We start from the raw sequence: 288,358 nt of genomic DNA, 5'->3' as shown, positions 1-288,358 counted from the left end.
GGCCAATACAATGTTGTAAATGAGCATGTGTAAGTATTACAGCAATTCATTACTACATTTTTGTATCCTTCATTCACTCATTTACTCATTCAACAAATATTTGTTAAGTACTAACTTCATGCTAGGAACTGTCCCCCTGTCCTTCTTGCAACCCCTGGTGGCCTCTGTGACCTCTTTTCAGATGCTCCTGATACTTTCCAAGTGTCACTTCTCGGACTTCAGGAAGACATTCGAAACACTTTTGCTCAGGAAATGTATCCCAGTGGCATGTTATTATTATTTTTTAAGATCCTGCTGCTCCTAGTTTGAATTTATCTTTTAAATACTTGGGTCCTTCCCCCACTTCCTCTCAGTCCCCAGCTCAGTGAAGCAATTCCTTTGGGCCAGGACAGGTTTTCTTAACATCCTTCCCTTGCTCCCCATTTGTAATTCCAAGCGGAGGCCTGTGATTCACTTTAGGAAGGACACAGGATAATAACAAAATCACTGGTAATGCTAAAGATAGCTTTTAATGAATCGTGTTTCTGGGTATTATTGGAAGCATTTTCGCTGGCGAGAGAGACCTTTTCAAACTCCAGGCATTTCACATTTGGAGACTTTTACAGCATTGGGAGGACTGCTGAGCATTGGCTGGAAACACATTTCCTTTGACAAGAACTAGATCTAATTTGTTAAACTAGTTGCTTTTGTTTTTCTGTTTCGTTTTTTGAAAATCTGTATTCTTTCCTGGATGCAAAAATATCCCCCCACCCTCCTTGATGTTGACAGCCTATGCTGTGGAGAGCAGAAATCAAGCCTGTTTTCTTGTTAAAATGCATTGAGCTCCAAGGTAGGCATTGGAAGTTTGCTGGTGCACTGTCTCACTCACAGGAGATTCTTGTCCTATGGGACCTGCTGACTTAGCCTCTGATCTTTGCTGAGATGACCCAATAGTCACTCTCTGCTAGTGCTTTCTGAGGGCCAGTGACTCAGTGAAATCATTGTGCCCGCTCCTTTTATTTATTTATTCAGTAAATATTTGTGGAGGTCCTTCTATGTGTTGTGCACACTTCTGGGCTCTGGTGATCCAACAGGAACCAAACTGATAAAAATTCCTGCCAACAAGGAACTTAAAGAAAACAATAATAACAAATATATATCATATCTGAGAGTGATGAGTGCTATGGAAAAAAAAAGAGAGAGAAGTGCATAGGGAGAATTGAGGGGTTGCAAATCTATGGAAAGGGGTTAGAGAAAGCCTCACCAAAATGATAGAATTTGACAAAAGATATATAGATATCTGGAGGTGAGGGGTGGGGAGGGCAATTTTAGACAAAGGAAACCACAAGGGCGAGGGCTCTGAGGCCAGCGTGTTTGGCCTGTCCAAGAACAGCACAGAGAGCAGTGTCCAGGGTGAATGGGTTGAGAGAGGCAGAAAGTACAAGGCTAAGAGGTGGAGAGGCGATCCAGGCAGGCAAGGCTTGAAGGCCACTGTACAGACTTCAGCTTTTATGCTAGAGGCACAGCATCGTAAAAGAGAAGCCATATTACTTGACCCAAGATGTCAATTTGTACAAGGTCACACAGGCTGCAACTGGGATTCTGCTCTCCGGGACCTGAAGCCCCTGCATTTCCCCTTATTCTGACACTCTTGCCTCTTCTGTCCATTTCACTATAATTTTTGTGTCTGTATCTGTCCCATGAAACTGTGGCTTCTCAATGGTACAGACCAAGGCTTGATGTTTTGAGTATATTCCCTTGTTCTCGCATGTTGTAAATACTCGGTAAAGACTTATGGAATAGACTCGCTTCTGTATCTAGGGAAAGAAATGAATGGCTTTATTAAAAAAGAGTTTTTAACATAAATTCTTTTGTATACTAAGGAGGAAAAAAACTAGAAATATATAAATGTAAAATATTAGCACAATTTTTTCCTTTCTGCAATTCCCTTTCAGCCTTTTTCATCTGCAGATGTAATTCAGATAAGAAATGCAATCATTTTGTATTTGTCTTTTTAAACTTAATATTGGAATGTAAGCATTTCTCCAATGTTCCTATAAATCTTTCGTATGGAGCTTTGAAATAGCTGATCAATATGATTTATAAGGATGTGCTATAACTCATTTACCAATTCAACCTTTGACTGTTTAGAAGTTTCCCAGGTGTGCTTATTTGGTTTCTGTTTGCTACTGTAGATAGTGCAGCAATGGACATCTCTGCGTGTGTAGCTTTTCATTTTGTTGTCTTATTTTCTCAGGCTGCATTTCCGGAAGTGAGATTCCTGGATCAAGGGATATCAATAGTTACTCTTGAGAATTTTCATTCCACTTTCCACTGATTACTGTCATTCCTCATTACATATATGAAGACCTCAGTTTCACCTCTCCAGTTCAGGTAGATGAAATTGCCTTGATTCCTACATTATTCTAAGAACTGAGTTAAGCATGGAGGATACAGAGATGATGTGATAATGATAAAATCTATGCTTTCCCGATTGTCTACTATGCATCATTTTCTTGTTTAATGTTTACCGCAGCCCTCAGTGGAATGTTTTCTTGTGCTTATATGTTTAACAAAGGAGGAAACCAAGCCACAAAGAGATCAATAACTCTTCCACAATCCCAGTTAACCAGAAGCAGAAGAGCAATTTGAGCCCATTCTGGCAGACACTTTTCCCTACACCACCCTGCATCTCAGGAGCAAGACATTATTTCTCCTTCAAGGAGCCCATGATTTTGTGTAAATAGGATCTCTTGAGGATGCCACTGCAATTAAAGTGTGGCTCGAGTGAATCAGGGTGCTCTTTAGTCCAGATTACTGGAATCTTTTATACACCGAGTGAAACTGAGACAGAAAAAGAGAGAACCATGGGAAGATGTCAGAAGCCAACAGGACCAAAAGAAGAAAAGAGAAGACATTGCCATGTGCATTACCACGTTACAGAAAATCCAATGACTAAAGATTGCCAGCAGCTGACCCCAGAATGCCACAGATTTCAAAAGAAAAGCATTGCCTTGCTGACACTTCGATTTTGGACTTCTGGCCTCAAAACTGTGACCCAAAAATTTCGGTTGCTTAAGCCAACCCATTGTATGGTATTTATTTTAGCAGCTGAGAAACTATAGAAACAGTTTACTACATGCTTAGATGATTGTATGAGAATGGCTCTCTGGGGGGGGTGTGTTTGAGGGATTCTAATTGTGAATGTGTATGTTTATTTTTCTGACTCTCCGTTTACCTGTGTGTTTTCGTGTGACTCTCTTTGGATTTTCTCATGGAGGTGGGGAAGGGGTGGGTGCCATTGGCATTTTGATTTTAGGATGGGACTGAAGTATGCCTCCTATCTTTCACAAGGAGCTAAAGCATCCAATTATCCTCACATTGTCACAACTAGAAAAACAGATGCTCCAAGATGATAATCCCTATATCTTTTATGCTGAGCTTCAGAGTAATGTCCTCAGGTACATGGAGGGTCAAATAAACTTTGCACATGCACAAACACTCAGACAAAGAAGCACATATAGATACTCTCAGAAAGACATTCTCCCAACCCCACCAATACCAGTGCACAGTTGGAGACTCTGACACACATGTGCCAACACAGGCTGTACATCATGACAACTACACATATAGGCATATATATGATTGGACCCAGACACACATCCAGCTCTGGACACATCCACTTCCCCAGACAACCCAGACCTTAGCTTGCAGAGAAGGGAATCACAGAAAATCTGCAGAATAGCCAATTCCAAGGTGAGAGTTCGCAACGGTGATCTCACAATGTCCTCCACGATGACTCTGGTAATTTAGAAGCATCAGGAAAATGAACTTCAGGCACAATGACAAGGAAATAGAGAAATAGCAGAAGAGAGTCTGCAACAAATAGCATCATAAGTTTTAAAACTTTTTTCCTTAACTTTAAAAAAATATCCGTGAGCCTGTTCGACCAAAGTGCTGTGTTTTCTTTCAAAGTCTTTTTATAGCTATTGCTGTTATTAATTTGCAGACACAATGAGAGCAAAGAGACTCTCAGCAGTGGTGATAAGTGCTGGCTCTTGCTAGAGAAGCCTCTGTGGGTCATTCTTACCGGGGAATTGGGGGCTGTGGTTAGAGCCAGCCTCACTACACCTTCCCTCAGTTATTTATCAGAGAAGGGTCTGAGAAGTTTGAACTGTGTAAATGGGGGAGGGAGGAGAGGGTTGTATTCTGGTGGAAAGACAAAAAGAGAGAGAAACACAGAGACAGACTTGATAAGGAAAAAACAGAGGAAAAGAGCATGAGGAAGAAACAATATGGAAGAAGGAAAGAAAGAGGGACAAAGAGTAAACATTCTGTGCATGGGAAGTGCTTATGAGACAAAGACAACATATTTGTGGGAAAGATCACAGTAGGAGAGAAATACGCACATATGCGTGTGCGCACATAAACACAGGAAAGTCTGCTTATGAAAGAAAGAGGTGGTGGGAAGAAAAAGGCAGAAAAGAGGTGCAAAAAAGAGCAACTATAAGCAAAGAGAGAAGGCATTAAAAACTCTGGGTGAGTATAAATATGTCTATGAAAGAGACAAAATGAGAGAGAGAAAGAAGTAAAGACAGGAATATAGAGAGGAAATGTACCAATAGCAAGGAAAGTAAGAAATTCTCTAAAATCTAATTCAGTGAATGACTGATTTGCCAAGTAGTCAATCCACCAAATGATTTAGTTGGGAAAACTATAAAATTCATGTATTTACCAGGAATCTCTGTTTTAAATATTTATAAAGTTTATGGCAATTTATATTAAAAAGAATATTTGGAGATTTTTATAAAATTTTTTGATTAATTTAAATTTTGTATTAATAAGTAATATTTTAAAGCATATTTGATTTTTCATGACCCTGACCTTTTGCTGGAGCACAGCAGTAACCCTCTACCAGGAAAAGAGAGAAAACAGCACAACTCACAGAGAAAAGCAGAGGGAGGAGGAACTGAGAGGGCAAAGAAAAGGAAAGACAGAGTTAGGTAGAAAAGGTTTGTCACTGTCAGAGAGAGGGGGTCTGAAAATCAGAAAAAGGGAGAGACAGATAGAGAGAGGGGATATTCTGGGGTGAGGGAAGTGTCTAAATGTGTGCCATAACCCTCTTAGACATTCCAATGTACTGTATATGGATGCATGCAAATGTTACACATTGTTAAAATTAATAAATTTATGGTACATTCATAAATTTAGAAAACTTACTAAATTGACTTTTTTATGGAAAAGTTCTGTTGAATTTTTCTGGGGGTGGAGGTGGAGGGTGTCAAATTACCATAGACTCATGGCAGAGAAAGTAACACCAACAGATGGTTTTATTTCATGGGAAAAATGATAAAGGGTTGATCAGATCAGTTAATTCAACAAGGATTTCTTAAGATACACTATCTGTCAGGCTGATCTGGATTGGACACAAAGATGAAACTACAAACTCAAGGTGTTCATGGTCCAGTATAATTAATGTAGGATGTGCTAAGTTCTGTGCTGAAGACATATGCTGGGTAATATGGGGGCTCCAGTAAGGGGCCTTTGCTCAATCTGGGGGCCCAAGTAGGCTTCCTGGAGGAGGTGTTGTTTCAGTGAGCCCAAATGGTTGCATGAGTAGAATCTAGAGGAGTCTGCAGACTATTGCAATAATCTGAGATGGAGACAATGAACCCGAACTAGGACATTTCCACCTGGTGATTGATTGGATATAGTGGGAAAGGGAAAAAGACAGGTCCTGGGTGATGTCCAGGATCCTGACCTAGAGGACCAGTTGGAGTATGGGTGTTTAATTTGACTCAGAAAAAAAGGGGAAAAGCATATTGAGAGGAATAATGAGTTCAAATTTGGATATCTTGAGTTCAGGTTTCTATTGATTCATCCCAATGGAAGTGACCAGGAAGCCCTTGGGGACTGGGAAAAGGTCAGGCTGGAGAGAGAGATTATAGGTAAAAAGCAAACAGGCAAATGCTACAAGTTAACCTACTGGGGAGGATATGATAGTCCAAAGAGTGTGTATATAATGAGATAAAAAGGTTAAGAATAGAATCTAAGGAATATCAGCATTTCTTGTTCTAGGTGCTCGCGCTCGCTCTCTCTCTCTCTCTCTCTCTCTCTCTCTCTCTCTCTCTGTCTTTCTCTGTCATTTGAAGTCTATTTGCTATGAACAGTTTTGATTTCAGGATCCAAACAACCATGTTCATGTAGTTCAAGCTTGTCTGCATACTGCTGCTGTGCAGATTTCAGGAGACTTGCACCTTCCTGTGTCTCTTTCAATTATGAGGCCTCTTCAGAGATTTTAGGCTGATGTAGCCAGGATTACTGTATCCATGAATCAGCTTCATTGTTAAATACTTAATATTTTCCTAAAAATGGCTCACTCTTTTACAATGGAAGTATCTACATTAGCCTCATCCTGAGCAGTAATATCTGTGCTATCTTGGGTTGATATGTTAGTTATTTCAATTAAAATTAATGTATACATTAGAATATTCCTATAGATATCCATCTGTGTTACATACTATGTCACAAAATATACCAATAGTGGAACACGTCTCAAATTTTGGGAGGCATTAACTTAGTGTGCAATGATTCACCAACTGTTCAGATATTATTGTTTAAGAGAACTGGCATTGGGTAATGCACCAGTATCAAGATCAGGAAGTGAAAATTTTCTATTTTTTTATATCACCACCACCACCACATCACAACAATCATCTTTCAGTGACTGCTTAATACTTTTGTCAGTCTCTTCTTGGAGTCCATTCTGGCCCAGTTTCTGGCCCAAATTAACCAGCACCTAATGCCCAGTGCCCATTTGATTCCAAACAGGTAGCTTAGGAATGTTAGGAAAACGGTAACATTCCCATATGCTGAAGCAATGAGAGTGGACCTGGAGCTTAGATTCATACATTGTGCCTAAAAACCATCTAAACCATAGTCTAGCTAAGAGCCTTGGAGAAGAATATTACTATCTGGACTTCACAGGTATAACATATGAAGCTGCTTTGGGTACTGGTTTACCTAAATAAGCAAATAAACTAGAAGTTATAAGACTTAGAAGTAGGGGGACCTGATAGCCAATAAGAAACAAAGAGAGTCTACAAGAAATTCTAATTTGAGCCTTTGAGAAGCCAGACTGGCAAACATTGAACCTGGTCCTCAGGAGCTGAGTTGAAACCTGAATCTTCCAGACCCTTTTTCATTTCCTGGAGCAGCAGTACTCAAATAGATCCCTTTAGGATCTCAAACCTTCTTGCTCCAGTTTTTCTAATTACTTCATTTTGGATTCAGATTTTATCCAGATTCACCTACTGTACTTTGATATGCCATCCATCTAAGATTTGTACATTACCTCCTTTTAGTCCAAACTAGGTTCATTCCCCTTTCAGGTCCTCTGGCTTGATCAGTGCTCAACATGCTCTCCTCTTCCCCACCCCACGTTCCCAGGTTGGGAAGCAGAGCAGGAGAAGCCATTGTCTTCAAGAGGGCCCGGTCTACTTCCAAGGTAGATTTGGGAACTGAGCTAACAGGTCATTATGAAGTCTCAGGCCTCAGTGGTCCCTAAAGTTCACATGCAAGTAAAAGTTGAAAGGAACCCTCATGAAGTGATGAATATATAGAAGAAATCAATCAGTATAGATGAAAATAGTCATAAGAGATAGAGATGCTTCCATCCTGATGACTTTACAGAGCCAAACTTTGGCTCATTTTTTGATTCCTACCATGTTTCTATGAACAACCTTGCAATAAAACACAAGCTGCTGTCTCTGCTCTTGAAGATCAAGGGAACCTAGACCAAAACGACCAGATACATGGGTTTCATTCAGATGCCACTCTTCTATTGGGAAGATAATGGTGATGTATGTCAACGTGAGGCATGTGGGAAGGGAGCAATCCTGGATCCTGGTTAAGCACTTGCACATTGGTACAGAGTAAGGGCTGGATGAGATGGTCTGGTTGTAAAGGCCAATTCTGGATTTGCTTCCAAGTGAGTGACACTTTGTATAACTTTGGTCCAAAAATCTCCATCACTATTCTGAAACAGTGGCCAGGTGGACAGGTCCAGTAGTGGAAGAGCTGAGACACTGAAATCAAGGAAATGACTGGTCAAAAAGCCCAGAAAATCTGCCTATAAGGTTTTTCCTGTCCTGAAGGGGCTAGCAAGTGGGAAACAGTTTAGGGAAAGAGGTACGCAGTTCCCAGAGGTGCCCAGTTACTGTGATGATAAAATCCAACCTGGAAAGTGGATTGGACAATGAGGCAGGGACCAAGGCAGGAAAATGAATCCTATGGAGTGAGCCAAATTGGCAGTGAGGTGTACAGTAATTTAGGAATGACTCAGTGGCACAGTTATTTGAGGGTAGCAGAGATGCATTGGGCAACCCCAGGAACACCAGGCCCCAATGGGCCATAAAGGAGACTAAGACAGCAGCACAAGAGTTGGTTCCTGAGTCACCCAATTCTGGAATCTGGTTGGGTAAACTAATGCTAAGACTCTTCAGTTAAGGGGACACTGTGTCATTTCAGAAACTGTTGCAAAAATAAGCCTAGAGTGGATAAAAAGGGAGAAACTAACACATCTTTAGGCCAACTAGGCAGGTTTTGAAAATGCATATGCAAGATGAAATAAAGCGCTACATGCATCAACTTGTCTTGCCCTTGCTGGAAAATTCTGACAATTCTGAAAGAGCCTAAGTGTTTTTATGATTAAAGAGCTGGTTTTCAAAGCAAAGAGTGTGGCCAACAATGCCCATCTGCCAACAGGTCCTGGCCTTTGCCCCATCTGGAAAGCAGCATTTCGGGGCCCAGAATACAATTCCATGGATTAGTTTAACTTTCTAAACCTTGGTTCTTGAGATAACGCATTTGAATTTTTTAATATGGAAAATTAATGTCTTAAGTTATTAGGACAGAAAATTCAATAGGATTAATTCTCCTGGTTCAAAACATAATCAGAGGTCACCATGGCAACGCACATCAATGGAACAATACACAATGAATGAAACATTTCTTCATGTTTGGCTGTTTATTCAAGGCCTCTCTCCTCTCTGCCCCTGGCTGCATTTCTAAGGGTGGATGAGCCCCCTGGGTTTCTCTTCTAGTGACCATGTGTCGGTGTGGTTGTATCCAAGAACAAAGAAGATAGAAGGGGAAAACTGACTTGGAGAGCTTCCTCTGGCTTAGACTGTCATCCCCAGGGAATTAAAGGGTAAGGTTGGAAGAAAATACCAGCATTTGCTCAAAATTCATGAGGTGACTGTGGAAATGAAACCAGCCATGGCAAGCATTCAGGTCATTTATAGGGTGCCAAATGCAACTCCTGATATTAGAGAAAAACAGGCTCAGTACATACTAAAAGGGATTTTCAAGGTTGACCATCTCTGGCTGACTAAAATGAGAAGACCAAGGGACACTGATCCCCTTTCCCATTTGATTTGGCTTGGATTGAGCTAAAACAGAAGAGGATTTCTCTGGACCACAAATTCTATTTTTAGAAAAGACAATGTAGCCTAGTGATTGGAAGCCTGGCCTCTGCAGCTAGCCAGTAGGGGTCTGAATGTTGTCTCCACAGCTTTTTAACCTTGAGAAATTTATTTCTCTGAGTCTCAGTTTAATCATCTGAATCATGATGTGTGTGTGTGTGTGTGTGCACGTGCGTGTATAAGGGACAATGTTAGCACTGTCCTCACAAGTTTGTTGTACAGAGTCCATTCAATAATGCAGGCAAAACACTTAGCCTAGTACTGGTCAGCTGGTAGGTACTTGCTTGCCGTTCCTACTGGAATGTAAACTAAGGAGAACACATATGAATTTCTTAAACTCCTGTTTTTTGGAACAGAGACCCTCCATTGAAGGCTTGTTGAAGGAGGAAGGGCAGTTCATGCCTTTCATATCACATGCCATCTACATCTAAATTATAGAATGCAAGTGCATAATTGTTGCATTAGGAAACATAGTTAGATGCTATCTACATTTCAAAAAGTGATCTAGGGTTTTAATGGACTTGCAAACACACTTTGAGTCATGAGAGTGGAGTTTTTGGCAAAGCAAGTTACCATAAACATGGAGAATATGAGCTCAAAATGAGGAAGGTGATGCTTCCAGGGCCTTTGTCCCTTACCCTACCTGACCTGAGAGTCACATCCCATTATGTGAATAGACCTTCAAGTGAATTTTTGGAGCACATGGAGAGAAAATATCAAGGCAACTAGAATACCTCTCCAATGAGGAGCAGGAGAAGACACTTGGACTACAGCAATTAGTCAATCAATGGCTCTGGAAGGGCATACATCTTTATGGCTCAAATAGTTGTCATGGAGAAGATGTAACATACAATGGGAGAGAGATTTTAGCCTTCTCCCCTCTTGGCAGGCCTGCCTCTGCACACCTTCATCCTTGTTGCATATCCCTTCCCAGAGCAGGAGCTGCTATTCTGATCAGGCCGTGGTTGCAAGTAGGTGGGCTCACTATGTTTGTTGTAACAGATCCTTCCTACATGTGATGCTCTTTTTTCTTTTTTTATCACTCTTTTATCTAAATACGTAACTAAGTCAAGGACCCACTTGGAACCCTGCCATCTCTCTCTTTCTGACTCAGTATCACTGAATGGACAAGTAGAATCAGGGCTGATCCAGGAACTCAGCCATCTCATGCACACATGGGCTATTTCATTTATGGTCCTCATAGGAAGTAAAATTCCACTCAGATGGTTCAACTGAAGAGACTTCAATAAAGAAAGTATTTATCAAGGTATGGACAGGGTTAAGGAAACCAACAAGAGATAATGGGTGTTCTAGTTTGCTAATGCTGCAGAATGCAAAACACCAGAGATGGATAGGCTTTCATAAAACGGGGCTTTATTTCGCTACACAGTTACAGTCTTAAGGCCACAAAGCATCCAAGGTAACACCTCAGCAATTGGGTACCTTCACCGGAGGATGGCCAATGGCGTCCGGAAAACCTCTGCTAGCTAGGAAGGCAGCTGGCGTCTGCTCCAAAGCTCTGGCCTCAAAATGGATTTCTCCCAGGACGTTCCTCTCTAGCTAGCTTGCTCCTCTTCAAAATGTCACTCACAGCTGCACTGAGTTCCTTCTCTTTGAGTCAGCTCATTTATATAGCTCCACTGATCAAGGCCCACCCTGAATGGGTGGGGCCACGCCTCCATGGGAACACCTCATCAAAATCATCACCCACTGCTGGGTGGGGCACACTCCAAGCAAATCCAACCAGCACCAAAACGTCTGCCCCACAAGACTACAAAGATAATGGCATTTGGGGGATACAATACATTCAAACCGGCACAATGGGGTATTAAGAGACTAGCAAAAATGGGGAGCCAACACTGTCTACTAAAGCCAGAAAGGTCAAGGTAAGAAAACGTCACTTTGGAACTTAAGTTTTGGATCCATGGAGGAGGGAATTTTCTCCAAAGGAGCCATAGTTTTAGTAGGTCTGAACCTCTCTGAGTAATAAGGTGTCAAAGCAGGAATGAAGCAGAGGGAAATATCTCAACCCCTTTCTCCTCCGACTCTCTGAGTTCCTACAGGTGCCTCTTACTGGCTGAACCCAACTGGAAGCCAGCCAGCAAAGGAGTCTGGGCCTGGTGGTTTGAAGTTATGCACTCCAGAAAAACATATTCTTAATCTTAATCCATTCTTGGGAGCATAAAGACATTGTAAATAGAACCTTTTGATAAGGTTACTTCAGTTAAGGTGTGGACAAGCTGAATCAGGAAGGGTCTTAATCCCATTACTGGGGGACCTTATAGAGAAGGTCAAAGAGAGAAACCACAGGGAACTGCCAGAGCTGAAAGTCAACAGAATCTGGAAAAAAAGGAGAATATGCTGCCACATGCATTGCTGTGACAGAAAAGCCAAGAACCCCAAAGATTGCCTGCTAGCCAGAAGATACTGACCCTGGGAGGAAGCTGAGAGACTAAAACACTGGGTAATGCAATCTGTAGGTTCAGCCTCCTGGGATACTGGACATGGCTTAGAGGACTGCAGAATGGATGAGGAGCAGTTACAGAATAACCTGCAGATAGGCTCACAGGAAACTTTTTTCAAAGGATTTAAATAGAGGAGAAGGAGGGATATGAAATTGGGTTTGGGGAATTGAAGGCACTTTTTAGGCCTTAAGTATAATCTGAATGCTTCAACTCAGACTTTTGCCAGAGCTCTGAATTAGGGAATATGGTACAAGTATTAATAAAATGCTATTTTGATTCTTGGCCTGCAATTATATTTGTGTATCACTTCCTTAAAAACTTGGTAGAGAAATTAGAGGGAATACCATATTTATATTTTGGCATTATTAGGGCCCATATCATGGTGCCACCAAACATCATCAAGTTTAAGCTTCACCCCCAAGAGAATGGTTCGTAAGAACATGTTTGGATGTTTTACTTACTTGCTGTGTGACCCAGGACAAGTCATGGGGTCAAGGGGCAAGAGGATGCTAACTCTCTCTGAACCTTCATTTTCTCATCTGTAAGGTGACAATCTTAATTGCGCCAAACTTGTATTGCTGCTATGAGAATTCAAATGAGATCATGTAGGTGAAGTAGTAGGACAGTGCCTTACACGTAGTAAGTGCTTGGAAATGGTAGGGAGAGGTAGAAAAGGAGGAGGAGAAATAGGAGGAGGGGAGAAAAGAGCCAGGCTGCTGAATTAAATGTGATCCAAAGGATAGAAGCAAGACCAACAGATTCAAAGTACAAAGAGACAGATTTGGCTCACTGTAAGGAATTGGCTCATAATCCCTACAAGCTGATTACGAATGGAAAGGTAGTGAGATTCTTGACATTGGAGCAAGTTAAAGTTGAGGCATAGCAGCTTCATTGTCAGAAATGTTACGGTAGCAAGTTTTGTCCTTGGTATGAAATTGACTCAGTTTCTCAGTTCAATCCCACTGACATTCTTTTGCAAAGCTTAGAGAACCATATTGGGGCCAAATCTATCCACAGGATTATGTGTACTCCAGGGAAGGCCATTCTTTGAAAAGCCGAAATAATTTGGTTCTGGAAAAAAATGTAAAAAGACTTCTCTCAGGAGATCAATGCAGAAGAGGCATTTGATAAAATTCAATATCCTTTCTTGAGGAAAACAATTCAAAGAATAGGAATAGAAGGGAACTTTCTCAATATGATAAAGCCAATATATAAAAAACACACAGCTAACACACAATAGGGAAAGACTGAAAGCTTTCCCTCTAAGATCAGGAATGAGACAGGGATGTCCACTGTCACCACTGTTATTCAACATTGTGCTGGAAGTTCTAGCCAGAGCAATTAGGCAAGAAAAAGAAGTAAAAGGCATCCAAATTGGAGAGGAAGAAGTAAAATTTTCACTGTTTGCAGATGGCATGATTCTAGACATAGAAAATTCAGAAAAATCTATATCAAAGCTACTAAAACTAATCAATGAATACAGCAAAGTGGCAGCTACAAGATCAACAAGCAAAGATCTGTAGTGTTCCTATACACAAGTAATGTGCAACAAGAGGAAGAAATCAAGAAAAAAATCCCATTTACAATAACAACCAAAAGAATCAAGTATTTAGGAATAAACTTAACCAACACCACAAAAGACCTATACAGAGAAAACTACAAGAAACTGCTAAAAGAAATCAAACAGGACCAAAAAAAATGGAAGAACATACAGTGTTCATGGATTGGAAGACTAAATAAAGTTAAGATGTCAATTCTACCTAAACTGATTTATAGATTCAATGCAATACCAATTAAAATCCCAACAACTTACTTTGCAGAAATAGAAAAACCAATAACTAAATTCATTTGGAAGGGCAAGGTGCCCTGAATAGTCAAAAATATCTTGAGAAAGAGGAATGAAGTGGGAGGTCTCACATTACCTGACTTTGAAACATATTACAAAGCAACAATGGTCAAAACAGCATAGTACTGGCATGAGGATAGGTATACCAACAAATGGAATTGAATTGAGTGTTCAGAAATAAACCCTCACATCTATGGACAATTGATCTTTGATAAGGCAGTCAAGCCAAAGCAACTGGGACAGAGCAACCTCTTCAATAAATGGTGTTTGGAGAACTGGATATCCATTTCCAAAAGAATGAAAGATGACACCTATCTCACTCCTTATCCAAAAATTAACTCAAAATGGATCAAAGACCTAAACTTTAGTGCTGAGACCATAAGACTCTTAGAAGAAAATGTAGGGCAACATCTTAAATATCTTGTGATAGTAGATGGTTTCCTAGACCTTACACCCAAAGCGCAAGCAACCAAAGAACAAATAGACAAATGGGATCTCCTCAAAAACCCTTTTGTACATCAAATAACTTTTTCACAAAAGTAAAAAGGCAGCCTATACAATGGGAGACAATATTTGGAAATCACATATCAGATAAGGGTTTAATATCCCGAATATATAAAGGGATCCTACAACGCAACAACAGAAAGACAAACAACCCAATTTAAAAATGGACAAAAGACATGGACAGACACTTCTCTGAAGAGGAAATGCAAATGGCTCAAAAACTTACAAAAAAATGCTCAACTTCACTGGCTATTAGGGAAACGCAAATCAAAACCACAATCAGATATCATCTCACACCTACCAGAATGGCCATTATCCAAAAAACAGAAAATTACCAGTGCTGGAGAGGATGTGGAAAAAGAGGCACACTTATTCATTGCTGGTAGGAATGTAGAATGGTGCAACCACTCTGGAAGACAATGTGGTGGTTACTCAGGAAGCTAAGTATAAATTTGCCATATGACCTAGCTATTCCATTACTAGGTATATACTCAGAGGAACTGAAAGTTAAGACACGAACAGACATTTGTAAACCGATGTTTATAGCAGCGTTATTTATGATTGCCAAGAGATGGAAACAGCCCAAATGTCCATCAGTGGGTGAGTGGATAAACAAACTGTGGTATATACACATGGTGGAATATTACACAACTGTAAGATAGAACAAAGTCATGGAACATATAATGTCGATTAACCTTGAAGACATGTTGTTGAGCGAAGCTAGCCAGAAACAAAAGGACAATTACTGTATGGTCTCACTAATATGAATTAACATTAATGAGCAAATTTTGACAATTAAAAGCTGATAACATAGGCTCTCATGAGATACAAAGAAGGGTAGATTTCGGGCATTTGATGCTGAAGGACTACAGAATGTTCAGGTGGATTGACTGTATAGATCCAAAAATAGATACAATAATATTGTGTGATGGTAGCACAATATTGTAAGTACACTGAACAAAGATGTCTATGAGTAAAGCTGAAAGAGGGGGTCTAGAGACATGTATTACACCAGAGGTAAAGATAGACAATAAAGACTGGGACTGTATAACTTAGCAAAAACTGGAGTGGTCAATGATTATGATTAAATGTACGAGTATAAAAATGTTTTTACATGTGAAGAGAACAAATGAATGTCAACCATGTAAAGTTTTGAAAAAGGGATGGTATTGGGGGAAAAGTGTAATAAAGCAAACTGGAGTCTATGGTCAACAGTAACACTGTAATGTGCTTCCATTAAATGCAACAAAGGCAATATACCAAAGCTAAATGTGTATGAGAGGGGGATATAAGGGAGGGATATGAGATTCTTGGTAGTGGTATTGTTTTCTGGCCTCACTATTATATTGTATTGTATGATTTTTTTTTTAATTTGTATTATCCTTTTTATTATTCTTTTAAAAAAAACCTTTTTTCAGAGTAATCAATATGTTCAAGTGCTGACTATGGTGATAAATGTACAACTATATGATGATATTGTGAACAATTGATTGTACACTGTGAATAATTGTATGCTATGTGAATATATCTCTATAAAATTGTAGGAAAAATATAAATAGGGATAAAAGTGCTGGATAAAACATGGAGAGAGTGATATACCTATTTACTGTTGGTGAGGAGGCAGAATGGTGTAGTCTATCTGGAGGACAGACTGATGGTTCCACAAGAAGCTAAGTACATGGGTGCCATAAGGTCCTGCAACCCCACTATGGGGTATATACTTGGAAGATCTGAGAACAGGGACATGTATGGACATTTGCATGATGATATTTATGGTGACAGTACTCTCGATTTGCAACAGGTGGAGGTGGCCTAAGGGTTCATAGACTGAGGGACAGAATGGTGAACTGTAGTGTGTGCATACGATGGAATATTGAGCAACTGCTAGAACAAGTAAAACTTTAAGACACACAGTGAGGTGAATGGATCCTGTAGACAGCATTTTGAGTGACATACACCAGAAACAAAGACAAACATCATAATGCCTCACCAATACGGACTAACTACAATGTGTAAACTCAGAATTGAACCTTAGAGCACAGCTTATCAGGGGAACGCTATTGTAATGGTCCCTAGATTGTAAGCTCTTATAGCAGTCACATCTATTCCTGAATTGTAATGGCTATCTATAAATTCTGAGATGCTGATCCTTCTGTGTATAATCTGCTCAGTCTCTGGAACTCTGGGTATCTGTGTGACACCTGAAACTCAGAGCTAGAGCTCAGCAGATATGAACGTCAGTATTAGCGCATACAGCAACTGTTAAAAAACCTGAAAAAGAGTACAGACTTCAACTAGAGATATGAATGAGGCAGATGTGGTTAGGACTAGGGCAAATCGGGCCAAAGGATGATACTGACTGTGTTTTAAAACTTCAGCTTCCATGTGAGACCAAGGGAAGAGATGTTTATTTTGTACAGGATCTGTATTTTCTAAACAATTTAACTTGTACAGTCAGTTTGTTCAAACACCATAATTACATGGAACTTTGAATAGGAAGTGAGATCTGGTAGGTTTGTATAGGTTGGTGTGAAATAGCAACACATCCCAAAGTAATTTGGAAAAAGTATAAAAATATATACACAGGCTCCCCTGTGGAGCTGGGGTAAAATGTGAAAGTGTTGGGCTTCCTCCCCTGGGTTGCTGCTGATGTTCTTACAAACATTCAGGACTGATGGCTTGGTATGCTGAGCCCTCTATCTTGGGGCTTGCCCTTATGAAGCTCATTACTGCAAAGGAGAGGCTAAACCTGCTTATAATTGTGCCTAAGAGTCTCCCCCTGAGTGCCTCTTTGTTGCTCAGATGTGGCCCTCTCTCTCTAGCTAAGCCAACTCAGCAGGTGGACACACTGCCCTCCCCTACTATGTGGGACCTGACTCCCAGGGGTGTAAATCTCCCTGGCAGTGCAGGACATGACTCCTGGGGATGAATCTGGACCCAGCATCGTGGGACTGAGAACATCTTCTTGGCCAAAAGGGGGAAGCAAAATGAAACAAAATAAAGTTTCAGTGGCTGAGAGATTTCAAATAGAGTGAAGAGGTCACTCTGGTGGGCATTCTTATGCACTATATAGATAACCCTTTTTAGGTTTTAATGTATTGGAATAGCTAGAAGGAAATACCTGAAACTATCAAACTGCAATCCAATAGCCTTGACTCTTGAGAACAACTGTATAACAATGTAGCTTACAATGGGTGACAGTGTGATTGTGAAAACCTTACAGATCACACTCCCTTTATCCAGTGCATGGATGCATACGTAGAAAAATGGGGACAAAAACTAAACAAAAAATAGGGAGGGATGGGGGGATGTTTTGGGTGTTCTTTTTTACTTTTATTTTTTATTCTTATTTTTATTCTTTCTGGTATAAGAAAAACATTCAAAAATAGATTGGGGTGATGAATGCACAATATGATGATGCTGTGAACGGTTGATTGTACCATGGATGACTATATGTTATGTGAATATATCTTAATAAAACTGAATTTTTTTTAAAAAAAGACTTCTTTTAGGGCATTTCCTTGGAATACTTTGAAGAAGAAACTGTCGCTGTGAATGACGCTGCAATCAAATGCTGAGAAGTCGGGAGAAAATAAAATGACAGCTTTTCAAGACATTGGGATTTGGAGAGCTGTGAAGCTGAAGGATGGAGAGAGGATAATTTAAGATGAAACATAAAACTCCTCTTCACCCTCAGATGTGGGAGAGGCTCCTTTCCCATGTAAAACTTCCAGTGAGGTTTTGTGGCTTATATTTGGAATCAGCTTTTGAGCTTCTGCAAGCACCACTTAGGGGAGGAACTTCAGTGGACATCATTAGTCCACCTTCTTACCAAGGAAGCAACTGAGCTGCAGAGATGAAAGGAAGTTACTAGGATTATACAGCCAGTAATTGGAGAGTGGGAGAAAATGACAAAGCCTGGTGGCAGCTGTGTTCCATTCATCTAAAAACCCGAACTTGTTTGATAAAGGTTCTGCAAACACAAATACAGAGACCAGGAAAGTAACAAGAGCCATCAGAGTATAGTGATGAAGTGCACAGATTCCCAAAGCAGCCTTCCTGAATTTGAATCTCTGTTCTATGACATGCTAGGGGTATGATTTCAGGCTAGTTTCTTAACCACCTTATATATCAATTTCCTCATCTGTAAAATATGTATGATAATAATAGCCTTTTCCTAGGGTTATTAAGATAATTATATGATACACCAAAGTTTGCAGCATTATTCATACTATACAAAAGTTGAAAATAACATGTGCCCATTAACAGATGAAGGGATAAACAAAGTGTGGTATATATGTACCATGGAATATTACTCTGCCATTAAAAAGAATGAGTTTCTGATACATGCTACAACAAGGATAAACCTTGAAACATCATGTTGAGTGAAATAAGCCAGGCATAAAAGGACGGATATGGTATGATTTTACTTAACAGAAAATAACTAGAATAGGCAAATTCAGAGGCACAAATAGGTTACTAGGTGTGGGAGCAGGAGAAATGAGCTGTTATCACTACTTAATGGACATAGAGTTTCTGTTTCAGGTGATGAAAAATTTTAGTAATGGCTCATGGTGATAGTAGTATCATTTTGTGAATGAAGCTAATACCACTGAGTTGTACACTAGAAAGTGATTAAAATGAGTATTTTTGAGTTGTTTATATATTACCATTTATAAATAGTTTTAAAAAATAGTTACATGAATTTGTATTTGTACAACTCATAGAATAGAATCTGTTAAATATTTGTTAAATAAATGCAAAGAGCCAAGTATGGGAGAGGAAAGGGATAAAGAAGGGGCAGTGTGATCAGTCTTTGGGGAAAGAGAAGAGGCAACCACAGACCAGGTCCCGCCAATCACTGCCTTGTGGAAATGTGGACATGGTGCTGCCAAATTTCTCAAGGTTTTAAAAAGAAAATGGAAACCCAGATTTTTTTTATGAGACTCAGTTTCTTCATCTGACAAATGGGTTTACTGATGATTGTATCTCCAAACTAGAGCAAAGTTCATGGATAGGAGCCAAAAGGTATAGAAGAATTAGGACAATGAAGACATGACCTTCACTGGTCTCATGAAAGAAGGGTGAATGTTCTAGGGGTCACACAGGCTTTTCTGTTGTTTAAAGAGCATGTCAAGTTCTTTCCTGCCTCCAGGGTATTATTAGACAGGGTGACTGTCGCTAGACACTCTAAAATCCCCCACCCCCTCCTCTCTAAGAACTGAATGACTACACAATAAGAGTTTGTTTCTTGCTCACTCTCAGTCCAACACAGGTTAGTGGGGGGCTCCTTTGGATACTGCAGCTGACAGAGGCTCTGTCATCTTCAGCTCATGGTTTCTGAGGGCTGCACTGGGTGTGACCTCCAGTGAACTGATGGGGACTGTTCTGGTCCCCAGCATGCAAAATATCAGAAATGGATTGGCTTGTATGAAGGGGTTTATTAGGTTACAGATTTACAGTTCTGAGGCCATAAAGTGTCCAAACTAAGACATCAACAAGAGGATACCTTCACTAAAGAAAGGCCTATGGCATCTGAGGTTCCTCTGTCACATGGGAAGGCAGATGGCTGGAATCTGCTGATCTTCTCTTGGGGTTAGCTTCTCGTTTCTGTTGCTGTCTCGAAAATATCTCTGGGCTTCCGTCTTAGCTTCTTTCTCTCACCTCCTGTGCACCCTTGTTTATTTCTCCCAGGGCATTTCTCTCTATGTGTCTGGGGTTCCTGTCTTAGCTTCTCTGGTGCAAACTCTGGATTTCATCTCTTAGCTTCTCTCCTGGTTCTGGTTTCAATGGCTGTCTCCAAAATTTCTCTGGGTGTGTTCATTCTAAGCATCTCTGAGCTCTTTTGAAAATGTCACTGCCTTTTATCCTTTCATAGAGGACATCAGTAAATTAATCAAGGACTCATGGAACCTGAGAGGGGCAGGAATGGTTATCCCAACCTAAGCAATATGGACAGAGAAGGGGGAAGGCTTGGCTCACCTAAAGAAAAGTAAGATGTGTGCAGTAGAAGCTGGGTTGCTGGGCAGTCGAAAATAGCAGAATCCATTAGAGCGACTTTTAAACAATCTATATTTAAGTATGCCTCTGGATCAAGGAAAATAAAAATTGAGATAGAAACTCAAGACTGGGGATAAAAATAGAGCACAAATAAGCCATCCATGAAGACTAATTAACTTGCCCTATTGGTGTTGAAAGTCCCTGATGGCCTCAGCAGTTTGACAAAATGCACTATCATCATCCACTGTTTCTGCTAATGAAACATTAGCCTAAATGAGGTTTTCTAGATCAGAGAAAAATTTTCAAAAATTTTATATTTTGACCTAGAATACACCTCCACATACATTCATGTGGGTACACACACATTTATATTGTTACATATGCATAGATAGATGCAATCTATATTGTTTCAAGAAAGAATGCATAAGTTTACTATGTAAAGTGTACTTGCACAGTTTTATTCCAACCTGTACTACTTTACCCTACCCCATCCTATCATATTTCACACTCCTTTACTTCATTTTTTTTCTTAGTACTGCTTGCAACTTGCTAAAATTATTCAGTGCCTTGCTATTTGGTAGCAATCCACATTTTGATAATCATTGACTAGACATGGAAGACAAAGCATCTATAGTACCTTATAAATATCTATTGAGTAATGAACAAATGAATGACTGAAATAAATCAATTCAGTCCTGTCTGCAATTATTGTGTACTAAACCATTATGTCTAATTATGTGGACCAGGTCCTGGGGATGCAGATATGACTGAAACTCAGTCTCTGGCCTTGAGCCCACCTCTCAACAAGGAAGACAGAGACCTTAACAGACAATGACAATGCAGTGTGTTAACTCTTCCACAGAAGTGAGTCCCAGTGTCACGGAGACACAGATAAAAAAAGCCACAGGTCCTCCCAGAGGAAAGGTGGGGAGAGAGAAAAACACAGTGAGTTGGTTCGAGAAGACGATGTGAAATTCACAGAGGACTTCTGTGCCTCTTGCAGTTAGGAATCCTTCACACTGGAACGAGCAGGGATGGGAGAAGACAGATGAGCTCAAGGTGTGGAGGAGACATTCAAGGCTGGGAAGTTTGCATGAATCAAGGCCTCTCTAGCTTTTGCGCAGATTTCGTGCTATAGTTGTTTTTTTGTTTGTTTGTTTGTTTGTTTGGGTTTAGTTTGGTTTGTTTTTTTTTTTTTTTTTTTCCTGTGTTACCTCAAGTTCTTGTTGCAATTAAACAAATTCCACAGTGCATGCTGGCCAAACACATTTCAGAGCAATCATGAGCAATGCTTTTGTTTGTCTGAGCTGTGTTCTTTCTTCCTTTTCTTAACATTTGTTTTTTTATCTTTAAGGACATCACTTTTCACAGTTTTACTTCCAGCTGTCTAGATGATATTTCAACCTTTTAAAAATATTTTTTCCGTCTTGTATTTAATGTGGAATTTCCAGGTCACAATGTCCTAGAAATTGCTGTACCATATAACATGAAAAAAATCAGACCTCAACCTTCTGTCTTCGGAATGTGGAGTCACAAAGACAAGGGGGATTTTCTGAGCACATGGACTTTTGATATATGGAATGAAGACAATTGTGTCTGATTGCATATATAATAGACCCCATAATTTAAGATTAGGGATACAAGGATGTCCAAACTAATGGGCAGTAGACTGTGTGGTTATAATTCTGGTCTAACATACATTTTTTTCCATATCAATTACTTGAAATGCTTAAATATCCAATTTCTTGAGATTTTTATTGTTCAATTTTTTGTGAAGTGACCCTCCCTTCCCCCAAGTTAAAGATGCTAAAGCAATGGGGTATGAGTTAGGGAAGCCTGAAATAAGCAGTGTTGGGGGAGCTCAGGTTCAATGAGGAATAGCTTATGGTTCTGAATGTCTAAAATATTCCATGACAAATACCTCCAGAGATTAGAGACTCAGATCTTTCCCGAAAGCACAGACAGAATTGGAAAAAGAAAAAATTAAAGACAGGTTTAATTAACCTGCCAACAAGAAAAAAAAAAAATCACAGAATGTATGTGAGATTAAGAGGAAATCTCATGATCAAAGAGATTGGAAAGGAGGATGGTTTTAGAAGGCACATTTCATATTCAGTCAACTAATATCACTGAATCTCCTTAGAATCAGATCATCAAATTATTTCAGCTTTGGGTTTGCTGCAGCAGAGAGAATTTCTGTAGGTGGAATTTGACTAAAATTAAAAGTCAGGGTCGCCAGGGCTTGTCTGAGGTGCCTCCTCAAAGGCTCAGCTGTTGGCAACTCTGGTTCCATATTCCCTAACAGGATTTCCTCCTTCTCCGGGGAAGTTCAGGTAGAGGTCAGGGCAGGCCTGAATTAAATAAGGGCATGGTAAAAAGACAAGTGTAAGTGTGTGTTTGGGTGTGCATGAGTGAATGTGACATGAGTGTATGGACCTGAGTGTGGTGAGGGGTTTGGGGGGCTGTTGCAAGTGTAGGTGAGCACGTGACTGTGAAAGAGCCTATAGTTGTTCACCAATAGCCATATAGTGTGCCATTTCCTTGATGCACAGACAGGGCTCATAAGACTAATTTTTTTCAGTTTTTATCAGTGGACTGTAAGCAGGAGTGCACTGAACCATGTCTAGTCAAGCTTAAGAACTGGTGAATGTTCTCCATCCACATCCTTTCTCTCTCTCCTCATTCACTGGATGATCAGAGCAGGATAAGGCCCTGGAAGAAAGTAGAGCCATACAACAGAAGGAGCCTGGGTACCTGAATTATTGTTTGGGATAGAACCTGCCCTACCCACCATACTGGATTTGAAATAATTTGCATGGTGTCTGGACAATGAGATTTGGAGGTTGCTTGTTACATTCTAGTTTAACTGATGCAGTAAACTCGAGAGCATTTCTTAACCTCTTTGAGACGCATTTGTATCTTATCCTCATAGGATTGTAGTAAAGAGTAAATGAAATACTGAAAATAAAGTACTTGGCAGGCACATAGTAAACAAATATTAGCTAATAGATAGGCAGCAGTAGGCTGCTTTTCTTGTTATATTTACCTCATTTTATTGTTTATATACTATGGCTATTATCGTCATCATATAAATAGTGTAGTAGTAATAGTAGTAGTTGTTGTAATGTGCTTTCAATCATTATTTATTAATAAGTTTTCATTCATTATTTAACTAATATTAATTGAATTCATATTATGTGCCAGGCAGAGAGAGATACTGGGGATACATTGGAATATAAGATAAAGTCTCATGTGCGTCTAACAATCTTGGACTTTTATTTTCACCATGTTATTCTAAGTTTTACAATTCATCTTCTACCTTAGATTCCAATTTGTATTCTTCATGCCCCAGAAATTAGAACCCATGACTGGGGCTTTCTTGGCTGAAGGCAGCTTGTCCCCTTGTCATTAGGAAGCAGATATCTGTACCCCAAATAAAGAGAATACATGTTGTATGATGAACTCCAAACCCACTACCCTTGTTCTGCCCATACCATGCCAATGACCCTGTGGGGGGCTGCTACCACCTCACTTGATGACTGGGTTTTTCTGATGGGGCTGGCTTCATAAATCTTCTAGCTTTTGGGGTGAATATATGATACAAACATGGCCAGGCAGAGTTCTTCACAATCCCTGACAAGAATAATTATTTAGGGGATAAACATGTGACTCAATATGGGAAAATAAAATGAAATCTGCAGACTTCCACAGGAATACTGACAAACAGATGCCTTCTTTATGCTGGGAATATTAGGCTGATAAGATATAAACTTAAAGCTGTAGGTTTGCTGTGGCCACCTTTGTGACCACATGGTAAGAGCCTGGCTGATATAATGCCAGTGTAGGAAAACTGAGAAGAGAAGAAAAGACAGAAGTTCCCAAGGGCATCATTTGAGCATCTGGATCCAGCTACTCCTGAAGTCCTACCCTTGGATTTTTCAGTAAATTTAGGCAAACAATTCACTGCTTAAGACAGATTGATTTGGTGCTTGATTCCTTGGACTATTCCTAAGTAATATCAGGAATTAGTTTTGGAGACTTCACATGGTCTGAGGCCCCATTTACCCACCTAAGAAGAAACATCACCTGTCCTTTAGATAGCTGAGTGGTGTCCTTCCCACTATATTTCCCTTGTACAGGGACACACCCCAGAAACAAGTCCAAACTGTCAAGCCTATATGTGCTATTAAAGACTCCCAGGGGTGCTATGCTTGTAACTAGGCCAACTTCCCCAGGCCCTGCCCATCCTCATCCTGGCTTCCTCTTCCTATCTAGCATCCCATGCTACTCATGTCCCACCAAGCATTTCTGATGAAGTTTCCCTGTTTATGATGAGTGTACCATAAAGATCATTTTTTTCAACATCCTGCTCTAGGAGATGATGGACTGTAATCTCTGGGGGAATTTAGGAAGCTTATATCCCTTTCCTGGTCTCCTACTCCCCCGCAGACTGCATAGTAATACTGTTTTCTCTGTAAGACAAGAACCACTCCATCTTAGTTTTTTTCATTAAAATTCAAATTAATTTAATAAACATGGAATTGTAAATTAATGAACCACTTATAAATTTTACACAGCACATGCTCCCCATGTAACTACAGAATTTCTTCTATTAACAATGTCTGGGGCTCCCCAGGAGGACTTAGCCTGCTAGTTACTTTATCGGTTCACCCCAGTTAATGGCAGATGTCTTCAACTCAAATGCAGATTCCTCAGCATTTCTTGAGCACTTACTATATGGCAAATGCTATGTATGTTACTTTCACATGTGCCATCTTTTGGACTCCTCATAGCCACTCTTGATGGAAGTGGTATGAGAGTTATCTGTATATCCATGATCCCACCCTTTTACTGACTCAACTTATCTAGAGGAGAGTACACAGACCCATTAGGAACCATGGCTCTCCTATCGCAACACATCAGGAGTATATGGCACTCCTTGGGTTGCAAGGAAGGGGTAAATTTAAAAAATAAAATAAAATCATGTGGCTATGCTTTTTGTTTCTACTCCCAGTTTTTAAAATTCACATTGTATCATGGGTTTGGGAGGGAGAGGATAGAGGAGAAAGTGATCAAATCTGCCTGGAAGCTAATATATTATATATACATGTTCTAGTTTGCTAATGCTGCCAGAATGCAAAACACCAGAAATGGATTGGCTTTTATAAAGGGGGTTTATTTGGTTACACAGTTACAGTCTTAAGGCCATAAAGTGTCCAAGGTAACACGTCAGTAATCGGGTAGCTTAACTGGAAGATGGCCAGCGGCGTCCAGAAAACCTCTGTTAGCTGGGAAGGCACGTGGCTGGCTTCTGCTCCAAAGTTCTGGTTTCAAAATGGCTTTCTCCCAGGATGTTTCTCTCTAGGCTGTAGTTCCTCAAAAATGTCACTCTTAGTTGTACTTTGGATATTTGTTCTCGCTCAGCTTCTCCAGAGCAAGAGTCTGCTTTCAATGGCCATCTTCAAACTGTCTCTCATGTGCAGCTCCTATGCTTTCTTCAAAGTGTCCCTCTTGGCTGTAGCTCCTCTTCAAAATGTCACTCACAGCTGCACTGAGTTCCTTCTGTTTGTCAGCTCATTTATATGGCTCCACTGATCAAGGCCACCCCTCAATGGGGGGGGGCACGCCTCCATGGAAATATCTCATCAGAGTTATCACCTACAGTTGGGTGGGGCACATTTCCATGCAAACAACCTAATCCAAATGTTCCAACTTAATCCTCACTAATATGTCTGCCCCACAAGATTGCACCAAAGATAATGGCATTTGGGGGGACATAATGCATTCAAACTGGCACAATACAGTTTATTGAATGCTTATTATGTGCCAAACATTGTTTGTTATCAAGTCATTTGTCTGTACAACAAACATATCTATTATCTTCACTTACAGATTGAAAAAACCAAGAAGAGAGACTTTAAATAAGCTTCAGAAAGTCACTGTTAGTAAATGGAGAATCAGGGATTTATTCCAGACAGAAATTTTTTTCCAGAGCTCAAATGCTTAACCACCATGCTATTCTGCCTCAGGTATGTTACAGGTATGAACATATTAAGCAGGTTGCAAGGAAGCTACAAGTTCAGATGACTTAAAGTGATGGGGAGCTATGGTAAAATATTTTTATGAAATGAAATCAAACTTCATTCATTTCTTTGGTGTCTGCAATGTGCCAGCAGCTGTGTTAGGAATTGTAGATACAATGGTGAACAGAAAAAAACAAATTAACAAAATGATTTGGACACTGACTTCATGGAGCAGGATCTGCAAACAAGCTCTGTGGTATTTTGGAGAAACACAAAAAAGGCCAGTAAAACTAGAGCAAAAGAATGAGAGCCAGTTTACAGTGAACTACAGCTAAAAATGGGCAGAAGCCAGACATGCAGGGCCTTGTAGTTCATCCAATTTATTCTAAGAGCTACTGAAAGTCAACAGAACATTTTAAGCAGGAGAGTAACATGGAGAACTTTATCTTTAGTGACATAAGTAGTTCCAAGATTTGACAGCATAGCAGTCCCATGGAAAACCAGGAAGATGGAATACCAGTTCTAATGACATGGCTTCTCCACGAGCAAATACCCCAGAGAAAGCCTGGTGTTATGTCATCATCCAATATGGTTGGTTCTATTGGGTAGAGTTGCCATCAAGGCCCCTCAGGGATAGATGGGCTATAGTCTTCCATCCCATCACTGATGGCCTTTGCCTTGGTAACTAAGACTGGAAACAGTCAGCTCTGATCAGCATAGTAGGGCTGATTCAATTATCACACTTGGAACAAAATCTTCATACTATCAAAAGCCAGCTTTCCTGAGAAGGAAGCTATGTCCATGGAAGGAACATAGAGTTTCTCCAAATCTCTTCCAATGGGGTGGACTTCAAGGAAGATGTGATGCTTGAGTGAAGACTTGAAAAATCATTTTACTAATGGAAAAGGTGAATCAGAGAGGTTATTTGGCCTGCCCAAAGTGATAAAGACCATGGGTGACAGAGTTCTAATAAATGCCCAGTCTCCTTTCTCCCAGTCTAGCTCTCCTACCTGTGCACCAGATCTAATCCTCCCAGTGACCTTGGGCTAGCTGTCTGTGCTGATATGAATCTGTCATGTGCCCCAGAAAAGACCATATTCTTTTAATCCACCACAGTTGGGGCAGACCTATTGTGAGTGGGACCTTTTGGTTCTATTGAGATGTGGCCCAGCCCATTCATGGTGGTTCTTAATCCTGTACTGGAACCTTTTATGAGAGCACAGAGAGAGAAAATGCTCAGAGGCATTTGGAAAGAGCCACTGAAACCAGAGGAGAGAAGGACCAGCAGACATTACCATGTGACTTCCCATGTGACAGAGGAACTCCGGATGCCATCAGCCTTTCCTCAGAGAAGGTATCTTCCTCTTGAAGCCTTAATTTGGACATTTTCATGGGTTTAGAGCTGTAAATTTGTAACCTAATAAATTCCCACTGAAAAAGCCAATCCATTTCTGGTATATTGCATTCCAGCAGCTTTAGCAAACTGAAACATCATCCAATCTCAGGTAGCACTTCACCCCTACTCACATCACCATACTAAGCAGAATATAAACTCCATGAGAGTAGACCATCTCTGCTCTGCTCTTAGTGTCCAAAACAATGCCTAGCACATAGTAGGTAATCAATCAATATTAGTTGAGTGAGTGAAAGAAATCCTGCCCTGATGGTTGGCAAGCTTCTGCTTACATATCTTAAGGGGCAAATGTAACATTATCTTCTGGGTCAATGTTAAATTACAGTTTTATAGGAATCCAAAAGTCCTTATTTGTAACCAATGACCTTAGTTGCTGCACAGAACAAGTGAAATCCTTCTTTCTCCTGATCACAATCCTCATATAGATATCTGAAGAGAGTTATTAAGGCCTCCTTGGCATCTCTTCTCCCAGTGGGACAGCTTTAGTTCCTAAAAATTCCTCTCATATTATGTGTATACGTGTGTGTGATTTTGAGTATTCCTCTTTTCCTTTGTGAAGAACATTCTGATTTCCCACTTCAACCCACCCTATAATTAAGTCATATCCTGATTGCACAGCAGGTGTCCGTCACATAGTTGGTGCTCAGTAAATGTTTGTTGAATGAATTAATAAATGACTGAATATCCTCTTGAGAACATATTCCAACTTTTCTACTGCTGCATTATAATAGCATACTCTAGACTGAAGGCAAAAAATTCCAAATTTGGCCTGATTATTTAAGGAATTTAAAGACAGAGCCATCACTTCCTCCAGTTTAAATACTATGATTTTATTCATGTGATCTAAGATACAAATAGATGTGATGTGAGTGTGTCTGTGTGTTTTTGTGGCCATTTCATGTCAATAGGTCAAACTGATATGATGCTGCTGCTGCTAGAACTCATTCAGCCCAAGGAATTATGGGTTGTTCAGATCAAGGCTGAGGCAGTGGCTCCCACTAAGCAGACTTAAGGAGATTAGCCATGTGGGGACTAGGGGTAGGCATATTGTCTGTGTCAGTTAACGTGCCCTAATACTGGAGTGATAGTGCAGGGGTGTCCGAAGTTGTGAGTTTTGCACAGAGAGGAGGAACCAGATACGAGCAACTCAGTGTCAGTGCAGGTGGGTGGTCGTGACCACCATGCCAGCAGATGTGAGAAATGAGATTGGTTGGAAATCAAATCCTAAGATATGGGCCCATTTCAGGATAGTTTAGGAGCACCCTGATATGGAAGGTACCCAGAGTTCAGTCCCAGATCTGTTGGAAGCAAAGGGATACATCTTAGTCAATGGACCCTTAAGATTCTGTGGTTTTCTTCACTATATTAATGAAGATTTAAACTAAGTTGCTATAGTCAAGGAATTCCAAAGTACACCTAATCAAACAAAATATTTTATTCCATTTGAATGCAAATAAATAGAAGTAAGTTGGTGGTCCAGGGAAGGTAGAGATTTTGACTTCATGAGATTGTCAAAGGACCCAGATTCCTTCTAGCTTGTCACTAAACCCTAATCTGCATGGCCAATGCTTTCTTATCATTATCACGCCTATATTTCAGTCCCTAGGAAAGTGAGAAAAAGATGAGGGCACGAAATTGTCTTTTAGGGAAATAATACAGAAGTTTCATATATCGCTTCCATTCACACTCCATTAGTAAGAACATAGTCACATGGCCACATCTAGCTGCAAGGAATGCAGGGCAATGTAGACTTAAGAGGAGTGGTGTCACAGGTTGTGTTCTCCAGTAGCAGAGACTGAGACAATGTTTGAGATGCCAGATGTTTATTAGGGATCAACACCTGTGAAGAGAAGAGGAAGGAAGCAGCATTAGGCAGAGGAAGGAGTCCAACTGTGAAGCAGGCCTGACAACGCTTTGACCACCTTGGTGGGAAACCCTGGAGTAAGAATTGCCCATTTGAGTTGACCCACAATTGGCTGAAATTGCTGGACCTTTGAACCCCCATTTCATTCAGTTGCTAGATATAGGGTACCCTAAGAAGGGCACAAAAACAGGTAACACAGCTTTCTCCAGCCAAGGAAGACCCTAAAGGAGATCATAGTTGAAATCTGCTTGTTGTGGGAATTATTTAAGATGAGGTAATGAAAAAAAAAAGAAAGAAAGAAAAAAAAAAGTTGAGGTAATGAGAGAAGAATTTTCTGAGTAGGTGATATTTGTACCGAACAGAATGATGAGGAGGAGGCAACAGAGGGCACAGTATGTGCAGTGGATATAAAGGAGCTTGAATCATTTGAGGAACAAAAAGAATCTAATGTGACATGAGCTTAAATAGGCAGAAAGGGGATGCAAACCATGTGTTCAAACAGGTAAGCAAGAGTGAGATCATATACTGTCAAGATAAAGAGTTTGGAATTCATTCTGAGTGTCATGGAAGTCATTGTAAGTATTAAAACAAGGGAAGGACTGAAATATTTTAATCGAAATCCTAAAACTTGCTATATTTTCATGGAGAAATTATTTCTGGAACTAACTCCTGAAACCTATTTAAGTCTTGGATCAATTTTCTGTACAGTATACTTAAATTGGTTCCATTCTTTTCTGTTTTCATTTTACTGAAATTATTTTCACACAGATCAATTTTTCAGCAAAAATTTTGCTCTTATTATAGGTACAAGTGCTGGCTTTGACAAGCATGAAACAGGAACTGAGACAGCCCAGGCCAACCCTGTATCCACATGCAGGAGACTTATCTTCATGCAAAAAAACAGCACCCCACAAAAATAGTTCTTCATTCCCTTAAAACAGGTCATGTCCAGACTCATTTCTCCTTGATCTGCTGTCTACTCTTCCCAATATTTTTGGTTTCTTCTTTTTTTCTTTTTAAAGAGAAATAAACTCTCAAGTCAGAATGGCTTAAGAAAAATTGCAGTGGACTATTTCATACCTAACTTTAGGTACAGCTAGATCCAGGGACTCTAATAATGTCATGCACCTTCAATATGGTTCTCTGTTTCTCTGAGATCTGTTTTACTCCCTTTTGACCAGTTGTTTTCTGGACAGAGCCTTTGTAATGCATTAGTCCATAGCAGCTCTGAAGATGTATATTCTACCACTTAGCAACTGCTGAGAGAAGAATAAAAAGCATCTTATTCCCAAAATTTCAGCAAAGTTCCCAGGATTGATTCTAGCTTTGGGTCACATGCCTAAACCTGAACCAATTATTTTGCTAAGGGGATGTAGGTTTCTCTGACTGTATAGTCTGCTCTTTAATTCAGGGATACAGTCAACCCTTTCTTATACCTATCAGTTTAAAATAGAGGAGAAGTGATTTCCCCATACAAAAAATCAATCCACTAAGAACAGACTAAGAGGGAACAGATGCTTGGCAAGGATCAACACGGTTACTGAGGACATGATGCCTATTCTATTTGTAGCTTCACATTTCCCCTTCAGAACTCTGATTCTGCAGCAATGGCTTACACTTGGCCTTTGGGTCACCTTGCTTCCTGATGCTCCAAGTTTTACTCCTCATTTGGCCCAGTGTGGTCTTTGTTCTCCTACTCAGATGGAGAACCTTATCTCTGAATTCACCTGGGACCCAGAAACAGGACCCAGGGGAGGAAACCTGATTGTCAAAACAGCCACCTCTAAGTCTCTGGTTAGAGGGACAGTTTCTGTCTCTGCATCCCTTGCAGCCTCGTGTTGCTGAATCAATGCTTAATTCAAAGGGTAGAATGCATTTAAAGTCAAAAAAAGGAAGAGAAAAGAAATCTCCTCATTAAATCTGGGTTCAGTGGGGTGTTTGCATAATTCATCCCCAAACCATCAAATATAAATGTCCCAGTGTCAAGGGGAATGAAGCCAACACCACAGAAGTCTGAGCCTACTTGGAAGGAGATGTCAGAAAGAGGTGAGCCTTCCAAGGACCTTCTCAGAGCAGTAATGAGATCTGGCATCAGTGTTTCCAACAAGGATCCTAGATGAGGACATGCTCAGCAATGGTGCTTCTCTGCCAGCCTCTCTGTGGGTAGCTACGTGTTTATAAACTCAGCTCCAGATTCCCTCTGAGCTGGTGCTGGGCTGCCAGAGCTTCTGAAGTTCATGGAATGAAAGTTCCCTGGGCTGTGGATTAGATGGATAAATTGGAGTGTGGGAAATGTTGGCTCCTGCTGTCCCAATTTTGCTCAGCTGCAGAAAGTATCGTCTCTTATTCCAGTTTCAATAACACTTAGCTCTGGAGCTAGAACTGACCATGGAGGGAAGGGTTATAAGGAGTCCCTTTGCCCCCAGTTCTGTGGTACAGAAATACAAGTCTGACAAGCTCAGAGGAGGTTTTCCTACCCAGTAGAAGTCTCACCAAAACCATAGGCATCTTTTCTGAACACTGCTCTGAAAAACAAACAGCCCACACAGCCTGATTCTTGCTAGTCTCTTTCTAAGAGGCTGACTTCTGACTCCATGCATAGACTCTAGTGATAATTTATAATATTCTCTTCCTCATCATCATCATTGTCACCACCATTGCCATCCCAGCTACTATTGTCTTAACATTTATCATATACTAAGCGCTGTGTTAAATACTCTATATGCATAATCTCATTTAATTCTCAAACACACTTCCTTTATTTTGGGGGCTTTTGTACCATCTTCCTAAAATACTTTTGCCTGGATCATCAAAAAGTTGACTTTTTATCTCATCCTAGCCTCAAGTTACCATTCAGCTCTACAGAGGAGACTCCCCTGACGACCCTATTTCAGTGGGACCTCCCCAGCCCAGTCATCGTATTACTTTCTTTCATTTCCTTCAATAGTACTTAAGATTCTAAAAATACTCATGCTATTTATTTGTCTAGTTGTTTGTACCTATCTCCCATAGTACAATGTAAGCAACTGGGGATGGGAGGCGGGCAGCTCTTCTGTCTTGTTCCTTGCTGCATGTTCGCTACCTTGAGGAATACTTTGAACAAAGGCAGGGCTCAAAAGATACCTGTGTAATAAATGAACAACTATATGATATAGACAATATTTTAATCCCCATTTCACTGATGAGTAAACCGAGGCCTGGATAATGTCTGTAATTAAATAGAAAAGTCTGGGTACTGAGTTGGGAACTAGATACTACTATTCACTGGTGTTGTGGTTTGAAGCTGTATGTACCCCAGAAAAACATGTTACTAAATTTAACCCATTCCTGTGGGTGTGAACCCATTGTAAGTAGGACCTTTTGATGGTTTACTTCAGTAAATGTGTGTGTGGCCCAGCCCAATCAGGATGGATCTTAATCCTATTACTGGAGTCTTTGATAAGTGGAATGAATTCAGATACGAGAGAGAAAAAGTCACAGAAAGTAAGAAGCTGCAATCAATGAAACCCAGAAGAGAAGGGAAAGACCAGGAGATGTTACATCTCCTGCATCAGAGGAGCCAACGATTGCCAGCAGCCAGCCCCAGAATATCACAGTACTTCGGGAGCAAGTATTGCCTTAATAATGCCTTGATTTGGATTTCCCTTTAGCCATAAAATTGTAAGCTAATAAATTCCCATTTTTTTAAGCCAACCCATTTCATGGTATTTGCTTAAGCCAACCAGGAAATTAAAATAACACATCTATTCCAGTAGTGTATTTCCAAACAGTGCTGCTGCCACCATCCAGGACACTCCTTCCCTTTCCTTTCTCATATCAACCCTACCTTAGATCAGTGTCCAGGTCACCAAAACCCACTGGACTGTGATGTCATGTGGACAGTAACTCATTGCATTAGAGACCAGCTTTCTCTGATCAAGTTCCCTTTCCCTTGTTTTCTCAATTCCTCCAGATTTGTGTCACCAGCTCAACTCATTCCTGTTCATTCATTCTTTCATTTAAAATACTTTTGAGCATCTTTGATGTCTGAGGCAATAGCCAAACATGTATGCCGGTCCGAATAAAGCAGTGACATCAGACTTCCTAAAAGTGAAAGACAGGGCACAGCTGATAAGACATAAGAGACTTAACTGCGTTAGGAAGTAAGATGTCTTAGTTTCCAGGTTGCTATGACAAATACCATGCAATTTTGTGGCTGAAACAACAGGAATTTATCAGCTCACAGTTTCCCAGAGGCTAGAAGGCTTGCTTTATCCCAGGGTTGGCAGTGTTCTACCTGGCCAGCAATCCTTGGGTTCCATGGCTCTCCCATCACATGGTTATGCCCTCTCCTTTCTCTCCAGGTTCCACTGACTTCTGACTTCTGGCTCCTCCCTAAGGCTTTCTCTTTAAAAGGCCATACCTTAACTAAACATAACCTCATCAAGGGTTCACACCTATAGGAAAGGGATTAAGATTAAGAACATGTCTTTCTCTGGGGAATAAGATTCAACCTACTACATAGGACCAGAGAAATGGCTGAATTTGGAGGGTAGGCATTGAGTTGAATTAAGTTTTACCCAAACTCATTCTAGCTGCTCTCCTCTCTCTCTCCTGGATTGGGAGTTTGAGACTCAGCATTAAAACTATTCTTAAGAATTAGGAGATCTGGGTAATTAACAGTAAATATTCTTCTTAGACTCTAACGTAGAGTGTAATTAGGCAATTCCATTATAGGTTCAAGGGAGCCAGTCTGAGTCTAACACCAATTAGCAGTGCTATTCTTTGAGAAAGTCCATTCTTACTTCAGATAGCTGATCTGCCAAGGAACTACAGGACTAATAACAATCTAGCAAGTCTGTCTCTTAGGATTTTTAAGGAAGTGACATTCAGAGATCACTTCACTTATTGTAAATGGGCTTTAAGGATAATCCATTCACCCAACCTTCCCTGGTTCTCAGGTGTGCATCAGGCTTCCTAAGAAGCCAGGAAGACAGCCAAACCCTACTGAGGACAGTAACTAGAAGTTTGGAGATCGTGCCCCTTCCCTGTGCTCTCTGCATTTACAGTTCACAAGAGAGAAAGTGATTGGGTTGGGTTGGTGCCATTTGGTGTGGACATCTCCAGGGGGTCAAATCTGCATGGCACCGCCATGGTTGCTGGGCTCTGCCCCTTCCCCTTCTCATAAATGCATGACATTAGTTAAGACACTGCACCTCTGAACCCAAAGCTCCTCCACTATAAGGCTGGGATAATACTATCTTTTACTTAAGTGTTGTGAGAAGAAAAAAGCAATAGAAGAATTTATGTACCAATCCTGGTACCATACTTGTTGCATGGCAAATGCCCGTTAATTGAAAGCCACTGTTATTACCATATTTTGTCCTCCATAGTTATGTTTGTCTTGCCTGTAAGGAGGACATTATAATTGCTCTTCTGTCTGTTTCCCAAGATCATTGCGAGGATCAATGAGATACATGTAAGCACACTTGATTGTGCTCATGAAAGACATGCCTTAATTTTGCTAAGAACATTCTTGGACAGATCTAGCCCCTGTCCGCCTCTTCACTGCTTCTTCCAGCATTTCCCTCTTGCACTCCAGACTCCATACATATCAAAATTATCCTCAACCCTTAACATGACATGCTGTTTCTCATTTCCATAAAATTGAGCATGGTATTTTTGTGCCTGAATAACTAGACCCCCTATACAGTGTGCCACACCCAAAATCACTTTTCACTGGAAGAATTCTGTATCTTTTGGGTCTCTGCTTAAATGGCACACCCTTCAAAGAGTCTCCCCTGACTCTCCTAGACCCCATGTTAGGTATCCCTACTGTGTCTCTCATTCAAGCCCCCTTAAGGCAGTTTAACAACTGTCCAAGAGTACTCTCTCCCTAGGGTTCTCTCCCCCACAATTTGTGCAAAGACTTGCTAGAATTAGGATTGCTAGATTTACCAAATAAAACTTCAGAAAACCTAGTTAAATTCAAATTACAGTTAAACAATAATATCTTTAGTATAAAGTTACCAACTACTAAGAAAATTATTTGTAGTTTATCTGAAATTCAAATTTATCTGCACATTCTGTATTTTATCTGGCAACCCTACCTGGAATGCTTATTTCACCTTCAAAGGAGTGGGTTATCTCACTGCTGGGACATATGGGAGATGGAACCCACATGTTTTAGGATTTCAGACTGAAAGTCTTCACAACAACTACCAGAACCTGCTTCTCCCTGAATTTACCTGAATTACACTGTTGTTGCCAACCAAACCAAAAGCTTTGGTGTTGCCAACCACTGAAATCTCTGCAACCCACTATATAGCTTTAGGGCTCCTTTCCAAGATCTAGCTGCTGATATCTCCTGGCCATCTTGCTTCAAGGTTTAAGCAGAACAACCCTTCCTTTAGTGCCAATCTCAGCTAAATAAGCTATGCAGCAAAACTGCCTTGAAGCCACTTCCCAGGTATCAAGCCTGCTCCTGAAGGGCTAAGCTGAGACAAGCTGCTGTAGTTTAGCACCTTGGGGACCCCAAACCCAACATTCCCTTTAAGACTGGACAAAGGGTTTGCATTTTTTATTTCTAGGTAACTTTATCTAGGAAGCCCATTGTCTTTTCCTGCTTTCTGGCTTTGGTGAAGAACACCTTAATAAATTTTATCAAATTTGAATTTCAAGGAGAGTATTTGGGTTTTGCAAACCCTTTCTTTACTAAAAGACTGAGATTATTATTCAAATCCCCCACTTTTCCCCAATATCCTAAAACCTTGCATAACAATAATTCTTTTAAAATTTCTTTTAAAACAGTTATTTTAAAATCCTTTAACATATTCATTAAATGCATAAATAGGATAGAAGAAAATGTGTATGTTGAATAGATACAATGACCTAATCAGCTAAGTGCTTTGTGTTTTTATCTCATTTAACTTAAAAGAAACACTATTGGGTCAGGGTTATTTTTCACACATTTGCAAACTGAGACTTGAAGAGGTTAAGTCTATGTTCACACAGGTAGAGTAAGAATTTGGATTTTTTTGTAGCAGCAGGGGAGGGGTTTAACTCTTACCTCATTGATTTTTGGACTTGGCTACATGACTTGCTTTGCTCAAAGAGATGTTAATAGATATGACACAAAAAGAGGCCTGAAGAATGCTTGTGTGCTTTGGCTTGGGTGCTCTGGTTGTTCACCATGCAAACATGCTCTGATGGCTGCTGGTATAAGAGGATGGGGCACCTGGAACAGACTGGAACCCAACCCCCAACCATGAGCCAAGCCCAGAAGAGAGTCACTCAGCTGAACCCAGTTTACATCAGCAGAACTGCAGTTGTTTTGCAAACCTTTAAGTTACTGATATTTTGAGGTTGTTTCCTAAGCAACTAAAGCTGATAATTGTAGGTAGAAGATCACATTATCTAGATGTCAGCCCATAACATTTGAATCAGTGAGTTCATACCACCCAGGCCCACCCCAGAGCACGGCAAGCTCCTTCTGTTAGACAGTGCTAGGTCCACAGGTTCTGAATTTCAGAGGCCAGAAACTTGCAGAGGTAGTGAGGGTCTCTAGGGAAGTTTTAAAGGCAGATTGCTTTGGTACAGGAAACAAGCCTGTTAATGTGTATTTCCCAGGAAAAATCAAAGGCCTCTATGTTGGTGTTTGAGAAATCAGATGCACATTGTCATTCACAAAATTCATTCCCTTCCTTTGCCTTCTTGAGTTCTAGCAGAATTCTAAGGGACAACTTGGGGATTTTTCTCATTGCAAGATGGCACTAATGGTGAACAGAAGGCTCCTCTGGGGACGTACACTCCCAAGAAGACTTAGACGGAGCCATGTGCCTCAGGGTGAGTCCAGGAATGTTGAAGAATTGCTAAGTTTGGTTCATCTGTGAGATACGTTATTTTTTTTTTTTTCACTAATGGTCAGAGGCACAAGTAGAATAAAGTGCTACATTAAACAACCTAACATGGACCTTTGTAGTCAGCATCTACTGGACTCTCTGCTTTCCCCCGTACCTCTGAAAATTTCTCTTCCAATTTTCAGGCATGGGCTTCTGCATCCATGTGTTACACCAGGTGCCAGCTGAAGCCACTCTTCCATCTAAGAGTCCATGGAAATTACCTCCAAATACCCTAACCTTGTCCTATGGAAAGTTCAAAGGACTTGCCAAATTTTATATACACTTCAAGAGCTAATGTTTCCAGAGTTACTTAAGGCTTTACTTTTGCACAGCAATGTTTTGTTTGTTCAATCATTTTTTATTAAGTGTACCTTAAATACAGTATATTCACTGTTTTGAGTTGCACAGTTCTGCAAATCTTGAGAAATACAGGTAGTGTGTATGTATACATTGTAACCATGACAACAATCAAGATAGAGAATAGTTCCATTAGCCGCACTCCCTCCAAATTTCTTCTGCCCTTTTATAGAAGCTAATCATCCCTCCATGGGCTCTAGAGAACAACTGATCTGTTTTGTCCTAATAGTTTTGCTTTTGCCTTTTCCAGAATGTCATTTAAATTGAATCACACAGCATGTAGCCTCCTGAGTCTGGCTTCTTCCACTTATCAGAATGCATTTGAAATGCACCTATGTTTTTGCATGTATCAGTGGCTTACCCTTTTTATTGCTGAGTAGTATCCCATTATAGAGATACACCATGGCATGCTTATCCATTCACCAGTTCAAGGGCATGTGTATGGTGTCTTAATTTGCCAGGGCTGCTATGACAGAGTCTATAAAATGGGTTGGCTAAAATAATGGGAAGTTATTGTCTCATGGTTGGGGAAGCTAAAAATACAAAATCAAGGTCTCAACAAGCCATGCTTTCTCCTGGAGTGTATAGCATTCTGGTTCTGGCTTGCCACAATCCTTGAGGGTCCATAGCTTTCATTTCTGCCTCCATCACTTGGCTTCTTCTTTTGGCTTCTACTTCTGCTCGGTCATCTGTGTCTCTGTCTCCTTATAATAAGGGCTTTAGCCACATGGATCAAGCCCTATCCTGATTTAATTTGGCCTTATCTAAATAGGTTCCTTGAAGATCTTATTCACAAATGAGTCCACACCTTAACTAATAATATCTTCGAAGGTCTTATTTATAAATTGGTTCTTGCCCACAGCAATGCAGATTAAGACTTGAACATGTCTTTTATGGTGGACATAATTCAATTCCCTATAGCTGTTTTCCAGGTTTTGGCAAATAGGAATAGCTGATATAAACATTCATGTACAGATTTTCTGTGAACCTGAGTTTTCATTCCTCATGGGTAAATACCTGGGAATTTATTTATTGCTGTTTTTTGAGGTAAGTGTATATTTAACATTAAAAGAAACTTCAAGATGACAGTAAAAATGGCAGAGTAAGGAACTTCAAATTCTATTCCTCCATAAACACATTGAAAATGGGCAAAAACAAAGCTGTCAAAATAAACTTTTTCAAAACTCTAGAAATTAACTAGAGACTTGCAATATCCCACAAAGCACTTAATCAAGAAAGAAAAAGGAAAAAAGGTAAGAACAGCAAATTTTGTGGCATTTAAAATTACCTCAGTTCAATCCCTCTCTCCCCTGCTCAACAATAGCATGAAAATAATAGCTACCCACATTTCTGTAACTGAAGGGAACAGAATGGACCCAACTAACAAAGAAATTTTATATATTATTTGTTATCTGTCTGGTAACTTCCTGGATGACTGATTCAAGTCTTTTCTTTATTCCACCTAACTTGGAACTGGCCTCATGCTAAGCTGCTTCCTTGGAGACATTTGTTGAAAACATATGTAAGCTCATGTTTCAGGTTGCTCTTGCTGGAGGTGATAGTTGAAAAGTGGGGGAAAAAAATACACCATCTAAGTGTGAGAGTAAAAGCTATAGAATGAGATATTCTTATGGCACTTGAAAAATCCTGACATATTCCTGGGAATCTAGGAGGTCATGCACATGCTCAGGAAAGACCTGAGATGGCCCTAAGCTCTCCCTTTATTTTGCCCTTGAAGCTCTACAGAAGCAGGAAGTAAAGAGGGAGGCCAATTTGTGAAATGCCTAGCTCAGTGTTAAAGGTATGCTCCAACAGACTCCCCTGACAAAGACTGGAAATTTTGCGGGGTTCCTTTTTTCCTGGTCCCGGGATTTCCTTTGTGGGAAGATTTTTGTATTACTAACTCATTTTTTCTATTTGTTAAAGTTTATTCAGATTTTCTATTTCTTTTTAAGTTAGTTTTTGATATTTGCGTGATTATAGGAATTCACTGGAAAATGCTAATAAACATTTAAATAAGAATTAACACCAAACCTTCTCAAACTCTTCCAGAAGATAGGAGATGAGTGATAACTTCCTAAGTTATTTGATGAAGCCAGTATTACACTTAAAAAACCAAAGCCAGGCAAAGGCACTACAAGCAAAAAGAAAAAAAAAAGCTACATACCAATATCCTTTACAGATACAAAATTCTCAAGAATAACCTAGCAAAGTGAGTCCATCAGCATATAAAAAGAATTATTCATCATGACCAAATTGGATTTATCCCAAAAAAATGTGACTATCTATTTAATTAATTGTGTTAATTCACTGAAGGAGGAAAAAGTCACATAACCATCTCAGAAGACATAGGAAAAGCATTTGACAAAACGCAATATTTTTTACTGATACAAACACTCAACAAGAGAGACGGGGCAAGATGGTAGCATAGGAAGGTATGGAATTTAGTTAGTCCTCTGGAACAACTAGCATATAGTCTGGAAAAACTTTTGAGGGACACCTGTGGCTGGACAAACATCATACACCAGTCTGGAATGGGTAGAATGGCTGAGATTGCAGCATAAGAACTGTAAGAAAAGCTCCCCAAACTGCAGAGTTGGCACCCCTCCCCCACTGACATGGTAGGCTGAGTTGGAAGACTTCCCTGTGGGAAAAAGAAGCACTCTGCTAGGAGGAAGGGAAGGTAGCACAACCAAGCTACAATTGTGGTTTTAATTAACAAATGTGGACTACTGAATACAAGCTAAGAGCACAGATAAAACCAGAGCAAACAGGAAAGGAAACTGGAGGCTCCTCCCAGCAGAGAGGAGGTGGGGCTGACAGAAAAAAAATACATAAATAAATAAAACAGAGGGTTTTGGATACTGCTGAGCTCAGAATACTAGAAAAGGGCTGTGTCCCAAGAAAAGGAGCACATAGAACTGGGCACCAACTCTGGCTCTTGACTGGTAACTGGGGGGCTGGGAACTGGCTCTGTAAAGGGGTTTTCTTTCTGTTTTCCTTTTTTTCTCTCAGTCTAAGTAGCATATTAGAGAAAGTCTCAGGCATTTTCAATTGTCAGTGCTAACCCAGGAAAGGGCGGGGTTAATATAGTCAGAAAGTCAAAGGAAGAAATCAAGTGTAGGAGATAAATCCCTACAGGGCTTATCTTCCTTAAAGAATGGGGGAGGTGGGGCCCAGTTCAAGTGGCTTACCTCTCTCAAAGAACTTAGGCCCTAGGGCCTGGAGGTAAAAAAAACAGAAACAGCTTAAGTTTGGCTTCTGACACTTTTCAGACCCTGGCAGGGACAGGGTCTACTGAGAATTAAAGGCAATGCACTGCTCCACACCAGTGGGGAGCTGTGGCTGACAAGAGCCACCTACTGGGGAGGATAGAAAAAGCACAGCATCTAGAGGCCTCACAGGAAAGTCTGACAACTATCTGGGTCTCATCCTTAGGAAACATGATACTGGTAACACCCTCTTCCTGAGACCTGGAGTAATCAAGGGAATTATGAATCCCTAGAAAAAATGAAGATATGGCCCAGTCAAAGGAAAAAACTTACACTTCAATTGAGATACAGGAGTTGAAAAACTAATTAAAGATCTTCAAACAATTATGCTAAATCAATTCAAAAATCAAATCAGTGAATTGGGGGAAGATATGGCAAAAGAGATGAAGGATATAAAGAAGACATTGGGCAAACATAAGGAAGAAACTGAAAGTTTGAAAAATCAATGGGCAGAACTTACAGGAATGAAAGACACAATAGAAGAGATGAGAAACACAACAGAGAAATACAATAGCAGATTTGAAATGGCAGAAAAAAGGATTCAGGAACTAGAGGACAGAATATCTGAATTTCTACACATGAAAGGACAGATAAGGAAAAGAGTGGAAAAATATGCACAGGGTCTTGGGGAATTGAATGACAGCATGAAGCACATGAATATACATGTCATGGGTGTTCCAAAAGGGTAAGGGGCCCCAGATAGCCAAAAACATCTTGAAAAACAAGAACAAAGTTGGAGGACTCACACTTTCTGACTTTGAAGCATATTACAAAGCTACAGTAGACAAAACAGCATGGTACTGGCATAAAGCGATAGATAGATAGATAGATGATAGAACAGTGGGATCAAATTGAGAATTCACTCTCACATTTATGGCCAATTGATATTTAACAAAACTGCCAAGTCCAATCAGCTGCAAAAGAACATCACAAGCTATTAGGAAAATGCAAATCAAAACCACAATGAGCCGTATGTACCCAAGAAAAGCATATTCTTTAATCCATTCTTGTGGTTGTAAACCCATTGTATGTGGGACCTTTTGATGGAGATACTTCCGTTAAGGTGTGTCCTACATCAATCAGGATGGTTCTTAATCCTATTACTGAATTCTTGTATAAACAGAATGAATGAGAGGGAGAAAGCCACAGAAGCAAGAAGGTGAAATCAACAAAAGCTGGAGGAGATGTGAGAGACCAGCAGATGCCTCTTTGTGCCTTTCCACATGGCAGAGGAACCAAGAATTGCCAGCAGCCATTCTTTGGGAAGATTGCATCATGTTTATGATGCCTTGATTTGGACTTTTTTCTGGACTGTAATCATGAATGAATAAATTCCCATTGTTTAAGCTGAACCATTTCATGATATTTTCTTTGACCTAAGAAACTAAGACAGATGTCCATATGCCAAAATTGAATCTAAATACATACCTTACACATTTCACAAAAATTTACTCAAAATGAATCATAGACCTAAATGTAAAATGAAAAACTATAAAACTTCCAGAAGAAAACAGAAAATCTAGGTGATCTTTTATAGTGTGATGTTTTTAGATACAACACCAAAGGTATAATAAATGAAAGAAAAAATTGATTATTTGGAATTTATTAATATTAAAAACTTCTGCTCTGCAAAAGACCCTGTTATTATAATGAAAAGATAAGCCACATATTTGGAGAAAATATTCACAAAACACATAACTGAAAAAGGATTTGTAAACAAAATACACAAAAACTCCTAAAATGCAACAATAAGAAAATAACAAATGACCCAATTAAAGAAAGGGCAATAATTTATACAGAGGACTTCTGGGAAGATGGTGGAGTAAGCGAGGCAGAACTGGCTTCTCCTCCATCAGAGTAGTTAGAAAGGGGCCAGAGGACACCAGGAACTGCAGTTCCAGGGTGTAACCAGACATAGAGGGTCCCCCACAGTACATGGAGGGGACACCCAACAAAAACCAAGAAGAGATGGTGGCTGAAGTGCTGTGGTGAGTGTGTTCCCTGTCAGGACCAACCTCCCCCCAGGCCAAAGGGCAAGGGAGTGAGTAGTGGCTCTCCACTCCCGTCTACCTACCTTGACAGATTTTTGGAGGGTGATCCTCTGGCGAAAGAGCGGGGACCTCTTGTGAGGGAGCCTGACAGGCAGTGGTTGCTCTCCTCCCATGGAAGTCTGGTGGGGGGAGGAGTGCAATGGCGAGAAGTGGGCAAGGGAACAGGTGCCAGACTGGCAATTGGGGGCTGCTCCCACACCCCCGGAGACTCATGGGCACAAGGGAGGCAGAGAGCAAGCAGGCAGGACCTAGGTTCCACCTGCAGGGTGCCCTTGATCAACTCCATGCCTACCTGCTTGGGGCTCATGTTGTTGCCCCAGGACCAGGATTCCTCTGAGAACATAGAGATCCACTGCACTGATTGGTGCCCCACCAGGCTTGGACTCAGCCCAGCATGCAGAAGTTTGGGGAAGACCTTCTTGAGATCTCCACCTGCTGGTAGCTTAGGGAAACTGCACTCCAGCAAACCATACCTCAGGAGTGCTACCTACTGGTAGACTTGGGAAACTGTACTCCAGTAGACCTGATTATATATAAATGCTCAATTAATTTTGCAATTCCCAAAATAACCCTATCAAGACAAGAAAATGCCCCAAATCCAGCAGAAAATTACAAAGCACTTAAAGGATATAGAATATATGGACAAAACAAATGAACAAATTAAAAAGCTATAAGAAGACAAAAAATTTGGAGCAATTAATCAAAGAGGAACATACAAACAAGAATATTATGGTTTAGGATATAAAGGACATGAAGAAGACCCTAGAAGAACATGAAGAAGAATTTGCAAGAGTAAATAAAACAATAGTGGATCTTGTGGAAATAAAAAAATACTGTTGCTCAAATTAAAAATATTCTTGAAACACATAACACCAGATTTGAAGAAGTAGAGGAACGAATAAGCAACCTCAAAAATAAGATGATGGAAAGTGAAAGCACAAAAGAATAAATGGTGAAAAAAAATGAAAAAAAAATTGAAACGGATCTCAGGGAAATTATGGACAACATGAAGTGCACAAATGTAAGAATCATTGGTGTCCTAGAAGGGGAAGAGAAGAGGAAAGGGCTGAGAAGAGTCTCAGATAAATTGTTGGGGAAAACTTCCCAACCTTCTAAACAATATAAATATGCAAATTAAAGATGCCCAATGAACTCCAAATAGAATAAATCCAAATAAACCTACTCTGAAACATATACTGATTAGATTGTCAAATGTTGAAGAGAAGAAGAAACTTCTGAAAGCAGGAAGAGAGAAGTGATTCACCACATACACAGGAAACAGCATAAGACTAAGTACTGACTACTCAGCAGGCACCATGGAGGTGAGAAGGCGGTGGTATGACATATTTAAGATTCTGAAAGGGAAAAATTGCCAGCCAAGAATTCTTTATTCAGCAAAGCTCTCCTTCAAAATTGAGGGAGAGTTTAAAATTTTCACAGACAAACAAACACTGAGAGAATTTGTTAACAAGAGACCTGCACTGCAAGAAATACTAAAGAGAGCTCTACCAGCTGAGAAAAAAAGAAAGGAGAGAGAGGTCTGGAGAACAGCACAGAACTGAAGAGTTATTAGTAAGAGTAACTTGAAGGAAAAAAAAGAGATGGGGAAAAAATAGATCAAACAACTAAAAACCAAAGGATAAGATGGGTGGCTCAAGAACTCCCTTCACAGTAATAACTTTAAATGTGAATGGATTAAACTCTCCAATTAAAAGATGCAGTCTGGTAGAATGGGTTAAAAAAATATCACCCAGCAATATGCTGTTTACAAGAGACTCATCTTAGATTCTGTGATACAAAGAGACTGAAAGTGAAAGGATGGAAAAAAATATTCCACACAAACTGCAATCAAAAGAAAGCTGGGGAAGCTACACTAATATCAGACAAAATAGACTTTAAATGCAAAGATGTCATAAGAGATAAAGGACACTACATATTAATAAAGGGATAATTCATCAGGAAGAAATAACAATTATAAATGTTATAATTTATACATGAGACAAACATTGGCTAAACTGAAGGGACCAATAGACATGTCTCCAATAACAGTGGGAGACTTCAATACACCACTCTCTTCTATAAATAGAACAACTAGACAGAGGACCCATAAGGAAATTGGGAACCTAAACAATATGATAGATGAATTTGACTTAACAGATATATACAGAGAGATCATTACATCACAAAATACCAGGATATACATTCTTCTCTAGTGCCCATGGAACATTTTCCAGGATAGAACATATTTTGAGGCACAAAACAGGTCTTAATAATTTTAAAAAGATTGAAATTATCCAAAACACGTTCTCTGACCAAAATGGAATATAGTTAGAAATCAACAACCACCAAAGAACCAGATCTTTCACAAATATATAGAGGTTAAACAACACACTCCTAAACAACCAGTGAGTCAAATAAAGAAATTGCAAGAGAAATAGGTAAATATCTAGAGACGAGTGAAAATGAGAACACACCATATCAAAACCTATGGGACGCAGTGAAGTCAGTGCTGGCTGGGAAATTTATAGCTCTAAATGCATATATCAAAAAGCAAGAAAGAACTAAAACTAAAGATCTAACTGAACAAACTGAAGAAGCTAGAGAATGTTCAGTGAACTAACCCTAAAACAAGTAGACAAAAAGAAATAACAAAGATTAAAGCAGAAATAAATGAGCTGGAGAACAACAATAACAACAACAAAAAAAAACAATAAACAATAAAGAGAATAAATAAAACCAAAAGTTGGTTCTTTGAGAAGATCAAGTTTGACACACCCTTAGTTAGACTGACAAAGTAAAAAAGAAAGAAGACCCAAATAAACAGAATCAGAAATGAGAAGGGGGCAGTTACTACAGATCCTGAAGAAATTAAAAAAAAAAAAAAAAAAAAAAAACATAAAAGGATACTATGAACAACTCTGTGCTAACAAGTTAGATAATTTAGAGGAAACGGATAATTTCCAAGAAACACATGAACAACCTAGACTGAACCAAGAAGAAATAGAAGACCTTAACAAACCAATCACAAGCAGAGAGATCCAATCAGTAATCAAACATCTACTTACAAATAAAGCACAGGGCCAGATGGCTTCACAGGGGAATTCTACCAAACTTTACAAAAAGAGTTGACACCATTCCTGCTCAAACTCTTTCAAAAAATTGAAGTAAAAGGCATACTACCTAACTCATTTTATGAAGCTAGTATCACTCTGATACCAAAACCAGATAAAGACACTACAAAAACAGAAAACTGTAAGCCAATCTCCCTAATGAATACACATGCAAAAATTCTCAACAAAATACTTGCAAATCGAATCCAATGGCACATTAAAAGAATTATAAACCACAACTAAGTTGGGTTCATTCCTGGTATGCAAGCATGGTTCAACATAAGAAAATCAATTAATGTAATTCAACACATTAACAAATCAAAAGGGAAAAATCAAATGATCATCTCAATAGACACTGAAAAAGCATTTGACAAAATTCAACATCCCTTTTTGATAAAAACACTTCAAAAGGTAGGAATTGAAGGAAACTTTTTCAATATGATAAATGGCATATATGAAAAACCCACAGCCAGCATAGTACTCAATGGTGAGAGGCTAAAAGCCTTCTCCCTAAGATAGAGAATGAGACAAGGATGCCCACTGTCACCTCTATTATTCAACATTGTGCTGGAAGTTCCAGCCAGAGCAATTCACCAAGATAAAGATATAAAAGTTATCCAAATTGGAAAGGAAGAATTTAAACTGTCATTATTTGCAGATTATATGATCTTATATTTGAAAAATCCTGAGAATTCGACCACAAATACAGCAGAGTGATGGGATATAAGAATAATGCATGTAAGTTGGTAATGTTCCTATACGCTAGTAATGACCTAACTGAAGAGGCAATAAAAAAAAAAAAATTCCATTCACAGTAGCAACTAAAAAAATCAAATACCGAGGAATAAACTTGCCCAGGAAGTAAAAGACCTCTACACAGAAAATTACAAAATTTTACTAAAAGAAGTAAAAAGAGACCTAAATAGGTGGAAAAATATTCCATGTTCATGGATAAGGGGACTAAATATTATTAAGATGTTAATTCTACCCAAACTGATCTACAGATTCAATGCAATCCCAACTACCTATTTGCAGACTTGGAAAAGCAAGCTATCAAATTTATTAGGAAAGGAAAGGGGCCTTGAATTGCCAAAAACATCCTAAAAAGGAAGAATGAAGTGGGAGGACTTACACTTCCAAACTTTGAAGCCTACTATAAAGCTACAGTGGTCAAAACAGCATGATATTTGCATAAAATAGGCATCTTGATCAATGGAATTGAATTGAGAGTTCGGAAATAGATCCCCAGATATATGATCATCTGACTTTTGATAAGGCCCTCAATTTCATCAAACTGAGACAAAACAGTCTCTTCAACAAATAGGGCTGGGAGAACTGGATAGCCATAACAAAAAGAATGAAGAAGACCCCTACCTCACACCCTACAAAAATTTACTCAAAGTTGATCAAAGACTTCAATATAAGAGACAATACCACAAAACTCCTAGAAATAATGTAGGGAAACATCTTCAATACCTAGTATCAGGAGGTCACTCCTTAGACCTTATACCCAAAGCACAAGCAACAAAAGAAAAAGTAGATAAATGGGAACTACTCAAAATCAAAAGCTTCTGTACCTCAAAGGAATTTGTCAAAAGGTGAAGAGGCAGCCAATGCAATGGGAGAAAATATTTGGAAACCATGTATCTGATAAGAGACTGATATCTTGCATATATAAAGAAATCCTACAACTCAGTGACAACAGTACAAACAGCCCAATTATAAAATGGGCAAAAGATATGAAAAGACATTTCTCTGAAGAAGAAATACAAATGGCTAAAAAACACATGAAAAAATGTTCATCCTCACTAGCTATTAGGGAGATGCAAATCAAGACCACAATGGGATATCATCTAACACCAATAAGAATGGCTGCCATCAAACAAACAAGAAGCTAAAATGCTGGGAAGGATGTGGAGAAATTGGAACTCTTATTCATTGCTGGTGGGACTGTATAATGGTACAGCCATTCTGGAATACAGTTTGGCGGTTTCTCAGAACGCTAGATATTGAATTACCCTATGATCTGGCAATTCCACTCCTCGGTATGTACCCAGAACATTTGAAAGCAGTGACATGAACAGACATTTGAACACCAATGTTCATAGCAGCATTGTTCACAATTCCCAAGAGTAGAAACAATCCAAGTTCCTTCAACAGAAGAGTGGATAAACAAAATGTGATATATCCATACAATGGAATACTATGCAGCAGTGAGAAGCAATAAGGTCCTGAAACATATGGCAACAGGGATGAACCCTGAAGAAATAATTCTGAATGAAATAACTCAGACACATATTGTATGTTACCACTTCTATGAACTATCTGAACAATGTAAAATCAATGTCTTATAAGAAAATTGGGGATCTAGTGATAGACAGTAGCTAGTGAGGGGGAAGATAATCTAATATGTTCAGATATGTTAATGATGGTGGATTCAAAGGTATGGTAATGGATAGGGGTGATGAATGTTTGTTAATGGGATTATAAGTATCAAAGCTGTATTGAAGGTGAATAGGAATGAAAGCAGTTGTTTAAAGGCATGTTTCCCACAGATCAGCACCACAAATATAGATGGGAGCTTGCACGATATACTTCTAAGGTATGACAATAGCACAGAGAGTTGACAACAGAAGGGAATGTGGGAAAAATCTACATATTGCATCTAGGAACTATAATTAATAGGAATACCACACTAGTATTACATAAATACTAGGGACAAATAATTAAGGGCTGACAAGAGCTACAAGATGTTTTGGGCCATGAGAATTGTTTAAAATGGAGAGTGATGAGTATTGTACAACTAAGTGATGATAATGTGAGATATGGATGGATTATCGTGGATATAACATATGCTATGTGAACTTAGGAAGCCCCTACTTTATAAGTCAAGCCCTCAATACTGAGGCTTTGCTCGGGTGAAACTAATGGCTGTAGAAAGGAGGTTAAGTTCATCTGTAATTGTGCCTAGGAATCACCTCCAGAGAACTTCTTTTGTTGCTCAAATGTGGACTTTCTCTCTCTAAGCCTAACTCTGCAAATAAATTTGTCACCCTTCCCCTGATGTGGGACAGGACCCCCAAGATGAACGAGCCTTCCTAGCAACATGGGACATGGATTCCAGGAATGCACCTGACCCTCACACTGAGGGGTTGAGAATGCTTTTTGACCAAAGGGGGAAAAGAAAGGCAACAAAATAAGTTTTTAGTGGCTAAGAGAATTCAAATAGAGTCAGGAGATTGTCCTGGAGGTTACTCCTATACAAGCCTCACCGAGATATGCCAAATGACCACTATATGAAAGGCCCAAGTCAACAGTAGTCCCAAAAACCTTAATGAGTGCCCAGATCCCTATCCGAGACTCTAAAATGTTTCACTCACTATATTGATTCATCAAAAACTTAGATCCTTCAGAGTGCTCCTATGCCAGGTAAGTCCAAAAACCCAGAGGCAATAGCCTCTTCAAGAACATCAACTAGATGTGTCCCCTTTGCTCATAAAATTGACACCCCTTTTCAACATGAACAGGTTAGGGTGGTTATGCCTTTACATCCCCAAAGATTGGGAGAGTGATTAAACTCTAGGAAGTGGTGGCAACAGACAAGATGGAATTTAACACAGGATTATGAATACAGAATATTTATATAATTTTCTTTTTCTTAGTTGCTAGGGTATTAGAATAGTGAGAAGGAAAGAATTGAAATGATGGAACTGTAACCCATAGCATCCTTTGAAATTTGTTCTATAGCTACTTGTTAAATGGTAATTTGAGAGCTATACCTTTTTTGTATATATATTTCACAATAAGGAAATAACTGAAATTATGGTACTATAACTCATAATAACTTTGGAAATTTCCTACATATCTACTTGTTAAATCATACTTTTAAAGATATTACCTTTTGGTATATATGTTATATTTCATAATAAGGAAATAACTGAAACTTTGGAATTGTAACCTATAAATATTCTTTGAAATTTGCTCTTTAACTACTTGTTAAATTGCATGTGGAAAGTTGTCACTTTATGTATATATGTTATATTCTACAGTAAGAAATGAAAAAAAAAGAATTCATACAGATGGCTAAAACGTGGAAAGATGCAATATATCATTTGTTATTAGGAAACTGCAAATTAAAACAATAATGAGATACCACAAAACAGCTCATAGAATGGCTAAAATTAAAGAAAAAAAAACTGACAATACTAAATGCTGGTGACGATGTGGAACAATAGCAACTCTCATTTATTGCTGGTGGAAATGAAAAGTATTACAGCCATTTGGGAAGAAAATTTGGCAGTTATCTTACAAAGTGAAACACAGTCTTACCATACAAAGCATTTACTAAAGTGATTTTAAAACGTAGTCATAGAAAACCTGCACGTTTATTGCATCTTTATTAAAAATTGCTAAATATTGGATGCAACCAAAATGTCCTTGAGTAGACAGATGTATAAACATGATGTGGAATGTCAATACAATGGAATGTTATTCAGTGATAAAAAGAAATGAACTATAAAACCATGAAAAGACATGGATGAACCTTCAATTCATATTACTAAGTGAAAGGAGTCAGTCTGAAAGCGCTACATACTGCATGATTTCAATTATATTACATTCTTTAAAAGGCAAAACTAGAGACAGTAAAAGGATGGGTGTTTTCCAAGTGTTCCAGGGTTAGCGAGATTGAATAGGTGAAGCTATTTTATGTAGGCAATTAAAAAATCATTTAGGAGACTGGGGGATCCCAAGAAGGAATGCAGAGTATTTCAAATGAATGTGATGGCAGTCTAAAAGACTAAAGGCAAGAGGAACTGTACTTAAGCACTGTAGTTTAGTTGACAAAGTTGTGTCCCATAAGGGTTTGGGTTAACAACTCTGATACTGCTGTACATGTACACTGGAACCAAACAATTTTTTAAGTGGATGGTAGATGGTTGAAGCCAGGTTTCTCACTGTTGGAGTGGGAACTTACAGATCAACAGGGGAAAAGCTTGAATGATCTGTGTGGTAATCAGTTTGAGACATCAGTATGAACTAATGTTTAGCCTAATATAGATACGATTGGTTTCGTATGAACATATTTGTAAATATACACTTATACACAGGCTAGCGTGAAGAAAGATATATTCCCTTGATGTGATGGTTTAGAGTTATGTACCCCCAAAAAACTTGCTCTTAATCCTAATCAATTCCTGTGGGTGTGAACTCATTGTAAATAGGATCTTTTGATGAGGTTCCTTCAATTAAGGTGTGGCCCCTGTGAAACAGGATGAGGCTTAAAGCTATTACCAGAGGCCTTACAGAGAAGGCCACAGAGAGAGAAGCCATGAGAAGCTTAAATTGAGAAGAGAAAGGAGAGGACATCAATATGTGACAGAAAAGCCAAGAAACCCCAAGATTTCTAGCAGCAGGCCCAGATGCTTTTTTTCTTTGGGGAGAAAGCATCACCATCCTGATGCTTCTATTTTGGAATTCTCCTAGCCTCAAAACCATAAGTGAATAAATTACAGTTGTTTAAGCCAACCTGTTGTATGATATTTCTTTTAGTAGCTAAGAAACTAAAACACTTGCTCTGTCAGGTGAGAGGATCTAGAAGTCTTGAAACTCCAGTAGCAAAAAGATCGAGAGCCCAGATTTTGATTTCTAATACCATTCTCCAATAAAAGGAACCAGGGGTCCTTAGGGGAAAGACTGATTCTAAGACTAAGGCAAGAAATATCAAAATCATCTGGGAGCATCTTGTAGTCCCAGAAATAAGGAAGAGCTCAAAAAAAGCAATCAAAAATCAAGTCTCACATTGGTGGGGGTGTGTCAAAGGACACCGGAGACAACTAAAGAGTCTCAATAGCTACAGTGGAAGAATTTGAGCAACAAAATAAAATAATATTGGATTATAACTCAAAGTATAAAATAAATATTCATGACCAGTAGATGATTAAATAAATAAATAGAGAAGACACAAATCTCCCATGCAGAAGAATTACAAATAATTTCTGCAAATTCTTCATTCTCTACCCTCAAGGAAAGGGAAAATAATGCCCATTTCTTAAGTGTGGGATGCACATGGTTATCTCTTTCCAAAGTATGGAAATGATTTTTAAATGAGTAACTTTGCAGTGCAGAAACCTGACAAATACTACCTCAGCTAGGCAATCAAGATCATCATCAACAGTCATAAACCATGTTGGTAGTATGTACCCTTAATATGATAAGGAAAATAGCACTTTACCTCCACTATCTTCCTCCTCCAAACCTATAACCCAAGTCAAATTCAGAGAAAAATGTCAGACAAATTCTAATAGATAGGTGTCCTTCAGAATACCATGGCCAGTACGTCTGAAATTTTCATGATCAGCAAAAACAAGGAAAGTCAGAAACTGTCATAGCCAAGGGGAGCCTAAAGAGACCTGACAACTAAATGTGATGTGGTATCCTGGAAGGGAAAAAAATGATAATAGATAAAAACAATGGAAGTCTGAATAAAGTATAGGTTTTTGTTCATAATAATGTAAAACCATTGGTTCTTTAATTGTATCAAATGTACCATAATAATATAGGATGTTAATAATGTTGGAAGGGTACAAGATATATGAGAATTCTCTGCATTATCTCCCTAATTTTTTGGTAAATCTAAAACTATTCTAAAATATAAAGTTTATTTTAAAAAACAGTGAAGTACACTTACTCTGTAAACATTCAAAAAGTTTTTTAAAAATGTCTTTCACAGAGCAAAGCTTTTTGTTTTTTAAATTTTTATAAAGCCCTATTTATCAATTTTTTTTCCTTCATGGATTGTTTTTAAACTGTTTATATGATAACCTGTATTAATTGATTTTCTAATGTTGACCCAGCCTTACATTCCTCAAATAAGCCCTACTTGATCATGGTATACAATCCTTGTTAAACATTTCCAGATTTGATTCACTAAAATTTGGGTTAGAATTTTGTGTCCGAGCTCATTAGCAATATTGGTCAGAGTTTCTTCATCTTGTAGTGATATCAGAATAATGCTATCCTCATAGAATGAGTTGAGAAATGCTTCCACTTCTTCAGTCTTCAGGTACAGCTTGTGTAGAATTTGCGTGATTTCCTCCTTAAACATTTGGTATAATTCACTGGTGAAGCTGTCCATTCCTGGTGTGTTTTTGTTGTTCTTACTGGAAGGCTTTTAACTTCAAATTCAGTCTTTTTCTTTTTGAATGACCATTGGTAATTCATGTCATCCAATAATGTGTCCATTCCCTCTAAGTTATCATATTTATGGTCATAGAGTTTTTGTTTGTATTATTATTATTATTGTTATTATCCTTGTAATGTATGTAGAGTCTGTAGTAATGCCTTCATTGATTCCTGTTATTTGTAATTTTTGTCTTCTCTATTTTGTTTCTGATCAATCTGGGTAATGATTTACCACTTTTATTGATATTCTCAAAGAACAGGCATTTGGTGTCATTCTTATCCTCTATTGCTTTTCTGTCTTCTGCTTCAATGGTTTTTGCTCTTTGTTATTTTCTTTCATGTGCTTACTTAGGATCTAATTTTCTCTTCTTTCTTGGGTTTTCTAAAGGTGGAAACTATGTCACTGATTTGAGATCTTTCTCCTTCTTTAATACAGATTAGTGTAATGTTTCTCTAATTAATGCTTTAGTTATATCCCACAAGTTTTGATACATTGAGCTTTTTTTAGAGAGAAGTTGCGGGTTTACAGAACAATCATGCATAAAATACAGGATTCCCATACACCACTAACAGTTGCATTTGCGTGGAAACTTTGTTGCAATTGATGATAGCACTTCTTTGTAATTATACTATTTTTTTTCTCATTTTTATTGAGATTGTTCAGATGCCATACAATTATCCAAAGATCCAAAGTGTACAATCACTTGCCCCTGGGTACCCTCATACAGCTGTGCATCCATCACCACACTTAATTTTTGTTCAATTTTTAGAAACTTTTCATTACTCCAGACAAGAAATAAAGTGAAAGATGAAAAAAGAAAAAGGAAAAGGAAACTCAAATCCTCCCCTATCCCTAACCAACCTCCCTCAATTTTTGACTCGTAGTATTGGTATAGTACATTTGTTACTGTTTATGAAAAAATGTTGAAATACTACTGTTCTAGTTTGCTAATGCTGTGGAATGCAAAACACCAGAGATGGGTTGGCTTTTATAAAAAGGGGGTTTATTTGGCTATACAGTTACAGTCTTAAGGCCATAAAGTGTCCAAGGTAACACATCAGTAATCGGGTACCTTCACTGGAGGATGGCCAATGGTGTCCAGAAAACCTCTGTTAGCTGGGAAGGCACGTGGCTGGCGTCTGCTCCAAAGTTCTGTTTTCAAAATGGCTTTCTCCCAGGACGTTCCTCTCTAGCTAGCTTGCTCCTCTTCAAAACGTCACTCACAGCTGCACTGAGTTCCTTCTCTTTGAGTCAGCTCATTTATATGGCTCCACTGATCGAGGTCCACCCTGAATGGTTGGGGCCATGGCTCCATGGGAATATCTCATCAGAGTCATTACCCACAGCTGGGTGGGGCACATTCCAAGCAAATATAATCAGCACCAATACGTCTGCCCCACAAGACTGCATCAAAGATAATGGCGTTTGGGGGACACAATACATTCAAACCAGAACAACTACTAACTGTAGTAAATAGCTTGCAATAGGTATATATATTTTCCCTATATGCCCCTCTATTATTAACTTCTAATTGTATTGTCATACATTTGTTCTAGTTCATGGAAGCAATTTCTATTATTTGTACAGTTGACCATGGACATTGCCCACGATAGGATTCAGTTTTATACATTCCCATCTTTTGACCTCCAACTTTCCTTCTGGTGACATATATGACTCTGAGCTTCCCCTTTCCACCTCATTCACACACCATTTGTCACTGTTAGTTATTCTCACATCTTGCTACCAACACCCCTGTTCATTTCCAAACATTTAAGTTCATCCTAGTTGAACATTCTGCTCATACTAAGCAATCGCTCCCCATTCTTAAGCCCCATCCTATATCTTGGTACCTTATATTTCTATCTATGAGTTTACATATTATAATTAGTTCCTGTCAGTGAGACCCTGCAATAATTGTCCTTATGTGTCTGACTTATTTCACTCAGTATATTGCCTGAGAGGTTTTGTCATCAACCCATTTTTTTTTTTAATATGCTTTTGTTCACTCACCATACATTCCATCCTAAGTAAATAATCATTGGTTCTCTGTATGGTCATATATTTATGTGTTCACCACCTTCTCCACTATCTATATAAGGGCATCTACATTTCTTCCACAAGGCAGGAGGGAGAGTCAAAGAAGGTAGAGAGGCAAAAGAGGAAAAAAAATGACAGCTAGGAAGCAGCAAAAGGAAAAATAACCTTAAATCAAAGTAGAATAAAGAATCAGACAATACCACCAATGTCAAGTGTCTAACATGCCTCCCCTATCCCCCCCTCTTATCTGCATTTACCTTGGTATATCACCTTTGTTACATTAAAGGAAGCATAATACAATGATTCTATTAGTTACACTCTCTAGTTTATGTTGATTGCATCCCTCCCCCAATGCCTCCCCATTTTTAACACCTTGCAAGGTTGACATTTGCTTGTTCTCCCTCGTAAAAGAGCATATTTGTACATTTTATCACAATTGTTGAATACTCCAGATTTCACCAAGTTACACAGTCCCAGTCTTTCTTTCCTCCTTTCTTCTGGTGTCTCTCATGCTCCCCACCTTCCTCTCTCAACTGTATTCATAGTTATCTTTGTTCAGTGTACTTACATTATTGTGCTACCATCTCCCGAAATTGTGTTCCAAACCACGCACTCTTGTCTTCTATCACTCTGTAGTGCTCCCTTTAGTACTTCCTGTAGGGTAGGTGTCTTGTTCACAAAGTCTCTCATTGTCTGTGTCAGAAAATATTTTGAGCTCTCCCTCATATTTGAAGGACGGCTTTGCTGGATATAGGATTCTTGGTTGGCAGTTTTTCTCTTTCAGTAACTTAAATATATCACACCACTTCCTTCTTGCCTCCGTGGTTTCTGCTGAGAGATCCGCACATAGTCTTATTAAGTTCCTTTGTATGTGATGGATTGCTTTTCTCTTGCTGCTTTCAAGATTCTCTCTTTGTCTTTGACATTTGATAATCTGATTATTAAGTGTCTTGGCGTAGGCCTATTCATAGCTCTTCTGTTTGGAGTACACTGCGCTTCTTGGGTCTGTAATTTTATGTCTTTCATAAGAGATAGGAAATTTTCATTAATTATTTCCTCTATTATTGCTTCTGCCCTGTTTCCCTTCTCTTCTCCTTGTGGGACACCAATGATACGTACATTATTGTACTTTGCTTCATCCTTGAATTCCCGGAGACGTTGCTCATATTTTTTCATTCTTTTATCCATCTGCTCCTTTGTGTGCAGGCTTACAGGTGTTTTGCTCTCCAGTTCCTGACTGTTTTCTTCTGCCTCTTGAGATCTGCTGTTGTATGTTTCCATTGTGCCTTTCATCTCTTGTGTTGTGTCTTTCATTTCCATAGATTCTACTAGTTGTTTTTTTGAAGTTTCAATTTCTGCCTTATATATGCCCCGTGTTTCCTTTACAGCCTCTATCTTTTTTGCAATATCTTCTCTAAACTTTTTGAATTGATCTAGCATTAGCTGTTTAAATTCCTGTATCTCAGTTGAAGTGTACGTTTGTTCCTTTGACTGGGCCATAACTTTGTTTTTCTTAGTGTAGGTTGTAATTTTCTGTTGTCTAGGCATGGTTTCCTTGGTTATCCTAATCGGGTTTTCCCAGACCAGAACAGGCTCAGGTCCCAGATGGAAGAAATGTTCAGTATCTGGTTTCCCTGAGGGTGTGTCTTAGAAAATTGCTCTACCCTGTGATGCCTCAGGTCACTGTGCTTTTCTGCCCAGCAGGTGACACCTGTTAGCCTATAATTCTTGACTGGTGTGAGGAGGTATGGCCGTGTTCCCCCAGGCTCTGGGGTCTGGTTCTGAATGGAAAGGGCCCCACCCCTTTCCTCTTAGAAAAGATAGACCCCCTAGGGGGAGGTCATTAGCATTTCAATGGTCTCTCTGCTTGTGCTGTCTCCACCCTTCCCCGAGTGAGTCATAGCCCTGGAAACTGAAAATGACTGGGGCTTTCTCCACTGAGCCGAAAAAGAAACAGATAGTCCCCTTCAAACCTAGTCCAAGGTGACCCTCCGGCTCTCCAAGGTCAGTCGTCACCCAAAGCCTCTGTCTGTTTTTTGGGGATTCGTACCTGTAGTGAGCAGTTCACACTCACTACTTAAAACCCCAGTTGGAGCTCAGCTGAGCTATATTTGCTTGCTGGGAGAGAGCTTCTCTCTAGCACCACGAGGCTTTGCAGCTCGGGCTATGGGGAAGGGGGTCTCGTGACTTGGATCCGTGGGTTTTACTTACAGATTTTATGCTGTGTTCTCAGGCATTCCTCCCAATTCAGGTTGATGTATGATGAGTGGATGGTCTCGTTTGTCCCCCTGCAGTTATTCTGGATTATTTACTAGTTGTTTCTGGTTTTTTGTAGTTGTTCCAGGGGGACTACTTAGCTTCCACTCCTCTCCATGCCGCCATCTTGCCCAAACTGTAATTATACTATTTTTTAACAGTGGTTACATTTGTTACAATTGATGAAAGATTATTAAAGTAGTACTATTAACTACAGGCCATAGTTAAAAAAGGGTAATTTTTCCCTGTATTCCCAATCTATTATTTATTATTTTTTTCATCCTTGTATTTATTTTATTACTCATCTACCCATTCACTGGCTAAAGAGGGTGTCAGCCAAAAGGTTTTTACAATCACCCAGTCACAAGATAAAAGCTATATAGTTATACAATTATTTTCAAAGATCAAGGCCATTGGATTGCAGTTCAACAATTTCAGTATTTCCTTCTGGCTAGTCTAATACACTAGAAACTAAAAAGAAATATCTATATAATGAGATACTTGTTATCCTAATTTCTAAATTTGTTAAATCCTAATTTCTCCATTACAGCTCCCCTTTGATCACTCTCTCAATCTTCAGGGATATTTAGACAATTACCATCCTAACTTCTTCATGCTGAAGAGGGGTGCTGACATTACAGGGTAGAGGAATGAAACTGGTTGATGTCTTTGGAGAGACTGATACCTCTGGGTTTCAGGGCTTTTCTGGCATAAGAGCCATCTGGAGGCTTTAAGTTTCTGGAAAAAAAAAACTTAATAAGTAAAACTTTTGTATTGTCTTAGATAGAGCCCAGGTTATTCTTTAGGGTTTCTAAGAATACTGATATGTTGAGTTTTGATTTTCATAAAGATGAAAATATTTTCTACTTTCTGTTTTATTTCTTCTTTGACCCTAAGTTAGGTAGAGGTGTTTTATTAGGCATATGTGTGTGTGTGTGTGTGTGTGTGTGTGTGTGTGTGTGTGTGTGTGTTTTAGTGCTTGTGTTTAGTGTTTAGTCCATAATTTGGGGATTTACAAATATTTTTGTTTTATTAATTTCTAATTTATTTCCAGAATTTGGCAGACCATATGTTGTATAATTTGAAGCCTTTGAATTTTATGGAGACTTTTTTCATTTCATCTAATAAACATTGCCTTAGAAAATGTTCTGTTTGCACTTGAAAAAATTGTGTACTCTGATTTTGTTGGGTGGAGTGTTCTAAATTGATAATTAGGTTATATGGTTGATAGTTTTGTTCAAGCCTTCTATATTCCTACTGATTTTCTATCTGCTTGTTCAATTGATTATTGAGAGAGGAGTGATGAAATCTCCAGCAATCATTGTAAATTTAAGTATTATCCTTCCAGTTTTACCAGTTTTGCCTCCTGTGTGCTGAAGTTCTGTTATTGGGCACATAAACATTTACAATGGGCATGTCATCTTTAATTGATTCTTTTTCATTGTGAAAAGACCCTCTTCATCTCTGGAAATTTTCTTTACTTGAACACTTACTTGGCCAATATAAATATAGTCACTCCAGGTTTCTATTAATTAGTGTTATCATGATATGTAGTTTATCATCCTTTTACTTCACCCTATTTATTTATTTATTTATTTATTTATTTTTAGAATAGGTTTCCTTAAGGAGTGCATAGTTGGGTCATGTGTTCTTATCCAATCTGAAAATGTCTGCTTTTTTATTGAAAGTGTTTAAATCATTTAAATTTAATGTGATTATTGATGTGTTGTGATTAAAATTTACCATCTTTCTATTTGTATTATAATTGTCCCATCTGTTCTTAGTTTTTTTCTTTCCTCTCTTCCTGCCTTCATTTATATCTATAGAGTATTTTTAATTCCAATATTATCTCCTTTGTTGACTTATTTTCTGTATCTCTTTGCACAGCTGTATGTGTGCTTGTGTATGTGTGGTTGAGCATGTGTGTTTTAGTGTTTGCTTCTGAATGTAGTATATATCTTTATCATAGTCTACCTTTAAGTGATATTGTAGCTCATCACATAAAGTAAAAGACCCAAAGTTTTTCTAGAGTGGATTTCCTGTAAGTAGCCTATAGTTGGATCACGCTGTCTCCGACTTTTAAGCTATTGTGATACACTCTACATGTTAAACAATTCAAAATAAATGTTTTTCTGCATCTACTCTCATGATCATACTTTTTAGTCTATTGATAGGATGTATTACATGATTTGATTTTCAAATGATAAACCAATCTTGCTTTCCTGGGATAAATTTCATTTGATTTTTATGCAGTATTTATTTTATACTTTGCTGGATGCTATTTGATATTACTTTGTTAAGGATTTTGTGTCTATGAGCATGAATAATGCTGGACTTTCCTTATACATATTTGTATATATTGTATAAACCCCATTATACATATCTTATATATGTAATATATTAAGTATCTTTAGTTTAGATGATCCACTATATTTTAGAGAAATTAAAAATAAGAAAAACTATCTTTTGCATTTACTAACATTTTTACTATTTCCAGTCATCTTCATTTCTTTGTAAATATAGTTTTCTCTGATACCATAGTCCTCCTGTGTGAAGAATTTCCTTTAATTTTTTTTTTTTTTTTTTTTTTTTTTTTTTTTTTTTTTTTTTTACCATGCAGGTCTGCCACAAGTGCATTCTCTGATTTTCTTCACTGGAAAAATATTTATTTTGCCTTCATTTTTGAGAAATATTTTCCCTGTGGTTGGAATTCTAGGTTAAAAGTTTCATTTTTCCTTCACTTTAAAGAGCTTACTTCTTGGTTTCTGGATTTATGGTTTTTGAGGAGAAATTTGCTTCTATTCTTATCTTTGCTCCTTTGTTTTCTGTATGTACTGCCTCTTTTTTATCTGGCTGCCTTTAAGATTTTCTCTTTATCTTTGATTTTCAGCAGTTTGACTATGATTTGCCTAAGTGTGTTATTCTTTGTATTTTTCTATTTATCCTTCTTGGTGTTCATCTATGTCTTTGGATATCTTTTGGATCTTTTTTGTTGCTGTTTTTTGCTTGTTTTGTTTTGTTGTTTGTTTTTTATCTTCCAATAGAATTGAAATTTTCTCAGCCATTACTCCTTCAAATATTTCTTTTACCCTAATTTCTCTCTCCTCTCCTTCTGAAACTCCAGTTATGCATATGTTAGATTGCTCTTCGAAGTTCTCTTCTATTTTTAACTATTTTTCCTCTTTTTTCAGTTTGAATAATATTGCATTAACCTATAGTCAAGTTCACTAATTATTTCCTCTGTTATGCTCATGCTGCTCACAGGCTTGTTGAAAGATGAAAGAATTATTCATCTCTGACATGTTTTGAATTTTAATTTTATCTTTTTTTTATAGTTTCTATCTCTGCTGAAATTCCCAAATTTCTTCATTCATGTCACCTTTCCACAAGATCCTTTATTATGTTAATTATAGATGTCCCTATCTGATAGTTCCAATATCTGCACCAAATCTGGATCTGGCTCTGTTGATTATTTTATCTCTTCACAATGGGTCTTTTTTTTTTTGACCTTGTAATTTTTTTATTGAACATTCAACACTGTGAATAAAAGAATAGGAGAGACTAAAGTAAAAAATACTTTTATCTGGAAATGAGCATGCTGTTTCTTCTTTTAGATCTATAGTAGTGGATGTTGAGCCAATCTAGTCTATAGTTGAACTGGATTTATTTTATTTCTGTATTTGTCATTGCTAAGATTACCTTTAGTGTTACACAGCCTTTAAATGCCTTCAGTGGCCATTACCTGGTACTTAATTTGAGGCCTGGGATTCTGGGGTTTTTTCCTCAGTATCCCTGATACACCATGAGCAGTCCCTACACACCTGCTCCAAAGGAGGGATCTTTTTCTATGGTTTTGCCCTATTCCCAGAAGTTGACTTCTGTTGCTTGTGCATGACTTATGATAGGCCAGTGGGTTTTCAAGATCCCCTGCTCCAGCTTTGGTCTTGGGTAAACCTGTGCACCTGAGCTTCAGGAAGGGGACTTTCTCAGCACTCCTTCTCCTCCCTATGGAGAGCAGGGGTAGAGCATGGGAAGACTTCCTGTCCTCCCATCTCCCTTCTAGTGGAGGCTAAACTGTGTGTCTGCTACTTTACCAGTGGCAGATGGTTTTAGTCTACTGTCAATGCAGGTGGAAAGTATGGGGTTTCTATCCCTTGTTCCATGGCTGTGAAACTTTTCCCAGCATTATGGAAGAGGTATGTGAAGGGGAGATTTTTATGTCTTCCCTAGAGGCAAAAAGTGTTTGTCTTATGTTCAAAGGAAGGTCAAGACTAGGAAACGAGAAGGTTCTTGCCCCTCTCTCGGTGGATGAGAGCTTTTGCTTTATATCAGTAGAAGGTCTGTGGTGCAAGTGGGTTTCGCACATTTCTCCAAGTGGCAGATCATCACCATCTTGTAGCCTGCAGAATTGGCTTCTCCAGGGGTTCCTACTCTACCCTCAAGCCTTGGCAGGCCCTGCAGGCCTGAGACTCTGAAGAGGGTTCCTCAAGGGCACCCAACGGAGGCCCATGGAAGAAAGCTGAGTAGTGGGTTCAGACTTCCCTCAGATCTACCTCCCAAGGATTCTAGGCTGTCATGCTTGCTCTCATGTGATCTTGAAGAATATTTAATTTTTTAATTTATTTTTATCCTCTTTTATGGTGACCAGCCTTCCTCCTTTACTCTGTCAAAGATGTAACAATTTCTGTGTCCCATGTGTCTTCAGAGGGGCTTTAGCCTTTTGGAATCAGTAACCTGAATTTGCCTTACCACCTTAGTTCTCTGTTGGAATCCAAAAATATGATTATACAGATTCTCTGGCTGCTTCTCATCATTAACATGTGAGTGACATTCCCTTGCAGCTCAAGCTCATACAAATCTCACTTCCCCTGTGTGCTTTTTGTCCATTGGCTCTTTGATGGGGTAGCTTTTTATCTCCCTGATATGTTCCCAAACCATTAATCTGGTTGTGTGTGTAAAAGACTCCCCTGAAGGATTGAGGGAAAGGCAGAAGTTACATTGTAGAAAGACAATTAACTGAAATCTTAGCATTATCAAACCTTGTCTGAAATGTCCTTCAGTTACCTGACAACAACCAGGGTCACATATCATTACCATACTTTTTTTTTTATCAGTTCCAGAATTGTAACATGTTTGTTTGATACCCAGTACTCACCCCTCACAACTACATGACTCCTTTTTTCACACCCCTTAGGTTCTCCTCAGAACTCCATGCTTTCCCATATGCTGGGTCCCCTCATTTTAGGCTCTCCTGAAAAGCACAGTTTCCCTCACTTTATTATACAAAGCAATCTATTACTTTACTAAAGATAACCCTGCTCCTATCCTTCCATTTCCCGAGAGTTGCCAATGGCCTTTGCTCCAGCTTCCCTCTTAGTTAACAGAAGAGTTGACTGAGATGTTGAAATGTTAGTCTTTCTTTGCCAGCAGTCTCTTTGGTGAAAAGAACAGATTTTTTTTCTATTGATGTAACATATTCCAGCTGTCTTGAAAAGACATAACCAGGTACAGTAAATGTTGTATTTAAAAAGCTTTTTTTTTCCCTTTCTGTAGCACAGCTTTCTTCTGTGACCTCCCCCCTGGCCTTAACTGATTTGATCACAGATGGACATTCAAGATAAAATCAGCCACATTCTCATGCCTGAGAACTTGATCTGAAAAATACAGATGCTGGGGAAGGGAGTGAATCTCGATAGTGGTAAAATACTGGAAAGATAACCCCAGACCCCTGCAACTGAGATTCTCAGAGCCCTTCTAGCTTTTGCCCTTCCTGAGGACTGTTTCTTTGAATTCCTTGGATTCTGCAACCAAAAATCATTTACTAACAAAGTGTCATATGTATTTCTCAAAAAGAGATTCCTTCTTTCTACCTTCAGGCCTAGAAAGTCGGTTTGTCTAAGCAGTGGTGGAGAGGGTGTTATTCGAGGGGGAGTGGAGGTGAGCTTCCTGGAGAACAGATGCCTCAGTGTTGTATATATCACAGTTTTTGTGACCTTTGGAGCTGCTTGGCAGGCTTCCATAGACCATACGTGAACACCAAGCAACTGTGAGTTTGTATACATAGAAGCCCACTTTTCCTTCTCACTTTCCTTTCCCCTGCCTGTTCAACCCTCCTTTCCAAATCTCCTTTCCTGGAGTCTTTTATCCACCAGCATAGGATGTCTGTGGTGAGTGCACTGAAGAGGAAGTTGCTGTAGCAGTTACTATTCCTTTTGGAGCCAGTGACCTCCAACTGTGGACACAGCAGGGCAGACTTCTCATTCCTGAATCACTAGATTAAAATTCCACAAGAGCAGGAGAAAGGGCATTCTTTTTACCCCCTGTATCCCAGTGCCTAGCACTTAGTAAGTGCTCAATAAATATTCAGTAATTGAATTAATTAACGGGATTGGACAAAATGAAGCAGATGTGTACCAGCTCCTTAAATCCACCATCATTCAAAATAAACTACAGAACTTTATGTATGATTTACATCATAGAAATGAATGTGGATTCAAGTTTACCCATAGAACTTCATTCTCATTTATTTGCATTCTGAAATGCTTTCTTTCTTTTTTATTAGAGAAGTATTTACAGAAAATCATGCAGAAAATGCAGAATTCCCATATATCCCTCCCCCCATCATTAACACCTTGCTTTAGTGTGGTACATTTGTTACAACTGATGGAAGAAAATTATTGTAATTACTCTCTTAAGTGTAGTCCATGGTTGTAAACCTGAAATGCTTCCTTGAGTGGGACAGAGAAGAGCTCAACGGCAGCTGATGCTGGGAATTGCACATAAAAAGTGGTGTCTTAGAAATCTTTGGATGCAAGCAACAGAAACACAACTCAATCAGTCTTTTTTTAATTAACTTTATTTATCAAAAAATAAAAAAAAATAAAAATAAAAAAGCATTTCCAGATAAAATAAAACAAAGGAACAGGAAAAAAACCCAAATATCCTGGTATAACTTCATTGCTTCCAGTATGCTCTTAGCATACTACAAAAAAAAAATTAACAAGCCATAGTCATTCTTGAACATTCCCTTATCAATAAGATTACCCTCAATATCTTATCTGTTCTTATTAGATTATCATTCCTCCTTGACTAACTGCTATCTATCTCTAACAGTCTTCAATAGAAAAAACACTTTATTGGTGACTCAGGAATTGGGTACAAACAATGGCATGTATTATTTGGCACTTACCAAATAATTATTTAATATCTACACTATGTGTCAGATACTGTAATAAACACTGGAATACAGCAGTGAACTAGAGACCCAAATACTGCTTCACAAAGATTATTATTATCAAGCCAATGACTGTCCCAGCTACATTAACTCTGTCCTTTTCTCTGTCACACAAGTCTATCCAGATCTAGAAGTTCTGCATTAACAAGTCTCTTTCTCGTCCATTATTGAATCTGTTTTCTTTTTTATTGGCTTCATTCTCAGATGGAATCTCTCCATGAGGAGGCAGATGGACACTTATAACTTTAGACTTACATTCTTTCTAAAGCAGGAATCACAGGGAAAGGGAATACCTTCATTAACCATAGCCCCAGCAAGTGTCCAGTTATAAATCTTACAGGCACTGGTCTGAGACATGTGTCCATTCCCAGAGCCAGAGGACAGGTTCAGTGCTACCCAAACCACAGGCACAAGGAATGAAGAAGGGCTAATTTCCCAGAAGGGAGACATTTAAAGCTGACAAAGCAAGTCTCAGATATTATTGTAATTAGCCTTTCTTCTCCATAACGTAGCCAGTGAAAATCTGTTACTGATGAACCAAGAGCAGCTTTGTTTGCCTGCTTTATTGAGCACAGGGACAAATAAAAATCTGGGTAGGTCCATGAGATTGTATCACACACAGGAATGTCATTTTGTGGGTGGGACATGAGGCTGAAGATGTCAGCAAAGAAAACTGCAGCTTAGTCTGATATTTGCTGGCTATAAACACCCAAGCTGGCTTTCTAATTTGGACCTGTGACTCCCCTCCCCAGGCCTTGGGCATAGTATCCATTCCACCACCATCACCTGCGTGGGTGCACAATTTACTGCTGTCTTTCCTGTGCTCCCAGCCTACTCCAGGATGATGATGTGGGAAGGAATTATTTACAGCTCCCAGCTGGTATTTGAACTCTGATTAGGAGCCAAATGACCTCAATTTCACAGGCTTTGGGTGGGACGAAGCAAATACTCCTTGTTCAGAACAAACAGCCATTAATATGTGGGGGCTGGCAGCGTAGTTAGGCAGAGGAAGCCAGTAAGGGACCAGGAAACTTAGTCTTAGGTTCACGTGTTTTCTGAAGCCTTTAGACAGGCGTGGCCACTATACTGCACAACTGTATGAAGTGAATGCCTCCCCATGAAGTTGGGCAGCTCAGTGACACAGCATTTAAAGACACCCATGTCTGTTCCTGTACTGAGATAGGGAGGAAGTGACTCACTAAACACTTCTCCCAAGGAATGATGCAAGAAATCGAGGTCAAGAGAAGGGTCCAGTGGGATAACCAGGGAGATGGATCAGTCAGAGTCAGAGCCAAGAAGGAGTGTTTAGATGAGCTGGATGTCTTTGCCCTGGAAAAGAGAGAATTAGCGAGAAAACATATTGAGTTCAGATAGCAGAAAGATTATCCCAGAAGAGAGATCTGATATGTTCCGGATGACCCAAGGTGGGGGGGGGGGGAGCAGAAACCAGGCAATGCAAGCAGCAGGAGTCAGAGTTCTTCCAACTTTGAAAAGCTGGAAGATGGTTTTAATTATGCAAGTTGTCCAGCCCTGGTTCAGAAGGCCTTGTGGAGTGGTAGGTTGCCTGTTACATGTTTTGATGGTCTCTGCAACTTGCGAAAGATCTTCCCCCTGCCTGGAAAACCCATTCAATTTCTTTGCCTGTTTCACTTTACTTATTTTTCAAGTTTATTTCAGGAATCACTTCTCCTGGAAAACTTTCACTAACCATTTTCTGCTACTCTAGGCATGGATGGGGCACTTCATTTGTACTGTCCCTATAGTCCCCTTTGATTCCTTCTGCCTTCGCTATCCTCTTCACTGTCACCACCACCATCATCACCATCATCTCACAGTTTATTATTGTTGTTGATAACCTGTACTGAACCCTTTTTATGTGCCTGTCATTGGGATAAGTGCATTTACATGCTTTATCTCACAACTCCCTACAAAGTGAGTATTATCTCCATGTCCCCTCTCCCCAACTCTGCCCCCAGATGGGGAAACAGAAACTTAGATAAACAGATTAACTTGCCTCGAGACACCTAGTGAGTAATCAGGGAAGCCCAGATTTGAATTTGGGTCTACTTGCCACTCTCACTGCATGGTGTTGTAGTTGCCTCATCAGATTGTCCTCCCCGCTTCTATGACCAGCCCAGTGGAGGACAGAAAAAGAGCATGAACTCTATGAGCCTGAAAAAATTATGATGCTGACTGAATATGCTGAATGATAGAGAGCGGTTACCATCTGTATCAAAGTAAAGGACTCAAACTCCAAAAGCTTCCAATGGCCACACCAGAGAATAGGCCAATAACCAGACGGCAAAGGGCAATTAATGGCTGAGGATTCTGTGAGCTTCTGCAACCTTTGTCACTGCCCCACCCTTGTTACTCTGTTACTTCTGGTTTGTCCCTTCTGGGAATAAGAGGCACCGTGGTAGTAGGAGCAGGGAGAAGAAAAGAAGTCTCAGACGATGTTCTCCAGGATGGGAGGAGGTGGTCAAGGTATTGGGCATATGAAACCAGAGGAAAGAATCCTCATGCTGGTTGAAATTGTGGAGCAGACAGGAAGGGGCAGAGGGAGTGGGGAAGCCCAGACTAGGAATGTAGGAATTTATGCAGGTTCAGGTGTTGGTAGTAAGGAGTTTGACAATTCAGAGTTTAAACCCAAGCTCTGCCACAAAAAACATACAATTCTCCCACCTCTGTGAACTCAACATCCTCACCCTTAACATGGGATCACAATACCCCTATTTCATGGAATTTCGCACAGAGGAAGGTTGAGGTAATATATGTAAAGCCCTTTGCATAGTAGATGGCAGATGGTAATCTCTTAATTCCACCATAATTGCTATTTTCATTAGAAGAATCAGAGGCTGTGACATCTGCTAGGTTTCCAGATAGGAAAGAAGGTACAGAGGCAGGGTGTCAAGGGGCAGAGGGAGCATCGGACACTTCTAAGGAGTGGATGGAGGAAAGCGTAAAGCAGGTGGATTAGAATCCCAAGGTGTCATGTAGGAGAAGCTGTGACAGAACAGCTGCACCCCAGATGGGCATGTCCAGGCCCATCCAAGAAGGAACCAAAAACCAGTTTGGAATTCCCCTACTCTGGACAATAGGTCAAAATCATGCACTGAAGAATCATTATCAGGTATCCAGCAGCAAAGCTGAGCTGGGAGGAGACAGTCCCAGAAAAGGGGCTTTAGGGGTTTCAGTATCAAATCTGAGCTCTTTGAAAGCTGGGAGCGGCAGGGTGAGAGACTGTGGCTGGTGGTGAATGGCAGGCAATGCATGCACTCTTTTGGCTGAGAGATAGTATAAGTATACAGTAGTAATTAATAATATAGAAATCTAGTTCTACCACTTGCTAGCTGCATGAGCTCTGGCAAGTTAGTTAGCCTTTCTAGGCTTTGGTATCATCATCTATAAAATGGGAATGAATATAACATTACTAGCATTTAGGGCTGTGTAAAGATTCATGAGTTAACAAAGCATTTAGAACCATGTCTGGCACACAGTAAGTGCTCAATAAGTATTATCTATTACTATTATTTGACTAGCTCTGGCAGTAAGATTTTTAGGATAGGGTTGAAGAAAGTACCTGAAGTTTCCAATATGTTCCTAACAACTCACCAGGATAGGAAAGCAGAGAAGATTGAGGGCAGAAGTGCTAGACAAGAACCAGGAGCATGCCAGAGATGGACAGTGTCCAGAATGAATTGTTAGCTAAGAAAGATAATCAGGAGGTGGATGGGAGGTCAGACTAAGAAGGGAAGGGGGAATCCCCATCAATGCCATTGCCAGAATCTTGGGGAGGAACATTGTAAAATTCAAATGTCTTTCCCAGTCATACTCCAGAATTGTTCATTGATCTACTTACGTGTCAGGTACTATGTTCGGCACCAATGGCCAAGACAGACATAGTCCTTTCCTGATAGAACGTATGTCCCAGTGGAGCAGGGAAGGCTTCCTGAAGGAGGTGGAATCCTAGGACTGAATAGGAGTCAGCAGATGGAGGAACCAGTGAGAGGGGACATGGGACCTGGGGTGGGGGGAGTAGTGCTTGGAGGGGAAGAATATGAAACAGGCAAAGGGCAGGTCATGTGCAAGGGCTGGGGGTATGAGGGGGCACGGCATATTCTAGGTCAGGGTATTAGCGCCAGAAGAAGGAATGGATGCTGGGCACCAAAGTAGCAAGTACCTTCTGCATTTCTTATTTACTGAAAAGGAAACGGTGGCACAGAAAAGTTAAATGTCAAGGTAAGTAATCAAGAAAACGCCAAGGCTGGGATGCAAACCCAGATGCAACATACCCTGAAATCCTTGTTCTTTATCACTACTGCCTGGACCTACCCAGGTATTCCCAAGGCAAGTAGCCACTGCCAGTTTCCTCAAACCAGCATAAGGCAGGGGTTTCCCACAGCTGCCCAGACATTACTCCCCCTGCCCAGGAAAGATATCTGAGTGGGAGACTGGCAGGCATGAGGAGTCTCTGCTTGATGACTCCTTGCTGAAGACTTTTAAATCCTTCTCTGAAAGTGTAATATTGAAAATCAATGGGGAGAAAATGTCTGAAAGGAAAACTAAATCAAATATCCCAATACAGAGGAGTTAATCATCAAAAATTAACCTTATAACGTCTAGTATCAAACTGATCTGTAAAGAAAATCAGTGAGAGCAAATCAAACTTCCAAGCCTTTCTGCCCCACCCTGGATGCTTCTGGAGAACAGTGATTGTGCACTATTACCTGGAAACAATCCCTCAGCAGTTGATATATTTAGCCACAGGCTTTCAGTGGATAGATTTCATATACATTTCTCCTCCTGCATTTGCCTAACTGCCATTCTTAGTGCCTTAAATAAGATGCACTTAGCTGAAAATTGTCCTTCACCTAGGAGACACAGTGTTCCCACTGAGATGGATAATCTGGCATTGAATATGCTCAGGCTCAGAGGAGAGCAAGAAACTCATAAGAGACACAGCATTCCTCCATTCCAAAGCAGTCTAGAGGGATATCTGGGGCTGGGAGGTAGTCCTGAGAGATGGAGTCAGATGGAACAGAAAGGGGACTCTGAAGGCAGGTCCAGGAAGGTAATTTGGCCAAGCCAGATGTGAGGACTGTGGAGGGCAGTGGCCCCATAGTTTGGCAGAAGGAGAGTAGATACTAGAAGTGACAAGGACAGAGGCTGAGCACCTAATCCTAACCTCTCCAAACTCTTCAAGCTATATTTTAATCTGTAAAAAGCAGGCAGTTTTTCTAGATAAAAGTACTATTGTGGGGTTGTTCATCATTTAACTTTCTTACTAGAGGTAAGCCCCGTGAGAGCAGAGGATTTGTCTGTCATGTTCACTACTAAACTTTAGAGCCTAGAATAGTACTTAGCACATGTTTGCACTCTCTGTATATTATATTGCTGAATTAATGAATGGTAATAGTTCAGCGTAGTTCAGTACCTGATTTCTAGTAAAACCTCATACATAATAAATAGTAGTGAGAAGCTATTGATGATGATAATAATAATCATCAATATTAATGCTTATTAGGTGTTTATTGTATGCACTGTGCTCAATTCCTGGCATGCATTTTCTTATTGGATCTTCATAACAGTATCTTAGGATGAAATTATTATCACTCCTAGTTTATAGATCAGGGAAATGAGACTCAGAGAGGTATAATGGCTGGCCCAAGCTTACAGAGCTAGTGGTGCAGAAAAATTCAAATCTAGATAAGGAGCCTGAACTTCTAATCTGTAAATGATGACAATGATGATGGTGGTGATGATGGTGATAGTGGTGATGGTAATGATGATGATGACAATGATGACCACAATGTTGAAGAAAGAAGAAAAGGAGGAGATGAACCTCTACCTAAAGTAGGTCGTTTCAGAGTAGCTGCGAAAAAGTCTGCTGTGCAGTCTCAAATATAGCTGCAAGCAAGCTTTAGCTGTAAGCACTCAAGAGGGCATCGGGCTGTTCCACTTGGTCAACCCAGCTGCTGCGAGACTCCAAAGAGCAGTAAAGTTTCAGGACTCAGGACAGCTCCCTTAGAAAGAGGCATGACAAGACCCAGGCAGAGTGGCAGAGCCCCAGCCAAGTCACCTGAAGGTTAGGACAGGATCACAGATACAATGGGAAACTGGGAGCAAAGTCTAGAAATCAAGGCAGGCATCCAAGCATACGACTTAGGTCAATGGGTGGAAGATTTTAGAAAAGCCACTTCTAAATAGAACCATGGATATCCATGGCACCCCATAACCACTCCACCAATAATTTATTCAGTAAACAAGTTTTTAACACACCTGCTCTGCATTAAGCACTGGGGACAGAACAAGGGTGAAACAAATTAGCTCATGCCCCCCCCCCCGCCATGGACCTCACATTCTAGTCGATGCAATACACAACAGCCATCTAAACAAATAAATAAGCAAGATAATGCTGGATTGTGATAAGTCTTATGAAATAAACAGACCAGGTGATACGCATCCTTTATTTTCCCTGGGTGAGAAAAGATGATTCAACTTTAACAGAGAAAGTTTAAAGAAACTTCCTACAAGTCTGACTTTGTTAAAACAACAGTATCAGTAATTCCCAGCCTTCTAGAAACAAAGCGTGGCTGCCCTGTGATCTGTAGAAGTCCTTGTTGGGTAAGACAGACCTGAGATCAAACCTCAGCTCCCACTTCTGATTCAGGGTGATTTTCTGAAACTTCCAGAGCCTCAGCTTCCCCGTCTCATTCATTCACCAAATACTGAATGACTCTGGCCTCCTCTGTTCATCTCTGGTTAGGATCCTTGGGCTGCACATGGGGTCTGGTGGAGAGAGCGAGTCTGAAGATGGGAAGCAGGGAGTGCATGAAGCGGTGCTCACTGCACTGATTCAGATGGCAGTCATCACCCAGCCCACCGCCTCCATTAACTGCACTCGCTCACCTGTGAAGACAGTTAAGCGGGGAAGCCGAGGTTAGCCACGGGAGCTTGGTAGTTAAATGTCCCATCTCTGGAGTCAGACTCTCTGAGTCCAAATCCTATTCTATCAATTAGCATTCTGATCCTGGCCAGGTTATAAAACTTCCCTGGGCTCCATTTCTTACCTTGTGAGGTGAGGATGCTCATAAGAACAGCTCCTATCTTGTAGGTTTGTTTTATAGGGAATAAATGAATTAATTCAAATAAATCACTTAATATATTTGTTGAGAGTTGACCCTCTGTCAGGCTTTGAGCTAGGGCACTTTCCATACATTTTCTTATTTAATTTCCAGGTTAATCACATTAAGTAGATTTTTTTTTTTCTATTTTGTGTAGGAGGAAGCTGAATCCCACAGTGGTGAAATACTTTCTTTTGTATGTGTTCACTTCCTTTTGTCACCCAATCAAGGATCATGCTTCTGAACAATATTAATTTCTCAGGCTTAAGTTTTCAAAACTTATTTTTTTCCCGTTTTTTTTTTTAATCCATCTTCAATTCACTGGCATCTCACTGAGTCCTCATGAAACACATAATGATGATGACTATTTTTTAAAGCAACTGAAATAGTTATGAAACCTCAATTCTTTCTCAACTCCTCCCTCACACCCTGGGGGTCCTGTCGCTTAGATATCTGACCCTGTTGTGTCTTCTCCCTTCCACACCCTATCATCTCTCACGTGCAGGTCTACAGCAGGCTCCCGACCTGTCTCCCCATCTCCAGGTTCTCACTCCTCATCCACGCCAGGTTCTATGTGACCTTCTGAAGATTCATTATGACTAATCTGTCTGCTGCTTAACAGCCTTCTCTGGCTTGCCAATGCCTCTGACTGTCAGAGTCCTTCAGTATCTTTCCTGTAAGACATGGCCTTTGAATTTGGCCTTCGTCCCACCTTCCAAAAACATTTCTTCCCTTATGTACATAGGTATTCAAAGCACTACCTTCCAAACAGGCCATGGGCTCTCTAACTTTTATATATTTAAATGGACAACTCCTTCCTTGAACAGGCAATCTTTTGCCTTTGCTCTGCTTACTTCTTGAAACTCTTAAGTGTTCAGCTAAGGCTCACCTCCTCCTGGATGTCTCCCTTGATTATATTTTAATCTGGTTTAGGTACTCTGGCTTTGTGCCCCCATTTCCCTGTGCCACCAGCACTATCCCTTTGCTTATCCTTCCTGGGATCGTTTGAAATATTGTTCAGCAAATATTCACCGGCTTCCCACTGTGGGGAGATTATAAGTCCCTGTCCCATTGGTATTGGACATACCTTGGCCACTGGGCTATTAGCAGGGACAATGCAGGCAGAGATCTTAAATGCACTTGCATAGTTGGGTTTGCCTTCTTGTGCACCTGTGATCTACCAAGGGAAGAAAATTCCCTGGGTAGTGGCTGCACCTTCAGCCTTGCTCCAAAATGAATACACATGGAATATAGCTGCACCAGGCTCTCAGCCTGGAACCAAACCCAGCGGATTGGCAGTCTAAACCAGGGATGATCAGCTGAGCTCATCCTTGACCAGCCAAATTAGAATATTCATGTAGACCTGTGAGCATAAGAACAAATACTTTTCCTAATCAGTGGTTTGTTATACAGCATTATTTGGAATAGCTGATGAATATTTCTTTTGTACTTGCTTTCCCCTCTTTGGAACTCTCAGCAACCAAAGGGCAGTGACAGTCCCTTACATACAAATCTACGCCCCCAACATCTAACATTTAATTTGACTAATAGAAAATGGCAATGTAGGTTTGAAGAGAAAAGGGAAAGGAGAGAGAAAGAGAAAGAGAAACAGAGGAGGAAGGAAGGAAGGAAGGAAGGAAGGAAGGAAGGAAGGAAGGGAGGGAGGGAGGGAGGGACATTGACAATTTTCCCAGTAAAGCACAGAAACCTTTGCTAAAACTTCCTTTTGTTGATACCTGAATTTAGTGATTAAGCCCCATGCTAATGAAACCATCAAGAAAGATTCAGAAAGAAAGAAATGAAATGAAAAGTTACCAAAAGGATCATTTATCAACCTAAATTAATTTAGGAAAGAATGGGCACATTCTTCACCATCTTCGAGACTGTTCTGCTCCTATGAAGATGAAAGTACTCCTGGCAGTGGCTGGAAGTTGATGACACAATGACATCTCCTGAAGAAGATGAAGAACATAAAAGAGAGTACGTGGTGGGCTCTGGGGCTTTACAGGAAAGAGTTGGGGAGCGGGAGCTTTCCCAGGGCCACAGCGGCAGCCACCATCAGGGCCTCCATCTTCCCCCTGACAGCTGCTGCTCACTGGAAATGGCTACTCCACTGAGGATCAAATGCAGAAGCTGAGTGGACATCAGTGAATGGAAATTTATGATGAATAGGTAGGTATCTTGGGAATCCGAATTTCACATCCACTGATGATGTGATATCGACTATCTTCCCTAAGCCCTCCCATTCATAGAAATAATTTTTACTTTTTATTTTCATCATTCCTGACACCTCAGAGAACACCACAAGAAATTCTGATTTCTGATCTGAAGGATTTGCAGTTCCCAGGGCTATACTTTCTCTAGGCCAGGAAGATGAAAAGTTATTTTAGCCTTCCTTAGAGGTTCTTGAACTATTACCAAGAATCCAATGATGATTACCAGATGTTGAGCACTTGAATCAGGCACTTTACATCAATTATCTCCTTTAATCCGCACAACAACCCTGGGAGGGGGTTTAGCTGTAACTATCTCTACATCACAGATGAGAAAATTAAGGTTCACAGAAGTTAAGTAACTTGCCTTTGGTCATATAGCTAACTAGCAATAGACAGAACTGAAATTCAAATGCAGGACTGTGGAGAGCTGAGCTCAAGCTCATTCTGTCATACAAGCCCATTTCTCCTCTTTGTCTCCAGTTGCCCCTTACCAGGAGACATTCTTGCCAGTTTGAAGATGATGATTGTTGGCAGAGAAAGCTGAAGCAAACCGAGCTGAGTTTAGTGTGTTCCTTCTCTTACAAAAATTATCATGTCAAACAATCTTCTTTGCTCATGATAACTGTCACCAGGGAAACAGGGTCATAATGAAACACTTGATGCAGTAGACAGAACCTTCATGCTGGTGGATTTCTCACTGCTCGAGTTGGGTACAGAAGCAAGCACTGCCCTAAGAATCAGAATATGAGGATTTTAGCCTCAGCTCCGCCGTGTGACCATGAACAAGTTGCTTAGCCTTTCTCAGCCTCCCTCTGCTTTCTCCTCTGAAAAATGGAAATGAGGATTTTTGCTCTGCACATTTTATGGTAGTATAAGAATTGGAAACAGCATAAATGTCTAACAGTAGGAGATTAACTAAATTATGACATACCTAAGCACGAAGAAAAGAAAAGAAATGATTTGGTGGAATACAAATCTATTTAATGTTTAACTGTATTTTGGGCACTGTGCTTTGCACGTATCAGCTCATTTAATTTCCTAGAACCTTATAAGCTAGGTACTACTATTAAGTCTGTTTTATAGATGAGATGAAATAACTTGCCCAAAGTCACAAGTAATATGTAGGAAAGTCATAACTCAAACCCAGGCAATCTGATTCAGAGCTCACTCTTAACTACAACACAACTACATAGAAAGATGATCTAATTTAAGCTTAAAAATACAAGTTATAAAATGGTGATTATCAGCTTCTGCCACTGTGTAATTAACCACACCAAAACATGGTGGCTTAAAAGAACAACCATTTCACTGGAATTTATTGCACTTATTGCAATTCTACCATCCTGGCTGGGCTCAGTTGGGCAGCTCTTCTGCTGGTCTTTGGTGATCTTTCATGTGGATGCCTTCAAATGAAGGGCCAGGTGAGGCTGGGCTCAGCCAGAAAGCTGGGCTAGCTGGGCTTCTTTATCCACATAATCTTAGAGCCTCTTCTTCCTCATGGGTTTCTCCAGCAGCATAGGGATATTTCTTACATGGCTGCTTAGAGCCCCCACGAAAAGTGGAAACAGCTCAAACTTCTTAAGGCTTATGTCTGGAATTGGCCAGCCACACATCAGCTGCATTCTATTGGTTAACACAAGTCACTGGACAAGATGCAAGGACTAAATAAGCATATGAATTCCGGGAGCACAGACCATTGAGGCCCACCAATGTAATATACCTCCATGGTATGTGAAATGGAATCCCAATCATGGGAAAATATATTTATAGGGAGCAATATCTAAATGGGTATATGCCAAAGCTTAATAGTTGTTATCTGAGCACAGGGAGAGATTACAGGAAAGATTTTCTTTTCTTATACTAGTCTATCTGTATTTTCCAAATTTTCTAGAGTAAATAGATACTACTTTTATTTATGTAAAATAATCAAGGTTACCTTTTGTTTCCAAGAATAAGAATAAGAAAATAACACTGCTCTGTGTAGTCAAACCAAAAATAGTCAACACTTACATAGAAGCATTTACACATATTAATTCTTTTAATTCCCTGAAGATGCTATGAAGTAGGCATTATTATTACCCCATTCTCAAAGATGTAAAACCTGAGGCACAGTGAGGTCAGGTGACAGCCACTGCACTGGTAACAGGCAGAGCTGAGAATTAAGCTCAGACAGTCTGACTCCACAGAAAGCATTTCCTTAGAACCCTCGATACAGATACCACCATTTGGAGCTTCCTGTCCTGCTGTGACCCCCTTTCTTCATGAGAACAGTCTAGTCCACTGAACTATTCCAGGAAACTAAAACCCAGGAACCTCCCTGATCATCCTAAGAAGTCCCACAATTTCAGCTGCACTAGATGACACCAGAGAAACTCAGAGTGAAAGTGTGGATCTCAAATTAGAAAGCTCTGGGCCAGGTCTGCTGCTTTAAACCCACTTAATGTGAACCATATTAGCCAACAAATGAAACTGAGAAAGCCTCATCCCTCTCATCATACAAATGCACAAAAGTGAATGCATGCATAGACACACATGTTGGTAGATTTTTAGGTACTTGGTTGCATGTATCCATATGCGTGCACTTATGAACATATCACATGCCTTGGATAGTGTGCACATCCATGTATATACAGGTCCACATGGAAAGGCATACACATGCATGCACACATTCCCATACATACCCATACTGCTATTTGTAGGCACACGCATGGGTATGTGTGCATGTACATGCATTCCCACATTGCATTTATGCACACTCAGTGTATTCATATGCTGTGATCACACATTTATGCATGACTGCAGGTATACAAATCCATATCTTTGCTCACCTTTCAGGCCAGTTGACCCCCAGGGGTTCTTAAGAAAATAGATGCTCTGAAATATTCCTTAGCTTCAAGTAAAACAAGCAGGATTCTCTGTCCAGAGATGTTTTTTGTAGAGTCATGCATTCATTCAACAAAAATTCATTGAATGCCAACTATGTGTCAGATATGGTTCTGGGTGTTGGGGGTTCATCAGTGAATGAAACCTACAAAAATCCTTCCCTCATGGAATTTACATTCTGGACTCCTAGACAGATGCATGTGAAGCTAAAGAGATTCACTTTCACTTTCAGCACACATTCCCATGGGTATTGCCACTGGGAATTTTACTCTCCCAAGACTAGGCCAACTCAGCAGGCTGCACCAGACACATGGAGAGCTTGGGACCCTCTCCAATGTCCGCAATATTATCAGTGGACATGCCTAATCTGTAGCAGATCTGTCCAACTTACTGCAGGGCACAGGCTAGGAAAGGTGAACATCACGGATAAAGCTGGGCAGAGAAAGAAGCACAGGGCCCAGGCTGAGAGTGGGAATGAGGTAAATTGGGTGGGAGCAATGCCCAAATTGCAGCAATCAGAAGCAGTGAAGACAGAGGTCTGTGGCTGGAATAGTGGAAGCAAGAAAGAGGCATTTTCTTCCCCTTCCTCCTCCTAATGTATACCGTTCACCAGGACCCAGGGAGCAGCTAGGATGGGAAACAAGAAGAGAAATGAGCAGGCAAGCAATGAGAGTTATGGGAGGGGCTGTCTTGGTTACTTTCCAGTGACACATCTGTGCATTTATGCCCTTTTAGAGGCTTTGGGCCCAGGTGACTTCATCCTCCATGAAAGTGCCCTTTCAAATCAGCAGCAGAATCTAATAAACTCTGTGCCTTAAGCCAAGCATCAAAAGGTCTAGCAGATACCAGGCTTCAGCAAAAATTGTCAAGTAATGACCCAATGACTGAATGAAATGAATGAGCAAACAACTTAATAACACTTCATTGAGCCCTTATTTTATATCAGGCACTGTTGAAGTGTTTTACACGACTATTGTATTATTTCATTTAATCTTCATGAAAGATTTTAGTGAAGAAACTAAAACACAGAAAAATTAAGTAATTTTCTATGTTTCTACTGAATGGATGAATGGATGGGTATATAGATGGTGGATGGATGAAGAAACAACATGGAAAAAATGATAGAGATGAAAACTATGAAGAATTCTATCTACTTAAGATTGCACATGCTGTCTGCTCCAGAAATAACTGTGCTTCCTAGTTCTGAAGCACCTTTTATTTTAAGATGTGCCATAGATTTATTAATAGCTTTCCAGGGGAAAACAAATAGATCAACACACATACGCAAATTTAACCACACCAAATATAATTCTTAGATAGGTCTTGATGCAGAAACTTTACATGTGGGAAAACATGTGTCTCAGTAGCAGCGATTTGGGGTATTGACCATGAGAAGCCTCTGGCCCTGCCTCACACTCTGCTTGGAGACTGGACTTGCTCAGTCTGTGCTTGCTTCAAAGCTCACTCTTGTTTCCTTTGTTTCCAGTTAATTATCTTAGAATACCTTGCTGATAGTCAGAGGTTCAGTATCTTTGGGTTGTTTGCTACACCAAAGAGAGGAGAAAGATCTCTTCCTTCATCTGGTGCATGAAACCTATGCTAATATTTAGGATTTCTCACGAATGACTTGGACTTTTAATTTGTGATGTAAATTAAGGTATGTCAAAAGGATAAGCTCTCCCCCACCTTTGACACCAAAATAATTACCAGTAGCTTCTCCAAGCCTTTTGTGTAAAAATGGGAAGTGGGGGGAGGAGATATTCTAATACGGTATTTGTAAAATCTTTGTGAGTCACTCCTGCGTCTGTGAAATTTGCTCATTTTCATTATGTGGAAGAGCTTTAGGGTTAAAGAGAAAAGTGTCCCTAATTTCTTTGAATCATTACAACCCTGATTTACTCCAAGGGACCCCCCCAAAACAGCCCCTACTTGAAAAAGAGTTACTGGTAACCTGCAATATATTTGTTCCTTCCTATGTGTGCAGCTTCATTTACAGTTTTCTTAGTAGTGGCCCAAGAAGACTGTTTTCTAAAATAGAAATCAGGACATGCATTATGACAACACCTTGTTTTTTTCTGATATGCAAATATAGATATGTGAAATTTTGTTAAAAAGACATAGAAGTTAAATCACTATATATTCATGCTCCTTTTTTACCAAATAATAATCTATGATGAAATGTTTCCTAGCCAATGCCAAGCAATTACTTGTATGGAAGCCCCCAGAAATTGTCCCAATGTCACTCTGAATGCACTTGGTGGTGTTGTAAATATAGTTGCTTGGGCATTTTTATGATCAGGTTTCTGGTCAATGTCATAACCCTGGGAGACGTTGACATGTGAGTTAGACTGAGTGGAGGAGTGAACAAGGGTCAGACAGGTCTAAGGAAACAGCCATTTATAGATTTGGCTGCTAAGGAGGACCCAGTGTTAAAACTGCAAAGGCCAGGAACTCACAAAGGGCCCCTATAGCTTCCCGCACTTTCCAACTATTGCCAAGATCTTTCTTACATCATAGACATAAGTTGTCTTTGTTTGACTATTCTCTAGACAAGCTGGGAGCTGCACCCACTTTGTAAGGCAATCGGCCACCCTTCAAATACACTAAATCTAGCAGTGTAGGTGGGGCTGACTATACCCCTTCCTCCTTGGCTACAGGGAATGCCATGAGGCTCAGATCTAGCCCAATTAGCCAGTTCTACCTGTTGGAGATTGAATAGTGTCCCCCCCAAAAGACATGTTCAAGCCCTAATCCCTAGTCTTATGGGTGTGAACCCATTTATATGGAAGACCTTTGAAGATGTTCTTAGTTAATGGGTGGTCAAATTGAATGGAGGTGGGCTTTATCCAGTATGACTGAAGCAGAGGAAATTTGGATCCTGTGAGTCAGGGAAAAAAAAAAAAAAAAAAAGGAAAAGGCAGAAGGAGACAGATTACCATGTCTGAAATTGAGCCACCACCAGAACACTACAGACTTTGTAGAAAATATAGCCTGCCAATATGTTGATGTTGGACTTCTGGCTTTCAAAACTCTGAGACAATAAATTCCTGTTTTCTAAGGCAACCCATCAATGATATTTGTCACAGCAGCCCAGGAAAATGAAGATACCTCTCCTAAGTCTATCCAGAGAGAGTCGGGCTTTGGTGGGATCGATGAAGAAAGAAAAGGATTCTCTCTATTGGAATGGCTAAACTGGTTCATTTAATGGAAGCCTGCAATTATCAGGGGGCACTGCATGCTGACAAACTGATTAAGAATGAAACCACCCAGAGGAAAGCTGAGCTAAGAAACAGAGATACAGAGTACTAAGTCCACACTAGATTGAAACTTTCCTGAAAGTAAGTGCCATCTTACACTGTCTGTACATGATCATGCATTTGTCTGTGTGGTGTTTGTCTCTTCCATCCAACTATGAGCTCCCTGCGATTAGCGACTTAGTCATGTGGTATCTCCAAGGCCTATCACATACAAGTTCATACAACATAGATATTTGTTGAATGAATGAATCAACCAATGAATTAATGAAGGAATTTCTTAGGATTGTTCTGGAAAGTCTTGGTGAAAGTATGCCACATCAAGTTATCATCCACACTTTAGACACCGTGCATTAATATCTACTGAGATCAACTTCTTGCATGCCACTAAGTGAAAATGGAAGGAATAGGTAAGCCTATTCTGCTTAGGAAGCGGAGATCCTTTTGCTATAATAATCTTTGTCACTGTGTAATCCTTTCTCCCTCAGAAAACAATGGCAGGCAAGGACTACACAGAAGCCCCTTTAATCCATGTAGTTCATCTTCCAGAAGTTATTTAATCCTTCATGGGTGACATAATGCCTTAATCCTGTGAAAATGCACCTGCTTACAAAAGCAATAAGTAGAAATGCTAATGGTGGATTATCAAGCAAAATAGCCTGAGGAGGTTTCAATAGCTCACAGATGAGCCCATAAAGATAACTGTTCTCTGTGCCTCTGCACAAAGCATCCTTGTTCTCAGTGTGTGGCATCTCTCCTTCCCAAACCCTTTTCTTGAGTTCTACTCTGCAATCAGTGAACCCCTTCCCCAGGTCGAGGTAGATGGAGGCTCTGCTCTACCCTTCCATCCCAGCCATCTTGGACTTCCCAGAAGAGGTTGAAGTTCCATGTATCTTTGAGGATCAGCACACTCCCATGCTGGGTCTTCAGTAGGAGGACCCACTCATGCTTGCCTCATCCAGTTGTACATAAATGGGAGCATCGGTCATTGCAGCTTGTGTATGTCCCCTCCTTTGACTAACTTCCTCGTGCCTATAATTAACCTTCCTCTTTGCTCCCACAGACTTTTGAGAATGTTTCCATTAAAGCAAACATTGCATTTTAATAATGACAGTGATAACAATATTAACAAGAGTAGCTTGCATTGTTGAATATTTATGTTTGTGAACCACTCTAAGTCCTTTATTACATTAATTCTTTCCCTCCTTGAACCTATCCTATGAAAAAGGGACAATTATTATCACCTCTAATGTACAGAAGATAAATGGAGACATAGAAAGGTTGAGCATACAGCTAGTGTTTGGAGAAACTGGAAAATAAACCGGTTTCAGAGCCTGCTCTCCTGAGCACTAGACTGCCACTTGGAGATGGTGGCTTTTGCCATCAGCATTTGCCCCTGTGGAGTAAGCCCTTTAAAAGTAGGGACAGTGCCTTATTGTTCCCTATGAGCCTGCTAGCACAACAAGCAGGACTTGGTACCAAGCAGAAGATGCTGACTAAATACTGTTTAATGAACTAACAGATGAATGAATGAACAAATGAATGAAAATCATGATGAAATTGCCCGGAGACAATTACTGTGCCTGGTCATCTCTTCACAGGCTGTGAAGAGATCCAGTATGTGGTCGCTCTACTTTTGATCAATGAATTGCTAAAATCTAGGGGTCCATATTGGAGTCATTACTCAATTTTTGGGTTCCTGATGAGAAGAAAATTTTTATGATGGTTAAAGATCAAGCTTTGGGATCAAAATCCAGCTCCCCCAGCAACTAGTTTTGTGCCTCCGGGCAAATTATTTAAACCTCCCTGAGCCTCAGCTTTCTCTTATTTAGAATGGGAGATAATATTTCCTACCTGAAAGGGCTGCTGCAATGATGAAAAAAAAATAAAGAATGTAAAGCAATTAGTGCTAGGGACAAATGGCAGGCATTTTTATGCCTCTGGGGAGCTGTGTGGCTCTTACAGGAGAGAAGGAGTAATAAAGAAATGGTTGCATGCCCTTTTCTGCTTCTAGCTCACACAAGAAGAAAGCAGAAGCAATTTCCACTCTGTGCACCCAATATGTTCTAGGCATGCTCACATATTTTCTTTAAATCCTCATAACAAACACTTGAGTCATTAACTGATAAACAGAAGTATCAAATAACTAAAATTCACAAAGCTAGTGAGAGTGGGAGCCAAGATTCAAAACCCAGGTGTTGGAGATTGAATCATGTCCCCCCACAAAAGACATGTTCATGTCCCAATCCCTGACCTTGTGGGTATGAACCCATTTGTCAATAGGACCTTGAATATGTTTTGGTTAAGGTGTGCCCCAAACTGAATGAGACCTTAAACCAATATGACTAAAGTCCTTATAAGCAAAGGAAACTGGACACAGAAGGAGAAGCCATGGGAGAAGCAAGAAGCTGAAAGTCAACAGAACCCAGAAGAGAAAGGAAAAGTTACCCCCATGTGCATTGTCATGTGACAAAAAAGCCAAGGACCAAGGATTTCTGGCAGCCAGCCCCAGAATGCCTGTCTTTGGGGAGAAAGCATCACCTTCCTGGTTCCTCTATTTTGCACTGCTCATAGCCTCAAAACTGTGAGCCAATAAGTTAATGTTTAAGCCAATCCATCGTGTAGTATTTGTTTCAACAGTCAGGAAACTAAAATCATTTTTGGTACCAGAAAGTGGGGTACTGCTATGACAAATATCAAAAATCAGGAAACAGCTTTAGAATTGGGTAATGGGTAGGAGCTGGAAGAATTGTGAGGCACTTGATAGGAAAAGACTAGATTGCTTTCAAGAAACTGTTAGTAGAAATATGGAAATTAAAGGTATTCCCAATAAGGCCTTAGAAGGAAGCAATGAGTGTGTTATTGGAAATTGGAAGAAAGTGGAGCCTTGTTATAAAATGGCAGAGACTTGGCAAAATTGTGTTCTGATATCAGATTGAAAGTGGAATTGTAAGCAATGAATTTGGATGTTTGCTGAGGAAATTTCTAAACTAAGTGTGGAAGGTGCGGCCCAGCTCCTCCTCACAGCTTATAGTGTAATGCAAGGAAAGGGATAAGCTGAGAACTGAAACCTTAAGCATACAGGAACAATTAGTGATTTGGAAAATTCTGAGCCTATCCAGATGGTGTGCTCTGAGACCAGGGCTAAGAGTGGCACTATCAGGGACCCTCCCTGATCTTTCAGGAAGTGAGTCCCCAGAGGACAGGACTCCATGTGAGGGTTTAACCCTCTGCTAAACGAGTATGGCTGATCATGGATCCTGCCAATCATTTAAGTGGAAGTCTGGATTGGAAATGCAATTACACAGGAAAGATCTGTGGAAAGCTCTGTTTTCTGGTGGTTTGGATCCCCTTGAACCATATGCAAAGCCAACAAGGCTTTTGCAAAATTTGCAGGGATCAAGAATCACTGACAGCCAGGCCCAAAATGTCACAGTCTTTGGGAGAAAGCATTGCCTTCCTGATACTTTTATTTAGCACTTCTAACCTCAAAGCCATGAGCCAATAAATTCCTGTTGTTTAAGTCAACCCATTTTGTGGCATTTGTTTTAGCAGCTAGGAAACTAAAACATCAGTGTCTAGGGAGAGCATGGCCCCTGAGAAGTGCTTGGAAGGGGTGGGGCTGCCACTCCGTCAGGCCCAGAGGACACAGCATCAAGCCACAGGTGGTTCTTAGGCCTTGAGATCTAGTGGAGGTTTCCCTGCTGGGTTTGGGACTCATGACCCCTGTTTTCCTTCCCAATTTTCCCTTCTGGAATAAGAGTGTTTATCCTATACCTGTCACACCACTGTATATTGGAAGCAGATATCTTGTTTTCTAGGTTTCACAGGCCCATCATACAGAAGAATTTTGCCCCAGGATGGACCATATTCATAATAGATTTTGATGAGACTATGCACTTAGCATTGTTGCTAAAATGACTTAGGATTTTGGCTTGTTGTGATGGAATGAATTTATTTTGCATGTGGGAAGAACATGTTTTTTGGGGGTCCAGAGGGTGAGCTATTGGAGATTGAATCATGTCCCCCATAAAAAGCAAGCTGAGGTCCAACCTCTGGTCCTGTGGGTGTGTGAACCTATTTGTTAATAATTGTTGTCATGTGACAATAAAGCCAAGGACCAGGAATCCCTGGCAGCCAGCCCCAGAATTCTACAGTCTTTGGGGGAGATAGCACAGCCTTCCTGATGCCTTTATTTAATACTTCTAACTTCAAAACTGTAAGCCAGTAAGTTCCTGTTGTTTAAGCCAATGTATCATATGGTACTTGTTTTAGCAGCTAGGAAGCTAAAACACCTGTGTTGCTTGCCTCTGTGTCATTCTATGAAGTTTCTGATCAGCTTCCACTACTTGGATTTTAGTCTGTCCCTCCAGGGTTCAGAGTTTATCCTTCTTTCTCTGGGGGGAATGGAATGGGAGGTAGAAACGAATGTCCTATCTACTGCTCTTTATTAATAATCATCTCTCCAAAGAAATATTAATGTGCATTTCCTTCCTGGTAATTTGTTCTCTACCATGGACCCTTCTTTATCCTCACTGACATCCTGATGCTGCTGCCCATTCTCTGCATCAGAAAAGATGGATGAGTACTTCTCCTGTGGAGACTTCTTCCCTGGAATCCCTGAGGGCATGCTCCACCCCATAGATTCTGAGCAGGGAAGGGAAAATAAGTGCAACTTACAATTTAAATTTTCATGCCTCTCAGGCTGGGTGCAGCAGGACTGACTCAGAATCATCAACACCCCCTCCATTGGCTCTCTATTGACCCAATCCACAAAAATGGGATTGAACCCCATCCCAGAGTATGAAGAGGCAGAATAGCATTTTGATGAGAAAGGTTTAGAATGAGACAGATACAGGACTAACCATGGTTCTATTATTTCCTAGTTTAACCTCTCTGTGGTTTAGTTTCCTCATCTGTAAAATGAGGATAGTATGAGTACCTGTTTCACAAGTTTGTTATAAGGAGTACATGAAATAATGTACATCATTAAAGATTTTGTTTCTCTGAATGTCACGGTGGCTTAACCAAAGCAGGTGGATTTTTCTTGTAAAATAAGAAACCCAGAGTTAGGCAGTACCTAATGCTATCACTATCAAGACCCAGAATCTTTTATTTCACTGCACTGCCATCCTTACCATGTGTTTCTTTTCCTGTTGGTCACAAAATGGCTGCTGCTTACTGACCATTATATCCACGTGCCAGGCAAAGGAAATGGGAGGGTGAAGGCAAAGGCATCTCGCAGATTTCCCAGAAGTGCCATCATGTAGACTGCTGTTATCATCTCATTCGTCAGAACTATGTCATATGGCCATCTTTAGCCACAGGGAATCCTGGGAATGCCTTTCTGTTCACAGTGTCATCCTGAACAAATCACAGACCTGTTATTAAGTCAGAAGGGGAGAATCAATATAAGTAGGCAATTACCAGTATCTGCCATAGTAGGAAAAGCACTTTACACAGTCCTGACACATAGTAAATGCTTAATAAGGGTTAACTTTTATGATGATGATAACAATTTATGATTTTTATTCAACCTTATTTCCTCTTGGGACAGGCGCCTGACCCTGAAGCCACATTTTATCTCGTTTATAGCCAGGTCCTGTCATTCTGCTGAGTTCTTACCAGCATTACCTGAGTGTTGGATTCTGTTGTCTTTGTCCCTATTACTGCTCAGAATTAGGTTGCCTGTGGTTGTCAGTGTATCTCAAAGCCACTACCCAGTACCTCCTGGCTCCCTCATTTGCTGCCAATCTTGTCTCAGCTTCACGATCATTTCCTTGCCTAATCAGACTAGATTGTATCCTGAACCATCCAAGTACTGACCAGGAACTTAAATTCTCCTGAGGAATTATCAGCAGAGCTAGGACGAGAAACAAGATTTCCTTCCAGTGCCACTTACTATATCTTTCCAAATAAATTGCTTGCCAAATCCATTGTTCAAATTCACAGTTCTACCAGGTATGGATATGATTTTTAGTTTTTCAGCATCCTCATCAACATTTAATATTGTTGGAATTTTTTAATGCTTTGCAATTAAAAGTATGTGAAACAGTATTTCCTTGTTGTTGTGCTTTATAGTTTCATGATTATTTGAGGGGGTGGGTATCTTTTCACCTATTTCGTAACAATCCATAACCCATAAAATACTAACACCACTATTTACTCCAGTGCTTAACTATGGATTTTAGTTTATGCAAAATAATATTTCATTCTTCTTTGAAACCCAGCCCCCCTTGGGTGCAACAAAAACATAATTAATTTACTAAGAACAGTTTTTGTGCCACACTGGGATCCCCTGAGCCAGGAATCGTGGAATGAAGACCATGGAAGGAGAGCCAGATAGAGCCAGGTGGAGAGACAACTAAGAAATAGAATTCCAAAACAGGAGCCGTCAGCAGAGAAAGAAGCAGATTATCCATATTGGACTCCATGGTTCCTAATTTGGAGCTAGAATCAAAGTTCTTGCGAAGGGCAAAAGCTGGAGTGCTTGGCACTGGGCAATCAGCAGTCACATATTCTGCATTGAGTTTGATTCAGGGAGGACAGCATCCCTCACCCAAGGAATAATAGCTCAGAAAGGAAAAGCAAAATAAGGAGAAAGTCTGTCAGAACAGGATAATGGCATTTTCTGGGGAGACATGGCCCATCTGCAACAGATCCTATGAGGATGTGCATGGCCTACAGAAATGAGAATATGAAAGGACCAAGATGACAACAACACATTGATTGGATGAGAGGGGGGTTCAGTAATGCAGAAACTGATATTTGCCAGCCAGTGACAATCCTCTCCTTCTTACTTTAAAAGCGAACCCCTATTAAATTTGGGGTGACCACATGCCCAGTGAAAATAATATTTTTCCCAGCCTTCCTTTGTGGCTAGACTAGGCAATGAATTGCTAGCAGAAGGCCTTGGGTGTAAGAACTTGGCAATCTCTGTGAAGGGGGTTGACTCAGGAGTAATAGACTTTTGCACCTTGTTCTTCTTTTTATTCTTGCCTGGAATATGCCCGTAACGGCTACAGACTCAGGAGCCATTTCATGACATAGAGAATGGGGGAAGAGAAAATAGGAGAGCTTGTATCCCTGATGATTCTGGGAACCATCAAACCATCCCTGATTAGCTTATTATGAATTTCTTTTATGTGAAAGCACATACCCTTAATTGGTTTAAGGCACTGTAACTGAGTCTCTTTTACTATCCAAAACAGAGTAAGGTATGTATTTAGAGATTCAGTGAAGTCTCACAACACTAGAGCACATTGAGGATAGAAGATATTAGTAAGAGTCACAGTGGGATGAGTAAAGTTCCCATTAAAGATGCATTAGTTAAGACAGCAAATTCCTGTTTTTTTGGGGGGTGGGTGGGCCTGCTTCTTTAAATGTGGCACCATACTGGAGTCTGGTCAGTAGGAGTCAAGGCTATCTAAATTTGGAGCTGGTTGGCTTTACAAAAAATCAATTTCAATCTTCTCATTTTATATGTGGGGAAACTGAGTCACAAAGAGAAGAAATTACTTGCCCAAGGTAAGAGAGCAAAGTACCACAGCCAGCTTTCCCAATTCCTCTAAATCTCCATGATTACACCCTATTCCCTGTGCCTTGGTCTTCCTACCTGTAAAATAAAATCAGAGTGGATGATTTATCAGTGCCTTCCAAATACTAATTTCTTTATGTCACGATGTTGTACTATCATCACCACCAAAACTTTCCCATTGTCCCAAATCAAAACTCCTTAAGTCCCTATTCCTTATGTCAAATGCTAATATTTTATGACTCTAAGAATCAGTCTTCTGGGTATCACTCTAGCCCTGTGTGCATATTGGGCATTTTTCCCAAGGAATAACACCCCTATTGACATAGAAAATCTGGCATACCTTCAAGGTCATTAAAATGGGATTTCTCTGCATTTACCTTGTGCCTGAGCAATAATCATTTTCATTCTATGACATTTGCTCTCAAGGAATTTCCATGTCTTATTATTGGACTTAATGAGCTACCCCAAAAAGTGATGCAAAGAGTGCTTGTATTTGAAACAAAAAGGACTTAAAGCTTTTTCCCTGGAACTTCTTTGGCCTTCGCCCATGTTCTCCCACCCTGATTGGCACCAATGCCCCCACCCTACTCCATACCCACCCAGCTCTGTAATTATTCAAGTCACTCTGGAGCATGTCCCTTCATTTCTGGCTTGGGGATGACCTTCAATAGTATTGATGGGGAAAGGCAGCAGGGACTGTTGGTTAGGGTTGTGCTGAGTCAGATGGATACTCAGAGTGGACACTTGTGTGGTCTACGAATTGTGTACAAAGAGAAAAACAATCTCAGCTTTTATTTTGGAGGCACCTGTTACTACTTCTCTAATCAGGCAGGGGCTACTGCTTCTGGTTCTCTGAAGGAGGACAGACATTCACCCTGGAAGCCATAGTTCTGAGACATCTGTTCTTAACAGAGTGATTTGGAAGAATCAGATAAAGTCAAGAATGAAGAAAAACATGCTATGGATCCCTGTGAGCAGTGCTGATTTGCCCCTTATAAACATTTATTGACCCTTAGCTGCCAGAAGGATGAAGGAAGGAAGGATGGAGTAGGTCAAGAGTGGATGGCGGCATTCAGTGAACCAGAACTTCAGCCAAGCAGACTGAGAGCCATATGGATATCAAGGATCAAGCCTGGGAGTATGGAATTCCAGGTAGAAGTGTCTGTTAGAACCTCCTAATGAAGAGCTTGGATCCTTGATAAAGTCACATATCCCAGCTCAGATACCTGGAGCATGTAGGCAGGAAACAAGTGATGAGGTCCATGAGGACAAAGATATAGGCTGATGAAGACTGTGGTAAACTGGAAAAGTTGTGCCTTATCCCAAAATACTCCAATTATTTGCTTGCCAAAACATGCATACCAACCATTTGTGACCTCTACTGATAGGTTTTGTAGTTTAGGAGGCCACCATGGTCCCCAGGCTTGCATTTGGGGTCCAAATGCCCAGCATCTGATGGCATCAAAAGAAGTCCAAAGAGCACAGCAGATGCCTAACACCTATTCAGTCACTAATTTATTCAACATTTATTGATTAGCTACTCGGTGCCAAGCCATGCATGTAAACAAAGAGATGGTCAAGGGTTTCTGAGTCATAGCAGGGATAGTGGATCTGGGTTTATGTAGGATGACTTCATTCCAAGCCACTTTGGGCAGGAACTGAGAGTATTGATTAGTATTGGCTCAGGATGGGAAGAATGGGTAAGAGCATGTTTCAAATCAGCCTTGAAGTCTGAGAAAAATCAAAGCTGGAGTCCCTGACTGGGAATCCTGGTCTGGAGAGAAAACCAGAGCAGGGCTATGAAACATGACTAGCCAAGTGAGGGAGGCAGGTCCAATTAAACTGGCCACTGCAGGAATTTAATAAGCACAGGGACATTTACAGAGACAGCTCCTGATTGGAGAACATGGCCTCATTTCTGAGCTTTGAAATGTTTGATCTTGTTCATTTGACTCTGTTCCAAGTTCCCAGCCAGCTCTGCAGAGAGCCCACATCCCAGGGAGCATCCTTTGAAGGAGCCAGGGCTGTCAATGGAGTTGTACTAATTAGGCAACAGGAGTGGCCTCAAATGCCTGTCCTCATTTGCAGTTCAGGGTGTCTTTAATTTGCCAAAAAAAAAAAAAAAATCCTCCCTTCAAAATTAGATCCAGGTTGGTAAGAGAGACTAAGTCAACTACATTTACTAAGCACCTGGGGTTCTAGGCAGGTGATGAAGTACTCAACCATGGTCACATAGCTGGTAAGAGACAAAGTCTAGTTTTGGATCCATGTTTTTATAACCAGGGTGATTTTGTTCCTCAGGGGGCTTCTGGCAATGTCTTGATACATTTTTGATTGCCTCAGCTGCATGGAGGGATTTGTGATTGGCATCTAGAAGGTGGATCCAACAATATTGCTAGACATCCTACAATGCAAAAGACAGCTCCCCCACAATGGAGAAATATCCAACCCAAATGTCAATAGTGCCAAGAGGTTAAGAAATCCTTATATAGACAATTAGAATCAGAAAGAGCAGGTTTTAAATTGCTGGACTGATACCAGCTGTGTGACTTTGGGAAAGTCACTTAACTTCTCTGAGCCTCAGTTACCATCATCTTTAAAATATGAGGTGTGAAGAATATGAAAGGTCACATATGTAAAAGTAACGATCTCTTATTTTTTCTTTCTCTCTGGAACCAATGACAGACACAGAAGCTAAAGCTCTGGGTAAGCTAATTGGGCAGTTCCACAAACCACAGCTCTGAAAAGCACTGTTTTGTGCCAAGAAATCCTTCACAGTCATAGTGTCCAAGGGGATCTTAGAGATTAATGTTCAACCAAATTTACAGATGGGGACATTGAGGCTCAGAACAAATGTCATGGATAACTCTTTGCCTTTCCAGCATCCAGTCCTCCTTCTTCTGGTAACAGTGCCTTAACTTACCTTAGCGACAAAAATCTCTTCTTTCCTTCATCATGGTAATATCATTTGGGTGTGTCTGACCCCACCCCTGGTCCCAGGAGTAGACAGGTAACACAGGCTTAGCCAATCAGGGTATTCCATCTCCCCGGCCTCGTCAATTGGTTCAGGGACATGCACACGAAATATTTTAGGCTAATGAGAATAGATTTCACCTCTTTTGTGGGAAGGAGTGGGAAAGATGAGCTCTCTTTTTGCTGGACTGAGAGGATATGAGACTGGAGACTCCATAGAGAAATCCAGCTTGGAGTCAAGACAGCTCAGAATAAAGCAGTGCCAAGAAGCAAAGAAACAGAGTACAAGAGACATAGTCCTAGGTATATTGTGTGAACCTCTGGATCCAGCCATGCCTGAGGCATATTCTTTCAATTTATGTGGAAGTCCAAGAAACCCTTTTGTGCATAAGCCAGTTGCAATTGAGATTCTATTTCTTGGAATCAAAATGATCCTGACTAACATGGAATAAGGCAGAGCAAAAGTTCTTCGTCGAAGTCAGAGTCTAAGCTGGATCTAGACCAAGGTCTCATCTTCATTTTCAGTACAGTGCTTTTTCCTCTTTTCATTGGAGTGTAACATGGGTATGTAGATAAGTAGATAGATTGATGAGAGAGAGAGAGAGAGAGAGAGATTTGATGATGATAGAGAGATAGACAGATAATAGATAGATGATAGATCATCCATCTACAGAGTGCTCAAGCCATAAGTGTACAATTCAATAAATTTTCACAAATTGAACACACTTGTTTAACCAGGTGAAGAAATAGTTCATGATCAGCTCACAGAGAGCCCTTTATCATTACTTCTAGTCTCCACCTGCTTCCAGCCACTTCCTGATTTCTAACATCACAGTTTATTTTTGCCTGCTTGTTTCTTTTCTTTTCTTTTATTTTACTCATGAATTTGCAGTCTGGTCAGGGTGAAGACAGCTTGTTTCTGTTCTACTCAGTGTCAGCTGGGGCAGCTTGAAAGCTGGAAGCTGGAATCATCTGCAGTTTCACTCACATGTCTGACACCTGTGCTGGGAAGATTCAACAGCCCCAGAAACAGCTGGGACTCCTTGGGTATTTCTCATCTCTATTTGGTCTCTCAGGCTGGCATCTTAGGGGCAGCCAAACTCTTTACATGGTGGCTCAGGGTTCCAGAGGTGTGTCTCCTATGATAGAGCACCAGGCTGAAGCTGTGTCGCGTTTTTGACCGAGCCTCAGATGTCACATTACATCCCTTTCTTCATAATCACAAGGGGACAAGCAGGGATCCCGTTTGTCAATGGAGAAGTGTCAACTTCACTGTGTGAAAAGATATGTTCTGCCTGGACTTGAATGGAATCCTAAAGTGTGTGGTCTTTTGTGGCTGGCTTCTTTCACACAATATTTTATTTACGAGATCCAACCACATTAGAAGGGGTATTTGTATTTTACTCATTCTCACTGCTGTGTAGGATTCCCCATGTAACTATATACTTTCTTATCCTTTGTATCATAGTGGAACTTTGAACTCTGTTCCAGTTTGCTAATGCTGCCAGGATGCAAAATACCAGAAATGGATTGGCTTTTATAAAAGGGGGTTTATTTGTTTATTCAGTTACAGTCTTAAGGCCATAAAGTGTCCAAGGTAACACACTGACAATCAGTTACCTTCACTGGAGGATGGCCAATGGCATCCGGAAAACCTCTGTTAGCTGGGAAGGCACATGGCTGGCATCTGCTTGCTCCCAGGCTGTGTTTCTAAATGGCATTCTCCAAAATGTCTGCATCGGCTTCCAACGGCCGTCTTTCAGCTACAGCTAGCTATGAGTTCCTTCTGTCTGAGTTTATATAAGGCTTTAGTATACCAATCAAGGCCCACGCCAAATGGGAGTGGCCACACCTCCACTGGAAATACTGAACAAATAGGTTCCAACCTAATCCGCACTAATACTTCTGCCCCCACAAGATTGCATTAAAGAATATGGCTTTTTCTGGGGGAAATAAGACATCGAAACTGGCACAGACTCCTTTCACCTGGGACCATTATGAGTAGTGCTGCTATGAACACTCTTGTACGTATCTTTCAGTGCGCACTTGAACTTTATTCCTATAAGTAGGAATAAAAATGTTGGTTATGGGATATGTGCATGTTCAACTTAAGAGATACTAACAAATAGTTTTCTAAAGTGGTTGCACAAAGTTTACTTTTTCCAGCAACGTGGAAGTGTACAGTTTGCTCTGTGTCATCACCAATGTTTGGTATTTTCTGTCTTTTTTGTTTCAACCACTCTGATGAGTATGAACAGTCCTATACTCTTTTTATTGTGCCAAGCTGACTCCATTTGACCTAACACCATGCCTAGCATTTTGTAGATACTCCAAAAAATTGTGAATAAAAGAATGAATGGATGTCCATGCTCTAAGCATGCTGGACTCCTATAAGGTCTATCAACATGATCTTCTGCAGCAACTTTCCTTTGCTTTCCAGGTGAAGCCGAAAGGATGTGGGCAAGATGAGTCACAGATCGATGGATATGTATATCAACATCTTTTTTTGTTCCTGGTAATTACATTTTTGTTCCATGTCCTGTCATTCTTTTAACTGCAGACCATGAGGCATAATAGCTTCTGGGAAGAGTTTTTGACAGAAAATGCAGACAAAAGTGCTTTTGGAGCATCAAATGCCAGAGCCCTGGAGCTTTTGGAAGACTACAAGATCTATATAGTTTTTTTTTGCCCCAAACCCTCCAAGAGTAGTTGAAGTTTCCAGGACTGGGGATAGGGAATTAAGAGGAGAGACTGGGATTGGGGGTGGGTAAGGAGAATAATGCCCCCCCCTGCCAAAGATATCCATGTCCTAATCACCAAAAGCCATGAATTTGTTACCTTACAAGGCAGAAGAGATTTTGCAGATATGACTAAATTAAGGATTTTGAAATGGATATTATTCTGGATTGTCCAGGTAGAAGGGGACCCAATGTAATCATGAACCTTTTAAGTGAAAGAGGAAGGTAGAAGAGTCAAATGAGAGAAGGAGATGTGACAATAGAAACAGAGATCAGAGTGATGCAATTGCCAGCTTTGAAGATGGAGGAAGGACCATGGCTCAAGGAATGCTGGAAAGGCAGGAACAGATTCTCCTCTAGAGCCTCCAGAAGGAATGCAAGCCTAATGGCAACTTGATTTTATCCCAGTGAGACCCATTTCAGACTTCTGACCTCAAGAACTATGGAATAATGAATCTGTGTTGTTTTAAACCACTAAGTTGATGGTAATTTCTTACAGCAGCAATAGGAAACTAATACAGGGGGATGGGGGGAGGTAAGGTAGACAGGTAAGAGGACAGTTAGAGCCCAGAAGAAAAGAGCAAGACTTGAAGAGTTCCATTGGACAGGAAGGAATCAGCATTCTGTGCCATGCAACCACTCTCATGTGATGGCCGTCCAATATCAAGAGCCTAGTAGAGACTGAGGCACTGCTTCCAGCCACCCAGTCTCCATTTGTGTGGGCTTCACTGGGAACACTGGCAAATGACCTATTAACCATCCAGCAGGGTTGACACCATCTGATCCATTATTCAATCCGCAACTAGCTTGGCTCTTCCTGGACAGTCACTTTGCAACAACCTAGACGGTTCACAGATTCTATCTCAGAGAACTAGATTAAGAGTGGCCCTGGGTACCTGATGGGGAGAATTTAAAAGAATCATCCACCCTACCTGTATGAGTGTAGAACAAACAGGCCCTTGCTAGAAAAGTGGTGAACCGCCACCTCATTGCAACTAAGAGGTATTGGGGCACAAAAAGAGGTAGAAAGAAGACAGGCTTGCAAAGCTCTCAGCAGGCCCCTGTCATCACTTCAGTTTTCAAGGAAAAGAATCCTATTGAACATTGTCAGCAACCAAATAATAACAGAAACAAACAAAAATGTGGAAGCTGGGTTTGTCTTTAGAGCATCTTGTCCCACCCCTTCACTGCACAGATGGGGGAACTGAGTCTTCAAATGGGGTGTAATCTCTCAGTGTGGAATTAGATGAATGCAGACTGGAATCTGGCCACCTAATTTCTGGTTGAGATTTTTTTACACTACACCATGCAGCCCAGGATCATATTTTAAACTCACATACTTATTTTTTTGTTGCTGTTGTTACCAAACTACAAGCAGTGTAATATGATTATAAATCTCAGAGGCATAGACCGACACTATTTCGGAGCTCTGTTTTTTCATCTAACTGATTTTAGCAGGCCCACAGTATTTTAATATGTATTTCACCTTTATTTGATTTCATGGACAATTGGTTTTTTCACAAAGCAAAGGAAAATAAAAAAGGAATATTCCCCTCATCTTTGCCAGCATGCATATTTCCCGGGGAAGGGAAGTCCATTAGAGTATGTGAATCTGACCCAGGGAGTCCGTCTCCCCTGGCCCTTGCTATATTAACACGCCTGCCACATGCTCCAGGGCTCTTGGCAGACATCAACAAGAATGAGTTGCAAAAATTGGGGCACTGAGGGGGGACTGGCAGGTTACTGCTACCTAGCCTCCCCATAGCAAGATAAACAAACACTAGGACTGAACAGATTCTTGTTGATAATATGGAAGAGTTGGGATCAACAGAAATAAGCTAATTGAAAAAGGGAGGAATTGGATGTGAGAAGCAAAGCAAATCAGCATCATGGTTCTCCCCAAGGACTGGAGGTTAGAGATTTACATCTTGGCACTATTCTTAGCACAGCGGGAGGAGTCTCTTATGTGGTAGCTAGAAGGATCTTCCTTCTGAAAATTCAAAAGAAAAGGATCTTCCTACCTGGGTAGGGTCTAAGTGTGAAAAATAGTAATAAGAGCAAAAACATCAACTAACATTTATCAAGTACTTATTGGGTTTCAGACACTCTGCCAAGACTTTTCATGCACTACTGCACTCAATCCACTGTTTAATAACCTTATGAGGTAGGTGCTATTATGAATCTTTCCTTACAGACTTGAAGAGTGAGGCTCAGAGAGATAAAGACACAGCCAAGGCCAGCAGCCTGGGATTTGAATCCAGGCAGTAGGTTACAAAACCCACGATTTAGCCATCATTTTATAATTTCTCTTCCACATCTCGGTGAGGTTGATATGGTTGTTTCCATTTGAAAGATGAGGAAATGGAGGTTGAGAATATTTAAGTGAGGGTCAGTTCACCAACAGAAGTGGGACCCAACTTGAGTGGGATTTCTATTGCTGGGATTTCTGGGAAGAGTACACCCTTCTCCACATGCATTGCTAAGCTGGCTGGATGCAGGGTAGCTGCAAGGTATTGGACATTCTTATGGAGTCTACAAATTAGCCAGCACCTAGGAGAGCAGGGCTAAGAGGTGTCTTGGAATCAGCCAGCACTGTCTGACACCAGCTCTACTCTCATAATCAAATGAAGTCCCTTCGTGGCATAGTTCAATATGAGCTGGGGGCTTCCAATCTTCCACTTGCCTCTCTGGATCCACCCACCTTCCTACTCACTCTGATCACTGATCTGTATGGACTTCATCATACTTCCCAAGGCTTCTGGCTTCTAGTAGGATTTGTCCAACAGGGGGCCTGGAAAGAGACTGGAGGAAAGAATATAGTGAGGACAGACATTTATGCCTGTGACTCCCTGGTTATGGTATCACAGAGATGGACTGGATCCCTCAACCAAAGGTCAAGGCTCTCTCTCCTTCCTCCCTCCCTCACTCTCTCACCCTTTCTTAGTTTTCCAGGGCTGCTGTCACAAGTAACACACAGTGGTTGGCTTAAACAACAAGCATTTACTGCCTCACAGTTTTGGCACCAGAAATCCAATATCAAGGTGTCAGCAAGTCATGCTTTCTCCCTGAAGTCTGTAGCATTCTGGTGCTGGCTTGCCACAATCCTCGGCATTTCCTGGCTTGCATCTCTGCCTATGTCACATGGCAATGTCTCTAATATCCTCCTGTGGCTTTCTCTGACCGACTGTGTCTGAATTTCTTCTGTTTATTATAAAGGACTCCAGAAATATGGATTAAAGCCTGCCCTCATTCAGTTGAGCCCCACCTTAACTAAAAATAACATTTTCAATGTTTCCTGTTTACAAATGGGTTCACACACACAGGAACATGGATTGAGATTAAGGACCTGTCTTTGTAGGGGTACATGATTCAATCTACGAAGCTCTCCTCCTCTCCCTCTGTGATCTGATAATATCTCTTGCCACTTCAGTCCTAACATAGCAACGATGCCCCGCAATCACCGTCACGGCACTATTCCTTTCGGTTTCTGTTACAGCTGCCCCATAGTTTTACAAGCAGCCCCTACTCTTATTATCCACATTGAGTGTTCCATCTGCTTCCTGCCTAGATTCTGACTGATAGAGATGGTTCTCTGTTGCTTACAACCAAGAATCCCAATTACTAAAGGAACTAAAATATTTCAAGTACCTACCTTATGCCAAGCACTGTGTGACGTCTTTCATTTACATTATCCCATCCACTTCTCACAATAATTTCCTTGGGCCATCATATAGACCTTCATAAAATTGCCCTTGTTGACCTCTATGGCCTAATAGTTTTTTTTATTTCTGCCACATTGAATTACTTTTTTTGTCTCTTTGCATAGGTGATTCTTCTGAATGCACACTTCCGCTTTCATCCCACATTGACTTTCTTGATACATTCCTAGACCTTCTTCAAGGCACTGTTCAAAAGCCACCTCTTCACTGAAGCCTTCCTTACTATGCTATTTTCCTAAGCAAAGCACATCTTCTCTTCTCAGTTCCATCACCTTGGTCATCCTTCAACCAGCGAGCTTAGTGAATAGTACAGCAATGTTCTAATAGAGACTTTCTCCACACAAAAAAATGAGAAGATTGAGGGGAGGGGCTACATCTGGTCCTTCCTCTATTCTCAGGGCTTAGCAAAGTGCCTGGCATATAGCATCTACTGGGTGCCAGGTATTTTAGGTGGGCAGGCAATCAGGAAGAAGGAAAGAAGGAAGGAAGGGAGAAAAGGAGGGAGAGAGGGAGGGAAAGAGTCAAGTTACTGACAGGGAACCTGTGATTAGCACTCAATTATGACATTGCTTATTCAAGGAGGTTTGCCAGGGTTCCTGGAAACAAAAGTTCCCTTGTAGGGAGTGTAGCCCACTTCTCCCACCTCAACTGAATTTAATTATCTGAGTGCCAATGTTATGTCAAGGGTTTATTCTATGTACCAAAATAGACTCTGACCAGTTTAGCTGCGTCCTCTCCTGTCCAAGATCCTGTCCTGATCTTTGGGGACCCTGGGGTTCCCAAGATCTTCCACCAGTGATTCCCAATCCTGGCCCAGCAACATTGATTCCCCCACTGGCCTTTAAGCAAGCTAGAAGAGGTATTTGGAAAGATCCCCTCCCAATACCCCTCCTCTACCCATCAGCATCCCCCCTGCAGGGGCCACCGCCTCCTCTACACACCACCCAAAGCCAAGCCATTGATTGACTGAACACTCAATTTCATCTCAGTAGAGGACCTGGCAGACTTTTGATCAATATTTTCCACAACAGACCACTTCCCTATGATAAATGCACTAGTTGAGAAGAGGAACAGATTAACCTTTTAGCGTGGGTGGCAGGCTGCAAGTAGGAAAAAGATGGTTCAATTCTATCGGTAAGAGAGGATGGGGCCTATTTCCTGAGCTCCCTGAGACCATATTTTAGCTGCAGAGAACCACGAATGAGAAGAAGGCTCATTCCTAAATTCTCGGAGATTTCCTCTGCCAAAGCAAACCAGGCTGTGCATCTTCTCCACCACCCCCTACCTATGTTTGGCTCAAAGGCAGCACGTGAGTAAGAAAAGGTAACAGAGGGAGCAAGGAGTATATATATTCAGGACAGCCAATGTGTGGGGGCTCTGGGGAGGAGCTGCGGAGCATGTGTGCAAAGGAAGATGAAAGTCTCCAAGAAGAGTTCTATGGCCCCCATAAATCCTTCCCACTGACAAACAGCACAGGAACAAGGTAATTCTCCACGGTGATGGAGCCGATTGCATCAGAGATCTTACAGCCCCACAGGCAGTGAGGAGGGGTGTGTGGAGAACAGCAGGGAGGATGCTCAGTGATGAAGCAGCAATGCCAGGGAGACTAAGAAGACAGGGAAGCCCAGTGCAAAATGCCCTAGCAGGCAAGCTGAGGGACTCCAGTAAGGCCCAGAAGTTGCACCAGGACATTCACAGCAGGCACACTCCTTCCTTCCTTCATTCATTCATTTAAATATACCTTTTGTGTGTGTGAAATATATGCAAGGCACTATAGGGAGAGAGGAAACACAGTAAGATTTAGACCCTGTTTTTCAGATTTCTTAAATAATAATACTTGATCTACTAACTAACAATGATTAAGCATCTGCTATAGTCTGGATACTTAGATTTCTATGCAGTATCTCATTTTGGTCCCTTAACATCCTTATCCTCCTTTTATGGATGGAGAAACCAATACCTAGACATGTTAAGTAACTTTCCCCAAAGCACAAAGCTAATAAGTGACAGAGCCAGCAATATGACTGCAAAGGCTCAGGTTCCATTTTAAATATATCTAACTGCTAGGAAATTTCTTTGATGATTAGTGCTGTTTGAAGGAATAGAGTGCTGGGGTGGAGGATGGTTTAGAGGGGAGAGAGACCACACCTGGCTCAGAGGAGCAAGGAAAGCTTCCTAAGGAAATAACAGCTCAGTTTAGCCCTGAAGGACAGGTTGGATTTGAACAGGTAGTGATGGAGCTTACAGGGCTGCCAAGTATGTGAATATCATGGGAAATGTCACTGTCATTCTCACTGCCCTTCAAGAACCTGTGCGTGGAAGGGCAACTTTTAGAATGTCTCCCTGCCTTGGGTAATCCTCTTCCCTTGAGTGTGGGCTGGACCTGCTGACTCACCTCTAATGAACAGAATCCAGCAAAATAATGAGCTGTCATTTCCAAGATTAGAATATAAAAGACTGCCTTCCATCTTGCTTGCACCCACACTCTCTGGTTCTTGCTTGCTTACTCTGATGAAGCTTCCCTACCTTTATTAGGAGCTTCTGTATTGGAGAGACCCACAATAGCAAGGAACGGAGGGTGACTTCCTATCCAGAGGCAGAGAGGAACTGAGGCCCACAGACCAACAGCCCTCAAGGAACTGAACCCTGCTACGACCGCATGGGTGAACTTGGAAGTGGACCCTTCAACATTCAAACCTTGAGATGGTCCAGCCCTGACTGATCTCTTAGTTGCAGCCTGTGAGAGACCCAGAGCCAGAGGATCATCTAAGCCACTCCCAGAATCCTGACCCACAGAGATTGTGAGATAATGTATGTTGTAGTTTTAAAGCCACTAAGTTTGGGGGTAACTTGTTATGCAGCAGTAGATAACTGATACACTGGGGCACAACAATATTCAACCTTTTTTCATCATCCTTACGATCAATACAATAGCCTTGTCATTGCTTCATCTCCCAGTGTTCTCTCCATATTCCCAAATCTCTTAATCCCTGGGCAAATATAACCCCACAGGGTCCTCTTACATCCAATATCTTTGTTATGGGATGAAATATGTGACCCGAATGAACAGTTAAAGCCACACTGTAGTCCCATTGGCACTAAAGCAGCCTCCACTGGTTATTGGACTGGGAAAGAAATTAACTCAAGGACTGGGTATGTCTTAATCTCTGTACATCAAGACAGTATTAAGGCACATGCCTAAATATTGGCCCATGCCACAAACACTCCTTCCAATGAGGATCCCAAAGAACCATGAATATAAAGGATAATGAAAAATGAGAAACCAAGGCACTAGTTCAGTATAAATAGAATGTGAACCCAAAACACCAGAACATTTCATGTGGATAAGCTGCTGGATCATGTAGTTTAGGCCTGTCATCTTCAAGAACCTCCTACTATCCCTCACCCTAAATCCAAATGGTGCCACCAGCTGGCTATCCACATGGCACATTAGACCAAAAGGGTGAGAGTACAGAGATGCAGATATAAAGAGAGGGAGAGCTGGGCAGACGTTCTCCCATGTAGGACTGTGTTTTATGGCTTATATTCCATGAGAAGTAGAAAGCAGTAGTGAGCATCAGAGATTTGCATTCATTATTTTTTATCTGACAGTGGCCACATACAAGTAAACTTGGCCCAGTCACTGTCCTAAAAAGGAGATGATTAGATTAAAAATTTCTCCTTCCAGGAGATGGGCAGAACTATGTGAAGAGCAAACTCAAATGCAGGGACAAATAGAGGGCTGCAATGAAAGATGTTGCCTGTATTCATTTTCTATTGCTTCAGTAACAAATTACCACAATTTTGTGGCTTAAAACAGCACAAATTTATTATCTCACAGTTCTGGGGGTCAGAAGTCTAAAATTAGTCTTGTTGGGCTACAACCAAAATGTCAATAGGGCTACATTCATTCTAGAGGCTCTAGGGGTGAATCCATTTATTTGCCTTTTCCAGCTTTTAGAGGCCACCAACATTTCTTGGTTCATAGCCACCTTCCCCCATCACCAAAGCCAGCAGCCTCAGGCTGATTCCTTCTCACCCTGGCATCTCTCCTACTCTCTCTCTTCTGCCTCCCTCTGCCCCTTATAAGGACTCTTGTGATTACATTGGCCCTTTCCTATAAGCCAGGATAATCTCCCCATGTCAAGGTCAGCTCATTAGCCAACTTAATTGCATTTTAATCTCAATTCCCCTTTGCCATGTAACCTAACAAGTTCTGGGAATTAGGATATAGGACTCTTTGTGGGGATTACTATTCAGTCTACCACATTGCCTAACCCCCAAAAACAGGTATTTCACCACTTCTGACCCCTGCCAAGGTTAATGACTTTGACACATCAGAGTAGAAGGAACAGCTTCATTGAATTCAGAGACCCAAGCAACACCCTTACCAAGGGTGAAATTTAGAGCAAGTCACTTAAAATCTCGAAACCAGTTTTCATTTGCTCATTTACAAAATGTGGACAGCAATCAACCCCACTGGGGGAGAATGAGGTTTGAATGTGATATTAAATATACATGAATACATCTGAATCCCAAAGCATCCTCTCCCTCCAGAGTCTCCTCACCCTTTTATTACCTGTTTTAAGCTCACCACACAACATCAATACATTTTCCAGCCATTCTTTTCATCAGATGCTGGAACAAAAATAATCACTTCTGCCTTTAATTCCAGAACATTCATTGCCTTGTGTACTCCATGCAATTTTCCAAATCACAAGCCAATTAAATACTCCAGCAAAGGGCTAAAAGTAGATTAAACATTGATGTGGGCATGTATCGATTGGTACATTTCCTCGACTCTTGGTGCAGTCTATCAATAACATTAAATAATCTCTTAATAAAATTTCCTCATCATGTTATTACTCCCCCTTCTTGTTCACTCTTTCTGAAAATGTAATTGCGTAGGAAATAAATATTCTTTCCAAATGGCTATCAATAAATGCCAAAAGGATGAGAAGAACAGAATAAGAGAGAGAAAGAGAACTTTGTAGCCCACTGTTTTGTGGCTGTTTGTATTACAGTAAAAATAAATTCAGACAAACTAACCTGGACAGCTCTAATTCAGGATGTGTGGATGTATGTGGATTTTTTTTTTTTATTTTTGAGCAGGACCTGACTGCTCAGTTCAGCAGGAATTCAACAAATATTTATTCAATGCCTAATTGTAACAGCTAACATTTACTGAGTGGTTGCTCAGTGTCAGGGACTGTGCTAAGCCATGTTGGCAACCACTGTCTCATGTAATCTTTCCAACAATCCAATGAGATAGGTCCTAGCATTATGCTGCTTTATAGATGAATAAACTGGGGCTTAGAGAAGTGAATAAAAATACTCATGTTCACACAGATAGTAATTGTTAGTAGCAAGATTTTATACCAGGTCTGTCTGATTTAGAACCTGCATTCCTAACCACATGCTACCTGCTTCATTCCAGACCCTATATTGGGAGTCCAAGATACGATGATGAGTAGTAGGAGGTCTAGAAAAAGCAGAAACCATAGAAAACTGACATTGATGTTTTCATGTATGTATTATGTGTGTGTGTGTGTGTGTGTGTGTGTATTGAATGAGTACATGGACCCAAATTTTAAAACTACAAAGAGATTTATGGTGAATGGTTAAGTTTTCCTTTCATTCTTGTCCTCAAATTCCTACTTACCTCCTGTGTTATTTTCCTGGCTCCTAAAACAAATACCATAATATGGGTTGCCTGAACTACAGTAATGTATTGACTCACAGAGTCAGAGGCTAGAAAGCTTCCTCCTCCCATTTCTTCTGGCTGGTCAGCAATCTTTGGGCTTCCTTGGCTTATTTGTCACTTGGCATGCACATGGTGGCATCCTCTCCTTTTTCTTCTGAGTTCCATTGACTTCCAGCTTCTGTCTGCTCCCTGTGACTTCTCTTTCTATGCCCAATTTCCTTTGCTAATAATCCATATTGGATTAGGGCCCGCCCTCATTCAGTCTGCCCACACCTTAACTAAGAACCTCTTCAAAGGTCCTATTTCCAAATTGGTTCACACCCACAGGACAGGGGATTGGGACTTGAACTTGCCTTTCGTGGAAGACATGGCTCAATCTCCAACACTTACCTTCCAATTAAAAATCAGTGTACCATTCTCTTTTTCCTCTCTGAGACATAAAAGCACATTCAAAGCAAATAGAACAAGTAAACAAGATTGCAAGGGAGTGTATAGTGTCCATCTGTTTCATGCTCTTCCAATGCTGAGCAGAGACAGTTCAAGTTGAAAGCCTGCAGCTGAACTATTTGGTCAAGCCAAAAGAACACAGGCAAAGCACCAAATCCAAGGCCAGTGGAAAAAAGATGAGGTCTATTATTATTTGGTAACAAGAAATTCTGAATTCTTAGTGGAATCACAATAAGTTTATTTCTCACATCACAGTGTGGTTGGCAGAGGGCTCTGCTCCACACAGTCATTCCAGGATGCAGACTTCTTCTATCCTGTAGTTCTTAGTTCCTCTAGACCTTGGGGTCCTTCTGCTTCTGCAGCTGGTGGTTCCCCCAGAAGGTATGGATGATCACACGGAAGGATTTTATGGGCAGGCAGGAAAATGGCGCATATCAAGCATGCTCACATTTTCTGGAGGAGAATTTAGTCACATGGCCCTAACTAACTGTATGCTGAAAAGTGGAACCTGGTTGTGCACAAGAGGAAAAGGAAAAATGGCTTGGTGAACACAGGACTGTCTTTGTTACTTCATGAATCCTCTTCGAGGCCAAATCCCATGAGTGAAAATAAGAGTTGAAAAATCTGAAGGGGGCCCCTTGGTGAAGCTGCAGTGATGGGCAGCAAGGGCTCCTCACTAAACAGGAGCCAACAGTTAGAGCCATGTGGGAAATGAGATTGAGACACGCATGCCCTCAGGAGTTTCCTAACCCTGGATAACCCTTATTTTACTGACATTTATCTTTGAACCCAGAATGCCAGTATGATGGACATTTCTTAGATAGACACATCTGTATTGCCTGGATTTAGGGCACACAAGAAATCAGATGGTTTCTAAAAATTCAGGGAAGTTTATTGTGAACTTGACATAAAGCAATACCATAGAGTAGATAAATGATACATAGATAGATAGATAGATAGATAGACAGATAGATAGATAGATAATGATAGTGATATATATTGATATAAATTTATATGCACATGTTTTTCTGATATAATTAATAAAATATATCTAGAAGGCCTAAAAGAACAATATTGCATAGTGTATATGTGTTAGTTTGTATACATTATGTCCCCCAGAAAAAGCCATATTCTCGAATGCAATCTTGTGGGGACAGTTTTATTAATCTTTCTGATTAGGGTGTGAACTCTTGATTGAATGTTTCCATGGAGATTTGACTCCTCCCATTCAGGGTAGATCTTGATTAGTTACTGGAGTCCTTTCAAGGGAGCTCAAACATAGAGCAGCTGAGAGAGAGAGAGACTTCTGGAGAGACACTGACACTTTGAGATGCTGGCCTAGAGTTTGCTCCGGAGAAGCCTAGAGAGGACAAAATGCCCCAAGAGCAGTAGAGAGAGACATTTTGGAGAAGGCCGATGAAAGCTGTTGCATGGAGATGCGAACAGAAGGGTGTTTGGACATGCTAAGCTAAGAGATGCTAGCCCAGAGTTTGCTCTGGAGAAACGAAGAGAGGACCCCAGATGGTTAGATGCACAGGAGCTGAAGAGGCTAAGAGAGACAAGCCCAGAGACATTTTGGAGAATGCCATTTTGAAATGCAATCTGAGAACAGCAGACATCAGCCACATGCCTTCCCAGCTGACGGAGGTGTTTTGGACCTATCAGCTGTTCTTCAGTGAAGATCTCCTCTTGCTGATGCCTTAGTTTGGACACTTTTATGGCCTCAGGACTGTAAGTTTGTGACCAAATAAACAAAAGCCTATCCATTTCTGGTATTTTGCATAAAGGCAGCATTTGCAAATGGGAACAGTGTATAAATTGAACTCTTAGAACAGACAAGGATGGGTTCAACTCTTGGTTTCTCTACTTAGTGACTAGTAGAGCTACCAGTGCTAACTGAGCAAGTTGTTTGACTTGTCTGTGCATCAGTTAATTACCTGTAGCGCAGCTTAATTGCCTCTTATACAGCAATTCGATATATGTCTCCTTATTTCTACTCTTGGCCCTATACAGTCAATTCTCTGCACAGTGACTGCAGTGATATTTTTAAAATGTGACTCTGACCAGTTTAGTCCCCCAGGTTAGCACCTAGCTCAATACCCTCCTATATGCTTATACATTGCAGTGTGCAATGGTATAATCACTTTGGAAAACCATTTGGCACAATATTATAAATTAAACCTACATCTGCCATATGACCCACTCCTAGGTGTTTTTCGGCAGGAATAAAAATGTATGACTAATAAAAGACCTATACCTGAAGGTTCATGGCAATTTTATTCATAATGGACAAAAACTGGAAACAACTCAAGTATCTATCAACAGATGAATAGAAAAACAAATGATGATATGTCCATACAATGAAATACTCCTTAGTAATAAAAAAGAACAAAGTACTTATATACACAACATGGATGAATCTCCAAAAATTATGCTGAGTGAAGGAAGCCAAACAGAAAAGCTAGCATTTATATGAAGGGCTAGAAAATGCACATGAATCTATAGTGACAAAAAGCACACCAATTATTGTCTTGGAAGAGGGAACTTTCTGGGGTGTGGGAGATATTCTACATCTTGATTTGATTGGTAGTTACAGAGATGTATGCATTTGTCAAAACTCATTGAACTGTTTGATTAAAATGGGTATATCTTATTGTATTTAAATTATGCCCCAATAAAATTGATTTTAAAACATTTTTAAAAATCCCCTTATATGGCTTTCCCTCTCATTCAGAATAAAATCCTAAGATCTTACCATGGCCCCAAGGCTCAGAATTTCTCCCCTGCCTCTCTCCACTTTTTTGCCTGTGCTCAGACATACACTGGCCTCCTTGCTATTCCTCACATACATCAATCTGTCTTCCACCTCAAGGCTTTTGCGTTTCCGATCCCCTCTGCTTTGTCAGTCCATTCCCTAGATATCTTTATGGCTCCTATCCTTGTGTCACCCATGTCCCTGTACAGACACCTCCTCAGAGAGGCCTTCCCTGATTACCTCTTTCTGTCACTAACAATCACCTTACTCTATTTTAATTTTCTTTCGTGTAACTTACACTATGTGAAATTATGTCCTGATTAATTTGTTGTCTACCTTCTTGAATTAGAATGTAAATTTTGTAAGGGATTTTGTTTATTCATTTCCATAACCTAAACACCTACTATAATATTTTAATGCCTATATATTATATAGATACATACTAGTTTCTCAAAAAGATGTATTTAATAATATGTATATATATGCATACATTTTTATCCATAGTACTTATACATATACCTGTATAAATATTATGTCAGACATAAAGTTTTATGAAAAAATAAAGCAGAGTACTAGCATAGAGTGTGATCTGTGTGTATAAGATGGGATTTTCCAGCCTGTGTGGTCAACGAAATCATCTCCAAAAAGGTAACTTTTGAATAAAGTCATAAATATATTGAGGGAGTGAATCATGCAGATATCTGGGAGGAAGTATACAGGCAGAGAGAACAGCACGTGCAAAGGCCCTGAGTTTGGTGCTTTTTTGAGATGTTCACTAGTGAGATCTGTGTGGCTGGAACAAAACAAAATGTCCCCACCCTGGTCCCTCCTACTATTTCTGATCACAACATCAGGTTCATTTTCATTGTCACACTTCAGATAATTTGAAATTATTTGTTGAGTCATGTGCATTGCCTATCTCTTCCATGAGATTTCAAGTTCCACGAAGAAAGAACCACATTGTTTAATTCCATAGGATAAACTTGCACTGACAGTTCCTGGCTGGCATGTGGTAGGTGCACTATTAAGCAGGTGTTGGAAGTATGAATTATTTGATGAAGGAGTGAGAGGCAGAGAAGAGCTGAGGGCACCAGGGAAAGGAAACCCCAGCTTCAAGGTTGCAAATTGTAACACCCGTGTCATGCTAGAGGGGGCTCACCTCGAAATCCTGTCCCAGATGTATGGTAGGAATCAGGGAATCCCCTTCTGTTGAGTCAGATGGTTTGGCTAGATGGCAAACAAGCCACTTCCCTCCCACTGCAGAAGCAAGTCATAGCAGCTCCTGCCACTCACCTTACCCATTTCGGTCACACAGGTTTGTTGGAGGCAATGATTAAAGTAATGTACTGATCCTTGATGCAGTTTTCAAGGAGACAAACACACCACACTCCTTCTGGAACCTCTCTTCTTGGCACTAGAACTTTCTTACCTGGGGATAGATTTTTCAATTCATTTTATACGTTACGAATTTTTTTTCCTGATGACCAAAAAGTCGTATGTATTTGCTACAAACACCAACATACACACACCTACATGCAATGCACACACACACACACACACACACACACACACAAACTAGACATCCGTAATTACACCACATAAAAGATAACCACTAGTTGGGGATTGAATCATGCCCACAAGGCATTTTTATATCCTAACCCCCTGTCCTGTGGGTGTGAACACATTTATAAAGAGGATCTTCTACGATCCTCTTGAGATGAGACCAAAATGGAATCACGGGGAGCTTTAATCCACATGGTGAAGTCCTCATAAGCAGAGGAGACTCAGACACAGTCAGTCAATGGAAGCCAGAGGAGACGACACAAGGAGATAGATGGCCACGTGACATAGGCAGGGGTCAATGGCCAGGAAAGCCACCACCAGGATGCTACAGACTTTGGAGGAAACATGGCCTTGCTGATGCCTTGATGTTGGACTTTTAGTCTCCCAGACGGTGAGATGATAAACCCTGTTGTTTAAACCACCCAGTGTACACTGTTTGTCATAGTAGCCCTGGCAAACTAAGGCACCATTGATTATGTGTTGTTGTAGCCCATTCTAGTCTTTTGGTCTATGAAAATGCTTAACTTTTAAACAATATAAATATCAGACTATAAATGCTATTTTGCAACAAATTTAAATATAGCCACTTATCTTAATGATTTCTCTGGCATTGAATAGTCTTCACTCCTACTTTATGGAGGCACTGTAAATTCATCTAAGGAACCCATGATATTGAGCACTTCAGTGTAGTTAGTGTATTGTTGTTACTGTCATACAAGCTGCAAGGGAAATCTCTGCATATACCTTTTTCCTCACTATATATGGTGTGCCAGTTTGAATGTATTATGTTCCCCAGAAAAAGCCATATTCTTTGATGCAACCTGTGGGGCAGACATTTTAGTGCTGATTAGATTGTGATTCTTTGAGTGTTTCCATGGAGATGTGTCCCACCCAAGTGTAGGTGATAACTCTGATGAGATAATTTCCATGGAGGTGTGGCCCCGCCCATTCAGCGTGGGCCTTGGTTACTGGAGCAGTATATAAGCTGAGACAGCAGGAGCAAGTTGACACAGCCAAGAGGGACACTTTGAAGAAAGACAGGAAGTAGATGAGAGACAGTCTGAAGATGGCCGTTGAAAGCAGACTCTTGCTCCGGAGAAGTTAAGAGAGGACAAATACCCCAAGTGCGACCAAGAGTGACATTTTTAAGGAACTGCAGCCTAGAGAGGAATGTCCTGGGAGAAAGGCATTTTGAAACCAGAACTTTGGAGCAGACACCAGCCACGTGCCTTTCCAGCTAACAGAGGTTTTCCAGACACCATTGGCCATCCTCCAGTGAAGGTACCTGATTGCTGATGTGTTACCTTGGACACTTTATGGCCTTAAGACTGTAACTGTGTAACCAAATAAACCCCCTTTTATAAAAGTCAATCTATCTCTGGTGTTTTGCATTCCAGCAGCATTAGCAAACTAGAACATATGGCTTTTCCACTCATGGATAAATTCTGAGAGGTTTTCTGGGAGCTGGGGGACTGGGTATGTATGTTGGATGCCATTGAGGTGTATTGCTCTATTTTCCTCCAGAAATGCTAGACCTCCTTCTGCCAAGAGTGCATGGCTACTCTTTTCTCCAAACCTCCCCCAAATCTGAGTATTACCTTTGTATTTTTTAATAGTTTAAACCAGAACCAGTCATTGAATAATTCATCCCTTCTTCATTACCCACATTTTAATTTTTATCAACATGATATATGAACAAAACAGATTAGAAGGGTTTACAATAAAACAGCAAAACATCTCCCATGTCACAATTCTATCCAAATTCAATGACTCATAGACAACCTCTTAAATTTTCAGGGTTTTCGTTCTTCTCATGATTACCTCCATGCTAGGGTATACTATGCAGATACTTCTATTTATTAATATGCCATATTTAGAAAATACCTTGTTATTAAATGTGATAATAAGCTCACTTATGCTGTACCATCTCCTTCTGTGTTTCATAGTTAAATCATACTTTTATGTTCTTCTATTGGCTACTTCTTTTGAACTTCTTACTATAAAAAATTCCAGCACCTTATTATATAATTGAATGTGGTTAAAAGGGGGAAATTTTAGGCTGTACATCTGTTACCAGAATAATTTTTTTTTAATTTGTGGAACTGCACAAAACAATAAACCCTAAATTACACCATAGAATATGGTTAATAGTACAGTTATAAAAAGGTAATTTCATTAATTGTACCAAAAAAATTCCAAATTTACAGAAAATTTAAAAAGAGTAAAATGAATCTTTGTATACCCTTCATCCAGATTTCCCAAATAGTAACATTCTCATTCTCTTTACATATGTAAATAATAATATAAATATTGATAAGGATATAGATATACATAATTATTTATTATTTTTTATGAATCATTTGAAAGTAAGTTGCAAATATTATGCCCCATTACTTTTCAACATTTCAATGTGTATTTCCTAAAAACCAGGATATTTTCTTACATAACCACAGTACAATTATCAAAATCAAGTAATTAGCAGAACTTGTTCAAAACTTACCAATTGCTCACTACTGTCCTTTATAAAAACAACAGAAAATAATTGGCTAAATTTTAAACTTTAAATAAAATTATAGATCTCTATATCTTGCTTCACTTGCTTTATTCATGTCATCTTTCTATCCCTTAGTAAATGTAGTGGTTTTCTTCTTGTAGGACTAGTGCAACACTAGTTAAGTCTGTTCCTAGATAGTATAATCTGTTTTTGCTGCTACTATTGTGTGTGGCCTCTATTAATCTTTTATATTGCACCTCACCAAACTCTTACATTAGCTTAAAACATGTTTTACCTAATTTTCTAAGTAGATAGCCACATTATCAGCAAATACTGATAACTGCATCTCTTTCCCTCTACAATTTTAATTCATTTCTTTATCTTGTTCCGCAGTGGCCACAAAATTGAGAATATGACTCTTCCATATAATTTTTTAACTTTCTATTTTGAAAGAATTATAGATTCATTGGAAGTTGCAAAGAAATATACAAAGAGGTCCCATACGTACTTCACCCTATCTCATTCAATATTGTCATCTTCCATAACTGTAGTACAGTAACAAAATTTGTTAATGAGCATTGGTGCAATACACAGAATTTACTCATATTTCATGAATTATACATGCACTTCTCTATGTGTGCATGATGTATAGTTCTATGCAATTTTATCACATGTGCAACTTCACATAACTACCACTACAATTTCTTACATTTTTCACATAAGTAAAAGGGAACAGAAATTAAGCCTAAGACCCTTCCAAAGATACATCAAAACATTTCATGGGGTTGTCACACCCACCCTAGAGATTTAGGAAGTCGTGAACCAAATACATGTGGTGTTTTGACAGGTAAATTCTGTGCAAAGTAATGCTCCAATAAACTCATCCAGCCACAGTCTAAGACAAGAAAATAAAATAATAAAATTTTCCCAATCATACAAACTAATATAGAATTAGGTCTGTTTTATTCAGCAAGTTTTAAAGAATGAAAAGCAAGATGGTAAGAGCGTTTGAAACAGCCTCTCTTGAACTCTGGTTGATAAAGTCTTACCTTCCACTTCTGCCAGTGGTTTCTGATTGTTTCTTATCTATCCTGTCTTCCCTTCCCCATCTTTTCCATCCTTGTCATTTATTGGTGTGAGGTTGTATATAGAGGACACAACATCACCCATGAAATATTCTAGACAAAAATGTTTAACCTGAATCTAAGTGAACTTTAATCCTAACTTCCAGGAACAGTTAAAACAAGGAAATACATTTTACAGGATAATAGCAAAGATTCAGACCAAAAGAAAAATAAGAACAAAATGAGACCAGTCATAGCCAAGAGGAGCCAAGGAGTCGTGACGACCAAATGTAATATGATAGCCTGGGTGGGATCCCAGGACAGAAAAAAAATACATTAGGTAAAAACTAAGAAAACCTGAATGAAGTACGGATTTTAATTTATAGTAACATATCAATATTAGTTCACTAATATGACAAAGGTACCATATTACTATAAGATGTTAATAATAGAGGAACCTGGGTACAGGATTTATATGTATTCTCTGTACTATCTTTATAATTTTTCTATAAACTTAAAAATCTTCTAAAATTAAAAAAAGTTAAGTCAAAATAGTGGGTAACCTGGAAATTTAATATTAGAGAATCATTATTCATTTTATTAGGTGAGATAATGGTATTGAATTATGAGAATAATGTCCTTACTTTTTGGCAATGCATGCTGTAAGTATTTAAATACAAAGTGCTTCAGTGTCTGAACTTTAAAATGATTCAGTACAACTCCTAAGGAATGAATGTCAATGGCTGTTAAACCTATTAGATGAAAAAACTGTTAGGAACCTTTATAATGGGTAGATTATATGACTTAACAAACCACAACCCAATGGTCAATCTCAGTATTACAAAAAGAGGAACGACCATATGTTATGTCACCCCAATGGAACTACACTAACAACCCTTACAAAATGTTCTTGGTAGAACTCAACTTGAATCTGATCAAGCCTCTATAACTTAACCCCCAGTTTACATGAGATAAAGATGAAGAAAGAGCGTGTTCAATGGCATCGTAGGGCTGATTCAGCAAAAGCAAGAATGTGGAGAGTTGTGCAAGAGAAATGACCTGGGTTTTTCAACAAATAAACTGCACAGGGTTAAAACAAACAAACAAACAAAAACTCAAGAAGCGTTTTTGAATCTTGCTTGAATCTCAATTCAAAGATAACCACTGTGAAAACAGAAAGACAGAGAGATGGGGGGAGGGAGCAATCAAGTAATCTGAATGATGACTAGTTATTTGGTAATATTAAGAAATTATTAATTATTTTAGTTGTGATAATGATAATTGATTACATCTTTAAGAGTCCTTATCTTTCAGAGATACAGATTAAAATATTTACAGAGAAGATGATGAAATATCTTGAATTTGCTTCAAAATAATCTAGAGTTGGGTGGGAGGAGAAGGTGGAGTTATTGAGGAAATTAAACAAGATTATCCACAAATCAAGAATTGCTGAAGCTGGGTAGAATCCATTATACCAGTCTCTCTGCTTTTATACATGGTTGCTATTTTCTAATGTTTAAAACAATGGATTAGCAAATAGAAAAATAAGGCAAATAAAGGGCAAAACGTTAAAAGCGGTTGAATCTAAGTTGCAGTTATGTAGTACTCAATTGTATTATTCCTTCTAATTTTCTATATATTTGACAATTTTCTTAATGAAAGATTTAAAATGAATGAGTGAATAAATAATACGATTAACACAAAATTCGGGAAAGCAGCAACCCTGCAGGTTCTGATGGAATCAGAAAGGGTTGCACAGAGCTTCCAAGGCAACTTGCCCAGGGTGGCGAAGTTTATAGTTGACAGAGCCTGGTTTCAAACCTCCCACTCTCTGACTCCAAAGCCCATCTTCTCTCCACTGCATGTGGCTGCCAGCTTCTACTGCTGTTGTGCTCACTCTGACTTCAATATCCTCCTTGGTTAACCAGGAATCTTTTATGATATAATCTTTCCCTTCTCCTTCAGGTCTAAATTGGTCAGTTTCTATAGTCTCTGAAGTGAGTTAAAGCACTGACATGTAAGAAGAACCTGGCCACGTCTTTCTCAGAACCACTGAGTCAGGTATGAATCATGCTTATTTCCAGGTACAAAATTCTGTGGGGCAGCAGTAATTACTGCCTTTCTATAATTCAGTGAGATATAAAATGTCTAGGATCCCTAGGAAGTAAAATGCACAAGGAAGAATAGAAAGAGTTGTTTTTATTACCACCTGGAACTTCATGGAAACAGCAGAACTTTTTTGTTGTTGTTGTTGTTGTTTTTCTGAGACTCTGTCTTACCAGCTGGGGTACTTTCATAATTCATTAATCCTTACAACACTCAACATTAGATATTTTATTGATTAGGACTCTCTTAATTGTCAGGGTCAAAAATCCAATCTAACTTGACTCTAGCAAAAAGTAGAAACTAGTCCTTCATTTAACAAGACAGTCTAGCTAAGGACATTCAGGTATGGCTGGATCCAGGAATTCCATCAGGATCCTTCTTTCCCATCCTTCTGTGTTGGCTTCGGTTTCAGGCAGGTTTTCCCTAAGTTAGTATAATATCTTCCGGCTGCTCTAGGCTTATGTCTTGTCAGAAAAACAATGCCGGTAGAAAAGTAAAAGCCTCTGTGCTAACTGTTCCAACCAAAGTCCAACCCTAACTCAATTGGCATTTACATGGTAATAGCTATATCAGTTATCTACTACCATCAAAATATTGAAAAACAAACAAGTACAAAACTCAGCATCATACAAAAATGAATTCATTCCTCTCGCTTCTGGTTCAGTTGGTGTCAGCCAGTAGCTCTGCTGACCTTGGATGGATTTGCTTACATGTCTTAGACTTCACAGGCTGCCAGTTGAAGCAACTGGGAATATTCTTCTCTGCTCTTCTTCCTCCAGCAGGCGAGTCCAGGCATGTTCTCATGGTGGTGGCGGACGCACACAAGCAGCAAGTGGAAGCACTCAGGTCTCTTAGTTGAGGCTTGGAAGTGCTACCCATCACTTCTGCCACATCCAGTTGGCCCAAACATGTCACAAGGCAGCCCCCATATCAGGGGTGGAGAAACAGAATCTGCTCTTCAGTGAGAGGAAACGCAATGGACATGCATGCAGAGAAGGGTGAAAAACTGGTGCCACTGATGTGATGCAATCCATCTTACCACACTGGATGGGGAGGAGCCAGGCATGGACAATATGCCCATCTCTGAGTTGGGATGTGAGAAGAGACTTTATTGAAGAGCATGAATGAGGTAGGGTTGTTTACCCAGAAAGGTATTGTTCTAGTTTGCTAATGCTGCCGGAATCAGAACACCAGAAATGGATTGGCTTTTATAAAAGGGGGTTTATTTGGTTACACAGTTACAGTCTTAAGGCCATAAAGTGTCCATCAACAAAGGGTACCTTCAGTGGAGAATGGTCAATGGCGTCCAGAAAACCTCTGTTTGCTGGAAAGGCACATGGCTGGCATCTGTTCCAAGTTCTGGTTTCAAAATGGCTTTCTCCCAGGACGTTCCTCTCTAGGCTTCAGCTTCCCTCCAAAATGTCACTCTCAGTTGCTCTTGGGTGTTTGTCCCCTCTTAGCTTCTCTGGAGCAAAAGGCTGCTTTCAAAGGCCGTCTCCAAAATGTCTCTGTAAACTGCAGTTCCTCTCTCAGCTCCTGTGCATTCTTCAAAGTGTCCCTCTTCACTGTAGCAAGCTCACTCCTTCTGTCTGAGCTTATATAGTGCTGCAGTAAACTAATCAAGGCCCATGCTGGATGGGCAGGGCCACACCTCCATGGAAATTATCCAATCAGAGTTATCACCCACAGTTGGGTGGGGCACATTTCCATGGAAACAACCTAATCCAAATGTTCCAACGTAATCCCCACTAATATGTCTGCCCCTACAAGACTGCATCAAAGAATATGGTTTTTTCTGGGGGACAATACATTCAAACTGGCACAGGTATTCAGGTGCAAAAACAGTGAAAGTCCAATGCAATACCCCTATGCACATTTTACAGATAGGGAAAAGGCTCATTGAAGACCTGTAATTTTGGGGGTCACACAGTAAGAAGGTGGCCTAGTTACATTTGGAATCCAGACTTGTCTTTCACAAAAGACAATTCATTTTGTTTTCCATCTCACTTCCTTCTAAGAACCTTTTACTCTCACAAATGCTTTCATCATTTTTACTCCATTTAACTATTCCATTAATGTGAACTTTCTTATTTGGCTTCCATGTGTTATTTCATTTTGTCAGTTAGAAAAAAATTTTTTAGCCAAAGTTGATGCACACATTATAAATTCTCACCATTTTTTAAACATGCACTCTTTAGCTTATTTTATCTCATGTTACCCTTTGAAAAGCCTTCTTGATTTTAAGTGGGGATTAGGGAGCCTTGATTTTAGAGTTACAAAGATGTGGACCCACAGTCCCTGATAAACAAAGATCACAGCATCATCTTCCCCTTGGCAAATTTGGAGGCACTTGGCAAAGATGTGCCTTGTCACTGAATGACCAGGCTTCCCTGCCATTTCTGCAAATCAACTCTCCAGGTTAGAGAACAGCTTCCTGAAGCCAGCAGAAGCCTTCTAAAGATACAGCTTGAATTTCATTCCTGTTACTGAGCCTGTGTTTAGATGGGAGTTGATATCGAAGGGTTTGACAGCACCTAATCTCTGCAATAAATTCTTCTAAGAGCTGAAATCTCCCTTTATTCAGGAAGCAAGGCTTCTTGAATGGTCTATATGTGGCTGATGAGAAGAGAGTGAGAGAGGAGGCAACACTGAAGACATGACAATCCCCTCCTCCCAGGCCCAGGGGATCAGAACCAGAACCTGGATTTCATCTGAAGAATTTCCAAGGTAGGCAGTTATCCCCTTGCAAAGCTTCAACCCAAAAAGCAATTCCAGGAGGGGCTCAAGGAGACTAAGGTAACCACTGTTCACATGCACTTGGCATCAATGAGATCAGGCCCCTGTTTTGCATGGATCTGCTCTTTTAGAAACTGCAAAACTGACTTTTTAATAATTTGTTGAACAGATTTTATTGAGCACCTACTAAGTGCCAAGCACTAGAACACCACAATGGGCAAGACCTGACTTCATGGAGCTGGGGATCTTAGCATCCCCATAAGGAGAAGAACATGGAATGTGACTGGAAGGTCATGACCTGGAGAAGAAAAGAAAATTGTGGTCTCTGGGGGGAACCTGGAGGTCATTGGTGAAGCCCACAGCCAGACAAAGAAATCACCAGTAGTGACCAAACAGATTTAGAAACTGACTGGAAAGATGGAGGGAGCCTGGAAATCACCAGATGAGTCCACAGCCAGAGTGAGTCTCATTTATATGTTTGGCAAATATTTGCTGAACATGTTTTGTGTCAAACATTACTAGGCATTGGGAATGCAATGGGACCAAGATGAGTCTTGTCCTTGCCCTCAGAGAGATTGTAATTTAGTGAGAGCAACAGACACATAAACAAGTGATTTCATCACACGCAGGACCAGGTGGTGTCTGTGAAAGTCCATGGGGCTCAGGGGCCACAGAATGGGTCAGGCCCCAAACAGGGGTGGTAGAAGAAGAGGAAGTTAGGGAGTGAGGACAAGCCAGGCACAAGGAGTAAGGGTGGAGAAGGGTGTTCTAGTTTGCTAATGCTGCCGGAATGCAAAACACCAGAAATGGATTGGCTTTTATAAAAGAGGGTTTATTTGGTTACACAGTTACAGTCTTAAGGCCATAAAGTGTCCAAGGTAAGGCATCAACAATCGGGTACCTTCACTGGAGGATGGCCAATGGTGTCCGGAAAACCTCTGTTAGCTGGGAAGGCACGTGGCTGGCATCTGCTCCAGAGTTCTGGTTTCAAAATGGCTTTCTCCCAGGATGTTCCTCTCTAGGCTTCAGCTTCTCTCCAAAATGTCACTCTCAGTTGCTCTCGGGGCATTTGTCCTCTTTAGCTTCTCTGGAGCAAAAGTCAGCTTTCAAAGGCCATCTCCAAAATGTCTCTGTAAGCTGAAGCTCCTCTCTCAGTTTCAGTGTGTTTTTCAAAGTGTCCCTCTTGGCTGTAGCTCCTCTTCAAAATGTCACTCACAGCTGCACTGTGTTCCTTCTGTTTGTCAGCTCATTCATATGGTTCCACTGATCAAGGCCCATCCTGAATGGGTGAGGCCATGCCTCCATGGAAATATCTCATCAGAGTTATCACCTACAGTTGAGTGGGGTGCATTTCCATGCAAATCTAATCAGCACCAAAACATCTGCCCCACAGGACTGCATCAAAGAATATGGCTTTTTCTGGGGGACATAATAATTCAAACTGGCACAAACGGTATTCTGTCCACAGTGCCACCCTGAGCCAAGACCTGGAGGCAGAGCAAGTGTGGTGCACTTAAGGCCCAGCTGCAGTCCCATCCAGATGGATGTAGAATGTAATGGTGAGAGGTGAGGCTGGAGAGCCAACCAGCAACCAGACAAGAAGGATCCTTTGCAACTCCACTAAGGAGTCTAGACTTCTTCCTCAAGTCAATGAGAAAAGATGGGGGCATTTTAAGTAGGCTAGAGACATGGTCAGTTTAGAAGGACCACTATGGCCTTATCGTGCCCAGTGAATTACAACTGGGCAAGACAGGAGGCAGGGGAGCCAGTTAGGGGAGGCTGTGTAGCAGAGCAGGATGCTTTTATGGTGGGAGCATGCAAGCTGGACTGCCTGACACATGTGCGTGATGCAGTAGCAACGAGCTGCGACCCACAGAGCAGGGGTCTCCAAATGACATGCTGAGATCTTACAGAGTTCCCCTGGGGGAAGGGGAAGGGTTGGGAATTAGGGGGGTGTGCCGATTTGTATATATTAAGCCCCCCAGAAAAAGCCATGTTCTTTGATGCAATCTCGTGGGGGCAGATTGATTAATTTTTTGATTAGGGTGTGACCTTTTGATTGGATGTTTCCATGGAGATATGACTCAATAAACTAAGGGCAAGAACTTTGATTGGATAATTTCCACAGAGGTGTTACCCCACCCATTCAGGGTGGGTCTTAACGGAATCACTAGAGTCCTATAAAGGTGTTCACAGGCAGAAGGAGTGCTGCGGCTGAGACATACATTTTGGAGATGGCCATTGAAAGCAGACTTCTGCTGACACTTTGCCCCAGAGAAGCTAAGAGATGACAAATGCCCCAAGAGCAACATTTTGGAGAACACCATTTTGAAACACAACCTAGGAGCAAGCAGATGCCAGCCACATGCCTTCCCAGCTAACAGAGGTTTTCCAGACACAATCGGTGTTCTTCGGTGAAGTTACCCTGCTGTTGATGCCTTTCTTTGGATATTTGCATGCTCATAAGACTGTAATTTTGTAAACAAATAAACCCCCTTTATATAAGCCAGTCCATTTCTGGTGTTTTGCATTCTGACATCATTAGCGAACCAGAACAGGGGGCTAATGGTGAGGATGATGTTTAGCTCTGTGTCAGCCTTCAATGTGAAGAGCTTTGCTTTTATCCATCTTACATACAATTTGGTTAGAGAAAAAATAGATTCAATTACTAATTAAAAATAGTTTTTTCACAGAATGAATATAAGGTTGCACAGGGAGACTCTGAACTAGAATCACTGAGGGAGGGTCTGGGTGGGCTCCCAAAGGCTGCACCGGGGTACGAGTTGGGGCCCAGGGAGGAAGCCACAGTGAAATGAAATGCAGGCCCTGGGAGAGGCTGTCAGGGCTCCAACTCTGCTCGCAGCCTCCAAATGACTATTAAAAATTCACAGGAAAGAGAGAGAAAGCTCCAAGCAATTTCTTAGGAAGCAAAGCCTCCCAAAGCAACAATACTCGCTAACAGCCCCAGAGCCTGGCAATGATGTGAAAGTGCCCATATTAGAAAATGGGGCAATTAGAGTTTCCAAGAACAAGCAGTTATGTAAGCTTGAGGACTGCTTTGGAACTGTTGTGAGAAAGAAAGAGAGGAAGAGGACAGGAGGGGGAAAAAATATCACCCACTGCTTCCAGCTGCCAGAAACAGCCAACACTTATGGGGTACCCACTGCAAAGGCAGAGAACTTCGTGTGTGTACCCTGAAATATGGGAAAGTGGGTCATCTAGGGGAGGTGCCACCCCTGTCCCCTGGATATTGGAAAGAGATCTCCCCCACCACACACACTCACAAAGAAATGTAGTACAGCATTTAATGCACAGATACTGAAACCAGACTGCCTGGTTTTTGCCACTTTCATTAGCAAAAAACTTAATCTTTCAGTGCCTTGGTTTCTTCAGGTAAAAATGAACGCACAATAATAGAACTTACCTTATAGGGTTGTTGGAAGGATTGAATGAGTTAATGCAACTTAGAATATTGGTCCCATCAGGTAGTGCTGATAATTGATGTTATTGTCAAGTCGAACACTGTCTAAAGCCACTGTATATTTGGAACAGGGAATTTGATAATGGTACTTTTCTATTATTTGCAGTGGAGGGAGATCCCAGAATTAGAGAGAAAAGAAGGCACATCCTTATCTCCCCAAACAAAAGTAAGATTGGGCCAAGAGAATCTAGCATGAACCAGGGTTTCCAAACAGCTTCGTACGGCTGTGCGGCAAAGCCAGGCTGATGCCCCAAACATAATATGTCTGTAATTAGTTTACTTTACATACCTAACAAATGGTCATATGTTTGTTTTCCTCCTTCTGCAGAATGAAGATTTTCATCGTGTGGAAAAAAAATAATAATGTGCTAGCCTTACTGACAGAATCTTTTACGCAAAACAAACTTCTTTTCAAGGGCTCTTCATCCTGGTTTTGAACACTCACGGGAAGGCCAGGCTGACATTTTATACTTGATTGACCGAGAGAGCTTTGCTGCACTGTGTGTGTGTGTGTGTGTGTGTGTGTGTGTGTGTGTGTGTGTGTGTGTATGTGTGTGTCCATGAGCACGCATGTGTGTGTGCTTAACCTAAACAAAGATTCAGACTTGTGTATGAGTAAATAATAAGATTTTGGGGGGCAGAAGCCCCCACCAGTCTATTTGCAGAGATTTATTTTCATGTGGCAGAGGGGGTTGGGAAAACAGGATGGAGAGGACAGCCTGGTGTCTAACCTCCTGGCCCATCAATTGGTTTAGGGATAGAAACATGAGCACAGCTGGACCAGTGCAAGCTCTCTCTGGGATTTTAGTGAGACTGCAAGGAATGAGGCCCTCTCTCTTTGTTAGCTCTCCGAAGCCAGTAGGATATAAGCCAAGTAATTCTGAGGGCCTCTTTGACCACCACAAAGTGAGAGTCTACCTGAGGATGAAGCTCATACAAAGAGAGCAGAGAAAAGGTGGAGAGACACCAAGTCCTGATGATATCATGTGACACCTTCCACCAGCCATGTCTAACTGCCTACCAGAGGCTTTAGTTTCATGGACCAATTGATTCCTCTATTGGTGTAAACTGGGTTGAGATGAATTGACTATTACTGGCTGGTGTCTTATCCATAGACCCCAAACCAACCCAGCACTGCAGCCATTTCTGATTAGATTAGGGTGTGAAGGAAGGCAAATTCTCAAAGAAGGAAACTGATGAACCACGCAAACTGTGAGACTTACCAGTAACAGCCCTGCCCCAGTCCAGGTTCCTTTGCTTCCAATCAAATCCAGGAACTGGGATGCTAGGCAGAGCCTGCATCCTTTTGCAGTATGTTCTTTGACCTCCTGGGTCAGTCCTGGTTATGGGATGGGACTTCAACCAACATTCCCTGTTTCTTTGGCCCAAACAGCCTTCCTGTCCCCATATTCCAAGATGCTGCCCCTGACATTGGCCCCACCCCTGCTTCCTGCCTGGGGCTAAACTACATGCCCCATGTGCACAATTCCTGAATCCAGGAATTGGGAACTGTGCAATTGATCTCCTCATCTAAATGTCTTTTTACCTGATAGAGATGGAAACAGGAGAATGTCTAAGGAAGGAGAAAAAGAGTAAAGGAGGAAACACATTACTTCCATATATAGCAAAATTAAATGATTCTGAGTCTAAAATTTCACACTCTCTGAAGCATCCAATGTGATCATCTGAGTTTAAATACAGGGAGGAAGACCCAGGCTTTGTGTTTGAAGCCAGGTGAGTGATGAAGCAGGCAGGGCAAATGCCCCAGGGGACGGGCCCCCCTTCCCCCAGAGCCAAGAGGGCTGACTTCTCAGCCGGCCACCTCCTCAGAGAGGAGTGGAAGCAACAGGGCCAAAACTGCAGTCCCAGAACCTGCAACAAGGAGATTGCCATGCTTCCTTGGACAGCAAATATGTGTGCTGCTTTATGAAGATCTGAACACTGTGGAGTCTTTGAGTTCTCATGCAAGTTCAGAAAACCCTGAGAGCTACTTTTGCCCCAAATTTCTTGCTTCAGTGACAGTTATAAAATGGTTGCTCGTGCCGCTTTCTCCACACACATGCATGCACATGATCACCGCAGCCGAGAAAGATGTCTCTGTTATCGTTTGAGTTACCAGAAAACTTTCGTATGCTGCCATTCCAGTGGAAACACAAGAAAAGACTTTGGACTGGCGTATCTCCTTTTGCAAAACTCAAACATTGCCTCCAGTGCACTTTGTTTCCCAGATTCCAGCATGAGTTTGTGGAGTGTCTTAGAACACATGAAAATAGAGACTGTTTATGTTTGCTGTGGCTTTGTAAGATGTCAACTAAGCCACATGGAAGCCAAGCTTCCAGCATTGCCCTCTCTCTATGATTCCAGGTGAGATTTGGAAGACAAAGATGAGGCAGCAGCCGTTTTTATGCTCTGAAGGGTGTAAAGTTTGTTAGGTATCTGCTGGTCTACCCTTTGGTGAGGTTCCAGCTCCTCCCACTTCTCCTCCTTCAGCTCCTTTAGAGCCTGGGCTAGGTATGTGGGCAGCTCTGACAAGGGCACCAGCTTCTCCTGCTTTCACCCACATCATCAAGGCTGGAGATGGTGAGACAGATGCCCTTACCATTTGTTCCCACGGGTTCCAGTTTATCCTTGCTCTCCCTCACCCCACATCCAATATTCAGTCCCAATGTCAGAGGCAGAGACAACCATCTCATATAGACTCCCCCGCTCAGGTCCCCCAACTGTTTAAAGTCTAATCCATAGCTTTAAAAATCCCTTCGTTCCATACTTCTCACAGTGGTTTGGTTTTTCTGTTTGAACCCTGAATAATACAATGTATAGAACCAGTTCGACATCACAAACTTGCAAGGATATTGTGAATAAATGACAAATAATAATGTCCAACCTCCCCTCCCCCCGCAATATTAATTCATTGAACTCCTGTATTCAAGACCCTTGTCCAGGTGATATAAATTCATCATGTTATTTAATTGCTCTCAACAGTGCTGTGAAAACAGCACCATTATTCTCATTTTATATATGGGTGTACTAATACTCCAAAAGGTTGTCTCCCAGGGTCATAACCCTTACTCAGTGGTGGGGCCAGGGTTTGAACCCATGTTGAATAACTATAAAGCCAGAAAGGGCTCCATTTCAGCCAGCTGCTTCCCCCAGGGGAGACAGACCTCCTGGACTCCCTGTCTAGGGTCCCCAAAAGCCTGCCAGGCCACCCCGGCACTGCCTGCCCACTACTGCCATCGCTGTCAGCCGCTGGCTTCTCTTTCTCAGTCCGGCCCCTGTAAATCTCCCACCCTGAGGAGCAGCGCTCTGTCCCTTGTTGAAGTCTTTTCTCTCACAAAGCTGATGGTGCCAAGCCTTAGCCTGCCTGGCACTCATGTCTTCTACCCCAAAATTAAAACAAAGATAAGGGTTGCTCCTTAATCCCACCCCAAACCCTTAGAACTTGAGGTTCTGAGGAACTCTCTCAAGGTGAATGCCAATTTCTCTTCCATTTTGACACTTGTCAGAACATTTGCATCTTTCTCTAAAATCCATTTTCATCTCCTGCTCAATTGATAAAACCTCAGATGTGTAACAGAAGATTCCTCAGATTCGTTATCTATATTGTTGGGTCTTGTCTGGAGACAAAGGAGACGATGCAGGGAGGCAAAGTGTAGATGGAGCCCAGGATATAACCTGCACTGTTATTTTTGAAATGGATTAATTTGTTGTCAAAAGCCGTGAAGATATACTAGGTTTCACACATTCAATGCCATTTACTTTAAGAATATTTTATTGAGAACCTACTACATTCTAGGCTTTGGGGAAGGTCATGGGGACACCCACAGAACTAAGACTCAGCTCTGCCTACAGCGGGTAAGGCAGGTAAGGCATCCTACATGGGTAAGACATACTTATGCAGATAAGTAGTCATAGCAAAAGATTAAGCAGTCATAAGAGGCAAAGAGGCGGGACAGCACATAGCACATTAGTTACCGGCATGGGATGGAAAGAGTTGATTGGAATCCCAAAGCTTCCTCTTCCCTGCAGAATGATCTTAAGCAGGTAACAACCTCTCCTAACTTCACTTTCCTCATAGAGATGCTTTGACAATTAAATTAAATAATTTGCTTGGTAAGGTTTCCCCTGATCTCTGCATGCCTCCCTCACCACGGCAGCCTGTGGTCAAAGGCCACCTTCCCTGTGAGACTTGCTCAACCATTCTATTAATAATTATACTTTTCCACCCCTCCCAAATACTGTCATTTTCCTTTCCCTGCTTTACTTTTCTCCATGGCACTTATGACTTCCTAACATTTATACTATATATTTTAAACTTTATTATCTTCCTCTCCTTAGATGTCCGGGTGGACAAGAACTTTGTGGTGATCCCTGTTGTATCTTCAGGACCTAGAACAGTGACTGGAGCTTAGTAGTTCAATAAATTTTTGTAGAATTAATGAATGTTATGATCACTTAGGAACTGTGACTTTCAGCCATCCTCACAGAACCCGTCTGCTTCACACTTCCTCTTATGAATCAGAACACAGGTTTTCTTTGTGACCCCAAGTTCTCTCTTCATCATTCATTTCAAACCTTATCTTCCCCCATTTTCTCTTTGTCCCAAAGGACTTCATTCCTGAACTATCATTCTTCCTCTTCCCTTTGGATTGGACACTATTTGGTCATTATTTATTAGCATTCTTTCAGTTACAGGTGCAGAAATCCAACTTAAACTGGTTTAACCATAAAAAATAATGTATCAACTCATATTACCTGGAAAGTCCAATGGTAGATATAGTTTCAGGTATGGAAGTGTCTAGGTGCACAAAGTGCATCATTAAGAATTAGAATCCCTCCATCTTTTGTCTCTGCTTTCTTTTGCTAATTCTCATAAATATTCTCTCTGCAAGACACCCACAATGTCAGAGTAGTCCTAGCTTCAAGAAGACAATGTATCGCATTCACTTGGGAGAGAGTGTGCTCAGGGTCTGGTATCACCATAATTTCTTGATGGGTACTGATTTCAAGCCATTTGAGGAGGGCTCCTCACCTGGGGTGCTTTATCAGGGCAAACTGAAAATCACTGAATAACCAAACAGCTCCTCTCTTCAGCCTTTCATTTTATGTCTTGGCCCAAGGAATCTCAAGACTCAGCAGCACTATTAGCATTTGAGATTATGAGCTAATTCTCTGATGACTGAGGTTGCCCTGTGCATTAGCAACATTTGAGCATTCCTGCTCTCTAACCTCTAGAGGCCAGTAGCACCCCCCACCCCCACCCCACTCCATTTGAGACTAACAAAAATGTCTCTAGGCATTGTCAAATGTCCATCAGGGGACAGAGCTACTCTGGTCAAGAACCCCTGTTCTAAGCTGAAATAGATGTGCATGGTTCTCTCTCGGGTTCTCCTCTGTATCGTATATGTCAGACAGTCCCTCCAGCTGCTCTCACTCATGACCCTCACCTCTTGAGGCCCAGGCCAGATTGGTAAAAACAAGACAAAACAAAACAAACAAACAGACAAACAAAAAACCCACACCATGTGGTTGGCTCCCTTTTCACTTGTTTTCTCTCTTGAGCAACCCTTACTCCCAACTTCCTCCTCTCCACTTCTGTCCCTCCACTCACATTCCCCAGCTCAAGAGTCTTATATCCAACTTATCCTCATCTGGGACCTTCATTGCCCACACAAAGCCATTCTCTAGCTCCCTGATCCCTTAGCAAGCACTCACCCACACAGATAAGATGTCTTTATTTAGGGCTTCATAAGTATCTACTCTTCCAAAACATCCAACTCGTAACAACTGCCAGTTGTTGACATAAGCTATGTGCCAAATGCATCACATACCTGATGTCATTTAAACTTCACAACACACTTGCAAAGTAAGCATAGTCTTCATCCAACTCAGTCTAGTTTTTCATTAGACTATCTAGGTTTATTGGAGCATAATTATTAGACCTCATTTCAACACAATACAAGACTCTGGAATAAAATGCAAAATGGTTTCTCAACAAATTGTGAAGCTCAGTGGTGAACTTTCCTTTGCCTAAACTACTCTTTCTTGATTCCTTTATTTACATAGCGTTTTCTCACTCTCAGTGGCTCAGCTTATAGGTAGCTTTCTCAAGAAGACCCCCCATGCACTCCAAACTAGACCAGTTTATATTTTTAGATGATTTGGTTGCAAAAACAGGAACAGAATTGGGTAATTTCAAAAAGTTTATAAATTATGTTATAAGAAATTCCAGCATCAGGTAAGGCTATATCTAGCATTTAAGCAATATGACTAAGACAGAATTCCTGCCTCTCTATTTCTTAGCTTCACTTCCCATTTATCTGCGTCATTTTCACCAGGCTTTCCCTTTGCAAGATGGCTGCCAGCAGCTCCCTTAGATAAATACTTCCAAGTTCAAATTCAGCAGAATGGAGAATTTTCACTTCCTCAGTGCTTCAAACAAATATCCCCAAAGTAATCTGATTTGCTCTTATTGGCCAGATCTGAATAATGTGTTCTTCTCTGACCCGATTACTGGGATCAGAGACAATAAGGGCTTACCTCTGGAGCTGAAAGAGGAGCCAAAGAATCTCCCCAAACCACAAAACTGGAAAATTGGGGACTACTGTTATAAAGGGGGTAGGGGATGAGGTGGGCATGAATTTGGATGAGGTGACACATATCCATTAGTCTAGTTCTTCAATTATAAACATTCAAATACTCTATCCTTCCTGCATCACAGACTCACTCTTTACCTGTGTCTCCTTGTTCTATGTGGGAATTGTTTACTGGAATATAAACCTATGAAGCCAAGGACTGCATCACTCTCTTTCATTATTCTATCCCTGGTGTCTAACACAGTGCCTGGCACATACTGTGTGCTCAATAAATATTTGTCAAATGAATAAACGAGGGACTGAATAAATGAAGCCTCCTACCTACTGTGGGCTATCACATCTCCAGACCTATTGCACGGGTGAAAAGGAGGCTAAATTGGTAGATCCAGGGATCCCCAGCCCCCTGCTGGAACAAAACTGACCCATCTCATACCTGCCTTACATTTTGAGAAAACCTCATAGTATTTCACTTGCTTTGAAAATATATCTTTGTAAACCACTACTATAATGGGACAAAGCAAGGCTTTGAGATATGAAGACCTGCGTGAAACCCCACACTTTCATGAGTGTCAACAAAATTAAACCCAAACTCACCACTGTGGTCTCCAGGGCCCTGTGGTCTGGACCCTGCCTACTTCCCACCCTCATTTCGTGGATCTTCTCCCCTACAACCACATGGACTTTCTTCCAGGTCCTTGGACTTCTCAAGATCTTTCCTCCTTCATATCCTATGCATATGCCATTCACTCTGATGGAAATGCTCTCCCCCCAACGTTTTCTATAGATGACTTCTTCTAAACCTTTAAGCATCTGCTGTCATTTTCCAGAAAGGCTGTCTCTGACATTCTGTCTAAAGTAAATCTTCACCTAAATATCCTCCTTCTCAGCCCCGAGAATGTTGGCTTCCCAACACAAATTATTTTAGTTGCCTCATGCATTTTTTTTCAATTCTCTCCAACTATAATATGAGACTCCACAAGAGGAGAGATAGTATCAGAATTAATGGCCATTGTGTACCCAGTGCCTGGAACATCTCCCTGCATAAAGAAATTTCAGCAAAATTTGTTGAATGAATGAGAATAGTTGTATGGCATTGACCTTAACCCATCTGAGCCTCATTTTCTCATCTCTAAGTTGGGCATAATATTTTCTACCCTTCAAATGTGGAAAAGATTAATTAAATGTGACCCTGTATACAACATACCTGGCACAGGTGGGCAACATTGCTGCTAGTTGCTTTCCTTCCTGCCCATCTATGCTCAGTGGCCCAGCCAGGTAAGCCTCACTTGGAACTAAATTATATTCTAAACCCAGAACCATTATTTAGCTCTGGGGATGACAGGGGCCTGCAATCCAGTCTGTCAGGCAGAAGCTGCCACACATCAGAGCACACAAACTGAAAAATTAATGTCCCTGGAAGGCATTGCCTCCCCTCCCATAGACACCACTGACCTTTTTGCTTCTTTGCACAGCATCAGAACCTGGAGCTCCTGCTTTTCACCACTTCACTGTAGCAACAGGGCTGCCGGGCTGGCAGGAGAGAGAAAAGTGTCTTCCTTGAGTTTGAGGGCAGTGGCAGGACCCGGCTGGGCATCTCATTAACTCGGTGTTAGAACTGGAGGGAGGGCTTAGCTCAAAGTGTGAGTAAAGGTCCAGGTGACCGTCTGCATCAGAGAAAGCAGCTTTCTAACCCTTGCCTGTGGGCCTCTGATGTAGGGCTCCAGAGGGGGCCCAGGTGGGAGGTGGGTGCTGCAGAGGTGTGCCGGAGGAAGACAGAGGAAGACACCATTAGACCATGACTGTAATCGTGTAGATTCTTGGGAGTAGCAGCAAGGTTTCTCTCTCAGGGTTTCTCCAACAAACACAAGCAGACAATTTCACTGCACTTCTTAAGCACGATGGCAAAAGTAAGCTCAGCATTTTATGAAGCTTTCCTGACATGGCCTGAACCACTGCCAGGACCAAGACTGATCATCTTCTCCTGCCTGTCTTTGTGGTCTGAGACCAGCTTCTAACCTGGCTCCCCAGTTGTGCTCTGCAGATCTGCAGCAACAGCAGGGCCCACCTGGGAGCTTATTAGAAATGCAGATTCCCAGGCCCTGCCCCAAACCTACTGACTCAGAATCTGCATATTAACATGATCCACGGGTGACCCATATGCACATTAAAGTTTGACAAGCTCCGCTACACACTGTGGCTTCACAACACGCCGGTGTTGTCCATTGCATTGTGGAGTATGGGAGTGTGCACAATGCAGTGGTTGCAAGTTTGGGATTTATGAACATTTGAATCCCAGTTCTACCCTGTTCCAGCAAATGGCCTGACTTCTCTGAACCTTGATTTTCTCATTTGCAAATGCGAAGAACAAGAGCACCTCTCATGGGGTGGGGGAGATGATGAAAAGAGCTAACACAATGAATGAAGCAAACGTCACGGTACCTGCCATATACAGAGTCCTTAATACATGTTAGCTAGTATCATCATCACTGATAATAAATTGCTTCTAGCAATAAAACATCCAAATTTGTGAATGATTTATCTGTTTTTTCCCAAAAATATATAAACTTGAGCAGATTCAAGTTAACCTTACAATAAGCACACTATCACCTGCATTGTGGTGAACCTTCTCACAGGAGAGAAAAGCTTGGACATAGAAAGGCACTGGAAATTGCACATCAGTCAGAGCCTGGCTCCTCTCCTCCCAGCCATGTCTGAACTGGTGCTGTGGATGATCCATCAGTAGCACGGCAATTTAAAATCACTTCAGAGCTCTGTTATCTCTTAACTACAAAATAGGGGGAGGGTTTTGTCAAAAGCTAAGTGTGGTAGGTTGAATTATATACCCAGAAAAAAACATGTTCTTAATTTTTTTTTACAAGTATGCATACATATTTATTTTAATAGCATTATTTAGGTATAATTGACATAAAATAAACTGCACATATTTAAAGTGTACAAATTGATGTTTGTACACTATCACCACAGTCAAGATAATGAACATATCCATCACCTCTTTTCTCCCACAAGCTTCCTTGTATCCCTTGATAATCCCTCTCTCCTTCTTTTCCTTCCTTTACCGCCTCTCCAGGCTTTCACTGATCTACTTCTGTCACTAAAGATTGGTTTTCATTTTCTAGAATTTTATGTAAATGAAATCATACATTGAGTACTCATTTTTTTTGGCTTCTTTCAGTAAACATAATAATTTTGAGATTCATCCATGTCATTGTGTATATCAACATTTTGTTCCTTTTTATTGCTAAATAGTATTCCATTGTATGGATAGACTGTACTTTGTTTATCCATTTACCTGTCAATGTACATTTGGGTTGTTTCCAATTTTGGTCTATTGCAAATAAAGCTGCTATGAATAGTCATTATTTATATTGACGTATGCTTTCTTTTCTCTTGGGTAAATACCTCAACTGTTTTTTGTTTTTGTTTTTTTTCACTTTTGGAATGAAAAGGAATGCTGTTAATAACCATGTGGATTAACGGTGTAAACTGGGATGCCTCAGACAAACTGGGATGTACAGTTACCTTTTGTATATGAAGATATAATGTTGGAATGTGGCAGAGGAAATTGTTTCTTAATATATGGTCTTTACTTCTTCTTTAGCTGTGCACATGGCCACTTGGAATAAAATCCATATTTCCCAGGCTGCCTTGCAGAAAGGTGTAGCCAGGTAACTAAGTTCTAGCCAGTGGAATTAAATGGCATCTGTAGCTTATGGGAAGGGTACTTGAAGGGAGGTGGATGCCTCTTTTTTCTATTTCCTTCTTCTGCTGGCAGGAACGGAAATGTGATGATGCTAGATTAATACCTTAATTTTTTTTATTGATGAAGAGATTTGAGATTTGGTTAACTCACACTTTCATTTTAAGGAGTAAAACCTTGACTTTATGTGCTACCTTTCTTATAAGGCTCTATTATGTGATACCTGTTATCTGATATGCAATAAGAAGAGGACTGATGCTATTGTTCCCATTTTATTGATACAATAATGGAAGCAAACGTGATTTGCCCAAAGTGACACAGTTAGTGGTAGAGCCAAAAGTAGAATTAAGGAATTCAGTCTCTCAGTGTAGAAGGTTTTCAGAGGATTATAGCATAACTTCTCACTTATGTCTCTGGTCCATTTAAAAAAATTACAAATTTACAGAAAACTCAGAGGCGTAAGTAAATCAGCATGGACTGGCACAGATATGACAGTTATCATAACATTCAGGAAAAATAATACCTAAAAATATCAGGTTAAAACTTCAATATCTCTAAAAATAGCATTCTAGACTATGATTTATCAAGTTTGAGACACCATACTTTTGCATTAGATTTTTATGTACAGTGTACAAGCTACGTAAATTTAACATGTGGTCTTGAAAGACACACACCTTCAGAAACTACCTGAAACATAATTATCACATCTAAATGAAGAAGTGCTGAAATAGATGATTATTGGTCAAAACCAAATATAAGTTACTTTTATTTCTGGGGAATTATGAAAGGAAGAGGGTGTTTTCTGTGAGGTAAACTCATGTTTCTTGGGCCCAGTAACTTCCTAAGAGAATCCATCCTTAGCTCTGTGTTTCCTAGATTCATTGATTATCACATCAACATTATTAGTAGAAATAATATTGATTGAATGCTTCATTGGCATTAATCTTTTTTTTTATTAAATTCAGTTTTATTGAAATACATTCACACACCATACAATCATCCATGGTATACAATCCACTGTCCACAGTATGATAACATAGTTATGCATTCATCACCACAATCTATCTCTGAACATTTTCCTTACATCAGAAAGAACCAGAACAAGAATAAAAAATAAAAGTGAAAAACGAACACCCAAATCATCCCCCCATCCCACCCCATTTGTCCTTTAGTTTTTATCCCCGTTTTTCTACTCGTCCATACACTAGATAAAGGGGGTGTGATCCACAAGGTCTTCACAATCACACTGTCACCCCTTGTAATCTACATTATTATATAATTGTCTTCAGGAGTCCAGACTGCTGGGTTGGAGTTTGGTAGTTTCGGGTATTTACTTCTAGCTATTCCAGTACATCAAAACCTAAGAGGTGTTATCTATATAGTGCATAAGAATGTCCACCAGAGTGACCTCTCGACTCCATTTGAAATCTCTCAGCCACTGAAACTATTTCGTCTCATTTTGCATCCCCCTTTTGGTCAAGAAGATACTCTCAGTCCCACGATGCTGGGTCCACATTCATCCCCGGGAGTCATATTCTGCATTGCCAGGGAGATTTACACCCCTGGGAGTTGGGTCCCACATAGGGGGGAGGGCAGCGAGTTCACCTGTCGAGATGGCTCAGTTAGAGAGAGAGAGGGTCATTGGCATTAATCTTAATCCTACTTCTGTGAGTGTGAACCCATTGTAAATAGGACTTTTGAAAATGTTATTTTTAGTGTTTTTCTAGTGTGGCCAACTGAATCAGGGTAGGTTTTAATCACATTATTGGTGGCCTTATAAAGAGAAAGCCATGGGGAGGGGCTGGAAGCAGGAAGCCAGCAGAGAGTGGAATCCAGAAAAGATAGGAGAGGACTTGACATGGGTCCTGAAACAGGGACACATGCCAAGAAACCCCAAGGATCACTGGCAGCCATTACCGAAATGTTACAGACTTTGGGGAGAAAGCATTACCATGTTGAATCCTCGATTTGGATGTCTCCTAGCCTCAAAACCATGAGTCAATACATTTCCCTTATTGAAGTCAATCCATTGCATGGTATTTGTCATGGCAGCCTGGAAACTAACACACTGGGTCCTCCCATAGGAGTGTATCAGGCAGATGAAAGTCCACCTCCATGGACGGTGTGGTTAAAATAAGACTGAGGATCACTGATTTGGTCAAAGCTGACCAGCTCTGAGAGAGGAGAGAGACAGAGCTGACGGTGAACCTGAAACAGCGTGAAGGCAAGAGAAGGTGGAATAAGAAGAAAAGGGGTTAGTTTTGGGGATGGGTGAGGGCTAGAATGGGACTGATTTTAAATGAGAGGTTCTCAGCCTTGGTTACATGAGAATCACTGGGGGAGATTTGTAAAGAACCCATACCTGGGGCCCACCCCCAAGAGCTCATCATTCAGTGGGTGGGATTTGGGCAGTTTTTTTCAGATGCATCTGAGATTAGGAACCAATGAAAAAGGTGCAAAGTATTATAAGCAAAGGGCAGAGAAAATATCCCAAGCAACTGGCCATGTGGCCTTTCATTCTGATCCACTCGTGTGTGCACTTAGATTTCAGCCTCTTAACATCAGAGGACCTGAGCAAATTTCCAAATAATACAGGGATAAGTGCTCAAACCAGGGAACTTAAATCCCCTTTGATTTCTTTAATCAGGTCAAGAAATGGGGCAGGGCTGGAACCATTTTGTTCAGAGAAGGACAGGGCTGGGACACATGCCTGTGTGGTGTCAGACCTAGATGTGAAATTGATTTCCCTTTTTGTGTCTCTTTTTGTCATGGCAGGGTTGTAGTTAGGGTGGACTGGTGCCTTTATCAAAGCGCCAGTGTGCTTGTTCAGATTGGCTTCTCTCTGCTTGCAGTGGGGAGGTGGCTGCTGGAAAGACAGAGTTTTGTTCTTAAAGATTTTCAGCTCCAAAGTTAAATTCCCAAATATTATACAAACATCCAAAAACCTAGAGACAGAGATAGAGATGATAGAGAGGTGACAGATGATAGAGATAATAGAGAGGTGATAGAGAGAGAGGTATTGATAGAGAGGATAGAGTGATGTAGAAATACATATGCAGACACATATTTATACATGCATATATATGGGTGTATATATGTGGTGTCTATATGTGTGTGTATATATATATGTATATTTTTTAACTTTCAAACCATGTTTAATTTGGATGGAAATCCTTAATGATTGGCTTTAAGAGGATTTCTCACAGAAGATTGACTTTAAGAAAGTCAATAAATGTCTTTAAGAAAACATCCCCAACTAAGGCTTTAATTGACAGTGTTGGGTGCCCTTCATTCCTTCCTGTCCCCCCCCCCCACCCCACCCCAGATATATTGGCAGCCCCAATCAATGAAATGGAAAATCTGAAATAATGAAAGAAGTAGTGCAACATCAGGGTCCATGCCCTGTGGGCAGGTATGTGATAATTCAGTGCCGTTTTAATAGGATTTCCTGGAAAAAAAAAGAAATAGTCCCATTTTGCAGATGAGCACATTAAGGTAAAGGTTAATTGACCCATTTAAAATACTTGATAGCTCTCAAAGCCTGAACAGTCCTACTTCTTTCTTGGGGCAAAGTTTCCTTTCTATTTCAGGAAACAAGTAAACTTTCAGGGGCACCAGAAGAGGAAAAACACAGCATCTCACAAAACATGCCCACTTGTAGTCTCCTGTGTCAGCTGATCTCTGCATGGGGCCAGGCTGCACTGAAGCTGGTGCAAGATTAAGATTACAGAAGCAGAAGTGTGAAATTTACTACCCGCCTTATTCCTACATTCCCCAGTGCTGGCAGGGGTCCGAACTCTAGTCCCAACTCCACTTGCATCTTTGCCCAGACTCGCTGAGTCTGGCAACAATGCACTTTCTATTGATCTCTCTTAGCTAATACTAATACTGTTTGCTACTATTTATAGGATGTCAGGTGCCACATGAAATATTGCATTAATTTGTTAATTCTTCCATTTAACCAATATTTATTGAGTACCTACTCATTGTCAGGTACTGTGCTGGGCACTTTATGTGTATTATTTCATGAAATTCTCATGAAAAATCTTTGAGTTAGGGATTTATTAACAACTCTATTTCACAAGTAGGGATATAGATACTCATATCTATATGACTTGAATAAATGGTACCAGAAGGAAGCAGGATTCAAACATAGATCCACCTGGGTACTAAGCCCCCAGACATAACTGACACCTTCTATGTTTTCCACCATCCTTTCCCCAAAACCTATGCCTGCCCCACAATCTATGGGATACCCTCCCACACCGCCAGGAGTTCCTCAGGATGTGCTGCTCAGCAAAAAGCAGCCCAAGCAAACTCCAGCGTCAATCAAAGGAAAGCCAGGGTCTCCTTAATTGTGAGGGTAAGACCTTGTGTGGGTTTAGATGTATTATGTTCCTTAAAACACCATATTGTTTAATGCAATCTTGTGGGGGCTGACGTATCAGTGCTGATTAGGTTGGAATGGAAATGTGACCCACCCAACTGTGGATAATACCTTTGATTAGATTATGTCCATGGAGCTGTGGCCCTGCCCATTCAGGGTGGATCTTGATTAGTTGACTGGAGCCCTATAACAGCTCAGACAGAAGAAGCTCACTGCTGCATCTTAGGGAGATGGCTGCTGAAGATGGCCTTTGAAAACTGATGTTGACATTTTGGAGAACGCCATTTTGAAACAGAACCTGGGAGCAAGCAGATGCCAACCATGTGCCTTCCCAGCTAACAGAGGTTTTCTGGACACCAATGGACTTTCTTCAGTGAAGGTACCCTATTGTTGATGCCTTACCTCGGACACTTTATGGCCTTAAGACTGTAACTCTGTAACCAAATAAACCCCCTTTATAAAAGCCAATCCATTTCTGGGATTTTGCATTCCACAGCATTAGCAAACCAGAACTGACCTAATTAGCCTTGTTTAATGAAAACCACTACCATCCTATGGAGGCAATGACTAACGACAACCTCCACTGTCTCCATATGACAACTATCCTATGGAGACAAGAAGACAATGGGGAGGAGAGAAGAGAGAGACAAACACCAAGAATTTGGGAGGAGTGAGATTAAGAATGAAGGAGGAATAAGAGAAGAGAAGTGACAAAGAAAATGTGAAGAGACAGAAAAACAGAGAAGAGAGGGAAAAATGGAGAAACAGAGGCTGTCAGAGAATGAGAGGAGGGAAGAAAAAAGTAAAAGAAAAAACACATTGGAAGAGACAACAAAGGAGGAGGGAGAGAGAGGCTATGAGACTTCCCCCAGCCTCTCCTGTGGCTTGTTTTGTGTTGTGTTGTATTTGTTTGAGAAGATCCTGGGAGCAGCCTTCCCTGCAGCACCGCCCTCTCACTAAGCTGGGGCGAAGGAGATGAATATCAGACAGCAGCTCTGTAAAGGCGCTAGCTCCCAAGGTAAAATTGATTTTATATGTTTGTTTGTTCTGACCTTGAATTTTTCACATTACAATGCCTGAAAAGCAGCACTGGATATACAAGGAGATAAGAATGTGTCAGTGCTGTGGCTGGATTATAGCGACTCCATGTGTGAAATCCCACCGTTCCTGAGCCATCAGGTGGCTCTGTGCAGAGCATGACTTGTTTCGGGTAGGGTCAGGGTGTGTTCCAAGGCCACAGGCTACAATGCACCTGGGGCCAGCAGGGTGCACAAGCCATGTCCTGAACTAGAAATACTGACCCAAGGAGGAGGGAATGAGCATCAGAAAAGATGGAACAGAAATGGGCAAATCAACATGACTAAGAGGCTGATCCCTGGAGTCCAGGAACTAGAAGACCATGGCTAACACTGACATTAGCATCAGCATCATTACCAATACCACCATCGTTTCTCTATTTTGACCTCTTACTCACTGCTGCACATCTTGCTATCTATTTTACATTATTTAATCCCTACCTTTCCTATGATGTTGTGCAGATGTTATCCCCATTCTCAAGGTAAGGAAACAGAGGCTAAGAGCTTTCCCAAGATCATACAGATGGTTAATAATACAGTGGTCTTGAGAGCAGATCTTCCTACTTCCCAAACCCATCATGTGAAACTTTTTCCACTTGGCTCCCTCAGGTTCCCAAAATATCTGGTCTTGGGCAACAAGTCTGTTTCCAGCAACAAAGCTTGGTCCAGATGTCGTGACATCCAAGGCTGCCTTTGTGAGGGTGCTGAGGACTGGCCAAGGGAATTCTCAAAGTCAGGGGGGCAGAGGGCACGTAGTTTGGTGTGGTGAGATCATTCTCAAGAGGACTCCAGACTGTGGTTTTGGGTAGGCCTGGGGAGCAGGGCTGAGTCTTGAGAGAGGGGATGGCCCCTTTCAGGCAGGTGTCAGGGCAGCAAACAAGAAGGAGAGCCAGGTGGGAAAGAGAGGCACAAATGAAGCCATGCAAACATGGCAGAGAGGTGGACAGAGGCACCATCCTGCGCTCACAAGGCTGGTATTCCCACAGAACTGCTCTCAGGTAGCAAGCCTCCATCTGGTGTCCTGCCTCTCCTCTGGGGGCCTGTCTCCCATAGAGAAGCCACTGCCTGGTCAGATTGGCTTAGGAACAGGGCAGGGCGGTCTATCAAAAAGGTCTCAGGGACTGCCATAGGCAGCGGTTGGGGAAGGAAAGATCTAAGAGATAGAACCAGCCAACCCATAAGAAAAATGACTCTTCTTTTTCTAACAAAGAAATTTGTAAGAACATAACTCTCTTGTATGGAAAAAGTATATGTAGATAAGTCATTACAATCCATCATGCTGAGTATCTTAAGAGATGACCTTGCTAAGTGCTGAGGAGACACAGAGCAAGGGACATGTAAGTCTGCTTGGGAGATTGCAGTGAGTCTTCATGACCTGGGACCCAATAGATGAGAATAACTTTAGGATACAGAGATGAGAGAAGGCACTCATGGTAGAAGAGCTGGCATGTGTGCACAGGAGATCTGAAGAGGTATTGTATGTTCAGGGAAGTAGAGTTCAGCTGGAACTCAGACTGAAGGAAGGGTTAGAGTGTGAAGTGTGAGAAGATAAAATTGGAAATGTAGATTAGGGCTAGATTATGAAGGTCCATTTTTACCATGTGTGGGAGTCTTCAAGGCTTGTTCCAAATGCTTAGTGCCACACACACACACACACACATACACACACACGCTGGGCACAGAGCATTCTAAAGTCACTTTCCTTTGATCAAGGTTATTGCCATAACATTCAGCACAGGAAGTATTGATGAAATTTCAGTAATAGGGATTTATCACTTCCCCAAATCCTTCTCCTCGTTTCATAATCTCAATTTGCTACCTCCCATGTCTATTTTTGATTTGGGTTACCAGTCTAAGATCCTTTGAACACCCTAAATCGATCCTGTATCTAGGTCCAAATAGAGGTCAGGATTTAGAAGAAATACAGTAGGATTAGGGCCTAGAATCCTGGAGTTTAGAGATGATTTAAAAATGATTTTGTAATTCCCTAAAAAGGTCTCCACGTAGGCAAGAATGATGTATTCAGGACCTTGAAAGGCATCTTCTTTCACTTCAGAGCAACAGCCAATAATCTACCCAGCATTAGGTAGCTCAAAAGATAATTTAAGGAGGCCTTTGAAAGATCCCAGGGCATTCTGTGAATACACGAGGCAACAAACAGATGGTAGGGAAATTCTTAATCTTGTTGCAAACTTTCTTTCAGTGATGACCTCAAGACCATTTAAAATTGTACAGGATGGACAAAGAAAGGTGTTAGAGACATTGCCTACCTCACCACCTCTTGGGGCACATGGATTTGAAGCACTCAATCAAGTCCCAAGAAATGCACAAACTAGATAGAGATTAATTGCAGGCCCAGATGGCATCTACCCAAGTGTTTTGAAAGAGCTCAAGGCTGAAATTGGGGAAGTGTTGGCCAAAATGTGGGGTAGGTCTTTACAAATGGCTGCTCTGCTGAGAAGTGGAGTGGAGCCAGCCCAACCCCCACCTACAGGGCAGTACCTAAGGATGCCTGGTCAGTGAAGGGAGCCTCACTACCCTACCAGGTCACTGGGGGCACTCTAGTGCAAAGAGAGGAATCAACAAATAGTATGACAGTATAGACTACAGCTTTATTGGAGGTATACCCTCCTGAGTTCTCCAAGAGCAATCTGACCTGATTTATTTGCTTATGTGGAGTGGACTTTCCAAAGGAGAATTGGCTAGGTTCCACCTGAAGACTTAAATCAGGAGAAACTAGTTTGGGGACCTAGGTGAAAGTTTTAACAAAACTTTGATACTGGATTATGGATAAAAAGGAGGCCCTCATGTTCTTTAATGAGGACAGACTTAATTAGTCTTTTGATTAGGTTGGAATGTTTGATTAGGTTATTTCTATGGAGGTGTGACCCCGCCCATTGTGGGTGGATCTTGATTAAGTCACTGGAGTCCTTTAAGAGTTCATGGAGAAAAGGAGCTCAGAGAAGCTGAGACAGACATTTTGTAGAGAAGCTAACAGATGTAATGCAGAGTTTGCCCCCAGGAGAAGCTAGGAACTGACACAGACCAAGACGCTTGGAGACACTTGGAAAAGCAGACAGAAAGATGTTTGGAGGTTTAAACTAAGAAACGAAGTCGGAGTTTGCCTTAGAGAAGCTGAGAGAGGACCTTCAGATGCTTAGATGCACTGTAGCTGAGAGAGATGTTAAAAGAGACAGAAGCCAGAGGCATTTTGGAGAAAGCCGTTTTGAAACCACAACCCAGGAGCAAAGGACCAGCAGATGTCAGCATAACCCAGGAGCAAAGGACCAGCAGATGCTCTTCCAGCTAACAAGTGTTTGGGACGCCATCAGCCTTTCTTCAGTGAAGGTATCTCTTGTTGATGCCTTAGTTTGGACACTTGTATGGCCTTAGAACTCTAAATTTGTGACCTAATTTATAAAAGCGTATCCATTTCCGGTATTTTGCATAACAGCAGCATTAGCAAACCAGAACATTTTTATCTGAAAACAGTGTTGCAGACTGTTGACAGTATGAGGAGTAGGGAAATATTTTTCTCTTTTGGGTATTACTATCATGATTAGATTTTGTGTAACTGGTGTTTATTTTCATGAAAAAACTATTGAAGATAAGAAATTGAGCCCCTCATGTTCTGCAGTAAAATTAGGATACAACACAGAATAAAAGAATTTCCTTAAGTCTTCCATAGAGGGTAAAAAAAAAAAAAAAAAAAAAAAATAGGTCAAAGGAATCAATCTCATATATTATTTATAAAAACATGACTGTAGTAAAATGTATAAAGTCACACATAGTTTGAAATATTTTATTTAAAAAAAAAAAAAAAGCAGAAAGACCAATTAGAATTTCAGGTAAAGGATAATGGTAACTTGGACCAAAGGGAGGGATTGGGCATGGTGAGGAATTGTATAAGTCAGGATATATTTAAAGTAGGGGGTAGCAGGATTTTCTGGTGGGGTTTGATTTTGGTTTTGACCCACTGAATTTGAGATGCCCTTAAGACAAGAGAGAAGAAATAAAAGAAAAAGAAACTGAAAACAGTAGCGCCATGCCTTCAAAATTATGAGAAGAAAATTTTTTCAACTGAGAAATCTATATAATCACCCAGAATATGATCAATCAAGGGCAAGGGTAAAATAAAGTTATTTTTAACCAAAAAAAAAAAAAAAAAAAAAAAAAAAAAAAAAGGAGGCCCTATGGTTTTATCTCTATAAATGGGAAATTTGCATTTAAATTGATTATAAACAGTGGGATCCCTGCTGTCCATTGTTGGACTCTGCGATGGTCCAAACTTCACCTCCTTTTGATCACCCTCCCCCAAGCTCCCAGAGCCCATTGTAGACAACTACTTTCCCAGGTCTGCACATTTTAGTGTAAGTCCCCCACCAATGGGCTATCCAAAGCACCTACTGGGGAAAGCTTCCTGCTCTTACTTTCATTTCAAAGGCTTCCTAAAATTTCTCTGACCCCAATCTTCTTTCTCTAGAAATTCATCTCTCTTCCATCTGTTCTCCTCAATCAGAATCTCTCAGTTAACTATCTACTCAACCTCATCAGGCCTCTCCTAAAATGTTAATGTTTGGCCCTGACAAAACTGGTGTCCCAGAGTGTATAACCAAAATAGAGAAGGTTAGGAAACCATTGGAAGTTGAGAGAATAAGAAATGTTTAGCAGGACAAAAGAAAAGGGTATTTTCTTTGCAGAGGAGATAACTTGGACATGGGCCAAATGAGAGGAGCCAAAGCTCACTCGGTCATCCACTCTTTACTTCAACAAGGTTTAATTGAGCATCTACTATGTGCCAATGCCCTTCTCAGTACCAGAAGTACTGGGTATCTCTCATTAGGGAGATATCAGTAAAAAAGATAAACAGGACCCTGATCTCATGGAGTTTAGATCATATTGAAGCCAAAATCAGCTAATAAGTAAAAGAATAAAGATAATTGTATATACTTATAAGCTAGAGCAATATGATCAAGAGTGGCAGGACAGGGGTTACTTTAGATTGGGTGATCAATGAAGGCTTTTTCAAGGAGACAGCTCTTCATGAAGAATCAAACTTCTCAATAAATTAAATATATTCATGAAAGAATTCTTGGGCCTGAAGATGCAGAAAATCTTGAGAAATAAGCCAAAGAGATGTCATGCATTTCAGGGCATCACTGACTCATGTGACCATCAGCATGGCCATGAAAGGCTCAGAGGGAAATGCAGACATGGTTCACCTACAAAACCCTGGCCAGTGGAAACTAGAAAGATGCTGTCATGGCGTTTCTTGGGAAAATTTCCCATATGGACTTGGGGCCGAAGGAAACTACTGTAACAACTTCCTTATAGGATATAAATGTTATTAACAATCGCTGATATTATCACTTGTTTTTTTAAGAAAGGCATACTAATACCTCTGTTTCCCTTGCAAAATATAGGCTGCATATCTAAGGGAAGAAAACTCAATCATCTGTCCATTTCCTGTTAAAAGTTCTTTTTTAAAAAACCTGATTTGCCAGATCATCCTATAAAAGAATAGTTCCAAATATACACTCTGTATCCCAAATAAATAAAAATGTGATTGGATGCAAATGAATAAAGATGTCTTTAGATGTCCCCATGGCCTCACAATTTCTTCCCAGAAGGCAGTAATGAAAGGGGTCAAAATATCTCTGCTCACTCTTTTGGTATGACTCAGAGGGGCTCAGCTGGTGGTCTTGGGTTACTCTGCTAAAATTTGTTCCATTGACCAAATAAATAATAGGATCAGGACTAGTCACACAGTTGAAGAATCTGCCTTCAAATAAGAGCAGTGCAGGAAATAACGAGGAATTGCTTGCTCTGATAAAGAAAAAAGTAGAATTAAACCATTTGTCTTCTAATGTCCTACAAATTTCCATTTTACTATAATCTGAAAAGATCCAACTATTTTCTGATATAGATGAGGGAGCAACCCTGTGGTAGGTTGAATTATGCATCCCAGCAGAAAACAAAAAAAAAAAAACATGCTTTTAATCCATTCCTGTGGGTGTGAACAATTTTAAATAGGACCTTTTTGAAGATGTTATCTTTAGTTAAGGTGCGGCCAACTGATTCAAGTTGGGCTTTAATCCAGATTACTAGAGTTCTTTATAAACAGAAGGAAATTCAGACACCGAGAGGGAAAGTCACGGGAAGGAGCTAGAAGTCAACAGAACACAGAAAAGAAAGGAGAAGACAGCGCCGTGTGCACTGCCATGTAACAGAAAAGCCAAGGATCCAAGGATTGCCAGCAGTCAGCCCCAGAACACCACAATCTTCAGAGGGAAAGCAACACCTTGCTGATGCCTTCATTTTGGATTTCTCCCAGGCTCAAAACTATGAGCCAATAAATTCCTATTGTTTAAGTCAAGCCATTGTGATGTATTTGTTTTAGCAGCTGGGAAATTAAGACAACCCCCAAAAGATGGGCTGTAAGGTCAGTGTACCAGGAGCCAGCTTTAGAAGGACATGCATGTAGCCTCTACTCAGGAATGTGTCATAAGTGACCTGCAAACACAGAGGTAGGAACAGTGACAGGCTCGGTGATGATGCTGTCAATGACCTACCCACAGTAAGATGATTTTTTCTTAAAGTCTCCCATTGTCCTCAACACCTCATCAGGCAAAATCTTACAAATGGAAAGTAATTATAACTGCATCTTCTTTGACCCAATTTGCAGAAATCTTCTGAAAATCATGCTGGATTTATGGCACATTGAGCAAGACTCTCTGGTTGCCAGGAGCTGCTATTGGAAATATAGAAGAAACTTGCAGGTATCAGACAGTTGCAGGAACCCCCAAACATTAATTTTACTCACAGTTGGCCACACCATATCAACCTATAAACACCTCTCCACTTTCAATTAACATTGTTCTGTCTCCTGTCTCGCTGAATATTATATTTAACTAATTTAAGAGGATTGGAAAAGAGAGTTTTCACACTTCACAGGAAAACATAATGAAATAATTATACCTCTACCTACAAAAGGCATGAGAATATTACATAAGCAGGCTTCAAGGCTTTCAACTAAAACCTCTTTCCTGAGTCTTCTGTCTGAGGTTTAATGTCAGACTCTCACTTAGATTCACTTTGGTTTTGCACCCTTGGACTCATACTCACATTGCAGAATGTCTGATTATTTCTAGCTATTGCAGTGTTGGTGTCATTTTTGGTCAACAAGTACATTGGCTGAGTTTCACCTTATTTGGGATTCTGTGCATGGCATGCTGGGACATGTACTACACGTATTGATGGGGAAGAACGGGATCTGGGATTGGGCCTGGGAAAAGTAACCCATAAGACTGTTCTCAACACAGGGGTGGCCTGTGGAGCAGAGTTTAATCTTAGCATCCTAGTGCAGTATATAGTCAGCTATTGACACAATAACACTGCATAACTAACCATCTCAAAACTCGGTGTCTTACAAACATAGCATTTATTCTCTGGTCTGAAAACTAAATGGTGACTCAGATGATCTTGGCTAACCTGCCGGGTCAGGCTGCAAGTGGGTTCTTTTCCTCTAATACAGAACCATAAACAGAAGTAGCTCACACTCATTATGTGCCAGATATTGTTTTAAGAGCTTTGAGAATATTCATTCTCCTAAACCTACAGTAGTCCCAGGAAATATAAGGCAGTTGAAACTCAGAGGAGTTAATAACTTGCCAGTTTTCACCACTAGGGAATAATGAGCTGGGTTTGGGACCCTGCTTCTAAGGACCATTCTCTCCGAGTCCCCAGGAAGGAGGCAAGTTGGGTACACAAAGGGAGCAGAGCATGTGGACTTTGCAAGAAACTGGAATTAAAAACACAGCGGAGTTGAAGCAAGGATTACTGCATATCATAAGTACCTTACAGTAGAAAGGTATATATTAAACATAATAAACCCAAGCTAATGATAGAATAAGTTGTATTCTTCTCTCATTTTTGAGTGTAATGTTGATTTCAATTTTAAAAAAATTCTTCACCCAGTCCCTAGTTAAAGAATATTCTGGGCAAAAATGAAAAAAAAAAAAAAAAAAAAAAAAATCTATCACAGAATCTGTCTCCCTCAAAACTAATGGAATAAATAACAGTAAAAACAACAAAAGAGGTCATCAGTAATAACAATAACAGCAACAAAGGAAAGGAGAATGACAGAATGTCATAATTTCTAAAATTCCTTTTCAAAGAAAGGAAAACAAAACCTTTGGAGCAGCAGTACTTGTAACTCCTTGACCCCAACCAATTCCCCAGTAAGGTCCAGTCAAGCAGAGAATCTCTCACTAATATCTCCAAACAGAGGGACTACACACAGGTTCTACAAGGTTCCACCCCCACCCAAGCCACCCTCCTGCCACCTCACCTGGCCTCAAGCTACAGAAAAGTATCCAACCCTCTAACTGTGACTTGGAGAGCAAACATGTAGAAATAAGAACAAAACAGAAAGAAAAAGTATAGCAAAAATGCAAACAGAAAATGCTGCACAAGTGCTTTATGGCAAAGAACTCAATAGAATATGAAGTCAACAAAACAAGAATTTAAAGATGAAAGGATTTTTAAAATGGATGAACTATATAGGAAGGTTAAAGAGCTACAAAAAGTCAAATCAACACCAAATCATATCAATGCAGAATTAATAATTTAGAGGCAGCAAAAATTAAGATTGATAGAGCTGAAAATTGATATACTGACAGAAGAAAGCCTGGACATAATTATAGTTAAAATGGAGAAATAAGACTAAGAGATTGAAACATTTAGAACCAGGTATTAGATAACTAGAGAAGCAAAGATAATCCATGTTAAGGTAACTGCAGTACCTACAGTGAAGAACCCAACAAATACAAAAGAAAAAATGCAAATATATTAGAAGAAAATATACTATATCAGAAGGAAGAGCTGAATCTGCAGAAGAAAGTGTATATTCTCTTCCACCAGGAGTTAGTATGGAGCAAAAATCCCAGAATGTATCTTTGCATCTTACTGAACTTCAAAAATAAAGAAAAATTTTGCTGTCTAGGCAGAAAAAAAGTAAGTCATGAACAAGAGGAAAAATCAGGGTGGCTTAAGATTTTCCCAGCACAGGATTCAACAGCAAAAAGAAAATGGAGTGATGACATAGGTCTGAGGTAAAGGAAACATAATTCTGGAGCATTCTATCATGTCATTCAGGCAGAGCAGCAGCAGGGTAAGCATTCCCAAAGATGAAATAAATCTGAGATAATAGCACTTACGAGCTCACCTTGAAAACCAATGTAATAATAAAAATCTTGCAGTTAAGACAAAATCAAGAACTGGGAATAAGAAACTGGTAAACATCCTGTGAGCACTGAGTCCTTTTAAATATAGAATATAGACTCACCAACCGGAGTTTTATTTTTCCAGAAAAAAAACATAAATTTATAAATGATGATGAAGCATAAGTAAAGAATCATTAACAAAAATAAAGAGGTTTAGGGACATAAGGTAGGAGATATGAGCACTAATAATTTTTCATCTTTCAAATCAGCATTCATTCAATACTGATAAAAACTAAAATATGAAGTTTGAAAAACAATGATTCCAACCTCCATCCATGTTTTTGTTCTTAACTTTAGTGGAATCCTATAAGGAATAATACATTTTATGATGAAGACAAATTTTAGCAAATTTTTTAGTTTTAATTCAACTACTTTTTCTTCTGTTAAATTAAAAAATAATTTGATAACATTTATTAAAATAGCAAATAACTATTCTGTTTATTATAGTATGTCTTTCTGTCTGTCTGTCTTTCTGTGTATATGTTAGAGAATTGTCTGGAAAGATATTCACTTAATGTCGACAATGGTTATTTTTAGGTTTTAAGATTTGGAGTGATTTATTTTACTTCCTTCTTCCTACTTTGACACTGTTTGAACTGTTTATAATGAGCAGGTATAGTTTAAAAAATACAGTCATTATTTTAAAAATTTAAGAACCTATACCAGCAATGTCATTTAAAGATACTTCACCTTTATAAACAGTGTGAACAAAACCAGGTGAGCATGGAAAACTACAAAACATTGTTGAAAAAATTTAAAGTAGTCCTAAAAATGGAAGGACATTCTGTGTTTATAGGTTGGAAGACTAAATATTGTTAAGATGTCAATACTTCCCAAACTGATTTCCAAACTCAATGCAATCCCAATCAAAACTGCAACAGCTTTTTTGCAGAAATGGAAAAGCCAATCATCAAATTCATATGAAAGGGCCAGGGGCCCCAAATAGCCAAAATCATCTTGCAAAAGAAGAAAACAGTTGGAGGACTCACACTTCCCACTTTTAAAACTTATTACAAAGCAACTGGCACAAGGACTGTGCCAGTTTGAATCTATTATGTCCCCCACAAAAGCCGTGTTCTTCAATGCAATCTTGTGGGGGCAGAATTATTAGCCTTTTAATTAGGGTGGGACCTTTTGATTAGGTTGTTTCCATGGAGATGTGACCCACCCAACTATAAGTGAGACCTTTTGATTAGATCATTTCCATGGAGATGTGACCTCGCCCATTCTTGGGGGGAGGATGTCTTAATTAAATCAGTGACATCCTTTAAGAGAGCTCACACAGAGGAGGAGGTCAGAGAAGCTGAGAGAGACATTTTGTTGAGAAGCTGAGATATGTAATCCAGAGTTTGTCTCCGGGAGAAGCTAAGAGCCCACACAGACCCAGATACTTGGAGATGCAGACAGAATGATGTTTGGAGATGCTAAGCTAAGAGGTGAAGCCCAGAGTTTGTCCCAGAGAAGCTAAGAGAGGACCCCCAGATGATTAGAGAGATGCACCCTGGGAGAAAAAGCAAGAATGCACAGGAGCTGAGAGAGAGAAGCTAAGAGAGACAGAAGCCCAGAGATATTTTGGAGGAAGCTATTTTGAAACCAGAACCTGGGAGCAGAGGACCAGCTGACGTCAGCAGCGTGCCTTCTCAGCTGACAGAGGTGTTCTGGATGCCACTGGCCTTTCTTCAGTGAAGGCATCCTCTTGTTGATGTCTTAGTTTGGACACTTTTATGGCCTTAGAACTGTAAATTTGTAACCTAATAAGTCCCCTTTATAAAGGCCAATCCATTTCCGGTATTTTGCATTAGAGCAGCATTAGCAAACTAGAACAAGGACAGACATATAGACCTAGGGAATTAAAAGCTGAGTGTTCAAAAATAAACTGTCAGTCTCTAGCCAATTGAGTTTTCACAAGGTTGCCAAGTTCACTAAATGAGGAAATTATAGTGTCTTCAACAAATGGTGATGGTAAAACTGTATATAACGCAAAAGAATGAATGTTGACCGTTACCTCACACCATACACAAAAGTTAAGCCAAAATGGATCAAAGACCTAAATGTAAGAAACCAAACTAAAAAACTGCTAGAGCAAAACCTAGGGTAAAGTCTTCAGGACCTTGTGCTAGATAATGGTTTCTTAGACTTTACATCAAAAGCACAAGCAACAATAACAACAATAGAAAAAACAGATAAATGGGACTTCATCCAAATTAAAGACTTTTGTGCATCAAAGACTTCATCAGAAAGTAAAAAGACAACCTAAAAATGGAAGAAAATATTTGGAAACATAAATCTGATCAGGGTTTAATATCCAGAATGTATAAAATGTGCTACAGCACAGCAACAAAAAGAGAAACAACCCAATTTAAAAATGGGCAAAAGACATGAATGGACATTTCTTTGAAGATAGACAAATAGCTGATAAGCACATGAAAAGAGGTTTGACATCATTAGCCATTAAGAAATGCAAGTCAAAACCACAAAGAAATACCATTTCACACCTACTAAAATGGCTAATATTTAAAAAAACAAAAACAAAAAAACAGGAGATGGCAAGTGTTGGAGAAGATGAGGAGAAACAGGAACCCTCATGCATTGTTAGTAGAAATGTAAAATGGTGCAGCCACTGTGGAAAACAGTTTGGCATTTCCTGAGAAATTTAGGTATAGAATTACCATATGACCAAAAATCGAAAACAGGGACTAGAACACATATTTATGCACCACTGCTCTTAGGCGCATTATGCACAATTGCCAAAAGGTGGAAGCAACCCAAGTTTCCATCAATGGATGAATAGATAAACAAAGTGTGGTATATACAATACAATGGAATATTACTTGGCTGTGAAAAGGAATGACGTTCTGATGCATTCTACAATATGGATCATGTTGAGTGAAATAAGCCAAACACAAAAGGACAAATACTGATGATTTTGTCTATATGAAATAGTTAGAATATGCAAATTCATAAAGTAAAAAACTAGAATACCATTTACCAGGGGCTGGGTGGGGGTGGGGAGTTAATGCTTAATTGGCACGGAGCTTGTGCTAGATAATGATGGAGTGATGGAGAAGCTTTGGCAGTGGATGGTAATTATGGTGGCACAACACAGTGAACGTAACTAACACCACTAAAATATATAATTGAAAGTGGGTATAATGGGAAATATATGTTACCAGAATAAAAACAAAGCAAAACAAAACAAAACAAAAAAACCCATAGAACTGTAAACTATGGACTATGGTAAATAGCATATTTATAATAATATTATTTCATCAACTGTAACAAGGGTACCACTCTAATGCAAAATATTAATAATGGGGAAAATCATGTAGGGGAGGTGGTATATGGGAACTCTGCCCTATCTGCATGATTTTCTGTAACCCTGCAACCATTCCAAGTTTTAAAAATATGAAAAAGTGCAAGATATGAAAAAATTCATTCATTAAAGAAGAATTGAAAACATTTTATCATAAAGTATTTGATTTTAAAGATAAAAAACAAGGGCAAGCAGAGCCCTTTACCTAATACCACCAGCACAAGACTTATTTCTGCCCTGATGCATTAGGCATTCTAGGATGGCAGGGATAAAAAAAGTAAAGCCATCAGTATCAGGGAAAGGAAAAGTCCTTTTCAAGAAAATGGGAAATTAATTAAAAATAATAATAGCTAAAATAAATTTATTTCTATGAGCCAGACACCATGCTAAGAACTGTACATTGATTTTCTAATTTGATGATGACCATGACCATGTTAAATGGGTACTGTTAGTACTGGTGATGTTATGTATAAGGAGACTGAGGCTTGGACACGGTAACAAAATTGCCCTGGGCCACCACATAGGTAGCAGACCTGATATTCTGACTCTAAGCGTGAGTTCTAAACCACTCTGTGACCCAACTTCGAAAAGAAGAAGATCCAGAACACAGTGAGCTTGACCTTCCTGAGCTTCCTGAAGGGCAAACACAAATGATCTCTTCAATTGTCATTACATTGGAGCAAGGACTTGATTGTTCAGAGAAATATTTCCCAGTAGATGGTTTGCAGACACAAACATCAAAGGCTGGCCCATCCCCTGCCTCTCCCTTCCTTTAGAGCACATGATTATCTTGGAAACCTTGACATTCACCCATCGTTCACTGGCTGTTACTAAGGTGCTTTCATTGGCCAGATACCCTGCTTTAGATTCTAAGTCTCTCTGGGGCTGAGGAGTCTGGGGCTGAGCCCTCTCCCCTTATGCAAAGCCTCCATGGTGAGCAATGACCTTTCATACAAGGAGTATGGGGTGAAATCTTACCAGATAAAATTACAATAGCCCAGATCAAAAGAGGTGCTACCCTTCAAGCCCAGATATTAAGACCTTATGCGAAATTCTCAAACCACCCGAACTATACTCCCAATATCAGTGATCAATAAGCATGAATTAAATACATCAATGAATTCACACCTTGCTTCAGTGATGTCTATAGTATGGTTCTGAACTCCGTCTACTAGGTTCTGACAGAAGCTGGAACGTAAGCTCTGAGGAAGTAGAGAGGCCATCTTGCCCACTGTATACAGCAGGCCCTCAAATGTCTGTCAAGTGAATGATTTTGGGGTGAGGTGAAGGCCCTTTAAGACTCTATGATTTAGTAAAAGGGCATAGTCCAGAGGATGTAGTTGGAATCCTAGTATCAGCTCTGCTACTCATTTTTCTGGATTGTCTCAGGGAAGCCACTTTTACTCTCTGGGTCTTGGTTACCACATAACTAAAATACATATATTAAAGTCTGCCCTAATTATTTCAGAGGACCATTGTAAATATCAACTTACAGACTAGATGTCAAACTTTGGAACATTTTTATTTTTAGTGCTATCAATAGAACAAAGAGTCCCAAGTTTAAAACGATAAATGTTTAAAGCTCCTGAGATACTGTGAGCTGGGTAGCAAGGCGGGGTTGTGGAGTGGCTGAGACTAAGACAGAGTGGCCTGATGCAAGGAAAGGGGCCAGAATTCATCCCTGGCTTCCTCTTCCTGGCACTCGGGTTACACAGTGGAATTAACTGTGGATCTGCATTCCTTGCAAAGTGGAGATTTGTCTTCATGAAAGGTTCTAGAGAAAAGGAGACCTTTGAAAGACACCATTCTATATACACTAGCAGAAATAGATTTTCCTCTCTAATCTAAGCATACTGAAGGGATGCAGAAATACATCCTTCCTTCTGACCTTTTTGAGCATTTACTGAGAGTTGACTATGTGCCAAGCACTGAAAGGTGTTTTACATACATTTGCTCATTTCATCATTATCCCCACTTTACAGATAAGCAAAGTTTGGCACAGACAATTTGTAAATGGGGGAGCTAAGATTTTAGCAGAGGTCTTTATTGTGTCCAGAGCCTAAACTCCTGAGCTCTACACTTTCCTACTGAGCATCTTTTCCAGGAATGCCCTGTGAGGGGCTTGGAAAACAGAAATGAAAGCTCGTCCTGCCTTTGAGAGGGTTACATGGAAGTGCAAACATGATAACACTTTATTAAATAATATGCTGTATCTATCAGCAGATGCATGTTCCTAGTCCTATGAAAGTTCCCAGGAAGGAGGAATTGTCACTGTCTGGAGGGTAAAGGAAGGATTCGCAGAGGATGCTTGAGCTGGCATGAATAGCCTGAATAAGAGCTTGCCATTTCTGTGCAGAAGAAATAATAGCTTGAAGGACCAAAAGTATGAAAGAGGTTGTTGGGTCTGGGCAACAGCAACTTACTGTAGCTGAAGCACAGGTGTGTGGCATCTGGGCAGGTGGGGATAGAGATAGACAGGGCTGGGAGGGTAAGTTTGTATGGATGATGAGAGGCCAAGAGTGCTGTGATAGGAAGCCTGGATTTTATCTTCATACCAGGGCTTGCAAACTGGTAGCCCCAGGGACCCAGATTTGGCCCCCAGGCATGTTTTGTTTAGTCAATTAAAGTTTAAAATTCTTTTAATTGACTGCCAACATCTGAAAGTAAGAAGACTTTGCATAACTCTCTGGATTTCATTCATCATTAAAAATTCAAAGTCTGGCAACACCAGGTTCACATTTTTTTATAAGCAACCAACTGGAGCTGAGGAGTAGTTGTCCCTTTAGATCCATCTCATGTTCTTCAGTCTACACCGTCCCTATTCTACCCCCATTATCCATTTTTATCATCTGCCTGGTCCCTGTAGACATATGAGTTCTTATCCCCTGATGATAGGAAACTTATCTTGATTTTTAAAATTTTTTATTGTAATATAATATATTATATATAACTCAAAATTTCCCATTTTAGCCACTTTCAAGTGCGCAGTCCAGTAATATTGATTATATTCAAAATATTGTACTACCATCACTCCCATTCCTTACCCCAACTTTTTCATCACCTCAAACAAACTCTAATTAAGCAATAATTTCCCCTTCACTTCACCCCTAGCTCCTGGTAACCTGTAATCTACCATCTATCTCTGAAATTTGCTTATTCTAGGAATTTCTTGTAAGTGAGATCATATAATATTTGTCTTTTGCATCTGCTTATTTCACTCCAGATGATATCTTCAAGTTTCATCCATATTTAGCATGTATGCGAGCTTCATTTCTTTTTTTAAAGCTGGGTAATAATTCCATTTTGTGTATATACCACATTTTGTTTATCCATTCATCTGTTGATGGACACTTGGATTGCTTGCACCTTTTGGCTATTGCAAATAATGCTACTGTAGCCACTGGTGTATAAATATCTGTTTGAGTCACTGATTTTAATTCCTCTGGGTAAATACCAAGAAGTAGAGTTGCCAGGTCATATGATAATTCAATGTTCAACTTTCTGAGGAGTGTCCAACTGATCTCCACAGTGGATGCACCATTTAGAAATTGCCACCAAATATGAATGAATAGAAGTTACTCTGGCTGGAATGTGAAGCACAGATTGGAAGGTGAAAAAATTAGGCATAGAGAAACCACTTACATGACATCCAGGTGATCAGAGGAGAAAGACTTTTGCTCAAAAAACAATGGATGCAGGGATGGGAAACTTCACATGGTTTTCTCTGTTAGTATTTCACTATCTCCTTGCTGGCATGCCCTTCTTCACTCCCCTACTTAAAATCACATCCCACAAAGTCAGCAACTGCCCTCCCCCAGTCTTTTTCTGCATTTTACTTACCACTTGATATTCTGTATGTTTTACTTATTCATTTGTTTATTATTTTTCTCCCATAACTAGAATATAAATCTCCATGTGGCCAGGAATTTTGCCTGTTTCATGCTCTACTGCAACCCCAGTACTTAGAAGAGTGCCTAGCACAGAATGTTTTCACAGAAGAGATATTGATTTCAGAGAAAAAATAATGCTTTTAATTATTTACTAATCAATGTATTTAAGCATCCATAATTCCAATATTTTTTAGGACAACCGACACCCCAGAAAAATGTGCCATATTTCCTATCCCTCCAGCATAGCCCAGGGACCCCAGTGGGAGAAGCCCATCCCTGCAGGGACAGGAGCAAGAGAGATTCTGGCCCTGGGAAGCCAGGCCCCTGGATGGGATGGCTCCAGGAAGGCCTTAGGCATGGTCAGGGCCCTCATCCAGAACTCTCCAGACATCTCCACGGCACCACCTTGAGCCCCGGCCCCTGGAGTCCCTATATCCTTTGAAAGGAAGACTCAAATTAATTGTACTTTTATCTCCATTGTAATTTCCTCACTGGTTTCCTGAACAAGTACCAGAGCTGTCAGAGCTTCCCTTTGATGCCTATTTGCTTAATTATCAGTTTACTCTACTAACTTTAAGAGAGGGAATTAAACCACTTAAAATAAGGAAGATAGCGTTGGAGGCCTTGGAGGGGGTTGATGGGGGTGGGTTGGGGTTTTCCACTGTGGTGACAGCACTTCCGCTGAAGGGTGGGAGGTTTTCCTGCAACCTGAGTCCAAGAGTCTGTCCCCTCTGTTTGCCACTCCCATCTCCTGTTCTGCACCCCACGAACCCTCTTCACCAAGCCGAGCCCTCAGGAAAGGAGTGTGCGGCCAGCACCAGTTCACTATGCTTTTCTTCTCCCCCAAATAGTCCAAGCATCTCCAAATTCTAATTATTTTTATACCCCACTGGAATTCATTCATTCATTGTTTCTTTCATTTATTCATTGATACTGTTTACATGCCAGGGTCAAGTTAGACCAGATAATTGAAAAGACATGGACCTTCAAACCACTGCAAACAAAGGTTGTGAGTTCCCTGATGGTCTGTGTAGGATGTAGGGAGATGGGAGTGGGAGCCTGTGGGGGTAGAAATCAGGGCCACCTTCAGGGAGGAGGTGACATTTTCGTAGGCCATGAACAATGGGTGAGTAATCAAAATTTTCATTTTCTTCCTCTCTTTTCTCTTCCTGTCCTTCTCCTCCTCCTCCTCTTCCTCCTCCTTCTCCTCCTTCTTCTCCTTCTCTTTCTCTCACACACACCTGCACACATGCACATACACACACAGTAGTGTGACCTGTCAAATGGAGATGAAATAGCAAGTTTCCAGGGCAGTCTCATCTCAGGCACCTTGTCTCACCTCCTGATTCCAGTGTCTGGCAAACCTCTGTATGACTTTTCTCTTCTTTAGGAAGTTGGTAGAGTGGGTCCAGTTTCCCAACACAAAAAGACACTCACATATATTCTCTGCTGGCCCTGTTCAATATATTTTTTCATTTGAAAAGAATTACTGCTGAGATGTCCTCCAGATATGAGGCAGCCCAGTGCAGACAGGACCTACAGAGAATTCAGATGGGTTCCCTCTCACTCAGCTTCCCCCTGAGCTGGAAGAGGCAAACCCTGGATCCAGACCTCAGAGTGCAGAGTTTCTTCATACTGTGTCCACGGTTCATTTCACTTTTTATTTTTTCAGCCAGGTTTTGGCAAGAGTTATACTCAGCAGAGGGATTTGAGGGACAAAATAAAAACAAACACAAAAAGGCAGGGAAGGAAGAAAACAACCAGCACTGACAGAGACAGCCGAATGTGGGGAGGGCAGAGAAGTTGGTCTATAGGCCACAGGCCGTGTCCTGGGGATGAGGACTCCAAGAAGAAAAGAAGTGCGGACTAGAAATCTTGCTGCTGACTTGCATATAGAAGAATCTTCAATATGTTTACAACATGCTGGGTGCAAAAGGATTGCAGCAGAATGAGTCGTAATCCAAAAATGTGAGTATGAAAGAACTATCATTAATATTATTGCTTTTAAATTAGATGCAGCCCACTCATTGCCTTCATCCTGCTCAGAGGGTGGAAATTTGCTGGTGCTTCCTCTCTCCCATGCTGTATCTTGCAAATGTCCTTGGATCTTACACAAAGAAAACATTTGGAGCTTTCCCTTCTGATGACTGGATCACAGAAAGCATGAGAATCTTTGATGAAAATCTGGGTGGCTGTGTTCAGGGGCTGCTGTCTACATCATGGTCTATGTGAGTGGAACCCCTGAAGTGCAGAGCTATGCATGGTGGCCTCAGTGGGGTCCAGCCTCTCTCGATGCACCATATTGTCATCCTTACCCCAACCCCAGGGGCTCTGTAATCTCCCTGGAGTGCTAAGAAGAGACCAGGCACAGATCGCCAATGCTTGACAATCCTACAAGCCTCACTTTTATCCCTAGTCTTGGAAAATCTATCCTTGATATCCCTCTTTCCCTCTCTCTCTCTCTCTCTCTCTCTCTCTCTCTCTCTGTGTGTGTGTGTGTGTGTGTGTGTCCCTCAAAGGCATCTGTTTCCTCTCTTCCCTTTTCATCACAGATGCCTGCCATGATAGCCGCCATAATCTCACAAGAGCCAGCAAAAGGCTGACTTCAAAAAACTTCTGGTTTCTCCTAAAAACAATCCTAAAATCCAGGAATATAAACAAGATTTAGCTTAATTCTTGGATACAATAATTTCCAATAACATCTAACAAGATCCAAAAAACAAGTTAAAGCTTCTATTGGTTACTGCCAGTGCAGTGTGTCGGGGCCAGTCGGTAGGGGTCTCACTGAGGATGAATTGACTGCCCGCCACTGTGCTGCCTGGGCTAGTTTGTTACAGCAAAGGCCCTAATGCATCATTCATTCCAGTAGCCATATCTTTGTGTATTTCTCTCCCCACTGACTCTGGGCTTGGCTCTGTGACTTGCTTTGGCCAATGAGACATCAGCAAACATGCCACAGAGGTCTGATGAGTGTCTGTGCATTAGGGCTTGCTTTCTTGGAATACTGCCTTGAGACGACTTTGTAAGGAAGCTAGTCTAGCCTACTGGAGGATGAAAGGTCTCGTGGAGGAGAACCTCTGCCAACAGCCAGTAACAACTGTCAGGCATGTGATTGGCTCATCTTGGATCTTCCTGTCAATCTAATTGTCCAGATGAACTCATCCACATAAGGGAGTCCTGGCAAAACCAGAAGAGGAACATCCAAACTAACCCACTGAGTTTGAGGGGTGGTTTGTTGTACAACATTAGAGAAACTAAAATTACCCCTAACCACAAGACATTGCATACTGGCTGCTGCAGAAGTTTTTTTTCCTAATTCTACCCACCTGCTAGTTTGTACACTCAAAGATTTGAATACTTGCTTGGTCAGTTCCAGAGTCTACCATCCCTTCATATTCTGGACCACCTTCTTAAGGCTGCATCCACAAGTAAACTAAACTGCCCTGCTAGATCCTGGCCACCTTCTCTCTGATCCAAGTTGCTGACAGCCCTAGCAGAGACCTCACCAGAGTATGTTTCTCAGAATATAGCAGGATTTCTTGGGTCTTTGACTCGAAATGAGTGGAATCTAGCAGAAAGTACCAAGAGGGAAAACTCATTGTAAGACACAGAGAGCTATCAAGGAGACAGTGAAAATCATAATGCTAGGGTTTCAAATGCAAATGGCCATTGAGCCAAAAAGAGAAAATAATGATTTGTGCTGATGTATATTTAGTTGCCATCCTAAGTTGTGTTCTTTCAATGTAAGACATACTTCATTTGCAGATTAAACATTTACATTTATTCTTCACTTCCACAAAGAATTAAACCTCATCTGATTTTTTCTGAAACCACCTGCCCCTCCTTGATCTATATTTTCACCCTTTTAATAACATTATGGATTCAAGAAAGATTTTTTTTCTTAAGAGTTGTAAAACAATAGGACAAGCACAAGGATAAATGGAAACTGACAGTCAATTTCTGTGGTGGGGACACAATAGGGAATAGTGGATATTGATAAAATCTGGAGAATGTAGGCTCCATTTAAGTAGAAAGCTACCGCTCAGCTCCAGATAATTGAGGCCATATGGGAACCCCAGGCCCAGAGTTGCTAGATCCTCTGATTTTTCAAGAGAATCCATAGATTCAAATTTTCACTTAAAACATCCTAATTTTTAAATATAGGCCACTAATTTAAAATAATTTGAAATAGTGAATGGAGCACACATACACATTTTTGTGTGTCCACTAGTTTGAGACTTCTTCTGCAAGACAAGGGACTAGATGCAAGCATGAGCATCTAGAAAGCTAAGTTTGGGACTCAGGAGTTGGGTTTGGTCTCTTCAGGGTCCCAGGAATTTCATAGCCAGAGTTATCCTTAGAGGATCCTTGCTTAATTGGCCCTTCAGTCTAGACCTCTGATAACTGGATAGCTGACAACCAATACCACAAAATAGATCTTCATTGTATTATTTCTCCTGACTGTACTGGGTTCCTTAGATCAGCAGTTCTTAAATATGGACATGCATCAGAATCACTTGAAGAGCTTGTTGGAACACAGATTTCTGGACCCACTCTAGAGTTTCTATTTCAGTAAGTCTAGAATGGGGCCTGAGAATTTTCATTTCTAATAAGTACTCAAGTGATGCTGATGTAGCTGATCCACAGACTTTATCTTGAGAACCACTACTTTAGACTAAAGTAAGAGAGTCTTGAGAATGGGAAGACATGCTTGACTTAGCAAAAGAATTTGAATTCATTAAAAGGAGACACTTTCTGTTATAGTCTTAGGAAGAGAGTGAAGTGTCCAGGCAGGTAGCTCCTTCAACCAGGGATAGCAAGGGGTGCTGGCCACATAGAAATGAGGAGAGGAGAGGCTCAGAGAGAACCATGACTGGCCAGCAGAAATCAGAGAGAGTTGAGCCTGGTAAATCTCTCAACCACTTTGATTGGAATTGTTAAGATCATAAGGAAGCATGACCATTTTATGCATTAGTGCATTTTCCATGTTTATTTCCCCATTCCCTCACTCATTTTCAGTGATGTGCTTTGTGGAAATGTCAGCCTGTCTCAGGTCTGCTCCAGGAAACCAAGAACAGTGACTGCTGGTCCATGCTGGGGACAAGTGTTCAAGAGGGAGCAGTGTCTCATTGGCAGCAAGGTGGGGCTGTGGGAAGACTGCTGAGTTAGGGTGGGCAGGTGTCCTTCCTTCAACAGACACTTATTGTGGGTGGCTGTATGAAGCCCAGGGTACACGAGAAGTGGGAGAAGAGGAGAATGGAAATGTAGGCAAGGCCAGACTAGAAAGATTCAAGCTTACAGGATTTTAATGAGTTGATCAGCTCCCTATACTCCCCCTCACACATTCTGTTGATGAAAAACCATCAAAAAGAGTGTCAAAGTCCAAAAACACACATCTGGAAACAGAGGAATAAGGTTTTTTAAATATTTTATTTTCTAATAGAGAAAATCCTTAGAGATGTTATCGAAGGAGATGGGCAGAAAGCATTCGTCTGATTTCCTTTCCCTGTGAACGAGATCATTAAGGCATCCAAATTAACTGGGTGTAATCATGAATTAAATCAAGCTCATTTATAAGGAAACATAGAGACATCTTTCATCTTAATATCCTGACAGGATTCTCCCTACTTGAAGGTATGACTAGGAAGAAAATGGCAAAAAAAAAAAAAACCTCCATAGTTCAACCCTGAGTGGAATTGGTAATAAAACACTAGTTCCCCAGTGAACTCACCATCTTTCTAATCCTCCTCAGTCAAGCTCATTATTTTATTTCACTACTTGATAGGTTGAAAAATTGCCTGCAACTAGTTAATTAGGACTAACAGTGCTTAGGAACTGGGGAGACAATTGTAGTTTGAGAAATTAATGTTGAAACTGTGGCTGCTCATATTAAAGTGCATCTAGACATGATGTTTCCCCCACATAAGTGTCAACCCAGGCTTCAGCCCAGGTGACCAGGGCACCAAGCATTTCTGTGTCTGAATATGGGACTGGTGGTGGTAAGAAAAAGAAGTCCATTCAAAACACTTTCAGTGAAAGGAGGGCTCATTTTAAGGAGACAAAGGCAATTCCAGTTGGGACTTCTGGAAATGGGTATGAAACCAAGCAAGTGAAGAACTAAGCGTGTCTGTTTCTCTTTCCCTCCTTCCCTTGGCCATTATCTGTCACTCTATCTGACTCCATTCTCTTCCATCTCTGCTTTACCCAAGCACCGGTTCCATCTTCTGCTCTACATAAACCATCCTCCATTCAGTAAGTGTATTGAATTTTCATTGTAATTTGAGAATAGGGATGCTACCTGACATCCATTCATTCCTCTTCCAGAAATAAATATTTGGGGATCCTTGTCTTCTTCTTTGTCAGTCCATATGATTTCATTAAGGTCTCATTGACCAACTCATGGCCAGGCCTTAGTCAGTCAACTCATTCTTTTCCCTCTAGTCACAGAAATTGATTCAAGCATGGGTTCCTGGTCAAATCAATAAGATACAATAAAGCTTTTGCTGGAGCAGCTTGGAAACAGACTCCCACTCTTTGCCAAGAAGTTTCAAGATGAGAGATGAAGGGTCTGAGACTGTTGGATTCATCTTGCAACTACCAAGATCAATCTTGCATGCGAATAAAACCAACGCTTGGAAGAGGGCAGAGTTCAGCAATGAGGAGAGAAAGAGGTCCTATGACATCATTTGAGCCCCTGCAGCTAGCAGTGCAAGACACCCACATTATCCTGTATTTTATAGTTGCCTGAACCAGTAAATCCCCATTTTTTGTGTGTAAGCTAATTTGTTTCGAACTTTCTATCACTCATTATGGAAACAATTCCTATTGAAATTCATGGCTTCCTTGATTCTCTGTATCTTTGAATTGCAAAGGCTCCAGCTCTGACCCTGATTCCAAATGACTTTCTGGTTCAAGCACCCACCACCATCTGACCATGTTATCTGTGTATCTATTTCATATAAGCGAGATCCTGACTCAGTCATCGCAGCCAAGAATTGGATCTCCTGATCCACCCCTGATGTAACCAGCTACAGTCAGGAGAACGAAATCACATAATATGAACACAGTGACCCTTTAGCAGAGACTGTGGGAGAAGAGCAATATCAAAGAAGAGTCCACATTGTGACTACAACGTCCTTCCTGGGTTCACTAAGGCAATTGAGAAGGCAAACAGCCATTTCTCCAAATTCACAGATATCTGCCCTTCTCTTGGGCTTCACGAGCCTCAGCATCCAGAGATCCCAGTCGCCTTTGGGCCCTAATTCCAAAACTCAGTGCTTGACTGGCCTTGAATGAGACTAACCCCCATCCCCATCCCCCAGGCAGCTTCTGCTATGTTAAGAGAAGGAATATTTTATTCTCTTTGCTTAGGGGTTTCCACATGCCTGAAGAAACAAAACCCTTCAACATGATTCTGTCTGATGCTGACAAATCTCAACTCCAGGAACTGGCTGGCTGGCACACAAAATTCTAGTTATTCCCCTTGAAGCTCTGGATCGGAGTGAATGAGTAAACATCTTAAAGTTCTCCTTGATTTCTGTCTTTTTGGAAGAGGGGGTACTGGTTCATTAGCATATGTATTTAGCAAACATTGCTGAGTCCTGGCCTCTAAGCCAGGCCATAAAGAGAACTGGAAGGTTTGAGAGTCTGTGTCTTATATTAGCTGGAACACAGTGTCCTAACGCAATTACATAAGATCTATGAACTTCAATCTCTTTGTCAACTGAAGAGGAGATGATAAGTCCCTTTTCTATCTACCTTGAAATGCTGGTGTCCAGGAGGATGGTGCTGCCTCTAAGACCACCAGCAGAAGCACCGTGTTTCCACACAAATGTGGACTGCAGCGAGGTTTATAGACCCCATCCAGTGTAGACACCCTAACTCTTACCTCTCCAGCAACCTGCATTCTCCAGCAGCTAAGCAGGCTGGCAGCTTCCCATCCCAACCTCCAGTAAAAGAGGTGGAGACTCTTCTGTTCTCTGCCTGGAGTTCTCCTACATGTGCACCATGCATACAAGGGCTGTTGGCATCCCCAGAGGAAACCTTTAACTAAGAAGGGTTGGGAGTGGTGGGTGGGATGGCGGCCCAGCCTCCTTGGGCTCTAGTGGGATGATTCTGAGGTAGTTCTTTAGTGAGTTCTCAGCAGGATTGAGCTCCAGGTACCCACAGCCACAATCTGCCTGTTAACACACCCCTCATTAGCTTTCCCCTTCTCTGTCTCACTGTCTCTGGTCCCTTACTTGTGTTTCCTGAGATCCTTCCAAAATACACCATCTGCACTCACGTCCTGGTCTCAGGGTCTATGTGGGAGGAGCACAAAGCTTCAACCCTAAGCCTTGCTTCTTCCCCAAGAAGAAGCTTAAAGCCCAGACTCATTCCTTGGACTTAAACTCATTCCTGGAACTCAACAAATGTTATCTGTTTCTTGGGTACCTGTCCAGAGATATTTGATGCATTTACAAGCAAATTCATAGATAACATTCACACGCAAGCAAGTTTACTTTTTTATGCAAAGGCTTTGGTGTTCTTCCTACCCTTCCATGATTCCTCCATTCCCATATTCAAATTTTCTATCAATTCACACCTACCTCCAGCGAAAAGTGCTATGAAGGGGAATTATCACTCACAACACATAACAAGGGTGAATAACCTCCACATAGAAAGAAGAAATCAGAGAAGGCTTCTTGGAGGACGTGTCATGTAAGCCAAGACCGGAAGATTGAGTAGAATCTTGACAGGTAGATGATACAGCATATTCAAAGACTCTGAAGCAGGACAGAGAACTGTAAGTGATATGTGTAGATGCAACCTGGAATGTGAGGATAGGAATGATGAGAGCTGAGGCTAAGAGATGGCCAGAGCCTTTTAATTCTCTTCCACCATGGCCTGTTTTCCTCTCTCACCATATCTCCCTCTCCGTGCCTGTGCTCAACATTGGATTTTCCCAAAATGGGACAGATTTTTGTTTAAAACAGCAAACATATCTTTGAAAACTCAAGAGAAGAAGAAAGTCTATTCTATTTAACCATATATTTGTTCTATCCACTGTTCTTTTTTTTTTTTCCTTCCTGATGTTCTAAGATACTTTCTTTAATCATTTCCTTTCTCTTTAGAGAACTTTCTTTAGAATTTTCAGGGCGGGTCTGTGCCAAATTCTCTTGGTTTTCCTTCATCTGAATATGCCTTATTTCCCCTTCAATCCTGATGGATATTTTTGCTGAATGTATACTTTTAGGGTGATAACTCTTTTCTTTCAAAACCTGAAATATGTTGTGTCACTTCCTCCTGGCCTTCATGGTTTCTGTTGCAAAGTCTGCTGTTTTTCTAATTTCTTTTCCCATATGGGTATTATATAATTTATTCCAACATTTTTCCTTTATCTTGTTTTCAGAACTTTGACTATGATATGTTTTGGCATGGATTTATGAGTGTAGCCAGTTTGGAATTTCCTAAGCTTCTTGAATCAGTAGGTTTATGTCATTTGACAAATTTAGGGGAAGTTTCAGTCATCATTTCTTTGAATAGTTTTACAGCCACTCTCTTTTCCACTCCCTCTGGGACTCTGTTGACCCAAATATAAGCTCTTTTGTTATAGTCCACATGTCCCTAATGCTCTGTTTTGTTTTTTTTTTTTTTTTCCAGGATAAAACATATTTATAAAAAAAGAGACATGGATTAATGTTGATAAGAAACAGTGACATAGCTGCTTCTTTATACCCCTACCATAGCACATACAATATTGTACTGTGGTAAGATGTTTGGTCAGATTCAATCTTGCCCTGTGTGACTGGTGTACATTTATAGCAGCTTCGTTTTGTATATTTTTTAATTTTTCAATTGCATTTGTTTCACAGAATTTTAAGGAAATTTCAAAATAAGAAAAAAACAGTGAAAATTTCCTGAGAGATCACCTGAATTATCAGTTTTTTGGGCACTCAGTAAGCCCCCAAACCAGCATTTTCTCCTTTCTTTTAAAATTTCCTACCTCCCATTTTCTTTCTTTCTGTGATTGATTTGTTGAAGTTATTCATTTTGGTTTTTCTGTCTTTCAGATTTTCCATCTCTTTGTCTTTCTTTTTTTTGAATGAGTTTTTTTAAATTCAGTTTTATTGAGATATATTCACATACCCTACAGTCATCCACAGTGTACAATCAATTGTTCACAGTAAGATCATATAGTTGCACATTCATCACCACAATCAATTTTTGAACATTTTCATTACTACAAAAAAATAATAAAAATAAAAATACAGGTAAAAAAGAAAACCCAAAACATCCCATTTCCCGCTTCCCCCCCAGTTATTCATTTACCTTTTGTTCCCATTTTTCTACTCATATGCCCTACACTGGATGAAGGGAGTGTCAGTGGCAAGATTTTCACAATCACACAGTCACACCATGTAAGCTACATTGTTACACAATCATGTTCAAGAATCGAGGCTACTGGGCTACAGTTCAACAGTTTCAGATGTTTTCTTCTAGCTACTCCAATCACTAAAACAAAAAAGGGATATCTACATAACACATAAGAATAACCTCGAGAATGACATCTTGACTCCATTTGAAATCTCTCATCCACTGAAACTTTATTTTGTTTCATTTCCCTTCTCCTTTTTGGTCAAGAAGATTTTCTCAATCCCATGATGCCTGGTCCAGGCTCATCCCTTGGAATCATGACCCACCTTGTCAGGGAGATATACCTCTGGGAGTCATGTCCCATGTTGGGAGGAGGTCAGTGAGTTTACCTCCTTAGTGGGCTTAGAAAGAGAAAGAAGGCCACATCTGAGCAACAAAAGAGGTTCTCTGGGGGTGACTCTCATGCACAATCATAAGTAGACTTAGCTTTTCCTTTGCAGTAACAAAGCCCCAAGATTGAGGGCTCAGTCTTCTAAATTGGTAGTCTCCAATGCTTGTGAAAATATCAGTAATTACCCAGGTGAAGAAGTTTAATATTTTCTGCATTTTCCTCAGCCCTTCAGAGAGGCTTGCAAATACATTTTTTATTCTCTGCCCAAATTACTTTGGTATGTATCAAGGTTTCATGCTAACTTGTACAAACCAACCAGATCTCTCTCCCTATTCAAAGCTCCATGTAATTATGGTGTTTAAATAAACTGGCCATACAATTTAAGTTATTTAGTGTGCTATAGAAAACATAGATTTTGCACCAAATAAACATCTCTTCCTTTGGTCTCACACAGAAGTTGAAGTTTTAAAACACAATTAATATCATCCTTTACCCTTTAGTCTGATTTGCTTTAGTCCTAACCAATTCCATTTTGTTTATATCTGTAATTGAAGTCTGAACTCTTTTTCAGCTTTTTAAACAGTTGCTGTATAGGGTAATACTGACATTCATAGCTGCCAAACTCTAGCTCTGAGTCTCAGGTATCACACAGATACCTAAAGTTCCAGGAACTGATCAGGTTATACACAAAGAGCTCAGTATGTCAGAATTTATAGATAACCATTACAACTCCAGAATAGATGTGTCTGCTATAAGAGCTTACATTCTAAAGACCTTTACAATAAGTTTCCCCTGATAACTTGTGTTCTAAGATTCAATTCTCAGGATTTGCCCATTATATTAGTCCATATTAGTGAGGCATCATAATGTTTGTCTTTTCATTTCCTGCTTATTTCACTCAAAATGCTCTCCTCAAGATCCATTCACCTAGTTGCATGCTTCACAACTTCATTTCTTCTTGCAGCCACTCAATATTCTATTGTATGCATATGCCACAGTTCACCATTCTGCTTCAGTATATCTTTTTCTCCCTTATTTGGATTGTGCAATTTCTATTGTTCTTTCTTCAAGTCCATTGATTCTTTCCTTTGTCCTCCCCATTCTGCTGTTGAGCCTATCTATTGAGATTTTATTTCAATTTTTGTATTTTTTATTTCTAAATGTCCATTTGGTTTTTATTTATATATTCTATTTCTTTGCTGAGACATTTTTATTTTTTTTCATTTGTCCCAAGTGTGTTCATAATTCCTCACTGAAGCATTTGTATGATAATCTTGTCAGACAATTCTGACACCTCCTCTGTCATCTTGGTGTTGGAGTCTGTTGATTGACTTTTCATACAAGTCGAGGTATCCCTGGTTCTTGATATGATGCATGATCTTTGATTGATACCTGACATTTTGGATATTATAAGTCTTTGGATCCTATTTAAATCCTGTGTTTTAGCTTGTCTCCTCTGACACTGTTCCAGTGGGGAATGGGGGGCAACACCCCACTACTGCCTGGTGGGGTTGGAATTCCAGGTTCTCCCCTTGGTTTACAAGGATGCCTCGTAGGGAAGGAGATCCTTTATACTAATGGGCAGGAGTGAAACTCCAGGACCCCCACTAGGGCTGTAAGGATGTCACCTAGTTTGCAGCGCAAGATGAGCCTCATTTATTGTTCCCACTTATCCTCCACTGCACCAGAGGGTGGCCTTGTGACTGCTGAGCAGTGGCGAAAGTCCCAACTCTTCATCAGGTCTTCTCTGACACCACCCCAGGAAGAAAGGTCAGGGGTGCCCCATATGGTCTCCACTAACACTACCCCAGCAGGGGAATCAGGGTGCCTCAGTAAAGCCTGGCAAAAGTAGAAGTCTAGACTCTCCAGTAACTGAGTCATTGCTGATGGGAATGGAAGTGGGACCACAGTTTTTTCCTGTGGCATTTGGCCAGAGTATAGCAGTTATTTTATGAAAGCTTTCTGTCTGACTAAGTGTCCCTTTCCTCATCCTCTGGCTAGAGAGAGCAGGTTTTACTTGGGACTTAGTTTGTCTATGCCCATTGGCATTTTGGGTTGCTGGCTTCTCCACTACCAGCCCCAGATAGATGAGAGCTCCCAGGCAGTCTTCCTTCTTTTCCTCACCTTTCAGAGTCTTCTTATGTATTTTAACATTTTATTTGTCTTTCTGTCAATCTACCTACAAATCTTTTATCAATAAGTAATATATTCATATAGTTCAAAATTCAAAAGACAAAAAAGGAAGTGTAGTAAAATTTCTAAACCCACCTCTATCCCTAGCCACACAGTTTCCATTCCTGAAGTCAAACAAATGGTGTCAGCTTCTCTTGTATCCTTTCACAGATATTTTATGCAAATACAAGCAAATTCATACATAAAACTTTCTGCTTATTTTACATAAATGGTAAAATCATAAACACTCTGATATGGCCTTTGATTTTTTTTTTTTTTGACTGATGAGGTAAAAGCAATTTTAACCACTTTTTAATTTTTTGTTTTTAAATAATTATAGATTCACAGGAGTTTCAAATGAAATGTACAGGGAAGTCCTGTGCACCCTTCCCTCAGCCTCCCAAAATGATAAAATTTTGCACAATTGTATAACACCAAAATCAAGAAATTGACATTGGTACAATCCACAGATCATAATTAGATTTCACCAGTTATACATGTGTGTTTGCATGTGTGCAGTGTTGTCACATGCATAGCCTTGTGCAACCACCACCACAATCAAGATATTGAACTCTGCCATAAACACAAAACTCCCTCATGTTACCCTTTTAAAGCCATACCCATCACCTCCCTCCATCCCTATCTATCTCAATAATTACGTAATTTCAAGAATGCTACATAAATGGAATCATTGCTTTTCAGATTTTTTTCACTCCGCATAATTTTCTTGACCAAGTTCATCCAAGTTGTTGATTGTACTAATAGCCCATTCCTTTTTATTACTGGGTTGTATTCCATAGTATGAATGTACCACAGTTTCTTTTACCATTTACCCATTAAAGGACATTCGAGTAGTGTTCAATTTGGAAATTTTATGAATGAACTGCCATGAGCATTGTGTTCAAATTCCTGTGTGAAAATAAGTAATCCTTTTTCTGGGGCAAATGCCGAGAGTACAATATGGTAAGTCCATTTTTAGTTTTGAATGGAACTGCCAAACAAATTTCCATTATGTTTGTAATATTTACATTTCCACAAGCAATGCATGAGAGATTCAGTTTCTCCACAACTTTATTCACCAATTTTTAATTATTTTATTTCTTTTTATTAAGGTATACATCACAGACTACAAAATTCACCTTTTTAAAGTGAACAATTCACAAGGTTGTGCAACCAACACCACTGTCTAATTCTAGAACATTTTCATCTCCCAAAAAGAAACTGTACCCATTAGCACCCACTCCCCATTCTGTCATCCTCCCAGTCTACTCCCTGGAAACCGTTACTTATTAACTACCTTTAAAATGTTCCCTCAGTGCTTCAATTTATCTATAAAATAAATTTCCTTCCCTATCTTACAATGTAGAATCTTATTGAAAATAAGCAAAACCACATCCAATAGGATGTAAGCTTCATGAGGGCAAAGTTTTTGTTTATTTATATACTGTCTATTTTGGTCATTGATTAATTACTCAGTACCTAGAACAGAGTCTGCACATAGCAAGTGCTCCATACTCACCTATATGTGGATAAGTAAATGAAATCTGGAATAAATGAATTGTACAGGACTATCATGTTAAATACCATGATGTACAGCAGTTTCCATACTTGTTAAACATTAGAACAAACTGAAGAGCTTGTTAAAGGCACACATTGCTTGGCTCTATGCAGGATCTGAATCCAAGCATGGACTTGAGATTATGCATTTTTAATAAACATTCCCAGGGAGACTCATATAACTAGTTTCACCTTGCTGCTGGCTAGAGTTTCTAAGGTATTGAGGTAGACGATGTGGATGCAGAATCTAAGCCCTTGCCAGCCCCTGATGGATTCATTTATTCTTCTAGTTAAGAAAAGGGGGAACGCAGAAAAATAATTCTGTCCAATGGTTGCCTCTGTTGGGGAGACAGTGTAATATACTACAAAGAGTGAATACTTAGAAGCCAAAGAGAAAGAAGTTTGAATTCTGGCTCAGTAACTCACTAGCTGAACTGGACACATTGCTTGGCTTCTCAGAGCTGTTTCATTGTCTGTTAAATGTGCATAATAATATCTAGCCCAGATTGCTGTTGCAAGGATTAAATGAAATAATACGTATAACACATGCATGTGCACACACACACACTCTCTCTCTCACACACACATACACACACCAGTTATTTAACTTCTAATCTTCCAGTTATGGAATCAGAATTGAAGAATCTCAGCCTTAAAACTGGTCCTAAGAAAAATATCTTCTCTTATAAAAGACATCTCCTCTCCAGCAGTCTCAACAGGCAGCCATTCCATCTCTGTTTGGATGCCTCCAGTGCCGGGTGCCTCACTGCCTCTTAAGTCAGCCTGATTCTCCAGCTAGACAAACCTCGTTATTAGAAAATTCTTAAGCTGTACTAAAATCTACCTGCCTTTGGCTTCCATTACTGATTCTCATGCCTGCTCTGGAGCCCTGAAGAATGAGACAAATCCACTTCCAACTCATAATCTTTCTGTTTAACCAAACCTCTCACTGGCTTATCATAGCTTGGCCCTATATGATCTGAGTGGTGACATATCACATGATGGGATCCCTTCATTATGACACCCTGCTTCTCTCCTAGACTTGAGCAGAGCTACAAGTACACACACCTCTACTGGCCAGGCAGGTAATGTAAACAAGTGACGTCAGCTCGCTCAGGACAATAGCAAAATGAAGATCAATGCCCTTCGAAAGAGAGGTAGTCTTCCCTTACTTCCAACTGATCTTTCACCTACTGAAATCTGGCCCAGTGTTGCCAGATATGAATTTTTTTACAGGCACCAGAATTCCATAATTTTTGTTTAAAATCACCTCATAGTTAAAAATTACTCTGTTTTAAAAATGAATGTACTTAGAAACTACTGAACTATGATAAATTCTGTAGTTTACTTAAGAGCATTCTACCAATGTCCATTGCTATTTTGATTATGTGCTATGGTTATGTAAGATGTTATCATAGGGGGAAACTGAGTGTATTAGTTAGGGTTCTCTAGGGAAACAGAATCAATGAGAGGTGTCTCTGACTATCAAATTGTAAAAGTGACTCACGCAACTGTGGGTATGCACGAGTCCAAAGTCTGTAGAGCCGTCAACAAACTGTCAACTCCAAGGAAGATGTCCGATGAACTCCTCAGGAAATGAACCAGGAACTTCGACGAACTCCTCAGGAAATGAACTGGGATCTTCGACGAACGTGTTCGATGAACTCCTCAGGAAATGAACCAGCAACTTCAACGAACTCCTCAGGAATGCTTCACTGGGCAGCCGAAGAAGAAGTGAAGGTCCTCTATCTGTCTTGCTTATAAGTCTTCAACTGATTAATCGTATTAAATCCAGCCAATTGCATTCTCTCATTGTGGAAGGCACGCCCTTTGGTGAGTCATCAGTCACAGCTGCAGTCAACTGACTGATGAGTTAATAAACCAGCCTGTTGGTTTACTGACCAGCCTCAAACGTCCTCACAGCAATTGTTAGGCCAGTGTTTGCTTGACCAGACAGCTGGGTACTATCATCACCTGGCCAAGTTGACACATGGACCTAACCATCACACTTGCAACTTTCATGAATTATGATTATTTCAAAATAAAAAGCTAAAAAAAAGTAAAAATAAGAAACTGTCATTCTTTTTCTAAAAATATCTCAATTTTTTAAATGTTAACAAACTAATTCAATTAAAAAGTGTGTTTGCAGGTGAAATAAAGCATATTTCTGGGCCATCAGTTTGCAACTTGTACAGTTTAGCACCATGATTAAGTCTATGAATTTCACAGACTATTTGAGTCTTACTAGCAAAAGATCATGGGCAAGATTCTGAGTCTGTTTCCTCATCTGTAAAACAAGGTACAGTAATATCTCATTGGATAGTTATAAGGATTAAATGAGCTAGTGTGTGTTAACTTGGTGCCTGCAATATACTAATGGTTGAATGAAGAGTAGCTATCATTAGCATCAAGATGAATTCAGATGGGTGGATGTTCAGAAGACCAGCTCATCAGATTGTTCTGGACTTAGTGTAATGATAGATGCTTTGGCTTCCACTCTCATTTCTGCTCAGGGCATGTCCTCTTTGACCATCCTACAAAGTGGCCTAGTAGGACGCAGAAAGCCTACAGTCCACAGTCCCCCCTCCACCACTCAGACAGCCTGGGAAGCCCCACACTGAAGGGATGGCATGTTCTCTCCGGTAAGAGGCCGAAAGCTCATCAAATAAAAGACACAGTAAAATCAGCTCTGCCTGATCTGTCTGCTCCCACCTGTGCCACATTTCCTTGGTCCTTTTCTTTGTGCTTCACTGAGAGAAATAAGGAAGACCAGATTAAGCAACTGGATGATTTGAATTTTTCTCCTGCTCTGTAATTCCTGGTCAAGAGAGAAAGTGACAGGTGAAAAATGGACCTCAAAGGGAGAGAAACTAGAGACTTTGGCAAATGCATTTCTGTCCCATTAACACCCAGGCTTGTAGGGGAATGACTGGACCCTGCAGGGACAGGCGGACTCATGCCCTTTTCTCTCAGGCATGTCACTCCAGTGAGGTAAAGAAGCTTTGCAGAGAAAACCAGTACCCAAACAAAGCATTCTCTGTACATCAGGAGCAAAATGGTGGCAACAAAGTAATTGCATAACAGAAAGGAAGGAAGGAAGAAGTCAGATAGACAAACATTCACTCCACAAATATTATTTAAATGTCCACTATGTGCCAATCAGGGATAGAACGGTGAACAAAAGAGAGAATGCTCTCACGGAGCCTGCAATTTAGAAGGGAGAAATGAAAACAAACAAATATGTAACTTCAGATTGTGAAAAGTGCTCCAAAGACTAAAGCAAGGTGAGGGAGACTGTGTGAGCTGGGTGCTCTGCTTTTGTTAGATGGTCAGGAAAGACCTTTCAGAAAAGGTGACAGTGAGAGGCTAGAACCACGTGGGGAGCCAGCAAGGTAAAGATCTGGGGAGCGAGCTTTCCAGGCGGAGGAAACGACAAACACAGAGCCTCCAGACACGAGCCCACTTGTGTGTTCAAGGAACATTCAAGCACAGCAAGGAAACAGAGCGTCAGACAGTGACTGGGGAAGAAGTCAGAGAGGCCCGCAAGCAAGATCACAGGTTTCTGCGATCTGAGTCACAGGAGGAGGCCGTGGAAGGTTCTGAACAGAAGAGGGACATGATTTTTCTGAAGTTTTAAACAGGATCCTTCTGGCTGCTGGGTGGAGAAGATATCTCAGGTGGGCAAGGATGGAAGCATGGGCTGTTTCAAATGCTACTGCAAGCATTCCTGATGAATGAATGCATACGCCATGGTGTGCAGGATATCACACAGGGTTTTTTCCTTGCAAAATGTGAATACATCCACCTTGATCATTCAATCTAAAGGAAAAGACATCATTTCCATTTTCCAACATCAAAGCCAAGTGGCTTGCCCTAAACCACCCAGCTAGGGAGCACGAGGGTGAAGATCGAGATGCATGCTCATTTCTTCCCACAACCAAGCATTGACTTCTCTGCACATCCCTGTAGCTCAGAGTCCCAGAGAAGATTCTTTTTCTGTTTCACACTTTCAATTAATTGTGAGGGTTTGCTGAAATGGCCACTAGTCATTGAATCAGATTAGCTCATCGATTCTGAATTTTATGGCATCTGAAAGATGTAGAGGCAACATGAAATCCACTTAACACCATCTGGCTTGGGCTTGCTCCAGTCTCTCCTACTCCATTGCATGCCCCCATGAGCACCCATTTTTCCATTTTTCTGAATGGATGTATTCTCAGCACCTAAAAGGGTACTGGTGCATAAATAAATTTACTGTGGTTATGTAAGATGCTAGCATTAGGGGAAGGTGGTTGAAGGATGCACAGGAACTCTAACTCTGTACAATCTTTGCAACTCTTCTGTGAATCTAAAATTATTTCTCAATTCAAGAAATCAACAATAACACTGGAAGGCACAAAAAAAAAAAGAAAGAAAAAAAGAAAAACATAAATAAAAGGGGCCCCAACAAAAGTGAACCAGGTGTGCTCTTTGTGCTGCTGTCATTTCTGAGCCTCATTCCCAAAGCCCTTGGAGCCAGCCTCTGCAGTAAACATCTGGCCATGCCTGAGGGAGGCACCGCCTAGTGCCAGGCCCAGAGAACTCCCCGGCCTCATTCAGCCTTCCCTGTCGGGTCCAACCGCCTCGGCAAGGCAACTGAAAGATTTTATTATAATGGTGCTTTGCGGCGCTCATTCAAACCGTCAAAATAATTGTTTGACTTAATGTGAAATCTGAGCTCCGCAGCTGCGTGCGTCTGTCCTCCCCGGGAACTCGGGATGGCTGCTGGTTGCTGCTGCCGCGCGTTTCAGCGTCTTGAATTAACAACGGCTTGGAAGTCTCGCTAATTAGTTACAGTACTGCTTGAGGTGCCATTTTATTTTTTTTTTTAATTTTTATTTTTTTTTATGAGCCAAATAACATTTTGCCGCTTAAGTTTCTGGAAGACAGGGAGCTATAAATAAAATTATAATTTACTTGAAGTCTATCACACAGATATACCAAGTTCAGAAGTAAGTTTTAATTTGACTAATGAGATGAAACTTCGTAGAGCCGAGCGCGGTCTGTGGATATTAATACCACATTGCTACACGGAGGGCGGCTGTCCCGGAAGGGCCCGGGAAGCAGCGCAGCCCCCTAAAGAAATCTGATCTGCTCAACAGAGGGCGCACTCGGGTCTGAGCAAACAACACGGATCCAAAACCCTGTTCTACCTCTTCTGGGCTGAGAGTCTGTGGGCGCCGCCCTTCCTTTCCTCGAGCATCAATTTCCTCTTGGTACAAGGATAAGGAGGATGTTTCAGCTTCTCTCAGAGATGTTGTGTGAAGACTAAAATGTCTTATAAATGTGCAAACAGCCCACATCAGACATCTGATGGTATCAGGTAGTTGTTATGGGACTGATCTAAAAAGCTAGACTCCCTGAGTTCAAACCCAACCTCTGTTATTGTTAACTAGCTGTGCTGAATGCAATATGTTGCTTAATCTCTCTGAGCCTCACTTGCGTTTTTTTTTTATCTGTTAAAAATACCATATGGTTCTTGTGAAGAATAGATGAGTTAATATATGTCAAAATTGCTTAGAACTGAGCTAGCACATGGCAAACTCTCTGTAAGTCTTATCTAGAGCATGTATTCTCAACAGGGAGAGAAGAATTTTGAGATATTGCCCTAGTTTTTGCATTTCAAAAGACCATAGTACATAAACAGATTACAGTGATATACAGAGGGTAGGGTAGGGGTAGGGTGGGGGTAAGAGTGAGGGTAAGAGTGGGAGAGGAGGGTAGGGGTTAGGGGTTGGGGGGGAAAGGTTGAGAAACACTAAATACTAATTTCTAGTCATAACTGGAGTGCGAAGTGTATCAGGCACACCCTATGTCTGATCTCAATGGGCTATGAGTAAGGCTTTGGGGTCAGGAGGGCTATTTTTTGTTTTATTTATTTATTTTTCTTTATTTGTTTAGGCAGGGCTGTTTTTAAATCCAGCTCTCCTACTTATTAGAAGTGATCACTTCACTTCTCTATGCCTGAGTTTTCTTATCTGTAAACTGGAGCTAATAAAGTAGTCATGAGGATGGGAGAAAATAATGCATGACAAGTGCTTAGTATAGTGCCTGCCGTGCAATAAGCACTCAATATACAACAGCTATTTTTATGACTATCATCATTATATTACCAAGCACATAAAGAACCCAGCCACAGAGTGGGCACACAAACGATAGCTCTGTGCTGCTTCCGACACTTTCTCAGACTCTTTCTTGCTCTCTCTAATGACACCGGGGAAATGTTGCCGTTTGCTATGAAAATATTTCTCTGTTGCTCTATAATGATAATATCGCACCATCAAGTGGACTGTGACAAGAGAAACGACACCGCAGTTCGCAACCACTCATCCATTTCTGGTGGATCTGTGGTCGCTGCAGAATCCCCTGGCTGACTACCTGCTTCCTGGGCTCATTTCAGGAAATGATGCCAAATTAGTGCTGCCCAGCCCAGGTGCTGCATCCCAACCAGTCAATTCCTGCTCAGCAGTGACACTGGAAAGGAAGGCTCACTTTAAAATAATCAATATGGAATTGAATGATTGAAAAGTGCATCTTCCCATTCCAGTGTGTACCTGCCGGGACAAAAGGAATTCTGGACCTGTGCTCAGGAAAGATAATCAGAGAGCCAAGGCTAACTGGGGCATCCCTCTGCCTCTGCATCTGCAGCCAAGGCCAGTGTCATGACCCCTGCTACCCACAGGGCCATCTTGGCTGCTTGCAAACCCCTTGGCACTCATCATCTGGGATGTATTTTTTTCCCTATTCAAAATGCCTTTCCTAGGTCACTCTAAATCTTTCATGCTGAAGTTGAAATGCATTTCTCTTGGGAACTTCTAAGCACAACTTCCACTTGCTTGTTCAGAGTAGAAACGGGGGCACTACAGGCCAGCAGCCATCTCCATCCTGCTTACTTAGCCTACCAAGGACAGGTGTGGAGGGCTTACCTTCCCTGCTGGCTGTACGGGATCTCCGAAGGGATTACAAGTGTCTCAAAGCATTGTGGGGAAGTGTCTACAAAGAAAGTCCAGCCTTTGGGCATGACCTAGAGATAGCCATGACAGGTACATAGGCATGAAGAGCTTTCTTGTGTGTGTAGACAGAAGCCTCACCAGGCCAGCACCCAAGGTTCTTGCTTTCCATATGCCTAGCTAGTCAGTGTCATTAATTTATCAAGAATCTATTTTATGCCAGGTACTGTTCTAGATTCTTGGGGTACCAGCAATAAAACAAAGAACAAACAAACAAAATGAAAAAAACCAAACACCACCACCAAGTCTCTGCCCTAATGGAGCTTAACTTCTAATGAAGATAGACAATAAAGATGACAGTAAGTGATAATTCTATTGAAAAAAATACAGCGGAGTAAGGGGATGAAGTGTGAAGGAAGGAGCTATTTTAGACATAGGGCAGGAGTCTTCTCAGAGGAGGTGACATTTAAGCAGAAGCCTGGATAAAGGGAGAGGGGAGTCATGCAGATACCTTAGTGAAGAGAGTCCAGGTATCTGGGACCTGCGTGGCATGTCCATGACAAAGCACAATGGCCGGAGGGACTAGAGCAGAGTGAGCGAGCAGGAGAGTGTTGAGAAGGGGGTAAAGAGGTAGACAGCCGGAAAGAGTCTGGACTTCATTCTAAGTCATTGGAGGCTTGAGAGCAAGTAAGTGATGAACGGATTTTCATTTTTACAGCCCACTCTGGCTTCTTGTGGAAAATCTTTTGCAAGGGAGAAGAGTGGAAGCAAGGAGACCAATTAGGAGCTAGTGCAGTGATCTGGGTGGGAGATGATGCTGGCAACTGTGGCGACAGAAGGAAGTAAATGGATTCAGAATACATTCTGAAACTAGAAGGAAAGAAAGGAACATCATCTACTAGTTTATTTTCACATGTCTTCTTTCCTCTCAGCAAGTCCATGAGGTCAGGATTCTTTCTCCATTGTACAGATGAGGAAACCGAGGCCCAGAGAGGTAAAGTCACAGTGGTAGTAAAGGTGAAATCAGGGCTTAACCTAGCTCTAAAAAAATCCAGTCTTCTTGTTTCTCAGTAACAGCTGTACTTTCTCTCTCTCTCTCAACCTCATCTGTAAAACAAGGGGGTTAGAGCCCTTGTAAGAGATTGTGTGTACATGTTGATCTCTACACTGAAATCAGAATTGGAGCCTGGAGCAGCTACAAAGAAAGGCAAGAGAACTGTGAAATCATCTTTAGTTCTTTGCCTGCATAATTCTCTCCTTCTTCCTCTGCTGAATGATTTTTTCTGTCGTTTAATAAACTGACTCCAAAATTGTGAGAGAAAGGAGATCACAGCCTCATGTCCTTTGTGCTCCCCGGGGGGTTGTGGGATTTTTACATAATTAAATGTGAGCCATGTAATTTCCCACCTGCTTGCCTCCTGGTATATTCTATATTGCCCCCTCACTATTTCTCAACTCCTGCTTCAAGTGTAAAACATGATTCACCATGTCAAAATTGCCTGCTCCCTCCCTCATCTTCCCCCCATCCCTCACCCCAGGCTTTCAGTGTGGCTCCCATGGCTTCTACAGCCCCCACCTGGCTGCCACTCCCTCCTGTCAGTCCACCTGTTTCTGCCTCTGAATCCAAGCTGGGGTGGGTGGGTGCCTTCCACAGCTGGCCTAGATCGAGGACTGGGCATTGAGAAAGCAGGTGACATGAGTTCAAAGCCTGAGGTGGCAAAACACCTTACACCTTCACGTTTCTGCTCATTCATCTGTACAAGGGACTAGGTTTGAGATATTTTCTGGGCTGGTTCACTAAGAGGTATAAACAGCCCTGTCACTTCCTGGACCTGTGATATACACGTATTATTATTATCTACATGCTTTGGAAAGAGCTGGCTCCACAGCCAGAAGTGGCAGTTGTAAGGGTGACAGTGACTCCAGGAGCACTGACGATTGATGCCTTGGACCCCAGATCTCTCTGCTCTGCTCCTGGGTATCACTGGTATCACCAGAGCCATACTGAACTGGCAGGATGCAGATGATGTGAGAAGGACATCAAATATTATCTCATCTGGGTCCTATAGGTTGATGCCTTCAGGGTCCAGACAAGAAGAGGAAATGGACAAAGAAGGCCAGATGTTTGTAAAGAAAAGATGAGAGCCAATGAATGTCTTAGTTTGCCAGGGCTGCTATAATGAATACTGCAGACAAATTGGCTTGAATAACAGAAATTTATTGCCTCACAGTTTTGGAGGCTAGAGGTCCAAACTCAAGGTGTCAGCAGGAGCATACTTTCCCCAAAGCCTCTAGCGTTCTGGTGGTGGCTTGCTGGCAATCCATAACTCAACCTCTACCTCCATCACATGGCCATCGGTCTCCTTCTGTCTCCTCCTGTATCCAAATTTCCTCTGCTTATAAGGACTCCAGTCATTTTGGATTAAGGCCTATCCAAATTCAGTTTGGCCTCACCTTAACTAATAATATCTTCAAGGATCCTATTTACAAATGGTTTCACATTCACAGGGCTGGGGTTTAGGACTTGAACATGTCCATTTATGGGACATGATTCATTCTGTAACAGAGTAGTGTGGGAACTAGAGGTGTTCTTTCAAATTCCTTGTCTTAAAAACATTGTGCATTGTGCGAGCTCAGGAGTGCACCCCTACAGATACACTCTGCCCAGGGGAGTCCCCTCTGAACTGTGAATCCAGCTCTTGCAGCACATGCTCTGGCCTACCTGTGGTTGCCCTCAGACAGTTCCTGAGCATAGGAATGGTTTCTTGCACCTCTTTACCTGGGGACATTCTCTGACCAGGCAGAATGCTCAGCCCACACCTGGGGCAGGCTGGACATGTCTCAGAGTTAAGGCCCCTGAAGCAACCCCCAACCAATGAGGGACAGGATTTTGTGGATAAATATCCCATCTTCCTCCTCGCCCTCCCGGGGACAGTTCTGGGGTGTGTTCCATGCATTCTACCAGAGTGTCCCCAGCAGGATTGAGCTCCACTTGCCTGCTGCAGTAACTGGCTCATTAATGCACTCTTCATTGGCTTCCTTCCCTTCCCTGCCTTGCTACCCCACTCCCCATGGTGTTTCCTGAGATCACAGACCAAATCCTAGCCTCAGGGTCTGCTACTAGGAGCACACAAACTAAAACAATGCCTATTCAGTGTTCTGAAAACAGCCTCTTCAATACCCATGACAACCAATTAGCCTATTTCAGCTTGCATGCCTTTAGTGATGGGGAGTTCACTACCTACTGAACAAGTCCATTTCATTCTTAGACAGCTCTGCTCGACAAATTAATGGTTAAAAACTATTCCTTATAATGAACAGTGATCTATCTTTTATTTCCCGTGTCTTTCGCCTGTTCTCATATGACATCATTTGAAACCCATTTACCACCCTGGTTCCTCTTGCTTGTCAATAGATCTCTTTTCAGTGTAATACCCAAAATCCAATACAAAAGTACAAATGAGGCCTGGCCAGCAAAGAGCAGAGTAGCAGTAGCATGGTACCCTCCCTTCTTCTAGGTTCTCCTGTCAATGTAAACTGAGGTTTCATTTATCTTAGAGGAATGGCATTCTAGTCCTGGTTCACTCTAAGAACATGGTTGAGCTTATCCCTTACCAGCAAGGGCCTGGCCAGAGATGTGGGGGCCTTTGGAAAGGGGAGCCCATCATAGGCTGTTACACTCAGCCCAGTCCAGAATGTCTGGCATATTTGGAACTCCCAGTGCAAGGAAAGGAAACAAAGCATGGTCTAAGCGAGGGATAAAATGTAACCCTAGGACAGAGGTTTGGCCTCTACAGAGAGCCAGCAGTCTCAGGTGAGGTGTATTCATCAGATTCTTTCAACTGCATTTCAAGCCAAATTGAAAGTGGCTTGGGCAATAAAAAGGGCACATTATCTCCTCTATGTAAGAAGTCCACAGTTAAATGCACTTGCAGGTGCTGCTGGATCCAGGTCCTCAAATTATGTCATTGGGAATATGTCTGTCCTCATCATTCCATCTGTATACTCGTGTGGACTTTATTCTCAGACAGGCACTCATCTTCTGGTTGCAAAGATGGTCTCCAGGAGCCACAGACTCACACCCTTCCAATTTTGCAATGTCATTGCAAAGAGAAGGACTCTTTTCCAAGAGAACTAGAAAATGCCATTGCTTTCATCCTTATTTGACAAACCTACATCACCCTGTGCAGGCTACAGCTAGTGGTTGGAGTCAGCCTCATCCAACCACATAGACTGAGAGGGGGGAGGGTAGTTTCCCAAAGGAAAGCTGGAATCCTGTTATCAGAAGCAAGATAAAATCCCAGGTGTCCACCCTAGGAAGATAGAATACTTGTGCATCCCAGATCATCATGTATAGCCAAGATGTCTGATTCCTGAAGGTGGACAAAGGCAGCAAGTCTCCTAGGGGCAGCTGCCTGTGAAAATGGGATCATCTGTGGTTGCCAGGTCCAGGTCTCTTGGTCAGTGTTCTCAGGACAGGCCTGTTTTAATGCTAATGTTCAAAATGTATTGAGCATTTACTCCAGGAGAGGCACAGTGCATTATATGAATTTTCCCAGTCACCTTCAGGGCACTTCCATGAGTGATATTAGCCATATAAGGAAACTGAGGCACAAAAAGTTTAAAGAAGGTCATACAACTGTGATAGAAGCAGGATTTGAATGCAAGCAGTCTAATCTAGAGCAGCAGTTTTCAACCTTGTCTGTACATTAGGACCACCTGGAAAAACTCTTAAAATCCTCCGTGTGATGTACACCCAGATCAAAATCTCTGGGGGTGGACCCTAGACATTAATATTTTTTAAAGTTCATTACCACCACCACCATGCACCATCAATTCCAATGTGCAACCAAGACTAAGAACTGCTGGTCTTGAGTCTGCACTCTTAAAAACTCTCAGAGGGAGAGGTTCTCAGTAGGCAAAGCTGGCACAAAGCTTGGAAGGGCTGGGGCAAGCAGGGACTACAGGAAGAGCTGAGGGTGATGGGAGTTTCCTTCCAAGTGAATTACCCTCAATTCTTTCTGCTAAACTCAATGATTGTCTGTCTAATCTATTCCACCAGACAAAATTTCTGGTTCCACTCTCAGCAGCCTCCAATATGCTCTCTTTTCATATTCTCTGGTTTAAGTCATCTCAGAAATAGGGCTCCAAGCCTGGGAGTCCTAGGATGACTGGGTCTAAGCCACATTTTTCTGAGCATCCCTGAAATCCAGAACAAAAAACAAGGGTTTGAAGCTTTATATGAGATAAGCTTTAATCTCACTCACCCATTCCACAGATGAGCCAACTGAAACTTCGTCTCTCCTTTCCCCTGCATTTTCTTACTGATAAAATTGCTGTCAAAAAGCAAAATGACTGACAGGCAAGAGTGAGGCTGTCAGAGGGAAATGAACACCCCTAAATAACTCACCACCCCATCTGTCCATCCAGTCACTTCTCCAAAATCACCCAGATAGACCCAAACTTTCTTAATCATCCAATTATTCTAATCATTTTAGAGCACCTATTGCTTCATCAGCCTATAGCAATAAAAAGAATTTGTGGTATGGATCCTGCCTTGTAATCTTTGGAGTTTTGTGTTTGACACCCTTATTTACCTTCCCAACAACCAGTCCTCTCCCCTTTTATATACTGCCTGAACCTGCCTTCAACAGCAGAAACTGAAAGCACAAACACTCACTTTGCCAGTCTCCCTGGCAGCTAGGAAATGAATATGTGATTCCATTCTGGTCAATGGGATATAAGGGGAAATCAACTAGGTGGCACTCAGGAAAGATTTTCTCCATGATAAAAAGAGAGGCATGCACTAGGAGAGCTTCATTCACTGACTTGTGTGCCTTTGCCCCTCCCTACTTTAGTACAAGGTTCAATGAAGACAAGGAACCTTGGAGACCATGAGAGGAGACTTCATTAACACATTGAATACAGCAGAGCAGGACTATGGAAAGATCTCAGGTCTGTAATTTCACTGTTGAGCCATCGTGGAGTGTCCTATGTCTCTTCTTCTGCTTTTGTTAAAAATAAAATATCCTGTTGTTTAATGCCACTTTTTCTCCATTTACTTTTTTTAATTTTTTTTATTGAGATTGTTCACAAACCATACAATTATCCAAAGATCCAAAGTGTACAATCAATTGCCCATGGTACCATCATACAGCTATGCATCCATCACCACAATTAATTTATTTTCAGTTTTTAGAAAATTTTCATTAGTCCAGAAAAGAAATAAAAACAAAAAAAAAGAAACTCAAATCCTCCCATACCCCAAACAAACCCCCCCCCCATTATTGATTCACAGTATTGGTATAGTACATTTGTTACTGTTAATGAAAGGATGTTAAAATACTAGTAACTGTAGTATACAGTTTGTAACAGATTTCTTTTTTTCCTATATGCCCCTCTATTACTAACTTCTATTTATAGCATCATACATTTGCCCTAATTCATGAGAGAGATTTCTAATATTTGTACAGTTAAACATGGACATTGTCCACCACAAGATTCACTGTTTCATACATTCCCGTCTTTTAACCTCCAACTTTCCTTCTGGTGACATACATGACTCTGAGCTTACCCTTTCCACCACCTTCACACACCATTCAGCACTGTTAGTTATTCTCACAACATGCTACCATCACCTCTGTCCACTTCCAAATGTTAAAGTTCACCCTACTTGAACATTTTGCTCATAATAAACAACCACTCCCCATTGTTTAGCCCCATTCTATATCCTGGTAACTTATATTTCCTGTCTATGAGTTTACATATTATAACTAGCTCATATCAGTGAGAGCCTGCAATATTTGTCCTTATGTGTCTGTCTTATTTTACTCAATATAGTGCCCTCACAATTTCTTCATTTATCCATTTTTTAGATGGTTTTGTTCACACACCATACATTCTATCCTAAGTAAACAATCAATGGTTCCCTGTATAATCATATAGTTATGTATTCACCACCATCACCACTATCTATATAAGGACATCTCCATTTCTTCAACAGTGAAGGAGGAAGAGTCAAAGAAGGTAAAGAGACAAAATAAAAAAAAGAAAGAGGGAAAAAAAAAACATGACAGCTAGGAAGCGACAAAAGGAAAGATAGCATTAAACCAAAGTAAAATAAAGAGTCAGACAACATCACCAATACCAAGAGTCCTATACCCCTCCCCTGTGCCCTCCCGCATATGTATTTAGCTTTGGTATATTGCCTTTGTTACATTAAAGGAAGCATAATACAACATTTCTGTTAATTATAGTCTTTAGTTTGCATTGTTTGTATTTTCCCCCAATCCCACCCTATTTTTAACACCTTGCAATGATGACATTTGTTTGTTCTCCCTCATGTAAAAACATATTTGTACCTTTTATCACAATCATTGAGCACCCTATGTTTCACTGAGTTATACAGTCCCAGTCTTTATCATTCCTCTTTCCTTCTGGTGTCCCACATGCTCCTAATCTTCCTCTTTCAAACATACTCACAGTCATCTTTGTTCAGTGTACTTACATTGCTGTGATACTATCCCCCAAAATTGTGTTCCAAACCTCTCACTCCTGTCTTTTCCTCTCATCTGTAGTTCTCCCTTTAGTGTTTCCTGTAGAGCATGTATCTTATTCACAAACTCTGTCCTTGTCTATTTGTCAGAGAATATTTTAAGCTCTCACTCATATTTGAAGGACAGTTTTGCTGGATATAGGATTCTTGGTTGGTGGTTTTTCTCTTTCAGTATGTTAAATATATCACATCACTTCCTTCTTGCCTCCATGGTTTCTATTGAGAAATCTGCACATGGTCTTATCAAGCTTCCTTTGTATGTGATGGATCACTTTTCTCTTGCTGCTTTCAGGATTCTCTACCTTTGATGTTTGATAATCTGATTATTAAGTGTCTTGGTGTAGGCCTACTCAGAACTATTCTGTGCTTCTTGGATATATAATTTTATTGCTTTCATAAGAGATGGGAAATTTTCATTGATTATTTCCACTATTATTGCTTCTGCCCCTTTTCCCTTCTTTTCTCCTTCTGGTACACCAATGACACGTACATTCCTATGTTTATGTTGTCATTCAATTCCCAGAGATGTTGCTCATATTTTTCCATTCTTTTCTCTAGCTGTTCTTTTGTGTGAGGCTTTCAGGTATCTTGTTCTCCAGTTTCTCAGTGCTTTCTTCTGCCTCTTGAGATCTGCAGTTGTACATCTCTATTGTGTCTATCATCTCTTGTGTTGTGCCTTTCATTTCCATAGATTCTGCCAGTTGTTTTTTTGAACTTTTGATTTCTTCCTTATGTGTGCTCAGTGTTTTTCATTATATGCTTCACCTCTTTTGCCATATCTTCCCTAAACTTTTTGAATTGATCTGGCATTAGTTGTTTCAATTCCTGTATCTCAGTTGAAGTGTAAGTTTGTTCCTTTGACTGGGCCATAACTTCGTTTTTCTTAGTGTAGGTTGTAGTTTTCTGTTGTCTAGGCATCTGGTTTCCTTGGTTACCCCAACCAGGTTTTCCCAGACCAGAAGAGGCTCAGGTCTCAGAAGGAGGCAATATTTAGTATCAGGTTTCCCTGAGGGTGTGTCTTAGAAGATTGTTGCACCCTGTGAGGCCTCAAGCCACTGTGCTTTTCTGTCCAGCAGGTGGCACCGGTCAGTCTGTCCCTCCAGACTGGTGTAAGGAGGTATGGCCCATGGCTCTTTCCCCCAGTCTCTGGGTTCTGGTTCTGAATGGAAGGCGAGTAGCACAGCTTGGCACCACCTCTTTCCTCTTATGGTAGATAGACCCTCTGGGGAGATATAATTTGCATTTGAATAGTCCCTCTGACTCTGCTATCTCCACCCTTGTCTGGGTCAGAGTGCTGGGAACTGAAAGTGGCTGAGGCTTTCTCCACTGAACCGAAAAAAGGACAGAAAGACCCCCTTCAGGGCCAGTCCATGGCCACCCTCAGTTTCATCAGTTGGCCAGAGATGGCACTTGGTCCTCTTGGCTTCCCCTAACTCCCAGAGAGATCCTCTGGCTCTCCAAGGTCAGTCATCACCAGAAGCCTCTGCCTGCTTGTTGGGGATTCATAGCTTGTATTGAGCAGGTGTTCTAGTTTGCTAATGCTGCCAGAATGCAAAACACCAGAGATGGATCAGCTTTTATAAAGGGGGGTTATTTGGTTACACAGTTACAGTCTTAAGGCCATAAAGTGTCCAAGATAACACATCAGCAATTGGGTACCTTCACTGGAGGATGGCCAATGGTGTCTGGAAAACCTCTGCTAGCTGGGAAGGAATGTGGCTGGCATCTGCTCCAAAGTTCTGGGTTTGAAATGGCTTTTTCCCAGGACATTCCTCTCTAGGCTGCAGTTCCTCAAAAATGTCACTCTCAGTTGCTCTTGGGGTGTTTTTCCTTTCTTAACTTCTCTGGATCAAAAGTCTGCTTTCAGTGGTCATTTTCAGTCTCTCACCTGCAGCTACTCTCTCAGCTTCTGTGCATTCTTCAAAGTTTCCCTCTTCAAAATGTCACTCTCAGCTGCACTGAGTTCCTTCTATTTGTCAGCTCATTTATATGGCTCCAGTGATTTAATTTAGACCCACCCTGAATGGGTGGGATAACACCTCCATGGAAATTATCCAGAGTCATCACCCACAGTTGGGTGGGGCACAGCTCCATGCAAACACTCAAACAATTACAATCTAACCATCACTGATACATCTGCCCACACAAGATTACCTCAAAGAAAGTGGTGTTTTGGGGGACAGAATACATTCAAACCAGCACAGCAGGCAACATTTGTTAATTAAACCCTCAGTTGGAGCTGGGCTGAGGTATATTCACTTGCTCAGGGAGTGCTGCTCTCTAGCACAGTGAGGCTTTGCAATTCAGGCTGCCATGGGGGAGGGACTCCCGGCTTGGATCTGCAGTTTTTACTTACAGATTTTATGCTGCAATCTGAGGCATTCCTCCCAATCCAGGTTGGTGTATGATGTGTGGACAGTCACGTTTGTCCCCCAGCAGTTATTTCAGATTATTTACTAGTTGTTCCTGGTTGTTTATTAGTTGTTCACAGGGGGACAAACTAGCTTCCATTCCTCTCTATGCCATTATCTTCTTCCAACCCCTTTAATGCCACTTTTGATAGGGTGTTCTGATACTTACAAATGAAAGCATTCTTTTTCTGACACAAAGTCATATATCAAAATGACTTAGGTCTATGCCTCTTATTGGTTATGAAGTGCTTAGAACATTAAATATGCTCTCTCAGTCTTAACTTTATAAAATATAAAATAGGAATAAGGATAGCTACCAGCTGGTTTGTTGTGGGGATTAAATGAGAAAGGAAATGCACACATACATAAGCAATAGTTGGTGTGTGATAAATGTTTATGCTTTTTCTTTCTTCTTTCCAAATGCAGTATAGCAGAATGGTTGAAAGTTCAGGCTTTGGAATCATTCAGACTTAGGTTTGAATCTGGGTTCTGCCACTTAACCTTTAGCAAGTCACCTTACCAGAATCTTATTTTCCTTATCTTTAGAATGGTTTTGATTTAGCTTCTGCCTCCCTGGGCTGTTATAAAATTTAAGGAAGGAAATGCTTATAGGGATCTTGACAAAGAGACAATATGCAGTAAATATTCAATTTATGGTAACTATTGCTTTCCTGTTGAAATAACCATCTGAAAAACAATAAAATCAATGAGAAATGGATTGTGTAGTATCACCATTCTCAGTCTCCATTCTTCAGTCTCCATTTCCCCTTCCTTCTTTCAAACAGAACCCTGATTTTTCTAAGATACTCCTTGGATACACCTCACTCCAGCTGAGCTCATCTCAGGCTCCAGAGATGGACTGATTTGTGCTAAGATAATCCCTTCCTCCTGGGTAGCTGACTGGCTCAAGAATGCACATGTGGCCACCTCTTGCAAATGGAGGAAAACTGATGAGTGCTTTCAATAAAATTTCCATTCTCCTAAGACAGCACCACTAGAAGAGATGCTCTCTCTTCTTGTTCCAGATATTTTCATTTCTGGCTATGATACTGACATAGCTGCAGGTACCATCCTACCAGCTTGAGGAGGAAGACAGATCTCAAGAACAGGAAAGAGCAAAGAGAACCTGGGTCTTTGAAGACTGGTTGAGCTGTAGGTCACCCAATCCGAAAACCCACCCTACCCAGAAATCTATCATATGGGATAATGAATGTTTTCACTGTTTAAGCCAGTTTGAGTTGATGTTTCTGTTACTGATTACTGAAAGGATCCTAACCAATATGTATGGTATCTGGCCTGATGCTTCCTCAGAATCCAAACTCTAGGCCCAACTCAGCTATGGAGTAATATGGCAAAGCTATAAAGCACACCCTTGTTTTTCTGACCCTCAAAACTTTCTCACCTTGCATCCCACGGCCAGTTTCTGGGAAGAGGAAGGGCTCATTTTATCTGGGAAGAAGGAAAAAGGAATGAAAACCAAGTCACAAAACTTCTCAGCAGCTTCGCCCAGGAGATCTGGTAATTCTGCAGGAGCCCTTTGTACTCATCCAGCCTCTCAGATCTGCTTAGCGTTCTTCCCACCATGATATATGTGGTACTGAAAGCCAGGGCAGAGCTGATAAACTCTTTTCCAGGACTAATGGCTCTCAAGACAAGTTGTAGATCAGGGCAATGACAAGACACTCATGGAATGCTGTACTGTGGCCAACCTGGCCCTTTGGTTTGAATGCATCATTCATAACACTGAGCAATAGGGAAGTAACTCTCAGCCACAGAGAAAGACCTGGCATTGAAACCTGTTGGGAACCTTAGCTTCAGGCAGACTCAAGAGAAGACAATTCATCTCAGATCAGTTGCCTTTACTTCCCTTCACCTAGGTCAGAGGCTGAGACCTCAAAACACATGAATATGCTGGGAACAAACCTTGCATCCAAGCTCATTGACTTCTAAGAAAGTGAACAATCCTATAATAGAGAAATAGTCTTATGATAGAGACTCCTAGTGCTCATCTATACTTGGGTCTCCACCTCTACTGAGTACAATGAGAGGATTACATTCATCCAGGCAGATTCCCTGTAGAAGTTAGGTGGGGTCATGCAACTAGTTCTGGCCTACTGGCTGTGAGAAGAATGGATGCATATTTCTTCTGGATCAAAGCATTTAATTATTGACGTGAGATCTTCCAGTCTCTCTTCCCCTGTCTTGGCAACCAAGGAAACATGCATAAGATGGAAGTTCTGTAAGATGGAAGCAACCTGGGGCTCTACATCACCATGTGAAAGGCTGTTGCCCAAGGGAGTGGTTTAAATCTGTGGTAAGAAGCAAACTTCAGTTTTCAGTCACTGAGATTTCAGTGCTGTTTGTAGCATTACTGAGCCTAACTGACACAATAGTTGAATCAATATCAGTAAAAACAACCATCATTTTATAAGCATTTACTATGTTTCAGGAACTGTGCTAAGAGCTTTATGGTCTTTATGTTATTTAAATCCCACATTAACCCTGAGAGAGAGGTTTTGGGATTTTCCCAGGGACACATACCTAGAAAATGACAAAGATACGAGGGCCTAGAGCCAGGCTGATATAACTCAAGTCTATCACACTTTGATTTTTAAATTTAAAAAAAAAAATTCAGGGAGAAAAACTCAAACAATATATTAAAATATCAAGACATAAAATTCCATATACAGAATTATTTTTGCAGAGAGAGAAAAAGAGAACAAAATGGATATAAACCACAATATAAACAGTTGAAATCTATGTATCTATGATTGGTAGTTAAAGAGAAGTTTATTTTCTTTTAATGTGCTTCTGTAACCTTGTAGGTCTTCCACAACGAGTAAACATTGTGTTATAATCAGAAAACAATGTATTTTTAAATATAATATAGTATCCAAAATAGAATAAGAATTACTGAACCTCAAAACATTCACCACTCAAGGAGACTCAAGGAGCACTGGGAAATAAGCATTTATTAAGTCATTACTATGTGCCTGACATTTTATTTATGTCATAGCATTTAATCTTTTCAATGGCCCTGAGAAATAAGAATTCATTTTCTCAATTTGCAAATAACAAATCTGGGATTCAGAGAGGTTAAATGACTTAGCTAAAGTCTCACAACTGTGACATGACAGAACCAGGCTTTTGAACCCCAAACTAATGTTCCTTCCACTTTACAATGCTTGTTTTTATTAACCCCACTAGGTAGGAGATCCTAGTTGGCCTGCCATCTACAAAAGTAGGGATGATTGATTTTTACCCCAGATCAGAGCCACACCTCCCCATGAGGTTCTTCAAAAGAAACAATGGCAAATGAGAATCTGTTAAAGTACTGCTTGCTCATATTTGTGCTTTCATCCCCCAGAACATAACCGTCTGTGCTGTAGATCATGACATTGTTTAAAGACCCATGGAGGCATTTCTTTCCTCCATGCCCCAAACTTACCTCCAGTAAGCCACCTGAGCTCCAAGTGAAGATAAACAAAGATAAATTATACCAGTTGGCCAATATGAGAAGGCCAATGTTGGTTAGACTAATATGAGAAGAGGAACAAAGAGAAAGCAAAATCTCTGTGTCTGCTCTAAATAACCAAAGCTATGTGCAGAACACTGATTTAAATTTTTACTAAGAAAACTGTCAAACTTACAAAAGTAGACAATGCAACAAATATCTAGCTTTAATAACTATCAACATTTTGCCACAGTTTTTCCATCTTTGCTTTTTTTTGCTGGGTTATTTTAAAACAAATCCCAGGCATCTTGTCATTTGGACCTAAATACTTCAGAAACATATCTTTTAAATGGATGTTTTTATACCTAATCACAATGCTACTATCATGCTTCACAAAATTATAATCTTACCAAATACCCAGATTATCATATTCAAATTTCCCAATTCTCTAAATACATATGGTTTTAGAAGTGTTTTTCCCAAGTTTAAAATTCATACAAAGTTCACTTTTTGTATTTGGTTGGTAGGTCTCTCAGTCTTTCTCTGTAAGGATGATGTTATGACTTGTCATCTAAACTGGAACACTTTTGAGAGTGAAAGAGGGTACTGCTAATAACTGTATCACAAAATGCATAAACAGATTGTCCAGGGAAACTATATGGAGAGCCTACCTTTAAGCCGTGCCCCATTCTCACACTGTAGGAACACACTGGTTTAATTGTCCTGCAGATACGTGCTCACCCTTTTGGTTAATTCTTCCTTGTAGGACTGCATTCTTCTTGCAGAAGAGAATTCTGCAACCCAAAGGTTTGATTACATTCAATTTGCCCATGATTTTTAAAGGTACAATTACCCCCACTGTGTTAGTTTCCTATTGCTACTGAACAAACTATCACAAACATAGTGGATTCAAACAACACACATTTATTACCTTATAGTCTGGAGGTCAGAAATCTGAAATGAGTCTCAATGGACCAACATAAAGATGTCATTGGGACTGCATTCCTTCCTGGAGATTCTAATGGGAACTCTGTTTTCTTGCTTTTTCCAACTTCTAGAGGCTGCCCACATTCCTTGGCTCATGGTCCCCTCCATCATCATAGTCAATAAGACAAGTTCAAGGCTTTCCCACGATGTCATCTCAGTGGTTCTGACTCTATCCTCCCTCTATCCCACTGAAGGATTGATTACTTTGGGCTCACCCAGATAACCCAGGATAATCTCTTTTATTTTTTTTTTAAGGTCATCTGATTAGCAAGTTTAATTCCACCTGCAACCTTAATTCCTCTTTTCCATGTAACCTAACATATTCACAGTTTCTGGGGGTTGGGACATGGACATCTTTGGGGTAGGAGACATTATTCTGTCTACCACACCTGCCCAGTGGTAACTGTGGCTGAATCACATCCTAAAATCAGTCGTGCCTCCCCTCCTCTTTGGGAGAAGTATATAATAATTGCACTGGCCACAAGAAACAGCGATGGATTCTCAGCCTTCTCACATGCCCTTCCTACCTTCTCTTTCCCTGGCCACATTCTGAGTGGCCCCTTGGTGACCATTACAGGGAACACTTTGGGTTTACACTTGCAGGCTGCATGACTTTGGGAGCGCCACTAGATCTCTCTTGCCCTGAATATCCTCAGGGGTAAAATGAAGAGAATGATAACCAATTCAGGACAAGTCAGATGATCTCTGTGATATTGTTTAGAACAGTGCTTTGCACATAGACAGACCTCAGGCACTGGTAGCTGTTATCCACAAATGGTAACAGTGCTTCTCACCCACCCCAGGCAGTGCTCAGACTCCACCAGCTGCAGCTGCTGCCTTTGCTCCATTTGGAGCCCGACTTTGTTGTCACCACTAGATTTGGCTTCATGCAGTCTCCCGTACCTGCCAACACGAACTTGTTATTTCTGTAGCTGTTTAAGCAGTTCTGACTAAGGTAAGGTTAGATCCTCCCCCCAGTATATGTAATGCTTTAATTAGACTTCCTAAAAAGAAGAGGATTTTCTCTCTGTGAGCCACTGAATCCAGGCAGTGATGTTCTGAGTTTGAACTAAAACCAAAGCTCCCAATCCTGGGCTGCCTGGGCTATAGCAAGGAGGTCAGGGGCCAGTGCTGGGACAGTGGCCCAGAGAGGCCCTTAGGAAAACACACTCAATGAGGATCTTAGAAGCTCTCAGTGGACCACCCTCTCTGGGCCCCAGAGGATAACTAACTTCTAGCTCCCTACCTGACAGAGGTACAAGAATCCCATTCTTTCAGCTTTCATCACAGTATCGAGCAGGAAGAATGTGGACTAGGAAACCATTGTTTCCCATATTCCAGAACAGGAAAGGGGCATGGTGGTTGAAGAGACAAGGATGCATGTGGCTTTAGAGCATTTGAGGGGTCTGCAATTTCAATTCCATGAATTTCACATAAGAAGTTTAGAAGACAAGAAGGTAAAGATAGATATAGATAGATATAGATGATGTAGGTAGAAACAGACATAGAGTTATGATCTAGATACATAGAGACAGAGACAGAGGTATAGTTTAACCTAGAACTAAATGTTTACATATAGATGATATAGATGCAGACAAATAAATACATATGCATATATACATAATTTACTTTAGTTTAGAATTGGGAGATACCTCCAGGGTTAGATTAAGCAGCAACTTCTAATATGCAACTTGTATTTGCTGATTTTTTCAGCATATGCTAAGTGGCAGACTAGACATTTTACCTACATTATTTCATGCATTCCTCCAGCAGTGTTGCAAACAGGTATTCATATCCCCATTGCACAGATGGGGAAACTGACCTTAGACAAGTTAGGAAGGTTGACCAAGGACACACAGGTGGGGTAGTGAAATTAAAAGTCATAAAATTAGAGCAAAATTAATATCTTCTTGACAACAAAGCCAATTTATTTGCCAGTGAATATGAGCAAGTAGCTGAATATTGGAAGGAAGCTGTTTGATATTTGCATATCTTTAAATCTTGCTCTAAATGGTGTCATTTCCTTTAAATGGACTAAGCGACTATGAATAATTAGCAATTAATAATTATTATGCCCCATTAACTTAATAAAGGATTATGTCTTTATAGAAAATGCAGAGCTAATTGGGGAAAAATTTTAACCCGTGCTTTTCGTCTTCTGCAGGGAACATTTGCCCATTTGGAGCAGTTGACCAGAGTCCAGAAAACTCTGTTCACCTGGGGCCAGTTTACCCAAGCTGCTAACCTATGGCCAAATGGGCCCTGGAGAGTCAGCCTTGTGAACCCAAACCTATAAACAGACCAGTCACTAACCAAACTGAAATCTCATGGAACAAAACAAAATAAGAACCACAGCTAACAGCTCACTAGAGCCGCATCGCCTATGACCCAGAACCCAGAGCTCCCAGGAACGCGGGCAGTGCTGAAATCTCAGAGAAGCTTCAATTTACAGAAGCGTCACTTTGGAAAGATAAATATAGGCCAGACTCCCCTTTTTGCTGGGGAGGAGGACAGGGGATAAAAGGTCACTGGAGCACTAATCCAGGGTCACAAGTTCAGGGAGAACAAGTCCACCCACTGCTCTCCATTTTGCTGCTGGGCCCCTTGTCTTCTCTGGCCAGAATTATTGCAACAGCTTTCTAAATGGTTTCCCCACCACATCCCTGCTCCCCTGCCATCAAAATGGCAACCAAAGTGAATTTTTCAAAAGGAAAATCTGGTACTGTTGTTTCCCTGCATAAAGCTCTTTAGTTAGCTTCCCACTGCCCTTGGGATAAAGCCCCTGGAAGGCAGCCCTTGCCTGACATCTAGGATCTCCTCTCCCTGCTTTCACCCCCTGCTAGATACTCTAGTGCATGAATACCTCCATGCTCTTCCAAATTAATACACATGTTTCTTCCTCTTCTGGAATTTCCTTCTGCCTCCCGTTACTTCATCAGGTCCACTCTGACTTGGCCTTCATGACCCTGGGTTGATATCATTTCAAGACTAGTCTAGGTCCGGTGGGCTCCTACAGCAGCTTGGGGTTCTCCTTAAGAGCACCTGCTATAGCAGGCGCCAGCTCATAAAATGTCTCTTGCACCCGAGGGCGAGATCTGAGAACATGGTGATGGCAGAGTTGGAAGCTGCATCCCCGCTCACTGTTTACAGAGCAGAAAGCAAAACTCCTAGCCTTGAATGGGGCTCCAGCAGCTGGTGGCTATAGGAAACCTGGCATGACCCCCAGTTCCTTTTTGACCAGCTAGATTTCAGAAACTATCCCTGCCTATTTCATCCCATTTCCAAGGATCATAGCATTGCCCCTGCCCACATCTCTGGCCAGGACCCTCCCCTCTCTTCATTTCATTCCAGGTCAAGAGTTTCTGTAATGCCTCTTGGAGTGGGAGTCCCATCTGAGTCATTGAACATAGCAAAAATGGCATGACATTGTTTTAGTTTCCCAGATACTAAAACAAATATCATGCAGTGGGTTGGCTTAAACAACTGGAATTTATTGTCTCACTATTTTGGGGCTAGGAGAAGTCCAGAATCAGCAATGCAATGCTTTCTCCTGGAAGACGATGGCATTCTGGGGCTGGCTGTGGCCTTCCTTGGATCTGGCTTTTCTGTCCCATGGCAATGAACCTGGTGGCAATTTTTCCTTTCTAGTCCACATTCCATTGACTCTTCCATACTCTTGCTCTTCCCGTGGCTTTTCCTTCTCTGTCAAATTTCCTTTGCTTATGAGGACTTCAGTCATGTTGGATTAAGGCCCACCCCCTTTCAGTTTGGACACACCTTTAACTAAAACATCTTCACAGGTCCTATTTACAAATGGGTTCACATCCACAAGACCAGGGCTTGGGACCAGAACATACCTTTTGTGAGGGGCATTATTTAATCTCCCAAGAGACATGTAAGCACAGAAGAAACAGATGGTATAGTGGTCACAAGCATAGACTCTGGGGTCAACTTCCTATGTCTGAATTTGGGCTCCACCACTTTGTGTGGCTTTGGATACCTCATTTACACTCTCTGTGGTTCCATTCCCTCATTAGTAAAGTGGGCATCATGGTAGAACAAGCCTCCCACAGTTTTGTAAAACATGCAAGGTGCTTAGAGCCAGGTATGTACTATAGGCCAAAGTGTTAGCTACTGTGGTTATGGTTTTGGCATTTGGCAGAGGCCATGACAAAACTGGGCCCAATGACCCAGTGCACCTGCCATTACATGTAACACTACCACTGCTTTGAACGAGCCCTTGCAAATGGACACCAGGTGTGGGCAGTGTAGGCACTATCTTGCCTACTGTGCAAAGAGAAATCTGACATTCAAAAAAATGTCAGGAGCTTCTGCTCAAGTTCACAAATCTAGATAGTAGCCGAGCCAGGAATCAAACCCAGCCCTGACAGACTCCAAAGACTATGCTCTTAACTACGTTGTCTTAAGCTTCGTCTGTGGTTTTCTCTTTGTGTTCACCACCTAAGGGAGATCTCCCTCTCTCTTCTCTCCAAAACACCTTCTCCCTCCTCTTTGCAGGATAATTCCCAGTTGCCCATGAAGATTCCCTCTCTTCTGGGAATCTGTCCCTGACTTCAGGTTAGGTCACTGTTTTAGCCTGCTAGACTGCCAAAAATGCAGATAACATGAAATGAGTAGGCTTTTAACAATGAGAATTTGTTAATTTGCAAGCTTACACATCTGAGGCAGTGAAAATGTCCAAATCAAGGCATCATCAAGTGATGCTTTCTCCCTGACGAGCAGCTGACAGCAATCCAGGACTCCTCTGTCACAGGGCAAGGCATATGGCAGGTCTGCTGGTCTCCTCCTTCTCTTCTAGGTTTCCTTGCTTTCAGCTTCTTGCTTCCATGACTTTTTCTCTGTTTCTCTGGCTTTCTCTCTAAGCTTCTGTGTCTTCTTCTCATAAAGGACTCCAGTAAGAGGATTAAGACCCACTTTGAATTAGGTAGGTCACATCTTAAGAGCCTACTCACCAAAAGATCCTACTTGCAATGGGTCCATACCCACAGGAATGGATTAATTTGGAGAATATGCTTTTCTGAGGTACATACAGCTTCAAATCATCCCAGTCACAGGTTCCTCTTTTGTGCTTATCCCTGTCATGTCCCTATCACTCAGGATAGACAGGGCTGTGCTGCAGTAACAAACAATCCCAAGACCCCAGAAGCTTAAACCATGAGGTTTTATTTCTCTCTCAGACTATTTACCCACCTTCGCTTCAGGACCCAAGCTCATAAAGTGAGGACAACCTCAAGCTCATAAAGTGACACTTGTCATCTCAGCTTACATTTTATTGCCGAAAGTAAATCACATGGTCAAACCAGACTTCAACGGGTTAGGGAATTATTACCCTCTTATAGGAGATGTGCTGTGTATTGGTAAGCATCATAGTGTCCACCATTATATATGAAATAATTGACAATTGTCAGCTTCTCTGCCCTCCAGATTGTGAGTCTGATCTTTTATGCTCTTTGATCTTTATCTTCACTATATTGCCTACTACAGAACTTGCACAAAATAAACACCCACCATCTGCATGTTGCATAGATGGCTAAGGAAATGCCAGAATGAAGTCCTGACTGGAGACTATTCTCCACCATGACCCCTCTTACTGCCTCTAATTGCAAAGACACAGTTGACCTCCTGGGCTGTTCCAGCCCCCCAGGCCTCCTTCTCTTCTTCAAACATGTCAGGTGCAATCTCCCACTCAGGACTTTTGCATGTGCCGTTCCTTTTTCCTGGAACTCCTTCTCTGAAATCTGTGCATACCAGATTGCTTCACTTCTCCTCAAATGTCACCTCCACAGGGAGGTATTCCTTGACCACCCCATTTAAGAGAACCCTTCAGACACAGCTCTTTCTCTCTTCATGCCCTACTTCATTTTCTCCATAAACATTATCACTATATTATATTAATTATTGATTTATTTGCTTAGTATTTGTCTCTCCAGTGAGAACATGGCTCCATGAGGCAGGGCCCTTGACCATTATGTTTATCACTCTATCCCCAGAACCGGGATCATGTCTAGACTATAATGCAAAATAAATATTTGCTTAACTGATGAATAAATACAAGTATTAATGAATATGTAAACTATTTATTCACACAGTGTGGAGAGCAAATTACCAAGAAGTACTCTCTGATTACTACAGAAAATTTTATCTAGAGAAAAATAATGCATGAGTTCAAACTTCCTTGGATTTTTTTTGTAAGATCCTCAACCCATCAAAATCAGCCCATGATTCCCTTCTAAAAAATATTATGACAAGCAAACTGATGGTGAATTAAATGTTTAATTAATGTTTATTATTTCTAGCATATTAGTTTCCAGTCAAATTTATGACCCAATAGATTTGCTGTCTTTATGAGTGACAGGCTGATATTACGGTACCAGTCTTTGGCATAAGCACACAGCTCAGTGCATTTCTGCCATCTTCTAGCTCTTTGTGAGGGAAATAGCACAACTTTAGGAAAGAGGCACAGGGTTGGCCATTCATTCATTCAATGAACACTGATTGAGAACCTGATGCATGGCTTACTGTGCCAGACTCTGAAATGAGTGGACAGTGAGAGAATAAATTAATGCATTTATTCATTCAGCAAAAATTTATTTTTTATCCATCATGTCCCTCACCCCCATATTTAATCCATCAGCAAGTCCTGGTAGCCCTGCCTCCAAAATACACCCTGAATCCATCTACTTGTCTCCTGTTCTACCTCTCCATGTCTCATCTCTCACCTGAATGTCTACAGTTGCCTCCTCTTCACTCTTCACTCCTCTGCTTCACTCTTACCCACCTCAAAACTAATTCTCCACACAGCCACCTGAGTGAATGTTCAAAATGAAAAATTAGATCATGTCACTCTCTTGTTTAAATCCCCCAGAGGTTTCTTAATACTGTTAGAAAGCAAATTTCTTACCACAGCCCAGAGAGCCTTGCCCAGCTCACCAACCTCATCTTCATCCTTCTAAAGCCCTGGGTGTGGTATCCTCTTCCTCCCCACTAAGAAGCCTGCTTCTGTTTTACTCACTGAGAGGTGTATTTGTGAGAAAGCCTTCAGCTGCCAGCAATAGAAAATTCCAATTAAGGAAAATGTCCTATTTCACACAAAGGGAAGTCTGGTCATATAGGACCATGCAAGAGGTAACAAGGACCCATGTTCTTTCTATATTCTGGTTATCAGTCTGAAATATGGCTGGGTCTTCAACTTAGTTCCCTTCCCACATAAGATACCTGCCACAGTTCCAAGTGTTATGCCTTTCTCCATGTGTCCATTTCTATCTGACAGGAAAACTTAACCAGAAACCCAAATGGGCTTCCTTTTGTGTTGCATTGTCCAGAACTTTTCATGTTCCCTTCTTAAAGCAATCCCCAGCAAAGAGAATGGGATCATCTTGATTGCCTTAGACTCAAAATCAGGATACTGCCAAAACGGAAGAAGGGGGAATAATTGTTTGAAAATGCATGCAACTTTACCTTCCCCAACCAGGGAGCCAGGCTGCAGAGCACGAGGGTTTCAATCCCAACTTTGCCACTCACAAGCCATGTGACTTTTGGCAAGTCACTTTGTTTCTCTATGTCTCACTTCATCTACAAAATGGGGTTGATTGTAGTACCTACCTTTTCAGGTTGTTAAGATTATTGAGTTAATACATGTAAAAGAATTTAGAATTGTGCCTGGTACATAGCAAGTGATAGTTGTTATTTTGTATGGGTGACCATTCAGTTAATAGGAACAGAACTGTTGTTATGTTTCATCACTGGAAACGTGAAATTAACGTTTAACCAGTTTTAACCTGGGAACAGTTCTGTGAGATAGGCTGTGAGATCCATTACCATAGATGGAAAAACTGAAGCCCAGAGAGTTATAGAAGCAGAAACGCTGAACTTTAGTCTTGTGCTTGTTCTCCTGAATGATGCTTCCAATTCAAGAAAGGTGGGATGTGTCCCCCAGAAGTCCTGGGAATGGAGACACATCCGTGAGCTGACTTGGTCAGGCTGTGGAAACAAGGGACCAGGTGTAAGAGCTAGACCCTCCAAAGCCAGGGAAGGGAAGAGACTCTCAAATAGGCAAAAGATGGAGAAGCAGGAAGGCTTGGGCAGGCTGAAGGTGCACAGCAGAAAACAGGCTGGCAGGAATAAAACAATCTCTTTCCCACTAGGGAGAGATAAGGCTGGGTAGGTCTGCTGACATTTGAATACTGGGCAGGAGGCTAGAAATAGTAATACCAACCATTGCTTACCAATCCACTTTCTAATTGCTGAGCACTTGATTCTCCCAACAGCTCTGGCTTCTAGAGATTTTCATTCCAACCTCACAGAGAAGGAGAGGGGTGAGAGACATGGCCAAGGCTCAGGGCTCAAATTCCAACTCAGGGCTGCCTGATTCCAATACTGCTTCCTCCAAAGTAATCAGGAGTCTTGGGAGATTCCCAATCCCTACACCTTTTCTGGTGACAGCGAGAGATTTCTGACCAACATGTAGATGTATCTGTCCTTAACCTGTGTTATTTCAGGGACTCTCAACTTACCTTTAAATCAGAAAGGCACAGTGGGACTTCCAGAATGATGGAATAAGGAGCTCAAGAGATCACCTACCCAATAAGACAACAATTTAACTGGTGAAAATTATTTTTCTAGTCTCTGGAATTTGTCCTAAAATCCTTTAGAAAATGAGAAAATATTATTCAAGAAAATCTACTAAACTCTCTGTAAGAATAGTGACAGTCTGTGCATTTGAGTCAAGACTTTCATTATAACCCCCTCCCCACCCCCTCCCCAGCTCCACATTATGGAACTCTGCCCTGGTTATGTACAATTAAGAAGACAAGGGCTCCATCTCCCCCTAAACTCCCAGTTTGGGTTTGTAGTTTCACACCAGAAAAGGCAGGTTGCTGGCATTTCTCATCTTTCCCAACCTGATGTTCAGAAGCTCTATCCCAGGGAGGCACAAACAAGAGAGGAATAGGTTTCTCTTACCCCACTCAGCCCCCAGTCATAGCGTGGAAGCTCTGTCCCAGGCCCCATTAGCCCTTGCCCCAGCTTGCTTATAGGGCGGAGGTTCCACACCAGAAGGGCAAGCAGAGTACACCAGGTACTGCCACAGTCCTCTGTTTCCAACTGTAGAGTGGGAGGGCGTCACTCCATTTCAGTGAAAGGGGGTCCCCCTCTCCAATTCCAGTGTACTGGCCAGGGGTTCTTCATGGCCGGGGAGGCATAAGAACAAAGAGCTCTATAGCTTTTCCTGAAGGAACTGTTCTTATTTAGAATACAGACCAGAGAACTTTTTGCCTAAGAGCATTGTCGAAAACAGTGGAGATTTTGGTGGAGAGCAATTACGAGGAAACTTGTAGCTCTGATACAGAAGAATGGCAGAGCAGCTAGAACTTTAATAGAACCAGGGAAACAGGCAGACAGTAAGAGCAGTCATAATATCAAACACAACTCTGGGGGTTGGAAGGCAAAGTGCATGTGTAAGGTTGCACCTAATTGAGTGAAATGAAAACAGGACGTGGGGCAGAATTGAAAACAGTCCCTCAACCACACAAATTACCAATCAAGACCAGGATGAGGCTTCCATGATGCAAAATGCTTAAACACAACTTCTTACCAAACACTGGCTGCACAATAAACTACACCAACATAAGGGTGACTCCTAGCAAGCCAGGCATGAAAATAATATCACCTATTCCCATCGACCAGTACCGGGACATAAGATGCTCCATGGTTCCTTACCCCCACAAAATCCTCGAACAACTAACAAAAACTGGCAGAGTCATCTTTCTTCAAACTCCAGAAAACATTTAAGTGGTTGCAGTATCCAGACAAGTGTTGAATTTTAAAAATGCAGCATAAAACAGTAGGAGTAAATTAATTTTTTCAAAGCAACCAAGAGGTCTCCTTCTAGATAGGGTCATCTGCCCTAGGATACCTCTTACTCCAGAGATAAAAAAAAAAATTGGTAAAAAAGATCCTTGCTCCTCCACTCACACCCCCTGGTGTGGCTCCAGCCTGCCTTCTCACTGTAGGTCCCTAGCTCTGTTCTGGGGGGAGCAGACTGCCCCTTATGTGCATTCTGAGATTATTCCATGTCAATGCCGTTCTATTACATGGAAGCCTAAAGGACTGAACCAAGATATTTTCTCTGACTCGCCCTTTCCAAACTTGCCTTGCAAGTAGAAGTAGTTTGCATACAGCTAAAGTAGTATACGAAATAATTAAATCAAAGTGGCCTGGGGCAAAGGATTGCTGGCTATAAGACATACAATATATCCCTGGGAGGAGAAAAGTCTATTTCATAGGAAGTAGAGGGGGCAATAATAAGCACATGCCCAATAGAAGACTCAGGTTCAGAAAAGACACTTTCACCTCAGGCTGACCTGGTAGGATGGCTAAAAGAGAACACAAGCTAATACAGAGCCAATTTGCAAAGACTGGGAAAAGAGCTTTTGCATTTGTTTATTTGTTTTTGTTATCTTCTGGCACTCAAAGAAATCTCTGTCTCATCACCAACTGGATACAAATTTAAGGAACAGACAGCTCAGGGACTAAGTCCCAGAGTTAACACATTAAAATATTGAAATTGGCAGTGTGCAACAAAAGATAAGTCAAACAAAGAAACAGAAGATGATGGCCCAGCCAAAGGAACAGATTAAAACTTCAGAAACCAGCAGTGGACAAAACCAGAGTTTGGTCAAACCAAACAAAGATGTTTTGAAAAAATGGTCTTCAATAAGCTCAAAGAGCTAAAGGAAATTGAGAAAGAACTAAAGAATATCAGGAAAGCAATGAAAGAGGAATATGAGAATCTCAATTATCAGGTAGAAATTTTTAAAAGAACAAACAGAAATATTGGAACTGAAGAAAACAGTAAATGAAATAAAAAATTCCTGGTAGAGAGATGGCACCTTGAGGGATGGGGTGAATTTGTTTGGCTGGGACCACCTCCCAGGGCCAGCAGCAGTGAGATGGCCACCAGGCAAAGAAGTGAGAAGTGGCTCTCTACTCCTGTACGCTTACCTTGGCAGTTAGCTGAGGAGGTGATACACCACAGCAATACAGCTGGGAGCTTCCATAAGGGAACCCAGGAGGCAGTCATTACTCTCCTCCCCACCATGGAAATCCGGGGGGTACACCTGCAAGAAGGAGGGATAAGAGAGGGTGGCATACAGACACATCAGGAGTCCCTCCCACACTCCAGAAGCTCACAGGCACATAACAGGCAGGGAATGGGGCATATTGGATCTGGAGGTGCCCTTGAGCAGACTCCCTGCCAAACTGTACAAGGTCCACATTGCACCCCCAGAGCAAGTACTCCCCAGAACACACAGAGAACTGGTGCACTGATTGGTTCCCCACCTTGTTTGGACTCCTCTTAGCACATAGAAGAAGTTTGGGGAAGGCTGGCTTGAAAGTAAAAGGTGGCTCAAGTGTGCCACCTCCTGGCGGGATAGGGAAACTGCAGTCCAGCAAGCTGTAGCTGTGCCAAATTGTATACAAATGCTCAAATAATCCTGTATTTCCCAAATTAACTTTATCAAAACAAGGAAATGCCCCAAAACCAATAGAAAATCATAAGGCAATTGAAGAATCTGGAAGACATAAACAAGTTGAACAAACAAATTAAAAATCTGAAAGAGTCATAAAATTTGGAGCAATTAATTAAAGAACTACAAACAAATCTCCAAAACAACTTCAATGAGATGGCTAAAGACATAAAAGACTTCAGAAAGACTCTAGAAGAACATAAAGAAAAATTCCAAAGAGTAAATTTAAAAACAGCACATCTTATGGAAATAAAAGATGCTGTTGACCACATTAAAAACATACTAGAGACACACAATAGCAGATTTGAAGAGACAGAAGAAAGGATGAGTGAACTTGAGGACAGAAAAATTGAATGCGAACACACAAAACAAAAAATGGTGAAAATTAAAAAAAAAAATGAAATGGATTCTCAGGGAAATGATGAACATGAAGTAAACAAATATAAGAATCATTGTGTCACCGAAGGAGAAGAGAAGAGTAAAGAGCTAGGAAGAGTGTTTCAAGACATAGTTGGGGAAAACTTCCCGATCCTTCTAAATGACATAAATATGCAAATAAGAGATGCCCAATGGATTCCAAATAGAATAAATCCGAATAAACTCACCCCAAGATATATACTGATCAGAATGTCAAATACTGAAGAGAAGAAGAAAATTCTGGAAGCAGCAAGAGAGAAGTGAATCACCACATACAGGGGAAACCACAGAAGACGAAGTACTAACTATTCAATGGGCACCATGGAGGGAAGAAGGCAGTGGTGTGACATATTTAAGATTCTGGAAGAGAAAACTTGCCAGCCAGGAATACTTTACCCAGCAAAGCTCTCCTTCAAAATTGAGGGAGAGTTTAAAATTTTTACAGACAAACAAATGATGAGAGAATTTGTTAACAAGAGACCTTCCCTGAAAGAGATACTAAAGAGAGCTCTACCAGCTAAGAAAAAAGAAATTAGAGAGATGTCTGGAGAAAGGCAGAGAACTGAAGAGTATTAGTAAGGATAACAAAGGAAAAAAAAAGAGAGAGAGGGAAAAAATAGATCTGACAACTAAAAACCAAAGGATAAGATGGCTGGTTCAAGAATTTCCTTCACCGTAATAACTTTGAATGTGAATGGATTAAACTTTCCAATTAAAACATACAGAATGAATTTAAAAGTATGACCCATTGATAGGTTGTTTACAAAAGACTCATCTTGGACCCTGCATCACAAAGAGACTGAAAGTGAAAGAATGGAAAAAAATATTCTATGCAAACTGCAGCCAAAAGAAAACAGGGGTAGCTATACTAATATCAGACAAAATATAATTTAAAGGAAAAGATGTCATGAGAGACAAAGAAAGGACACTATATATTCATGAAAGGGATAATTCACCAAGAAGAAATAATAATCATAAATGTTTATGCACCCAATAAAGAAACTCCAAAGTACATGAGACAAACATTGGCTGAACTAAAGGGAGCAATACATATGACTACAATAATACTGACTAGAACAACTAGACAGAGGACCAATAAGTAAATTGAGAACACAAACAATATGATAAATGAATTAGACTTAGCAGACAGACATAGTTCATTACATCCCAAAGTACCACGATATATATTCTTCTCTGGTGCTCATAAAACATTCTCCAGAATAGATCAAATGTTGGGGCACAAAACAAGACTTAATAAATTTTAAAAGATTGAAATTATTCAAAGCACATTCTCTGACCAAAATGGAATGCAACTAGGAATCAATAACCACCAAAGAACCAGATATTTCACAAATACATGGAGGTTAAGTAACACACTCCTAAACAACCAGCAGGTCAAAGAAGATATTGCAAGAGAAATAGGTAAATATTTAGAGGTGAATGAAAGTGATAACACAACATATCAATACCTATGGGATGGAGCAAAGGTGGTGCTGAGAGGGAAATGTATAGCTCTAAATGCATTTATCAGAAAGCAAGAAGGAGTTAAAACTGAAAACCCAACTGAACAACTGAAGAGGCTAGAGAATGATCAGCAAATTAACACTAAAGCAAGTATAAGAAAAGACATAACAAAGGTTAAAGCAGAAATAAATGAGCTGGAGAACAAAAAAGCAATAGAGAGAATAAATGAAGCCAAAAGTTGATTTTTTTTGAGAAGATCAACAGGATTGAAAGACCCTTAGTTTGACTGACAAAGTAAAAAAGAGAGAAGACCCAAAATAAACATAATCAGAAATAAGAATGGGATAATTACTACAGATCATGAACAAATAAAAAATAAATCATAAAAAGATATTATGAACAACTATGTGCCAACAAAACAGACAATTCAGAGGAAATGGACAATTTCCTGGAAACACATGAACAACCTAGACTGACCCAAGAAGAAATAAAAGACCTCAACAAACCAACCACAAGCAAAGAGATCCAGTCATCAAAATCTACCTACAGACAAAAGCCCAGGGCCAGATGGCTTCACAGGGGAATTTTACCAAAGTTTCCAAAAAGAATTGACACCATTCCTGCTCAAGCTTTCAAAAGATTGAATAAAAAGGAACACTAACTAACTCATTTTATGAAGCTAATATCACTCTGATACCAAAACCAGATAAAGATACCACAGAAAAAGGAAAACTATAGGCCAATCTCCCTAATGAATATAGATGCAAAAATTCTCAACAAAATACTTGCAAATCAGATCCAAAGGCACATTAAAAGAATTACACAATGCAAACAAGTCAGGTTCATTCCTGGCATGCAAGGATGATTCAACATAAAAAAATCAATCAGTGTAATACAACACATTAACAAATCAAAAGGGAAAAATCTAATGATAGGCTGAAAAAGCATTTGACAAACTTCAACATCCCTTTTTGATAAATTCATTTCAAATGGCAGGAATTGGAGGAAATTTCCTCAACATAATAAAGGGCATATATGAAAAACCCACAGCCAGCATAGTACTCAAATGTGAGAGGCAGAAAGCCTTCCCCCTAAGATCAGGAATGAGACAAGGATGCCCACTGTCACCTTTATTATTCAACATTGTGCTAGAAGTTCTAGCCAGAGCAATTCACCAAGACAAAGAAATAAAATGTATCCAGATTGGAAGGGAAGAAGTAAAACTGCCATTATTTGCAGATAATATGATCCTGTATTTGGAAAATCCCAAGAAATTGATGACAAAGCTGTTTTGGCTAATAAAAAATTCAGCAGAGTGGAGGGATGCAAGATTAATGCACATAAGTCAATAATGTTCCATGCTCATGGATAGGAAAGGTAAACATCATTAAGATGTCAATTCTACTCAAACTTATCTACAGATTCAGCACAATTCCAATAAAAATTCCAACAATCTGCTCTGCAGACTTGGAAAAGCTAGTTATCAAAATTATTTGGAATGGAAAAGGGCTTCAAACTGCTAAAAACATCCTTTAAAAGAAGAACAAAGTGGGAGAATGTACACTTCCAGACTTTGAAGCTGACTATAAAGTCACAGTGGTCAAAACAGCAAGGTATTGGCACAAAGATAGATCTATTGATCAATAGAATCAAATTGAGAGTTTGGAAATAGACCCCCAGGTCTATGATTGACTGATTTTTAATAAGGTCCCCAAATCCACTGAACTGGGCCAGAACAGTCTTCAAAAAAATGGTGCTGAGAGAACTGGATTTCCATAACCAAAAGAATGAAAGAGGATCCCTACATCACACCATGTATAAAAATTAACTCAAAGTAGATCAAAGTCCTCAATATAAGAAACAGCACAATAAAACTCTTAGAATACAGTACAGGGAAACATCTTCAGGACCTCGAAATAGGAAGTAGCATCTTAGACCTTACACTCAACGCACAAGCAACAAGAGAAAAAATAAATGGGGACACCTCAAAATTGAAAGTTTCTGAGCCTCAAAAGACATTGTCTAAAAGGTGAGGAAGCAGCCAACTCAATGGGAGAAAATATTTGGAAACAATATGTCTGATAAGAGACTGATATCCTGCATATATAAAGAACTCCTATAACTCAACAACAATAGTACAAACAGCCCAATTATAAAATGGGCAAAAGATATGTAAAGCCATTTTTCTGAAGAGAAAATAAAAATGGCTAAAAAAAGCACATGAAAACATGTTCATCTTCACTAGCTATTATGGAAATGCAAATCAAAACCACAATGAGATATCATCTCACACCAATAAGAATGATTGCCATTAAACAAACAGGAAACAATAAATGTTGAGAGAATGTGGAGAAATAGGAACTCTTATTCATTGCTTGTGGGAATGCATAATGGTACAACCACTGGGGAAGACAGTTTGGTGGTTTCTCAGAAAACTAGATACAGAATTACCCTATCATCTGGCAATTAGACTTCTCAGTGTATACCCAGAAAGCAGTGACAAAAACAGACATTTTTACACTGATGTTTATAGTGACATTGTTCACAATTGCCAAGAGATGGAAACAATCCAAGGGTCCTTCAGCAAATGAGTGGATAAACAAAAAGTGTTATATACATATGATGGAATACTATGCAGCAGTAAGAAGGAATAAGGTCCAAAACACATGGCAACAAGGTGAAACTTGAAGACATAATGCTGAGTGAATTAAGTCAGACACAAAAGGAGAGATATTGTAAGTTACCACTACTATAAAATACCTGAACAATGTAAAATCAATGTCTTATAATGTAGAGTATTAGGGACCTAGTGATAAACAGATGCTAGTGAGGGGGAATGATAATCTAATATATTCAAATATGTTAATGAGGGTGAATTCAAAGTTATGGTAAAGGATAAGGGTGGTGATTGTTTGTTAATGGGATTATAAGTATCAGAGTTGTACTGAAAGCAAATAGGATTGAAAGGGGTTGTTTAAAGGCATTTATCCCACAGATCAGCACTACACATTTAGATAGATGCTTGCATGATATACTTCCAAAGGTATGACACTAGTTCCGAGAGTTGACAACAGAATGTTATATGGGAAAAATCTACCTATTGCATACTAGGGATTATAATTAATAGGAATACCTTCCTAATACCACACAAATACCAGGGACAAATAATTAAGGGCTGAGAAGAGCTATAGGGTGTTTTGGGTCATGAGAACTGTTTAAAATGGAGAGTGATGAGGATTGTACAACTAAGTGATGACAATGTAAGATATGGATGGATTATTGTGGACAGAACATATAGCATGTGAATTTAGGGACCCTCTTCTTTATAAGTCAGGCTCTTGATCTTGAGACTTGCTTCTATGAAACTTATGGTTGTAAAGGAGAGGCTAAGCCCACCTGTAATTATGCTTAGGAATCACCTTCACAGACCTCTTTGGTTGCTCAAATGTGGACTTTCTCTCTCTAAGCCCAACTCTGCAAATAAATTCATCAACCTCCCCCTGACATGTGACAGGACCCCTACTCCCCCACCCCAGGTGAATGAGTCTCCCTGGTGATGTGGAACATGGATTCCAGGAATGAGCCCCAACCTGGCATCAAGGGGTTGAGAATGCCTTTTTAACCAAAAAGGGAGAAAGAAAGGCAACAAAATAAGGTTTCAGTGGCTAAGAGATTTCAAATAGAGTTGAGAGGCTGTCCTGGAGGTTACTCCTATGCCAGCTTCAGCTAGATATGACAAGCTCAAGTCAACAGTAATTCCAAAACCTAAAGAATACTTTTATCTCTACCTAAGACTCTATAAAAGTTTCACTCACTAAGTTTATTCTTCAGAAACAAGTTCTCCAGAGAGCTCTTATGCCAGCTAAATCCCAAAACCCAGAGGCAATTGCCTTTTCAAGAACATCAACCAGATGTGTTCCATTTTCCCATTTGTTGACACCCCTTTTCAATGTGCAATATTTAGGGTGGTCACTGCCTAGACATCTCTGAAGATCAGGAAAGTGATTCAACTAGAGGAAGGGGTAGCAAGATGGAATTTAACAAAGGATTATGAATATTGAATCTCTATATACTTTTCTTTTTCTTAGTTACTGGAGTATTGGAATAGCTAGAAGGAAAGAACTGAAATGGTGGAACTGTAGAATTCTTTGAAATTTGCTCTCTAACTACTTGTAAAATTGTACTTTGAAAGTTACCATCTTTTTGTATATATGTTGTGTCTCACAATAAGGAAATAACTGAAACTATGGTACTGTATACATTTTTGGAAATTTCCTATATAACTACTTGTTAAGTTTCACTTGAAAAGTTATCACTTCTATGTACATATGTCATATTCCACAATTTAAAAAAGGATAAAAAAACTTTCCCTAGAGTAGAGTTTTTCAACAGCAGATTAGATCTGACATTAGAAAGAATCAGTGAACTCAAAGAGAAGAAAATTTAAATGATTCAAGATAAGGAGCAGAAAGAAAAGAGAAATACAAAAGTCAACAGAACCTAAGGAACTTGTGGGGCACCATCAAGCATGCCAATATATGCATTATGGGAGTTCCAAAAAAAGAAGCAAAGGAAGAAAAAGCCAGAAGGAATATGCAAAGAAATAATGTTATACACCTTCCCAAATTTAAGGAAACACATAAATATACACATTCTAGCAGTGCAACAAACCCCAAACAGGATAAAGTGCACCCAGACACATTTTATTCAAACTGTTAACTGTCAAGGACAATGAGAGAGTTCTGAAAGTTTAAAGATAACAGCAACATGCTATGTAGAAAGAAGCATTAAAAATGACTAGAAGAGGATACTCTGAATAACTATATGCCAATAATTTAGATAACCTAGATCAAATGGACAAATCCTTAGAAACAAAAGCTATATACACTGACTCAAGAAGAAATAGAAGATCTCAACCATTTACTAGTAAAGGGATTGAATCAGTAACCAAAAACTTCCCAACAAAGAAAAGCCCAGGACCAGATGGCTTCACAGGGGAATTCTACCAAACATTACAGGAAGACTTAACTCCAGTTGTGCTCAAACTCTTCCAAAAAATTGAAGAGGAGGGAGTAGTCCATAACTCATTCTATGAGGCCAACATCACCCTCATACCAAAGCTGGATAAAGATGCCACAAGAAAAAAAAACAAAACCTAAATATCACTATCTCTTAGGAATATAGATGCAAAAATCCTCAACAAAATATTGGCAAACCAAATCCAACAGCATATTAAAGCAATTATACACCATGATCAATTGGAACTCATCCTTAGTAGGCAAGGTTGGCTCAACATAGGAAAATCAATTAATGTAATGCAACACATTAACAGAATGAAGGGGGGGGGAACACATGTTCAAATGATGCAGAAATGGCATTTGACAAAATACAACACCCTTTCTTCATAAAAATACTTAGAACAGTAGGAATAGAAGGAAACTTCCACAACATGGTAAAAGGCATCTATGAAAATCCCACAGGTGACCTCCTACAAAATGGTAAAAGACTAAAAACTTTCCCTCTAAGATCAGGAACAAGACAAGAATGCCCACTATCACTACTGTTATTTAATATTGTACTGGAAGGACTTGCCAGAGCAATTAGGCAAGAAAGAGAAATAAAAGGCATCCAAATTGGAAAGAAAAAGATAAAACTTCCCCTTTTTGCAGATATGATCCTATATACAAAAAATTCTGAAAAATCCACAACAAAGCTTCTAGAGTTAATAAATGAATTCAGCAAAGTGACAGCGTACAAGATCAACGTCCAAAAAATCACAAGCAATGAACAATCAGAATAAGAAATCAAGAAAAAATTCCATTCACAATAGCCACTAAAAGAATCAAATATCTAGGAATAAATCTAACCAAGGAGATAAAGGAATTATACACAGAAAACTATAAGACATTGATAAAAGAAATCAAAGAAAACCTAAATATATAGAATTATGTTCCATGTTCATGGATTGAAAGACTAAATATCATTATATGTAAATACATCCAAAGCAACATATAGATTCAGTGCTATCCCAATCAAAATTCCAACAACCTTCTTTGCAGAAATGGAAAAGCCAATAATCAAATTTATATGAAAAGGTAAGGAGCCCCAAATAGCTAAAGCCATCTTGAAAAAGAAGAATGAAGTTGGGGGATGCACACTTTCTTGTCTTAAAACTGTTACAATGCCACAACAATCAAAATGCATGGTACTGGCACAAGGACAGACATATAGAACAATGAAATAGACTTGAGACCTCAGGTGTCAACCCTCATATTTATGGTCACCTGATTTTTGACAAATGGCAAAGACCACTCAATTGGGAAAGAATAGTCTCTTCACCAATGGTGATGAGAAACCTGGATTTCCATTTGCAAAAAAAAAGGACATCCACCTCACACCATATATAAAAATCAACTCAAAATGGATCAAAGTTCTTAATATAAGAGTTAGAACTATCCGTCTCCTAGAAGAAAGCATAGGGAAGCATCCTCAGGATCCTTTGTTAGGCAATGGTTTCTTAGACTTTACACCCAAAGCACCAGCAACAAAAGAAAAATATATAAATGGGCTTCATCAAAATAAAAAACTTCTACATATCAACAGACTTTATCATGAAACTAAAATGACAAACTACACAATGGGAAAAATATTTGGAAACTACATATCTGATAAACGATTAACATACATAATATATAAAGAAATCCTTCAACTTAACAATAGAAAGAAACAACTCAATTTAACAATGGGCAAGATTTGAACAGACATCTCTCAACAAAGATATACAAATGGCCCAAAAGCAAATGAAAATATACTCAACCTTATTAGCCATCAGGGAAATGCAAATCAAACCACAATGAGATATCATTTCACACCCTTAGATTGGCTGTTATTTTTTAAAAACTGGAAAACAAAAAATGTTGGAGAGGAGGTGGAAAAATAGTACACTCATTCATTGCTTGTGGCAATGTAAAATATTGCAGCTGTTGTGGAAAACAGCATGGCAGTTCCTAAGAAAGCTAAGTATAAAACTCCTATATGACCCGTCAATTCCACTACAAGGTATATACTCAAAAGAATTAAAAGCAGAGATTTGAATGAATATTTGTACACTGAGGTTCATAGTGGCACTATTCACAATTGCCAAAAGATGGAAGCAAACCGAGTGTCCATCAACTGATGAATGGATAAATAAAATGTGGTGTATACATTCAATGGAATATTACTCAGTCATAAAAAGCAATGAAGTCCTGATACATGGGAAATCGTGCATAAACCTTGAAGACATAATGCTGAGTGCAATAAGCAAGACACAAAAGGACAAAAGTATGAACGCACTGATTTGAAACAATTAGAATAAGCAAACTCATAGAGCCAGACTCTAGAATAGAGGTTACCAGGGGATGGGTTGGGGATAAGGAAAGGGAAGTTGAGGCTTAAAATGTATACAGTTCCTATTTGGAATGATTGAAATATCTTGATAATGGATGGTGGCAATGATAGCACAGCCTTAATCATTTTAAATATATATCTGAATATGATTAAAAGGGAAATGTTAGATTGTGTATATGGTAACTGTAAATTTTTCTTTTAAATCTATGGAAATACACTATACAAACAGTGAACCCTATGTTAAACCATGAACTTTAATAGCACAATTATTAAAATATGTTATCAATTGTAACAAATGTTCCACATGAATGCAAAGTGGTGGTGGTAAGATGGTATATGGAGATCCTGTATTTTATGCAGGATTGCTCTGTAGAACCATAACTTCTCTAATAAAGAAAGCAAATCAAGTGGTGATTTCTCATCAGAAACCATGGAGGCAAGAAGGCAATGGGACAAAATATGTAAAATGCTGAAAGAAAACAATTGTCAACCAAGAATTTTCTATCCAGCGAGCATGTCTTTCAAAAACGGAGAGATTATGACATTCCCAAATTAAAACAAACAAAAACACACAACTGAGGGTGGGTGTCACCATTAAGCATGTCCTACAATCAGTGATAAAAGGAGTTCTTCAGACTGAGATGAAAAGATGCTAAAGAGTGGATCAAAGCAATGTGAAGAAATAAAGACGTCGAATAAAGGTAACCATAAGGGTTATTATGCACATTAGTACTATTTTTGTACTATTTTATTGTACATTTAGAATGTAACACCATTTGTACTTCTTACAGGCTCTAAAATGCAAATGCACAAAAGTAATAATAATTCTATGGTTTGGACATACGATGTATAATGATGTCCAATGTAACAAGGACAGCAAAAAGGTGAAGGGACAGAGGGGTATAGGAACAGATACATGTTAAGTTGGTATGAAATCAAACGTGGTTGTTATGAATTTAGGTTGTTAAATTTAAGCCCCATAATACTCACAAAAGAAATATCTAAATATATATATAAAGAAAGAAATGAGAAAGGACTTAAAATGGACTACAAATATCAAATAAATATGAAACTAGTTAACAGAGGACTTACTGGACAAAAATGGTGTAAGACTTGCAAAGACCAAAATAGCAAAATGACAGAAGAAAATTCTATATTATCACTAGTTACTTTAAAGGTAATAATATAAAATTCTCCAATCAAAAGTCAGATATTGGCAGAATGGACAAAAAAGCATTACACAATTATATGCTGTTTATAATACACCTTAAATTCAAAGACACAGTAGGTTGAAAGTGAAAGGATGGAAAAAAATATACCATGCAAATAGGAAGAAAAAGAGAACTGGGTTAGCTATAATAATGTCAGATAAAAAGACTTTAATTAAAAAAATTTATGTGGGAAAAAGAAGGTCACTATATGCTAATAAAGGGGGCAATTCACAATAAGATACAACAATTATAAATACATATGCACCTAACAGCAGACCCCCAAAATATATGAAGTAAATATTGTCAGAATTGAAGGATAAAATATGTGGTTCTATATTAATAGTAGGAGATTACAATGAGACACTTTCAAAAGTGAATAGAACACCTAGACAGAAGATCAATAAACTAATGGAGACTTTAATGATACCATAAACAAGGTAGACCTAACAGACATACAAAATGCTTTACCCATCAGCAGCAGAGTATACCTTCTTCTCTAGTGCACATGGATACATCATGAATGAGGTAATGATGTGTCTCAATAAATTAAATATTGATATCATACAATGTGTCTTATCTGAAAACAGTGGAATAAAGCTACAAATCAATAACAGAGGAGTACTAGAAAATTCACAAATATGTGGAAATTAAGCAACACATTTTTAAACAATCAATGGTTCAAACAAAATATCATAATGTAAATGAGGAAATATCTTGATACAAGTGAAAAATGAAAATGCAACATACCAAAATTTGTGGGATGAAGCAAAGGCAGTGCTCTGAGGGAAATTTATAGCTCTAAATGCTTATACTATAAAGAAAAAAAAATCTCAAACCAGAAACCTAACCTCACACCTAGGGGATCTAGAAAAAAATAGAGCAAACTAAACCCAAAGTGAGCACAAGGTAAAAAAAACTCATAAAAGTTTTTTACTTAAAGTCTTTTGTGTCTCATATAAGATTAGAGTGGAGACAAATGAAAGAGAGAATAAAAAATTGAGAGAAGAAACAAGCCAAAAGTTATTTTTTTAAAAAAATGTTCAAGAAAATTGTCAATCCTTTAGCTAGACAAAGGCAGCAAACAAGAGTGAGGACACAAATAATTAAAATAAGAAATAAAATAGATGACATTACTAACAACCCTACAGAAATAAATAGGATTATAAGAGGATACAATGAACAATTGTATGCCAATAAATTAGATAACCTAGATGAAATGTACAAATTCCTAAAAAAACACCAACTACCTAGTGATCCAAGCATAAATAAAAAACTTCAAAAGACCAATAACAAATAAAGAGATTGAATCAGTAATTTAAAACCTCCCAACAAAGAAAAACCCAGAATCAGATGGCTTCACTGGTGAATTTTACCAAATATTCCACAAAGAGCTAACACCAATTCTGCTCAAATTCTTCTAGCAGATCAAAGAGGAGAGAACACTTGCTTACTGATTCTGTGGGTCAGGACCATCCTAATTCCAAAGACAGGTAAGGATAGCACAAGAAAAGAAAATTACAGACCAATATCCCTTAAGAATATACAAGCAGAAATCCTCAACAAAATACTAGAAAATCAAATTCAACAGCAAGTTAAAATATTTATGCACCATGATCAAATGGGATTTATCCCAGTTATGCAGGGGTTTCAATATAAGAAAACCAATTAATGTAATACAACACATTAGTAGAATGAAGGGAGAAAAACACATATGATCATCTCAATTGATGCAGAAAAGGAATTTTACAAAATCTAGCATGCTTCTTGATAAAAACACTTAAAAATCCAGGAATAGAAGGGAATTTCCTCAACATGATAAAGGGCAAATAGAAAAACCCACAACTAATACCATACACAATGGTAAAAGACTGAAAGTTTTCTCTCTAAATCAGAAAAAAACAAGAATGCCCACTGTCACTACTGTTATTCAGCATTGTACTGGAGGCTCTTACCAGAGCAATTAGGCAAGAAAAAGAAAAAAAAAAGGCATCCAAATTGGAAGGGAAGAGGTAGAATTTTCCCAATTTGCAGATGTCATGATCCTATGTCTAGAATATCCTGAAATACCCACTAGAAAGCTCCTAGAGCTAATAAGCTAATTCAACAAATTCGTGTGGTATAAGAACAAACTGCAACAATCAGTCTTACTTCTATACACTAGTAACGAACAATCCGAAGAGGAAATCAAGAAAAAACTCCATTTACAACAGTAACTAAAAGAATTAAATATCTAGGAATAAATGTTATCAAGGATGTAAAGGATTTGTATACAGAAAGCAACAAAACATTACTGAAAGAAATCAAAGAAAACTTAAATAAATGGAAAGATATTCTGTGTTCCTAAGTTGGAAGACCAAATATTAATTAAGATGTTAATTCAACCCAAAACAATTTACAGATTCAGCACAGTCCCAGTCAGTGTTCTAAAAGCCTTCTTTGTAGAAATGGTAAGGCAATTTTAAATTTATAAAATTTAAAACCAAGTATCTAAAACCATCTTGAAAAAGAAGAAAAAACTTTTAAAACATATTACAAAGCTGTAATAATTAAAACACCATGGTACTGGCACAAGGATAGACATACAGACCAATGGAATCAAATTGGGAGTTTACAAATAAACCCTAACATCTATAGCCATTTGATTTTTGACAAGGTTGCCAAGTCCACTTAATAAGGAAAAAAACAATCTCTTTGACAAATGGTGCTGAGAAAACCGGATTGCCATATGTAAAAGAAAGAAAGTGACTGTTACCTCAACCATATACTAAAATTATCTCAAGATGTATCAAAGGTCTAAATTTAAGAATCAAAACTATAAAATTCCTAGAATAAAACATATGGAAAAATCTTCAGGTTCTTGTGTTAGGCAATGATTTCTTAGAATTTACATACAAAGAACAAGCAACAAAAGAAAAAATAGACGAATGGGACTTCATCAAAAGTTAAAACTTTTTGGCCTCAAAGGACTTTAATCATAAAAGTGAAAAGAGAATGACAACCCACAAAACAAGAGAGAATATTTGGAAACCTCTTATCTGATAATGGTTTAATATACAGAATACAGTTTTTAAAATCCTACACCTCAACAACAATAATAAAAGAACCCAATTAAAAAAAACTGGCAAAAACTTGAATAGATCTTCCTCCAAGAAGATATAGAAATGGCCAATAATCACATGAAAAAATGCTCAATATCATTAGTCATTTGATTTGATGCAAATCAAAACCACAATTAGATATCATTTCACATCCACTAGAATGGCTACTATTTTAAAACCTGAAAATAACAAGTGTTGCAGAGGATGTGGAGAAATATGAACACAACTCATTCATTGTTGGTTTGAAAGTAAAATGGTGCAGCCATGGTGAAAAACATTTTGGCTATTCCTCAGAAAGTTAAATATAGATACTATATGACTCAGCAACCTCACTTGTAGGTATAAAACCCAAAGAATTCAAAGCATGAATTTGAACAGATATGGCACATCAATGTTCATGACAGCATTATTCATAATTTCCAAAACTTGGAAGTAACCAAGTGTTCATCAACAGATGAATGGCTAAACAAAATGTGGTATATACACACAATGGAATATTATTAAGCCACAAAGAGGAATGAAGTTCTGATGCATGCTACAGCATGGATGAGTCCTGAAGACAGAATTTCTGTTTTAGTCATGGAAAGTTTTGATAATGGATGGTGGTGATGGTAGCATAACATTGTGAATATAATTAACACCACTGAATTGTATATTTGATAGTGGTTGAAATGAGAAGTCTTAGGTTGTAGATGTATTACCAGAACAAACACTTTAAAAAACCATAGAATTGTACAGCACAATGAGTGATTCCTAATGTAAAGTATGGAGTATAGTAAACAGAATATTTATAATAATATTATCTCATCAATTGTGACAAAGTTACCACATTAATGCAAAGTGTTAATAATAGGAAAAACTGTATGTGTGAGGAGGGTTATATGAAAACTCTGTCCTTCTGAAGGATTTTTCCATACACCTATAACTTCTCTAACAAAAAAGGAAAGGAAAATAATATTACAGTCATCTCTGGCATTCTGGAAAACTGTGTGTATGCCGAAGGCTGCATCCTCTGAGGAGCAAAGAGGGAATCTCCGAGCTATCAGTCTCAGTTTGAAATGGGGCATAAAGAAAATAAAACCCTGAACTATGATAGCAGCTCCAAGCCACATAGACACATCCAACAGTAAAGAGTAAAAAAAATCAAATTGCCTAAGTGTCCCTCAGTACAACCACAGACCAAAATGCCAACCTTGGGGTGACCCTCAGGTAGCCAGGCTAAAACACAAAAGCAAAGAGGGAAACACTGAGCAGAGACATCAAAAGCTCTACATTGTAGGGAAAATACACTTCATGATATAAGTTCAGCCAAGTTACTAATAAATAAGCAAATACCCAAGAAAACAACATCAGTATCTATAGTTGCTGCTACATATTATCTGAAAAGTCTAGTTTTCAAAAAAAAATTGAGATATGCATACAAAGGATGACCCATGTGCATAGAAACACATAGACAATAGTAGATGCCTTTGAAGAGGCACTGATTGTGGAATTTGCAGAGTAAGATTTCAAAGTATCTATTATAATATTCCTCATGGAAATAATGGAATCTATGCTTAAAATTCAAGGAATGTATGATAACATTTCATGGGATAGAGAATAAAGAGATAAAAAATGTTTAAAAAAACTAAATGGAAATTCTAGATATAAAAATTACAGTAACTGAAATGAAAAATTCACCAGAGGGCTCAAAAACAGATTTGAGGTTCAGAAGAATAAAATCAGGGAACTTGAAGACAGATCAATAGAGATTATGCAAGCAGAAGAACACAGAAAAAAGAATGAAAATGAACAGTGCTTCAGAGAAATGCAAGGAAAACTTAAGTGCACAAACACATGCATAATGATAGCAATAAGGAGAAAAGAGAGGTACAGAAAAATTATTTGAAAAGATTATGGCTGAAAGTTCAATTTAAAAAATTTTAATCTATGCATCCAAGAAGAGTCAGTGAACCCAAAGTAGAATAAACACAAAGAAATAGACAACCAGCCACTTCATAGTCATAATATTGAAATCTAAAGACAAAGAAACAATTTTTAAAATAACAAGAATAAATGACTCATCATGTACAAGGGAACTCCATAAGATTAACAGCTCACTTATCATCTGCGTAATAGAGGCCAGAAAGCAGTGGGGCAACAAACTCAAAATTCTGGAAAAAAAGTCTCAACCAAGAATCTTATATCTAGCAAAACTCACTTTTAAAAATGAAGGTGAAATAAAGATATACTCAGACATACAAAAATTGATAGAATTTGTTGCTGGCAGGCAGTCCTGCCCTACAATAAATACTGAAGGAAGTCCTTCAAGCTAAAAGCAAGTGACATCAGACAGAAACTTGAAACCACATGAAAAACCAAGAGTGCACATAAATCTAATTATATAGGTAGTCACAAAAGACAATGTTCTTGCATATTTCTTCTCCTTTCTTCTCTTAACTGTATTAAAAAGAAATTGCACAAAACAAAAGGTATATAATCATATTGCTATGCCTATAACATATAGAAATATAATATATTGGACAATAACAGCACAAATGAGGGAAATGAAAACAAAGGTGTAATACAGTAAGGAAATGACACCAGAGGGTAGCTCAAAACCACAGGAAAAATTAAGAGAACCAGAAAGTACAAATAAGGTTAATATAACAAACTCTATAAATATACAGTTACTCTCCTTTCTTCTCTCAGTTCCTTTAACAGACATTAGATTATAAAAAGCAATGTATATAGCAATGTATTGTTGTGTTTATAATATACATATAATGTAATATGTATAGTAGTAACTGTACAAAAAAGGTGGGGAGGGAATGGACCTATACAGCAGTAAATTTTCTATATTTCACTGAAACTAAATCAGCATAAATCTGAAGTGGATTCCAACAATTTAAGACGGATATTATAAGCCCTAGGGCAACCATTAAGGGAGTAACTTAAAAAATATAATAAACAATTATCAAAAGAATTAAAATGTTACACTAGAAAATGTCTCCTTAATAAAAAAGAAGATAATAAATGAGGAACAAGGAAACAAAAAAAAGATATGAGGCAAGTAGAAAAAAAAATGCAAATAGCAGATGTAAATCCAAACATATCAATAATAACATAAAAAGTGAATGGATTAAACAATCCAAGTGATAGCGAGATTCTTAGTCAACATTCAATTGGATGCAGTCTACACAAGATGAACTTTAGATTCAGAAACAAAAATAGTTTGAAAGTAAAAGGAAGGAAAATGATATATCATGCAAACGTTAACCATAAAAGAGAATTAGTGGCTTTATTAATATCAGACAAAATAAAGTAAACTCTAAGAGAAAAATTGTTACCAGACACACAAAAAATATTTCATAGTGCTGAAGGGGTCACTCTACCAGGAAGATAGCAAAATTATAAACATATATTCACCTAACAAAAAACCTCTAAAATACGTGACACAAAATTTGACAAAATTAAAGAAAGGCATAGGCAATGTAAAAAGTCGGAGATTTCAACATCCCACTTTCATTAATGGATAGAACAACTAGGCAGACGATCAACAAAGACAGAAGACCTGAGTGACACTAAGTAAACCTCACAGATGCAGACCAAGCTGGGACACTCATCCCAACATCAGGAGAATACACATCCCTTTTTAAGTGCACATAGAACAGTCTCCAGAATAGGCAATATGCCAGCCATAAAAACATATAATAAATTGAAAAAGACTGAGATCATGTAAAGTGTAATTTTCAACCACAATTTAATGAAATTAGAAATAAATAATAGAAGGAATTTTGGAGAATTCACAAATATGTGGAAATTTTAAAACACACTCCTAAATAATGAGTGAGTCAAAGAACAAGTCACAGGAAATTTAGAAAATACTTTGAGATAAATGAAAAATGAAATACAAAATGCTCAAATTTATGGAATGCAGGTAAAACAGTACTCTGAAGGAAATGTATAGTTGTAAAGACCTATATTATGAAAGAAGAAAGATCTCAAATCAATTACCAAACTTCCCACCTCAAGAAACTAATAAAAGAAAAATAAATTAAATGCAAAGCAAGCAAAATGAAAGAAATTATAACAGAGTGGATATTAATGAAATAGAGAACAGAAAAACTCTGAAGAGATAAAAATTTCATAAACCTTTAGCTAGACTCATCATGAGAAAAAGAGAAAACTCAAATTATTAAAATTAGGAATGAAAGAGGGGATACCATTCCCGATCCTACAGAAATAAAAAAGGTATTAAGGAAATACTATGAACAATTCTATGCCAAAAAATAGATAACTTAATTGAAATAGGCAAATTCTCAAACTATGAAATTATATAAACTTATTCAAGAAAAAATTGGATATATAAATAACAAGAGATCAAATTAGTAATTTAAAAAACTTCCCACAAATAAAAGCCCAGAATCAATTCATTTCACTCATGAACTTTGAAAGAAGAATGAATGTGAATCTTTCACCACTTTTCAATAAGAAGAGGGAACACTTCCCAAAACATTCTCTGAGGCTGTTATTACCATAATACCAATACCAAAGACATCACAAGAAAACTAGAGACCAATAGCCCTTATAAATATAGACCCAAAAATCTTCAATGAAATACTACAAATGGAATCCAGCAATATATAAAAATGATTATACACCTTACCAAACAGGATTTGTTCCAGGAATGCAAGATTGGCTTAACACCTGAAAATCAATTACTGAAATACAACATATTATATTAATAAAGGACAAAAATATGTGATCATCTCAATAGATGCAGAAAAGAAATTTGACATAATCCAACACCCTTGCTTCATAATAGTGCTCAACAAACTACTGATAAAAGGGAACTCTCAACTTGATAGAGGGCATTTACAAAAAAACAAAAAAACCTACAGCTAACATCATACTTAATGGTGAAATACTTAATATTTTCTCCCTAAGAACAAGACAAAGATTCCCTTCTTGCTGCTTATATTTAACATTGTACTCAAGATTATAGCCAGGGAAAATAGGCAAGTGAAATAAATAAAAGACATCCTGATTAGTAAGGAAGAAGTAAAGCTATCTCTATTTGAAGATAACACGATCTCATATATAGAAAAACCTAAGGTATTCATTAAAAAGTATTATAAATAATAAATATAAATAATAAAACAAGTTCAGCAAGTTTGCAGGACACAAGATCAATGTAAAAAATCAATTTGCATTTCTATACACCTACAATGAACATTCCAAAACTGAAAACTTTCAGTCAGTAATAGCATCAAAAATAAAATAGGTAGGCATAAACTTTAAAAAAAATCAGTACGAGGCTTATACACTGAAAACTATAAAACATTGTAACAAATTAAAGAAGATATAAGTTAACGCAGATGCATACCCATGCCCAAGAACAAAGTTGAAGGACTCACACTTCCCAGTATCAAAACTTACTACAAGGTTACAGTTATTAAGATTGTGTGGTGCTGGCATAAGGGCTGACATATAGATGAATGGAATAAAATTGAGGGTCCAAAAATATCTCTCTATAGTCAACTGATTTTGTATAAGGGTGACAAGACCATTCAATGGGGAAGGGATAGTAGTCTTTTCGACAAATGGTGCTGGAGTACCACTTGGACCCTGACCTTACAATATATATAAAACTTAACACAAAATGTATCAAAGACCTAAATATAAGAGCTAAACCTATAAAACTTTTAAAAGAAGACAACCCAATTAAAGAAAGGCCAAGGATTTGAATAGGCATTTCTCCAAAGAAGATATGCTAATGGCCAATAAGCACAGGAAAAGATGGTCAACATAATTAGTCATTTAGGGATGTGTAATTCAAAACCACAGTGAGTTATCATTCACACTCACTAGGATGATTATAATTAAAAAGATGGACAATAACAAGTGTTGGTGACGACGCAGATATTGGAACCCACATACATTGCTGGTGGAATATATAATGGCTTCTTTGGAATGCAGTCTAGGAGTTCCTCCAAAAGATAAACATAAAGTAACTATATGACCCAGAAATTCCACCCCTAGATGTATACCACAAAGAAAGGAAAGCATATATCCACACAAAGACTTACACATGAATGTTCAAAGCATTATTATTCATAATAGCCAAAAGGTAGAAAAAATCAAAATGCCCATCAACTGATTAAGGGATAAAAAATATACAGTGGAATATAATTCTACAATAAAAAGAAACGAAGTACTGATACATACTACAACATGGATAACCCTTGGAAACATTATGCTAAGTAAAAAAAGGCTGGTCATGAAAGACTAACATATTGTATATTCCAATTATAAGAAATGTCTGGAATAGGCAAATTTATAGACACAGAAATTAGATTAGTGGTGACTTAGGGCTGGGGGGAAGATTGGAGTGGGGTGGGGATTGGTTTCTTTCAGTGGGGTTGAAAATGTTCTAAGTTAGATTGTTGAGGTGGTTGCACAACCCCGTGAATAGCCTAAAAACAATGAGTTATACACTTTAAGTGGATGAATTGTGGTATGTGGAATTACATCTTAATAAAGCTGCTTAAGAAAAATCAGAAGCCACAATCCCAGGCCCAGAGAGCCCTGTGTGGCTTAGACTTGGGAATTTTAGTTTTCTGCCTTAGGTAACTAAATTCTCAGTGATTAAGAGGAAAAGGCAAATGGAAAGAGCAAGAGTCTTGGATAAGACCACAGAGACAGGAGACTTTGCACAAGCCGCAATATCCTTACCTATAAAATAGGAATGATGGCACCCACCCTGCTGGATTGTTGGAAAGATTAATGGCTTGTATATAAAATGTCTAGTACCTGGTATAGCAGAAAGTGCAGCCCCCACAAATAATAGGTATTATAATTATCAAGGCACTCAGAATATAATTACTAAGATCAAAAGGAGGACTGCTGCTCAAGAGCTGAGGATTCATTTATTAGCTCCTGAAAAACAATACAATGCTTAGGAAAGGTTTTCTGAATGAATGAATGCATGAATGAATGAATGAATGAGCAGCATGCAATTCTGGGCAGCCTGGTTGCTCCTGAAAACAGATCTTCTGTGTCAAATTGCTGAATATATAACCCCTGAAATGAAAACCTTTAAGAAATGGGCATTTTAAGTTTGATTATTTTCCTTCATAAAAATGAACTATGAACAAAACAGATGGGAAAAAATTGTTCAGCCTCGACCTCAAGCACAAACAAGATGTTATGGTAAAGGCAACATATGCCCGTGAGTATGTAACAGGAGAAAATCAGAAAGCAAATAGATCCAAGCTGATAAGCCCCATTCTGGGGCCTTGGCATTTGTAGATGGTGAGGATGGTAAGGGGGTTTCAAGACCACCAAGCCCAACACAAAGTGTGCCCTGGAGAGCTCTGTTTTGCTTATGTGGGAACTAAAGTCAAACAGGATGGTCCTGCTTAGGGGAAAGAGGAAGGTAACAAATACAATTATTCAGTATCTACACCGTGAGAGACCCTGAAAATATGTTCTCTTGTTTAATTCTCACTACTAACCTCAGAAGCTTGTACTATTATCCCCATTTCATACACAAGAGACAACAAAGTTTCCAAGGGTAGCATATCATACTTAAGGGTGTCTTTCTAGTTGTTTAACAAACCCTCTAATGTGCCAGGAGTAACTGTTTTAAGTGCTTTACAAGCCTCAACAGTTGATCATCACAACAACCCTGTGAAGTAAGGGATTGTTAATATGTCACTTAACAGGTAGGGAAACTGAGGCACGGAGAAGCGAAGGAACTCTAATATTCACCTGAACCCAACTGTCTGGCTCCAGAGTTCACGTCTTTAAGCACTATATTGTGTACACTTGCCAATTAGTAGGAAATTAGGATTCAAACTCATGTCTGTCTATTCCCAAGGCAAAAACTTTGTTTTGCTCTATGATGCACCTCCACATATGAAACAATGTAACTAGTAGAGGTGCTAATTCCTAGAATAAAAATTAAAGCACAGTTGGGACATTTTAAATGCCTATAGGGGCTAAGCTAAGGGAAGGAGCCCAGGTGCATCACAGAAGGGAGTGATGGGAACTGGGATGATTGGATGCCATGTGCCTGTGCAAAGCAGGCAGCTGTCACTCAAAGCCAGTCAACTGTCACGAGGAATTGGGACTCAGTTTTGCCAGATTTTAATGTAGATTTTTCCAAATTTTTAAAATACCGAACAGGCAACATCCTGTATGCTTCCATGTACTTAAAGCATAGAATGGAGGGAAACTAATCTGTGAATGTGTACCAAGCAGTCAGAAGAGGGGTCCCCGGGAGAGGGCGGTCACCAGAATGGACAGGAAGTGCTGGCCACGTTCCCTGCTCTGTGCTGGTTACACAGGTGTGCTCGCATTGTGCTAATTCACCAAGCTGTGCACTGTTCTGTATGTATATCATACCTTAAAAGAAGTTATGCTTTCTTAATGATGAAACTAGAAAATAATATTCTATGGGAAAACACAACTCTTAATTCACCAGTTTGTCGGCCTGAAGCACATGTTGTCAAGCTGTGGGGGATCGTTTCAGTTGAGTTGTTTGGAATTGTAAGCTATGCTTCTCAGTGTTCAATCATGCCAGCAGTTATATCCAGGGGCAGAGAGGCAATGTCACAGGACACTCAATGTGGCTTGATACGATTAAGAACCTTGCAACCCATCAAGTCTGCCAACAGTGGAACCAATTGCTGCTCCTGGAAGTGGGGGGCTCCCTTCACTGTAAGTATTTGAGCAGGAGCAGGACAACTGTTTGTCAGGGATTCTGTAGAGGACTTGGGGGGATGAGTTGAGAAAGTGAATTCTAAGCTTCCTTCCATCCCTAAGAGCCAAAGAGTCCAAGATCATTCATCCATCCATTCGTTCAACAACTACATATTGAGTACCTCCTATATGTCAGATGTGTGAGCAGCACTGGGGATTCGGTGGTGAGTGAAACAGTTGGGGGCCCTCCGTTTAAAGACCTTGCAGTCCACCAGAGGAGGAAGGAATTAAGCAAGTAAGGTCAGTGATATGGAAGGGAGAATGATGAAGGAAGATTAGGGGCTCTGCTTGTATCATAGGGGCCCATTTTGGCCTAAGAGGAAGGAAAGCCCCCACCCTGAGTAAGTGGATATTGACTTCAGCTGAGACATGAACGATGCTGTGATTTAGCTAGACAAAGGGGCTGGTGGTGGGAGGGAGACAGAGGCCCATTCTAAGAAATGAGAAAGTTCAACGTAGCTGGAAGGCAAACAATGAGGAGGGCAGCTGGGTCCTGAATTCTGGCTACATCTTTATTTCCTGGATTCTAAGAATCTAAAATTCTAAAATCCTGTAATTCTGAGCTTCTATGATTCAACAGCTCTCTATTATTAAGATTCCTTGAATTTCAATTTCCAAAATTCAATGAATGTATGTTCCTTTCTAAATGAATCTGCATCCTAATTTTGTTTTGGCCCTACCCTGCTCTGGATTATCCTTCTGCTTGTGTAGAGAAGGCTGAAGAGAAGTATCTGGAAGAAAAAAGCTCATTCTCATTTGCTCTGCAATCTGCCTCCCAATTAGACCTGGTGTTCTTCTCTGCTCTGGGAAAAGAGACAAAAGAAAATGCAGACAAGGCCCCTGCTTATACTAATGAGCGATCTCCCTGGGCAGAGTTAGTGCCAAACCCCGTTCAGCCGCCAGGCCGTCTCCAGCACGGGGTGAACACACAGGCTAATTTATGTGGAATAAAAACACATTTTTACATGGTGCCCTGACACCAAGACAAGCATTTCTTCCCCACAAAACAAGCTAAATTAACATGGTCGGCTCTGTGGCTTCTCTGCTCTATGAAAGAGTTGCAGATTCTCTTAACCCTTCAAAGCACTGAGAAAAGGAGCATTGTGGTTGGGGAGCAAGTTGAATCTGGAAAGATGGGCAATGCAGCTTGGCGCTAAGAGCTTAGGCACTGGCACAGAGCATTTGACCCCAGGAAACTGTTCATCCACTCAGTGCCTCGGTGGCCCAATCAGGAAAATGGTGGCAAGCACAGGTCTACCTCACATGGTAGGATTGCTGTGTGGATTATATGAGTTGTGGCAGGGAAGTGCTTAGAGCAGTGGCTCACACATAATGTATGCTCAATAAGCATGAGCTGTTAGATGATTTTATTAAATAGAGGCAAGAGAATGTGGCACAATGTATACCATATTAAGATTTGTGGACTTTATCCAATGGGCAATGGTTAACTATTAAAAGGTCTTAATAAGGTAATGAGTTAAACAGGCAACTCTGATTTGTGGACCTCTCTGGCTTGTGGAGGATAATTAGAGGGACAAGAGGAGAGAAAGGATGTGGCATGGTGAGGAAATGGCAATTAATTTACTACAAAAGAGCATGAAGTCCATGCACTCTAGAGTACCGGCATAAAACGGCAGGAGATGAGAATAGAAATGTGTATTATAGGGAATTATCTAAGGCTTTCAATAAAGTAGGTAATTAATTATACTTTTGGTTCCAAGAGTCCAACCACAACTCAAACTGACTTAAACAAAATACATGGGCTAATGTAACTGGGATTTCTAGTGGTGAAGGTGGATCTAAGCACAACTAGATACAGATGCTCAAGTGGTTTCATATGGCTTCCTCCATCTCTTAACTCTGCTTCTCTCTGAGTTGGCTTCATTCTCCAACAAGTAGTGACCAAGGTGGCCACTGACAGTTCCAGCCTACAGCCTACCAGGAAAGCAATCCTGGAGGAAAGAGAGCATTTCAAGATTGACCCCCACTCGTCTTCCTTGGGTCAAGGGTGAATCCCTGAACCAATTGCTGTGGCTAGAGATGGCATAACTTTGATCTCTGCTTGGTCAGATCTGTGTCATGTGCCTATTCCTGAAGATGGGGATAAGAGACGGCTTGAGAGCAAGAAAGAGGTAATTAGCCACAGAAAAGCCAGGTGTGTGTGTGTGTGTGGTATGAGTGTGTGTGTGTATATGTGTGCTTTAAGTTTTTTATGGTTGCATCCTGTTTGTTTTGTTGTGGCGGTTGTGCAGTTTTACCAGATGAAGGGGGATGGATTGTAGGCAGGCAAAAATAACACATGTCCACAGAATATATGTATGTGTGTGTGGATTTGTGAAGGGAAAAGACTAGAACAGGATGGCAAGTGGAGGGGGGGGTGGCCTTGGTACCACAGCACCTCCCTATTCTCGTGCAGACATGACTAATTTATTGCCAATCCACCACTGCCTCCTTTTCTATTGATCATGGGTGCTGCCATCTGTCAATCAGAGTGAGAACTAGTTGCCACCCCGGAACTAGGGGCAAGGAACCTAACTTTATTCTTTTTCTTGGACACTATGCATCTTTTTTATCTAGAAGGAGAAAGATAAAGGTGCAGGAGGGACTAACGGTCTTTCAGAAAGGGAGGGGAAGGAATTTGTCCAAGCTACAGAGCTGGAATGTGAGCTGAGGTATCCCAAATCTAAGCTGAGAGTGCTCTCTCTCTCAGCCTTACGATTCAGAATGCTATGTCCAAATCCCACTTTACTGCTTACTGTGACCTTTCATAAATTCCTTCACTTATTTAGACCAGTTTCTTCATAGTAAAACAGAAATAATAACAACTCCACCGAGGATCACCATGAGGACTGAAGGGACAAAATAGGGAAAGTATTTAGCCCCAGTACATAGGTAGCACTCAATAAATGGAAGCTATCTTTGTAAGTACTGTTACTACACCATCCTGATGCTTTCCAGCTTCTAGACTCTGATCTTTTTTTTCTAATTCAGTTGAGCAAGCAAGAAAATTAAGATAACCAAGTGGTTTTGTGACAACGTTATGTAAAATTGTCTCCCAGTGGATACTTCCAAGCTAAATAGAGAACAGAATTTGAATTTCCAAAAGGAACTTAGTAAACTCTCTTATCATTGGGGAATGGGGAGGCTGGTTAATCAAATACATAAAGAAATCAGAGTTAATCAAATAAGGAGTCACTCTGTTGACTGAGTTGGAATTAGCTTTTCTAAAAGAATTAGAAGGCAGCAGAAATACAGCAAAAAATGCCTGTAAGGGGTCTCCATTGCCCACAAGACCAAACACCTGGAAACTCTTTCTTTGTCCACTCTAGGCCCATCTGTCATCTGCTCCCATCCTCACATCCCTGGGCTCCAGGCACGCCCCTGGCCCCTTATAGCTTTGCTTGTGCCTTGCCTCGCCTCTTCAGAGGACCTGGGCCACATCTCTTTACCTTTTTGCTCATCTGTCTCTTTATCTATAAATGGACAGAATGGCATTTATTCATCAGAATGTTGGGGGTATGATTAGGGGTGTAGTGTGTAAATGTGCCTGGAGAAATGGTTGATAGGTTGTAGGTGCTCATAAACCTTCAGTTGAGCTCGGATGTGGGTATCTAGAAATCCCTGTGATCCAATAGTAGTGATTGAAGGGTGATGGCCCCAAGCTTGGGGAGGGATTGGAAAGTGTTCTCAATCATCCAAGAAAACCACAGAAATTCTATTACAGTTTAAAAACCTTCTCTGGACCATACCACTGGCAATTCCGGGGAGTACTTGGGATATACAAAGATACAGTCTGATCTTAGTAAATTAGGAGATTTTTATTATTTATAAGGAGTGAAGAAGCTATGCTGTCTCAAGCACCTCATCAAGAAATACCTTTGGACAAGTATTACATGGATAGCAACAATAACTGAACCTACTGAGAACTTGCAATGTATTGGGCACTCTCCCAAGTATTTTTCATGTATTAACTCATTTAATCCTCACACCCTATTTTACAGATGAGGAAGCTGAGTCACAGAGAGATTTAACCAGTGTGTCCAAAGTCACACAGCTAGCAGGTGGCAGAAGCCAGGACCTTAATCCCTACATAATACAGGACCAAAACCCCTTCCTGACAGTGTTCTACAGAAGTAGAGTCCTTTCTTGGAGTCGAATAATCTCTCTTAATAAACCAGTCATCAAACATTTCTTGTCCATGTTCCAGAGTACATATAAAACTACCCAATGCTCTACTAATCCTTACCCTTACTACAGTCAGTGTGCTTTGATATTTTCCATAATATTCTATTCTATTTATTTTTTTAAAATGTTGGTTGCCATCTGCTAAATTGATTTCAAAACATACTAATAAATCATGATTCACAATTTGAAAAATATCACACTCTAAGTCATAAAGGGCAGGGCTTATTCACCACTATCAACCCAGTGCCCAGCATGGCTCCCAGCTCATGCAAAGTCCTCCACAAATGCTTACCGACCTGAATGTTTCAACATGTATTAAGGTTCCGAACACGGATCTCCAACTGACAACGCAGGTCTTGAGTCCGGCCCATAAAATTACTTTATTTTGCCTGCACAGCACTTACAAATTTTTGAAAGGTTGCTGACATTTAAAAATCAGGAGATTTCACAGAAGCATCCAGAGCTCCAGCTTCTGAAAGAATCAGATCTAGTCTGGGCAATGGTTGGGTGGAAAAGACTTAGGGCTACCTAATTAGAACTGTACACCCCACTTCCCCACTCTCAACCTCCAGCCTATTTTACCCCAACACAGTTTACTCATTTGCATTACATTCCCAAGCCCTGTAGGCATTTGGATTTTTACCTGGTTGAAAACCTTAATATTAAAAAATAAAAAGTCAAATTCTACAGGTAAATAATGATATTTAGAACTCTTTCCCATCCTCCATTTGCTGCTTGAATTTTCACAGTGACCTTAAGGTATAATTACTTGAATTCCTAAAGACATTTGAATTTGGACTTCCTTTTGTTCCTTCTGTTTTCATCTAGCCAGGCAATTGTTTCAGGATTTCCCTGTTAATGCCCCATATCTTTCCTGCCTAAACTCTTTTAAGGCCCTCCTAGGAACCCATATTCCCCTCTTGGAATTTTTCGAAGCTAGGTACCAACCAGATGTCTGAAGATGCTGTTTACTATGACTTGCCAAAAAGAATGTGACTCTAAAAAAGCATGGGGTGTTTGCTAGCACTGGCTCTGGAGCCAGACTGCCATCTACTTGGAGCAAATCATTTTGCTTCTCTCTCTGTGTGGCCATCCCTGTAAAATGGGAATAGTAGTCTATATATCACACAGGATTTGGGGAAGTTTAAAATAAGATACTTGATGTAAAATGATTTCCCATGTGCCCAATAAATATTAATAGTTATTATATTCTGAAAAAAGCTGGGGTATTCTGTTGGCCTGGCTGTGGATGGATACCGTGGGGTGGGGTTTTCCTGGGCACATGAAGTTCTGTCAGATTGTCACCAGCCCAGGCGGAGGCTGGAGGGGAAGGATCTGACTGTGTTTCAAACCCACCCCTTGTGTTCATCATTCCCCAGGGCTCTCTGGTAACCATGGCAACCCAGCTTACAGGTTGCCAAGTTCAAAAAAATGTTTCCAAGCAAGAAGTTTTGCTGACATCACCCATCATGATGAGAAGGGAATGAAGGATCACGGGCTTCTGCTGCCAGTCTGTGCCAGCCTGCAGACACGAGAGCTCCTGTTAGATCTCTTTTCACGCATTTCCCCAAGTAACGATGTTGAGGCACAGCCAGGGCCATTGGTGCTAAGTGACCAAATGATACTTCACTTACTGCACTTACAGTGCTGTGAACTGAGCCTGAACTTTGGGGTCCAAAGAACTGGGATCCAATCTTGAGTCAACTGCATACTAACTGTGTGACCCTGGGCAGGTAGCTTAACCTCTCTGTGCTTCAGTTTCCTCATCCATAAAATAGGCACAGCCTGAGCCACCTCAAACAGTTGTTATGAGGGTTACACAACTCACTGCATGTGAAAGGCATAGCACAGTGTCTGGCACGCAGTAGGCCTGAAGTAACTGTTAGTTGCCTTCCTCTTCCCCATTTGTGCATCCCCAGCGCTATGCCTTTGCTTTTTCTGATTCTTGCAAAGAACATCCTTCATGTCAAGCCTCGAACACCTATCTATTGAAAATACACTCAATATCCTACAGGAAAAACTGCACAACTGCACAAAGGTTTATGAACAAAGATATTAATCACAAGAGTGTTTATAATGACAGAAACTGTAAGCAATAGAAATATCCAACAATAGAGGATTGATTAAAGAAATTAAGGCTTATTCATACAAGATAATATGATTCACCTATTTAACATGATCATGCAAACCTTTATTGATAAAGAATTGATCATTATATTACAAAATAAATGTAGATCACAAAAAGTACAATATGGTCATATTAAATAGATTAGATAGATACATAGACTAGATAAATATGATAGACACAGAAAATGGTGGATGATAGAAATAGATATATAGATATATAGAGAAAGAGAAATAGCAATACATGATAGATGGATAGATAGATAGTTAGATAAATAGATACAAAGATATTAATAGTGGTTGGGTAATATCCCTTTCTTTATTTGGCTTATCTGTGTCATCTATTTTTTTGCCACAAAGCTGCATGATATATGCAATAAAATATCTCTAATACAACAATAACATTAACATAACATTGATATTAATATTCACTCAATATTCTTTCATTGACTGAAAAATATTCAGGTCAAATTCCACTCACACCACAGGGCTTTCTTGGATACCTCTGACTCAACCAGAATTTCCTTTCTCCATCGCCAGAGTCTGCACAGGCCTTTGTGCCTCTCTGAAGACATTTGCTGTGCCCTGCTCTGCTTTGTGCTTGTGGGTTGGTTTGCGCCCACTTCTCTACTCTAGTATAAGCTCCTAGATGGCAAAGGCAACTTTGCTGAGTCCCTGCAGGCATCAGTCAAGGAATTAATGAATAGATGGTTGGATGGATGAATGAATGAATAAGTAAAAGAATTTATCCTTCACTCTTCAAAAGTCTGGTGTGATGCCTTCTCCTTTGTGAGACTTTTCTGGACCCCTTCCCCTTCTCTCAACTTTTGAATGCCCTCCCCCCTGGGGCTGGCCTCTCTTAGAATCACCCGTAGAGCTTTTAAAAAACACTAAAGCTCAGGCCCCATCTAGAGAGATTTAGTTGGTTTAGAGCAGGCCTGGCATCATATTTTTTAAAACTCCCCAAAGTATTCCAATGTGAAGCCAAGCTGAGAACCACTCTACTAAAGGTGATATCAGAGTAAGACATTGTGAGAAAAAGAGAGGTATCAAAACTGGGTTGGGATCTTTTTGAAAGGCGTCATTTACCCAGCAACCAAGAAGAGAGTGTCCTTAGCCCAACATGGGCTTTCCCTCCTCCCCTTGCCAGACCTTGAATCCTCCAACACCTTCTTTTGTAGTCCCATCAACTATGGCTTAAAGCAACCAAGCTCATAAGTTACTAGCTGCATTTGCCATTATGCTTGAGTTCCAAGAGGGGATAACTGAGTGTTACCCATCCTTTTGTTTGTAGTGCCTAGCATTGATCCTAATATAGTGTTTTTCAGACAACTAGAGAGTCATAAATTGGAATGGAATGGAAAAAGTGTTAGTCGTTAGTGCTGTTCACCAAATATTTCTAGCCTCTGACCATCCAAGGTCATGATAGACTTACATGCACCATCCCCTTTGAAAGGGGTGTGGCCAGGTGACTTGCACTGGCAAATGAAACACTTACAGAAATAATGTGCATCAATTTCAAAGAGAAACTTTTTAAGAACCACTGTGGGTTTCATCAAGTTCTCTCTTACCTGCTAAAGTGATTGTGGAAGCACATATCAAGATGTAGCCCGATCAACCTCAGTCCCTGAGTTGCTTCTATGAGCAGAACACCTTTCCTCCAACTCATGTTCAATTTACGCATGGATGAGAAATAAATTTGCATTTATTGTGTATGTTATTATGTTAAGCCACTTAAGGTAGTTTTGTTATTGCACCATAATCTAGCCTATCCTGATTAGTATAGGAAAGGAATGGAATGGAGTAGAGAGGATCAGAGAGCATTACACATAGTAAGAATAAATATTGTTATATTAAACTGTTACTATGTGTGTGTGTATGTGAGTGTTGGATTATGAAGCAAAATATATTTCTTACTATAGTTTTAAAACATTTTTATCATGACCCATAGTAGGAATTATATTTTACTTTATAGTGCAGTATATACAACTCATATATATATGCACACACACAGACCTTTCTCTCACACCACACTATTTCTCAGTCACTTATTCCAATCACACTGATCTTCATTGCTTCTTTTTTCCCCAGGTCCCCATATGGCAGGATCTTTCTTGGTGTTCAGGTCTCAGCTTAAATGCCACCTTCCTTCAAGAGGAGCCTTTCTGACCACCAAGGCTAACTTAGAGCTCACCAGATACTACCTATCAACCTGTTCTATTTATTTGTAGTACTTATTACTATCTGGGATTTTCTTATTTCTTTAAGAACGGGTTTGTTTGTCTGTCTCCTCTCATTTACCCCACCTTCCTGGTACCTGGCATTTAATAAGCACTTGCAAAGAAGTGCACCATGACAATACATATGTGGCTATAATGGGACTGGCTGCTGTGACAGGCACAGGTGTGTTCACCCATATTATATATTATCCCCATATTTCCCAATCTCACCTGGGATTAGGCTGGGGCCATATGGCCAATGGACAAGGAGTGGAAACGATGCGTGTCTCTTCTCGCCTTGGCCATTGAGATGGTCCTTCCTCATCTTTCCCTTCCCCTTCTTGCTGGGACTTGAAGACTAAATGTTCCAGGTGACATACTCACATGATAGAAGAAGACCACCTGACCAGAATTGAACTTTTCATGCTCCATTAAAAAACATTTATTGTGTTAAGCCATTGAAATTCAAGAGCTTGTTTGTCATTGCTGCAAAGCCTAGCCTATTCTGACTAACACAGCTCTCACACAAGAAAGTGATCCTGCATTTTACGAACTTGAACTTTTGGGGGCCCATTTAAAGAGTGACGGTGAGGTTTTACTCCATTGGTGGATAGAATAAATATTTGTATATAAATAAAGAGGGAAATAAAGCTGTTCACATCTCATGGCAAACCCAGCAGCTTCCTCTAAAAGGCAGAAAAGCCTTTCTTCTAATTAGGCACTTTTCCCTGTCCTTGAGCTCACAAAAGGGGATCCATCCAAACTGAATTCATCACCTTCCAATGATTTCCTCTCATGCGGAGACAACAGCATCAATGAGGCCTCAGGATGGATGTAGGTAAAACTTAGCTCCAACAAGGATTCAACCTGTCTTGCTTCTAATTGTCCATTTATTTCTCTCACAAACAATGTCGATAGCCCAGATGCTGCTTTTGCAGAGGAATCTCTGCTCCCCTGGGAAGCTGGTGGGGAGAGCAGCTGAGTGTAGTATGAAGTTTCCATGGTAATTATGTACCAACAACCAGAAAGCTCTGCCTCGTGAAATCCCTCGTTAGCCACCAGCCAGCTAATTAGAAGAAGCCTTTTAGCACTTGCTGGTATTCTGGAACATTTCCTCCTGGTGGGTTAGGAATGGGCGGTCAAGGTTTTGGCCAGGCAAGGCCAAGGTTCTTTAGCTCCAAACCCCAGGGGAAATCACAGGCATGAATTCTGGGGAAGTCATTCATTCCTTTGGCCCTGAAGCAGCAGACATTTGACAGCCATTTTTCTGCATCTGGCTAACACCAAGATCAGTAAATGGAAACCCACTATGTCAGAGGTGTGGAGATCATTAAGGGAGAAAATGACCCAACCATTCTGAGCAAGACCCTGCAAATAATTGAGGTTGTAGGAGACAAAGCCCTACCTTTGGAGAAGAGACCAGTAAGAGTTAGATTGCAGGGAGTAGAGGTTTCCTAAGAACAGGGGCTGGGGATAGGCTGGGAATAGGGAAGCGTGTTTGTGCCTACACGGCTGGCTTCATGGGCATGCAGCCCATGCAGTCACACAGGGCCCCACACTTAAAAGGCCCTGTACTTGGTTTAATGCTCTGCTGTCACTGTTTTAGAACACTAATGATTTTCTAACCAGGGACGCTGCATTTTCATTTTGCATTGAGCATATCAAATTATTTAGCTGGTTCTGGTGGAATAATGTTCTGTGTAGGTAAACTGACCCATCAGGCTATGGATATGGAGAATGCTTCTATGCACACAGGTGATCAGGGCTCCCCTGGGTCACCAAGTACTGGACCCATGTCTTTATGACTTCCCAGCAGAGCACTGTGACTCAGAGATTGGGCTCTAAAGTCAGGAAGACATGAGTCTAAGACCCAGCTTTGCTGGTCACTTACTGCATGACCTTGGATTAATGACCCAACACCCCCTTGCATCTCAGCTTTTTAATTTAATATGAGTATCCCAGTGGTAGCTGTTTCATAGGGTTATGGTGAACATTAGTGCCTAATCGTCGCTTAATGGGTGTTATCTAATACTATTATTATTTCCATTGTTATTTTTATGATTTTCATTGTACTTTTATCCTTATATTATTACATGGTCACCTGAGAGCCTCTTAATACATTGCCTGAGCTGTCCTCACTGACTCAAATTTTTTCTCTCTTAAAAAGGCCAAGGAAGGCCAAAGCATTGCCCCTTTCCTTCTTAATCCTTCACTCCTCCCAGCGTCTTTCCTCTCATCCAAATTTCACTCCCACACCCACTTCCTCAGTTCCATCTTTAAACTCTCAGAATCTAGTCTCACCCTCCAATTTTACTAGGGAAACCTGCCTAGGGGTGAGTGACTTGCCCAAGGTCATACAATAAGTCAACAACAGAGCCATGATTCAATTTTTTTCTACTCTTCTCTAAGATTTTGTATTTGTGTGGGTAACACTTCATTTCTGCCAGCTTCAGAATGGTACTTCACTGTGCTGTAAGTTTATAGCATCTGATCTCTCCTCATAAATTCACTCAAGTCCCCCAGGATATAGTTATCTCCAGGAAAATCGGGCCCCTCTTGATTGAGAGCTGATCCGAAGGAGACTCTAGGCTTGATGCATCAGTGGGCAGAAGTTGCTGCTTATGTTAAGCAGCAACAAGCTGGATGGGAGGCTAATTGGCAAACAAAAGAAGAGGAAGCTGTTCGAGCACGACCTGAACTTGGCTGGCCCTGCCAGCCCCTGCCCCAGGAGAGAGTAGCTCTGTCTGCAGGTGAGGAAAAGGAGACACTTGGAAGGGGCACATGGCTCCTCTTGCTCTTGAGAAAGGACAATTGGTGCATCCAGCTGTTCACATCTTTGGAAGAGCACAGGCTTTGGCATTAAAGGGAACTATGTTTGATTTCCCCTCTGTCATTTACTAGCTATGTGATTTTGAGTAGGTTACTCTCCCTCTCTGAATTTGTTTCCTTATTTGTAAAATGGGGCTAAGAATGTGTAACTGTGAGGGTTATTTTTGTATTTAAATGAAATAATCCATTTAAAATAACTGGAACTAGCACTCAGTAAGTGTTCTCCATCATCATCATCATCATCATCATCATCACCATCATCATCATTGTCATCACCATCGTTAGTATAGCAAAGGGCAGTGAGATCCTTGGGATCTGTGCTCAGCCCTCCTTAGTGTTGAAGACTGCAAAGGCATTGAAGGACAGCATCAATGCCTCTCAGAGTAACAAAAGTGAAATAATCAAAGAAGGAAAGAGAAATTAACCTTAAGGCATCCTCACTCTGGTCCAGATATCATACTTGTCATCATCATGTTTATCTTCTCATTTAATCTTCACAAACTGTGAGGCAAATGCTATTTTCACTCCCATTTTACTGATGAAGAAACCAAGCTTCACACAGATGAAGTGACATGTCGGGGTCACCAATAAGTACATGACAGAGCAGGGATCAGAGCCCTGGTGTGTCTGAGCTGTGGGACCACACTGTCCCCTGCAGACCCAGTGCCTGACTCCGAGTCACTGGAGGCCTGGAGTCCCTGGTTCCCTGTGACAGGGACAAAGAGGACACAGCACAGGAAAGTGAGTGAACAGTGGCAGGAAAATGAATCAGGGAGTGGGGAGGAGCTGCCCACCATTAATCATCATGAAGAATAGGTCCGGGAGAGCTGCCTATGGCTGCACGGTGATTAATGACCTATTTAATTTCCCTGCACATCGTCCCAATTATGCAAGGGACACCAAGGGAGGCCCCACCTTCCCTGGGGAAGCAGGGAGGTCTGTGCAATGCCTGGAGCAAGGCAGAGAGCAGGGACCTGGGGGAACCCCAAGCTACTTTCCAAAGAGTTTGTACCCAAGGGGCAGGGCTTGGAGGAACGGCAGGCCAGGTCCCCCAATCTGGCAGGATGCGGGGCCAGACAAAGACAGCATCAGTGTCTAGAGAGAACGGTGATGGGCACCACTCTCTGACCTCAAACTCAGTAGGCAAACACATATAACCATTTTCTTATGGTCTCAACTAAATTTCTATTCTGAATTGCCATTCCTCCAGAATGCTAAGGTTGTACTTGAGTTGTGTCTAAGTTCTAGGTGGCTAGACTTGGGATGAGAGCCTGGGGTAATTGGTTATTTGAGATTCTTTATTGGGCAAGTATCTTCTGGCTCATCCATCATCTATCTGGATAGGCCCTCAGGTGTCAGGTCATGGAGGCTGCTGTTAAGAAACCCCCATTCCTGTTCACATCCAGTGGTTCTCTCTTTGTTACTTCTTTGCCCCAAGGAGCAGCAGGAATCTCAAAAATCTGTCTCTGTTCCCAACTATCAAGACAGAGCCCCAGACCTTTCTGAGGTCTTCAGCCCTTCAAACTGTTACTCTGTTGAGAACCAATGTCCAGGTGCTGTCTCTAATTCATGTCATCCCCTCTTTCATCATTTCTCTCCCCTCCTTGTCCCATCCCAGAACAGAGAGGAGTACACCCACCAACCTCTCCTGATCCCTAGACCTTGTCCAAACACAGTCCCCTAAGTGCCCTCCTCCCCGAGAGTTCAGGCTTGTCAAGCACAGAAGCCCCAGACCAACATGACACAGCCATCCTAAGGCATTAACAACAGTACTAAGAGCCTCTCTCTCTCTCTTTTCATTTTGGGGAAAAAAGTAAGAAAAAGTAAGTTAAAGGAGGAAAGAGAAATAAGAGGAGAAGCAAATGGTTAACATTGCATAAATCTTATCCTGCCACACACACCAAATACAAAAGAGAGGCTCAGAAGGAGGAATGAACTCATCCTGTAGGGAAAACAAATAAAATTGTTCATGCAGAGAGTGGTATTTCTTCATTATTAAGAGCCCAGGCATGAAAGTCTGACGGATCTTGAGTCAGTCCCAGCCCCTATTTAGTGCTGTGTAAACCTGAGCAAGTGGCTTAATCTTTCCAAGCTTGGATGTCCCCCCCCCCCCCCCGTGAAGTGGGGATGACAAGCCCACCATTTGGGTTGCAGGAGGATCATCTGTGATGGTAATGTGTGGACAGGCTCTGCGTGCACTCGAAAAGAAGGTCAGGCACAGTTTAAGTAGCCAGAGGTGAAAGGAAACAGTGGGGAAGTGGGTAAGAGAACATAGCTACAAGGTGAGAGAAAAAAGCAGAGAGGAGCTAGAGATCTTGTGATTCCTCCTGAAGACAGCAAGATAAATCAAAAAAAAAAAAAAAAAAACAGAAAGAAAGTTAAAAGATCTGGAACAAATAAGGGAAGAGTTACAACTGGATTTCAATTTGGGGCCTGATCAGTGGGGACTGGGAGGGGGCAGAAAGGGGCCAAAGGCAGCTGGGGGTGGTGGTGGAAACAAATCATGAAGAACACTCCATGACTACGAAGAGGATCTATGACTCTTTTTCTCCCTCTCTCTCTTGCACATGCATGCGTGCACTCATGCACAAATGCTCATATGGCGAGAAATTCTCCAGGAGTCACAGATCCATCTCTCTTCCTGAAATTTTTTCAACACCAAGTGAGACAAGGTATGGATGTGCTGAGCAGAGCTTGTGGGCAGCTAAAGCAGCATTTCTCAAACTTCAAAGTATACAGATATCACTGGAGAATTGTGTCAAAATGTGGATTCTGAGTCAGCAGTTCTGGGGTGGGATTGAGGATCTGTACACCTAACAAGCCCCCACACGAGGCTGCTGCTGGTCAGTGGATCACACTTTGGGTGGTAGAGGCCTAAAGAACTTCTAGATGAGATGGCATTACTCCAGAAACTCAAGGGAGCCTCTGTTTGTTCTGTTTTCTGGAGAACAAGATGAAGGAAGAGGATTCCCCACTTCTTCCCCTACCATAATCCTCTGTAATGTTTCGGTAGGTTGGGTGTACCAGGCCCCTCCACTTTTTACTAACTTATTAAGGTGGAAGAAATCCAGAAGTCGAGCCTGTCGTGAGCTTGAAGAGTTATCTTGGCTTCAGTGAGCAACAGTTTTTATACCTCCAGGGTTGCAATACTCCCACTGGGAAAGCTGCCATCCCTTCATGTTCTTCTCTTCTGGAGACCTAGGCAGGATGGTCAGGAGAAAGTTACTATCACTGTCTCTGCTATGGCGGAAGTGAATAAGTGTATTTTACTAAATGAAAGTCAAACTCCTTATCAAGTCCTTCAAGGCCCTGAATAATCTAGAATCTGCATCTGTTGCCTACCTCTTCTTGGTATGTCCCAGCCACATTAAACCCCCTTCTTTTCCACTAAGGCAGTGGTTCTCAATTCTTGGCTGTACTTTAGGATCACCTGGGGAGCTTTTAAAATATGCCAGTACCTAGGCCAAGCCCCAGACAGTGAGATCACAATCTCCTGGGAATGGAAACCAAGCATCAGTAAATTGTAAAGCTCCCCAGGAGATTCCAGTGTGCAGCCAAGGTTGAGAATCGTTGCTCAAAAGTTCAAGAGTTTGCTCCTCCCAACACCGTCTCTCCTCTTCCCTGCCCTGAGTCCATTGCCTGCCAGTTTCTTCTCATCTGTCAGATTTTGACCCAGATAAATCCTCTTCAATGAAATCCTCCATGAACATCTTATGTAAACTTATCACCTGCTTTATTTCTTTCCCGGTACTTGCAGCAATGTATGATTTTCTTACTTATGTGTTTGTTTATTCTCACTAAAATGTTAGTGTCATGCAGCCAAGACCCATGTCTTTTCTTAGTTGTCACTATACCCCAAATCCAGCACAGTTTTTGACCAAGAATAGGGGCTTAGCAAACAGTTGATGAATGAATGAAAGATCATGTATACTTTATAGAGGAGTTTAGTGTAAGATGCTCAGAGGTTGTACTTAGTTTAACCTATCTTTTCTCTACAATTACACTATGTGAGGATGTCCCAAATGTGTGAACCTTCAGAAAGAGGGTGCCCCACCTAATTGTATCCCTCTTCTTATCTTCCATTATCCCCACTTAATCTGAGGCTCTTCTCTAAGCCTCCCCCTTCATGCCCCAACCATGTACTCCTGGGAAACCACATCCCTCCAAATAGGAGGAAAACGTTTCTGTCTCTCAGCGCCTCCACCTTCTTGTTGCTTGCACACTTTGGAACCCAGTCATGCACCACAGTCAACCAATGGTTACCATCTGCCGAATCTGCTAGCTCCAAATGTGGAGAAATGGGACCTGTTCCAAAGAGAAGGGAAGGTTGTGGTTTCTCCCATTCTGAGTCAATCTCCACACCAACAGTAGGTTTTCTCCCTAATTGTCTGAAAAGTGCATACCCTCACCAAAACCAACATTCATTTCTCCCAGAAGCAGTGCAATCTAGCTTTATATGAAAAAATCATATCTCTCTTGTTAACTAACTTTGCCCCTTCCCTTACTAAGCAGTAATCCTGTCATTACTATCCTAAGGAAAATTTGCATTCCACTGTCTGGTCTTATCTTACTTAAGCTTCCAGACCAGCTGTGAATCACTCCTTTTTAATATCCAGGAAAGGGACATCATATCCCCAAATATCTACCCTGTGGCTTCTGAGTTCATCCCAGTCCTTAAAGTTTTCATTTCCTCCATTTCCCAACATGAGAAACATAACATGTCCCTGTGAGACACACTCCCAGCAGAAATGACTGGGAGATGCAAAAAAAAATAAGCTTATCTTCAGATTATGATAGCCATAAAGTTCCTGACTGAGTGGTGGTCCACAGTAGATGCTCAATTTAAAAATAAGTAGTAGCTATTTTTACTACTACTACTGGTAGTGCTGCTGCTGCTACTTGTACTACTACTATCAGTCATGTCCTAGCACTTAGTAAAAGCCTTAGTATATATTAGTCATTTGATGAATGTTTGTTGGATAAATAAATGAATGAAGGATAAAGCTGGAATGTCTCTTAAAATTATGCCATAGTGCACCCATATTTCACAGATAGAAACACTAAGTCCCTGCTCAGATACCAGGGCATCTATCTAAATTATGCTTATGAACTCAAAGCCCTGGCATTTGGCTGGTAATTGCCCAGTATTATGCCTCCTCAGCCTTCTGAGGCTCAAGTTCTATTGCCTAGGAGGATATTTACACAAGACACCATAGCACACAGTCTTAAAAGGAGGACTTTGAAATTTATCTGCAGAAATCAAATTGTTGGTATGGATAACTAAATGCTGAATCAGGATTCAATATATCCCAAAAGGTCAACTCTCTCAAGGATGGACATCTCAAGATGTCATTATTTTTTGAGATTAAAGGTAAGGTACACTTGCATTCAAAATTCCAAGTGCACATTGTCAGGATGGGGAAGAGTCATCTGCTTGAGAACTAAATGAAAAAGAAATGGTGTTTACATTGGAATGAGTCCATGAGCAAAGATATTCTTTTCTGATTGAAAAAATAATATAAAATAAAATTCTGACAAATGCAGTGAGTTGGCCCAACTTGCCCTCAAAACATAGTTACCAGCTGCTTATTTTTATTCTGGCTTCAAAAGAGAAATGATGTGGAATGGATAGGTAAAAATACATAATTGCTACCATTAACAGAGTGTTTACTATGTACAGGTATTGTGCCAAACACATTACATTTACCCTCTCAATTGCGTTTACTCGTTTAGTCTGTTCAGAGAAGTTGAATTGCCTGAAGTAAGAAGACACTGACAGCTGGGTCTGAAACCCTGTTCTGCTTAACTGCAAAAGCGCATACAGCTTCCTCACGGTGCTGGACAACGTGTACTTCTATTTTACTGAGAAAAATTGTACATTCAGCTTGATTCTTCCCCTTTATTTACCAGTTTTTAGAAGTATTGGTTCCCTAGCATCCTCCAAATGTTATTAATCAGGTTTATTTTTACCATCATAAATTCATGGATTCAAATGAAGCCCATGTATTTACAAAAAAGTTCAGTAATAAATTCAAATCATTGACTTAGGAAGGTGGGGACCATTAAACCCCAGCTTATTGCATTACATGGCCCATTTCATTAAATGAGTCTTATCAAGCAGCAGTAGCAGGAAATAAAAACAGAAAAAAAAAAAAAAAACCTGTACTGCATTTTTTTCTTAAATGGCCCAAAAACTATGAGATCAAGAACTTTTTGACCTCTATAAGAGGTCTATTTTTGAACAAAACTGGAAAAAAAAAAATTACCTGTCCTATGAGTAGAATTTTTAACACTCAAGGCTAAGTTGAGATTTAAAAACTCCTAAAGATCAGTAAGAAAAAAATGTCTTATCTCTGCCAGGGATTTCATTTCTCGTCAATTCAATAAATATTTATTATTTTCTTACTCCACGTATTTGGGATGCATCAGTGAATAAAACAGACAAATATCCTTGTCCTTAGGAAGCTTACACTCCAGCAGCAGAATCAATAAAAAAATGAAAATAAGTAACTTATGTACTGTAATAGAATTTGACAGTACTACAGAAAATAAAAAGTGCTAGGCAGGGGGCAATATTTGAGCAAATATTTAAAGGAGGTAAGAGAGCAAACTGTGCTGATATCTGAGGAAAAATTATTTCAGGCAGAGGAAAACGCAAGTGCAAACAGCCATGGGGCAGGAAGACGGCTGGATGGAATGAACAATAACAAAGAAACCAATGTAGCTTGAGTAGAGCAAGTAAGTTGATGAGGAACAGAAAATGAGATCCAGCATGTGAGGGAAAAATCACACAGGGCCTTGAAAGACCAAGATGAACACTTAGGCTTTTATTCTTAGTGAATGGGGAGCCACTGGTGAGTTTCCAGCATAGAAATGACCATGATCTGACTTATGTCAACTCCTCAGTCAGGAGAGCAGTTAGGTGAAAATTCAGTGACTTGGAACATAGTATTGGCAGTGGGAGTTGTGAGAAGTGATCAGATTCTGGATAGATGCTGAAGGTGTAGCCAGCAGTATTTCCTGGTGGTTTTTACATGAGTTGTGAAAGAGAGAGGCCAGAGGTTATCTCCAAAGCCTTTGGCCTGAGATGCTGGAATAATGGATTGCATTAACTGAGATGAGGTTGAGCAGTTTAAAGGGGAATGTCAGGAAATGTTAAACTTGAGATTTCTACTTGACATCCAAGTGGAGAGAGTGAGTAAGCATTTGGGTATATGAATCAGAGCTCAGGAAGAAGATCTGGACATGCCTGGAGTCCAGTGCTCCCCTCTCCTTTTCTCCTGCCCTGATGCTCTAATTATTTATGTGCTGTTGATGCCAAAGTCTACAACTCTAGCTTAGACCGCTTGCCTGACTCTAGATTCATAGATTCCATGGTAGACTGACATCTACCAGGATGCCATCTGAAATAACATGGTCAGTGGAGAACTCTTGGTTTTTGTGCCAATCTAATTCTTTATTCACCTTCTCCACCTCACGAAATGACACTACCATCCCTCTAGGTGTCTCAAACCTAAAACTTCTTCAACTGTCTTCTCCTCCTACCCTTCACATACACTCCATCAACAATTTCATCTCATTCTACCTCCAAAAAAATACACCAAAATTGTCCAATTTTCTCTACTTCTACTGCATTCCCTTTGTCCAAACTGCCATCATCTCTTAACTAGAATACTGCAATAGCCTCCTGTGTTATCTATTACTTTTTCTCTATTGTCCAAGCACAGTCTATTCTCCATACAACCACCATGGTGCTTCTCTCGAAACATAAAACACATAATCCACACCTCCACCCCCATCCTCCCTCATGCGTAAAAACCTTACTGGCTCCCTGTCAAAGCAGCCAGTCTCCTTACCATGACCGGAACAGCCTTTTGCATAACCCAATCCCTGCCTACCTCATCAGCTTAGATACAAGTAACCCTCACCCCAGTATGATCCAGGCACTGCAGAGTTCTTTTTCTTCTTGGACACTCTGAGCTCCTTCCTGTCTTAAGACCTTTTCATATGCTGTTCCCTCACCCAAGAATATTCTGCCCACACATCTCTCCTTGATCTTCTCTCCTCTCATTACTCAGGACTTATCTCAACATTTAGCTAATACTTTTTCCAAGTATTAGAACCAATGCTAACCTGCTCCTACCGGTGATCTATCACATCACGTCCTTCATAGAACGTGCTATCTGGAATCAATTTATTAAATATTTAACCAGTTTGTGTATTATCAGTCCTTCCCCACATGAATGAAAATTCCATGAGAGCTGTCTTGTTCAGCACTGTACTCTTAGTTCTTAAACAGTGCTTGGCACACATTAAGTACCGTATAAATAAAGATGTATTGAATTAATGAAATTTTCTTTAAATGGTAATATATTGGGCACATAGATAAAAAATTAAAGACTTATCCAAATCAGACAGTTGTTAAATAACGAGATCTTTTGGGAAGTGGAAGTTCAAGTGACAGTATCATATCCTATATTCCCTCCATTTCTTCCACTAAAGAAAATCTAGACAACATCTCCATGACAGTCAAATCACCCACTGGGTAGTTGCTAACCATTCTACAGGCCACTGCCAGGGAAGGTCTATGCACAAATTTTGCCCTAACCAGCCTCTCTAAATTTGTGTTAAAAACACAATCTTTAAAAGTGACCGCAAATATCGCTAGAACAGGCAGAGCGGCATCCTAACAAATTTTTAATTAAACTTTTTGTTTTTGGATAATTGTAGATTCACATACAGATATAAAAATTAATACAGACATATCCCATGTACCCTTTATCCGGTTTTCCCCAATGTTAACATCTTACAAAACGTTATCACAATATCACAACCAGGATGTTGATAATTGATACAACCTATGTCCCCTAAACCCTTTTAAATAAGGACTTGTTCTTTAACCATCCTTCCCCCCACTGCAGACCTCCTCCCCCAGCCTTATGTCTCTGCCCCTTTGCCACATGTCTCATCCTTGTTATAACCTATAAGGCTCTGAGCATGCAAGTCATTGTGACCAAGGTGTCATCCCTTTCAAGAATAGTGGCACATTTGAGCCCTCTATCATGGGACTTGCCCTTATGAATCTCATTACTGCAAAGGAGAGACTAAAATTGCATGTAATTGTGCCTAAGAGTCTCCCCCTGAGTGCCTCTTTGTTGCTCAGATGTGGCCCTCTCTCTCTCTAACTGAGCCACCTCGACAGGTGAACTTGCTGCCCTCCCCCCTACGTGGGACCCGACTCCCAGGGGTGTAAATCTCCCTGGCAACGTGGGATATGACTCCCAGGGATGAATGTGGACCCGGCATCGTGGGACTGAGAATATCTTCTTGACCAAAAGGGGGATGCAAAATGAGACAAAATAGTTTCAGTGGCTGAGAGATTTCAAATGGAGTCGAGAGGTCACTCTGGTGGACATTCTTATGCACTATATAGATAACACCTCTTAGGCTTTAATGTATTGGAATAGCTAGAAGTAAATACCTGAAACTACCAAACTCCAACCCAGCAGTCTGGACTCCTGAAGACAATTATATAATAATGTAGATTACAAGGGGTGACAGTGTGATTGTGAAGATCGTGTGGATCACATCCCCTTTATCTAGTGTATGGATGAGTGGAAAAATGGGGATAAAAACTAAATGACAAATAAGGTGGGATGGTTTGGGTGTTCTATTTTTACTTTTATTTTTTATTCTTATTCTGATTCTTTCTGATGTAAGGAAAATGTTCAGAAATAGATTGTGGTGATGAATGCATAACTATATGATCATACTGTGAACAGTTGATTGCATACCATGGATGATTGTATGATATGTGAATATATTTCAATAAAACTGAATTAAAAAAGAAAAAAAAAAGAATAGTGGCACGTTAAGAGAGATTACAGAAAGCAAAATACAAATAAATATATGAAAAGATGCACAAATCCATTACTACCCAGAGAAATGAATAACAAAAGAACAGCAAGATACCTCTTTCTGTGAGTCAAATTAACAAAATTAAGCCAAAACCAAGAATATCCAGTGCTCCTGTGTGCAGAGGGAAACAGGCATTCCCTTATTTTCCTGATGGAAACCTTAATTGATCTTTGGGAATTAATCTGGCAAGAACCTTTTAAACGAAAATGCATATACCCAGTGAAATAGTAATCTCAATGTAGCATAATGTATTTTGCAGAAATAAAAGTAACAGTACAGAAACATGAGCATGCTTATTGTGGCAATGTTTAAAGCAGCAAGTATACACCCACAAGCACCACGAACATACGCTGATCATGAATTAGGAGGAAAATGGTTGAATTCATTTTGTAAATCCAAACTATGAAATACTATGTAGCTATTTAAAAAGATGAATTGATCTAATCATACATCTGTGGAAATTTCTGGTGTGATAAGTGAAAAAAAAATCTAAGTTGTAGTGAAGTTGTAGGGTAGTATATATAATATGACCCATGTTAGCAAAAAAATCTACAACATATGAATTTGTACAAGTTTTATGAGCATGGAGAAAAGCTGTAGCAAGATAGGTACCAGATAGCTAGCCTTGCGTGTCAGGGCTAGTGGTTGGGAGGAGTGAAGGAGAAAGTATTGACTTCTTCTTTAAGTGTCTTGGTACAACAAGCATGAAATCTTTTTGAGATTTAAAAGAGTCTAATAAGTAGTACAGAAGGGGAAGAAAAGAGCAGAAGATCAAAGATAGTCTTCAACCCCAGAGGAATGAATCGACGATGGTGGAAGTTCAGTCTCCAGCAGGAGTCTCTGTACATGGGGAGGGGTCAGGAGAGGATCCCCTTTAGTCTGGGGTCTGGGAAATTATCTTTGCCTCCCCAAAACCTGCTGCGTGGGCCAGAGCAGAACAGCAAGACCAACCACAAGTTGACTGGAATTGATGGGGTAGGAGTGTCCCACCAGCCCCCTGAGAGGAAAGAGAGGTAAGTAACTCATTAAATGGATGTGTTCTAGTTTGCTAATGCTGCCAGAATGCAAAATACCAGAAATGGATTGGCTTTTATAAAGGGGGTTTATTTGGTTACAAAGTTGCAGTCTTAAGGCCATAAAATGTCCAAGGTAAGGCATCAACAATCGGGTACCTTCACTGGAGAAAAGCCATTGGCATCTGGAAAACCTCTGGAAGCTGGGAAGGCACATGGCTGGCATCTGCTTGTTCCCAGGTTGCATTTCAAAATGGTGTTCTCCAAAATGTCAGCATCAGCTTTCAACAGCCCTGTTCAAAATGTCTGTCTCAGCTGTGGCAATGAGCTCCTTCTGTCTGAGCTCTTATAGGGCTCAGGTAAACTAATCAAGACCCACAGTGAATGGGTGGGGCACACCTCCACGGAAATAATCCAATCAAAGTTATTACCCACAGTTGGGTGGGTCACATCTTCATGGAAACAACCTAATCCAAAGATTCCAACCTAATCGATACTAATACGTCTGCCCTCACAAGATTTCATTAAAGAACATGGCTTTTGGCTGGACATAATACATCCAAACCAGCACAGGATGATAATTGATTTTCATCAGAAGCAGATACCTTTCTTGCAGGCGCCAACAGCACAGGCGTCAGGTTGTCTTGGAAAGAAATGCCAGCACTGCCATTGCACTGAGCAATTTGAGGCTCAGCTGCTGGCTTGGACCAAGAGGGAAGCATCAGGCCTCAAGCTTCTTTCCCCCAGTCCCCAAAACAAAAACCAGCGGGCTGCACACAGTTGACCAAAGCCACCACCTCAAGGACAGATTACATATTTTGGAAATCTCAGCTCGGATTGTTGCAGTTAGAATCACATGTGGGAACTGAAGGAGAATAACAGAAAACTCCCGCTGGCCCTTTGGGTGACAAGACCCCTGGGTGAGGCAGCTTAAAAGTCACCGCTGTGCAGGTCTGGAAGCCTGTAATAATGGTGTCCCCTCATAAAAACCACCACCCAGGGTTTTGAGAAGCTGAGACACAAGCCCAGAAGGCCTGCCTGCAGAGGGGATTAAATCGGACATACTTCACACTGTGTGTCCCCAAAAAACTGTGCTTACCACAGATTCTCCAAAATCAAATGGCACTCTCCATGGGCACAGGAGTTTTCTTGCCACCCCCATTGCTCTGGTGGCAATGTTGTCTTCCAATCAGGAGTCGTTTAACCTCTATATAATGGAAATAGTAATGATCTATCCCTATCTGTATTACACCTCACAGGATTGGATGGGAATAAAAGGAGTCACAGCGCTTAGAACTGTGTCTAGCATTTAAGTGCTCTAAAAATTCTTGTTCTCTTACAAAGGGTTTTTTTTTTTTTTAAGTGAGAACTGCAGCCACTATGTCTGTGATAAAACCAGACCAGCAACATTTAATAATCATTGATGGCTTGGACTGTGCCAGGCACTCTGCTATGCATGTACAGATGTTACCTCTGAATCCCCACATGACTGTCAGGTAAGGATTATCATCATCTTCATTTGTTTCTAAGCATTAGAGAATTTAAGTATCTGACCTAAAGTTGCACAGCCAGTAAGGGGCAAAGCTGAGATTCACACACACATCTGGTCAACCCCTGATTCTCAGCTCTTAACCACCATGGGCACTGCTGGAGCAGGTGAGCTAGAGCCTACATAGAGCAGCTCTCACACCTGGCTTCACCAGGGTACTACTCGAAAGCAGATTTCTCCACCCAATCCCACCCCTATTGAATCAGAACCTTGAGAGTGGACCCAGAAATATATATTTCTAACAATCTCCCTCCACAAGTACTTCCTGTGTAGGCAGCCCAGTGCTTGAATTTACAGGCTATTCCAAAGCACAGCTGTGTTTTCTCTTTATCCCACTGGGAAACTCTCTGATGAAATGGGAGCTCTTAGCTCCTTTCATTTGGCATTGACTTTTCTAAGCTCTGTAACAAAAACTTTCTTAAATTCTATGACTTATTTTTAATTAAATTCTTTTAGCTGCAGACTTTCCAGATTCTAGAAAAGTTTTCTATCCTCCTGCACTTCCCATTTCAGTATTCTGCTGCAACAGAAGCCTCAGACTGCCTCATCTATTAAATGACCCACAGTTATGAACAATGGAAAGATAAATCTGTTTCATTCAGTGGAAACATTTACCCGATGAGTCTGAGTCATCAAAGCCTCAGAATTTTGACACATTCATTAATTTTGTTCAACTGTATTTGTTAATCATAAAAACCAGGAACTATACAAGTTCTGAAGGCTTTGCCTTTTACATGAAGATGCATTTATTGGAAAGGAGTACTGAAATGAGCATTTCCTTCCACACTGGGATTTTTGAAGTAATTACACCAGGCAAAGTAAAAGAAGAGCTCAGATATATATTGTTCCATTAACACTGACACATGAAAGTCACTCCCCAGGGTTAAGTGGGAAGCAGAAGAGCAGATGTGGGTTCTGACCTTTCAAGTCCTTACTCTGGGAGGGGAGAGAAGCAGAGATGCTTACAACACTGGTGGGTGGCAAATGTGTCAGGAAAAGAGCATTGACTACTTTTGCCCTTCTAGAATCCATTTTCTCTCCAATGGGTAAGAGCACCTGAGTTTTACTTCCCACACCATCCACAACCCACCATGACTCCAGGTGACAGGGGAGTGGTTGTCCCCACTATACAGGTGCAGGTGGGTGGGACCTGACGTAGATTTGGCCAATTGGCATATTCCATTCCTCTGGTCACAATAATTTGTTCAAGAGTGAACATATGACTCAAATTGGACCCATGAGATTCAATCCTGTGGTCTTTCTGGAATAATATAGAAATAGAAGCTTTTCTTCTCCTGCAGTTGCTGAGCTTGGGGAGATACGAACCTGAAGCCACCAAGTCCACCCACAAGAAGAGCTCTCTTGAAAGTGAAGGCAACAAAATACAAAAGGCAGAGGACAAATGGTATTATTTCAATTCCTAGATACCACTGTACCTGAAGAATAACAATTCTGAGTGTGAAGAATTTTTTGCTTCAGTGACTTGGAGATCGGTTTTTGCCACATATAGCTGAGAATTTAATACGGTGAGATATGGTTAAAGTGGTATTCAGAGCAGCTGAAAAGCAGTAGCTCCTGAGCAGGGGCAGGATGGGGCTGAAGATGGGTCTGTGGAGATGAGGGACAATAACATTGTCACCACCGTGTACACCCTTCAGTCGTAACTCCTCCACCAACAAGCCCCCTCTAACAGCCACACACCTGAATCATTTTACCTCAGGGAGGGCATGTCTTCCAGGAAAGTGTTTTGATAGTGGGAATAGGCTAAATCAAATCTCAAAGACTTGTCTACAACTTGATCTAGGAAGATGCAGAATCACCCATGTTTTTATTTCTCTAAATTGCTTGTTTTGAGGGCCCCACATTGGGAGTGCAGCAGCACCCCAGACTTATGAGGAATCTTTTATTCCATAGCCTTTTCTATACCCTTATTAATATCGCTGCTACTGAAGACATGCTCTAAGGCTCTCCAGTGCCATCTATACTCTGGAGTAACTCTGAACTGTGGAGTTCTTTGCTCTGTGTGTCTACAAGCATGTGCATTTCCCAGTTTAGTTTACTGTCATTTCATCCAAGCATAAATTTCCCATCAACTCACATGAAAGAATTTAGCAGAAGCTGGAACACAATAAATGAGAATTGGGCAGCAAGGCTGATAAAAATCCAATCCTGATTTTACTAAGAAATAAAACATACATGTCATTCAGAGTCGGTTCATCAAAATCAGATCCTGGGCTTACTAAGCAATAAAATGAATGTGTCAAGCTGATCAACGTGGGATCCTGAAAACTGGTTGCTGGCAAGGTTTTTCAGACTCCACAGGAAAAGGAATGATCCAAATAGGAGTTTGGAGTCTTAAGCATTCTATTCTTCTCCTGGGAAGGAAGCCAATCTTGTCTCAAAAAAGAAAGCCTGCTGAATTATGCCCACGTTCCTTTGCAGGTAATATCCTCAGAGTGGTTTCCTACAATGCCTATTTTTTCCCCTTAGTTTAATGTTCCTAATTATCTTGTTTAAATTATTTGTTTATTGGCTGTTCCTCTCCTAAAATGAGAGGTCTAAGGATGCAGGAAAATTGCCTATCTGGTTCATCTCTATATCCCGAGTACCTAAATTGGGGTATGACATTTGGATCCAGGACAAAGTAGGTTCAATGACTGAATAAATGAATGAATGAATGATATCATGGAAAGAGCATTGAGCTTGGAGTTACACTTAAGTCCAGTTTGCCTCTGACATCCAATCCCCAAGGAACTTTGGGCAAATAATTTCATATATCTGAGACAATTTCATTGTCCATAAAATGAAAGGATTAGATCATATTGTGATGTCAGAGCATGTCTCATTTTATTACCATTTTAACTATTTTCATCAAGCAAAATTCAATGCAGAATTTTCATTTTTTAGCATATTTGTGCTGAAGTTGAAGTCTGGGAATAAGGTGAAAATAGTCTACCCTGATCTCTTAGATCCTTCTGTAAACTCTATAGAACCCCAGAATCTAATTTGTAAAGAATCACAAGATGCGAATATCATAAAATAATGGGGCATTCTGCTTGTTTAATGGTTCTATGATGCTCAAAGTGATACAAAATGAATTACTTTGGGATAAGATGGGATGCATGGAGCAGCATTAAGTGAGGGACACACCAGGGTTTTGTCTTAGGTCTGTCTGATTCAAAATCCCATGTGCTCTCCATCCATCCATCTAATCCATCCATCCACTCATCCATCCATGTATTAATCCATTAAACAAATATTTATTGAGAAACTATTTAGTCCCAGATACTGGGAATACAGTGCTAAACAAGCAAAATAAAGTTTTTGCCTTCATCAAGCTCCTGTTTTAGTGGTGAAGTCAAATAGTAAATGAATAAACATGTTTGAATATAATGTCAGCTATTATGAAGTGCTTTGAAGAAAAATAAATCAGAATAAGGGGGCTAAGGAATAATTGGAGTTCTGTTTAGAGGTCTGGGATGGGTTCTCAGAAGAGATGATATCTGAGCAGAGAACTGAAAGAACTGGGAGTATATCCTGTGAATATCAATTGGGAGGCAAAGCATTCCCAGATGGAGAAAACTGCAAAAGACACCAGTATGCCTCTTCAGAGAATTGGGATCAATATCTTAATGATGCTGAGAGCTCATCTGCAGAAAAAAGGTTTAAGAACTCTTACCTCACAAGGTTTTCATGAGGATTAAATGAGATAATCACTGTGTATGCTACATAAAAGATGCTTAAAGAATATTTGCTGAAAGGAAGGAGATGGGCTTGACTCAGGATTTTCCAGGTTCTTTAATGAACAAAGAGTTGCTAAGCATCTATTATGCAGCAGTCCCCTTGCTCAGCCTTCCACATCATTCTCTAATTTAACCATCACAATTAGCCCACATAAGCCCTACTATTGTCAGATGGCAAATGAGGAAACTGAGGCCAGAAAAAAGTTAAGTAACCAGGCCGAGGTCCCAGGGCTAGAAAGGAAGAGGTAGGCTTTGACCTGAGTACCCTGACACTAAAGCTCACGGGGTTAACCACTGAGAAATCCTGCCTCCCCTAGTCACTCGTCCCAGAACCCCTGCTGTGAGGCACTTTTCACATGGGAAGTGCAAAGTGGGGGAGCCCAGAAGAGATGCAGAAAAGTGTTGCTGCAAGCTGGCAGATACCCTACAATCCTGCAAAACCAGTCATCACCATAGCAGCCACATACATTCCCTCTCATCAAAACCCCCCAGGATTTCAAACCTTAGCTAAGAGGCCATTTCTTCTGGAAGGTTTTCCTTGACCACTCCCCATCCCACTTCCCCCAATATTCACACATACATACTTCCCAACTGGAATAGGTAACCCCTCTCTGTGCTTTCACACTCCCTTATTGCATAGATCTTAGTTTTTGTGATGGTTTGGAGCTATGTACCCCAGAAAAAACATGTTCATAAACTTAATCCATTCTTGTGGGTGTGAGCCCATTGTAAGTAGGACCTTTTGAAGAGGTTATTTCAACTAAGGTGTGGCCCAACTTAATCATAATGAGTCTTAATCCTGTTACTGGAGTCCTTTACAAGCAGAATGAAATTCAGACAGATAGAGAGAAAGCCACAGGAACCAAGAAGCTGAAGGCCAACAGAATCTGGAAGAGAAGGGAGAGACCAGAAGAGCCTGCCATGTGCATTGCCCTGTGACACAGGCGCCCAGGACCAAAAATCACCAGGATCCAGCCCCAGAACACCTGTCTTTGGGAAGAAAGCATCACCTTGATGATGCCTTGATTTAGATGTTTTCTTAACCTCAAACCCATGAGCCAATAAATCCCCATTTTTTAAGCCAACTCATTGCATGATATTTGCTTTGGCAGCCAGGAAACTAAAACAGTTTTTATTACAGTGTACTTTGGATTGTTAGTTTACTGGCCTGATGGACTAGCCTGAAGTCAATGAAGCTTATTAGCTAAGTGTGTCAAGTCAGGCAGAAGTGGGTTAAAATCCCAGTTCTACCATTATGAGCTGTGTAATCTGTAGCAAGAAATTTACCTCTTTTCTGACCACATTTTTTAAATCTATAAAGTAGGGATAAAAATAGTAGAAACCTAATAGATTTATTATGAGTATTAAATGGATTAATGCTTATAAAGCACTATGCATAGTTCCTGCTACATAATTAGCATTTGGTAATGACTGCTTTTATTATGATTAATATTTCCAAATGTTCAGAGAGCCTGCTTAGCTTATTTATTAATTGTATTCCAGCACCTGGCACAGTGCCTGTCCTATAGTGTGCACCCAATTATTATTTATTGAGTGACTGAATGAGTAAATGAAATGCAAAGGCAAGGATGGAATAAAGAAAGAGGGGTAACTCATGGGCTACACACTGAGAAGGGTAGTTTAGACATATCATTTCCTACAATTCTCACTACAGTACCATGAGATAAATATTATTGCCTTCCATATTTATAAATAGAGGTGAAGTGACTTGTCCAGGTCACACAGATAAATAACAAGGCTTAATTTTCAACAAGCAGAGAAGGATGTCCAAAGTTCTTGGTCTGAACTCCAGCCCATTAAAATCCCATCACAGAGCCACAGAGCAGTAGACTTGAAACACGGGCTCTCCAGTCTAGAGGTTGGAAACTGATGGCCTGTGGATTGAAATTTGGCCAGTAGTTGAGATTATTTGGTGTGCTCAGTTTTTCAAAAATATTAGGCCAGCATTTAAAAAGGTGGGGATTTCTCGTAATACCTGAATTATTGTCTTCTTTTGAAAAACCAGAGGTTCTCCAAATTCTGGGCCAGCATTCCTATATGGAAACAGTCAGCTAGAGTAGACACAGGGTTGGCCACATTCTCCAGTTTTCTGCAGCCTCCCACTCCCGCCTCACTCATACAATATTTGCTTTTGCACAAGTAGCCTACTTGTTTTGTCTCATGTTATATTTATCCCATGCCAGCATCTGAGTTGGTGTGGTGGTTTGAAGCTGTATATACTCCAGAAAAACATGTCTTAAGTTTGATCCATTCCTGTGGTTGTAAACCCATTGCAGGTAGGACATTTTTTTTATTATTAAATTCAGTTTTATTGAAATACATTCACACACCATACAATCATCCATGGTATACAATCCACTGTCCACAGTATGATCACATAGTTATGCATTCATCACCACAATCTATCTCTGAACATTTTCCTTACATCAGAAAGAACCAGAACAAGAATAAAAAATAAAAGTGAAAAAAGAACACCCAAATCATCCCCCCATCCCACCCCATTTGTCCTTTAGTTTTTATCCCCATTTTTCTACTCATCCACACACTCGATAAAGGGGGTGTGAACCACAAGGTCTTCACAATCACACTGTCACCCCTTGTAATCTACATCATTACATAATTGTCTGCAGGAGTCCAGACTCCTGGGTTGGAGTTTGGTAGTTTCAGGTATTTACTTCTAGCTATTCCAATACATTAAAACCTAAGAGGTGTTATCTATATAGTGCATAAGAATGTCCACCAGAGTGACCTCTAGACTCCATTTGAAATCTCTCAGCCACTGAAACTGTTTCATCTCATTTTGCATCCCCCTTTTGGTCAAGAAGATACTCTCAGTCCCACAATGCCAGGTTCACATTCATCCCCGGGAGTCATATTCTGCATTGCCAGGGAGATTTACACCCCTGGGAGTCGGGTCCCACGTAGGGGGGAGGGCAGCGAGTTCACCTGTTGAGATGGCTCAGTTAGAGAGAGAGAGGGCCACATCTGAGCAACAAAGAGGTACTCAGGGGGAGACTCTTAGGCACAACTATATGCAAGTTTAGCCTCTCCTTTGCAGTAACGAGCTTCATAAGGGCAAGTCCCATGATCGAGGGCTCAGCACATCAAACCGCCAGTCCCAATGTTTGTGACAACATCAACACCAGTCCAGGTGAGGATGTCCAACACATCCGCACCTTCCCCCAGATCCTCGGAGCTGGGGAGGGGGAGGCTGTAAATATAGTTTTTATTATCTGCCCAAATTACTCTGGGATGCGTCACTATTTCACTCCAGCCTATACTAACCTACCATATCTCACTTCCTATTCAAAGTTCCATGCAATTATGGTGTTTGAACAAATCAACTGTAGAGTTGTACCGTTTAGAAAATTTAGATCCAGTACCAAATAGATATCTCTTCCCTTGGTCTCATATGGAAGTTGAAGTTTTAAAACACAATCAGTTTCAAGCAGGTAGGACATTTTGATTAGGAAACTTCAGATAAGTTGTACCTACCTCAATCAGGATGGGTCTTAATCCTATTACTGGAGTCCTTTCTAAGCAGAAGGAAATTCAGACAGACGGAAAGCCACAGAAAGCAAGAGGTTGGGCATTGATGGAAACCAGAAGAGAAGAGAGAGACCAGGAGAGGCCACCATGTGCCTTGCCGTGTGACAGAGGGGACAAGGATCACTGGCAGCCAGCTCCAGAATGAGAAAGCATTACCTTGATGATGACTTGATTTGAACATTCATCTAACCTCAAAACAGTGAGCTAATAAATTCCCATTTTTTATCTTGACCTATTTCATGGCATTTGTTTGAGTAGCTTAGGAAACTAAAACAGATTTTGGTGCCAGGAGAGTGGAGCGCTCCTATTGGAAATACCAAAAATGTGGAAATGGCTTTGGAGTTGGGTAATGGGTGCAGGCTGGAAGAATGAGAGAGCTCAAAAATGAGTGAGAGAAGTAGAGAAAGTTGGTATCATCTTAGAAAACCCATACCTCGTAATGAACAGGAAGTTGGTTGAAATATGGATGTTAAAGGTAGTTCCAGTGATACCTTAGGAGGAAATGATGAATGTGTGGAAACTGGAGGAAAAGTGATCCTTGTTTTTAAGTGACAGGGTTCTTGGTGAAATTGAGTTCTAATGTTGGATGGAAGGCAGAACTTGAGAGTAATGAACTTGGATATTTAGCTGAGGGGATTTCCAAGCTAAGTGTGGAAAGTGCAGCCTGGTGTCTCCTTGAACTTGAGGTAAAATACTAATGGAAAGGGATAAGCTGAACTCTTGGGCACAAAGAAAACAGAAATCAATAGTTTCGAAAATTCTGAGTTTCTAGAAAATGAGTTCCCAGAGAATAATGCTCCTTGGATGGTTTAACTGAACATGGAACCAGTCAGCAATTTCTGTGGAAGTCAGGATTGGAAATATGGTTATCCAGGAAGGATGTGGGGAAAGCTCTTTTGTCTGATGTTTTGAACCCTGTGAACTACATGCAAAACCGACAAGTTTGTGTGTGTGTGTGTGTAATTTGTATAAATGGAACCACTACCTGCCTGCACTAAAAGGGGCAGAGAAGGGACTACTGAAGGAAAAGTCACTTCAAGAGCAGAACCATGCAAACTGAGGTCTGGACTGAAGACATCTTCTCAGGCAAGAGAACAGGCCCACCCATGTCATGGAGAGGGTGAGCCTGCCCCAGGACTTGGAAAGGGTGAGCCTTCCACCCCATGGTTCAAGAAGAGTGCTGACACCTGAATGTTTGGAAAGGGTGGAGCTTGTGCCCTGGGGATTGCAGAGAGTCTGGCTACCACCCTAGCACTCTGAGGGTGCAGCCTGCACTCCAGGTATTGCAGAGGGCCTGGCTGCCATCCCGGTGCTTGTACATGGTGGAGCCTTTACCCCAGTGTAAGCACTTGGAAAGGGTGGGGCTGCTGCTTCATCAGGCCCTGAGGACAAAACATCATTCCATGGACAACTGTTAGACCTTGAAATCTAATTGAGTATGCCCTGCTAGATTTTGGAATTGTTTGGAACCCATGACTTCTATTTTTCTTCCAATTTATCCCAGTGGAAATGTTAATGTTTATCCTCTGCCTGTCCCTCAATTGTATATTGGAAGCAGGTAACTTGTTCTGAAGGTTTCACAGGCCCAGAGACTGAGGGGAATTATACCGCAGGACAGACCACAGCCATACCCAATTTTGATGAGACTTTGTGCTTAGGATTGTTTCTGAAATGACTTAAGCCTTTTGGGATGTTGTGATGGAAAGAATGTATTTTGCATATAGAAATAACATGTCTTTTTGGGGGTCCAGATGGTGAATTGTGGTGGTTTGAAGCTTATATACCCTGGAAAAACATGTTCTTAAATCTAATCCATTCCTGTCAGCGTGAGCTCATTGTAAGTAGGGCCTTTTGATGAAGTTACCTCAGTTACGGTGTGGCCCACCTCAATCAGGAAGGGCCTTAATTTGACACCTGGAGTCATTTATAAGCAGAGTGAAATTCAGACAGAGAGAAAAGCACAGAAAGCAAGATGCTGGACACTGATGAAACCCAGAAGAGAAGGGAGGGACCAGGGGATGCTGCCATGTGACAGATGTGCCAAGTATGCCAGCAAATCAGTCCCTGACCATTGGTCCTCAGGGAGAAAACGTTGCCTTGATTTGGACTTTCTTTTAGCCTCAAAACTGTAAGCAAATAAATTTCCATTGTTTAAGCCAGCCCATTTCCTAGCATCCTAAGAAACTAAAACAGTCGGCCACCATGATCTGTGATCCATTCAATGCATTCAAACTACTGATGGAGACATGGAGGCCCAGAGAGGAGAAGGTCACATACTTAGTGACGGAATCTCAAAGTTTAATTCCTTTCTCCAGTGTTCGTTTCATGACTGCACCATGAACCTGTCCATAAAGCTTTCCTGGTTCAATATTTTATTCCTGAAATTGTCCAGATATGAGAATTATTGCTGCGTGTTTTATTTCCAAAAGTAATAGTTGGCGTCTCCTATTAAAAACAAGGTAAAAGAAGAAAAAAGAATCACAGGAGGTAGCAGCTGAGAAATACAACATACAAAATCAGTATGTGCCTTGTCACCACTCCCAACAGATTCTAAATCATTCAGACAGCCAGCAGGATGCCTGGTTTGACATTAGAGCATTAGTGACCATCCTGCTGTTACAGAATTAGGTGTGTTAGCCAATAGCATTTCATTTCCCTCTAAAAGCCTCAAAGTACAAATGCTTTTACAAAATACCCAACCATTGGGATGTTTCTCGCTCTGTGATAGCAGAGAATCAAGAGTCCAAAGTCTTTGCTTGCATGCACTGATGCAAACCCATTTTTGATATGTTGTGATTATAGAATTGTTGACCAGCATCTTGTAGTTTAGTGACACATAGAATCCTAAAATCACAATTTTGGAAACTCAGAATCCTACCCACCTGGAACTATAAGACAATTTAAAGCCCTTCTGGTTTATTCTCCCAAAAAAAATGCAAAATGCAGCCATCCTGAACCAGCAAATCCCAAATTACGAGTCAGCTTCATGGTCAAGGTTAGCTGACCTCAAAAAGTAAGGGAGGGATGTTGCCCGACTATATGTGATCCCTGCCAGAGCTGCACCAGAAGTGTCAGCTGCTAAGAAGCTTTATGTGTTGGCAACCCCTCCAGGGCAAGTGCGTTTGCAGCGTGTGTGTGTGTGTGTGTGTGTGTGTGTGTGTGTGTGTGTGTGTGATGGCTCTGAAGCACAGTATGATTTCTCAGGCATAATCGATCCTTCTTATACTGCTACATAAATACCCTCATATCCAATAACGCTCCCTTCTGTGAAAGGCCAATATGGGGGAAAGTGATTTGTTTATGCTACTGAGAGTAAGTAGAAAACATTATATATTGTTGTCTTTGAGAAAAGGAAACAACAAATAGGATTTGCAAATTGAAAGCCAGTGATTACATTGGTGATGCCCATAGTACAATAAGTACAAACTCGATTATCCCCAGAGATTCATTTCCTGGTGTGGTGTTTATACTTAAACTGATATTGTGAGTGGAGAGAAGGAGCCCTCCCTCCATATTATTTATGCTTTCAGGGCTCTTTGTTCAGGAAACATCTGAGTCTGTGGCTGAGATCCAAGTTCTCCAGCAGGGTCTGCCCCTGCTGTCTTCTCCAGCCTCATCCAAAATAAGTTCTCCTTTCAGCGCCTCCCAATAAATGGCCATACCAACCTCCTCACAGATCCCCAAATATTGCATGTTCATTCACACCTCTGGGCCCTGCACATGCTGCTTTATCTGCCAGGAAAAGCCCCACTTAAGCATCCATGTTTAAAATGAATTTACAGTCCAGATCAGATGATAGCCCATAACTTCATTCCCAAATCTACTTTCTTCCTGGTGTCTTTTGAATATTGCCATCATAGCACTTATTCCATTCTGTTGAAATAATCTGTGTATGTGTCTGTCACCTGCACTAAGCTGTAAGCATCTCTAGGCTAGGAATAGCTTTCACATTTCTATATCCCCAGCATAACATACAGAGCACAGGCACACCCATAAAATTCAATATATGTCTATGAATTAATGCATTAATAAATGGCTTAATAAAATCTCAGGTCCCTCATATCAGCTTGCTGATCTGTTGAGGATAGGTTCCAACAAAGATGTCATAGTGTGTCATTTTGAGGTGCCTCTTGTAAGAATCACCTGCTTTTATACAGAGGTAATTTATAAAATGTTTCTTTTATAAAGAGGGCCTGAGCCCAGCCAGAGCAGAGTGCAAGCAGCCTAGAGTTGGGGTAGAGTTTCAAAAGGCTGAAATTTTAGAAAGTGGGAGCTAGTACACCATCTGAATCATCCCAGAGCCAGAAGAACCAGAAGTTTACATGCTCACAGGTCACAGATATGGGGAAGAGAGGCATTGGGCACTGGTGTTCATGTTACCAAATTTGCTTGGCTCCCCAGCAGAGTTATGTCTTCTAATACCAAGCTAGTCCTTAGTTCCTCCTTTCCAAACTCTGCCAGTAATTTTCAGAAGAAGGATGAAAGAGAAGGGAACAACCAGGGGAAGGACAGAGGTGATTAAAGAAACAAAGCTTTTAATGTTGCCATAGAGGGGAAAAAAGGTGAAGGAGTGGGGCTATTAGTATAATAACAATTAACAATCTTATCAGTTAGGAATGTGCCCAGCTCCAAGCAAAAACACCCCAACTCTGTTGACTTAAACAAGTAAATGCTTTCATTGCCTTAAATAACACTCAAGAGCTGGTGTTACAACTCAAGGATGACAATAAGGATCCAACTCATCTGTCTGGCTGTTCTACCATCCTTGGAACTGGGCTTTTGTCATCATGCCCACAAGATGTCTGCTGTATCTTTCAGCATCACAGCTGCATCACAGTCAGGAAGAACCAGAAAGTCAGCATGTGTGAAATCTGTTTCTTCTCATCGGGAAACCGCATGCTTGTTCAGAAACTCTGCTCAGTAGAATACCACTTAAGTATCATTGACCAGAACTGCTTTATACAGCCATCCCTAACTGGAGTGATTAGAGTGGTTAGTTCTTTTGCTTACCAGTCTTTTTAGCTGATGAAGACATGTGAGAAGGAGTTGGGACTAGGCATTGAACCAACCTATGATGATTGCCACACCAAGCATCTCTAAGTTAGAAAGCCATTATTTTCCCTTGATATTAAACTTACATCCAGAGTCACAATCCCTGGACGTGGGGTTGGGTGCAGTTATTGAAGAGTTACACATCAAAATCAAGTAAATAAACATCAACATCAAGTTCAAAGGTCAGTAGCCAGGTTGTGAGTCAGAGATGGAGCAGCTTTCCAAGCCTTGTACTGCCCACTGTTCTTATTGTATGAGATAATAGACAGGGGAAAGGAGTGAGAACCACAGGAGTATCTTGTTATTCATTCAGCTAATATTTTTGAGTTCCTTTTAAGTGTTAGTCACCTTTCTAAGAGCTGGGGATGCAGCAATGAATGGTCATGGGCGAACTACAGCCAATCCAGCCCACCATCTGTGTTTATAAATAAAGTTTTATTGGGACACATCCACACACATTCATTTACATATTTCCTATTTCTTATTTTCCACCACACAGGCAGGGTTGAGTAGTTGTGACAGATACTGAGTGATCCGTGAAGCTGAAAATATTTATTGTCTGGCCCTTAACAGAAAAAGTGTGATGGCTGGCCTCCGGTCTAGTGGAAGAGATAGACAATAAATAAGAAAGCACAGTAATTACCCAGCTCATACCTGAGTGTGATATTTCCATGAAGGAAATATGAGGGGATATAATGAAGAGTAATGAGGGAGGGGCTGTTAACCTGAGATAAGATGGTCAGGAGAGCATCTTTTAGAAAGTGTTGCAGGCAACTAGCTAGATTAAGGATGTTCTGTGCACACAGAACAGCAAAGAAAAATGCTCTCAGGAAGGAAAGAACTCAGTGTGTTAAGTTTCAGAACATGAATGGAGCTACACTGGCTTGCTAGATTGATGGAGAGGGGGCATGAGATGGAATATGAAATATGGGTGGGTTCCTGACCATGCAGAAATTTGTAGGGTGTGGGAAAGGAGTTGGGTTTTATTCCTATTGCAGTGAGAAATCTTTTACTATCTAAACTAGATAACTGAACTGACCACTGTAGCTTCAGTACACAGAATTGATTGTCTAGGTCAAAATTGGATGCAATGCAATCAAGCATTTGCCCAAATCCAGGTGTAGCAGACAACAAATAACAAGGCAATTATTGGTCATAACCATAACCTCCTTTTCGGGGGGATGGAGGAGCTCCGTGGGTTGGAGCACACTGTAACACAATATTTCCAGACTCTATCACAGATGGGTATGGCTGTGTAGCTGGATTCTAACCCATGAAAAGTGAACATAAATGATGCAACCCTGCCAGGCCTGACCCATAAGATCCTCCCATTCATTATCCTCCAGACAGAAGCTATATCCCAAAGACAGAAGACCAGAACCTTAAATCACCACTTGGAGAAGAGTTTCCCACACATCAAGAGCATGCATTTTGGACTTTATGTGAGGGAGAAATAAATACTTTTCATATTTGAGCCATTACACATGCTTGGATTTTTTTGTTAGAGGGGTTAGCTCTAATTGACTCTGATTCTACTAATTAACTCTAATAATTGATGACTTAGACTAGGGCTGTGGTTATAGAAACTTGATTGTCCAGTAGTTGCAGGAGTGTCAAATTGGCTGAGAGTCCTGGGTAAGGGTGACCATCTCTCTTATTCTTTGCAAAATTACTTGGAGCTAACCACTGCTCAGCATGTCACTGGTTCCTTTTGAGCTCTGTTAATCCTCGTGGACACCTGCACATCCCCAGTGCTTCTGGCTTTGTGCTCCCTAGAACTGCCTGGCTCTCCAGGGACTGTCTGTTTGATTCCAGTTGCCTGGGCAGCTCTAACTCGTGCATAATGATGTTCTGTGTCCCATGTTTTATTTCTTGGGTTTTCAATCCGTTCATAAAAATTGCATGCTGGATGAAAGGTTTTACATACCAAACAGGTCAGAAATTTAGGACGCCCAGCTTGGTGGTTCAAAAATGTTCCTTTTCTTTTTTATTTTTATTACAATTGCTCTGAAAGAAATCCCTATCGCTTGATATTAACAAATGTAGTCACTGAAGCGGATGCACATACCCCAAACACCAGGAGAATTAATTACCTGCAGTTAGATCTGTTTCATCCTTTTTTTTTTCCAAGGCAATACTGAAAATATGAGAGCTTTTTCTTCAGTCAGCCACTGAGCCTCAAGCCTTCTATTTTTGTAGCAAGGCCCACCAGGCAATAGAGATGACAAGAAACCTTCATAGGGGAGACTCCTGGGTATACCCTTCTGGCCAGATATGTCCTGGAGTGACAGCTGGTTTCAAATTTAGCCAGAATCTGAATCTGAGGGAAATCCCAGAAGCACGAGTTCCAATAGTAAAAATAATAGCATCTCACATGTTTGTAAAGCTCTCAACCTTCAGAAGGGCTCAAATAGTTGTTATCTCCAATAGCTTTGGCAAGGGAGTGAAAATTAAGGCATCTGAAATTGCTGCCAGCAGAATTGTGGCATTAGTAACTATACCCATCCATGTTTACTGGCTGGACAGAGCCAGACTGAGAACAGCAGGAGGGCTTTGGAGTGGAACCTTGGTTGCAATATTAGCTATCTTTTCTATGTACCTATTATGTGCCAAGCACTGTGCATGCATTAACTCATTTAATGCTTATAGTATACCAGTGAAGTAGGTGATCTCATTATCCTTTTCTTACAGATGAGAAAACTGAAGAATAGAAAGGTGAAGCAATGTGTCCAAGGAAACCGGTGGAGTAAGTGGTGGAGCTAGGATTTGAACTCAGGTCTCATAATTTCAGAGCTTATTATCTTCAGCCTTGTGCTATCTTGGAAAAATAACTGGAGTTAGGATATTCAAATTCCAGCCCAAATTCTTCCATGATTAAGTTGTATTAAACTGGGGGAAATTGTTCTACCTCCTCCCCTCATTGTCAGCATGGTATACTGTTAATCTATAATTTATTCATTCTTCCTTGTATCCATGCCCTTGGGTTGTCCCTACACACTGACTGGTGGCTTGGTCATGTGGCTTGATTTGGCCAATAAGACAAGAGCAAAGGTGACACAATCATAAACTTATAAAGCATTTGTGCAATGGGGATTGCCCTCTCTTGCTGAATATGGAAACTCTGATGCCATCAGTGAATGAGTCTAGATTAGCCTTCAGGATGATGAAACACACATAGCCATTATCCTAGCTGATATAGATGCAACCCCCTAGATCTGTCAATGACACAATGTTAGCTCACTCAGTCTCAGTCTCTCTACCAGCTGACCCAGAAATCAGTAAAGCTTGTTGAGATCAAAAGCATCACCAATCCAATCTGAAAAATTCATAAGAAAAATAAACTTTTTTTTCTTAAACCTAAGCTTTAAGATGGTTTGTTATGCAGCAAAAATTGACTGAGAGAGAAGCATTATACCACATCCAGGGAAGAGAAGGACAAAGAGGCTGAAACACTGCCATAAAAAACTAAGTAAATTGCTCAGTGGCAATTCCTGGCACCCCTTCCCCACTTTGAGGCTAGCCACTAGGGGGTCCAGGTCCTAACTGGTTTCTGAAGACAGAGAGGAACATGGAAGCCCTCTTCCCAAGAATAGGGTGAAGGGGCAAGGTCGAATATTGATCATGGCTCTTGATGAGCAAGTTTATATTGCCAGGTCCTGGCTATTTCAGCCCTCTGTGACAGGGATGGCTGTGCTATTATTTGAACCCTGCCCTGACAGTCAGTGAAGATTCAAAAAAGCAGGGCCTATGTCAGAGCTGCAGCGAAAAGTTTGCTGAACTGCACCATCAGCTGGGCAGGCAGAGAAAGCAAAGCTTCAGAGAGCTGGAAAAAAAAAGGCTTATTGGTATCTTTTGTGACCCTCTCCCCAGGGCTCTTTGGAATTGGTCTGCAGTGCCTAAATGGATCCCTCATCCTGTTTTGGATGAAAATACTGAGTTGGAAAGCCTTTTCCAGGGTGAACCTTCACCAAGAATTTGTTTTCCAGGCAAAACAGCTAGAGGCAATGAAAGAAGAGTAAAAAATAAATTATAGAAGCAAAATAAAAGCAAACAGTAGAGATCAAGATTTTCATAGAAGGAACAGAAGAAAGGAAGCTTTCTCCTGTGGGTGAAATAATTGCACAAATAGTGCAATCTTAAAAGTTGTACCACATGTTCAGGGAAAGAATTAGATGAAGAGCTGAAAAAATCTGATCGGTCAAACACAGGCAGTACTAATGGTCTAGAATAAATTGAACCAAGTGTCAAAGAAGAGCCTTAACACAAAACCAATTAACAATAAAACCCTAGGCAATAGAGAGAAGCTGATATTCAGAGTAAGCTCATCAAGGTAATTAGATGCCTAGACATCAGTCAAAAATTACAAGCCATACTAAGAACAGAAAGACATGGTCCAACCGAATGAGCAAATTAAAACTTCAGAAGGGACAAAGAATTTGGAACAACTAATCAAACATTTTCAAACAAATCTCCTAAATCAATTAAAGGAGATGAAGAAAAATGTTGCTAAAGATATAAAGGATATTAAAAAGATACTGGGTGAGTATAAAGAAGAATTTGAAAGTATGAATACAAAAATAACAGGACTTATGGGAATTAAAGTCACAGTAGAAGAGATTAAAAACACACTAGAGGCATAAAAAAGCAGATTGAACAGGCAGAAGAAAGAATCAGTGAACTAGAATGGAGGGCAATCAAAACCTCAAGACAGAAGAACAGATAGAGGAAAAAAAAATGGAAAAAATTGAGCAGGGTCTCAGGGAATTGAATGAAAGCATGAAAAGCACAAATATATGCATCATGGGTGTCCCAGAAGGAGACGATAATGGAAAAGGGGAAGAAAATATTTGAGGAAATAATGGCTGAAAACTTCCCAAATCTTATGAAAGAAGTAAATATACATCTCCCAGAAGTACAAAGTGCTACAAATAGAATAAATCCTATTCCAAGGACTACTCCAAGACACATACAAATCAGAATGTCAAATGCCAAAGATAAAGAGAAAATCCTGAATGCAGCAAGCAAAAAACCTTTCATCACATACAAGGGAACAGTAATAAGATTAACTATCAATTTCTCATCAGAAACCATGGAAGCATGAAGGCAGTGGTATGATATACTTAAGGTACTGAAAGGGAAAAATTACCAGCCAAGAATCTATATCTGACAAAACTGTCCTTCAAAAATGAGGGAGAATTTAAATATTCACAGATAAACAGAAATTGAGAAAGTTTGTCAACAAGAGACCAACCTTACAGGAAATACTAAAGGGGGTTCTTCAGGCAAAAAGGAAAAGACAGGAGAGAAAGGCTTGGAGGAGACTATAGAAATGAATATTATCAATAAGGGCAACTAAAAGGGTAAAAAAAGTGACAGAATAAGGTATGATATATAAAATAAAAGCTGAAAGTAAGTACTGCCTTTACAGTAATAACATTGGATGTTAATGGATTAAACTTCCAAATCAAAAGACACAGATTGACAGAATGGATTAAAAAGTACGATCCATCGATATGCTGTCTACAAGAAACGTACCTTAGATGAAAGGACACAAATAGGTTGAAGGTGATATATTGGAAAAAGATATTCCAGGCAAACAGTAACCAAAAAAGAACTTGTGTAGCTATACTAATATCAGACAAAATATACTCTAAATGCAAAACTATTATAAGAGACAAAGATTAATAAAAGGAGCAATCCACCAAAAAGAAATTACAATCATAAATATTTATGTGCCTCACCAGAGTTCCCCAAAATACATGAGGCAAACACTGTCAAAACTGAAGGGAGAAATAGATATCTCTACAATAAACACTGAAGACTTCAATATACCACTTTCATCAATAGAATAGAAAAACTAGAACTTGAACAATAAGATAAATGAACTAGATCTAATGGACATATACAGAACATTGCACCCCAAAACAGTAGGATATACATTCTTCTCAAATTCTCATGGATAGACCACATGTTTGGTAAAAAAGGAGGGTTCAATAAATTTAAAAGAATTGATATTGTACATAGTACTTAGACTGACCATAATGGAATGAAGCTGGAAATCAATGAAAAGCAGAAAACTGGAAAATTCACAAAAATATAGAGGTTAAACAACACACTTTTAAACAATCAGTGTGTCAAAGAAGAAATTGGAAGAGAAAACAGTGAATATACTGAGATGAATGAAAATCAGAACACAACATATCAAAACTTGTGGGGTGCAGCAAAAAGCAGTGCTGAGAGTGAAATTAGTATCACTAACCACCTACATTAAAAAAGAAGAAAAAGCTAAAATCAAAGATCTAATGGAACAACTGGAGGAACTAGACAAAGAACAGCAAACAAATACCAAAGCAAGCAGAAGGAGAGACATAAAAAGGTTGGGCAGAAATAAATGAAATTGGGAACAAAAAACAATAGAGAGAATTAACAAAACTAAAATGTGTTTCTTTGAGAGGATCAATAAAATTGACAAACCCTTAGCTAGACTGACAAAGAAAAACAAAAAGAGAGAAGATGCAAATAAATAAAATCAAAAATGAGAGGGGGAACATTGCTACTGACCCCACAGAAATAAAAAGGACCATAAGATGATACTATGAACAACTGAATGCCAACAAACACAATTTCCAGAAACACAAGAACAACCTACACTGACTCTAGAGGAAATAGAAGATCTCAACAAATCAATTAGAAGTAAAGAGTTTGAATCAAGCATCAAAAGCCTCCCAAAAAGAAAAAGCCCAGGTCCAGATGGCCTCAAAGGTGAATTCTACCAATTATTCCAAGAAGAATTAATGCCAATCTTGCTCAAACTCTTCCCAAATATGGAAGAGGAGGGAGCACTACCCAACTCATTCTATGAGGCCAACATCATCCTGATAATAAAGTCAGATAGACACGACAAGATAGGAAAATTACAGAACAATTTCTCTAATGGATATATAGGCAAAAAATCCTCAAGAAAATATGTGCAAATGGAATCCAACAACCTATTAAAAAAATTATAAATCAGGATTAAGTGGGTTTTTATCACAGGTATACCAGAGTGGTTCAACATAAGAAAATCAATTAATGTAAAACACCACATTACCAAATCAAGGAGAAACCCACATGATCATCTTGATTGAGGCAGAAAAGGCCTTTGACTAAATCCAGTATCTTTTCTTGATAAAAACACTTCAAAAGAGAGGAATAGAAGGCAATTTCATCAACATGATAAAGGGCATGTATGAAAGACTCACAACTAACATCATACTCAATGGTGAAAGACTGAAAGCATTCCAACTAAGACAAGATGACTTGTTCTGTCACTGCTGTTATTCAACATTGTGCTGGGAGTTCTCAATAGAGCAATTGGGTGAGAAAAAGAAACAAAATGCATCCAGATTGGAAAGGAAGAGGTCAAACTTTATGTGCAGATGGCATGATCCTATACATAAAAAGTACCAGAAAATATACAGCAAAGCTACCAGAGCTAACAACTGAGTTCACAAATTGATGGGATACAAGATCAAAAAGCAAGAATCAGTAGTGTTTCTATACACTAACAATGAGCAATCTGAGGAGGAAATCAAGAAAAAGAGTACATTTACAATATCAACTAAAAGAATCATATATCTAGAAATAAATAAATAATGATGTAAATGACTGGTACACAGAAAACTACAAAACACTGCTAAAAGAAAACAAAGAAGACCTAAATAAATGGAAGGACATTCAGTGTTCACGGATTGGAAGACTAAGTATCATTCAGATGTCAATTGTACCCAAAGAGATTTACAGATCTAATGCAATCACAATCAAAATTCCAACAGCTACATTGCAAAACTAGAAAAGCCAATTATCAAATTTATTTGGAAGTTTAAGGGGCCCTGATTAGCCAAAAACCTCTTGAAATAGAAGAATGAAGTTGGAAGACTCACACTTCCTGATGTAAAACATATTACAACCCTACAGTGGTAAAAACAGCATAGAACTGGCATAAAGATAGACATGTTGACTAATGGAATCATATTGAAAGTTCAGAAATAGACCCTCACATCGGAGGCTAATTGATGTTTGACAAAGCTGCCAAGACAACTCAACTGGGACAGAAAAGTTTCTTCAACAAATGGTGCTGGGAGAACTGGATATCCATAGGCAAATGAATGAAAGAGGATCCTTATCTCACATCTTATACAAAAATTAACTCAAAATGGATCAAAAACCTAAGTATAAAAACCTGGAAGGGTAATAAAAATCCTAGAAGAAAATATAGGCATGCATCTTCAAGATCTTGCGGTAGGCAATGGTTCCTTAGACTTTACACCCAATGTACAAGCAACAAAAGAAGAAACAGATAAATGGGACCCCCTTCAAAATTAAAAACTTTTGAGTTTCAAAGGACTTTGTCAAGAAAATGAAAAGGCAACCTACTCAATGGGAGAACATATTCGGAAACCACATATTCGATAAGAGTTTAATACCAGGAACATATAAAGAAATCTTACAACACAACAATAAAAAGACAATCTAATTTAAAAATAGGCAAAAGACTTCAATAGACATTTTTCAAAGAGGAAATACGAATGGCTAAAGGGAAATGCAAATCAAAACCACAATGAGGTATCATTTATGTCAAATAGAATGTCCTTTATTAAACAAACAGAAAACCACAAGTGTTAGAGAGGATGTGGAGAAATAGTTATTCACTGCTGGTTGGAATGTAGAATGGTGCAGCCGCTGTGCAAGACAGTTTGCATTTCCTCAGGAAGCTAAGTATAGAATTGCCATATGATCTGACAATCCTGTTGCTAGGTATATACCTAGAACTGAAAGCAGGAACTCGAACAGACATTTGCACTACGATGTTCATAGTGGCATTATTCACAATTGCCAAAAGATGGAAGCAACCCAAGTATCCATCAACCAATGAATGGATAAACAAAATGTGGTGTATACATATGATAGAATATTATCCAGTTGTAAGGAGAAATGAAGTCCTGATTCATGCGACCACAGGGATGAATCTTGTAGACATCAGGTTGAGTGAAATAAGCCAGACACAAAAGGACAAATATAGTATGGTCTCACAGTTATGAACTAATAATAAGCACACTCGTAGAGTTAGAATCTAGAATATAGGTTACCAGGGGACAGAATGGGATAGAGAAAGGGGAGCTGATGCTTAATTTGTGCAGAATTTCTATTTAGATTGATTGTAAATGATGCTTGGAAATGGACAGTGGTGATACTAGCACATTATTGTGAGTATTATTAACAGTGCTGAATTATGTCTGTGAATGTGGTTGAAAAGGGAAGTTTGGGGTTGTGCATGTTACCAGAAGGAAAGTTAAAAGATAAAACATGGGACTGTATAACACAGTGAACCCTGTTGTGGACGATGTACTGTGGTTAATAGTACAAATAAGAATGTAATTTTCTTTAATGAATTATAACAAATGTATGACACTAATACAACATGTTAATAATAAGGTGGTATATGGGAAAAAAATATACCTAATGTAAACTATGGACTATAGTTAGCTATAATACTTTAATTTTCTTTCAGCAATTGTAACAAAGGTACTAGACTAATGCAAAGTGTCAATAATAGAAGGGTTTATGTAAATGCTGCATCTTTTACATGACTTTTCTGTAAAACTACAACCTCTCTAATTAAAGTAATAATTTAAAAAATCAGAGGGTTGATTATATTTAATATTTGAGTAATACTATATCCAAAAATAATTGACTATTTTTCTGAATCACTCATTTTATGCATTAAGGTATTCCTACAATCTGTTCTTAAGAAAAGGACATAAATATATGAGCCTGTCAAGTTTTGCTGAAATGACACACTCCTTCAGGATTTATGTCATGTTCATTGCAGACATTTTTTATGTGAAGTGTATTTACCTGTGACATATGTTAAAGGAACATTGTTTCCTTCCAAGCCACACAAGGTGTAATTTGGCTTAATTTTGAAATGCCTACTAATCAAACTGCAGTTTTAAAAATAATACAAAAAATCAAACTACCCAAAAGTCTTATTTTCATGTTGCAATACATTATACAATTTAGGATAGTAGCCAAATTATCCCATAATTAGTACTCAACTCACATTAACATTAACATTAGTTCATGTTTCTTGAGCACACAAGGGCTTCACAATTCCCTTTGGGAGGAACAATGTGAAGGGGCATAAAGATGTTTACAAAGGGAAGAAATTGTCAGCTTTAAAACCTTCATTGATAATCTATATTTGATTAACAGGGAGTTGATTGTATATTTAAATGTAGCCTACTTTGAACATTTGAATTAATAGAAGGAGTAACAGAATTATAAATGACGGAAAAGATAATCTTATTTTACAGAGGGTTTACTTCTTAAAGACTAATATATGTCTCATGTACTAAGAATAATGCTAAAAACAAAATAATGAATTCACAGTCTATTGGTCTGACTCAAATTAATCTAGATTCATGTGCATCTTATCTAGATTTTATCCTATTAACCTAATGAACTCCATTCATGAAACCCTCATTGCTAAAAACATGTTTCACTTTCCAGATCAACACAGGATTCAGGGCCAAAAAAAGCTATAAAATCTATTCAGTGCAAGTATTTCTCTAAGTATGGCCCACTGAGCACCTGCAACAGAATCCCCTGAAGTAATTATTTAAAAGGCAAGTTCCCGGGTTGCGAAACAAGTCTACAGAAGCAGACATCCCAAGGCACAGGAGCTGCACTAGCATAATGTAATATATATTCTTATGCAAAAAAAAAAAAAAAAAAAAAGCTGATACAATCAGTTAGGATTAGGTTCTTCTGTGAATCATAGATAATCCCAAATGATAGTGACTTTTTAAAACATGAAGTTTCTCTCTCAAGCAAGTAAAGTTCAGACCATGTAAGAAGGCATTATGATCAACAGTAGCCCAGGCCCCTTTGCTGTTTTGTTGCATCATTCTCAACCCACAGCATCCATGCCTTGGTCCAGTTTGCCTGCTATAGCTCCAGCCATCACTCTGCATTTCAATGATCAGGAAGGAGGAAGGACAGAAAAGAGGCAAATAAGAGTACATGTTATAGATGCTTCCTAAGAAAGATACACAATGCTTTGACTTGCATGCCATTGGCCAAAAGTTAGCTACATGACCAACATAGCTGTAGAGGAGGCTGGAAATTGTGTTTCTTCTAGGAAGCCACATATGCAGGAGAAAAATGGAGACTCCACCAATAAGGATTATAATAATGAATGTCGGGAGATAACTTGCAATATAAACTACATTCGCATACCCAACAAGGGATAAGAGGGATTGCTTTCTCTTACTAACTGAAAGTGAATTCTGCCAAACTGTAAGGGAGGTTGTGAGCTGCAGTAGTTACAGATGAGGAATTTCCTGTGAATGGCAGGAAGAACCACATGGACTACAGGCTGGACAATACAGACAGAAAGATGGGATTTGTCAAAATCAATCAGGCAAGCAGAAGTAAGAGCTAATCTGGGTAGCCAGACCAAAACTACATGCATTGCAGGCCTCATCTCCAGCCAACAACACCCTCAGCTCTAGCTACACTAGATAATTCACCATTCCCAGACTTTCCAGGCACAGAAGCTCATTATCCTGAATGACTGGAACCTGTCTGGTTTTGTATTAACAATATTTCTGAAGGTTAGATGTGCAACTCCAAAATAGTCTTATGATTCAGAAATGTGTATTACCACTTAAAATATCTGATTGCACGTTTCTCAGTTTGAGGTTTTAAAGCAACTGCTCCCCATCAAAACTTCAAATGAGACTGTCAAAACTTTTGTCTAGGTAAGGTGACCACACTATCAGCCCTCTGATAATTGAATACTATTTATGACCCCGCACTGTGTCGTGTGGCCATCACGTCAGCTTAGCATGGGCAGCTGTGCCATTCACACCTTTGCAACACTGTGCACAATAACAAGTTTCTCTTCAATTAAAATCATGCTGTGTGTGTGTGTGTGTGTGTGTGTGTGTGTTTAAAGCCTTTGGGAAATTCATTGTTTCTTTGGATGCTTCATATACTTAGATTATAAGATGGACGGGCTTCTGAGACCTTGCTCCCAGCTGGGATGCTTGGTGATTTGGAGCTGTATGTACCCCAGAAAAACACGTTCTTAAACTTAATCCATTCCTGTAGATGTGAACCTTTATAAATAGGGCCTTTTGATGAGGTTACCTCAGCTGAATCAATATGAGTCTTAATCCTGTTTCTGAAGGCCCTGTCAGAAAGGCCATAGGAAGAGAGAAACTCACACAGAACAGCCAGAAGCTGGAAGTCAACAGAACCCAGAATAAAAAGGATGAAGCATTGCTGTGTGTATTGCCATGTGACAGGAAAATCAAGGACCAAGGATTTCCAGCAGCCAGCCCCAGAACACCACAGACTTCAAGGAGAAAGCATCACTTTGATGACGCCTTGATTTTGGACTTCTCCTACCCTCAAAACTGTGAGCCAATAAATTCTCATTGTTTAATCCAACCCAGTGCATGGTATTTTCTTTAGCAAACAGGAAACTAAAACAAATGCCTGAATCTGAAATACCTACCCATCCCAGAAAGCCTCTTCAGGTTACCCTCCTTCTGAAGTCTTCCCTGATCATCAAAACTTCCTCTCATTCCCCAGACACATTTAATCTCTCCCTTCTCTGTTCACATGGAATCATTTTTACAAACCTCTCTAATCATATTTCCCACATGGTATTGGAGCATGGTGTGTGTCAGGAAGATTTGACACAGATGAGTCTGGGTAAAAAGGCATCTTCCTGAGACATGGGAGGGCTGGTGTTAAGAGGAGGTGTAAGTACTGTTTCCACTGATTACTGTCTATGTGACACAACCCAGGGCAGGTTATTTAACCTCTCTGAGACTCTGTTTCCACATTTATAAAATAGGGACAATGATAGCACCTATCTCACGTTAAATAAGATGCTCATAAAAGTGCTTAACAGGTGTTCCATTAAACAACAGCTGCAAGTTTTGTTGTTAATGACCTTGAAAGAATTTAATTTTTCATAAAGTTAAATTTATTAAAACTTAAAGGAATGACCTTTACTCTGAGATTGTGTCCCTCTTTTTTTTGTCTTGGAGATTTCCTTTCTTTATGAAATGATAACAATAAATGGTAGTTCTAGTATCTTTTTAATGGCCTATACAGCAAAATTAAAAATTGGTGATCTTATGTGAGTACTCTCATTTTTTATTTAATTTTAACAACAATGCTATAGTAACAATAGTCAATGGATATTGGGTGCTAACCAGACACTGTCCTAAGCACTAAATATGTAATAATTAATTTAATCTTTGTAGCAAGCCTTTGAAGTGAGTACTGTTATTATTTCTATTTTCAGATGAGCAGAGTAAGATCAAAAAAATGTTAAATGACTTGTCCAAAGTCACAGAGATCTGGGATCTAGACATGCTATTATTTATACAGTTCTGCAATGGTTGATCCATTCATTTCTTCATATATTAATTCAACTAGTATTTACTGATCATCTGTTATGGGCCTGGCTGTAAGTTAGGCATTGGAGATGCTACAGGAAACAAGAAAGGCAAAGTCTCTGCCTTGGGGCAATTTAGAGGGTTCCAGGAAAAATATATAAACCAATCACTTTGGCTCAGAGTTACAACAGGGACCAAAACCAGTGTTGGGCCATGGTGATATGAAGTGGACCTTATAATAAAAGGATTGAATAAGTTAAAAGTTCTTCCTTTGAAAGGCTCATTTAAAAAGTATCTTTTTCCCCCTCTAGAACATCTTTTTTTCTCCTTGTTGTGACCGCTTTCCCACAAATATGGAATTTGGGGAGGAGCACTCCTTGCCAAATAAATAGATTAGGCCAGGAAAAAGGTCAGGGCAAGTTTTTGAGGCTTCCACTAATCTAAGAAAAAGAGTCCCTGAAGAAGGTAGAGAACACACTTTCTCTCTACCTTCTACCTAATATCAATTGGACAGAGTCCACACCAGGGTATTAAATGGGCCACATATTCTAAAAAGCAGGGCCACGAAACTGACTTATCAAACTTCACTTGTTCTCAACTGTCATTGAGTATCAGAAGCACCCATGAGGGAGAAGGGTTTAAAAAGATACAAATTCTAACTTAGTAGTTCTGAAGCGTCTCCCTGACATCTGTATTTTTAATACTCTCCCAGGTCATTCTCATGCATGACAAAGTTTGAAAACTAGGGATGTATCTCTCTTCTCTCCTGCTTCATGCCTCCATGCTATGACCTCCATCTCTTCACCTTCTCCCAGATGCACACTCATTTCAAGCTTGGTAACCCACTGGTGATCACATTGGAATTTGGGGTAGGAGACAGTAGGGACCTTCACAGTTCTTTAGAATAAGCTGCATTCTCTAGCCCAGTTCTTTCTGAGATCCTTCCATTGACTGGCCATTGGGTAAGCTAATCTCAAAGTGATGCCTTGTTTGCTGTTGATATTGTTCCTTCTGTAAAGAGAGGTGTATTAGTCAGAGTTCTCTAGGGAAACAGAACCAATATCTGTAAATATGAGATTTTATAAAAGTGTCTTACTCAACTGTAGGAATGCATGAGTCCAAACTATGTAGGGTTGGATATACAAGACCAAATTCTGTAGGGCAGGGAGTGAGCTGGCAACTCCAATGAAGGTCTCTGATGAACTCCCCAGAAGAGGCTGACTGGCTGAAGAAGAAATGAAAGTTCTCTCTTCTCCCTTAAAGTCTTCAATTGATTGGATTAAATCCAGCTGATTGAATTCTGTCACTGAAGAAGGCATGCCCTTCATTGATGTAATCAGCCAAGCTGCAATCAATTGACTGATGATTTAATAAACCAGCCTTCTGATTTATTAACCAACCACAAATGTCCTTGCAGTAATAGTCAGGCTAGTGCTTGCTTGACCAGACACCTGGGCACCATCCCCTGCCAAATTGACATGTGAACTTAACCATCACAAGACGTCTCATGAACCCTGTGACAGGGTGCTATGACTGTCAGAGCAAGAGCCAGGCAGTGCCCACACTTGCTGAATTCTATCAGAACTCCTTATTACTTCTAACAACATTGTTCAGCACAGTCAACCATGGCCAGAATTTGGTTTCTATGAAATATAGACCTTTTTCCTCAGGGAATTAGCAATGATGACATCATCCATAGGAGGCAGCAGGCTCAAATTGGCAATTCTGGTGTTCTGCCAAGCTCTCTCTCCATCTCTATCACATAAACATCTGGTGGAGTTCTGCAGATGGGAGGGTTAGATTTGGGCTCAGAGCTGTGTACTAAGCAAAGTCCCTTGACGAGAAAGCCTACATCTCGATTGGGAGATTTTGTTTACTGCTCCAGTGTGATAATCTATCCTCCATTCTAGGGCAAAGTCAGGCCCACTCCACCCAGCAGTACTGCTTAGATTATGGATTGTAGCCAGGAATTTAGGGTGCAATATGTGATCTTCTACTTCAGGTTCTTTTTCTTATCCCTGCTTTCATTCACAACTGAGAAGCTAACACACTACTTTGCTCTGTGCAGGATCATGGACTTGGGTTTAATGTTTATAAATAAACAGATAAGAAGTAATGAGGGATACTGTTGTACAGAGAAAACCTCGTTCTATTGGATTGAGCCTCAGTGTTCACATCTGTAAAGTAGGATTGACACTGCCCATCAAAAAGTACTTAACTCAGGCTTGGTTCCTGACAAGCAGGTGACAAATGGCAACTTGCTACTGTGGTTGTGATTGTTGTTAAAAATAGCAGTGGAGTATTGGCTCTTTGGCTCCAGAAGAAGAGTTTGCCCTGAGACCCAGAGAAAAATAGCAGGGAAGGAGAATTCAAGGATTAGTAGACAAACAGAAAACTATACTTTGGACCTCGAAAGGAGAACATATGATGAATGGGATAGATTTTTTTAAAAACAAGTTTTTAACTTGCAGTTGGAACAGAAACAGTAGGAAAGAGAAATAAAAGGAAAAGCAGATGAGGCAGACCCTTATAAGTTCTAGTAAACAGCCTTAGCCCTGCATGTGGGACCAATTTAAGAGGCTGCTTGTAGTTTTGAAATCCTGGCAGGGTCTACATGAAAGAAATTAGGAATGCCAGAGGGATGTGGAAATGGAATGTCAGAGGAAGCAAAGAAAGGCCCTGCTGCAGCATGTTCAGCAACGCCTGCCATGTGTGGATGCTCACATCTAAGGAAGGTTGCCCAAGGTCTAAGAAATGCAGAAGCCGAGAAAGGGAAAACTGTAGGGAGATGCCAAGAACAGAGAAAATCGGTTTTCAGGAAATTCAAGGAGATACATCCTTGGGAAATACAACCAAACAGTAGCACCATTTCCGAAATCTTCTGAGGATCTGGAGGCCAAGGCCTTTGAGGGAACTCATATGTGATTTGGTATTGGGATGCCAGGAGTTCAGGGGACAGAGAGAAATAAAGGAGTTTTAATTCTGAAAAATATACAGTGCAAGAAAGAGGAGCAACAAGAAAGAGATGAAATTGGAGGCTCCCCCACTGCAAATTTCAGAACTTGACTAGAATAATGATGACTAGAGCTAATATTTTTTGAGCACGTACCAGGATCCAGGAACTCTTATAAGCCCTTAGGTGGGTTATCTCAGTTCATCTTTAGGGGTATGCAACTTACACATTTCAGCACAGAAGGCAGACAAGTGGTGAACATTGTCTCTGGGATTTGAGAAGTATGATGTCCCAATTCAACCTTTGGATTGAAGATGTGTCCCAACTGGGTTTTAAGTTCACTGGACTCCCAGCAACTCTGGACAGTTCACCTGAGTGTGCTGAAACTGAAATGGCATTCCCTTTTTCTTTACTCTGCTTTTCCTATCAGCTTGCTGTTCTCAAATAAAAATAAGATTTTTCTATAGACTATGGCTGGTTACAGCAATCACATAGAGATTGTAAGAAACATTTGGAGTCTGTTGGGAAATAGCTTTTTTGGGGTGGAGAGACGCTATTGTATAAGGAAGTTTGTGTCCACCTTACTTGGTCCTGATAACTCCCAATCTTTGGAAAGATAGGGCGTATGAGACACATGGGTTTGAAGTATTTAACTTTTAGAGACTAAAGGAATGATATCAGTTTAAGGGGAAGAAAGTACAGATTTCAGCTGCCTAATAAGGCAATCAGAATCCTACTAGATACCAGAGTGAGACCCCCCTGACTCTGACAAAGCAGAATAAGAAGATAATGGGCTAGGAGAAATGACTCTGTGTATTATTTGTATCTTTGATGCTTCTGTGGAAACATGGGACTGATTTGGAAAATTAATGTATAGAGTTAACTTTAATAAAAAATAAAATATTTAAGGCTTTTTATATTGCTAATATCTTATTATAATTTGGGCTATTCTATTATTTCAGGAAAATTGCATAATCCTTTTGGGGAACTTGCTTGGATACATAGTCAAGCATAATTTGAGATGTAAAACAGACTGGACCATTTGTCTTACCTTGCAATGCAGAGTAGAATCACTTGGAAAATCTTTTCAAAATTAAAAAAAAAAAAAAAAAAAAGCAGTTAACATCCAAGTAAATCCTTGGGCTCCATGTGACTCAGTCTTCACCTGACTTTAGCTGATAAGAGTTCCCATTTGTTGCACACTTGCATTGTAAAAGGCAGCGTTCTAAGTTTGCTCATACATTATCTCATTTAATCCTTTTAACAACCCTATGGGGAAGCACTGTTATTATACCTTGCTGTACAAGCCACACTATCATCTCTTGCCTAGATACTGTTATAGCCTCTTAACTGGTTTCCCTGATTTCACCCTTGCTCTCCTAGGGTTTTTTGACAGTGCAGTACCCAGAAGGATACATTTAAAATACAAGTCATTGTATGCCCCTCTTCTGCTCAAAATCCTGCAATAGCTCCTGATCTCACTTGGTGTTAAACCAAATTTCTTATTTTGGCCTACAAATCCTTGAAAGATCAGATCCCCATTAACTCTCTGACCTCACCTCTTAATGCTTCTCACCTTGCCCACTCCACTCACACTGGTTTCCTTGCTTTTCCTTAAATATTCTCCTACTCTAGGGCTATCTGGCTTCCTGGACAACACCACTTGTCTCCAGATAGCCACATGGCTAACTCCCTACCTTCGTTTAATTACTTTGCTCAAATGCTGCCTTTTTAATGAGGCCCACTCTGATCACTCTATTTAAAATTGCATCCCACCAGGCTTCCTCATGCCCTTTACCCTCGCTCCACTTAAACATAGCACATAACTTACTTATGTGTTATGTTTGTGGCTTACTGTCTGTCTCTCCACACAAGAATGCAATCTCCAAGAGAACAGAGATTTGAGTTTTCTTCATTGATTGATGAATCCTAAGCATCTAAAACAGTGCCTGGCACATATAGGCACTCAATAATCATTTGTAGAAAGAATAAATTAATTCCAATTTAAAAATGAGAAGACTGTGACACTGTAGCATGGAATGATTAAGGAACAAGCCCAATACCAAACCTAGACAGTCTGGTCCACAAAACCAGTGCATTTATCCCCTCAAAAAATATACAATCCATTAACCAAATGTGAGTTAAAGGTGATTTCTATCAAAAACTCCCCTCCACTTGATACCCCGTTCCCAGTAGACTCATCTGTCCTCCCCATCTCTTACCTCTCTCTTTATTTCTTGCATAGATGTTGTTGAGGATGATGATGGATAGATAGATAGAAGGATGATGGGTGGATGGATGGATAGATGATAGATAGATAGATAGATAGATAGATAGATAGATAGATATTAATAAAGATGAAGTCACAAGAGAAATTCTTGGCTCTTTTATAATCACCCTGATTTATAAAGAGGGCCCAGAACATCCTTGCATGGAAGAGGTAGGAGCTGAGAATGATTGTGTAGTAATCAAATGTTAGAGTACTTAGTGGGGCAAAGAGGAGGCTATGAATACCAACAATTTTTAAAGTGTGTCCCTTTTGCATGCATGACCCATCTGAGTGCAAATTCGGTATATCTGGGATAAGGTCCAAGCATGGATTTTAGAAACTTCATAGGAGGAACTTAAATGCAAAGAAGCCCTAGAAAGGGAGTGGTCTCCTGTTCTATAATAACTGTAGAGTGGCCTTAATTAAATTAATCAACTGGTACATTTTCGAGAGTTCTTGAGACAAAGTCATGAAAGTACCTGAACACCCCTCTCATTAACATGTATTCAGAGGTAATTGTAAAGATTGGAAAAGAATCCCCACAAAAGAGCAGGTAAGATTTTTCTGGGCTTCTATCAATCTCTTCCCCTGAGGAGAGTAACATAGGTAACACACCTGGCTGATCCAAGTTCTGGTTGATAAGACAATGTTCATAGAAGAAGAATAAAATATTGGCAGAAAATTCCAACCATTGCCTCCCTTCAATCCCATTCCAAGAAAAGAGGGTTCCTATGTGGATTGAAGATACAATGGAGAGTGTTTGCTTAAACATTCTTTCTTGCATGTGTAATGCTCTCTTGAACTTGACTTTCCCCTTTGGTTTGTATCTCTTGTCAACATCTCCATCAGATGCTGCCTTTAGAAGGTCAAGTAGGAAGATGGGGCTTTGAAGTTAAGCCACCTAGGGATCCCTGTGCTGGTTTGAATCTATTATGTACTCCAGAAAAGCATGTGTTCTTTTAATCCAATCTTTTGAGGAAAGACCAAATGTGAATAGGACCTTTTCATTAGGTTGTTTCCATGAAGATGTGACCCCACCCATTCAAGTTCTTAATCCCCTTGCTGGAGCCCTCTATGAGAGGAAAAAAAAGGAGAGACATTTTGAAGAAAGCTTAGAGAAGCTTAGAAAGAAAACACCCCAGGAGAAGCAAGAAGGACCCACAAGAGAAGCTAAGAGAGGCAGAAACCCAGAGATATTTTGGAGAAAGCCATTTTGAAACCAGAACCCAGGAGAAGGACCAGAAGAGTCACCATGTGCCTTCCCATGTGTCAGGAAGCCTGGATGCCATTGGCCTTTCCTCAGAGAAGGTATCTACCTCTTTATGCCTTTATTTGGACATTTTCATGGACTTAGAACTGTAAATTTGCAACCTAATAAATCCCCATTGAAAAAGCCAACCTATTTCTGGTACATTGCATTCCAACAGCCTTGGCAAGCGAGAACAATACCCAAGACATTTTCCTGGTACCCCAACTGGAGCAGATGCTTCATTCTTATGATGGGATCTCTCAGTTCTAAGCAGAACAGAATAATTGGTTTTTACCATGTAAAGCCCAACACATCCAAATGATCTGGGTGGTGCCCAGCCTCACTCAGAAGGAGGAGCTGCAGATCTCCCAATCTAGGAGCCACTCTGCCTAGTTCCTGAACAATTCTGACATGGAAGGAGCCATGGATATTCAGCTTTAGCAATGGGATGGGGACTAGAGTCAGTTCTGTAGTCATAGGTCTTGATATCTTTGTGCCTGGAATGGGTCTTGAACACCAAAATCTTAGCAAGCCATAGCTTCCCATCACCTACAAAAGCATGCCGACCTGGGACTGCTGGACCAATACTGACACACTGGAATCTCCCTGCACACCACAAACAGCCTTCTCTGGCCATATCTTCACCATGGAGGTGTGGGGAGGGCACTAATCATCATTCTTATGCTCCTAGGTATCAATTGAGCTCCCAATCCGAATTAGGATGAAACTCCAGAGCAAGATGGTTTCTCCTAGCCTTATTTTGAATATCTCATGCTGTGGTCTTCACTCCCAGCACCAAAATGCTCTGAATATTGATGCCTGCACAGTCAAACCCGGAATCAAATCCTTCACACTCATTTGGACACAACCCCCACTGCTGGCTTCCTCCAGCTCTTCCACATCCCAGCAGTTAAAGCTGAGACAACTCAAGTAAAGATGCTCAGTTCACTCAGATAGAATAATTTCTCCCCAGGAAGCTGCAAATTATTCACTTCTGCCTCCTTCAGCCCCTGCCCTTCCTTCTCTTCATCCTTAGAGCTGGAACCATCAAGCCACCCAGATGGAAAGTTTCTCCTAGACACATCCTACCAAGTGCAGCCTTGCACAGGGAAGCTGACACAATGTCTTCAAACATTTTTAATTGCCCTGTCAAACTGACAATTATAGAACTAATTATTGAGGAGACAATACCAGATACACTGACTGAATCAAGCGTCAACTGAGTTTTTATGTAATTATGCAATTTAATGAATTGAAGGATACTGTAATGGACTATTGCTGGTTAATTAGGGACTCCCTTTATGCTAATAATGCCATTTATTTTTGACTCGCAGTATTTATTTTCAGCATCTAAAGCACTGGACACATCTTCCTCTGACATTGGCATGTTGAGTGTTTTTCAGAGGGTTTGGCTGCCAATTGTGCTATTTATAGGCAGCAGATTTCTTCCATTCACTGACTGAAGAGCACCAACTGGCTCTTATTATATTGCAAGCATCTCATTTTAGACCTAGATTTTAATTATCCTGCTGCTGGGTGACGTTTCTGTGTCTTCGTTCTTCTGAGACCTGGGAGAGAGAAAACTGAAAGACTGTGACACATGGTCCAGAAACTGCTCCCTGTCATCAAGTTCAGCTCGTGCAAAGGGACAGGAATATCCCTCTTTTGTGCTTTGTTCTTATCCTCCAGTCCCTCCTTATTTCCACAGATCCCTTTCCTGGCAGGTTACATAACCAGGAACCAAAGGATAGAGTGGTGGTTCTCAACCAGGGACAATTCTGCTACCCAGTGGACATTTGGCAGTGACTGGAGACATCTGTTGATTGTCACAAGTCTGGGGATTTCTACTGATAGCTAGTGGGCAGTGGCCCAGGGATATTGCTGTATAATCTACAATGCAGAGGACATCCCCAACAACAAATAATTATCTGAACCAAAATATCCATAAAGCTAAGGTGAAAAACCCTGGCACTGAGTATTAGTAATCAAGAAGTAAGTGGATTTTTGCCACCCCAGCTTCACAGAGGAAAACAAATATTTCACAGCATCTAAAACATGATAGAACTGTCAAAAGTATGTGAAGTTAGCTACATAAATTGTGAAACATGACTCACAGTTATGTTTGTTCTGCAACAGTATAAAAACTTGGAGTTTTTTTTTCCATAAAAATAGAAAAGTGATGAACGCTTTTTCCTGGAGGAAGCCAAGGTCTTTGCCTTGTTTCTTTGGTCTCCAAACACGAGTCAATGAACCCAGGCTTGTTTGTGACAAAGTTGTTAATATTCTGGGGCAAAATGAGAAACCAAAGGAGAATGTGAGTAGATTTTCATAATGCTAAATTCAGCCAGTTTTTCATTTTAAGATTATGTCTTTCCTATTTTTCAAGAAGACATCTTGTGTTTTAGCCTGCCCAGCATCCTTTTTTCTTTCACTTATATTTTTAGAATTATTCTTCACTCATTTTCAATCTGTTGGTTTGGATGGTGCTGGATTCACTTCTAGGATCTATGGTGGGCATAAGATCCAGGCCTGGCCAGTCCTCGTAGACTGTTACTTAACTGCAATGATATTTCAGGGGAGTAGAGGAACCCAAGAGTTAACCCAGGGTTTTTGATGAAGTAAATGATCCCACTCTTGTCTGCTGAACTTGAACTTGGGATGATGAAAACCTGGAGATGACTGAAATCACATTTGCCACCCCAAGATACACACACACACACACACACACACACATGCACGCACGCACGCAAAGAGGGCAAGAGACCCAAGAATATAATTTGAGGCCCTGGATCTAGTCATTCCTACAGTGCAATAACTGACAAACTTTTCAGTATCATGGACTAATAACTTATCTTCTGGCTTAAATGGCTCCTCCTCAGTATCCTGTTTGGGTAGAGCCCCTAGATGCCATTGTTCCTCAGGTTATCTCTACTCTCCCCCTCCTTCAGAGAGTCCTCAGTTGAGGACTCTAGATTTTTCTATTCTCAGACTTCATCTATATCCAGATATTACCTACTGCTTGCTGAATATCTCCAGCTGAATGTCTCACCAGCACTACAAAACCCACCTGTTCACAGCCACACTCCTTACCCTCCCTTCATCCTTTCTTCCTTTGCAATTCTTTTCCTGTGGATGGCACAGTCATCTACCAGGGATCCAGTCAGGAAATGGGCACCATCTTTAATTCTTCCTTTTGTCTCACACTTGATGCCCTGACTCTGCCATCACTTTGTCCTTATCTCTCCCTTCTTTGCTCCACCACTTCCTCACTCTCCATCTTCACTCTACTCTGCATCCATAGCAAACATTCACTCTCCCCTGCCACCATATTCCTAACTCTACTTGGAATGCCTTCTTTATCCACATCACCTCAAAGTTTTCCCAGGCTCATCAAATTGGATTATGTGCCCCTCCCTTAAACTCCAAACACATCATTTTTCTTTGAAATTTACTTTGATGACAGCTGCAGATATAGCTTCCTATCTATCAGGTATTTTATCCAAATTATCAATGCTCGTGGCATATCTTCAAATGAAGACATTATTATCTCCATTCTGTGGGTAAGGAAAATAATGGTTACAGAAAACTTGAGTCAGTTGCTCAAATTTGAGCAGCTAGAAGGAAGCAAAACTGGGGTGTGAGCCAGGATGGTTGGGTCACAAATCCTGCATTCCTATGGCTGTGAGCCCACTGTAAATAGGATCTCTAGAAGATGTTATGTCTGCTTAAGGTGTGTACCCAACTAAACGAGGTTGGGTCTTAATCCAGATTATGGGAGTACTTTATAAGCAGAAGAAATTCAGATATAATAAGAGAAGACCAAACAGAAGTGATCAGGAACATGAAAGAGAAAAGAGGATATTACCATGTGACAGGAAGCAGAGATAGATGCCAAGCAATCTCAAGGACTGTTGGCAGCCAGCATGAGAACATACAGATTCTGGGAGAAAACGTGATCTTGCCGATGCTTTGATTTGGACTTCTGGCCCCTGAAACCATGAGCCATAAATTCCCATTGTTTAAGCTAACCCATTGTATGGTATTTGTGATAGCAAATTAGAAAAACTAAGACAACCACCCATCTTCCAAATCAGCTCTTTGGGGATGGAGTCAATAACTTTCAACTCTGTGTTCCCACCCCCCAAGCAGGAACACTGCACATTAAGTGTCAATGAAAGCTTGACTGGTTTAATTAATAAAAGAAAGAATGAATGAAATACCATTCATCTCTCTGAACCTAGGTTGTTTTTAGTTTTGCTCTTCTTCTGCAGAAGACAGAGTTGGATCATAGCCAACTTTTAGATTCCATGAAGTTATAGTTCTAATAAACTCTGCCAGTTAATAAACTTGCAAAAATGAGTGATTCATCTGTTTTTGTCCTCGTATCAGTCCTTTTCTATCTAAAAAGAACTTGATCATAAGCAGTCTCTCAAGGAGAGATGCCAAGTGAGCCAAGCTTTTAGAAATCATTGTCTCTGCATACATTCCTTTCCACTTCCAAAGCATCAATCAGTGAAACAAATGATACTCAATGTCCCAAATCACCTGGCCCTCCTCCTTCCAATATACCCTCCTACCGCCCCCCAAAAAAGACACAGAAGGGAAAAAGAAAACAAGATATATAAGAAAAGCAGAACCAAAGTGATATTCATGTGCCTGATTGTCTTCTTTTCTAACACTAGCTTCAAAGTAGATCTAATTAGCTGAATTCAGAACAGGAAAGGGATTTCTTGCATGGTTTGCACCCTCATGGAATTCCATGTCAGCAAGACCTTCTGTAATGAGGGTGATAATTAGGATATATTTAATGTTAATAACCTTACTGGATCCAGTTCAAAGCATGCTGGGATGGGCTGATGGGAAGCAGAAAACACCAGGGGAGGTGGGGGAACTCCTGAGATACATACAGCCTTGGTGCATTTCCCCAAGTCACAGACTGGTGGTCTAATATGCATAATTGAAAGGACCCTACTATTTTGGGCTCTATTCTGGCCATTATTTAAAATCCAAAATTGTCCACAATAGTTAGTGGATTAAACAGCAGGAGCCCAGGTGGCAGGTGGCACTTAAAATCTGATGTGTGGGAAGATTCATAATTTCTATTCATTTATAGCAAGATCTCAGAAAATGGCTAAAAGAAGAGAAAACTGAGTATTACAAGCTAAGGAGAAGAGGCTGGCAAAATCCAGAGAGACTATTAAGAGCAAAGTCAGAAGGGGAGAGGGGAAGACAGCAGTCCAATTCCAGCACATAACTGAAGATACAGGCAAGAAAAAATGTGGCAGATATAACTCAGCAAGTTCAAGGAAGACACGATATGAGTTGTAAACTCCAATGCCTATGGAGCCCAGCAAGGTTCTTGGGTCGGGTGGTCCAGTGGAAACTGTGGTGACCCTGATGACGCGTGCTTGTCTAAGGCGGGAGCTACTACTCAGCTCCAGCCCATCGTTACCAAGTGGGAATACAGGCCCAACATTGCCAGATCTTCCAGTTCTTCAAGAGAAGTCAGAAATCCAGTTTTTAATGTAAATACCATGCATTTAAGATGTTGGCATCTGGTTTCACATATTTTAAGATACTTTGCAGACAAAACAAGACTGTCTGCAGGCTAAATATGAACCCCCAGGCACCCTGTTTGAGATTTCTGCAAAAAAGGACTTAGGGGAACCAGTATTCCTCAGGTATGTGGGATATCAGCTCCTTAGTGATGATGCTAATTCCAGAGGCAACACCTGCTGGTAACTAAGGATTCTGACATTTAGGTTGTACTTGGGAATTGTTAAGGGATAGGGGCAGGGCTTTCAGAAGAAAGTCTTCAGTGACTTCAGAAACATTTGGCTAAGGAAGGCAAGGCTTATCCTGAGCCTAAACTCAGAAAACCATATTGCGGAAAACTGGAAAAGAGTGTGCAAAATCAGAATAGGAGAACCTGCTCAAAAATAGCTGCAAAAGATTCTGGAGGACTCCACCCATGTCCCCTCATCACGCTTGCCACTCACCATTTCTACGGTGTGCAACAGGGATTAACGCCCCATAGGAGCCGGCCTTACACAGTGACTGATGGGAGATGATGGGAAGTTGCTGGAGATCCCTTGCCCTTCTATTGACCAAATGAACTTAACACTGCCTCCCAGAGGTCCTTGGTGACACCAAGTCCCAGTGCCCATAGCAGTAAGCTGCTTGATGATTCACCCTTTCCTTGAACTCCTTCACTTCCCTGTTTCAATTCTCCACTTCTCTGCCACCATTTCCTAGAATCATCTCCCAAATAAAACACATGATACATGCACTCACATCCTTGCCTCAGGAAGACCAACCTAAGGCACTATTTTTCCAAGTGTGAGCACCATAACTAACAGGCAATGGATGGATTCATTATGACATCAATCATTCTACATATTGCAGAAGATGCTCTGGAAATGAGGGACTGCGTAGGATACACGTTTCTGTGGTTTCTAGGGCTAAACACTAGGTTTTAATGTTCATTCTATCAATCCCAAGGAATGTTGTTGATTTAAAGGACTGGCTGTGTTGGTTTCTTTCCTTCTCTGAGGAATCTGTCTGGACCAGAGGCATATAACACATTGTCGTTAGGTGTTTCTGCTCTAGTTTCTCTGCCAAGGAATTAATGATATGCACATTAATCCCTCAGTACATTAAGTAAGATCCCACTTAAAAGAACCTGAAGTGATCCCTTTTGTAAAGGGTCAGAGAAACTCGTTGAGAAAATAACTCATCTTCAATGTAGTGAACTTTTCATAATCTGTTATATAATACCGTGCGTTTATTTTAAGCTGGTCACTTATCTGAACTCAGCTGACCCTCAGAGAATCTAGAAAAGTACCCTGGGAAGTCAAATTTTCTCTCACAAGTCCACCCCCTCCCTCAAAGACCATTCACTCATGTGTTACATAGAACTTTAACAAATTTGGTTTTCTAATTTCCTTCAGAGAAAACATAAATTATTTTGGAGAAGGGGCTCTAGAAGTAAGCATGTTGGCAGCAGACAAAAGTGAGAGTGGGTAACCTGACAGTGGAGGAGAAAAGCAGAAAGTCCACGCAGAAGAGGCAGAATACCTCAGAAATCATAGCATCTTGGAGATGTTTAGTAGGTTCAAGCATCCCTATGCATGTCTTCAAGGCACAAGTACAGCAAACTATATATAGATTGTGAGATTGCTGTGTAAACACACACATACATATCTCAGGCACCGACAGTGTCTCGTTGGTTTCTTAGACGCACTGAAAGGCAGTAAAGCCAAAGAAGTGCACTGCCCAGCCCCAGGCACAAGCTGTGGCAGCAAAAAGGACATGAGCCAGCAGTTTACAGAGAAGTGGGCAGGAAACAAAGGGCAGAAGTTGTATCATCTCCATGGTGGGAATCCCAATCAGAGTTCAAACCCTAAAATGTCTGGAAGACTGTGTCAGTTCCAGGACACATAGAACAGCAATGGTAGGGGTCTCCTGCCTCGTTTTATGTCATCGTGCCCCATCCCCATCACATGTATGGGACAGGAAGTAGAAGTACTGCACCTTATTCAGCATGTACCTCCAGAATCCAGCACAGATCCCGGCACACAGTCCCACTATCCACCCAATTCTCACGTATTATAGAGGATATATTTCCACTCTCCTTAACACCAAATAGATGAAAAGCCTTAGGAAGTGAATTTTTTTGCAAGTTTCAAAAATAGGTGGTTACAGACAGCATCTGATGAAGGAATTCTTGAGGCAAGAACCAAGAAATGTATTGATGATAATCTTTCTGGCAGCAGAATCAAAAGAAGAACTATCCGCTTCTAATTATACAAGGTAGAATTAGTGAAATGCTGGCGAGTCTTTCCCATCTGTTTCACCCTCAGTCCCCTACGTCGGAGGACACATCAGACCTTCTAAGACTATGCCATTTGTTCTCATCTATCATATCTGCTGTTACCTGAGAAAGAAAGTTAAATCCCAACACTGAGATCTAAGCACTGAACAAGCTCCTCCTCTTTCCCCCATTTTCCCTTTCCAGAACATACGCCCCTCTATGACTAAGGACTGTATCTCACTGTACTGACTTCCTCACCCTCCCCCACCCACTCCTTCCTGCACACCACAGAGCAAAGCTGGGCATGGGGTTTTTGTCAGTGTAGGAAAGAAGATCTGGAGTCTGTGGCATCAACCTGACCCCGAAGCAGCTTAAGTTGAGCTGATTTTCATGGCTCTGCAGGAATTATGCAGGCAGACAGTAGACAGCCCAAGACAATGCAGTAGGGGTGGAGATTGGAGATTACAGCACAATGCAAGAAAGGAATTGGAGGCCTGCAGGTAGATTTCCTCATTTGTTAGATGAAGGTGCTGGACTGGGTCACGGGGTTTCAAGCTTTGTTTTCTTTTTTCTATTGCAGTTTTACTGAGATATATTCACATACCATACAATCTATCCAAAGTGTATAATCAATGGCTTTTAGTATAATTACAGAGTTGTGCATTCATCACCACAATCAATTGTAGAATATTTTTATTACTCCAAAAAGAAAAACCCCATACCACTTAACAGTCACCTTTCAATCCCAGCCCTACATAACCACTAATCTAATTCTGTCTCTATAAATTTATTTATATTTATATTTTACATAAACAGAATGGTACAACATATAGTATTTTGTGTCCGGTTTCTTTCAGTTGGTATAATGTTTTTTATAAAATTATTTTTATTTTTTTTTAATTAAAGAAGTTTTAGGTTTACGGAAAACGCATGTAAAAAATGTAACATTTCCATATACACCCTATTGTTGACACTTTGCATTAGTGTGGTACCTTTGTTAAAATTGATGGAAAATTATTAAAATGTTACGGTTAATGATAGTCCATAGTTTACATTAAGTGTATTTTCCCCACGGACCACCCTCTTATTAAGATTTGTATTAGTGTCCTACATTTGTTATAATTCATGAATGAACATTTTTATAATTGTACTATCAGCCACAGTTCATCATCCACAACAAGGTTCATTGTGTTGAACTGTCCTGTTTTATCTTCTAACTTTCCTTCTACTTACATTCACTACCCAAAACCTTCCCTTTCAACCACATTCACAAACATAATTCATTCAGCACTGTTAATTACACTCACAATAATGTGCTACCATCACCACTATCCATTTCCAGACATTTGTAATCAACCAAAACAGAAATTCTGTACAAATTAACTATCAGCTCCCTATTCTCTAACCCAATCTATCCCCTGGTAGCCTATATTCTAGATTGTAACTATATGAATTTGCTTATAATTAGTTCATATTGGCTAGATCATACAATATTTGTTCTCTGTGTCTGGCTTATTTCACTTAACATAATGTCTTCAAGGTTCATCCATGTTGTCACATTCATCAGTACTTCATTCTTTCTTACAGCTGAATACTATTCCATTGTAATCCATACCATATTTTGTGTATCCATTCAACAGTTGATGGACACTTAGGTTGCTTCCATCTTTTGGCAATTGTGAACTATGCCCCTAAGAACATCGGTGTGTGTCTGTTTGAATCTCTGCTTTCAGTTCTTCTGGTTATATACCTAGCAGTGGGATTGTTGGATCATATGGCAATTCTATATTTCACTTCCTGAGGAACCACCAAACTGTCTTCCACAATGTCTGCACCATTTTACATTCCCACCACCAATGATTGAGTGTTCCTATTTCTCCACATCCTCTCCAACACTTGTAGTTTTCTGTTTTTTAAATTAGTATTCATTCTAGTTGCTGTGAAATGATATCTCGTTGTGGTTTTGATTTGCATTTTCCTGATAGCTAGTGACATTGAGCATCTTTTCATGTGTTTTTTAGCCATTTACTCTACGGAAAAAAATGTCTCTTAAAGACTTTTGCCCATTTGTTGAAGAGACTATTTTGTGCCAGTTGAATGGATGTGGAGATGTCAATGTGGAGATGTCAAATATCAATTGGCCATAGATGTGAGGGTCTATTTCTGTATTCTCAGATCAATGCCATTGGTCCATATATACATAGCTTTATTCCAGTACTATGATGTTTTGGCCACTGTAGCATTGTAATATGCTTCAAAGTCAGGAATTAGTTCATATCAGCCCTTCTTTTTCAAGATGTTTTTGGCTAAGTGGGGTCCCTCACCCCTCTGAATAAATTTGGTAATTGGCTTTTCATTTATGAAAAGTAGGCTGTTGGAATTTTAATTATGATTGAGTTGAATACATAAAACAATCTGGAAAGTATTGGCATCTTAATGATATTTAGTCTTCCAATCCATGAACATGGAATACCCTTCCAGATATTTAGGTCTTCTTTGATTTCTTTTAGCAATGTTTACAGTTTTCTGTGTACAAGTCCTTTACATCCTTGGTGAAATTTGTTCCTAAATATTTGATACTTTTAGTAATAGCTATTATAAATGGAATTCTTTTCTTGATTTCCTCCTCAGATTGCTCATTGTTAG

General features: G+C 40.3%; 1 long non-coding RNA gene across 1 annotated transcript; it reads left to right on the top strand.

The window, feature by feature from the left end:
• Positions 1-153,662: 153,662 nt before the first annotated feature.
• Positions 153,663-262,409, top strand: LOC119517687. Its single transcript, XR_005213603.1, has 5 exons — positions 153,663-153,986; positions 245,418-245,550; positions 246,905-248,045; positions 260,660-260,714; positions 261,839-262,409. It is a non-coding gene; the product is annotated as an uncharacterized LOC119517687 (long non-coding RNA).
• Positions 262,410-288,358: the final 25,949 nt, after the last annotated feature.

The sequence above is a fragment of the Choloepus didactylus genome, chromosome 21 (genome assembly GCF_015220235.1).
Source record: "Choloepus didactylus isolate mChoDid1 chromosome 21, mChoDid1.pri, whole genome shotgun sequence".
Classification (NCBI taxonomy): domain Eukaryota; kingdom Metazoa; phylum Chordata; class Mammalia; order Pilosa; family Megalonychidae; genus Choloepus; species Choloepus didactylus.
The sequence above is the reverse complement of the archived record's forward strand: the minus strand, read 5'-3'. Positions and strand labels throughout refer to the sequence as shown.